This window comes from Heloderma suspectum, chromosome 1 (genome assembly GCF_057233095.1).
Source record: "Heloderma suspectum isolate Gila_16-S chromosome 1, 16-S_ref, whole genome shotgun sequence".
NCBI lineage: Eukaryota > Metazoa > Chordata > Lepidosauria > Squamata > Helodermatidae > Heloderma > Heloderma suspectum.
The window spans coordinates 8,823,103-9,073,847 of record NC_139458.1 but is presented as its reverse complement, the minus strand read 5'-3'; the positions used below and the strand labels follow the sequence as shown (position 1 = coordinate 9,073,847).

Here is a 250,745-nt window from a genome sequence, read left to right as displayed (position 1 = left end):
GGCAAAACTCTATTAGCTTTTGTCCTGCTTCATTTTGTACACCAAGGCCATACCTGCCTGTTATCCCGGTGATTTCTTGACTTCCTACTTTGGCATTCCAATCCCCTATGATGAAGAGGACATCTTTTTTTGGTGTTAGTTCTAGAAGGTGTGGTAGGTCTTCATAGAACCGATCAACCTCATCTTCTTCGGCATCAGTGGTTGGGGCATAGACTTGAATTACTGTGATGTTGAATGGTTTGCCTTGGATTCGTACTGAGATCATTCTATCATTTCTAAGATTGTACCCCAGCACGGTGGCTTAGTGGTTAAGACGCTGAACTGCAGACTGGAAGGTCGGCAGGACAGCAGTTCGAGACCCGAGTGCTGCGTGACGGAGTGAGCTCCCGTCTTCAGTCCCAGCTTCTGCCAACCTAGCAGTTCGAAAGCAAGAAATTGCAAGTAGATAAATAGGTACCGCCTCGGCGGGAAAGGTAGCAGCGTTCCGTGCACCTCGGTGTTCAGTCATGCCGGCCACATGACCACAGAAGCGTCTTCGGACAGCGCTGGCTCTTCGGCTTAGAAACGGGGATGAGCACCGCACCCTAGAGTCGGACACGACTGGTTGGGGACACCTTTACCTTTACTGCTTTTCCCACCCTTTTGTTGACTATGAGTGCTACTCCATTTCTTCTAAGTGATTCTTGCCCACAGTAGTAGATATGATGGTCACCTGAATTAAATTCGCCCATGCCTGTCCATTTTAGTTCGTTGATTCCCAAGATGTCGATGTTCAATCTTGCCGTCTCATGTTTGACCACCTCCAGCTTACCTTGATTCATTGATCTGACATTCCAGGTTCCTAAACAATATTGTTCTTTACAGCATCGGATTTTCTTTTCACCACCAGACACATCCACAGCTGAGTGTCCTTTCGGCTTGGCCCAGCCGCTTCACTCTTTCTGGCGCTACTTGGAAATACCCTCTGCTCTTCCCCAGTGGTATATTGGACACCTTCCGACCTGAGGGGCTCATCTTCCGGCGTCATCTCTTTTAGCCTTGTGATACGTTCCATGGGGTTTTCATGGCAAGAATACTGGAGTGGGTTGCCATTTCCTTCTCCGGCGGACCACATTTTGTCAGAACTCTCTGCCGTGACCTGTCTGTCTTGGGTGGCCCTGCAGGGCATAGCCTATGGCTTCACTGAGTTACGCAAGCCCCTTTGCCACAACGAGGCAGTGATCCATGAAGGGGGGCAGTGGCAGTGCAAAACCCCAAAAATCTGTAGGAAAAAAGAAAGGCCACCTCATGCCAATGATGAGTCCTACCTGTGAGAAACTGTTGGAGAATTTCTCCTCCCCCCTGGAAAAATTAGGTGAAATTGTTCCCCCAATTTCTCTGCCCGCACATTTGCGCACAGCTCTAGTTAATATCTAAAGAGAGGTACTGCCTCTTTCATCTCCTTTTGATAAGGAAGCTCCTTGGGGTAGTTTCCTAGTGAAGGAAAAGCTTCTGCACATGTACAGAGTATGCTGTTATTGCTTTATGTATTTTGGAAATGGGGGTCTGGGGCCAAGAGTACTTTCTGTGTGTGTGTGTGTGTGTGTGTGTGTGTGTGAGAGAGAGAGAGAGAGAGAGAGAGAGAGATCCCGGCAGCCATTAAGCTTTGGGCCAAAGGGAGAATCTATTCTGATTAGAGAATCCCGCTTTCCTTGGGGCAGAATTTGATATAGTTCAGAACACAGTTCAGAAGTTTTTTCTCTTGATACAAAATACAGTCCTGAGGTAATGGTGGGAGGCAGGTGGGCTTTTATCTCTCTCCTTATTTTATGCTACCACTGCCCTGTATGAAGGGGTTAACTCTTATCAAAAAGATGAATGGTGGACTTTGGCCCTCTTTGTGATGCTCCCAGTTTTATGTAATGTGGAAAGAGATATGTCATCCTGAAAGTATTGGAGGTGGTACCATACAAGTGGAACAAGGCTCAGTCTGACATTGGTTTAGCAATTCCTTAAGAAGGGCTGCAGGTTTGTCCTGTGTATTTGCCACTTGGCTGGATCCAGCCCCTCTCTCGTGCTTTTGCAAAAGCTTTGACGCCTGAGTACAAAGCAAGTTGCTGTTTCGAAAGTCTTGGCCCCTGATTCAAATGTCAAAAAACTTCTGTCCTCCTCAGCCAAAACCACCAAGACTCTTCCGAGCATTTTCAGAGAATCTTAGAATTATAAAATAGCAGGGTTGGAAGGGACCTACAAGACCATCAAGTCCAACCCCCTGCTCAAAGCAGGAATCCAAGTCAGAGCATCCCTGACAGATGGCTGTCCAGCCTCATCTTGAATGCCTCCAGTGTGGGAGAGCCCACACCACCTCCCTGGATAATTGGTTCCATTGTCGTATTGCTCTAACAGTCAGGAAATTTTTCCTGATGTTCAGCCGGAATCTGGCTTCCTGTCACTTGAGCCCATTATTCCATGTCCTGCACTCTGGGATGATCGAGAAGAGATCCTGGCCTTCTTCTCTGTGACAACCTTTCAAGTACTTGAAGAGTGCTATCCTATCTATCCTCAGTCTTCTATTCTCAAGGCTAAACATGCCCAGTTCTTTCAGTCTCTTTTCATAGGGCTTTGTTTCCAGTCCCCTGATCATCACTGTTGCCCTCCCCTGAACCCTCTCCAGCTTGTCTGCATCCTACTTAAAGTGCGATGCCCAGAACTGGACACAGTATTCCAAATGAGGCCTAACCAGTGCTGAGTAGAGGGGAACTAGTACTTCCTTGGATTTGGAAGCTATGCTTCTAGTAATGCAGCCCAAAAGAACATTTGCCTTTTTTGCAGCCACATCACATTGTTGGCTCATCTTCAGCTTGTGATCGACAACAATTCCAAGATCCTTCTCGCTTGTAGTGTTGTTGAGCCACGTATCCCCCCTCTTGTAACTGTGCATTTGGTTTCTTTTTCCTAGGTTCAGAACTTGGCATTTATCCCTATTCAATGTCATTCTGTTGTTTTCTGCCCAGCGCTCCAGTCTATCCAGATCACTTTGAATTTTGTTTCTGTCTTCCAAAGTATTAGCTATCCCACCCAATTTTGCGTCATCTGCAGATTTGATGATTTTTCTTCCATTCACCTGCTGTCTACTTGTGGCAACATGGTGGACTGGGGGTGGGTGTGAAATCTGTCTCTCAGCCAGGGATTGCAGGGCCAGCTGAAGCCATTTTGATGCCTGAAGCAAAGGACAAGATGGCGCCTTCACCCAGTTATATGTACAGAAGCTGACCAGACTGGCAGTTTAATCTTACTTTCCATAGTTAAACTATGTGATGGTGGCCAATTTGGGTGGCTTTAAAAGGGGATAAGACAAATGGATGGATAAGGCTATGGCTAGTAGTCCTTGAGCACCATTTTCTTGGTGGAAACACAGGGTATGAATGAATGAATGAATGAATATTGCACCCAGTTGCTGGGGAACATGGGTGGGAGGGTGCTGTTGTGGTCACGCCCTGCTTGTGGCTTCCCATAGACGTCTGGTTGACCACTGTATGAACAGAATGCTGGCCTAGATGGACCCTTGGTCTGATCCAGCAGGGCTCTTATGTGCTTTGTTTATTTTATTTATGTATTACATTTCTATACCGCCCAATAGCTGAAGCTCTCTGGCTTGACCAGTGAGGCTGCTATAGGGTCACACTCATCCCTTTTGGGCCATGTGCTGTCGGTTGCACCTTGACTATTGAATTCAGGCTCCACACAGGTGTTAGTGATACGGCAGGTTTAATAGCAGGATTCTATACAGTTCCCTGGCAGGATGCTTAACACAGGCCTGCAGCAGGTTCTGTGAGGCTATGCATCACACGTTGTTTATGCATCGATTGAGTACATCGCATTGTAGGTGAATGAGTTCCAGTGGTGTCAGTGTTGATGGGGTCCAGCAAGGCTGTGAGCTATGGGGTACTGGAGGTCCCAGAAATCCTGCCATAAGCACCTTTGGAGGCTGGCTGGAGACGCCCTTACAGGCTGTCCAGAATCAGTAACTGTAGTGTCAGCAGTTGCAACATCCTGTGGAAATAGCAAAGGTATAGTCAATTCACCCAGGGACCTTGCAGCATAAGGAATAAGACTGTTACGGACTTGTGGACAACTAAAGGGCAAGACAATAATACAAAGCATCTGTGGGGTGAATCGGTACTTGGAAAAGTGTATACACAGTGGGCATAGTTCTCAGAATCACAGTTCTGATTCGGAGGAATCAGAATCAGAACTGTGATCAGAATCACAGTTCTGATTCGGAGGAAGAGCAGTTGCTCCTGGGAGAGGAGCGCGCCCCTTTTTCCCAGGGCCCGCAGCTGACAGAGATTCCTCCCACCAACATTCCTAGATTAGAAAGCAGTCCAGGGAGTGACCCAGCACCGATAGCAGACTGGTTGGATGCGCGGTGCAGACGCAGAGAGCGGCACCAAATGGAGAGCGCGGAAAGGAGGCGTAGCACCCGGTTGGTGCTCAAAGAACGGTTGCGCCCAGAGGATCCAAGGGAAAAGGGGAGGGATTCTCCCTAGTCCTTATATTCAGGGGTCTGCCAGTAATTGCCTTTCAAACGGGGACCAACTGTTCCAACTTAGGGCATAGGGATGCTGCTGCTCAGATCTAGTTGCTACCTGTAGAGTTGTAAGTTGTAAAAGAAGAATAAAGCTTTGAAAAGAATCCCTTTGTCTGCGTCTAGACTTGGCTACTGGATTAGACTGAGAGAGCCCTCCAAGGAGCCCTTGACAGTGTGATGAACCCCTGGGACTCATCGCCTGAGATCAGATGGCTTTGGGTCACAATGGTTTCCTAGGCCAGTTGGAGGGGGGAGTCTGAAGGCTTCTGACTTGCCCTGTAGAAGCCCTTTTAGTTTTGGAGGGGACAGCACATTCCCATGAATTTGCAAGGTTGCAGCATCCTTTCCAGAGGTCATGATTGTATAACTATTTTGCACTTTTCATCACCCTTCTTCTCTGTGACTAAGGTTTTTCTTTTGAATCGGGTGAACAGTGTTGGGCAACCCTTTTTGTAATCTCCAGTGCCCTTTGAGCTTTTGGCTGTGCAACCCCATTGAACTCTTGCTTAATTTATTTATTTATTTATTTATTTTTTTATTTCTATACTGCCCAATAGCCGAAGCTCTCTGGGCGGTTCACAAAAATTAAAACCAAACAACACACAATAAAACAATTTAAAATATACAGAACATTAAAACCACAATATAACAATACAACCACAGTAAAACCTAGCAGCAGTACAGGAGTTTAAAATACAGATTTAAAACAGCAAAGATAAAAATTTAGAAAGCTAAAATGCTAAAATGCCTGGGAAAATTAAAAGGTCTTCACCTGGCGCCGAAAGGAATACAATGTAGGCGCCAGGCGAACCTCACTAGGGAGCTCATTCCAGAGCCAGGGTGCCACAGCAGAAAAAGCCCTCCTCCTAGTAGCCACCCGCCTCACTTCCTTTGGCAGGGGCTCACGGAGAAGGGCCGCTGACGATGATCTTAAGGTCCGGGCAGGCACATATGGGAGGAGGCGATCCTTCAGGTAACCTGGCCCCAAGCCGTTAAGGGCTTTAAATGTTAACACCAACACTTTGAATCGGGCCCGGAAATGGACTGGCAGCCAGTGCAGCTGGAAAAGTACTGGCGTAATATGAGCTCGCAGGCCAGTCCCTGTTAACAAACTTGCTGCCCTATTTTGGACCAGCTGAAGTTTCCGGACCGTTTTCAAAGGCAGCCCCACGTATAACGCATTGCAGTAATCCAGACGAGAAGTTATCAGAGCGTGGATAACTGTAGCTAGGCTATCTCTGTCCAGATAAGGACGTAGTTGGTATACCAGCCTAAGCTGATAAAAAGTGCTCCGTGCCACTGAGTTCACCTGTGCCTCAAGTGACAGTTCTGGATCCAAGAGCACCCCCAAACTACGAACCTGATCCTTTAGGGGGAGTGCAACCCCCTCCAGAACAGGTTGAATATCACCTAGCCGGGCAGACGAACCACCCACTAACAGTACCTCCGTCTTGTCTGGATTGAGTTTCAGTTTATTAGCCCTCATCCAGTCCATTACCGTGCCCAGGCACTGGTTCAGAACAGCCACTGCCTCACCTGGTTTTGATGAGAAAGAGAGGTAGAGCTGGGTGTCATCCGCATATTGATGGCACCTCAGCCCACACCTCCGGATAACCTCCCCCAGCGGTTTCATGTAGATGTTAAACAGCATGGGGGATAAAATAGAGCCCTGTGGAACTCCATGGCACAATTGCCATGGCACAGAGCAATAATCCCCCAGCACCACCTTCTGGAATCGGCCATCCAAGTAGGAGCGGAACCACTGTAGTGCAGTGCCTCCAACTCCTAACCCAGACAACCTATCCAGAAGGATACCATGGTCGATGGTATCGAAAGCCGCTGAGAGGTCCAGGAGAATCAACAGGGTCGCACTCCCCCTGTCCCTCTCCCGGCAGAGGTCATCCCACAGGGCGACCAAGGCAGTTTCCGTTCCAAAACCAGGCCTGAAGCCCGATTGAAATGGATCTAGATAATCCGCTTCATTCAACAGTGCCTGGAGCTGTCCTACAACCACCTGCTCAAGCACCTTGCCCAGGAAGGGGATGTTGGCCACTGGCCTATAATTGTTAACATCCTCTGGGTCCAGGTTAGGCTTTTTCAGGAGTGGTCTAATTACTGCCTCTTTTAAAGCGGCAGGCACCACTCCCTCTCAAGGAGGAATTTACAACCTCCTGGACCCAGCCGGACAACCCCTCCTTGTTTAATTTAATAAGCCATGAAGGGCAAGGGTCAAGCACACAAGTGGTCGATTGGACTTGGCCAAGCACCTTGTCCACATCCTCAGGCCTCAGTAACTGAAACTCATCCAATAAAACTGGACCAGGTGGTGCTCTGAACACCTCTACCAATGGAACTGCATTAACGGTGGTGTCCAATTCATGACGAATCTGAGCGACTTTATCCTCAAAGTGCCGTGCAAACTCGTCACAGCGTGCTACCGAGGGTTCCACCGTCTCTCTCCCTGGCCCAGAATGTAACAGGCCGCGAACCACTCGGAAAAGCTCCGCTGGACGACTCTGAGAAGATGCAATGCTGGTGGAAAAGAACGGTCTCTTTGCCACCCTCACCGCCACAGAGTAGGCTCGATAGTGGGCTCTTCCTTGTGTTCAGTCAGACACAGCACGAGTTTTCCTCCACCTGCGTTCTAGCCGTCTCCCCTCTTGCTTCATTGCCCTCAGCTCAGGTGTATACCAAGGAGCTGGCCGGGCTCTGCTCAGAGGGAGAGGGCGCTTGGGCGCGATCGTGTCAACCGCCCGAGTCATCTCTGCATTCCACAGAGCGACCTGGGCTTCGACAGGAGCACCAGCCATACCAGCAGGAAAATCCCCCAGAGCCCTCTGGAATCCATCGGAATCCATTATTCTCCGGGGGCGGACCATTTTAATAGGTCCCCCACCCTTGCAGAGGGGAAAGGCCGCCAGGAGTCTAAACCTCAGCAGGAAGTGATCTGACCATGACAAAGGGACAGATGTTAATTCCTCCACTTTCAGATCACCATCCTCCTGCCCAGTCGAGGAAACCAGATCAAGCTTTTGTCCTTTTATATGCGTTGGGCCGATGACATGTTGGGACAGCCCCATGATTGTCATGGCGGCCATGAAGTCTTGAGCCGCCCCGGATACAGCGGCCTCGGCATGGAAGTTGAGATCCCCCAGGACCATCATCCTGGTGGTCCTCAACACCAAGTCTGAGACCACCTCCGTCAGCTCAGGCAGGGAGTCTGATGGGCAGCGGGGTGGGCGGTACACCAACAGAATCCCTAATCTGTCCCGGGTACCCAACACAAGGTACAAACACTCAAGATCTGCACTCGAATGAGCAGGAAGCCTGGAGAGGGAGATTGAATTCCTATAGACCACGGCAACCGCCCCTCCCCGACCCTCAAGTCGGTGTTGGTGCTGCACCGAGTACCCAGGAGGGCACAGATGGGAGAGAGTGACCCCTCCCAGTTCCCCCACCCAGGTCTCAGTAATACATGCCAGGTCAGCCCCCTCATCCACAATCAAATCATGGATGAGGGAGATTTTATTTTGGGCCAACCTGGCATTCAGCAGCAGCACCACCAGACCAGAGGGCAGATTGGTAAGGATGCCAGGAACCATCAGGTTGGGGGAACAACCGGAAGAGGGGACAGCTGTAAGGTATCTAGCCCCTCTTCTCCTCAGCTGGCCTGTTAATTCCCCAACACCATACTTCCCCCTGCCCGTGACCACAGTTATGGTGGCACCTCCCCGACCCCCTGAGTTGCCCAGTAGTCCTCCCAGGCACATATTAAAATGTTAGGATATAAAATGCACAACAGTTTAAAAGAATATAAAAGATAAAAGAGATAAAAGAGAACAGCAGCTAAAAAGGAGCAGATAGTCCATGTTTGCCCCTTTCCCCTTGTCTTTAAAGCTGCTGCCCTCTGCTGCCGCTATTTGCTGCTGGTATTGTGGCTGCTGGTGTCTCTGGAGAAGCAGGTGGGTAGGTCTTCAGGTCCTACGCAACTCCAAGTGCGATGCTAAGTGCGCACTTAGTGTCGCACTTGGCGCGATGCCGAGGCGCTGCCTCTGGCAGCCCCGCCTTAAGTGCCTGTGGGTGGGGGCAGAAGCAGGCTCAGGCTCAGGATCACCCGGTGCAGCTGCTGGCTGGTCCTCCTTTCCCAGGCTCCTTCCTTAAGGAGATGCCATTCCACCATGTACTAAATGTCCAAGCACGTACTAAGAGAAATGGATCCCACATTTTTGTAAAGCTCTTGACCTAGCCTGCTGAACATCCCTTCACAAAAAAAGAAGATTGGTAGGTGGGAAGGGGGGCGGTGAATGGAGAGCATAACCTCGTATTGATTTTAGGCAAAGTTTGCCCAGGCCTCCCTTAATCTCAGTTGCAAAGAGTAAGCAGCACAACTCTTCAACCCTAGGAACAATTAATGGGAAGAAAGCAATACTGACATAAACAGGGGTCGCATGTAGGAACCGCATGCTTTTAAAACACGCAGCTTTTCGTGATTTAATCATGACTCTAAGAGCAGGCCTTCAATCCATCCTATCACTCTGGTCTCCCGCCCAATGAAATCCCCCAGCCCTTACTAACATCTGAAATAATGACCTTGGTGAAGAATGAGATTTACTTCCAACAAAAGTAGTTAGGATTCGTGTTCCCCAGATGGCCACGCCCCTTCCCCCGGCCCTGCCTCCTTTCCCCCGCCGGCCGATTGTTTAGTGATTTCCCAGGTTCTGCAAGGTTTTTTCCTCAGTGAAATGCCTCTCCCAAGGCTTAGTTGCTGGCAGGAAGAGCTTCAAGCTAAAATAGGCTGGCATTTCTGGTAATTTGGCCCTGCCCCTTTTGCGCCTTTGGCCCCACCCACCACTGGCACGCAGCCTCTGAGAGCGTCTCCAAAACTGAATTTGGCCCTTGGGCGGAAACAGGTTCAGTGCCGCTGCCCTGGAGGAAGCCTTTTCTAGAAACACGCTGAAGAGCCTGACGGCATGGTTCTGCCATGATGGCCATGGCCAAGTGCGGCAGTATGCCACCGACTTGCTCCCTAACCAACTCCTGCTCCCACATGTCCCCACCCGCTGTGGCTGGGGGGCAGAGGAGAACTCCGTAGCAACCAACTATGATTTGGGGCCTGATTTTTGCTGGGCCCTCAGCCTGGCATCCAACTCGGGAAAAGTCTCCTTTTGCTAAACTGGTGCATAGGTGGCCTGAAGGGGTGAGAAATTTGAACTATTACTGCCGCTGCTTCTGGCACCTGTACCGTAAGTAGACAATTTTCTGTCTTCGCTCACCAGGCTGGCCATGTGTCCTCTTCTACAGAGGACAGTCCTCTGTTTGGAAGGCATCTTCTGTTTGAAGGGCTGTCCAGTCCAAGTGTGACATAAAGGCAAAGAACCATCAGAAGGAAGAGCTCGAGGGCCTTGGCACTGCCCACCAACTTCACCTGGACACCCCCGATGGAGCAAGGCACCCAGTTCACCTGGCTGCACTCTTCCCCACTATGGGACAGGGACTGTATTTCTATTAAAATTAGAATAACGATGTCTAAATTGGCATCTATACGTGTAAATCAGCGCATGCAAATTGTATGCAAACCAGTGCCCTCTTTTTTGGCGATGCGTGTCCTCTGTTGGGGCGATTCGCAAGTGGGCACGCCACTACCAGCTCACCAACGACACTGAGAGAAATGGCGCTGCAGCAGCAGTGGCAAGACCTCGCAAAGCCGCCCCACGGGCACAGAATGGAGGTGCCGCTGCCCCTTCGCCCCCAGTTCCTGGAGCAAAATAGAATGAAGGAAAATGCTTTTTAAAATATTATCCGTCTGAGCATTTTGTGAGGCCAGCAAGAACAAACCAAGCAGGAAGTAGTGGGCAACAGAACATGGTGGCGATGCACTGAGGAAGACGGGGAACGAACGCCACTCCCAGCAACAGCACCGGTCAGGCAGGAACTGCACCTGGAGCAACATCCGCCAGAACCAGCTCGAGTCCAGCCCTGGTTGTTGGCACTGCTTGCATTCAGGAAACTGGCAAACCTTCCCAAAGCTCCCGTGCGGTAAATTGGTAAATATGTCACATGCCTTATATCAGGCCTCCAGCCATCTTTGTTCTCATCAGATCAGGCTTTGCTTCAGTTACCTTCTGTCTGTGCAATAAAAACGCAGGCTGCCAAAAACATTGGCTGTGGAACGGCCACGCCCTGGGATGGAGGCACCATCCTGGGAGGGTTCAAAGCAGTGGGCGACCAGGGGTCCATGAAGTCACGAAGAGTCAGAAGCGACTGACCGAATAAACAACAAGTGAATCTGCTCTGGCTTTCAGTCAGAACCAGCCAGAGCTCTAAAGGAGCTCTCCAAGGTGCAGAAGCATCCCCCAAAAGGGTTCAGTGCCTTGGAGAGCTCCTTTAGAGCTCTGGCTGGTTCTGACTAGAGTCTGGAGCGGATGCACCGCCCCACTGACATCAGAGCCCCCGGCCTCCCTTGTGTGTCTGCCTGTTCAGTTTACGCTCCAGGTGTTAATGGTTGACGGGCAACTTCACGGCCCCTGATGCTCTCCCTCCTCATGCTTCTTGGTCTTTAAAGCAGCCTTGGACTGGGCAGCCCTCCAAGTAAAGGACTGGCCTCTGTAAAGTAGGGCACCTGGACATCCAACCTCTGGTTTATCCATGACTGTAAACAATGAGAGAGAACTTAGTAGAGAGACACCATGGCATTTATATAGCTGGTAAGAAGTGGACTTAGTTAGCCTCACTTGTCCTCAAAGGCCACTAAGACTCCAGAAGTCCTCGTGGTGTGACTGCCTATATAACTACATATGGCACGCAGGAAGGTGGAATATTCCATACATACCAAACAATTGACTGGGAATGACAGAAGCAGAATAAAAACAAACCTACTCCAACACTTTCATATTTCAGGGCTTATTCATAGACCTGAAATAAGTAGATGGATACAGAAAATCAGTTATTACTGATCATTTAGATTGGGAAATCAGGCCACTAAAATGTGTTTGATTACTTGGCAGAAGACTATTTTAAGTGTTGTGGGCTTAATTGGTGAGGCTGAGGGTTAAACACAGCCCTATCTATCTATCTATCTATCTATCATCTATCATCTATCATCTATTTATTTGTGATTTTAGTTCCGGTGTTTTCTAATAACAGAGAATGACAGTAGTACAGGTGACCTTTTCTTTGAACAGTGGGTGGAGTGGACTGAATAGTTCTTTATCACACATTCCCTTCAGTATCTAAAAATCCCCACCTCTATAAAAGTTTTGATAATAAGAAAATACATTTAAATGGTGTAGAAAACAAATTTATTTAATGTATTGGTTACATAGATTTATACACCACTTTCCAGTGACTGCCAAAGCAGTTATCATGTAACCATAAAAACATGTAACCATAAAAATGCAGTAATACAAACAGTGGTCAACAATAAAACTGTACCAGGTGAGGGCATTAACCTTGAAAAGACCTAAATGATGAGCTCTGGACTTGGATGATATTCAGATTTTTCTAATCTCCTCAAGCGTCACTACTGCGAGTCACGGAATAAAAATTCCCACCTTCTAGTCAGAGCATTCAAAAGAAAAGTAGTAGAAATGACATTTACAGTTCAGACAACCCTGATAAAGTAGAGATAAGGGGGCTTATTGGGACAAAAGAGAAAAAAATAATAATCTCCCAATCTCACAGCGACGACTTAAATCATCCAATTTCAGAGGAGGAGAGAAAAGATGTAATCCAAAAACATAAATCTGGGAAATTCCCAGGAATAGATGGCTTCATGGGAAATTCTTCAAAACATTCTGTGGGAACCTGTTGCCACATTTTAAACTTCTTGTAAACAGTATCTGGATGGGAAGGAGTTCCCAGGGACATGGAGGAAGGCCAGGTGATAGTACTCCATAAACCTGGCACAGATCCCTCGATAGTGGACTTGTACCGCCTGATGTCCTTCCTTCATCAGGATGCAAAGATTTTCATGGCCGTTTTGACTAAACGTTTGAACCCATTTATCACCGACGATATCTACGCTGATCAAACGGACTTTACGCCTGGTTGGCACATGGGTTCACCTAAATGGAGGGTGCTTTGTTGAGTGCACCACGGGGCTCAGTTTAATACACCAATATCCTTTTTGTTGAATGATGCCTTTAAGGCTTTTGATTGCTTGGAGTGGGCAATCAATGAAGTAATTAATGAATTACTGAGTGCGTGGGTGTGTTCCTCCCCTATCAAAGTCATCAGAAGGCCTGCTCCAGGTGGTTCCGCATGGACCTATGGCCCGACTGGAGTCCACCCGGAGAAGAGCATGCAGTGTGGTGGCTCCCTTTCTGTGGAACTCCCTGCCTCTTGAGACTAGGCAGGCACCAACACTGTGCTGTTTTTGAGATGCCGCACTGAAGACATCTTTATTTCAAGCAGCCTTCCTTGATAGACCAGCCACAGGTTTTATTGGTATTCTGTTTTTATACACTTTTAATATGTTGTTTTGTTCTTTATATGTTTTAATATGATATTTTTATTCTTTTTATATTTTATTGTTTATTGGATGGCTTTAAAGGGGGTTGGCCAAATTCCTGGAGGAGAAGGCTATCAATGGCTACTGGGCTTGATGGCTATGTGCTCCCTCCAGTACCAGAGGCAGTGACCCTATGTGCACCAGTTGCTGGGGAACACGGGTGGGAGGCTGCTGTTGTGCTCATGCTGGTTGGCCACTGTGTGACCAGAATGCTGGACTAGATGGACCCTTGGTCTGATCCAGCAGGGCTCCTCTGATGTTCGTATGTTCACCACTCTGGAATGTGTTTCAATGTGGAGCGGCATATAGAGGTTGTAAATAAATAAATAACAAACAAATAGGACAACTGTATAAAACATCAGATGCCCTTATACACACCAGTGGAATAGAGTCCCCACCAGTGCTACTGCACAGGGGCGCTAGACAGAGCTGTTGTCTTTCTCCTAGTCATTCCTAAAGATGTCAGCCAACTAACAATATGGAACTACAATCTGATAATTAAAGGCATTAATCAAGAACTACATAAGTGGGAAAAATTAAACCTGCTTTATTGGGTAGGATATGGTCTTTTAAAATGATGCCAAAATCATTGTCCTTATTCTAAGCAATTCCTGTTCCGCCCTCAGAGGTGAAGTTAAAAGGTGGCAAAAGATGGCGGAGCATTTCATTAACAATGGCAAACGGACCAGGATACGTAAGGGCGCGATGCACAGGCATCTGAAGCAAGGTGGGTGGTCGATACCCAGTCTTAAATTGTACCTAGTGGCCTTTCAGATTTGCCATCTTATCCCCACCATTCGTAGGGACGAGGCAGTTCCAAGGGTAATAATGGAAACCCCTTGGGACATCCCCCACATGAGGTGCTGAAGTAAAATTGTAGCTCAGGTAAGAAATCTCTTTTTTGCAGCCATGCTGCAACTATGGAGGCCAGGGGCTAAGGTCCCTGCCCCCCCCCCATGTCACCATTACATCCCTTAGTAGATCATCCAGCGTTCGGGGGCCTGCACAAACACTCCCAATATCGGCCACAGTTTATACTGTTAATGGGACTTGTTTCCGGGGGGGGGGGGGTGATTACTATGGCAACCATAGAACGGACTTTCTCGGGAGAAGATTTGAAGCAGATGCAAAAGACCCAGGGTGGCTCTTTTGCAAAAAGGCTGGATACTAAAACGGGGTCCCTAAGGCTGTTAAGCATTTTGTGATATCGTTGCGTGGGCTGTATTGCTGCTTTGGAGGGAGTGGTATTGTCTCTCTATGGATGGCTATTGCAGGATAGTTATGGAAGCTCACATGGTTTGACAATCCAATGGGAAATGGACTTTGATATGCAGCTGTTAGTGGATCAGTGCAAACAGCTTTGGATACCCCACCCACCCCTCTCAAAACCATTCTGGCACAAATCAGAGACGCATCTTAAAAACGGTGCATAGATGGCCTTTTAGCCCTACCAAATTGTCCCAAATTAACCTGACATATTATCTGTGTCTTAAGTGAAAGTGGACTGAGCTAAGCTGTACCTGTTATAAAGTTACAAGAAATAAAAACAAAACAATAAAACTGTGACTATACCATTATGACTATATGTTCACAGTGACTTTTAATTCTTGCAGGTTTAAAAAAATCCTAGGAGTATTACTGAAATCCATAACTGCCCTTGTAATTATCTAGTCATGAGAGATGATATTACAGAATTATAAACATCCTAAAAAACATTTTGCATTTTGTGAAATGGGGTGTGGTAGCTGTTGCACTCTGTTGTACTTAAAATCCCAACTACCATAAAGAATAACTGCTTGCGAACCAATTTTTATTAATGATTTTAACACTAGAAATCTGCCTTAAAATGATGATAAAGACATGAAATGATGAGAAACTTTATGTTCTGGTTGTGTTATTAAATTGTGGTTTTAATGTTTTCATTTTATATTGTTTTATCCTGCGCTTTTTGGTTTTAATTTTTGTGAACTGCCCAGAGAGCTTCAGCTATTGGGCGATATAGAAATGAAATGAAATGAAAGAATGAATGAATGAATGAATAAATAAATAAATAAATAAATAAATCCTCAGTAGTGAATTGTGTATGGTGGCCTGCTGAAGTTAATCAGGCCTGGGTCTGATCAGTGTCTGGATGGGAGTCCAACGAAGAACACCATAGAATCTATGGCAGGGGTGGGAAACCTCTTTCAGCTCAAGGGCCCAATTCAGTTTCAGGGAAGCTCTCAGGGGCTGCATTACAGGGTGGGTGGAGCCAGTGGCAAAAAGGGTGGGGCCAAAGCCACCACAAATCCCAGCCTATTTTAGAGCATCTCTACACCAGCCTAAAATCCTGCATTTCAAACGGGGCTTTCTGCATCTGTTTTAAATGCAGGATCACGACGGGCTCCCTTGACACCTGCTTCCTTCCCCCTTTCCTCCCTCCTTTCCCCCTTATCGGAGTCTTCCATATGTTTCATGGTGCAGCCGTTAGATGGCTCTGTGGTCCAGCTCCTCTTATTCGTAAAATCATAGGCTCATAGAATAGTAGGGTTGGAAGGGGCCTATAAGACCATCGAGTCCAGCCCCCTGCTCAATGCAGGAACCAAATCTGCGGGGGAGTTTTTTTTACGAGGGAGCTCAAGCAGAATTCAAGCGCAGTAATTTGATAGCTCATTATTGCCGATCTTTTAAAAAATGGAATAAAGGTCATTTAGTGTGGGAGATGACATCATCTAAAGGACCCGTGAACAACCATGAGTAACCAATCTCGATAGCAGGAAAAAAGCTCTGTGTGAAGAAGCCCTTAGCTTCAAGCTCTTACTACCCTTACGAGAAGCATTTCATTCTTTTAGAATAGGGGGAAACACTGCACAAATGCCGGGAAACTACCAAACAATTGGAGGAAACCGTCAGTCTGGGGAAAGGGGGTGGGTCGTGGCCACCTGGGGTCCCCGGGAGGGCCAGGTTCAGCCGCTCGGCCTGAGGTTCCTCACCCCTGATCTATGGCATAGATGCTGCCTTACGTTCAGTATAAACAGCAGCCGTATAAATACAGTTAATACATCTACATTCATAATGGTTTAACGGCAGATGACGGAAGCTGTAGTATAGAATCATAGAATAGTAGGGTTGGAAGGAGCCTACAAGGCCATCGAGTCCAACCCCCTGCTCACTGCAGGAATCCAAGTCAGAGCATCCCTGACAGGTGGCTGTCCAGCCTCGTCTTGAACGCCTCCAGTGTGGGAGAGCCCACCACCTCCCTAGGTCATTGGTTCCATTGTCGTATTGCTCTAACAGTCAGGAGGTTTTTCCTGATGTTCAACCGGAATCTGGCTTCCTGTCACTTGAGGCCATTATTCTGTGTCCTGCACTCTGGAATGATCAAGAAGAGATCCTGGCCTTCCTCTCTGTGACAACCTTTCAAGTACTAGAAGAGCGCTATCATCTCTCTCCTCAGTCTTCTCTTCTCAAGGCTAAATATGCACAGTTCTTTCAGTCTCTCTTCATAGGCCTTTGTTTCCAGTCCCCTGATCATCTTTGCTGCCCTCCTCTGAATCCTCTCCAGTTTGTCTGCATCCTTCTTAAAGGGTGGTGCCCAGAACTGGACACAGTATTCCAGATGAGGCCTAACCAGTGCTGAGTAGAGGGGAACTAGTACTTCCTGGGATTTGGAAGCTATGCTTCTAGTAATGCAGCCCAAAAGAGCATTTGCCTTTTTTGCAGCCACATCACATTCTTGGCTCATCTTCAGCTTGTGCTCGACAACACTTCCAAGATCCTTCTCGCTTGTAGTGTGGTTGAGCCACGTATCCCCCACCTTGTAACTGTGCATTTGGTTTCTTTTTCCTAGGTGCAGAACTTGGCATTTATCCCTATTCAATGTCATTCTGTTGTTTTCTGCCCAGCGCTCCGGTCTATCCAGGTCACTTTGAATTTTGTTTCTGTCTTCCAAGGTATTAGCTATCCCGCCCCATTTTGTGTCATCTGCAAATGTGATCAGCATTCCCTGCACCTCCTCCTCCAAGTCATTAATAAAAATATTGAAGAGCACTGGGCCCAGGACTGAGCCCTGCGGTACCCCACTCGTTACCTCTCCCCAGTTTGAGAAGGTCCCGTTGATAAGCACTCTTTGAGTCCGATTCTGTAGCCAACTGTGGATCCACCGGATGGTTGTTTCATCTAGCCCACTTTGAGCTAGTTTGCTCATCAGGATATCATGGGGCACTTTGTCGAAAGCTTTGCTGAAGTCGAGGTGTATGATGTCTACAGCATTCCCATGGTCTACAAGGGAGGTTACTTGATCAAAAAATGAGATCAGATTTGTCTGGCAGGACTTGTTTTTGACAAATCCATGTTGGCTTCGAGTAATCACGGCATTGTTTTCAAGCTGCTTACAGATGGATTGCTTTATCATCTGCTCCAGAATTTTCCCAGGGATTGATGTCGGACTGACTGGTCTGTAATTCCCAGGTTCCTCCTTTTTACCCTTTTTGAAGATAGGGACATTAGCCCTCCTTCAGTCATCTGGCACTTCCCCCATCCTCCATGATTTCTCAAAGAAAATCGACAGCGGTTCTGAGAGTTCTTCTGCCAGTTCCTTTATTACTCTAGGATGCAGTTCATCTGGCCCTGGAGATTTGAACTCATTCAAAGTTATTAGGTGTTCCTTGACCATATGCCTATCGATCTAAAGCTGCAATCCTGCCCCTTCAGCCTATACTTCACCTTTGCCAGGGGGGTCATAGACCCTCTTTTGGGAGAAGACTGAGCCAAAGTAGGAATTGAGCACCTCTGCCTTTTCTTTGTCATCTCTTACCATTTTGCCATCCTTATTTAATAGCTGAACCACCATTTCTTTCCTCTGCCTTTTACTATGCACGTAGCTGAAGAAAGCCTTTTTGTTCCTTTTAGCATCCCTCGCTAACCTCAGCTCGTTCTCAGCTTTAGCCTTCCTGACGCCATCCCTGCAATTCTGTGCTACCTGCCTGTACTCTTCCTTTGTTACTTGGCCTTCTTTCCACTTCCTATATGTGTCCTTTTTTGTTTTAAGGTCATCCCTAAGCTTTTTGTGAAGCCACACTGGCTTCTTCTGTTGTCTTCCACCTTTTTTTCTCGTTGGAATTGTTTGTAATTGTGCCTTCAGAATTTCCTTTTTTGAAAGCTCCCACCCATCTTGGACTCCTTTTCTCGTTAGCGTTGCTTGCCATGGGACCTTACTGATCATTGTTCTGAGTGTATTAAAATCAGCTTTCCTAAAATCCAGGGTACGTGTTTGACTACCCTCGGCTTTTGCTTCCCTTGGAACCAAGAACTCAAGTACAACATGGTCGCTTTCCCCCAGAGTTCCTGTAACTGCTACTTTATCCACTAAGTAGTAATTCTTTCATTGGTTGACTGCCCCTGGTTTTTCTTTTCAGTGTGTGCGTGAGACAGCTGTCCTCTGTCATGTGTTTGCCAGTGTGGTTTGCATTCAGAGAAATACACTTGCTGCGTGACCTTTGAAATGGAAAACGGGATCAAGGGCACGATCATGAATTTCTAGGGCTAAATCCAGTAGCAAATCGTCACTTTGTCCGCACCTTGGAGAGCTCCTTTAGAGTTCTGACTGGTTCTGACTGAAACCCGGAGCGCATGCACCGCCCCACTGACATCGGAGCCACCCGCCTCCAGTGAGCATCATTGCCACTCTGTGCCCACTGATGTGCATACTAATAAGGGAGGAGGACCAACTGATCAGGGAACAAGCTGCGGCTGGGCACCGGGCAGTTGTGGCGCCAGCCATCTCCACGGTAACACGTTTTTAATTAAGATTGCGACAAATAATCATATGTATGATAGCAGTCTCTGTGTGTGTGTGTGTCTGAAGACAGACGTAACACTTTTACAGCTTTGGGGCTGCTCTGGAACCGCCCTCAGTCTGTTCAGTCCAAACATATATCTCATTTCTAGGACTGACCTCCGAAAAAACAAACGGGTTCTTCAAGTTTGAAAAGAGGGGGATTGCTGGGCACGGTTGTGGTGACTGGCTTCCGTGTTGCCAGCAACCCCCCCCCCTGCATCTAGGGATGAAAATGACTTGGCTTTTTATCAGGTTTACAGCTGCTACTGAATGATCCTCTTCAGCGGTGGCCCTCCAGGTTCTAGAGGCCGTTGCCAAGTTCAGTGCGACATCGAAACAGCTGTGCTGGATCACACTCTAGTCCAGCATCCTGCTCACAACGTGGCCAGCCAGCTGCCTGTGGGAAGCCCACAAGTAGGACACGAGTGCAGCAGCACCCTCACGCTTGCGTACCCCAGCAAATGGGGCACAGAGGCATACTACCTCTCATGCTGGAGGGACTATATCGCCATCAGTCCTAGTAGCCACTGATAGCTTTATCCCCCATGTCGGATCCTCTCCTCATACCTGCTACTGGGCTTTCGGGGAAGTAGTGGTATTACAAGCATTTGCATCAGAGACGAGATGCATCCATAATCACCCCTCAGAAGTGTAGAGTTGGGGAGCTGCTGAACCCTGAAAAAAGACAGCTAGAGCTGAGCCAAAATTTCTCAAGACATTTTTCTCAGAAAAGTTCTGAGATTATTCTTACCCACTTAGAAAAGATAATTTTGCAGAATTCTCTTAACGTTTTCGTCTCCATTTTTGTCACGCTTTCCTCTCCTCACAGTGCCCTGGAACAATGCCAGGCGTGGGGCATTGTGGAGGATGCAAAATGGGGGCCAGGCTGCCAACACAGTTGCTGCTTTTGCCACTGGCAGTGGCAGTGCAAAACTCGCACAAATCTGTAGGAAAAAAAAAAGGCTACCTCATGCCAATGGTGAGTCGTACCTGTGAGAAACTGTTGGAGAATTTCTCCTCCCCCTGGAAAAATTAGGTGAAATTGTTCCCCCAATTTCTCTGCCCGCACATTTGCGCACAGCTCTAGTTAATATCTAAAGAGAGGTACTGCCTCTTTCATCTCCTTTTGGTAAGGACGCTCCTTGGGGTAGTTTCCTAGTGAAGGAAAAGCTTCTGCACATGTACAGAGTATGCTGTTATTGCTTTATGTATTTTGGAAATGGGGGTCTGGGGCCAAGAGTACTTTCTGTGTGTGTGTGTGTGTGTGTGTGAGAGAGAGAGAGATCCCGGCAGCCATTAAGCTTTGGGCCAAAGGGAGAATCTATTCTGATTAGAGAATCCCGCTTTCCTTGGGGCAGAATTTGATATAGTTCAGAACACAGTTCAGAAGTTTTTTCTCTTGATACAAAATACAGTCCTGAGGTAATGGTGGGAGGCAGGTGGGCTTTTCTCTCTCTCCTTATTTTATGCTACCACTGCCCTGTATGAAGGGGTTAACTCTTATCAAAAAGATGAATGGTGGACTTTGGCCCTCTTTGTGATGCTCCCAGTTTTATGTAATGTGGAAAGAGATATGTCATCCTGAAAGTATTGGAGGTGGTACCATACAAGTGGAACAAGGCTCAGTCTGACATTGGTTTAGCAATTCGTTAAGAAGGGCTGCAGGTTTGTCCTGTGTATTTGCCACTTGGCTGGATCCACCCCCTCTCTCGTGCTTTTGCAAAAGCTTTGACGTCTGAGTATGAAGCAAGTTGCTGTTTCGAAAGTCTTGGCCCCTGATTCAAATGTCAAAAAACCTCTGTCCTCCTCAGCCAAAACCACCAAGACTCTTCCGAGCATTTTCAGAGAATCTTAGAATTATAAAATAGCAGGGTTGGAAGGGACCTACAAGACCATCAAGTCCAACCCCCTGCTCAATGCAGGAATCCAAGTCAGAGCATCCCTGACAGATGGCTGTCCAGCCTCATCTTGAATGCCTCCAGTGTGGGAGAGCCCACACCACCTCCCTGGATAATTGGTTCCATTGTCGTATTGCTCTAACAGTCATGAAGTTTTTCCGGATGTTCAGCCAGAATCTGGCTTCCTGCAGCTTGAGCACATTATTCCATGTCCTGCACTCTGGGATGATCGAGAAGAGATCCTGGCCTTCTTTTCTGTGACAACCTTTCAAGTACTTGAAGAGCGCTATCCTATCCCCCCTCAGTCTTCTCTTCTCAAGGCTAAACATGCCCAGTTCTTTCAGTCTCTCTTCATAGGGCTTTGTTTCCAGTCCCCTGATTATCTTTGTTGCCCTCCCCTGAACCCTCTCCAGCTTGTCTGCATCCTTCTTAAAGTGCGGTGCCCAGAACTGGACACAGTATTCCAAATGAGGCCTAACCAGTGCTGAGTAGAGGGGAACTAGTACTTCCTGGGATTTGGAAGCGATGCTTCTATGAATGCATCCCAAAAGAGCATTTGCCTTTTTTGCAGCCACATCACATTGTTGGCTCATCTTCAGCTTGTGATCGACAACAATTCCAAGATCCTTCTCGCTTGTAGTGTTGTTGAGCCACGTATCTCCCATCTTGTAACTGTGCATTTGGTTTCTTTTTCCTAGGTGCAGAACTTGGCATTTATCCCTATTCAATGTCATTCTGTTGTTTTTTGCCCAGCGCTCCAGTCTATCAAGATCACTTTGAATTTCTGTCTTCCAAAGTATTAGCTGTCCCGCCCAATTTTGCATAATCTGCAGATTTGATGATTTTTCTTCCATTCACCTGCTGTCTACTTGTGGCAACATGGTGGACTGGGGGTGGGTGTGAAATCTGTCTCTCAGCCAGGGATTGCAGGGCCAGCTGAAGCCATTTTGATGCCTGAGGCAAAGGACAAGATGGTGCCTTCACCCAGTTATATGTACAGAAGCTGACCAGACTGGCAGTTTAATCTTACTTTCCATAGTTAAACTATGTGATAGTGGCCAATTTGGATGGCTTTAAAAGGGGATAAGACAAATGGATGGATAAGGCTATGGCTAGTAGTCCTTGAGCACCATTTTCTTGGTGGAAACACAGGGTATGAATGAATGAATGAATGAATGAATGAATATTGCACCCAGTTGCTGGGGAACATGGGTGGGAGGGTGCTGTTGTGGTCACGCCCTGCTTGTGGCTTCCCATAGACGTCTGGTTGACCACTGTATGAACAGAATGCTGGCCTAGATGGACCCTTGGTCTGATCCAGCAGGGCTCTTATGTACTTTGTTTATTTTATTTATGTATTACATTTCTATACCGCCCAATAGCTGAAGCTCTCTGGGCAGTTCACAAAAGACACTGTACGTAGACCCTGGCAATAGGCCAGTGTCTTCTACTGCACCCAAGGGCACCACGCTAACTTAGGGCATGCAGGACAGACCAACACCTTGCTTCCACTTCCTGCCCTTCCACCATCTGCTGCCTCTCTCTGCCTAATGGCAGAGTCGGCCCTGAGGGACTGGACTCAGAGCTACTGCAAGTGGCTACACCATATGATCAGCGAGAAGGGCCACAGGCTTGCTTGCACTGTTGCAGAGAACTCTGGTGTGCAATTTGCAGGTTGTGCACAGCTGCCTCCCTTGCATGCATATTTTTATTCAGACGGCGTCCCGAGATCTGTATAGTCCTAAGGACTAGGGGTTTGCTTAAAATCAAACACAAACTCACCTCTGTTTCTCAGGAAACAGGTAAAAATGTCTGTTTTCATTCTTGTGCTTGCACAAAATAATAAGATACACATTTATTTATTAAATTTATTAATCACCCATCATCACAAAAGAACTTAAAACAGTAAAATACTACATTAAAAACATAGTTCTAAAAATACCCTAACCCACCCCAAATGCCTGCCTGCATTCTTAGTATGGGCATTCAGCCTTGAAAGAAGGTAGCCCAAATCCTGTACGTTTGCGCATGTTCATTTTGCATAATTTATTCTGAAATACTCTTTTGCAAAATTTATTCTGCTCCTGCTAGTAATCAAACTGGGCAGGGAGCTATATAGCTACTGAAACCTTGCTCTATGTCCCTGTGGAACTTTATTCAGTCACCTCTTTGGCTTCTGAGATTTAACCAGGAGTTACTGACACTAACTTTGCAGCCATTAGGATTTGAACAGAAGAAACGAAAGCCAAGAGTCTTAGGATGTGTACAGACATACAAAGCTTGACCAATGAGGCTGCTATAGGGTCACACTCATCCCTTTTGGGCCATGTGCTGTCGGTTGCACCTAGACTATTGAATTCAGGCTCCACACAGGTGTTAGTGATACGGCAGGTTTAATAGCAGGATTCTATACAGTTCCCTGGCAGGATGCTTAACACAGGCCTGCAGCAGGTTCTGTGAGGCTATGCATCACACGTTGTTTATGCATCGATTGAGTACATCGCATTGTAGGTGAATGAGTTCCAGTGGTGTCAGTGTTGATGGGGTCCAGCAAGGCTGTGAGCTATGGGGTACTGGAGGTCCCAGAAATCCTGCCATAAGCACCTTTGGAGGCTGGCTGGAGACGCCCTTACAGGCTGTCCAGAATCAGTAACTGTAGTGTCAGCAGTTGCAACATCCTGTGGAAATAGCAAAGGTATAGTCAATTCACCCAGGGACCTTGCACCATAAGGAATAAGACTGTTACGGACTGGTGGACAACTAAAGGGCAGGACAATAATACAAAGCATCTGTGGGGTGAATCAGTACTTGGAAAACTGTATACACAGCGGGCATAGCAAAAGTCCCAGTCAGAGTTCCCAGGACATTGGAAAGGTGCACGCCTTGGGACCCCAAATCCCTGGAGCAAAGTCTCACTGAATGGGGTTTGCCTGCCTACTGTAGTGAGTGGTGAATTTCATGTCTGCACCAGTCTGAATGTAAATGCAATTTCTATATGCAATCTTTGTGAACTAATTCATCAGCGGAAGAGTAGAAGGGCTCTTGTGGGCAGCCTTGCTACTCCAACTCTTTTGAGATCCCTGGTCTGACTGGGGGTGTTTCTACATTAAGCAACCCCCCCACACACACACACAAACCCACATCCTTTCCAGAGCTTCCGGCTTTCGGTTTCTTTGTGTGATTAGAAAGGGCTTCTTTATATGGCAGCCACATGGGAGCATCTCCCTCCCTCCCTCCCTGGCATATGTGCAAAGGGCAGGGGGGGGGGGGAGTCTTGTTTTCCTAGCCTAACGTCTGCTGTACTGTTTTCTCACAGGCCCCAGGAAACTTCTGACTTACTTCCGAGTAGACGTAAGATCACCCTGTAAGTCTGCAACCCTCGGCACACTTACTTGGGAGTAAACCCTACTGAACTTAATAGGGTGCTCTGAAACAACAGAGGACATTGCTTCTGAGCTTGGTGGGGTGGGGGAATCAGATGTGTCTCCCTTCATTGCAGGGAGGCATTTTACCCTCTTCTCCCTCCAACTGAGAAATGTGGAGGCAGGAGATGCAATCGGCAGGAGATTCCTGCCCTCGATTCTTGCCCTCGTGCCTGTCAAATCTCATCCTGACCGCCCCCAACAACTGAAAACAAACGCCCACAGGAGGCAAACAGAGCGGTTTCTTCCTCTATTGGAGAATTTAATGGGGAGGTCATGGCGCTCCTGTTCCGTGGACTGGAAAAAATACCACATTTTTTGCGTTTGGGGAAAGCACGAGATAGGCAGGAGGAAATGGTGGGAGACACCCTGGAGGGTAACGGCATCATCTAAAGAGCCCGCAAACCTTCGAGAGAGAGCCATCTCCATAGCAGGATAAAAGCTCCGTGGAGGGGGGAGTCTGAAAGCTTCTGACTTGCCCTGTAAAAGCCCTTTTAGTTTTGGAGGGGTCAGCACATTCCCATGAATTTGCAAGGTTGCAGCATCCTTTCCCCCCTTCATGGATCACTGCCTTATTGTAGCAAAGGGGCTTGTATAACTCAGTGAAGCTATAAGCTATGCCGTGCTGGGCCACCCAAGATGGACAGGTTATGGTGGAGAGTTCTGACAAAATGTGGTCCGCCGGAGAAGGAAATGGCAACCCACTCCAGTATTCTTGCCATGAAAACCCCATGGAACGTATCACAAGGCTAAAAGAGATGACGCCAGAAGATGAGCCCCTCAGGTCGGAAGGTGTCCAATATACTACTGGGGAAGAGCAGAGGGAATTTCCAAGTAGCGCCAGAAAGAGTGAAGCGGCTGGGCCAAAGCCGAAAGGACACTCAGCTGTGGATGTGTGTGGTGGTGAAAAGAAAATCCGATGCTGTAAAGAACAATATTGTTTAGGAACCTGGAATGTCAGATCAACGAATCAAGGTAAGCTGGAGGTGGTCAAACATGAGATGACAAGATTGAACATCGACATCTTGGGAATCAGCGAACTAAAATGGACAGGCATGGTCGAATTTAATTCAGGTGACCATTATATGTACTACTGTGGGAAAATCCCTTAGAAGAAATGGAGTAGCACTCATAGTCAACAAAGGGGTGGGAAAAGCAGTACTGGGGTACAATCTCAAAAACGATAGAATGATCTCAATATGAATCCAAGGCAAGCCATTCAACATCACAGTAATTCAAGTCTATGCCCCAACCACTGATGCTGAAGAAGATGAGGTTGATCGGTTCTATGAAGACCTACCACACCTTCTAGAACTAACACCAAAAAAAGATGTCCTCTTCATCATAGGGGATTGGAATGCCAAAGCAGGAAGTCAAGAAATCACCAGGATAACAGGCAAGCATGGCCTTGGTGTACAAAATGAAGCAGGACAAAGGCTAATAGAGTTTTGCCAAGAGAACACGCTGATCATGGCAAACACTCTTTTCCAACAGCACAAGAGGCGACTCTACACATGGACATCACCAGATGGTCAATATCAAAATCAGATTGATTATGTACTTTGCAGCTAAAGATGGAGAAGTCAGTAAAAAAATTATACAGTCAGTAAAAACAAGACCAGGAGCTGACTGTGGCTCAGATCATGAGCTTCTTGTTGCAAAATTTCGGCTTAAATTGAAGAACGTAGGGAAAACCACTAAACCATTCCGGTATGACCTAAATCATATCCCTTATGAATATACAGTGGAGGTGAGGAATAGATTTCAGGGATTAGACCTGATAGACAGAGTGCCTGAGGAACTATGGACTGAGGTCCGTAACATTGTTGAGGAGGCAGCAACTCAATCCATCCCAAAGAAACAGAAATGCAAGAGAGCAAAGTGGCTGTCTGATGAGGCTTTACAAGCAGCTGAGAAAAGAAGGGAAGCGAAAAGCAAGGGAGAAAGGGGAAGATATATGCAACTGAATGCAGAGTTCCAGAGAACAGCAAGGAGAGACAAGAAGGCCTTCTTAAATGATCAATGCAAAGAAATCGAGGAAAACAATAGAATGGGAAAGACTAGAGATCTTTTCAAGAAAATCGGAGCTATCAAGGGAACGTTTTGTGCAAAGACGGGCATGATAAAGGACAAAGAAGGCAGGGACCTAACAGAAGTAGATGCAATGAATATGAACTTGAGCACACTCCGGGAGAGAGTGGAGGACAGGAAGGCCTGGCGTGCTATGGTCCATGGGGTCACGAAGAGTTGGACACGACTGAACGACTGAACAACAACAAGCATCCTTTCCAGAGGTCATGATTGTATAACTATTTCGCACTTTTCATCACCCTTCTTCTCTTTGACTAAGGTTTTTCTTTTGAATCGGGTGAACAGTGTTGGACAACCGTTTTTGTAATCTCCAGTGACCTTTGAGCTTTGGCTGTGCGACCCCATTGAACTCTTGCTTAAAGAGATGCCATTCCACCATGTACTAAATGTCCAAGCACGTACTAAGAGGAATGGATCCCACATTTTTGTAAAGCTCTTGACCTAGCCTGCTGAACATCCCTTCACAAAAAAAGAAGATTGGTAGGTGGGAAGGGGGGCGGTGAATGGAGAGCATAACCTCGTATTGATTTTAGGCAAAGTTTGCCCAGGCCTCCCTTAATCTCAGTTGCAAAGAGTAAGCAGCACAACTCTTCAACCCTAGGAACAATTAATGGGAAGAAAGCAATACTGACATAAACAGGGGTCGCATGTAGGAACCGCATGCTTTTAAAACACGCAGCTTTTCGTGATTTAATCATGACTCTAAGAGCAGGCCTTCAATCCATCCTATCACTCTGGTCTCCCGCCCAATGAAATCCCCCAGCCCTTACTAACATCTGAAATAATGACCTTGGTGAAGAATGAGATTTACTTCCAACAAAAGTAGTTAGGATTCGTGTTCCCCAGATGGCCACGCCCCTTCCCCCGGCCCTGCCTCCTTTCCCCCGCCGGCCGATTGTTTAGTGATTTCCCAGGTTCTGCAAGGTTTTTTCCTCAGTGTAGAAGATGAAATGCCTCTCCCAAGGCTTAGTTGCTGGCAGGAAGAGCTTCAAGCTAAAATAGGCTGGCATTTTGCACTCTCCACTTTCACCCTCCACAAGAGGCTCTTTCGATCCTCTTCGCTTTCTGCCATTAGGGTGGTCTCGTCTGCGTATCTGAGGTCGTTGATAATTCTCCCGGCAATCTTAATTCCGACCTGTGATTCATCCAACCCGGCGTTTCTCATGATGTACTCTGCATATAAGTTAAATAAGCAGGGCGACAATATGCAGCCTTGTCGTACTCCTTTCCCAATTTGGAACCACTCGGTTGCTCCATGTCTGGTTCTTACTGTTGCTTCTTGGCCCTCGTACAGGTTTCCCAGGAGACAGGTCAGGTGGTCTGGTACTCCCATCACTTTCAGAATTTGCCACAGACTGTATTATTAAAATATCTGTTGCACCGCTTGGGCTCGCCTTTACTTCCCCGCATTGTCTGTACCACTGCAGCGAATGGAATGTATTTAGTTTCCAAGCAAACATCACAAAAAAACATTGCGGCAGCTCTAAACACCGCACATGCATGTTGGTCTTTAGTCCTCTCCCTGACTGCAATTCTGGTCGCTTTGTCTTCCAAACATCGGCCTGTCCACAGCCAGCCCAGGTGGAGAGCCATCCCCCAGCCCCGCCTGGCCGCCATAAATGAGCCTGTTCCGCCACCTGCTGGCTAGTAGGGCAGGGATGGCGTCTGTTTGTCAGGAACATCAGAAGCTGCCTTAGACAGAGTCAGATCACTAGTCCATCTAGCCCGGTATTGTCAGCACTGACTGGCAGCAGCAGCTCTCCAGGGCTTCAGGCAGGAATTTTCCCAGTCCTACCTGGAGATGCTGGGGATCGAGCCTGGGGCCTTGCATGCAAAGCAGGGGCTCTACCAGTGAGCTATGGCCTCTGCATAGCTGTTCATAAGCAAGAAAAGACCCTGATGCTGGGAAAGACCAAAGGCAAAAGGAGAAGGGGACGGCAGAGGATGAGATGGCTGGATAGCATCACTGATGCAATGAACATGGACTTGAGCACGCTCCGGGAGAGAGCGCAGGACAGGAAGGCCTGGCGTGCTGTGGTCCACGGGGTCACGAAGAGTCGGACACGACTGAACAACAACAACAACAACATATGGCTGTGAGAGCTGGACTATAAGGAAGGCTGAGCGCCGAAGAATTGATGCTTTCGAACTGTGGTGCTGGAGAAGACTCTTACGAGTCCCCTGGACTGCAAGGAGGTCAAATCAGTCAACCCTAAAGGAAATCAACCCTGAGTGCTCATTGGAAGGACAGATACTGAAGGTGAAGCTCCAATATTTTGGCCACCTAATGCGAAGAGAAAACTCCCTGGAAAAGACCCTGATGCTGGGAAAGACTGAAGGCAAAAGGAGAAGGGGACGGCAGAGGATGAGATGGCTAGGTAGCATCACCGATCCAATGAATATGAACTTGAGCACGCTCCGGGAGAGAGCGCAGGACAGGAAGGCCTGGCGTGCTATGGTCCAGGGGGTCATGAAGAGTCGGACACGACTGAACGACTGAACAACAACAACAAAACTAGATGCTACATTAAATACGCAATGTGCAACTGATTCTCACCATTGAACCAATGGAGTTTCTTCTCTTTTTTAAAGCCCGTGTGTGTGTGTGTAAAATTTAGGGGGAACAAGTGACTTGGTAGGAAGGCTTAAAACTCCCTTACCTGTGCGTGGTGGTCCTCATCCAGATTGCCCCCTCCCTTATATGCTGACTGCAAGGTAAAAAGAATGAGTGAAGATCAACTGCACAACATATATTTAACGGAGTGTCTTGTTTAGCTCCAACATAAAATGCGTCCCATGAGCCAACTGATGGAGTGGACAGCCCACTTATGCTCTGCATTTTTATTATTGTTATTGTGCCATCTGTGTGCTTAGCACTCTACAAAGTAAGTGATGACAGGTCCCTGCCCTAAGGAGCTTACAATCTAAAAGATTTAAAGCAGCAGGAAAAGTGGGCAGTGGATGAACAAGGGAAGAATATGCATTCATTTCAGTTTCATATATTTAGGGTAAATTACAGTAAACTACAGCTATGAAGGGACTGAACCAAAGGCTTCACAGAAAAGTTGGGTTTGAAGTATGTGTGTGTGTGTGGGGAGGATTTGAAAGTGGGGGAGGGGAAGAGAGAGGTGGCATCACGGAGGCATCCTTTGCCTCCTTCCGGTCTGTTTGGGGTGGGCACTTCTTCCCTGACTGTGCCTGAGAATCATCTGCTCATTTTTGCCCAGAGATGCAGCACATAGTTACCTGCCCTTAGAGTGGGCTGGCCAGAGCAGGGACCTATTCCTCTCACCCCTCGCCTTCTCTAAATGGGTACAGGGCTCCCCAAATGGACAGCATCTGAATAAAGCCCAAACTAGGAACCAGCCAGTCATTCCTTTTGTATAGCAAAACATCACCCACCCCCACCCCCTGCACCTCTGTTTGCATCCATTGCTCAATTAGCCTTGGATGCCCTGCAAATGCAATGAGAATTTTCCCAATTCCCATCAGTTGGTCAAGTAGCCACAAGACTCTTCCTGGTTCTGTCAAACTACACAAGTGCTTAAATTCGGATTATCTTTCATCTGCATGGATAATAGAACGCTGCCCTCACATACATATTGATTGGTCTTCATGGTTGTTCTTTTCTTCCTTGGGGGGATTTTCACGACAACAGAATAAGAAGTGCATTGGAGTATTATCCGGATTTTCATGGAATCGGCTTTGGCCCATCAGGGACACATGCAGCGAGATAAGCTGAGTGTACCATGCCTTAAAAAATCTGGTTTTCACAGGTCACACAGTGCTACAAAGAAACATACTTCTGGGTGGGGTGGGGGGAGTAGAACTGAATGTCATCAACCTGGCAGGGGCTGCTCAACCAATGAGAGAGGCTTGTTTCCTGGCCCATGTCCAGGCTCTCCCCTGCTACTACATTATTATGAATGGAGAGCAATTAATTTTTCCCCATGTGTGCAGATTTCCCCGAAGAAGCCAAAATCCCCAGTTCTCAAGTGCAGCATCTGAAGGCTTCCCCTGAGAGCAGCTCAGCAACCCGCAATTTTGCCCCATTCCAGCAAACTTTTGCAGAGTTATTGCTTCCACCCCCACCCCCGCCTTTCTCTTTCTCTGGGCACTTCCTGCCTGCTTGCAACAATAGATCAGAGAAACGACGTTACACGACGTTACATAACATCAAAAAAGCGACTTTACGCAGTATTGGAGATGTGATTTAAAATAACAAAGAAGGAACTAATACAAACAACAGAGAAGTGCATCATTGTGGAGGTTAATTACTGGCAAAATGGGTGTGCAGGGGGGTTCTGAAGGATGGAAAGGCTCAGCGAGGTCATGGCCAGGTGAAAGGCACACACCCCTGGGCAGGGCTATCATGCCTAAGTAAATGTGGAGCATAGGGGCACACAGCACCAGAAGAAGCATGGAGAACATGAATTAAAGAAATAAAATGGAGTAAAAGCAGCCTCAGAAAACCCGGCTTTTCCACTGGGGATCTCCGGGGTGGCTGCAGGTTGGCCATGACATTATCTGCCTCCAACAACCTCAAAATGCTCCCAATTCGCAGCAAATCCCCTGTGAAGACAGCCCCCCTTGTCAACTTTCCCTATTAAAATGTGGGAGCCTGGCAGATTCATAGTTACACACCCTGGAATGGGGTAATGTTTTCTGTGCTGGTTACTATGTGCTCGTCCCTCTTTCTCCAGATGCTGCCTTTGGAAAATGGTTATTGTTTTGTTGTTGCTCTCTACCCCACCTTCCTACGGGTGTATACAAGTAGCTTATAATAATATAACAACAGAAAGATAACAATCACTATTTGTTTGTAATAAATATTTGTTCGTAATCCATCCAGAGTACATTAGTTATTGGACTGATTAGAAATTCAATCAATCAATCAATCAATCAATCAGAATTACAACCAAATCTTATAACACAGCACACTAGAACAAACTTAAAAAATGAAAGCAGCAGTAGACTTTGATTGCAAATGAAATTCTAAAAAGGCTCCTTCCATTAACATCAGCTTTACTGTCAGTCTAAATCAGGTAGTGATGGGGTCAGGTGTACCTCTACTGGCAAGCCATTCCAGATCTTGGGCATCACACCTGAACAGATGTGAACAGATGTCACCTGCCGGACATCCAAAGGGCCTCTGAAGTGGAGCAGAGTTCTCAAGCAGGTCATACAGGGAGAGTGCTTCTAGAGACCCGATTCTCTCTCCAAATACTTTAGCATTTATAAAACACAGATACTCTCTCCAAGCACATCATACAACCTTGCCAAGCAACAATGGTCAGAGCTGGGGAAGAGGTGTGCAAAGAACACAAGTATGGAATGGAGATGTGGCACAGCCCCAAGGAAAAGCAGTATTTGCTGCCATGATTGAAGCAAAGGCAAGAAAACCTGATGCATATCCCGCCACTTCCCGGTTTCTTTTGTGTCAAACAGACCTGTCTGACCTTACAGACCAGTATCTGTGATAACAATGCTTATGGGGAAGAGACACAGGAGCAAGCCAGGGATCGGCCTTCTTGTTTCACCTGCTGGCTGGATCAAGTAATTAAGCTGATGTGCGGTTCTGGCCCACCGCGTAGCACGTTTTCCCAGCACATCACTGGAAGTCATGAGAGGAGGGTGTGAGATGGGGAGGAAACTCACAACATGGGCAGGATTCATATGCTGGCTGACATCACCCAGCAAGGCAGGTGGGAAACTTGCTATGCTGATCCACATGCGGATCACAACATGTCATCCAACTCTGAAAAGGTTAGCACCACATGTTTCAAAGGAGCACTGAAGGAGGAAGTAGGGGGTGTCCAGGTCTCCTCAGGCCTCGGCTTCTTCTGTAACATGAGCAGTGGAAGTTTACTTATCTGCAGCACTTGCATGCTGCTCCCCATCCAAACAGATTCAGGAATGGTGAACAAAAGAACTACATCAACAACAAAAAAAGATTAAAACACCATTTAAAACTATTAAAAACAGAATGCCAATAAAAACCTTGGCTGGTTGTTTTAAGGATCAGAACTGGAGGCACTGGAAGCAGCACAGTATTGGTGCCTGTCTGACCTCCAGGGGCAGGGAGCACTGAAGAAAGGGGGCCAACACATTGAAGGCTCTTCTCCTGATGGACTCCAATCAGGAGCATGCCCGCCGATGACCTCAGTGACTGAGCGCTCTCAGTAAGGGAGAAGGCGGTCTCAAGAAGTTATCATCCTTGGCCACGAGTTGGATCCAGACTTAGCCATACATAAGTAGACCCACTGAAATCCATGGGACTATTGGTGCAGTTAGGACCGGACCTTGGGGTCAAAATTGAGGGCCCCACAACCCACCCCCCATGACCAGCCAGAAAGTGTCAGGCACAGATGCAAGCTCCCATTTTATTCCTATAGTCAGTGCAATAGTATTGAGTTTAAAATGCAAAACTGCACGTGCAGAGTATATATAAAAAAAATCAGTGCTGGCAAACAGTCTTGTTCTAACATCAGGAATGTAGAAGCAGTATGAAGAGTGTGGAATGGGGGGGGAGATAGGCTATTTATGTGCTTCACACCTGAGGCAACCCACATGGCCCCCCCCAGGGGGCTACACCACTGCATGAGACTTTGATTAATCATGACTCACTAAAGTCATAACTAATTTTTGTGGGGCTCCATTTGTGGCTGGTAACATGGAAGCAGATTTTGGCAACATGGTCCTGGGCCTTCCTGCTTCAGCAGGAACAAGGTCTCCCTCGTCAAATTTGGAATGCTCTGCTCCAATTTTCCATCATAGTAGTGAAACACACACACACACAGAGATTTAGGACACCAGTCACTTTTGAGATCCGAACAGCAGGCATATCCATGGAAAATGCTGTGTTTTTGGAAGGCAAAGGGCATTTCTTCTGCATTTGGGGAGGCTGGTTCTGTAGCAACTCTGAGGTGAATGAACAACAGCCAATATACCAAGAGGTTGCACCTAATTGGGGTGCGTGGCCCAAAACAAGTTGGTTTAGTCACCTGTGCGAATGAGGATTTCTGTGCAGACAACTGGAAGGGCTTTGGTGGGAAAAATGAGGGCATGGCTACATGTTATTAGGGTAGATGACGGGGGTACTGCTAGTGCTGGCCTGCTTTGCCCCTCCCCACAAATCCCCAGTAATGACAATGGCACTTAAGGCAGCATCCAAAGAAAGACAGTTGTTGTGGAGAAACACCTGAGAATAGATGCCGTCCATTTTTAAAATCTCATTTACCTGACACAATGGCCTGTGTCATTTATTCTTTATTACACAGCAACCAACCTGTCACATTTCCAGCATCTCGCAGGCATACGGGCTGGAATTCCTATTGACCAGGGATAAATAGGGAATCTCTCCCTGTTGGCACCTTTTGCCTCCGCCTCCCTGAGTTGTTGAAAAACTGCCAGTGGCCCATTTCGCCAAGTGCTCCTTGGGTTTATGCCCACACGGCTTCTTTGAGGGCCTGCATAATATGGCTTCTGATTGCCCAAGAAGTCGCGAGACAGGGGAATGCTCAATGTCCTGAGTGATTATGCGTAGTGTGGAAAATCTTTCTCCCCACCTTCCAGAGAAAATACCCTCTCTTCCCAAGTCCAAACAAAATGCCCAAATAAAGAGCCAACACTCCCCACTGTTACAAAATCTTGTATTAATCACCTCCCTTCACTTTCAATATAACGTTGATATGAAACATAGGCATGATTCCTAGTTACATGGGAGGAAAACGAATAATAAATATATATTGTAGCAAGTTGAAATCACGAGGTTGTTTCACCAGTAATAACAACAAATTGAAAACTGTACACTTGCAAAGAAATTACAGCATCCCCGAACGTCAGTGTCCTCCTCCTTCTGTATAATCAGGAAGCTGATATATGTAAACAAACATGCTATGTCCATATGTGACAATTTTTCTTTTTAAAAAATATGCATTGCTTGGCAACATTAACTAGGCAAAAATATTTCTTTGTGCACTAATTTTATACAGGGGAAATACACTCTTCCCCCACAACCAAAAAGAAAAGAGTTCAAGACTAAAATGCATGCATGTACAAGAGAGGGCTTTCTTTTCTTCTTTTTTTGCCGATAGCTGGCATGCAACAGAAATGGAAATCCAAGCGTTTTCATTTGCTTACAGTAGGCATAAATACATAAGGGTTATATATTAATAAGGGAGGAAATATTCTGTTTTTTTGTTTTTGTTTTTAAACATTTATTAACATTCCTGTTTTCTTGCAATTCCTCCCAGAGGAATACACATTCACCTTTTAAGTAAAGATTAAAGGAATACAAAAAATAAAACTCACTTTGCAAACTCTAATGACTTGTATAAAATCAACTTTAGTGTTATCATAGCTGTGTGCAAATAATACTTTCTACAAGATCTACTCTTTCTACTTCTTCTTCAAAACAGGCACATCCAGACTTGGGGGGGAGCAGGGAGGGAGCTGTGCCCAAGGCCCTGCCTAGATGTCGCAAGAGCCACGGAGCCGTTGCTGTCCCGGAAATCTCTTTGTCCGCTCTCCTTCATAAAAACATGGTGTTGCTGTGACACCACCTCGCCTTGCCTCTGAAGCCAATAGTATGTCATGTGGAGTGTTTACCTAAACGATATGAAGGGCAAAGAGAACTTTTGGAACGTCTAATTTAGCCCTGTGAAACCCACAGAGAGAAGACGTTGACAAGAGAAATACTTAAGAGCTGACTAAAATGTGGGCTCTGGTGCGTCATGGCTGGACCTGAACAAAGTTCTGTAGCCCAGCCTGCGTAGGACTACAACTCCCAGAATCCCACACACAATCTGAACTGCCTACAGATCTGGACATCACTGACTGAAGTGTTGGTTCTTTGTTCAGGGAGCTTGGCTAGAGCTGGCTGGGGGGAAACCTCCTTCTCCTCTGTGATCTCATGACCAAAGAGGGAAATGCATGGACTGCATTTTGGCTTCAGGCTGGCAGAGCTGCAGCGAATGACACCTCAAAAGAAAAGCTCGTTTTCCTCCGCATCACTCCTTCTTGGCCCCGCCCAGGAAAAGAGGAGAGAAAAGGCACTGCTGTGGCCCAAGGCTGGGGGAGTCTGAAGGAGGTCACGTGCGCGTCACTGCAATCAAAACACCCCGTTTGATGACAGGTACATGCTGTGGGCATCTTGACCATCATGGGCTTGTAGCCCATTGACCTGTTTGCGACAACTTGAATTATGCAACAGCCAGGCCTGCCAGATAATGGTACGCTGGGCCCTGTTTGCCAGGCATGGGGCAATGCTCTGAACATGGACCCCACCACTGACCAACCCCAAGCCCCATGCGGTGAACAAGGTGAACAAGGAGGTCTGCATGAGCAGGGACAGCTTTTCTTCATGTGGAGCTCCATGAGGGCACAGAAGCCCTCCTGTGCACCGCAGAGCCACTTGACTAAAGGTTACGTGCTGCTAAACAAGAATGGATCTAACTCAAGGGGGGAATAAATAGTTGCCGCTCAAGAATGCAACTGCTGCCTTGCATCACCTCCTGGCTGGGCCACTTTCTTTATGTAATTGGCTTCCATTCCAGCTGATGGGCAAAGGAAAGATGCTCAGACCTGTTGTCTACACAGTTTGTTTCTCCAGTGGTCAACATGGCCAAGGGCACTTGGAAATACTGGATTGGTTCATGTTGCAGTGCAGACGGTATCACAGTGCAAGAAGTAAAGCGGATTTCCTCTCCCGCTTAAGCCCGTTGCTTTGTTGGTTGGCTTTTTCACCCTTGTCAACTACTGCTCCCAAATGAACTCTAAAGTAGCATAAAAAATGGAATTTCTTCCCTCCCTCCCACAGCCCCAATTCCATTAACACAAATCCGTTTGCATTTTTCCATTCAACAATTGTCATAAACCACTAAAAAGAAAAGCACCAATATAAATTCCATACGTGATAATCGCATAGTAAAAGTTGTCTCCGGCAGAGCAGGCCGAGATAACCAGATTACACACTCTTGTAATGAGAGCAAGAAGAAAAAAATAGAACTCCACACATTTCTATGTAGTGAAATATTTTGCAATTTCTGACACTATCATATAATTGCGTATTATAAAACAGTTGCATTTGGCGAAAAATGGGTAAATACAAAACGAAAGGCACTGCCACTTTTTTTAAAATACTAAACATTTGACTTCCATGGCCGTTTGCATGCAACTTTTTTTTTTAATAAATAGATTTAATTTTACTTTAGATACTTCTGGTGTTTGTTTTTTCCTCTCTTCTTCTTAAATTGGTGTTCTTTACCTGCAGTCAATACAGGACTTAAGAGGGAACTTGGATGGGCTTCAAGAATGTATCTGAAGCCCCTTTTGATTGCACAAGAAACAGAAAACACCCACACACAACTCAAGACAACAATGTATTCACACACTGCCAATGGAAAAAAAAGCTCTCTTATTTGAAAGGGAAAAAAGAAAATGAAGTATATGGTTGTTAATATCACGATTTTATCATGGTTACCAGCCATAGCAAGTTATAAGTCATATATTTATCCAAAATAATATATCTTAATAATCAGATAACCTCTGTTTTCTATATTCAGCAAAGGAATAAATAAATGTTTCAGATTTGTAAATACTTTGAGGAACGTCCTCCTTTTCTTAATCTGCCCCCACCCCCGATTCCCGTACAAGTGATGCTACAGCATTTGTAGACCTCCAAAACACTCAGAGTGCCATTCTCTCGGCTTCTGTGACCAATCCATTTCCTACCCTCACTGATGCACCACCAGCTTTCTCCACTGAGATCCGTGGTCACAACCAGCCAGGCTGGTCTCCGGAGCAACGAATCCTGCATTGCAACTAACAGGATGCAAAGCCCATCCATTGCAATGCAGCCTGCACAGGGGACTAGCGGAGCAGATTGAGTCCTCTTCTCGAGTGCCTTAAAAATCACTTTCCCCAAACTTCCCCACCACGACTGTATTCCTTCTTTGCTACACTCAACACATGTTCCCTTTCACCATCACCACACATTCTGGTAAACACGAAACCGAGAAATACAAATGGTATTTTGGCACTTTTTGTTATAAACTAGAAAATAATTTTTAAGCCTTTAAAATACTGCATCTTCAACACATTTACATACATCTCCTTTGTCCACAGCAGGGGTGGGGCACTTGGGAGGGCCTGGGGGCCACTCATGACCCCCCTCAGGCCTCCCCCTGCAGGCCGCACTCCTGCTGCCACGCTGCAAATTTTGGCATCAGCTGCTACAGAGGGCAAAAGGCCAAGTTCAACTTGTTTACAAGCAAGTTAAGCTTGCTTGTTAACTTCACACTCTCCCTTAGCGGTTTGCCATCCATTTTTTTTTGCCACCATGGGTTTTGTTGGTGTGGCTGCAGGGGCTGCGCTGGCGGCGGGGCGTGCTGTACGCAACCCAGTGCGCATGCTGCGTGCCCTTGGTCTACAGGGTCCAGAAATGGTTGTAGATTCCGGGGGGGGGGGGGCTTTCTTTGTTTCCTCCCTCCATTCTACCTATTAAAAATCAAGTCACAGCAAATGTTTGGCACTAAGTTGACATTGATTAGATGCAGGGGATTTTTCTTCTCCCTGATCCAAACAGGGCTATGGGAACACTGCAGCAGGAAAAACCCACAGTAACTGGTACTAGAGGCTCACCTAGACACGAACTTTCTGCCCTGCTCTTTGGGCATGTCCACACTCCACGCTTAAACCAACTTCATGTTGGCTTTACTGAGCCATGGCTTCTAACCTGCAGGTCCTGGGAACTTTAGTTCCGTGATGGAGCTGAGGATATGCAACAATGGAAGCTCAGGACCGTCACAAGTTTGGGAAAGAGGTTAGGGGAGCCATGCCCATGTAAAACTGGTCTCAAACCAATTAAAAATCTGTAGTATAGGCTCCATCACAACAAACCCTCAGCACCTTCACAAAACTACAATTCCCAGCAGAGGTGAGCAACTGTGGAGGGTCCAGAGGCCAATTTCCACCACCACCCTGAATCCACTGGGGACCGCACCCCCCACTGCTGTCGATTTGCACCCCCTGTTTTAAAGTGAAAATGTGACTCTGCTGCTGCTGAGGCGAAAGTCGCTCACAAGGCGGTGCCCATGGGTGGTGGGTCGCATGCACGTCGCCCACTCCTGATTCCCAGGGTTCTGTGGAGAGAAGCCATGATGGAGAAACTGGTTTCAAACCAGTTTACAATGTGTAGTGTAGAGATACCCAATGCTTGGCACTGTAGCACACAACTAAGAACTGAGGAGGTGTCCTTGGGGGACATACAGGCATTTTTTCCCATGGAAACCACCATGGCAGGAACAGGAAACAAGATGGGCAGGAACACACACCTGCTGTCAGCCCAGGGAACTGGTCAGGGCCGCCCATGTTTCTGAAGCAATAGAATGATTGGAAATGGTGAACAGACCCCTGAAACAGGGGTGCTGTCTAGATGAGCCCTTATAATCAAGGATTACACAATATACTGGTATGATGTGATGCACCAAAATATGTCATCGTTGTGAGCCATATTCTTTTAAAGCTGTTTCTTCCTGTAGATGGCAACAGCGCCTAATTACAAGGCCAATGGAGAAATGTTGGCATAACGCATGGACTTCTGTGAAGGCGTAATCACACTTTTTTCCAGTGACCAACTTAAGGGGTGAGCTCCTCTATGCTATCTTTTCTAGAAGATTCTAAATATCCACTGGCAAGAAAAGGGTCTGCCTCAGACTCTGCGTCTCTCATGTAGACAGAACATGAGCAACTTCCAATCGTTCCATGTGCGTGCCACCAAGTCTTCAACGTGACCTCATATCTCTTTCGGGGTTTATACAGACGCCTGCATTTTATATTCTGATGCCTTCTGGACATGCATATTAAACCCGATCAGGCCCAACCAGAGTCTTGGGGGGAAAACAAGTAGCATGAAATGGTGCAGTGTCAGAAAGCTGTGCACAGCCCCAACTGTTCTTTCAATTCCTTTTTCACAAGCCACCTGTGCGCTGCACTCACAGAAGAGCCAGGTTTGCTTGCTTATTTCTCCTCCCCCGTTTGGGGGAGGACCCCCGTTGGCAAACGACCCCCGTTTGCCAGGGCCAGAGAAAGGCAGCAGTGTCTGCTTTCCAGCATAAACATGCCCCCAAACAAACACCCTATTTAGACAGAGCACTGCTGACTCACACGGCTTTGTTTATCCTTCCCTCCCACGTGGTTCTTCGGCACAGGAAGGGCACGTTCTACCCTCCCGAGGCCACGCATCCTCCGCTTGCCTCACGGAGCAGGAAAAGCACTGGAATCTGTGCCTTGTCTGTACTTCTACTGACTCGACTGACTGGCTCTCAAAATCCCTGTTAACGTGGAAGCTAGGCCACACTGATTCAAAGCATCTTCCAAGTGGGGGTACGTGGCATCACGCAGTCCCTAAGCACTTGGAAGGGGCTCTTTCCATTTTGCAGCAGAGACACGGGCGCACAGGTAGGGTGGTTGTGGTGCTGGTGATGTGGGAACCCCAAGGTGATGTGGGAGGAACCGAGAGCATGGCTACTATCTATCTATCTATCTATCTATCTATCTATCTATCTATCTATCTATCTATCTATCTAATCTATACCTGTTCTAGAAGCTTCCCTGCCACTGCGGTAACCTAGGAGTCAGCCACAAGTTCCCCTGCAATTAGGAAGTCTCCGAGCCTGTCCTTCAGGGAGAGCTCTGATGTGCTGATTGAATGACTCCAATCCCTGCAAATCACATGACACCTATGTGCAAGTCTTGATGGATGCTACAAGGGGATCAGGAAGATCCAGTGGTGCCCACAAGGGGATCAGGAAGCATCGTATGGTCAGCTCTGGCGATCCGAAGCCAAGGTGTTCCTGGCCCATGCTGTTCCACTGACACTTCTGGGTCCCAATTAAATGTGTCCACTTGAATGGCAACCAGTGCTAGACATCGGGGGTACCATGGACTCTGACCAGCAGTATCATGGGGCTCCACCTAAATAGCGGCTTTCAACTTGACATGGGAAGTGTGTCACAGGAAGGCCTGTATGTCACTCTAGCCTCTCTTGGAACTATGCACAAAGCACACCGGGGAAACTTCTGGTGCGTCTCTGCTTGTTGCACACTTGCTTCCCCACATGTCTGGCTTGCGTTACAGCACCAAACTGAGAGCAAGGAAGGCCCCTGAGTGGACTTGCCACTGCTCCCCCAAAAAGCATCTTTGGGATGTTCCCTTTTCCTGGGATGCGGAAAAGTTCCAAATGCAGCATCTTTGACATTCCCTCTCTCTCTCTCTCTCTCACACACACACACACACACACACACACACTCAAAGGAACAGAATCTTCTCTGAAACTCCACCTCTGTCTGCTCTGTGACATTTCTCACTCCCTGCTTTTGGCACCCAGCTCTGGCCCAGCTTGGAAAGCCAAGAAAAAGTCACAAGTGCCTGGGCCCTCTGGAAGCGATAGCTTGGCAGCTCTTTTAAAAGGCAAAAACTGCTGCTATGACACAAAATTTTAAAAAAATTACACACGCACACTCACGCAGATGCCATGCAAAAGATCCATTATGACAGCGAGATGAGAAGGAAAGGCAGGCCGGCTCTGGATCCTGGCAGGCGGCAGCAAACTCCTGCTCCAAGTGAGACCAAGGGCCTTGACCTCTCCCCCTCTCGCGCTGGTTGTTCTTTTTGCTTCTCCTCATGTTGCGTTTGTCCTGGCCATTGCATCTCCCAAGATATTTCCCTGGCACATGCATGTACAGTCTCATAAGGGAACATAGCAGCTAGGATTGGGACCATGGCAAGTATCCCAGGTGGCAGGGGGCTCCCAGGAGGTAGGTCTGGGGACTGAGCTGCCTCCCACCCCCGCCGTACATCATTTCACTGAGTAATACTGCAGGAAGAGGAGGAGGGTGGAGTGCTCAGCTCATCTGATGGGCTCTTTTCGACCTGCCTTCATGTAAACAATGCACAGAATTCAAAGCTGCTCTTCTGAACATCACTGAAGGGAAACTGGTTGGCTGTTTTCATTTCATTTCCTTTCTTTCTGCCTGCCCACCCTGCCATCCAAATAAAAATGTCAGCTCCTGCTGTGGTTTGTGTTGGTGAAATGCAGCCCATACTGACAGACGGCCAATGCACTGAGCGCACTTCAGCAATATACCTGAAAGTCTCTTTCTTCATAATGAAGGGTTGTCTCTGCCACCCCGCTGGAGGCTTCTTGCCTATCCCCTTGCTACTAAGATGCCTGCCCTCAAATGCTCTTATATGCTACTGGGATGTCTGCCCTCAGATGGAGCTCTCCAATCTCTTTCACTTCCCAGCACACGTTTTCTCCATCTGTGTGTGCACAATGGCCCCAGTTCTAGTTCTGATGATGTAACAGTAGAATAAGCGATCCTTTCACAAAATGAAAACAGAGATGGACAAGAGAGGGGAGACAGAGAGGGAAGGAAAGAAGAAAACAGTAATGAAAAAGTTGCAAAATATCTTCAGGGATCCTTAGCATGTCCGGGGACTCGTCACCCAATCCACCACTGGTCCAGCAGCCAACTTCTCTCACGGCCAGCGTTGTCACTGCAGACACCTCCGTCTTCTAGATCGTCGAGGTTCTGTCAACACCATCTGAAAAGGTATATTCAGGATTTGATACAGCCATGGCATCCCAGGAACTGTCAGCTGGCTGTGATGTCAACGTTTTCTTACCCTGGAGCCATTGTAGTAGCAGGGAGGTGACAGCAATCAAAAGGCCTGCTTCACACATACTGTTCAGCCACGGTGTGGTTTGTTGAAATCTGGCTTGTTGTCTAAATCCATCCCTGCAAACAAGCCATGGCTTGTTAACTAGCTACAAACCACAAATGACACCACAACAAGCCATGGTTTAAACAAGGCAGACTTTGTCAGCCAACAACAAACCATGGCTTCTATTTATGTAGGTGGTTAACTGTGGTTTGTTTGCAGAGATGCATTCAGACACAATGACAAGCCAGATTTCATCAACCCACACCATAGCTTAGCATTATGAGTGAACAAAGCCAGGGGCCTTTTGGCTGCTATCACCTCTCCGCTACTAAAATGGCTCCTGGGTAGGAAAACTACCTAGAGAAAGTGAGGATTAAATCCAGGACCCTCTTCTGCAGGCAAACCATGTCCTCTACCATATGAGCTCCAGTTCCTTCCTAAAAAGAGCAGGTCTCTCAGCAGAGGTGATACAATGGCCATTGGAACACAGGAAGCTGCCTTATACTGGACCTGCCTCATCCGGGCTCAGATCACTTTCCATCTAGCCCAGTATTGTCAACACTGACTGGCAGGAATGTCTCTCAGGGGTTCAGGCAGGATTCTTTCCTAGCCCTACCTGGAGATGCCAGGGATCGAACCTGGGACATTCTGCATGCAAAGCAGGGGCTCTACCAGTGAGCTAAGGGCTGTGGTATATTGTACTCTGGAGCGCCAGAGTACAATACCCATCCACAGGAGTGCACTTGCACGTCACCACCACCACTTCTTCAAAATCTCTGTGTGGACACACCCTTAATGACAGGGTGGCTTGAAACCTTTGACATTTGCTCCTCCCTGCACTCAGATCCATCTCCTTAAGCAGCATATCCCAGATCAGATACATTGTCCATCTATTCCAGCATGGTCTACTCCGAATGGCAAGAGTTCTCCAGGGTCTCAGGCAGTGAAAGGACTGTCCCATCTCCTGCTACTTGATTCTTCTTAAACTACAGCTGCCAAGGATTAGACCTGAGACCTTCTACATGCCAAGCATGGCTCTACCATGTGGTCCCTCATTAACACCTGTCTTAGCTCTAGATCAACCATCCCATCTGGCAAATTTTTTTGCATTTAACAGCATCTCAGTCTCCCTGAACTGTATGATTTTAGGCTAACCACTTGTGACAGCCACTATGTAATGTTTACTCATAATGACTAAGATGTGGCATTGTTCCAGGGCATTATGAGAAAATGGAGACTATCACAAAAACTGGCAGTCACCACTAGGGGCTACCATTTTCCCACCCCCAGTGTCCTGGTACAATGCAATGCCCAGAGCACTTTGGCTAAATATCATGGTGGCTCTCATGGATGACCACCCAAAATAGCTTCTCTATTGCTGATGTGTGGAAATAGAGATCCCCCCACCCTGCACCCCTAGGACACAAATGGGAGTCCCATTTGTACTTCTGTGCATTTGGAATGAATAAAAATTGAACTAACTGTGCCCACCTCCAATATAGAAAATTGTGCACAAAAAATGCATGCATTTTTATGAGAAACCTCTCCCTCAATGTATGCAATCTTATATGGGCATGAGACAGAACAAGCTTTGAGGTGGAATTTGGAGAACTGGGTGAGCTTGCGTTTTGCTGACTTGCATGCCCTTATCTTCCACTAGCCGTCCTCAGCCTGCCTCTCTTTGCTGCCTGTTAGGTTAACAGAAAGTTCCTTGATAGTTTGGTTCTAGAACTCATCTTGTTGCATTCCCTAATGCTGAATGTAAAATCTCCCTCCTTTCAGAGCCCAACAGCAGCGTCTCCTCCTGAACACAGCTGCTCTTTCCTGATCTGAAGGCTGCCACCATGGCCTCCCATCCTTTCTCTCCCAACATCTTGGCAGGAAGGCATGCCTTGTTGTTGTTCAGTCGTTCAGTCGTGTCTGATTCTTCGTGACCCCATGGACCATAGCACGCCAGGCCTTCCTGTCCTGCGCTCTCTCCCGGAGCGTGCTCAAGTTCATATTCATTGCATTGGTGATGCTATCTAGCCATCTCATCCTCTGCCGTCCCCTTCTCCTTTTGCCTTCAGTCTTTCCCAGCATCAGGGTCTTTTCCAGAGAGTTTTCTCTTCACATTAGGTGGCCAAAATATTTGAGCTTCAGCTTCAGGATCTGTCCTTCCAATGAGCACTCAGGGTTGATTTCCTTTAGGATGGACTGATTTGACCTCCTTGCAGTCCAGGGGACTCGTAAGAGTCTTCTCCAGCACCACAGTTTGAAAGCATCAATACTTCGGCGCTCAGCCTTCCTTATAGTCCAGTTCTCACAGCCATACATTACTACTGGGAAAACCATAGCTTTGATTATGCAGACCTTTGTCAGCAAGGTGATGTCTCTGCTTCTTACTATGCTGTCTAGGTTTGCCATAGTTTTCCTCCCAAGGAGCAAGCGTCTTTTAATTTCATGGCTACAGTCACCGTCTGCGGTGATCTTGGAGCCCAAGAAAGTAAAATCTGTCACTGCTTCCATTTCTTCCCCTTCTATATGCCAGGAAGTGATGGGGCCAGATGCCATGACCTTCGTTGTTTTAATGTTGTGTTTCAAACCAGCTTTTGCACTCTCCTCTTTCACCCTCAACAAGGGGCTCTTTAAATCCTCTTCGCTTTCTACCATTAGGGTGGTATCGTCTGCATATCAGAGGTTGTTGATAATTCTCCCAGCAATCTTAATTCCGACCTGTGATTCATCCCACCTGGCATTTCTCATGATGTACTCTGCATATAAGTTAAATAAGCAGGGTGACAATATGCAGCCTTGTCGTACTCCTTTCCCAATTTTGAACCAATTGGTTGTTCCATGTCTGGTTCTTACTGTTGCTTCTTGACCATCGTACAGGTTTCTCTGGAGACAGGTAAGGTGGTCTGGTACTCCCATCACTTTCAGAATTTGCCAGAGTTTGTTGTGATCCACACAATCAAAGGCTTTAGCGTAGTCAATGAAGCAGAAATAGATGTTTTTCTGGAATTCTCTTGCTTTCTCCATGATCCAGCGAATGTTGGCGATTTGATCCCTAGTTCCTCTGTGTCTTTGAAACCCAGCTTGTACTTCCGGTAGTTCTTGTTTCGCATACTGCTGAAGCCTAGCTTGTAGGATTTTGAGCATCACCTTGCTGGCATGTGAAATGAGCGCAATTGTGCGGTAGTTTGAACAATCTTTGGCGTTGCCGTTCTTTGGAATTGGGATGTAAACTGACCTTTTCCAGTCTTGTGGCCATTGTTGAGTGTTCCAAATTTGTTGGCATACTGAATGCAGAACTTTAACAACATCATCTTTTAGGATTTTAAATAACTCAGCTGGAATACTGTCATCTCCGCTAGCTTTGTTGTTAGTAATGCTTCCTAAGGCCCACTTGACTTCACTCTCGAGGATGTCCGGCTCAAGTTCAGTGACCGCACTATCATGGCTATCAGGGACATTAAGATCTTTCCTGTATAGTTCTTCTGTGTATTCTTTCCACCTCTTCTTAATCTCATCTGCATCTGTTAGGTCCCTGCCTTCTTTGTCCTTTATCATGCCCGTCTTTGCACAAAACGTTCCCTTGAGATCTCCGATTTTCTTGAAGAGATCTCTAGTCTTTCCCATTCTGTTGTTTTCCTCGATTTCTTTGCATTGTTCATTTAAGAAGGCCTTCTTGTCTCTCCTTGCTATTCTCTGGAACTCTGCATTTAGTTGGATATATCTTCCCCTTTCTCCCTTGCTTTTCGCTTCCCTTCTTTCGTCAGCTACTTGTAAAGCCTCATCAGACAGCCACTTGGCTTTCTTGCATTTCTTTTTCTTTGGGATGGATTGAGTTGCTGCCTCCTGAACAATGTTACGGACCTCCGTCCATAGTTCCTCAGGCACTCTGTCTATCAGGTCTAATCCCTGAAATCTATTCCTCACCTCCACTGTATATTCATCAGGGATATGATTTAGGTCATACCTGAATGGTTTAGTGGTTTTCCCTACGTTCTTCAATTTAAGCCGAAATTTTGCAACAAGAAGCTCATGATCTGAGCCACAGTCAGCTCCAGGTCTTGTTTTGACTGACTGTATAGAGCTTCTCCATCTTTGGCTGCAAAGGACATAATCAATCTGATTTTGATATTGACCATCTGGTGATGTCCATGTGTAGAGTCGTCTCTTGTGCTGTTGGAAAAGAGTGTTTGCTATGATCAGCGTGTTCTCTTGGCAAAACTCTATTAGCTTTTGTCCTGCTTCATTTTGTACACCAAGGCCATGCCTGCCTGTTATCCCAGTGATTTCTTGACTTCCTACTTTAGCATTCCAATCCCCTATGATGAAGAGGACATCTTTTTTTGGTGTTAGTTCTAGAAGGTGTGGTAGGTCTTCATAGAACAGATCAGCCTCATCTTCTTCAGCATCAGTGGTTGGGGCATAGACTTGAATTACTGTGATGTTGAATGGCTTGCCTTGGATTCGTACTGAGATCATTCTATCATTTTTAAGATTGTACCCCAGTACTGCTTTTCCCACCCTTTTGTTGACTATGAGTGCTACTCCATTTCTTCTAAGGGATTCTTGCCCAGAATAGTAGATATGATGGTCACCTGAATTAAATTCGCCCATGCCTGTCCATTTTAGTTCGCTGATTCCCAAGATGTCGATGTTCAATCTTGCCATCTCATGTTTGACCACCTCCAGCTTACCTTGATTCGTTGATCTGACATTCCAGGTTCCTAAACAATATTGTTCTTTACAGCATCGGATTTTCTTTTCACCACCAGACACATCCACAGCTGAGTGTCCTTTTGGCTTTGGCCCAGCCGCTTCACTCTTTCTGGCGCTACTTGGAAATACCCTCTGCTCTTCCCCTGTAGTATACTGGACACCTTCCGACCTGAGGGGCTCATCTTCCGGCGTCATCTCTTTTAGCCTTGTGATACGTTCCATGGGGTTTTCTTGGCAAGAATACTGGAGTGGGTTGCCATTTCCTTCTCCAGTGGACCACATTTTGTCAGAACTCTCTGCCATGACCTGTCCGTCTTGGGTGGCCCTGCACGGCATAGCTTATGGCTTCACTGAGTTACGCAAGCCCCTTTGCCACAACAAGGCAGTGATCCATGAAGGGGAAGGCATGCCTACCAGGCCCTCAAGAGATGTTCAACGAGGACAAAAGGAGAAGGGGGAAAGGAGCTGCTTTCATTTTAATGGATGAGACCTTCATATTAGCTGTGTCCCACCCCCAGGGTGACAGCTCCTCTGCTATCATAGCTGTCACAGAGAATGCAGGTCTCAGGTAAGGGAGGCAGCATTCTGAGGAAGAGGGAAATGATCCCTTAGAAGGGACCCATTCCTCGGAAGACAAACAAATATCCTTTTGCACTGAGAATGCACCTCCGGGCGGAGGGGGGCTTGTGGTAGTGGGAGATTCAGTCATCAGACACATACACAGGATGGTCATGGAGAATGCATGGTGAATTGCCTGCCTGGTGCAAAGGTTGTGGGTATCACATGCTGTCTAGATAGCCTAGTAGATAGTGCTGGGGTGGGGTCAGTGGTTGTGGCCCATGTTGGTACCAATGATGTGGGGAAATGTAGTCCTGAGGTCCTGGAAGCCAAATTTAGGTTGCTAGGTAGGGGGTTGAAATCCAGGACCACCAAGGTGGCTCAGTGTGTAGATGAGACAGTGGTGCAGGAAGGAGGGGTTCAGATTTGTTAGGCAATGGAGAATCTTTTGGGACAAGCCAGGCCTGTACAAGAGGGATGGACTGGGAAGCATCCGGTTTGGGTTAAATCATCCCAAAGGGATGAAGATGAAAATGTTTTTGATTGCCCAAATGTAGAAGGGGAGGAAATAGGCTAGGAGTACATGGTCGAACATAATAGCCAATCAAAGAGGCCAAAGTCCCATAGCAAAAGATGAACATGCCAGAGGCATATGGGAAGGGACACCGTGTACAGGTGTTTCTATGCAAATGCTAGAAGCCTCTGAGCCAAAAGGGAAGAGCTGGAGTGCTTGGCTTTAAAGGAGAACCTGGATATAGCGGGCATTACAAAAACTTGGTGGAATGGAGACAACCAGTGGGATACAGTCATCCCTGGATATAAACCCTATAGGAAGGACAGGGAAGGGCGTACTGGGGGAGGTGTTGCCCTGTATGTCAAAGAGGGCATAGTGTTGAGCAGACTAGAACACCCAAAAGGGGTAGGCTCTTCCACAGAAGCACTGTGGGTGACAATACCAGGCTCCAAAACTAATTTAGTGCTAGGAACATGCTATCGTCCCCCAGACCAGAATGCTCAGAGTGACCTTGAGATGAAAAACGAAATCAGGGAGGCCTTCAAACAAGGAAGTGTTGTAATAATGGGCAACTTCAGTTACCCCCACATTGATTGGATAAATGCATGTTCGAGTCACAAGAAAGAGGTTAAGTTTCTCGATGCCTTAAACGTTTGTGTCCTAGAACAGTTGGTCATGGAACCGATCAGAGGAGAGGCGATCTTGGATTTAATTCTAAATGTGGATTAGGAGTCGACCAGGACCTAGTTCGAGATGTAGATGTTGTTGAGCCAATTGGAAACAGCGACCACAGTGCTATCAGATTTAATATATAATTAAGTGAAAAATGTCCCAGGAAGTCCAACACAGTCACATTTAACTTCAAAAGCAGACACTTCGCTAAAATGAGGGAACTGGTGAAAAGGAAGTTAAAAGGGGGAGTCAAGAGAATTAAATCTCTTCATAATGCTTGGAGATTACTCAAAACCACAATAATAAAAGCCCAGCTAAAATGTATACCACAGGTTAGGAAAGATAGCACCAAGTCCAAGAGGTCACCGGCATGGTTAATGAGCAGTGTTAAGGGAGCTATTAGAGAAAAGAGAGCTTCTTTCAGAAAAAAGAAGTCTTGCCCAAGTTAGGAAAACAAAAGGGAGCACAAGCTTGCACAAAGACGATGCAAGCAGGCAATATAAGAGATGCAAAAAAGCATTTTGAAGAGCGTATCGCTAACAACATCAAGACCAACAATAAAGAATTCTTTAAATATATCAGAAGTAGAAACCAGCTGGGGAGGCAGTTGGATCATTGGATGGCAATTAATTTAAAGGAGTAGTGAAGGCGGACAAGGAGATTGTAAGAGACGCTGAATGAATTGTTTTCATCTATCTTCACTGCAGGAGATACAGGACAGATACCTGTGCCTGAACTGATGTTTTCAGGAAGGGAGTCTGAGAAATGGAGGCAAATAGTGATGACAAAAGATGAAGTTCTCAACCTTATTGATAAATTGAAAGCAAATAAATCATTGGGCCAGGTGGTATCCATCCTAGTGTTCTCAAAGAACTCAAATATGAAATTGCTGATCTTCTAACCAAAATATGCAACATTCTCTAAGATCAGGCTCTATACCAGAGGACTAGAAGATGGCCAATGTAACACCAATTTTAAAAAGGGATTTGGGGGGATCTGCGCCAGGTAAATTGGTTGAAGGCATTATTAGAGATAAAATTAGTATGCATATAGAAGGGCAAGCCCTGCTGAAAAAGAATCAACATGGCTTCCACAAAGGTAAGTCCTGTCTCACTAAGCTTTTCGAGTTCTTTAGAGTATCAATAAACATGTAGACAGGGGTGATCTGGTAGACATTGTTTGCTTGGACTTCCAAAAGGCTTTTGACAAAGTCCCTCACCAAAGACTCCTGACCAGACTTAGTGGTCAGGGAATAAGAGGACAGGTCCTCTAATGGATCAGTAACTGGTTAAAGAACAGAAAGCAGAGAGTAAGAATAAATGGCAAATTCTCCCAATGGAGGGAAGTACATAGTGGGGTTTCACAGGGATCTGTACTAGGACCACTGCTTTTCAACCTGTTCATAAATGATTTGGAATTAGGAGCGAGCAGTGAAGTGGCCAAGTTTGTGGATAACACCAAATTATTTAGTTGGTTAAAACAAAAAGGGACTGTGAAGGATCTCTCCAAACTGGGAGAATGGGCATCTAAATGGCAAATGCGGTTCAATGGAAGCAAGTGTCAAGTGATGCACAGTGGGGCAAAAAATCCCAACTTCAAGTATAACCTGATGGGATCTGAGCTAGTGTGACCAATCAAGAAAGAGATCTTGGGGTTGTGGTGGACAGCTTGATGAAAATTTCAACCCAGTGTGCGGCCGCTGTGAAAAAGGCAAACTCCATGTTAGGCAGAAAAGGAATTGCGAATAAAACTGCCAATATTATACTCTCCCATATCAATCTATGCTGTCACCACACTTAGAATACTGCATACAACTCTGGTCACCACACCTAAAAAAAGATATTGTAGACCTGGAAAAAGTGCAGAAAAGGGTGACTCAAATGACCAAGGGGCTGGAGCATCTCCCCTATGAGGGAAGGTTACAACAGCTGGGATCGTTTAGCTTGGAAAATGGAAGGTAAGGGGAGACATGATAGAGGTCTACAAAATTATGCGTGGTGTGGAGAATGTGGATAGGGAGACAGTTTTCTCCCTCTCTCAAAAGACTAGAACCCGGGGTCATCCTATGAAGCTGATCGGTGGGAGATTCAGGACAGATAAAAAGAAGTTCTAGTACACACAGTGCCTAGTTAGAATTCACTACTACAGGATGTAGTGATGGCCACCAATTTGGATGGCTTTAAAAGGGAGTTGGACAAATTCCTGGAGGAAAAGGCTATCAATGGCGACTAGTCTTGATGGCTAGATGCTACCTCCAGTACCAGCGGCAGTGAGCCTAAGTACACCAGTTGCTGGGAACATGGGAGGGTGCTGTTGCACTCATGTCCTGCTTGTGGGTTTCCCATAGGCAGCTGGTTGGCCACTGTGTGAACAGAATGCTGGACTAGATGGACCCTTGGTCTGATCCAGCAGGGCTCTTCTTATGTTCTTAAGAGGGAAAGGAGCTGCTCTCATTTAAACCTCACCCTCCCATCACCCATCCAGATCTGCACAATGCTCTCTATTTAGCACACAACTGAGACGGAGGAAATACCTCTGGGGGCTGTTGGTATTGCTGTGACTTCTAAGTTACACAGGCACAGATGGTGGAGAGACACAGCAAGTTTTGTTAGGGACAGAGGCAAGCCTGCCCCACCTCTGTCTTTGACCCTCCCCAAGTCAGCGATTACAACTCTCTCTGTTAATGCTGCTGGTCAAATGATTTCGCCAGACTCCCAGGCCTCAATTCATCCACCTGGGGAACTTTTCAGACTTAAAGGAACAAGCAAACATACCATCTTGTTCACATCTGATTTGAAAAAACAAACTCAAACTCAACAACCCATTTTTCTCTCTCTTCAAAATGTTATTTATAGCACAACTCAATTGGAAATCCTTGGTTGAACATTACTGAATGAAAACAACTGGCAGGGAACAAGATCCTGTCATGGAATGTCTCAGCAAGATGTAAAAGGAGCTGCAGAAAGCAGGATTTTTTTCCGCTTCTCCTCCCCCACCAAGGCAGCTGACATTGTTTTAGAAGCCAGGAAAATCTCTGGGCATGTTCACACATGAGGCTTAGTTCAATTTGCTGTCAAATCAGTCTGAAATCTGAACATAAAAACTTCATCTTCATCTTCTCTGTCCCCTCGGATAAAATTATGATTCACCCTCTTGTTGTCTCCCACCTCAAGTACCACAACCCATCTTAATCAGCTTTTAATGATTGTAGGGTTAGTTGTTTGCAATGAAGGTTCATTTCAATCTGCGGTTTTATACTGTATGTTATTCTTTTTTTTCTTTTCTTTTTTGTGTAAACCACTTTGAGTGCTCACTGAGGAAGAGAACAGGAAAGGAATCATTATCATCATCTCTTGCATTTTCCTGTGTCACACTCCAGACCTCTCACTTCTGTCCAGATCATGGGTATCATCTGCCTCTCCTGTTGCTTGGGGCACAGAGAATGCATCCTCAAAAGTCCCAACACTGCTTCCCAACCGTAACCACATCCAGAACAAGCACCTTTCCTTACCTTCAAAGTTTTTCATAGCTTTGGTCCATACTATCTCCCCACCCCCCAGTTTCCTGTTCTATTCCTATTCGTGACTGTATTTATTTATTAAATTTCTATCTTACGTTTTTTCCTCTCGCGAGGGACCCAAGGCAGCTTACATGGTCCTCTCCTTCTCCATTCTATCCTCACGACAACCCTGTGAGGTAAGCTACGCTCCCCCACTTCCTTCCACTCTCCGCTCAAACTCCACCTTCTCTGGGAAGCCTTGTTTTTGTTTCTTTAGTCCCCCTTCCCAATCAAAATGAAACCTTACAGTGTAATCCTGTGCATGTTTACTCAGAACTGCATTCAGAGGCTCTTACTCCAAGTTAATGGAAATATGACTGAAGCCTAAGGATGCATACATATAAACTTGCCCAGCTTTATTCTTTTTAAACCATGGTCTTTCCCTTCCCTCCCTCTTGTTGTCTGCTTCAGTGTCAACATGTAGGCTGCAGTCCTCTTGGGGCAGAAACGTATTTTTTCTGTTGCTTTCTCTGTAAGCATCACACTGAAATTGTTTTATTTTTGGTGCCTGCTGAAGACACTTTTATATAAACAAGCCTTCCCTGACTGGCCAGGTTTTATTGGTATAATTTGATTTTAAAGATTTTAATTCTGTATTTTGATTCCCTTTTCCCGCCCCTTTTTTATGGTTCACTGCTTGGAAATTTTATTAGATATAGAACAGTATATAAATTTTGTAAATAACTATACCATCCAATAGCCGAAGCTCTCTGGGTGCTTCAAAAAATTAAAACCACAAGATACAGCATAAAACAATATAAAATATGAAAGCCTAAAACTACAATATAACAGTACAACCAGAATAAAACCTAGCAGCAATGCAGAGATTTAAAATACAGGTTTAAAACAGCAGAGTGAAAAGACCAGAATGCTAAAATGCTGGAAAAACAAAAAGGTCTTCACCTGGTGCTGAAAGGAGTACAATGTAGGTGCCAGGCGAACCTCTCTAGGGAGCTCATTCCACAGCCTAGACTAGAACGAGCATTTGATTTTCCTCACACATTAACAACTTTGATGGCAACAACGCAAGAGAAGCTCCAATCAATTCTTTAGTGTACATGAGATGGCGGTAGCTATATCTGTTGCTCAAGTATTTGCTCCCAGTGAAGACTGATGGCTCCAATGTCAGTGGGGCATTAATCCGCTCCGGGTTTCAGTCAGAACCAGTCAGAACTCTAAAGGAGTTCTGCACCTTGGATAGTTCCTTTAGGGTTCTGACTGGTTCTGACTGAAACCTGGAGTGGATTCACCACCCCACTGACATCAGAGCCACCAGCCTCCATTGTTTGCTCCGTTCCTACATAAAGAGGTGTGTGCACGCGTGCGTGCGTGATGGGCCATGCACATGAGGGGAGATGATCCTCCCTGGTCTCATCTCTCTGCACTGCCTCTCCCAAGGTCCTTCCCCCACCTCCACTGCCCCCACCCAGCTCAGCTCCAATACCAGATGCAAGCTAGGGCAGTTGGGAGGAAAATACTGGGACGATGAACCATGGGGAGGTAACAGGGGTAGGATTCAGCCCCCCTCACCTGCGTGCCCCTTTTGATTTTAAAATTCATCACATAAACACTCTTTGTAACAGTGGTGGGGAGTCTTTTTTCTGTCTGAGCCTGCATTCTCTTGGGGGTAATCTGTTGGGGGCAGTGGCCGGAGCTGGAACCAGTACAGAAATAAGTGGGGGCTACCCCTTGTCTCTTTCTGTCATCTCTCTCTCTCTCTCTCTCTCTCTCTCTCTCACATTCTCTCTCTCCCCTCCCCACTACACCATTTCCTCCCTGCTCAGACTGCTCTTCCCAGAGATCTGAAAAGTGAGTGTGCCAATATAAAGCTATACCTATGAAAGATATACATATACCTGTACGCTACTTTTGGCAAAAGGAGAAGGGGACGGCAGAGGATGAGATGGCTAGATAGCATCACTAATGCAATGAATATGAACTTGAGCACACTCCGGGAGAGAGCGGAGGACAGGAAGACCTGGCGTGCTATGGTTCATGGGGTCACGAAGAGTCGAACACGACTGAACAACAACAACAATGCTACTTTCAGCATCTGAGGTCCTCCTCTGAGTGCCTCCTCCAAGGGAAGCTCGGAAAGCAGCAACGAGGGAGAGGGCCTTCTCAGTGGTGGCCCCATCTGTGGAACAGGCTCCCTGATGAGGTCTGCCTGGTGCCTACATTATCATCTTTTCAGCACCAGGTATTTTCCCAGGCGTTTGGCAGCACATGATCAGTGTAATGGGTCCTGGGTGTGTCTTTAGTTATGACTGACAGTTCAAAGTTGTTTTTAGTTATATGTTGTTTGTGCATATTGTCTGTGTGTTTTTATGTGAATGGCTTTAAAACTTTTAATACTGTATTTAATGTTTTAACTTCTGTAAACCGCCCAGAGGGCTTTGGCTATGGGGCAGTATAGAAATGAAATAAATAAATAAATAAATAAAATATGAGAAAAGGACTCTCCCGCTGCTCAGCCTCATGGCTAGCCCTGCGCCTTCCATTTTGTGGATGTAAGCACGTTGCTGCCATTGGCTAAGGAAAGGAAAGCACCCTGCCAAAGCCCTTCTATCCTTTATGCAGAAGGCAGTGGTAGAAGGCTGAACTTTTCCACTTCAGATGGCAGGTGGGAATGGGGTGTCAGGTTTTTGGACTATTTAAACAGTTCTATGCATGTTGTAAACAAGCTCCTTAGAGAGAAGATATGTGCTAATTTACTGCATGCAGGGAGGAGCCTGTAGCTCTGTGGTGGAGTCCCTGCTTCGCATGCAAAGGGCCCAGGTTCAATCCCTGGCATCTCCAGTTAGGGCTGGAAAAATTCCTGCCTGAAAACCTGGAGAGCTGCTGCTGCCAGTCAGTGTCGACAATCCTGGGCTAGATGGACCGATGGTCTGGCTCAGTCTAAGGCAGCTTCCGATGTTGGGGTGTGTGTGTGTGTGTGTGTGTGTGGGTGGGTGTGTCTTTCAAATATTAAATCCCCAGCTGCAGTCTGAAGTGGTACAGTTCTGACTTCTGTCACCTAATTTTTCATGATGTATAGATGGGCTCTCAGAGACTCCAACAGGGGTGAAGACTTGAGGTGAAATAATAGTTGCACTTACCTCCGAGGGCATGTTCAGTCATACTGAGGCACAAGGACTCCAGCCTGTTATTGATATCAGGTTCTGTCACTGGTACCTGGTACTCTGCAGAGAAAACGAGCAGAAGGTTTAAGGCAGACGTGAACCATTTCCAATGCAGCTGAAGGCATTTCTTGTAACTAGAAGAAATTTCGGGCAGCGGCTGTCGCCAGGGCTGGGTGGTGGCGTTTTTCCCCCTGGAGAGTTTCCCCCCCACTTCAGGCTCTCCAACTGTTCTCTCTCACCCACCCCGCTCTAGAATTGCAGAATAATTTTGAATCAAATGGAAGGTGGGTGCCATCAACCACCTAGAGGCAATTAGGTTCTAGCCAAGAAGGTTTCTGTACTCCTCCAAAAAACCCGTGCAAAACCTGTCCTGACCAAGGATGATGGCGGGATGGAAGAAATGAGTATGTACACCAAGGAAAACGTTGCTCAATCATGCAAACAAATGAACAAACAGATGAATAAGCGAATTATATCAGCCTTCCCCAACTTGGTGTCTTCTAGATGTGTTGAACTAGCATGGCTGGCTGGGGGATGCTGGGAATTGTAACTCAATTAGGTTGGGGAGAAGGCTGAATTACACATTTTCAAATAAATCATACACTGTCTTAATAAAAAGAACATCTCTTCCCAAGTTAACTCCTTCTCCACAACACCTGAGATCTTCTGACAAGGCCGTGACCCATACCTTGTCTTACAGAGAGATACCATGCCACTAAAGACCCTTGCAGCAAGAGGGTATTCAGGAGTGGGTTGATGTTTGCCTCTTACCAGCTATTTCCCCAGTGGCATTCATTTAAAATCTTACTGTGAGATCGATGTCTCCACTGATTTCAGCAGAGAGATTTCAAGGGGCTGCAGGTGGGAGGCAAAAACCGATTCCTTGCAGGGGATCCTGCAAGGGCATTCCGTGTGTGTGTATGTGGCTTTTGCCCCCTACCAGGTTTTCCCGGGTGTAGCTTTTTAAAGCAGCCCCTATGCAAATCAGTGGAGATGACTCTTGGGGCAGTATCCAACGCTGCCTCTGTGCGAGCCGGACCCACCGCTAGCGCACTGGGGAGCTAGTGGCTCCTGAAGCAAATGGGGACGAGTCCAAGCACCTGTTTCCAGAGTGGGGCAGGCCAGTGGAGCTGGCAGGAGGGAGTGCTGCTGACCTGTCCCATGCTGGAAATGAGCACTTCTGCTGGTTTCCAGGGTTGCTTGAGGAAGTGCTCGCGGCAGGTCCTGCTGGCGAAGCAGAAGCAGCAGGAGCGTAGTGGCCGTGTTGGATGCCGCCCTTGGTGGTTTGGAAATTGGACGAGCTCTTCCCTGATTTGAGGAGAAATCATCCAGCTCATTTCTGATCCAATCTGACATAAGCCAGGAACGGGGAAAGATGGCCTAATGTCTCCTGAACTGATTATTTTAAAGGCCTGCTTAACAGAAGTCTGACAAAACTATGGCTAGTGGGGGCGGGGGGACATTAACAGGCCATGCTCACCATATATCGATGGCCCATTTAGGATGGGGAGACAGGGAGGGTGACAGCAGGCATGGGGGAAAGTGCCTTTGGCCTACCTGGCTGCTGAAACATGAGCATCGTCTGTGGGGAGGTGTGGACTGGCAGCGAGCGTGTCCTTTGCACTGAGGTGTGACTCCGGCTGGGCATGCTGTTACTTCCTCCGGGGTTCGCGAACCAAAGATTCTATGGGCAGAAGGTAGAACAGGCACCAGGCAGGTAAAGCGCACCCCAAAGGCGGACAGGGAGGAAAAGGGATGAGACGCCCCCTGATGGTGTGCACGCCAGAACACGGCATGCTGCAGAACTATGGGGTGGAAGGGGCGGCATGGGGAGACGCTCAGCATGGGAGGCCACGCTGTACATGCTTGAGGGCTGGGACTACAGTGAGGGCAGCAAAGCCATCTCATTCAGGGATCCTCACCATCGGTTACTTGGGCAGACTGCCTCCAAAGCCCGCTTCACGCATGCTTGTCCACAGCGGATGTCAGTATATTCGACTGCAGTGCACTCTTAATGGACTGCGAGCGAATGAAGGCATGGACTCTGCCGAGAAGCACTGCCCCCAAGGCGGCATGAAGTGTGATCAGGCCTGGCGTACCCAGTGGCCTGACGCTGCTGCCCTGGGGCCCCCACGAGTGTGTCTGAACTTGAGCCTGGCCCTCGTGCTGAAAGGGGTTTAATACCCATGCCCTACGGGAGTGAGCGTGGGTAAGGCCTGGCCTCGTGTACTCCCCTGTCCCTCTCCTCCTCCAGCATGGCCAAGAGGAGTTTGGAAGCTTTTGCTTCTGCTTTCAGCTAGTCATCTCCTCTGAACTGAAGGCAGCAGTTAGTGTTACTAACTATGGTTAGGGAAACAAGCCAGAGCAATTAACCACGGGTTGAAGTGGGCTTCTTTCTCTAATGCACAGTGAACACTAGCCACAATCTATCTGGCTTCAAACACAATAAGTAACCACAGTTGGCTGGAAACAGAAGCAAAGCTTTCCATCTCGTCCTCATGGCTGCGCTGGAAAAAGAGGGAAGGGGGAAGCACACGAGGCCGGAGGCTTGTGTATGTAATGCCAAATCACGATTTAGCATTTGTCACAAACCAGGCTGCTGTTCAGTGAACAGAGCTTGGAAGTCCCATCCACATCACTGCTTCTCCTGCACAAGGTTTCCTTTTAACCCCCTTAAGTGCTGCACTTGGTTTTCTGAACATCCATGCCTAAGACACCACCCCTTTCTCTCTTTTCCTCAAAAGCGTTCCAACTCTCCCTCTGCTCCCCGCCCCCCCGGTCCCCTTTGCATTGAAGAGTGAAAACAGGAAATGCCTGCAGACTGTTCTGGCTGGCTCAACTGGGTTTGTTTTTCCCTTTTTAAATGAATTTTTTTTAAAAAAAGGATCCAGCTAAGTCCAACAAAGGAAACTGGATGGTGACAAAGCAACTGTTGGTGACTATATGATTAACTTGCTCTTGCTGATGGAGAAGAAAATATCTGACTGTCTGTCTATGGCTTTGAGATTCATATGTGAATTTGGATTGTCTCCAGCATGTGAGTGTCATGATTGGATGTGGTTCATATGACACGACAGCCCACCACGGATTATTTAACCCACGACGAGTTGTGGCGCCTGCGGGCCCCATTTTGCATTTCCAACCCCCACTCAGGGGTTGTCTTGTTGTGAGAACCCAGCCACTGTAGATTATGCGAAGATTAAACAATCCTCGCATCACCCATGCTCGCAAGGTTCACATGACACATCAACCCCCGAGCGGAGGATGGATATGCAAAACAGAGGCTACACTCACTGGAGCCTCACCATGGGCGAAATAACCAGCAGTGGGCTGTCTTATCGTGTGAAGCTGCCCAGTGTGTGTGTGTGTGCGCGCGTGCGCGCTCAGCCCCTCTTCCCTGAGTTTCAGTAATAGTCCCTTTCTCTCCCCCCATATCCCACAGCCAGTTAAAATGATTTATAAGGACTGAATTGCTCCTTTAGACTAAGGTCCATCCAAGTTTCAACAACAGCCAGTTGTAAGACTACAAGGAGGCCATGAAGTTGATACCTGTTCCCTGTTGCTGGTTCCCAGCACCTGACACCTGCGAGATATACTATTCTTGGACATGGATGCTCCATTTAGCTGACATGGCTAATAGCTATCAATGGACCCCCCCTCAATGGATTTCTCTAGTTCTCATTTAAAGTTGTCCAAATTAGTGGCCATCACCCCCCTGGAGCAGGAGATTCTGTAAGTTAATTTCACATAATCGTTATGTTCAGGCAGCCCTTTTGTTCATTCAGGTAAGGTCCCAAGAGGTCGAGCTTGAACACTGGAGTAATCTGTCCTGCGGCTTCAACCTACGTTTGAGCTTTGCCTGTGACACAGCTGCCTCACACCTCCACTGCACTTGTTCCTGTGGGTCATCTCCAATGAGCTCCCTCTAGTTTGGGCCAACTCTTCCTGCCTCAATTTACAACGGAGGGAAGCACAACACTCTGGGTTCTGCCATCAGCCACAGAACCAAGGGCCAGTGGGAGGCAGCACCCTCCGCTTCCCAGGAAGAACATCAGAACATCAGAAGAGCCCTGCTGGATCAGACCCAGGGCCCATCAAGTCCAGCACTCTGTTCACACAGGGGCCAGCCAGCTGCCCATGGGAAACCCACAAGCAGGGCATGAGTGCAACAGCACTCTCCCTCATGGCAAGAGGGAGACCAACGTAGCCCCACGCATCAGCCAGAGAAAGAACAGTTGCAAGGTGCTTGCTTCACCCTTCCCACCAGAAAGAACACCTATAAGAACTTTGAAAATTAGTGTCAGTGTTTTGCTTTATTCCTCCTTCCTCCCAATCCCTTTTCATTTTGTGTTCGGACTGTAAACCTACGGGCAGGGAGTCTCTTATTATTAATATTTGTAAGGTGTTCTGGGAGTCGTTTTCAGCTGAAGAAATGCAGTAAGTAAGTAAGTAAGTAAGTAAATAAATACTAAACGGATCCTTTTACTTTAAGGAACTGCCCACAATCTGTCACATACGCACCTGTCTCCCTTGTTTCAGGATGGTGGGGTTGGCAGCTGCGTTGCGCTGGGTGGCTCCCAGAAGGCCACTGGGGCCCAGCAGACCCAGCCGCGTGGTGGGGAGATTCCGGGAGGGGATTTGGAACTGGCGTGGGTTCCGCCGGCCCATTCCTGCACCTACAGATCCAGCTGTTGGTAAGGAGTTCGACTGCCCAAACCCTCGGCTGGAAAAACAAAACAAAACAAATCCACTGACCTCCATTAAGAACTGCATTATGAATTCAAAATCTGTGCCTTCTTTGGAATAATGCTGTGGAGGCTGGTGGCTCCGATGTCAGTGGGGCAGTGAATGTGCTCCGGGTTTTAGTCAGAACCAGTCAACACTTGACAGGAGCTCTCCAAGGTGTGAAGCAAAGCACCTTGGATAGCTCCTTTAGGGTTCTGACAGAAACTCGGAGTGGAATCATCATCCCACTGACCTTAGAGCCACCAGCTTCCACTAGAATAATCTTGCATTTTTATTAATTACCAGAGACTTGGAGCGAAATTTAGCTGCTTTAGTTTCATTGCTTAAAATTAAGGATAATGCAAATTACCCATAATTCAAAATAGGAACTATCATTAATTACACAAATGTTCATTACTTCATATGTTAACCCTTCTATAATAAAGAGGCTATTTTTAATTGATATGAATGCAGATGAAATCTGGAAATTAATTATTTCGTGTGCCTCATCCCCCCACTCCCATCAACAGTTCACGTGGGGTTGAGGATTTGAGTTGCGAGGAAACTCCTGGACGAGACCAGGCCGTGTTCCGCTTCCCCTTGAGTCGCTTGGGGCTGCAGACTGAAAGGGTCCTTGGCCAATTATTTCCTCCCAGCTCCTGGGCGACTCCACCCACCTAAGCAGCCCATTGGGTTCCCCTGACCGAGTGGGCCTATAAAAACCAGGGCATCCCTCAGTCTTGTTCTTGTCTCCCAGACCTGGTCTTGCCACGGACGACTCGAGGCCCGGAGCATCTCCCTCCCACCCTGCTGCCTCTCTGGGCTGCACATGGCCTAAGAGCACCCCCCCGGCACAGCCGCCTGTGCCCCAACGGCGTCTTCCCTCCTGGGCACCAGATTTGAAAGGCAAATCCCCAAACCTACGCTCTTTGCTGCCGATACCCCGAGAGATCTAGGATGGATTTCCGAGGGAAAGACCTGAAGAGTTTTTGCACCTGCTGTTTCCATGACAACAGCCTTTTCTTCTGTGTCTCTGTAAATGCCTGCCCAAGAAAGTGAGGTGGGCGGGGGGGGGGGGAGAGAAAAACGTGAGAAACAAAATAAATAATTATTATAAGGATCACGTCACAAGTGATCATAATAACGGGCCACCTGGGCTAGTAATAAAACATCTCACTAAATAAGTAAGATGGAGGGGGAAATAACACGCTGTTAACAGGCACCCGCTGTTCTGAATGCGAAGCCTCTCCATTTCTAGCAGGGCTCACCCAACCGATTACCCTCTGCAGAAAGACAAATTGAGCCCCAGACACTTTCCTGTGTGTGGGCCATTCGGAGGCGTCTCCACAAGCCAAGGTCTTGCACTGCAAGGATCTTGCAGCCCTAGTGACATTCTCTTCAGCGGGGCTGAGGGGGCTGACAGCCATCCCTGAGCTCCTGACATGTCATTGGGCCTTCCACAAGCAGCCAGACAGCGAGCGTGCTGTGCTGTTCTCGCTGTGGAGCAGCCATTTCACAGGGGCTCGGCAGCGGCAAAACTCTCCACTGTTCTGCAGGATCAAAAAGTCGGACACGGATGTTGCAGTTGTGTTGGTTACAAATATTCGCCGAGACCCCGCAGTGTTACTTCAGGCAAGCCCGAATGCCCCTTGTGCAGGGGTGGACCTCAGGCCTGCAGCCAGATATGGTCTACTTGGGCTCCCAATCCAGCCCTCTGGGTTTCCCCCAAAGGCCACGCCCCTTTCCCTGGCTCCACCCTCCCGTTTGGGGGTTTCCCAGCTCTTGCACAGTTTTCCCCGCCCCCATAAGAACATAAGAAGAGCCCTGCTGGATCAGACCAAGGCTCCATCTAGTCCAGCATTCTGTTCACACAGTGGCCAACTGGATGTTGACCAGGAAACCACAAGAAGGACACAAGTGCAACAGTACCCTCCCACCCATGTTCCCCAGCAACTGGTTGAAATGCCTCTCCTATGCCTTCGTTCCTGGCAGGAAGAGCTTTAAGCTAAAATATGCTGGTATTTTTTGCCACATCCCCTTTGCCTTCAGCTCTGTCCACCACTAGAATGTGGTTCCCATGAGCTTCTCTGAAATGGAAATTTGCCCCTCGGGCTGGAAGAGGTTTGACACCCATGCCCTAGTGGGATTCCTTCCTTTGTTTCCCAGCTAGGGAAAGACCTGTTGGAGACTTTGAAGAGACATTGCCAGTTTGTGTAGTGGGCTAGATGGACCAAGGTCTGACTCAACATTATTGTGCCAGAGACACTCAAGCCTAAGTTGTATCATTGACAGATTGCTTAAATATCACATATTGGGTTAACCTGTAATGGCTGCTCTTGGGTGAACTGATTCTGAGGGCCTTTGGCTGGAACCATAAAGCTCCTGCTACCACAATGCAGCATGCAGGGCGGGGGCTATTTTTGTTCGTGTTGTTTAGCAAAAATTCAACAAATGCAGCTTTGCACTCACAGATCCGCTTCTACAGTTCTTTGGATCCAGGGCAACTGTACTTTCCCAGAGGCTTTCATACCTGCCTACCAGTAAGGACTACGCACCCACCGTCACACCATGTAGACACAGCGTGGATGTGGTGCTTGAGTTTAACCCTTTGAAGGCACGAGGAGTGCGGTCACTTGGCAGAATAAACTTTGCTTGTGGGTTTCCCAGAGGAATCCACTGGCCACCGTGGGAAACAGGATACTGAATTAGAGAGGCCTCTGGTTTGATCCAGCATGGCTGTTTATGTTCTTAGATGTTACAATATGAGCCTTAAGTTCTGTCCCATTGGAAAGTAACACGCGAAGATTTAGTTTTCTTTGGGCGGGTGGAGTGGAAAGGGTGGTGGGAGGTCTACTTCAAGGCCCGATGTAGTCCAGTGGCCAAGAGGGTGACTTACAAATCAAGAAGTCCCTGGTTTTAATGCACCTCTGCCATGGATTCATTCTGTCCCCACAACCTGTAACGGGTAAAGGAACGCTGTCCTGTCTTACAGTGCTGTTTGTGAGGAATATGGAGAATTCGGCAGAACGCTTTGAATGCTTAAAATGGTTCCATTACCCCTCTTATGTGTTTTCATCACTTTGCATTTTTCTGTGGAAATATAGATTTTCAGGGTTGTGAACATTCTGCACTAACTTACGGAGCCACCCTGTGGCCCCTAGACAGTGCCTGGAGGCACAGCACGCTGCGGATCCCCTCCGCCATGGCCATAGACAGAGCTACGACTGGGGGAGGGGGGGAGATCTGACTGTGGATCCCACCCCCGAGTCCCAGTTGCTGCGGAAAGCTCCATGGCGGCTTCTCTTCCGCATTTGCAAGTGCAACCTTGGAAAAGGATCTGAGAAAAGCAGGCAGGACAGTAGGGAGGAGGCTTCACCCAGGAGCCTCCCCGTCGGCGTCACTGCCAGCTAAGTCAGGTTGAGGGGCTGACAGGCCTGCCTAGCTGAAAAGGTTCGATACAGATGAACAGGGGGCTGTAAAAGCCTCTTGTTCCTTGGAAAGTGTTAGGGCAGTCTTCTTTCTCCTGCTTTCTTGCCTCTAGCATTCCTCTTTCTCTCCCCTCTACCCCTTTGTCTTGCAATTTTCCCCTCCCCCCAGCCTCGAATAACGTTATCTCCCCCTCCTCTTTAGCTCACTTTTGACTAGCCAGTCCCCCACGGCAGCCATTATGGGACTAGCCACACCCACTGTGAAAGCCATTTTGTGGTGGCGCCCACAGCAGTTTCTCAAATTTCCAGAAGTGCCCATGGGTCTAAAAAGGTTGGGGAGCCCCGGTCTATTGAGTGGCAATTGCACAGGATTGCACTCTTGAATTATTTTTTTAAAACTGCACAAATCTAACCCAAATTCTGAGACGCTTAGGGGTTTGTGACTCTGTTTATTTTATTACCCTTTAGACTGTACTCTCTCTATGGAGATATTAGAGTTGAATGGTTATCTCTGTGTTATATAGACATCCATGATGGCCTCTAATCATTAGAGCCTAATGAGTAAAATTGTGCTGCTGCTGCCTGGTAGAGATACCTGTTTGTTACGACGTGTGTGGCAAATGTTGCCTTCTAAAATGAGTGTGTGGTGACTCCCTAGTAACGTTGGTCAATTTATCTTGTGTATTTTAAATGCTCTTAGATGAGATTGCTATGGTATTCATTGCTTTATTGTAATCTTATTTCTTGCTGTTTTGCTTGGTGGTCTGTTTGGTGGTCTGCTTCTGCTTCTGCAAAGTCTCTCGCCAGTCAAAGTGCTGCACAGCCTTCAAATATAGGAGCAGCCCAGGTGGAATGAGTATTGCTGGAGTCCTCCTGGGAGGAGGACAGGCCTTGGTACATTATAGTAATTTGGGGTGGGGTGGGGGTAGAATTCTAAAAACTCTCACTGTGTTTGGAAACATCCAGGGGGTGGGAGGAGAAAATGAAAGCAGCTTTTCATGAGAGACTGGATGGAGGTGGAAGAGTTCCCTCTTTGAAAATATTAAAAGATTTTAAGCTTTGGCTATATTTAAACTATGGTCCGGGCAAAGAGAAAAGCAGGAAATGTAATCCTCTCTCTCCAAAGGCAGGAAAGTTGAGGTGAGCTGCCAATATGTTGGCCATGGCTGACTGGTGGCTCCGGAAAGCTGCAAAGTGGTGAGGGTGGTCTCCAATCCAGCACCCATGCAGCCAGGTGAAAAGACCCCCAAAGCTTTTAGGGGAAAACCGAAGGGGAGATTCACTGCATCGGTGCAATTCATGTTTTTTGTCATGTAAACAGCAGCCACAGGGAAGCAACGCCATAGGGGGTGGGCAGGGGGAATTTAACTCTTCCTCTCCCCGCCAGGGTCCCAATGAAAATAAAAGTGCTATTGAAGGGAGTGATCCCGTGGCCCCTGGACAGTGTTGGAAGGGCTACAGCATAGTTTGGATTCCCCAATCTGAGATTGGAGACAGCACTCTGACCTTGGAGGGGGGAATTGGAGATCTGATCCCCCTCCCTCTCCCACTTGCAGACAGCACACAAAGAACTGCGACCTCGGAGAAGGGGGGGAAAGGCAGGGGCTTATGATAATCGAGGGCACAACCCATAGAATTGCGCCTCAATCCATTTTATCCTCAGAACAGCCCTGTGAGGTAGGTTAGGCCGAGAGTCAGCGAGTGGCCCAAAGTCACCCAGTAGGCTTCATGGCTGAGTGGGTACTCGAATCGGGATCTCCCGAGTCCTAGTCCAACACTCTAACCACTACACCACACTGGCTCTCCACCATATGCTTTTCATATGGTACAATTTTTGTGCCTGCCATTTTTATTTCGCTGAATTATGTTGGTTTGTATATATTTTTTTTAAATTTTGCTCTTTGATTGTACATGGTGTTGAGGACTCTTTTGGGCAGAAAAGTGGCTTATTAATGTTAATATCACTCAATAAATATAAAATACCAAATGAAAGCCAGAGAGCTACAGATGGCTTTGCCTGACTCATGGCCAGCCGGTTGGGAGAAGCAAAGTGGCAGCAAGGATGAGTGGGGCCTCTTGTCCAAGTGTGCACGCGGCAGGAGAGGGGAGGCAGCAACATTCTGCAAGGCACTTGCTAACACAGTCTCTTAAAATAACAAGAACCTATAAAAGATCACTGGCTAATGGATGTGGGGCAGGCTTGGCTGCAGAGTACGTACCACAAAACAAGGACCTGGGTGTGCCAAATTATTACAAACTAGCGGTGCTCATTAGCTGAGGTATTTCCCCAACATATTGAAACTTTGTAAAGGAATTAAAAAAACATATTACAAGTGTTCACAGAGATAATCCTAGACAATTGATTTCCTATTAGTATATCCCCCACTAGGATTTCACACACCCCCGCCACCAATATTTGTGCTAGAAACTGGCATATTTACACACCCAGAAACTCCAGGGGTGGTCTCTAAAAAATGGGAAAAGAAAAGAGTTTTGCAGTAACCTGCCAGACATTACTTACCTCATGAATTAGGCATTTGTCTATGAGCTGAAGATAGGAGCTTATATTCTCCTCATCAGGTCTGGAAACAAGGAGCTGGGTACACACTACAAAATAATAATGCCAATAATTTTAAGCGTGTGGGGAGGATAGCGACAGAAAGAAACCTCCCTTTCCACCGGGGAAATTTGCACCTGCTTCAAGCCTTTTTAAAAAATGGATTCAAACTAGCCCATCGCAGTGACCTGAAAAGAGCTACCCCCACCGGAACTGCCATCCGCAAAGAATCCGCACGCGCACACACAGAGGATTCCATTCATGCCTTTCTGTGTTTGATTCCATATTTTGCTTTCTGTTACTGTGGCGTCAATCTGGAATTACTCCATTGAAGTCTATTTATAAAGAGGAAACAGCTGGGTCTACTCTTTTCCTCTGCTCCAATAAGGAAAAGACTTTGGGTGGATGGGTCAGATGCAGAGAAATAAAGCCTTGTGCTTGCCACAAGGGGGCAGATGGGAACATATGATCCTGCAATTTACGGAACCACGCCACTGGCTGATCCAGCCCAGTATGATCGGGGGTGGGGGGGGGTGGGGGGAGAGCCCTCCAGGCTCCTAGGCAGAACTCTTTCCCAGACGTATGACCCACGGTCCTTTAGCTGTAGGAACCAAGAACTGAACCTGGAAGGCATCTGATTTTCCCCTGAGTTATGACCCTTCCCAAGAAAAGATTCAGCCTCCTATCTGTAGGACAGCCTCTCTCAACCTGGTACCCTTCACATGGGTTGGACTGTAAGTCCCATAACTCCCAGCCACCATGGCCAATGGGAATGATGGGAGTTGCAGTCCAGCCCTGCCAGTTGTGGGAGGCTGCTGCAGAGCCTCTGAAGCCCTTATGAAGCTGCTCCATGTCGAATGAGACTGTGGATTAGTATCCAATATTTAGAGTACACGCACTGAAATGCATAGGACTTAAGTTGGACCAATACTGGATACAACCCACTGAACACAACCCTATGGGTCCTTCCAGGCTCACCCTCCCCAAACTGGTTCCTTCCAGATGCTTCAGCATATAACTCCATCATTTCCAACCAGCATGGCCAATGGTTAGGGATGGTAAGAGCCGTAGTCCAAAATACCTGGAGGCACCCATGCTGGGGAAAGGCCAACCTAACCCATCGTGCCTTGAAATGTTCTCTCTCTCTCTCTCTCTCTCTCTCGTCTCATTTTGTTTTACTGAATATCCATCCACAGGAATGGTTCTGGAGAACTCGAAAGCTTTGTGACGTTTCAGCTGCCTAATGAAAAGCCTTATTTGAACTATGGTTGCATCTGGGTATTTTCTCATGGACTAGCACAGTGACTTGGTCTGACTGGCACTGGCTCCCCAGAGAAACCCCTAACTCTGTTGCCAGAGAATCTTTTCACTGGCCTTGCCAGAGGCTGAATCTGGGACATTCTGTATGCAAAGCACGTACTCTGCACCTCCTCTGCTGTGAACCCTGATTGGCCAATTAAATTATTTTGTGTTCATCAGCTCCAAACTGGATTCTAACCACAGCCAAATCTGGAGTCTAGTTAATTGGCACTGGGCCCAGCCTGGACTGATCCCTTGCTACCTTTGCTACATGGTGTGGCCGCTACCATGGCGGAAGCAAAATGCATTTTGAGACTTTTCCGAAGCATGGTGGAGAGTGAGCACAAATCACACTGACTCTGTGGTAGGTTCCACCAGCTGATCTACGGTGGGCCAAACCTCACAGTGCCAGTGGACCTGCTTTGGATAAGAATGGACAGACGGAGCAGGGGGAGGAGGAGAAGGGGAGCGAGTCTGAGAGAAAGAGCAAAATGCAGCTCTAGGAAGACACACAGATAAAGGTAAACGGAATAAAGTTAAAAATGATACACAAGATAAAAAACAAAAAGTGGGCCCAATGTTTCAGGTTGGAGTTAGAAGTCTTTCCTGGGTGTGAAGAGGTTGAAGACCCTGGACAACCTAATTCTGTTTGACTCCTACCACTCAGCTCCCTGAATGAATGCTAACAAACTAACCTTAATAATGTCAATGATTACAGTAATAACAACAGGGAGCGAAACATTTTACAGCATCCAATGGGGCCGGAGAGTTGACAAAAAGGAAACTGTTGCTTACCTTTCCCCATCACCTTGGTAAACTGTCCCGGGATGTCACCTTCAGGTAAAGGAGCTCCTCCGGATTCGCCCTCGCAACCTGGCAAATGGTGGTGCTGCATCCCCCCGGAGGCGGAGTCCTTGCAGTCAGACCGCTGGCTGTCTGAGCCAATCAGAGAAGCCGGGCGATGGGGCTCAGAATCCCTGCTCCGCTCATCCACCGCCAAGTTCCGAGAAGAGTACGCTTTGATTGGGGTGAGGATCATTTGGTGTAGCTCTTGCAGTGGGACGCGCAGGTTGCCGCCTTCTAGGATGTCCTATGGGTAGCAAAAGACTCCCTTGACCATTAATACCAGGTTCCTGAACCCAAATCCCAAAGCACTGTTTGCCTCTTTCTGAAGGACCATTTTGGGCCAGCCACGAGTCTCAAGAAAAGGATGTTGCTTTATTGCACTAGATAAGCTGGACAGAGCAGAGGGAAAGGTCAGTGTTTAAACAAAATCCAGTATGTAATAGGCTAATGTGGTGCTGTGGGGTGGAAAGTTTGATTTAGTTTTTGGGAGATCCAGGTTTAAATCCTTGCTCAGCTGAGAAACATATTGGGTGGCCTGGGGCCACTCCTGATTTTTCAGCCTCACCAACAGTAATCTGATATGCGGGTAGATGAAAATCATGGTAAAGCACTTTGCAGGCTAAAATATGATATAGACATGATTAATATCATTTGTCAAAAACAAGTCCTGCCAGACAAATCTGATCTTATTTTTTGATCAAGTAACCTCCCTTGTAGACCGTGGGAATGCTGTAGACATCATATACCTCGACTTCAGCAAAGCTTTCGACAAAGTGCCCCATGTTATCCTGATGAGCAAACTAGCTCAAAGTGGGCTAGATAAAACAACGATCCGGTGGATCCACAGTTGGCTACAGAATCGGACTCAAAGAGTGCTTATCCATGGGACCTTCTCAAACTGGGGAGAGGTAACGAGTGGGGTACCGCAGGGCTCAGTCCTGGGCCCAGTGCTCTTCAACATTTTTATTAATGACTTAGAGGAGGAGGTGCAGGGAATGCTGATCAGATTTGCAGATGACACAAAATTGGGCGGGATAGCTAACACTTTGGAAGACAGAAACAAAATTCAAAGTGATCTGGATAGACTGGAGCGCTGGGCAGAAAACAACAGAATGACGTTTCACAGGGATAAATGCCAAGTTCTGCACCTAGGAAAAAGAAACCAAATGCACAGTTACAAGATGGGGGATACGTGGCTCAACAACACTACAAGCGAGAAAGATCTTGGAATTGTTGTCGATCACAAGCTGAAGATGAGCCAACAATGTGATGTGGCTGCAAAAAAGTCAAATGCTATTTTGGGCTGCATTAATAGAAGCATAGCTTCCAAATCCCGGGAAGTACTAGTTCCCCTCTACTCAGCACTGGTTAGGTCTCATCTGGAGTACTGTGTCCAGTTCTGGGCACCACACTTTAAGAAGGATGCAGACAAACTGGAGAGGGTTCAGAGGAGGGCAACAAAGATGATCAGAGGACTGGAAACAAAGCCCTATGAAGAGAGACTGAAAGAACTGGGCATGTTTAGCCTCGAGAAGAGAAGACTGAGGGGAGATCTGATAGCACTCTTCAAGTCCTTGAAAGGTTGTCACAGAGAAGAAGGCCAGGATCTCTTCTTGATCATCCCAGAGTGCAGGACACGGAATAATGGGCTCAAGTGACAGGAAGCCAGATTCCGGCTGAACATCAGGAAAAACTTCCTGACTGTTAGAGCAATACGACAATGGAACCAATTACCTGGGGAGGTGGTGGGCTCTCCCACACTGGAGGCATTCAAGTCGAGGCTGGACAGCCATCTGTCAGGGATGCTCTGACTTGGATTCCTGCATTGAGCAGGGGGTTGGACTCGATGGCCTTGTAGGCCCCTTCCAACCCTACTATTCTATGAATAAACTTCATCAGGAAGCTGGAAAGTGTGGGTTTCAGGCAACCATGTCTCAACACCTTTGTAAAACTACAGCTCCTAAGGCATACTGGGCAAAGCGCTCCTCCAGCGAGCACCTTGGTCAGGGTGGATTCACCTGCCTCACGCCTTCCCTTACTGGGGAGGAGGCGGGCAGGAATTCCCCTTAGCACAGTGCTCACCTTCCCAATTCGGAGGGGAGGCAGTGTGCAGGGGAATTCCTGCTGTTATCTGGGTTTCAGTCAGAACTCTACAGGAGCTATCCAAGGTAATTTAGAGTTCTGACTGAAACCTAGAGCAGATTCACCACCCCACTGACATCAGAGCTGCCAGCCTCCACTGGTTACCTCCGATCACTGATTGGAGACAACAGTGGGGATTCCGCTTTAGGGGGTGGAGCTTCGAGGAGGAGCCTTGCCTGAGGCCATGTGGGCGAGAGATTCCCCATCTTGATTGAGGCACTCCTGTGCCCACTTTATTTTTTACAAACTTCTTTTAACCACAAAAAGGGGCAAACATATGAGAAACAAGAGAAAGAGGAAATGAGAAGAGGGAGGGAGGGAAGGAAGGAAGGAAGGAAGGAAGGAAGGAAGGAAGGAAAATGCTAGCTGTACAGTGATTCAAGGCAAACCTGGTGTTCAAGGGAATCACCTAATCTTATATTTTAACAACTCCACCTTTAGCCTGAAGGACTGGTGGAGATTCCTAGCAAGACACAATGGAAAAATAATACAGTGTGCCTGATTCAGGAGAGACAAAAGGAAATACTTTGTCACACAGGGCATAATTAAAAAATGGAATTCACTTTCACAAGATGTAGCGATGACCACCTACTCATGTGGTTTTAAAAGGGGATTAGATACATTCATGGAGGATTATGCTATCAATGGCCTTATAGACACAACTTGTTAAGACAAGCCCTGCTAAGACAGACTTCGTGACATTCTTGCTGTCTGGGCAAATCCTACTTACAGTGCAATCCTATGCATGTTGACTTGGACGTAAGCCTCATGTGCTTCACAGAGCTTACTTGGTGCTGAGTGTGTTTTGGAACTGCACACTTCATGGCAAATGTCAACAACTAATGCTTGATCCTTCATCTTCCAGTTTATGATATATGTAGCAGCCAGATTATGGTTGCATTTCAGCATTCAAGACAGCCAAACAGATACTTCAGTACTTCAAGATTTCAAACATGACAGGAAAGAAGCAGAGTGGAGAGTGGAAGAGAGAGACCGTGCGAACTGCTCAGAAGTCACACACAAAGCCTGCAGGTTGTTTCTTGGCCTTTTAAGAGCTAATATTAACTCCAAGAGAGATCTATTACAGCTTCATTACCTCCAGCAGGTTTTCTAAATACAGCCATGTATTATAAATGAGCGGGAAAGAGGTGTGAGTTAACCAAACACACAGGTAACCTGCAGAGCTACTGAAGACACCCAAGCAGAGGTGGGTGGGGAGCTAATGATCTACTTATCGTCTGCCTCAATATTATTTATGTAATAGTTAGTGTACAAAATGCTTTATAAGCTTTCCTAAAGACTGAAGGTCAAACTGTGGCCCACTGCAATTACCTCTTCCAGTCTCTTTCTGGTTGCCTCTTCTCCTTTTATTCCTGTGGACCACTCCTTCTTCCACTCCTTGCCTACAGACTTTGTGGTGTCAGACCTCTGCCTCTTCCTTACCAAGACCCCCTGTTTCACAGGAACATTGGAAGCTGCCTTATCCTGAGTCACACCGTCGGTCCATCTAGCCCAGTATTGTCAACACTGACTGGCAGCAACAGCTCTCCAGAATTCTTCCAGCCCTACTTGGAGATGCTGGGGATTGAACCTGCGTCCTTCAGCATGCAAAGCATGTGCTCTGCTCTACCACTGAGCTAGGACCTTTTCTGTACTCATCCTTCCATATCTCCTCCATTCCCAACTCTTCATTTTCTACTTCCCTTCTGGCCCACTTCTCTTCATTTGTTTCCCTCTTTCCTGTGGAGATGGAACTGTGACATCAGAGCAGATAAGTCAATGGTAACACAGGACTGGGAGAAGGAAGCAAAAATACTAAGAATGCTCACGGCGAATGACCTGCACAGAGAGTTCCAGAGATATATGAAAAGCCAAAGAAGTTAAGAAGCTTAATTACTAATACACAACTGAAATAAGAGCTCTGAACTCATCACTTCTGAAAGAAAAGCCGAGTCAACTCACCCTTTCCAGGGACTTGAGAAGGTTCTGCCTTTCTTTTAGCTTTTGGATACTGATCACAATTTTGTGCCTTGCACCCTTGGTAACATTCTGCAACGGCAACACAGAACACAACGTTAGCGCGCACTCACAAGGAAGCCACTGTCAGAAGGGGGAGGTACATCATTCAGGATGGAGCTTAGCAATATGTGGGACGCTCCATTAGGGTCACAACATTCAATTAATTGGTTAATCAATTAAAATGTTTTGATCAATTTAAAAGGTTACATTAACCAGGCAGCAATTTAAAAACAAAACAAAACAAACTCTTTGTTTTAATGGGCTGGATGCGGAAACTGCCTTCTGTGGATGGAAGGGCTCCCTCCTTCAGCGGAAAACTTCTGATCCAGTGAAGGAATCCCACTGCGGGAATGGAGGAGGTGGTTTTCATTGATTTCCCCCTCCCACTGCAGTCTCCTATGAATCCCCTCCCCCGACACTCTGCTCCAGGGGTTGGGGGACACTCTGCAACAGTGGAGAGCTTGGCACTGGAGGCTGCAGAGGGAAGGGGAAATCGGCAAAGAGCCCCCACCCCCCATTTTCCAGCAGAGGGAGTGTTCTGTGCAAAGGAAGTTGGATCCAAGCCAATTTTTCTCCCACACCCACGGGAGACAAGGCCTCTCCTAAGGTGGTAGCTCAAGTGTGGGGTATTAGGTCAAAACAAAGAGTGAATGGCTCCCCCCTTCAAAATTACTATTTGTTCAATTAAGAGAGCAACCCTATGCCCCCTAGACAGCATCTGGGGCATAGGATTGTTTGGTTTCCTGGCTCTGAGACAGGGCCGACTTGAGACTAGGAAAGCGTGTTAACCCCCTGCAGCCAGTGCAGAGAGAACCGTGGCAGCAGCTGCTACAAGTTCACAAATGCAAGCTCATAGAAGGGTAAAAGGGGGCGTGCCGGTGGGTGGGGAGGGGAGGAGACCGGGGACGTGGGGATACAAGCTATCCCCAGCCATCCTCAGCCTCCTTCCCTCCCCAAAGCCTCCGCTAGATGGGCGGAACTGTCTGTCTAGGTAAAATGCCTTGCACCTCCTGCTCTGCACAGGATACTTGTCAGCCTCTGAGTTCGGAGGCTTCCGAGTACCCAGGGCGCATCCCATAGGACTGGCCCTAAATCCCACATCACTGATCAACAATAGCCCTGTCCAACCATAGCCTATTGATGAATTATCACCGTATTCCACTTGTGGAGGGCGATTGTCTGAAGAGGAGAGCCTCCTCTACCCTTGGAGGCTCTCCACGAGATCGAGAACACTGGAAAATCAGGGTTCTCCATGGCGTGGAGAGCCTCCACGAAGAGCAGAGGCTCTCTTCAGGCAGTTGCCCTCCACACGTGCGAGGAGGGAGAGGAGGCGGGCTGGAGGCCATTTTGACCCCTTCTGAATGACTGAACAGGGCTCCAGACTGATCTGAGTGGGTGATTCAAGCTTCTGATGGAGGCTGGGGCTTCTCTGAGGGCCTTGTGCTTAGATGGCCAAACTAACCCATCGGAAATTCTTTACTAGGGAAGTGAGCGTACTTGAGCCTCAAGCTGACATTCAGTCAGGGCCATCATTTCGTCATATGTCATCTGGGAGAAAAGGGCGGCGTACTTGTGAAGGCGCAGACTTTTGAGCCAGGCAGGAACATCTGCAAATTAAAGAGACACATGTGACAATTAAACATTAAGGTTTTTGTTTTTTTACAGTGCAGCTGAGCAGCCTGGCACACACATCATCAACAACTGTGCAGTGCAGCAGCCATTTCCAATCTGGTGCCCTCCAGCTGTGCTGGACTGCAAGCCCCATCATTCCCAGCCAGCACGGTTTCTGGACTCGATCGTCAGGACTCAATGGTCTTATAGGTCCCTTCCAGCCCTACTATTCTATGATTCTATGGAGGCAACCAGGTATGAGAAGGCTGCAATACAGTTACAATACAATTTAGGCCAGGACCATATATGTAATGATGTCATTATGGGATCTGCCATCCAGTCCCTGGGTTGGATCCAGATTTAGTCATACTTAAGAGTAGACCCACTGAAATCTATGTGACTTGAGTTAGTCATGAGTATTTTATTATTATTATTTTATTTATTACATTTATGTACCACCCCAGAACCAAAGTCATGAAGAGTCGGAAGCGACTGAATGAATAACAACAAACAACATAAAAACCATTTACATAAAAGCATACGGGCAATATATACAAGCAACATATATCTAAAAACAACTTTGAACTAAAACCATTTTTTAAAAATCCAACTATAAAACAACACAGCTTAAAAACAGTATATAAAAGTCAGCAAAAGCAACAAGAGTTCTAAAAAGGGAAGGCCTGCTGGAATGATAGGGTCTTTAATGCCTGCTTTAAAACCTTCAAAGAGGTCAGTATTTCAGCCGGCAGGTCATTCCACAACTGAGGAGTGGCAAAGGAAAAGGTCCTCTTGTGAGTGACTGCCAATCTCATACCAGGCAGCCGCAGCAGAGAGCCCTCAGATGGGTTTACTCTGGGTATGAATGAATCTGATGCGACCCCATAGTGTTCTCAATGGAAGCATCTGGTTCACTATCATAGAATCGTAGGGTTGGAAGGGGCCTACAAGACCATCGAGTCCAACCCCCTGCTCCAGGCAGGAAGCCTGATTCCCAGGCGGTCTCCATGTAAACAGCCCGCAAACTTCCGTGAAGGAGCGATCTCAATCGCGGGATAAAAGCTCTGTGTGAAGAAAGCCCCAATCTGGGCATTTTAACCATGGTTAAGAGATCAACAGCATTAAATCTGCCTACGGTCCAAGTGACGCATACAGATGAGTACTATCTTTTCCTTTAGAATCTTTGCTTTTGTTATCACAAATTTCCCAGGATTTCATTGCAATTACTCTTACTTAAACAAGAGCTGGGCTGTACACTTAGTAAAGCTTAAGACTCCCCACCCCGGGCCCTATTTTAAAATTATTATTACAAAACACTACTAATAGAAATACAAAATGTTAAAAAACAAAACAAAAAAAGTGTCTTACAGAAGATGAAGCAAGAAAGCTAGGACGTCTTGAAACTCAAAAGCTTGCACATTTTTTGTAAGCTTTGAGTTGGCCTAATAAAAGTATTATACTAAATGGGTTTTGGAATCTGTCTTCATTAGTTTTGAATGGGGACGGTGCGGGCACCCGTTTTGGTCTGTAAATCTGTCAGACCGCTGGCGCCCACATCTGCTGAGCATATTCAGGCCATGTGCCTGACGGAGAAGAAGGACACAGTTTCTGTGCTTACAACCCCCCAATGGCCAGATGGACAAGGACGATGGTTTAGGCAATGCTGTTCCCTGAACGAATAACTTCTGTGCTAGTGCTATAGTTCATCCTGTACAGTACAACATGGCTACGATGATCCACAGCCTTTGCGGCCTCATGCCTAGATTACTGCAAATACTGCACATGAGAATGTCATAGAAGAACGTCTGGAAATTGCAACTGGTCCAAAATGCCATGTCCAACTGTTAAACAGGGGGGCCACAAGCGATCACGCTATGCATGTTTTCAAAGAACTGGACCAGTTATCAATTAATTTCCAACACACAAAGTTTACAGTTTAGCCTCCTGTTCAGAGTATTACTGATTTTTGACCTTTAAAGTCATGGCCCCTACATTCCCCCACATGTGTTATGATTCAAAGAGGCGCTGTGAGCACCCACAACTCAACAAATCTGCAGGACAATCACAGAGCTGAGGGCCTTCTGGGTGGTGGCCTCCTCACTGTGGAAATGTCTCCCCAGAGGTGCCTGCCAGGCCAGCTTGCTCTCTGCTTTTCAAAAAAGAGTAAACACTTCCTAAACTGAAGAATGTCTTGTCTGGTTTGCCTAAAAGGCTTAGGGATGAACATTTTGTTACCATTGCAGGTTTTATGGATTTCAATCACAGGCTTTATGGGGCTGGGATGATAATTTGCAATGTTATATTAATCTGGTTTGTGTTTTTGTTTCTTTGTTTTCATGAGCCGCTTTAAGAACCTCTGTCGCAAAGGATGGCAAAATCATACTTAACTAATAAAGCAAGTAAATAATGAAAATACAACCCTGTACAGATTGTTACAGGCATGGGGACAGGAGTTAGCAACCCTGCCTGTTTTCCAGTGTGGTCTAGACTGTGTCAGTATGCAGCTTATACATATTTTTAAACAAATATAATTTTAATGTGGTGTTTTAATCTTTTTATTCTTTTACTGTTTTATGTCTTGTGTTCACCACTCCAAAATCTGTTCTACATATGGAGCAGTATATAAGCATCATAAATAAATAAATAAATAAATAAATAAATAAATAAAGTAGCTGAAAGCCTGGTATGCTCCTGCCAGTTGGGCTGAGACCCTGACCTGGAGCCCTCCAGACATGTTGAACTACAACTCCCATCATCCCTAGCAAGCAGAGCCTATGGCTAGGATGCCAGGAATTGTAGTTCAACTGCACCATTTCAGGCCCTGAGTTCAGATGATGTTCTGTGATGTAGCCTGGGTTTCAGGTTTCTGCTATACCCCAATCTTTAGCAGGTCAGGTTAGCTCAGTTTCCCCAGGGAAGCAAGATGGGATGAGATCAGCACCATGGAAAGCTCCAAGTAGTGCTGGGGCTGGAAACCAGACAGATTTGTCCCTATGTTCCTCCAACAAAGAGCAGATCTAGACTGAGTCTTAATTAGGAAGTTGCCTGTATTTAGGCTGGTTGGCTCCGCCTCCACACGGACTGCGGCTTTGTCTCTTAAAGGGCCTTGGCCTGTTTTAGCAGCCTCAAACTGCGATGATGTGGGAATGTCTGCAGCCTGCAAATATCCTCATGGCCAGAGTCTCAAAGACAGCAAGGGGAATTAGGTCCTGGGGAGGTGGAAGCCTTGTGATGCCTTTCTGTGACCAAATCTTTTTCCTGAGCTCTTTTAACTCCAGGGCCTCCTTGGAAGATGGCAAGACTTTCTTCCCAAGACCTTGACACACAGATAGCTCCCGCCTTCCTTCACCACGAGAACCCAGGTTTCAGAGGAGAGCGAGGGGTGTGACTTAAAGGATGCTAGGGTCTGTCACAGAGCAAAGCGGGAAAAGTTAGAGGCAGGGTTCAGACGCTCTGTCAGGTTGGCCACTCGTGAAGGCCAAATTAGGAGGAAGGGGCATCCCTGCGAAGCTAGTCTGGTCGAGGAGTTCTTGCCCAGACTGCTGGCCAACTTCTCTAACTTCCACTTCTGTCTCCTCTATTGATATTCGTAGGTGTGTGGATTAGCTGTTTCATTACAGTCTGAGAGTTTCCTAGAATCTACACTGGTAAAGAAGCTAGTCATTAGCTAATATAGAAGCGGCCTTGTTTCCCAGAGTGTGCTGAAGGAACATGACACACTGCCTGGGATAAAGATGTAAGGTGCTCTCAACTCTTCAAAGGAAGAACATGGCAGAAGTGTGATGGATAGACAGACAGAAGGGGTTAGGAGAAGCTTGCACAGCTGTAGCAACGTTACATGCTCTCCTAAAGATGCCCACATCATGCTCTAAAAACCATAATTAACTGAATTCTGAACCAGGACAAAGCAACCTCCAGGGAACAACTCTGGCCATGTTCATACTGAACTATAAGCCATGATTCTGGGAAATCCTGGGTTTGGGAATGAGGAATGGTTTGTTAGCATGTCATCTGAAGCAGGTATCCTGGCTTGTTGCTCCCAAACAAGCCAAGGTTTGTAAGCCACGAACAAATCCTGGTTTGTAATCCTGGCTTGTAAAACAACCCAGGATCTCCAGTACAGATGACATGCTAAAAAATTCTGGTTTGTTTAGCCGCTCACACTAACAGGAGGAACTAAGTGGGAGTGAAGAGCTGTATGCAGCAGCATGCAGCTCGTTCATGATAAGCCAGGATTCTTCAGAACCCTGGCTCATCATTTCGTGCAGATATGGCCACTGTCTTCAACCCACCATAAATGCCTACAGCACTGAAACAACCTCCTCATGTACAGTCTACATTTGCAGCAAAAAGAGGTGGCAGAATGGACTGCACTAACCACTTCAGAGTATAGACTGAGTTTTGAATGCATTAAACCCTACATAAAAGCATCCCTGTAAACAGGAAAAGAAACAACAGCACAACTAGTAAAAGGGGAGCAGAACCTCTCTACCAGGTGTGCTAGATTTCTATTTTTAGTTTCAGTTTCCCAAAAGCTTCTTAGTGGCTATAGGAACCATGCTGGACACATACATACTGGCCAAAGGACTTGTTCAATCCATGTGCAGTTACTCCGTGGCACCAACTACATTAATTATAATATGCAAATCAGCAGCTGCCTCCTGAGAGGTTTGCAACGTGGCCCTCCGTTCTGAACATCCATTTCTAACATCTCTCTCAAGTAATTGTGGCCTGTGCTCGCATTCTCCAACTTAATCAAAAGAGAAAAGGCACAAGCAGTTTCCTCAGGGCTACCCGAAGCCACGTTCAAGAACGACAAAATCAATGCACAAATCAGAAAGCAAATGGAAGCAGCGAGTTCTCTGCGGAGACTAAAAGGGACAGCTTCCATTTCAGGCTCGCCTGTTCAGGAGGGAGAGCAGATGGGAACAGGCGAGCGCCTGATGAATGTGCCACTGAAGCAGCACAGACTGAAGAGAGCCTGCATGTTACTCTGGCCATGGGCAGCCTAGACAAATTCATGTGCCAGAAAAATACTGCATCCCATGCAACAGCTTCCCCCAACCTGGTGCCCTCCAGATGTGTTGGACTTCAACTCCCATAATCTCCCAGCCAGCATAGCCATTAGCCACGCACTGCTTGCTTAAGGTATGCAAACGAATCACAAGAGAGCATAAGGAGACCCCCTGCTGGATCAGACCGAGGGTCCATCTATTCAGCATCCTGTTTCTCACAGTGGCCAATCAGATGCTTCCAGGACATCTAGAAGTGGGGCATAAAGGTAACAGCCCCCCTCTGTTGCTCATATCTCCAGTAACTGGTATTCACAGGTACAAGGGGGACCTGGAACAAACCATTGCCATGTGGAGCACTCCTGTTCAGGGTGGCAGCCACATCCTATTCAGGATACTCCATTCCATAAACTCCATCAGCATTCCGCTGCCACTGAGCATGCTCAGTCCTCACTGTGTTCGGAGGGGCTTGCCCTCCCAATTATTTTTGCACAGAGTTTTTGTACTTCTGCAAACCTCAGGGTTTCCCCAAGCATGATGATCCCACCCTCTTGTGTGAAGGTGGCGCTGTTTTGGCTACATTAAACATCAGCACTCAGTGAGTTTGTTTGCTAGCCGGATATGGTATACTGCTTCAGAACCTGGAGACTCCACTGAACAACTTGGGTATCGTTTAAGCTGGGGGCGAGCGGAGTGCGGCCTGCAGGCCACTGCTGCCTCCTGGTGCAGCCCCTGCCCCCCGGAAAAAAGGCATCTGTAGCTTGGAACAAGCCACATTTCGTTAGTTTGCAAGCTAGATTTGGCTCTTTCGGTGCTAAATTTAACTATGCACTCTGTAGCGCTACAGAGCAGACTGGTGATTTTGGACCCTTTTTGGGTGGGTATCCCATGGATTGTGTGGCGCCCTGCAGTATGTGGCCTGTGGGGTGGTTCCGGGGACCAAAAATGGACTTCCGGAGGTTGCCCGCACTTGCTTTAAGCAGCATTCTTAACTGGATGTCTTCTCCCACATGACCCTGTCTATGCACTTAGGTCCCAAGAGTGGCCCTAATCCTGGCAGAGGCATTGTTGGTAGGTACAGGGCAGAGAGCTTTTCCTGCCATAGCGCCCGGGGAGTAGAACTTTCCAGTCCAGGAGGCTCCTTGTCCCTGCTCCTTGTTGGCGTTCTGAAGTGCTCAGGCATGGATGGAAATGGGATTCCTGTTCTCCCTCTTTCTCGGCTGTCTGTCTTAAAAAACAACAACCCTTTATTGACTGTGTTTTGTATTTTTCACCATTGTATTTTTTTTATTATATTGTATTGTTCTTGTTTAACTGGCTTGATAGCCATATTGGGGGACGGGGATGCCCCACTGATGGGACAGAAAGGCAGGATAAAAAAATACCTTAGTAAGTAAATAAAATAAACAATAAGGGCTAATGGCTCTCGAGAGACCAATCCTCCCTGAACCTGCCTAATTGTCCTGCCTCGACTGGAGGAGTCCTCCTCAGAGGAGGAGCTACAGGCCCCAGAAGCCGAGGGTACCCCAGACCAGGGACTGCCCCCAGACCCACAGGAGCCTGAACCCTTGGGGACGGTGGCTGCAGGGCCATCCCTGTCAGGAGGAAGGTCATCTGCCTCGGAGGCAGCACGCCCCACCCCACAAGCCCTGGGAGTGTTGTCACCTCTAGCGACAGGCTAGCAGGGCTCCTGTGCAAAGGGGTGCTCGCCTCCCGAAAAGGTCTCCTTGGGAGAAAGGGACTCCTCAGGAGAAGGTTCTGGAAAGGGAGCTCTGTTTATTGCAGCTGAGCTCTGGGTGGGGTCTAGCAGGGTTTGGGCTTAAAAGCCTTCACGAGAAACCCAGCCAGGGTTGGAACAACTTGGTCCATTCAGCCTCTGCTGTGTACCTTGCTTCCTGAATCGTGCCCTGTGACTGATGCTCTGTTTACTGGCCTTCTGGACTGCCTAATGACCCTGCTACTGGGCTGTCCAATGTACCTGATGGATTTACTGTGTTTGACCTCTGGCTTGACCACTCTTGCTGCTGCCTGCTCCTCATTGACTGACTGACTATGTTCTGACCTCTGCCTGGATTTTGACCACTCCTGCCTTCGCCTAAACCTCCTTGGACTGAAAGCGGTGTACCTGACCATCTGCTTGCCAACTTGACAATTCCATTGCATCGCTCCCTGTGATTGCTTGCAAACAGCCAAGACGCAATCTAGAGCAGGACCCCAATCTTCTTTTTCATGAAGGGAATTTACATGAATGTATAAACAAAGAAACAATCCGTGAGGTCGTGTTTTTGAACAGTCCATTTTGAAATAATTTCAGGGGCTGTGTAGTGTGTGTGTGTGTGTGTTGTTAAGCAAGCAGGAGGATGCAGGGAAATCTGTTTTTCTTTCCACTCACCTTTCATACCACTCCCTTCTTCCTGGAATGTGTTACGGGCAGAAGTCTGATCTTCTAAATGTTCACTCCCACCACTTCCCGAAGAAGCTACACTGCTTTGAGGAGACAGGGGGGCATGATCAGAGGGGAGGCCCGGGGGTCCTCTGGCGCGCAAGTCCTCATGAGACATCCATCCGTGTCCTAGAGGCTGGCTGGGCACAGTCATGGGCGGGGTTAGGGACACGGACCGTTTCAAAGGGCTGTGGTGGGTCTGGCTCGAGAGAACTGCAACAAAAAAAAATGGGGAAAAAATTAAAACAAGGTACTTCTCCCCAAGTGCTTAGCAGATTGAAGCATCAGTGGCTCCATTGGACCTAGAGAAACAGAGGCATGGAGTCGGCAAGGTGGAGCAACGGGCCGTTTAAAGATCTGCCTATTCCACATGGTCAGGACTCCCAATCCTCATTTTGCCCGATACGGATTTCTGTGAAACTCAAAAGCTTACTCTATTGTTAGATATTGTGTTCCTTCAGTACAGGGGTGGGGGAACTGGTGGCTCCCCAGATGTTGGGACTCAAACTCCCATCAGCTTCAGCCAGCAAAGGCAATGGCCTGGGATTATGGGAAATGTAGTCCAACAACATCTGGAGGACCACAGGTTCCTCACCCCATAATAGTAATGAGCCACCCAACAAGAGGTGGGAATGAGGCTGGAAACGTGACCCCAAAACGTGGGCTGTATTTGGGCGAGTGGGTGACTGCTAGCCCCAACTGCTCTTCCTTGCTGGCTCTGATGCCCTTGGCCCATTGCTCCCCTATTCTCTTGGGCCCCTCACCTCAGCTCCCCATCTCATGTGCATCTTTACCTTGGTCCATCATAACACCATCAGAAGAGCCCTGCTGGATCAGACCCAGGGTCCATCCAGTCCAGCATTTTGTTCACACAGTGGCCAACAAGCTGCCTATGGGAAACCCACAAGCAGGACATGAGTGCAACAGCACCCTCCCGTCCATGTTCCCCAGCAACTGGTGTACATAGGCACACTGCCTCTGAGACTGGAGGTAGCACACAGCCATCAGGACTAGTAGCCACTCACAGCCTTATCCTCCACGAATTTGTCCAACCCCCTTTTAAAGCCATCCAAGCCATACTACGTCTTGTGGTAGCAAATTTCATAGTTTAACTCTGTGGCGAGCGAAAAAGTCCTTCCTTTTTTCTGTCCTGAATGTCCTGACAATCAGCTTCATCGGATGACCCCAGGCTCTAGTATTATGAGCAAGGGAGAAAAATGTCTCCCTATCCACTTTCTCCACACTATGCATCATTTTGTCCACCTCTATCATCTCTCCCGTTACTCGCCTTTTCTCTTTAGCTAAACAATCCCAGCTGTTTTAACCTTCCGTCATAGGGGTGTTGTACCATCCTTGGAGACCTATTTGCATGGGGCCCATAAAACCCTCCAGACCTTGGAGAATGCATTCCTTCTTCCCCAATCCCTGCAGTTGTGTTTCTGGGTAGTAGACGTGCTGGCTGCTGCCAGGGCCGGTGCCAGGATAAACAGTGCCCTGGGTGAGGAGTGCTTTTGGTGCCCTACCTCCCTAGTCAGCTCTGCAGGACCATGCAGAGGATTTATGGGGCCTGGGGCAGGTGTGATGTCCATTGAGAACGACATGGCTCAACACCTTGATCTCTCAGCCACTGTGCTACAGTTTGCACAAGCCAAAGTTCAAGAAGCCACATTCTGTGCAGTGGCCACGCATGTTGCAACATAGCAGGACTATCATGGGTTTTACTTATATTTTGTTTTGTTTTGTGGCAGTTCCTATCTTTTGGTAAGCATTCTTTATTTCAGAAAATCCATTATTGTTAAATTTAGAAATAATTAAGGAAAGTAATCACTAAAGTAGGTATCCAACTGACCTCTTACAGCTTACGGCTTTATTTTATTATTATTATTATTTATATGGTGCTTATAGTGTTTACAGTATTTGAAGCACTCAGCGCTCGGTAACGTTGCCTTGGAGTAAAGCTGTGTTCCGCTGGTTTTTACCAAGCACAAACGACATCAAAGTGGAAACTGAAAATGAAGCAGATTTTAAAGCTAACTGAAGGAAGATCATCCTTGTTGTTAGTACCCAAACCATCTGCAGAACCTTGAAAGAAAGGTTACAGACATTTGCCAACCTACCTCACTGCAGAGAGGACATTCAAAAAACACAGCCGCCGGGCTCAGCTTGTGGCCCCCTTAGCTTGGTGCTCCGGGTAGCTGCCCAGCTCGCTCACCCCTAAGGCCAGCCCTCGCTGCGGCTCACCTCCATCTGCCCACACTCCTACTTTGCCCTATTAAGCATTGCATCCTTTCCCCCTTTCCTTAGTGGAGGCTTCCCCAACCTGGTGCTCTTAAGATATCTTGGAAAGCAACTCCCATAATTCCCAGCTCACAGCCATGCCGGAAGGTGCCATGCTGGGGAAGGCTGCCTTAGTGTGAGGTAGTTTAGTCGCTCAGCATGGAAATAGGTCTGAGGTGAGGCTGGGGAGTGGTTTCATGGCTGCTGATGTCACAAAGGCCCTGATGGTACCCCGCATGCAGGGGAAATTGGTGTTATGAAGTTGCTTTCGGGAAGGGCCTTTGTTTCTGTGTTTTGAGTGGGGGGAGGTCTTTCCCAGTTGAGAAGGGTTGGCGGTTTCCCCAGGCAGACTCTGTTACTTTCTCCTCCCTCTAAGCTTTCTGCTGGTACCTCTGCCGCCTGTTCTGGTCAAGTGCTTCAACAGGAGAAGGAGGAGAGAGCAAAATTTGCAGAGGGATGGAACATAATTATATAATGCGCTGTATTCACATTTTATCGGTATGAATTGTGTGAACCATCTTAAGTGGCTGACATCTGAAAAGACAGTTAAGGTGCATTCCTGTGCATGTTTAGACAGAAGAAGTCCTAAAGCGCCTGGCATTCCCCAGCCAGCACTGCTAGCTGGGGAATGCTGGGAGTTGTAGGACTTTTTTCTGTTGAAACATGCATAGGATTGCGCCCTTAATCAGTTAAAAAATTCAAAAGTAATTCACTGAATACTGGTTGCTCCACGAAAAGAGCTCTCTCTCTCTCTCTCTCTCTCTGTCCACTGATTTCTGCATCGCCACTGCAATTAAGATATCAGGCTACAACCCCTGCAAAATCTCCATTCAGAGCCAATATCCAACAACAGTGAATCGTTCTTTCCACTTTCACTAGCAGCCTTTAGCCCACCTGACTTACTCTGGACCTAGATCCACCTTCCTCAACCTGGTGCCCTCCTGATGGGGCAGACTGCAACTCCCATCGTTCCCAAGCAGAATGATGGGAGTTGCAGCCCAACACATCTGTAGGGCATCAGGTTGGGAGAAGCTGTCCTAGAACTAGATTATACCATGTAATGCTATTTCTCTGAAATATAGATCCAACTGCAGGGCAAGAGATCCAACTGAAGGAAAGATGCTTTAACCAAACCTGGATCTGACCAACTGTACCTTTTTTCAAAATAATAAAAAATATTGAGACATTTGCACCAAAGAAATCCATGAGGGTTTTTTTGGCATTTAACATTATACAAAGAGCCTAACAGTCCAGGAAGAAGCTGCTGTTCTTCCTGGACTGTACCTGGGGTATGGGGGGCAGTTTGTTTTGAATGGGCTTTGTCACAGTCAAACACTCCCTCTCTACATGTAGAAAACTAGCGCATAAGGAGAAGGCTACCCTAGAAGCATTTTCTTTGACATGTTACCTTTCAAAGTGCAAGGTAGCCCTTCCGTAAAAAGCATTTTAACATGACATTCTCCCACCTGCAGTCTGAAATGGCACTGATCAAGAGAAAGGTTCTATTGCATATATTGAGTCAAAGCATCCCTGACAGATGGCTGTCCAGCTTCAATGGAGATACTTCAAGGATAGAGATCCTTCAATCATTTCTCTGTCCAGGTAATCACCAACCCTCCCTGCCTTAAACAAAAGTAACAAATGTGTTGGGTACAAACAGAACTGGGAGGTCCTCCTGGGACAATATGTATGGAGGAGAACACCAGCCTCTTACAGAAATTCTGTCATCAAAATCGTTCTTCAAAAGTGTGTCTGTTGTAGGGAAGAAATAATTTTCCATCTCTCCCCATACCCTCCTAGGTACTTGTATGATGTTGCTGTGTTCCACATTATGCAATTACAAACTTTCATCAAAGGAAAAGTTTGTAACTCCTTTCATTGCAGACACAAAACTCTCACATTGTAAACAGATGGTTCATGCCACCATAGTTACTAAAATAAAATAAAGTGAAATAACAGAAGGAACACTCAAGTGGTTACAAGAGCCACCACTTCCAAGCTTCTTCTGCCACTGAATGTTTTTTTTAAATAAGCTGTTTGATACAGAAACAGCATGGAACAGACTGCTGAACAAACATATGTGAAGCTGACATGGCCTGGAAACAGACTGATCCCAACGTGGAGGTTAAGTCCCACTGAGCTCAAATTTTATTTCTTTATTTTAATTTATTTAGGGAGCAATCCTATTGCCGCTAGACAGTGGCTAGACGGCCATAGGATATCTGGTTTTCCAGGAACCGACCTCCCCCCACTTCCACGCTGCCTTAGAGGCAGTGCGGAACAGCCCCGTCCTTCATGCTCACAAACCGAGTGTGGAGCGGCTGAAAAGGGGCATCTCTGGGGGGCATTCCAGGGTGGGGAGGGTGGAAATGCCTGTTCGACACATCCAATGTGTTGTACAGCAGCCTCCTCTAGACAGCTATCTAGTTGCAGTCGGCTGTCTAGCTGCAAATGCAGGACAGAAGGAGCGCGGAGGGAAAGACCCCCTCTGTGCTTCTCCTGCCCTGCACTGGGTAGGTGGACGCCTCCAAGTTCGGGGGCGGCCGCCTATCTGCATAGGATTGCGCCCTTAGTGCATTTCTAATCCACTTAATAACAAATGTTCTCTGGGCAGATTACAATCAGTTAAAAAAACTAAAATGCCATTTTGAAACAGTTAAAAATATAAAATACAACACAAATATTTAAAACAATAAAATGCAATATAATAAACAAGAAATAGCCCAGTAATCGATAAAACAGCCCTAATAACCTAGCACTACGTTTCTAAATGAGACTTCAATGAGACTTACTGCCAAATATGTGCATAGACTGCACCCTATGGCTGTATTGACATCAGCCTGTTTCTTCGGGGACAACAATGGGCCACATCTCTTTCGAATGTGACCTTCCTTGCCTGGCATCCCTGTGCTATTCTTTGTACATGCCTAGTCTGCACATACACAGAGCAGGAGGGGATTGCCCATAAGGAGATCTCCTTGCAGGGAAAGGTTCCTGTGGATCCTTATTCCCTTCCCCAAATGAGATCCATAGCAGATAAAGAGTTGCAGCATGTTGTCTGAAGCAACTCTTCCACAGCAGCAGATCTACTCCTGAGGAGGAGCCAAGAGTCCTTTAGGACTTTAAAGGCTAATGCATTTAGGCCACAATCCTATGCATGTTTAGAGAGAGAAAAGTCCTATATAGCACAGCTGGCTGGGGAATGCTAAATAATATTGGGTGATATAGGATTTTTTTCTCTCTAAACATGCATAGGATTGTGGCCTTATTCAGTGTAAGCTCTTGTGGGTTAGAATCCACTTCATCACATGCATTAAGGGGTCTCCTCAGTTGGTAGGTATAGAAAGGCCAACATGGGTACCAACGGGGGCGGAAGGATTTTACACACTTGGGCAAAAAGGCAAGAAAAATAAATTAAATCCAGCCCCTGTTTTATGGAAGCCTGGTGACTAACGCTCATATATCTGGAAAGGGAGATGGTGAACTGGGACAAACCAGGTAAGTCCCAGACTCTCCTAATGGCCTTGGAAGATATTGCTTGTGTGTTTTTATGCCAGTGAACCCAAATAAAAGTTAGCAACAATGGCAACTACAATTATTTTTGCCAGAGTTACTCCCCTCAACAAAGCCAGATCGAAGAATGGATGTGATCACCACAACGAGCGGCTAGTGCTGATAAATTAGCGCAGCAAGACAGATAGCATCATATCCTGCATACTCACTGTGAACTCACTCTCTGAGTGTGGAGTGTTATCAAGCCAAAACTGCATCACCCACACACAAGAGGGAGGTATCAACAGGCTGCAAACCACAAGGTTTGCAGGAAAAAAACAGCCCTAAAAACAGTCCAATGAGGATAGCACATGATCAGTGGGGACAAAATGTTGACTGATCCTTGAGGGGGATGGAAAACTGGGGAGGGGGTAATGGAATGGGGAAGGACAGGGCTGACCAACTGGAACACTGAACAGCAGCATTTCACACTGCAACTTTTTGTTGCTGTTGAACTTGTAAACACCAAAAGGCCCCTGAGTCCAGCTCTGCTGCCTGGCAATGCAGGGGTTAAGATAATGGATCAGGCGCCAGCCAGGCCAGGGGCAGAGGTGTCCAGGCGCAGATTGGCCAGCAGCCTAGTGGGCATCACTTGGTAGCTCTGGCTTGGGGAAAGGGAGGGGCAAAGGTGGGGAATGCAAGGAGGGGTGCTAGAGAGCAAGGAAAGTGGAAAAAGAGGCCAGAGCGGGCCGTGCAAGTGGAAATAATTCACTTGCTGAGAGAGGGAGGGATGTTTACATTCGGAGAGGTTCAAGGAAGTGGGCCTATGTCTCGGACCACCTAGCAGAGCAGCATTAGAGAAGAGGGGGACACCTGAGATGTCTCTGCCCTAGAGATGGAGGAGAAATTAGTTTCATCCAAATTTTTGTAAGAACCTACCCAATTTGCACCTCCCAAACCTATACATGAACTGAAACGCACTTGCAGTCCAAAATCCACACTTCTCTGAATTTTTCAGGGTAGTTTCAACTCAAAAAATGTACATAAAAATGCATTCATCGGGGGGGAAGTACACAAAATCGCTTGCAAAGAGCGCACAGGCTAGGGAAAGTGTATACAAAAATGCACATATTTGGAGAAATGCACATATACGTGTGAACAAATTTTCATGAAGCCCAAACTGATGTGGAAAAGGGTCGAAACTATCTTACCGTCTGGAAAATGAAAAACGGGGCGAATCCGAAATGGACAGATTCGCCCCTCCCTAATCCAGGCCCCATCCAGGAGTTCACCACAACAGAGCAAACCTGGGAACCAGTTCAATGGAAGAACAAACACCGCTGCTCCCTGGGGTTTGCGCACTATGACAGGCAGTGTCAGAAGGTCCAACTAGGAGAGTGTTTGCAATGGAGAGGGCTCTGTCTGGCAATACCTATCATGCAGTCTTCCACATGTTCAAAAGTTTCTAACTGAAACCCTGTCCTGCCTGCTGCGCACTCAGTGCTTGCGTGAACTGAACCAGAGTGCAGACAATCTGAGTGGCAGGGAACGAAAGGCGTCTACTGGAACCACAACTGACCCCCCACACTACAGGTCTAGCACAGATGTGGCTCTTGTCCTTAACACACAGACAAACTCATCAGCCATTTACCCTGATGGGAGCAGCGCGAGGTAAGTGGTTTGTGGCTGAACCGAACTGCTCAGGGATGGTGTCAAGGGTTTTTTGGGTCTGACAAAATTTTGGAACCAGGTCCAACCTTCCTTTTGGAAATGCCAGGAATAGAATCCCTAAATGGAAACTTCAGTTAATAGATCTCGTCTCAGAAGTCATATGAAGACACCCAACTGTGCTTTAACTGTATACCCATTACACTTCCCAACCACACCTTCTGACAGAAATCTGGTGTATGCATGCGCATGAACGTGTGTGTGTGTGTGGAGGGGGCACTCCCAGGATCTGTGTCAGTCCCCCCTTAGCTTCTCCTCCCAATGGGGTCACCTCAAAACCAGGCTGAGTAATGCCCTCCAACCCTTTCCCCCTTGCTTCCCTTTTAAATCTCTTGTTTTGGCTGATATATTATTCCCATAGTATCAAATAAGCAAATTCCAGCCTCTCCAAATTATAGCTGCCAACACTAGGAACTGTGTGTGTGTGTCTGTGCGCGCGTGCGCGCGTGCATGGAGGAGGGGGGTGTCTATTACTCAGCTGAAATTATCATTCTGCAGCTGCTTACTCTAAAAATGAGTAAGCAAATAATATCAAAAGGACAACATTGCTTTTGAACTGAATAATCAGGGAAGAAACGCTGATTGCCGAGAAAGCCTGCCAGGCAAATTTAAAAATTGATGTCTTTAAAGCCCAAGAGGTTTCCTGCACAGATTGCAACAATCCCGCCGCCACTGCCTTGGTTACAGTGGGGACACAGCAGTAATATATAAGCACCGCAAAGACGAGCTAATTCTCACGAGACTTTCCACCGCCTTGCAGGTTCTGCTGTTGCCACACCCTTCAAAGTATTTGCAGGGCTATTCTGCCATGTCATGTGCAGAGTCTGCTACCTGGTGCCAAATTTGAATTCCTGAGTATCTGTGGCCTGAGCAAAATTCTAGGGGGAGGGCCATGGCTCAGTGGTAGAGCACATGCTTGGCACACAGAAGGTCCCAGGCTAAATCCCTGGCAGCAACTCTGGGTAGGGCAGGAAAAACTCCTGCCAGAAACCCTGGAGAGCCATTGCTGCCAGTCAGTGTCAACAATGCCAGGCTAGATGGACTCAGTACAAGGCAGCTCCCTACGTTCCTGTGTTCCTATTTTAGTATTCACCATGGTTTGGGAATGTTTAAGGGAGTCTTCAAAAGTCTGCCATATTTGGGGCTGAAGCTTCTATGCCATGTCATTCATTCCCCCATAATCTATAGCCATATTCCCATATATGACTCTCTCTCATTACCTCCCCATACTTCACTTTCCAAACCATCACACGTTTCCTTCAGGAGAGGGAAAAATACAGTTCTGTAAAAACAAAATCTAATTAAAAAAAAATACAAATCAAGTGAGATTTTGAGGAAAAATTAATTTCCCATGCCTATTATTGATGGACACATTCTTAAAGGGAAGCATATTATCATGCAGTAATATGGTTAACCTTCCAGGGCTAACTGGTTCACTATGGAAGGAGCCATCATGGGAAACAGCGTACTTTTGTCGATGCATGCCACCATTACCTTGAGTGCAGAATTCTGGGCAAGGATTTGGGCAAAAATTCTGGAACTTCTGCAAACACGTCCAGGCTCTGTCAAAACTACAGCATTCCCCAACTGTGGTGCAGCCTTCATAAATGATTATCTCTGTACATGCGGTGTACAGAGTATTGATGCAGGAAGTCCACCAGGGTTGATATTAAAGGTCACGATAGAAACTAGAAACGACATATAAAGCAGTTTGGAAATGGCTTTACAGTCCCTGATCCATCCAAAGAAATGCGGGGATGGTAATTCTGAGAAGGTAAGAATTCTGCATGCTAGGAACTCCTTCCATTAGAACGACAGTTGAAGGCTCTGTCCGCTAAACAAGGTGCCTGCAGGTCGTCAAATGGCGACCCCTCCTAATGTCAGGAGACAAGGGCAAGTTTGGGTTCCATCTCATGAAGGCTTCCCGATTGCAGCTCACTCAATTGATGAGGGAAAAATGGAAAATCTAACAAGGGGGTGGGGAGAGAAGCAAATTTCTTGCTATAGGAATTGCAACAGTAACTTTAAGAGATGGTTTAGACTCATGGAAAATAAAGGTCAGGGAAAAAAGGATTGCCCTAAGAAGATAAAGATGGCTCAGAGCTCTCAGAGGAAGAAAAAATATTTGTCGCAACTCCCTTCTCTACCCCTCGTAGTTGAGGACCCAGACCCACAGGCAGTGATTAGCGACCTCCTGTCATTTACGCCAGTCAATGTAAAATCAGGGCGCAATCCTATGCACGTTTAGACAGAAAAACGTCCTACAACTCCCAGCATTCCCCAGCCAGCTGGCTGGGGAATGCTGGGAGCTGCAGGACTTTTTTCTGTCTAAACATGCATAGGATTGTGCCCTCACTAGCTAATGACTCTTCCCCGCCTAGAAGCGGGGAAAGATGGGATAAACTCTAGGGGTAAACTGCCCCTGTCAGTACATCCATCTGTGATATTTATGAAATAACCGCTGGCCTTCTGTAACTTCTCGAGGCCAAATAGCAAACTGTCCTAAACTGAAAAGAAGTATCATTCTTTACAGATTCTTGCTGATATAGGGGTAGGTTTTCTGTCAATTTTTGACAGAGGTGGATAGACATTTTTTAAACACCTGGATTCAACCTTTGAAAAACAGTCAACTCTGACAAATTCCCCTTTTAAGGATTTAATAAACCTGGATTGTAAAGATGATGAGATTAGAGTTAAGGAGTTAGATTTTCCTGGGCATATGAATACAAATTCTCTCTGCAATGTTTATCCAATTTTGAATATGGAAGGCTTATCTCTGGCCCACCAGACTGAGCGTCATTATGATGTAGATTCTGGTGAAAAACTCTCTCCGACTGAACAGCCACTTGTTTCTGTGATGCCCGAAGAAGTTTTAATTGATACATTCTATGACTTGCCAGTAACGGAACAACAGTCTATCATTATCAGGCTCCATCCACTGTCAAAAAGATTAGCCAAAGGTGTCAGGAGCGCCCTAGAGGCCTCTGTCAGTACACTCCAATAGTCAACTCAAGGCACAGATGAAAGGATTCTTTTCAAGGCTTTAATCCTTTTACAACTTAATGACTCTTTCAGATGCTAATCACCAGCGACTAAGCAATGAACAGCAGAGTAGCCTATGCTCCGGGTAAGCAGTTGATCCCCATTTGAAGGAGAATCACTTGAAGACCCTGAACTTATGGGCTAGGGAGAGATCCTCCCTCTTTCCCTTGGGTCCACGGGACGCGGCGGTTGCTTGTGCGCCAAACGGGTGCTACGCCTCCTTTCCGTGCCCTACATCGCTCATTGCTCCCTGCATCTGCGTCGAGCATCTAGCAAGCCTCCCTCCCGCACTTTCTCACTGCTAGGATCACTATCTATCTCAGGAATGCCAGCAAGAGGAAACTCTGCCAGTTGCTGTGCCTGTGAGGGATGAGCTGGCTCCTCTCCCATGGATTGCTGATCCTCCTCAGAATCACAACTGCTCTGGGGTTCTATCAGCTCAGTTTCCACCCTGACAAGAGGCCGCTCTACTTTGGACTCTTTGTAAAAGCTTTCCAAATATCCAGCTCCATGATAGATGACATTGGTCCTATGGGATCACTGAGACCAACTATTTTAAACCCCCTGGAGGAGAATGTTGCAGATGAGCAAATAGCAATATAGTCACAGTCTTGTAGGATACTATCTATATCCTCCTTGCCCCTATCTGCTACTGAGCCCCCTAAGACAATCTCTTCAGGAAAATTGAATCTAACCGAGCTGGGATTCTTTCCAAACGAAGTACAAAATGTTACAGTGGAGATAAATTTATTATCCCCTCCTTCCATGCATCCTCTGAGAAATAGGGCCAAAGTTCCGCCTCTCCCTCTAGCTGAGTATCATGCAGCACAGAATGGTATAGCTGATGAACACTCCTTAAGATTAGAACTTGTATGTGAATGGCGGTCAGCTTCACCCCCTCGGACTCCAGCAAATAGATAGGCCATGTGGAGACAGGGATAGTGGAAATACAGTCAGGGCCAGAAATATTGGAACAAGGATAACTGTTTTGACAGTTGGCCTCTGCACACCACCACATTGAAGTTGAAAGGAAACACACCCAGATGGGAGCGAAGTCAGGACTTTCAGCTGTAATTCAAGGGGTTTGACAAAGGTGGGGCACTAACCATTCCGGAAGGACAGCCAGTGGCATACACACACCCCTATCATTGGTGGCTCATAAGTAATGGAACAAACCAACATCATTTCAAACTTAAGGATCACCTTTAATACCTGGAGGAAAATCCCTTGCAGTCAATGACTGCCTGAAGTCTGGAACCTATGGACATGACCCAATGCTGAGTTTCCTCCCTCGAGATGCTTTGCCAGGCCTTTAATGCAGCTGCCTTCAGTTGCTGCTTGTTTGTGGGTCTTTCTGCCTTCAGTCTTGTCTTCAGTAAGTGAAAACATGCTCTAGTGGGTTGAGATCAGGTGACTGGCTTGGCCATTGAAGAACATCCCACTTCTTTGCCTTCAGAAACTCCTGGGTAGCTTTTGCTGTATGTTTTGGGTCATTTTCCATCTGCAATATGAAGAGGCCTCCTATCAGTTTGGCGGCATTCGGCTGAATCTGAGCAGAAAGTATAGCCCTATACACTTCAGAATTCATCCTGCTGCTTTTATCAGCAGTCAGGTCATCAATAAACACCAGTGACCGGGCTCCATTGGCAGCCATACATGCCCATGCCATAACACTGCCTCCACCATGTTTGACAGATGATATGGTCTGCTTTGGATCACGAACTGTTCCTTTCCTTCTCCATACTTTTCTCTTCCCATCATTCTGGTACAAGTTCATCTTGGTTTCATCAGTCCAAAGAATCTTATTCCAGAACTGGGCAGGCTTTTTTAAGTGTTTGCTGGCAAAGGCTAATCTGGCCTGTCTGTTCTTAAGCGTTACCGGTGGTTTGCACCTTGTTGTGAAGCCTCTGTATTTACATTCATAAAGCCGTCTCTTGGCTGTAGATGTTGACAATGACATGCCTACCTCCGCAAGAGCGTTCTTGACCTGGCTAGATGTTGTGAAAGGGTTCCTCTTCACCATAAGCAGAATTCTGTGGTCACCCACTTTAGTTGTCTTCCGTGGTCTGCCAGGCCTTTTGCTGTTGCTGAGCTTGCCAGTTAAGTCCTTCTTTTTCAGGATGTTCCAAACTGTTGTACTGGCCACTCCCACTGTTTTTGCTGTCTCTCTGATGGGTTTATTTTGTTTCCTCAGCCTAATGATGGCCTCCTTCACTTGCATGGACACCTCTTTGGACCTCATGTTGGGAGTTCCAGTGAACAGCTACCAAATGCAAATGTAACACTCAGAACCTCCTCCAGGCCTTTTATCTGCTTGATAGGTCATGGGGTACCCAGGAAACAGGCCACACCTGGCCATGCAGCTGCTTGTCAACCATTCGTTCCATTACTTATGAGCCACCAACGATGGGTGTGTGTGCATGCCACTGGTTGTACTTCCTGAATGGTTAGTGCCCCACTTTTGTCCAACCCCTAGAATTACAGCTGAAAGTCCTGACTTCGCTCCCATCTGGGTGTGTTTCCTTTCAACTTCATTGTGGTGGTGTACAGAGGCCAACTGCCAAAACAGTTATCTTTGTTCCAATATTTCTGGCCCTGACTGTATATCTGAAGGAATAGGACCTCATAAACAAGCTGTTGTTATGCCTAAGAGGGTTGGTCAGTGCTGGCTATTCCCCTCCTCACAGGCTGGCATCGCTACTTCTATTAGAGTACTTTCCTGGAATGTCGCAGGATGGTCTTCTAAACTGGCAGATGAGAATTTTTAAAGAAATTGTACCCAATTTGAAGTTCTTTTTATTCAAGAAATCTGGGTCACCTCTACAGCTTTTCCCACCTTTCCTGGGTACTGTGTACACACCCAGCCAGCTAGTAAATCAGATAGTAGAGGTCATGCCTGGGGCGGTCTATGAATGACTATTTTACAGCTCGACGTAAGCTCTAGCAGTACAATCTTAATTTTTCAGATGGACTGGCCTTTAGGTCTAAACATCTTTTTGATAAATGTATATCCCTCCCTGCCCCCCGCCGCAGAATTCAAAGCAATATTGGTTCAAGTTGGCTTATATGAGTGACTCTCAAGTTCCAAAAAATGCTTTCAAGAGCAACTTCAGACCTTATCCCAAAGGTCTTGAGTAAACTTGACCAGACCTACGTATATTGCATGCTTATGGGATTGTTACTGAGTCTTTACCTTCCTTTGCTTCTGACAGAGTCAAGCAGATGCTTAAAGAAAAAAATACCTCTATTCTAAGCAGTTGGATCTGGTTACAATCTCACAGATGTCTTATTCCTGTTGGTATCCATTATATAAGATGTCATTTGGTCCGCAGACCTACTTCATAACTCTTACTGTAGCCTCCCTAAGAAAATAATTTACAGCACTATGCTATCAATGTATGCCTTCTGCCTCTCTGGAGGGGAGATTTGATAATACTCCAATCCATCAAAGACTTTGTATTTGTGGGTCTGGAGAGGCTGAGGATGTTTCCCACTACTTAGTAAGATGTCCCCTCTATGACCATCCGAGGCATAAATTTCTTGCTGTTATTCTCTGGTCCCTGTCAAACAGACCCCTCTTAGACCAGATATTTATTTATTTATTTCATTTCTATACCGCCCAATAGCCGAAGCTCTCTGGGCAGTTCACAAAAATTAAATCCAAACAACACACAATAAAACAATTTAAAATATACAGAACATTAAAACCACAATATAACAATACAACCACAATAAAACCTAGCAGCAGTGCAAGAGTTTAAAATACAGATTTAAAACAGCAAAGATAAAAATTTAGAAAGCTAAAATGCTAAATTGCCTGGGAAAATAAAAAGGTCTTCACCTGGCGCCGAAAGGAATACAATGTAGGCGCCAGGCGAACCTCACTAGGGAGCTCATTCCAGAGCCAGGGTGCCAAAACAGAAAAAGCCCTCCTCCTAGTAGCCACCCGCCTCACTCCCTTTGGCAGGGGCTCATGGAGAAGGGCCGCTGATGATGATCTTAAGGTCCGGGCAGGCACATATGGGAGGAGGCGATCCTTCAGGTAACCTGGCCCCAAGCCGTTAAGGGCTTTGAATGTTAACACCAGCACTTTGAATCGGGCCCGGAAATGGACTGGCAGCCAGTGCAGCTGGAAAAGTACTGGCGTAATATGAGCTCGCAGGCCAGTCCCTGTTAACAATCTTGCTGCCCTATTTTGGACCAGCTGAAGTTTCCGGACCGTTTTCAAAGGCAGCCCGACGTATAACGCATTGCAGTAATCCAGACGAGAAGTTATCAGAGCATGGATAACTGTAGCAAGGCTATCTCTGTCCAGATAAGGGCGTAGTTGGTATACCAGCCTAAGCTGATTAAAAGTGCTCCGTGCCACTGAGTTCACCTGTGCCTCAAGTGACAGTTCTGGATCCAAGAGCACCCCCAAACTATGAACCTGAACCTTTAGGGGGAGTGCAACCCCCTCCAGAACAGGTTGAATATCACCTAGCTGGGCAGACGAACCACCCACTAACAGTACCTCCGTCTTGTCTGGATTGAGTTTCAGTTTATTAGCCTTCATCCAGTCCATTACCGTGCCCAGGCACTGATTCAGAACAGTCACTGCCTCACCTGGTTTTGATGTAAAAGAGAGGTAGAGCTGAGTGTCATCTGCATATTGATGGCACCTCAGCCCACACCTCCGGATAACCTCCCCCAGCGGTTTCATGTAGATGTTAAACAGCATGGGGGATAAAATAGAGCCCTGTGGAACTCCATGGCACAATTGCCATGGCACAGAGCAGTAATCCCTCAGCACCACCTTCTGGAATCGGCCATCCAAGTAGGAGCGGAACCACTGCAGTGCAGTGCCTCCAACTCCCAACCCAGACAACCTATCCAGAAGGATACCATGGTCGATGGTATCGAAAGCCGCTGAGAGGTCCAGGAGAATCAATAGGGTCGCACTCCCCCTGTCCCTCTCCTGACAGAGGTCATCCCACAGGGCAACCAAGGCAGTTTCCGTTCCAAAACCAGGCCTGAAGCCCGATTGAAATGGATCTAGATAATCCGCTTCATTCAACAGTGCCTGGAGCTGTCCTACAACCACCTGCTCAAGCACCTTGCCCAGGAAGGGGATGTTGGCCACTGGCCTATAATTGTTAACATCCTCTGGGTCCAGGTTAGGCTTTTTCAGGAGTGGTCTAATTACTGCCTCTTTTAAAGTGGCAGGCACCACTCCCTCTCTCAAGGAGGAATTTACAACCTCCTGGACCCAGCCGGACAACCTCTCCTTGTTTGATTTAATAAGCCATGAAGGGCAAGGGTCAAGCACACAAGTGGTCGATCGGACTTGGCCAAGCACCTTGTCTGCATCCTCAGGCCTCAGTAACTGAAACTCATCCAATAAAACTGGACCAGACGGTGCTCTGAACGCCTCTACCAATGGAACTGCATTAATGGTGGTGTCCAATTCATGACGAATCTGAGCGACTTTATCCTCAAAGTGCCGTGCAAACTCGTCACAGCGTGCTACCGAGGGTTCCACCGTCTCTCTCCCTGGCCCAGAATGTAACAGGCCGCGAACCACTCGGAAAAGCTCCGCTGGACGACACTGAGAAGATGCAATGCTGGTGGAAAAGAACTGTCCCTTTGCCACCCTCACCGCCACAGAGTAGGCTCGATAGTGGGCTCTTACCTGTGTTCGGTCAGACTCAGCACGCGTTTTCCTCCACCTGCGTTCTAGCTGTCTCCCCTCTTGCTTCATTGCCCTCAGCTCAGGTGTATGCCAAGGAGCTGGCCGGGCTCTGCTCAGAGGGAGAGGAAGCTTGGGCGCGATCGTGTCAACCGCCCGAGTCATCTCTGCATTCCACAGAGCGACCTGGGCTTCGAAAGGAGCACCAGCCATACCAGCGGGAAAATCCCCCAGAGCCCTCTGGAATCCATCGGAATCCATTATTCTCCGGGGGCGGACCATTTTAATAGGTCCCCCACCCTTGCAGAGGGGAAAGGCCGCCAGGAGTCTAAACCTCAGCAGGAAGTGATCTGACCATGACAAAGGGACAGATGTTAATTCCTCCACTTTCAGATCACCATCCTCCAGCCCAGTCGAGAAAACCAGATCAAGCGTGTGTCCTTTTGTATGCATTGGGCCGATGACATGTTGGGACAGCCCCATGGTTGTCATGGCGGCCATGAAGTCCTGAGCCGCCCCAGATACAGCGGCCTCGGCATGGAAGTTGAGATCCCCCAGGACCATCATCCTAGGGGTCCTCAACACCAAGTCCGAGACCACCTCCGTCAGCTCAGGCAGGGAGTCTGATGGGCAGCGGGGTGGGCGGTACACCAACAGAATCCCCAATCTGTCCCGGGTACCCAACACAAGGTACAAACACTCAAGATCTGCACTCGAGTGAGCAGGAAGCCTGGAGAGGGAGATTGAATTCCTATAGACCACGGCAACCCCCCCTCCCCGACCCTCAAGTCGGTGTTGGTGCTGCACCGAGTACCCAGGAGGGCACAGCTGGGAGAGAGTGACCCCTCCCAGTTCCCCCACCCAGGTCTCAGTAATACATGCCAGGTCAGCCCCCTCATCCACAATCAAGTCATGGATGAGGGAGGTCTTATTTTGGGCCGACCTGGCATTCAGCAGCAGCACCACCAGACCCGAGGGCAGACTGGTAAGGCTGCCAGGAACCATCAGGTTGGGGGAAGAACCAGAAGAGGGGACAGCTGTAAGGCGTCTAGCCCCTCTTCTCCTCAGCTGGCCTGTTAATCCCCCAACGCCATACCTCCCCCTGCCCGTGACCACAGTTATGGTGGCACCTCTCTGACTCCCTGAGTTGCCCAGTAGTCCTCCCAGGCACATATTAAAATGTTAAGATATAAATAGCACAACAGTTTAAAAGAATATAAAAGAATATAATATGTGCTCTTCCTTCTGGCACTGATGTTTTTACTACTGTCCAGATAGCAAAATGTGCCTTGGCAACAAGAAAAATACATGCCAAATTGGTGGCCTATGGCTCCAAGCAATAAAGTTACTCCAGAGTAGATGAGGGAAAGGGAGCAGGAGGCGCAGTTGCAAAATTGCCCTCAATCTAAAGAAGAGAAGGCTGCACTACAGACAATTCAGTTGCCCTTTTCTGCACCTTTTCCAACTCTACAATAATCTTTTCAAGCTTCTGGTCACTGCACTTAAAAAAGGAAATTTTTGAGTTGGGAAAAGTAAGAAAAGGGCAACTAAAATGGTTAAGGGGCTGGGGCATCTCCCCTATGAGGAAGGATTACAACATTTAGGGTTTTTTAGCTTAGAAAAAAAGGGAGGTAGGGGAGACATGATAGAGCTGTCCAAATTATGCATGGTGTGAAAACGTGGATAGGGAAAAACTTCTCACTCTCTCATAATACTAGAACCCACGATCATCCCATGAAACTGATTGGTGGGAGATTCAGGACAGATAAAAGGGAGGGCTTCTTCACATAGTGCACACAGTTAAACTATGGAATTTGCTACCACAAGATGTAGTGATGGTCACCAGCTTGGATAGCTTTAATAGGAGATTAGAGATGGAGAGATAGGAGATTGTCTAGGAGATAGGAGATTGTCTAGGAGAATAGACAAATTCATAGAAGATAGGGCTATCGTTGGCTACTAGTCATGATGGCTATATATTACCCCCAGTATCGGAGGTAGTATGCCTCTGCAGGCCAGTTGCAAGGGAACCCAAGTGGGAGGGTATTATGTCCTGCTTGTGAGCTTCCCATGAGCATCTGGTTGGCCACTGTGGGAACAGAATGCTGGACTAGATGGACCCTTGGTCTGATCCAGCAGGGCCCTTCTTATGCTCTAACAACTGAAGGCCAGTGTGACAAGGAAAGACAGACAATTAAGAGTCATTTTTGTACTGCATGATTTGGGGAAGGGGAGAATCGATGAAGAAATGCTACTACAAGATGATATTCCCCGTAATTCTTTCCTAATTTTCTTCCTATAAATGAAGTGGTGAATAAGAATAAAATGACGGAAAACCCAACCATGGCAAACGAATACTGCGTCTCCTGTGGATGCCTCTTAGGGTACTCCCAGGTGGAGAGCTGCTATTCTGACCAGTCATACGGCATTGTGCTGCTATTCTGTCTTTCCCTTCTTAACAGAGATAGAGAGACAGAGAGATAGAGATAGATATATTTGGTGGAAAGAACAAAGATGGAAGAAGTGGGAAAACATGGGAGGGTTACATGTGGAAGACAACACTGTTTGGACCCCCTGTGAAATTCTGTGGATGAGGCTGGGCTGTTGCACTATAAAACCTTTGTCTGGAAGCCCCCTTAGACTCATCACAAGGGGAAGCACTTATTAAAAATAAGCAATCATGGAAAAATGTGAGGGCACTATCTTTTTTCCCCTATAAAAAACAAATTGTGTAAGATCACACTTGGACTGGGTTGGGCAGTTTAAAAGATGCTTCTATGACAAATACCTCCCCCCCCCGCCCCCAATCACATTCCACGGAGCACATTCCAAGCGCTGGCAAGCAGCTAGTTGTTTGCAAACAACCAACAAGGCTAGTGTAAAGTATCTGACAGAGTCAGGCAAAGAAGAAGGAGAAAGCAATGGAAAATGATGAAAACGGTTTAGTGTTGTGGCTGCCAACAGCTGAACTGCTCGGTTACTGCTCTGTGCTTTCCAAGAGTTCTTTTTTGGATGCTATATAGGAGCAGCAGCTACGTATGTGGGGAAAGGCTGTTTTCGCAGCAATCTGCTTGTCGCTCTCTGCGGGAGATAAATGGATATCAAAATCAGGCTGGAAAGGAGACTGCCTGCAGGACCGCGGAAATCGCAGTGAAAAACCAAATGAGCAGGCTCTCAAGTCACAGGGCTAACATACGTAGGGCTGTAACACTTAGTCCATTAATCGGTTAATTGATTAAAACATTTTGACTGACTAAAAAGGCGCCACCGACTAACCAGGCAGCAGGTTACGTTTTTGTTTAAATGTTACAAATAATTAATACTTATACTGCTGAGAAAACCTGCAGACGACAAGCGCTGTATTAGAACCTGCCCTCCTGTGCGAGAGTAACGCCAAGCTGATGCTGCTTGTGACCCAGGTGTGCATCAACTGGAAATTCAAGACGTGATCCGTTGCTTAGGACAATTGTTGGTTCTCATTGACAAATGTATGCAGATTTAGGGTGCAATCCTATGCATGTTTAGACAAGAAATAGACCTACAACTCCTAGTATTCCCCAGCCAGACAGAGTCTGGGAGCCCATGGAATACTTTGGATTCCTGGATCCGTGGCTGGAGACAGTGCTCTGTCCTCGGAACCAGGAGTCCGAACTCCTCTCCCCCCTGCAGCTGGTGCGGAGAGAACCATGCCAGCTGCCTCTCGAGAGGAGGTAAAGGGGGTGTGCTGGTGGGCAGGGAGGGGACGACTTATGCCGTATTCCAAAGCCCCTCCAGCCTCCTTCCCTCCCCCTCCCCAAGGCCTCAGTGAGACAGGCGAAAACGCCTGTCTAGCTAAAATACTGAGCGGAAAGTGCGGTGGAGGCGAGGAGTGCCTCTGCCACACCTCCCACTCTGCAGTGGATAATCGTAAGCCTCCGAGTTTGGAGGCTTACACATATCAAGGACGGACCCAACAGTACCGCACCCTTCATTGATGATCAACCCATATGACTAATGAACTACAATTTTGAAGCATATGGGGTGGCTCCTATTTTATTGTCATATGGCCAGTGTGGCATAATGCTTAGAGTGTTGGCCTGGGAATTGGAAGATCCAGGTTCTAGTCCCCACTTGGCCATGAAGCTCCCTGGGTGACTTTGGGCCGGACACTGAGTCCCAGCCTAGCCTACCTCACAGGCCTGTAGTGAGGATAAAATGGAGAGGAGGAGGGCCACGTGAGCCATCTTGGGTTGCTTGCAAGAGGAAAAAAGTGGGATATAAATGTGATATGTGATATGTGATCAACAGCAACAACAACAGCGTCCTTTCCTGCACATGGATGGATGACCCAACACCCCCCCGCCAGCCTAAATCATTTTATATTTCCATCGTATTGGGCATTTTGGAGGCGGAGGAGGGGCTTTTTGGAGGAGGACAGCCCAATGTAATTTCACCTGAAAAGCGTTCTCTTAGGCAAAACAGACAGGAATCTGAGGGGGAAAGTGGGAAAGTGCAAAAATCCAAAACAGATTATTTCAAAATGAGCGGCAGCAGAAATCAAATTTGGAAGGCAGAAGGAAGGGGAGGAATGGCAAAAGAGAACCATGCTATAAATAACCCATGCGACAGCGGCTGTCAAAAGGGCTTTTTGAATGAATGAAACGAGGCCGCCATTTCTGAGTACAGCTCTTTGCAAGTCCGTAGGAAGCAGCTTAATTCAATGCTTCTGCGGCTCCATTTGCACGCACACCCATGTGGGAGCCGCTTTCTGAGGCACAATCCTGAACATCTCAAGAGCGCGTGTGAGTAAAGAAAGCAGGTGAGCAGGGCCATTTGTGTGGGTCTTTCCCATCCGATTGTTCCCTGCCTTATTGATTTTATTTTTATTTTTTAATTGCATTTTTTATCCCACCCCTTCTCCTCTGGCAAGGAACCCAAGGTGGCTTACACAGTCCCCCTCCTCTCCATTTTATCCTCACAACAGCCCTGTGAGGCAGGCTAGGCTGAGAATCAATGACTGGCCCAAAGTCACCCAGTGAATTTCATGGATGCGTGGGGACCAGAACCCAGATCTCCCAAGTCCCGGTCCAACACTCTAACCACGGCATTACACTCACCATGTGACAATCATATAGGTATCCGCTCACATGCTTCGGACTGCACATCTGGCCATTTCATTTGCACGCACTCCCTCCCCAGTGGAGTGAGACTGTACCACACCACTGGGGTTGCATATGACTGGGGACCAGCGCTAGGCTGTGGAGGCCCTTGGGCAAGGTGCCCTCTGAGGGCCATTCCGTGAGTAGAACCATCTTCTTGCCTATGTCACCGCTAGCCATTTGCTTGGCTGCACCCTCTGGGCCCAATCTGAATAAATGCTCAGAGAGCGCGAACGAGAGACGAAGGCAATTGGGGGATGCTTTTCCTTCTCTCTGATCGACGGAGAGAGAGAGAGAGAGAGAGGGTAAGGGAAAGAGAGAAATGGAAAATCTGGAACTTTCATTTCCCCCCTCTGTCATATAGCAGTTCATCACAGGATGGACCAAAGATTTTTGCTGCTTTTATTAAAATTGCATTTGTAAAAGACTTTCTCGTTCCACTGCTTCGTGCTGGGGAAAATACTGAAACGATGTATTAATAGCTTTGAAGGGAACTGTGTTTCTGCAGGCAGGAGAAAACAGGTTAGCCTTTGTGAAGGTGGAAAGCTACGGTCAAAACACAGTACATGCACTATGGCCCTAAGCTGGGATGTTTCAGGGCTGTTCCCAGTGAAAACTGTTCTGTGTTTTGCTGTCAACAGACGTGGGTAAATTCTGCGGATCTGCATGCATTGAGCTAGCCTAACAAACTTTTGGTGGCCAGGAGAAACGGGGGTGGGTACAGGGGGAGCGGGCGTGGTCATGTGGCGAACCCCAGAGGGCCAGTTTGGGACCCAAAGTGAACCAGAGTTGGCCAGCGGGCTGGAAACTCAACACCCCTGATTCATACGGAGTCAGAACGCTGCTTTATGTACACTACTATTGCCCACTTTGACTGACAACACATTTCCAAAGCCTCATTCAGAGATCTTTCCTAAATCTTTGCTCCTTGAAATCGTTTAACTGGAGGTACCAGGGAGTGAGCACATAGGTGTTCCTGGGCTGTAGCCCCTCCCCAAAATATCAAACTGCCTTGTACCATGTTAGAGCCTGGGTCTGCCTAGCATCAGCTCCTCAGGTCTCTCAGAGAGAAAGGCCTTTCCCAGCCCTCTTCTTAGCTGGAGACGCACAGGATGGTTCCTGGAACCTGTTGTGTGTGCAAACCATGATCTAGACACATGATCGACTATTCACAAAGCTGGTTCAACCCCTGTGTGTTAGGATCAGGCTGAGAGGGACTAAGCGGCCCAAAGGCACCCACTGAACTTCTGAGTGGGGATTTCAACCCGTGCCTCCTCAGCCCTCATCCAGCGCTCTGACCCAGGAGTGGGCAACTTGTGGCCCTCCAGATGTTTTGGCCTGCAACTCCCATTAACCCTAGACAGCATGGCCAATGGCCAAGGATGATGGGAGCATGCGGAGGGCCACAGGTTTTGCACCCCTGCCTAAGAGCCAAGCTGCTGTTCAGTTTGAAACATGACTTGTCTCTTTGGCAATGAATCTTCTGAAGTAAAAAAAATCAAGGAAGCTGTGTGATCTTACCCTGCCACCCACCCACCCCTGCCCACCCACCATGTGTATGTGGGAGCTTCTTTCAATTCTATCCACTGGATTGAGAGGCGCATGGCCTGGAGCATATAGGTTCCTTCGTGTCTGGGGAGGCTGTCATAGGCCGAGAGAGAATTTGACTGAGGGGGTGGGGGGTGTACCACAACCACCAGAAGTCACAGTAGAACAAACATGCACAGCCCGAGGGATTTGCTTCGGAAGGGAAGATCAGACATATTGATCAGACCTGGTGGCCGGGGTAACGGCCAATTCCTGGTGTTTGCTTTGCAAGCAACTGAATATGGCCTTTTGTGGCTCATGCCCACGTAAATATTGCGTTAAGCATGCTTATAAGCTTAGTAGATGAAGAGCAGGTGAGTAGCCTCCATCTAGGTGTGATTACCAACTGTCAGGGCATGCTGTGGTTAGAAGAATTTGCAACGGGAATTGATGGCCTGTCCTTTAAAACATTCCCCACACGGGCATTGTTCACCTGCTGGCACCGTACTATGTAGAACAGTGGCTTTCAACATTTTCTACTCTCTTCTTTGCACACTGATGGCAAGAAACTCGTGTGTATCTACCATGGAAACCAAGCACACAGCAGAGAGTGCTGTGGCTTATCCTACAACTGCAGCAGGGAGAAGGCGACCTTCAGTGTATCAGCAATGACTTCTGACACCCAAGAGTTTAACAATAACTTTTACAACTGCAAGTTAAAAAATACGTTTCTGCCTGGGTTGGCTTTGTACTAACTGCTTACTTCTTAGCCTCAGTGCTCTTCACCAGTAAAATAAGAGTATTAATTGGTTGCTTTTGACTGTTTTTAAAGGGGTGTTAGCTGCTCTGAGAACATTTGGGCACAACAGCAGGATAGACATTTTCCATACAAATAAATATTATATTTGACCTCCTGACTTGAGTCTGTTCATTGTAATCAAACTTTGCCATAAGTAACGGAAACACTTTTGCGGGGGGGGGGGGGGGAGGTTATCCTAAGGCTTCTAGGAACATTCTTGTCCTAACTAAAGACTGACAAAATTACCACCTGTGAAACCACGGAATTTAGATGAGGCTACTGTAGGATCAATGAGGATGGTTAGAAAACATGTTTCTCAACTTTTGAACTTGCACTTTAATTTTAAAATGTTTTGGTGAACATGAGATATATAGATTTCTTGCTCAAGAGTATAAGCTAATAGTTGTTCTCTGAGTTGATAAGATGTTTCCTGCAGGCTCATCTATGCAATTTTAATCTGTAGACTGAAAGCAGACTTGGGTACACCAAACCCAGATAAATGCTTGTGCCAAAAATGTGGGAAAGCGTGCAGTGTCTTTCTTTGCAATGTGAATAAATTAACTAAGTTCATCTGTGTCAGCTCTCTTCTCCTGTCTACACCTGCCTGTTGTAAGAACGGAGCTCTATGGCCAAGTTGGGCAAAGTGACGCAGCCAGGACAGAGAGAAGAGACTCTATTCCCTTTCTAGCACAAGCCAAGTTAGTATTATTTATCCCCATACCGCAGCTGGGAGGGTTGAGGGTGTGGTTTCCTAAGGCCACCTAGTGAGTTTACTGTTTAGAAATGCTAAATGCTGCCTGAATGTTCTCCTTTTATCTCTGCAAGTGAACAACCTAAAGTTCAGGGAAGGAGCCCGGTCTACACAGGCCTTCCTGTGGCTACATCCCATGGGGGGGTCCAGCCAACGGGAGTCAGGAGCACAGAAACCGCCCTTTCAGACCCTGCAGATTCTCCATGCGTACAGCCTGTGCCTGAAACTCTGCTTGAGATGTTTTCTAGAGAGGAAAGGTTCAGTAAACCTCTCTGTGAAACGAGAGCTGCGTGTTGGCCCGAGCAAGCCAGGCTGCTGCAGAGCAGAACGCCCTCATTGTAACCAGTCAGGAAGGACCTCGGGCCGGGATAAGGGCTGTTTGTGTAAGAACAGAGGGGGGAGCACATTGAAGCAAAGAGAGGGAAGTCTTACGCAGCCGGCTCCTTTGGAGGGAAAGGGTGCCCCAGGCCAGAAGCACAGCTGGATAGAACATTGTGCAGATGGAGACAGGGGCACCCCAAAAGAAGCCCCCACTCCCCCGATCCTGACAGACCCTCCTGGTTTGCTGCACTTCTCCAAAAAATCATGTGGACCAAACCATTCAGAATTTCAGATGTCTGTCGAGGGGCTGAGTGCAGTGTCCCTGGATTTTGTTTACTTGTTTATTTGCTTGTTTAAAATCAGGACTCCATAAGGATCTGAACCCAGGCCTCCTGCTCCAACTCAAGCTCTTCGTTCAATGCACCAACAAAGACCTCAGGCCAGAAAATAAGTTTCACCTGTTTCATTGTTGTCCATCTTGTAGTTGTGGCACACAGCCTCCAATTCATAAAAAAGATAAACCCCGCCTCAGTCAGTACTTACAGGCAACGACGGGTGGGCAAACACACCCCTGACTACAAGTTGCTGTTTGGAAGGGGCTGTTCTGAAAGAGAGGGGATTCAGCGGCCGCATTTTGGTTCACACTTGTGCTCTCTTGGCTGCATTTGTTTAAATGGATTTCCACATCAGATTGACAAGTGACTTTAGGTAGTTTCTACTTAGCTCCACCCAAAGCCACCCCCCTTTCTATGCAGTTTCAATTCCATTATTGTTATTATTATTACAAACTTGTTTTCAGAGGAAGTTTTTTTGGGACAGGTACCTCAACAATTGTTCTATTTTTCATTCAATTCCCTAACCCAAAGCACTGTGCAAAATGAGCAGCAGGAAAAAGCCACAAAAGGCCACTTGGCTCCTTTTCTAAATTTCTGGCCCTATCGTTCCATAACCAAAGTTCTGAATTCCTTTCAATAAATTCCTGTTCAACAAATTATCTTTTGAAATTGGCTTCTGATTAGGCAAATCAAACTTAGTCAAGTTCACGGAGGATAAATCGACCAACACCCTGATTCTGAAATAATCCATTCAAAGGCAGCATACCTGTTTGAACCAGATGTTGGGGTGAGCTACACTGAACGGGCCTCACCTGCGCCTCCTCCTTGTGAATGCCCAGAGGTATCTGATCACCTGCTGTTGGTGACAGGATGGAGGACTCCATGGACCTGGTCTGTTCCAAATACGTATATTCTTAATATTTAAGTATATGTTCTTATGCTATGCCGTGCAGGGCCACCCAAGACGGACAGGTCATGGCAAAGAGTTCTGACAAAATGTGGTCCATCGGAGAAGGAAATGGCAACCCACTCCAGCATTCTTGCCAAGAAAACCCCATGGAACGTATCACAAGGCTAAAAGAGATGACGCCGGAAGATGAGCCCCTCAGGTCGGAAGGTGTCCAATATACTATTGGGGAAGAGCAGAGGGTATTTCCAAGTAGCGCCAGAAAGAGTGAAGCGGCTGGGCCAAAACTGAAAGGACACTCAGCTGTAGATGTGTCTGGTGGTGAAAAGAAAATCCGATGCTGTAAAGAACAATATTGTTTAGGAACCTGGAATATCAGATCAATGAATCAAGGTAAGCTGGAGGTGGTCAAACATGAGATGGCAAGATTGAACATCGATATCTTGGGAATCAGCGAACTAAAATGGACAAGCATGGGCGAACTTAATTCAGGTGACCATTATATCTACTACTGTGGGCAAGAATCCCTTAGAAGAAATGGAGTAGCACTCATAGTCAACAAAAGGGTGGGAAAAGCAGTACTGGGGTACAATCTTAAAAACGATAGAATGATCTCAGTACGAATCCAAGGCAAACCATTCAACATCACAGTAATTCAAGTCTATGCCCCAACCACTGAGGCCAAAGAAGCTGAGATTGATCAGTTCTATGAAGACCTACAACACCTAGAACTAACACCAAAAAAAGATGTCCTCTTCATCATAGGGGATTGGAATGCTAAAGTAGGAAGTCAAGAAATCACCGGGATAACAGGCAAGCATGGCCTTGGTGTACAAAATGAAGCAGGACAAAGGCTAATACAGTTTTGCCAAGAGAACATGCTGATCATAGCAAACACTCTTTTCCAACAGCACAAGAGACGACTCTACACATGGACATCACCAGATGGTCAATATCGAAATCAGATTGATTATGTCCTTTGCAGCCAAAGATGGAGAAGCTCCATACAGTCAGTCAAAACAAGACCTGGAGCTGACTGGCTCAGATCATGAGCTGCTTCTTGCAAAATTTCGGCCTAAATTGAAGAACCTAGGGAAAACCACTAAACCATTCCGGTATGACCTAAATCATATCCCTTATGAATATACAGTGGAGGTGAGGAATAGATTTAAGGGATTAGACCTGATAGACAGAGTGCCTGAGGAACTATGGACAGAGGTCTGTAACATTGTTCAGGAGGCAGCAACGAAATCCATCCCAAAGAAAAAGAAATGCAAGAAAGCCAAGTGGCTGTCTGATGAGGCTTTACAAGTAGCTCACGAAAGAAGGGGAGTGAAAAGCAAGGGAGAGAGGGGAAGATATATCCAACTGAATGCAGAGTTCCGGAGAATAGCAAGGAGAGACAAGAAGGCCTTTTTAAATGAACAATGCAAAGAAATCGAAGAAAGTAACAGAATGGGAAAGACTAGAGATCTCTTCAAGAAAATCGGAGATATCAAGGGAACGTTTTGTGCAAAGATGGGCATGATAAAGGACCAAGAAGGCAGGGACCTAACAGAAGCAGATGAGATTAAGAAGAGGTGGAAAGAATACACAGAAGAACTATACAGGAAAGATCTTAATGTCCCTGATAGCCATGATAGTGCGGTCACTGAACTTGAGCCGGACATCCTCGAGAGTGAAGTCAAGTGGGCCTTAGAAAGCATTACTAACAACAAAGCTAGCGGAGATGACAGTATTCCAGCTGAGCTATTTAAAATCCTAAAAGACGATGCTGTTAAAGTGCTGCACTCAATATGCCAACACATTTGGAACACTCAACAGTGGCCACAAGACTGGAAAAGGTCAGTTTACATTCCAATTCCAAAGAAGGGCAATGCCAAAGAGTGTTCAAACTACTGCGCAATTGCACTCATTTCACATGCCAGCAAGATTATGCTCAAAATCCTACAAGCTAGGCTTCAGCAGTATGCGGACCGAGAACTATTGGAAGTACAAGCTGGGTTTCAAAGAGGCAGAGGAACTAGAGATCAAATTGCCAACATTCGCTGCATCATGGAGAAAGCAAGAGAATTCCAGAAAAACGTCTATTTCTGCTTCATTGACTACGCTCAAGCCTTTGATTGTGTGGATCACAACAAACTGTGGCAAATTCTTAAAGGGATGGGGGTACCAGACCACCTTACCTGTCTCCTGAGAAACCTGTACGAGGGACAAGAAGCAACAGTAAGAACCAGACATGGAACAACCAATTGGTTCAAAATTGGGAAAGGAGTACGACAAGGCTGCATATTGTCGCCCTGCTTATTTAACTTATATGCAGAGTGTTGTTCAGTCGTTCAGTCGTGTCCGACTCTTCGTGACCCCATGGACCATAGCACGCCAGGCCTTCCTGTCCTGCGCTCTCTCCTGGAGCGTGCTCAAGTTCATATTCATTGCATCCGTGATGCTATCTAGCCATCTCATCCTCTGCCGTCCCCTTCTCCTTTTGCCTTCAGTCTTTCCCAGCATCAGGGTCTTTTCCAGGGAGTTTTCTCTTCGCATTAGGTGGCCAAAATATTGGAGCTTCAGCTTCATTATCTGTCCTTCCAATGAGCACTCAGGGTTGATTTCCTTTAGGATGGACTGATTTGACCTCCTTGCAGTCCAGGGCACTCGTAAGAGTCTTCTCCAGCACCACAGTTCGAAAGCATCAATTCTTCGGCACTACCCCCATCCCTTTAAGAATTTGCCACAGTTTGTTGTGATCCACACAATCAAAGGCTTGAGCGTAGTCAATGAAGCAGAAATAGACGTTTTTCTGGAATTCTCTTGCTTTCTCCATGATGCAGCGAATGTTGGCAATTTGATCTCTAGTTCCTCTGCCTCTTCGAAACCCAGCTTGTACTTCCAGTAGTTCTCGGTTCACATACTGCTGAAGCCTAGCTTGTAGGATTTTGAGCATCACCTTGCTGGCATGTGAATTGAGCGCAATTGTGCGGTAGTTTGAACACTCTTTGGCGTTGCCCTTCTTTGGAATTGGAATGTAAACTGACCTTTTCCAGTCTTGTGTCCACTGTTGAGTGTTCCAGATTTGTTGGCATATTGAATGCAGCACTTTAACAGCATCATCTTTTAGGATTTTAAATAGCTCGGCTGGAATACTGTCATCTCCGCTAGCTTTGTTGTTACTAATGCTTCCTAAGGCCCACTTGACTTCACTCTCGAGGATGTCCGGCTCAAGTTCAGTGACCGCACTATCATGGCTATCAGGGACATTCAGATCTTTCCTGTATAGTTCTTCTGTGTATTCTTGCCACCTCTTCTTAATCTCATCTGCTTCTGTTAGGTCCCTGCCTTCTTTGACCTTTATCATGCCCGTCTTTGCACAAAACGTTCCCTTGAGATCTCCAATTTTCTTGAAGAGATCTCTAGTCTTTCCCATTCTGTTGTTTTCCTCGATTTCTTTGCATTGTTCATTTAAGAAGGCCTTCTTGTCTCTCCTTGCTATTCTCTGGAACTCTGCATTCAGTTGGGTATATCTTCCCCTTTCTCCCTTGCTTTTCGCTTCCCTTCTTTCGTGAGCTACTTGTAAAGCCTCATCAGACAGCCACTTTGCTTTCTTGCATTTCTTTTTCTTTGGGATGGATTTCGTTGCTGCCTCCTGAACAATGTTACGGACCTCCGTCCATAGTTCCTCAGGCACTCTGTCTATCAGGTCTAATCCCTGAAATCTATTCCTCACCTCCACTGTATATTCATAAGGGATATGATTTAGGTCATACCTGAACGGTTTAGTGGTTTTCCCGACGTTCTTCAATTTAAGCCGAAATTTTGCAAGAAGCAGCTCATGATCTGAGCCACAGTCAGCTCCAGATCTTGTTTTTACTGACTGTATGGAGCTTCTCCATCTTTGGCTGCAAAGGACATAATCAATCTGATTTCGATATTGACCATCTGGTGACGTCCATGTGTAGAGTCGCCTCTTGTGCTGTTGGAAAAGAGTGTTTGCTATGATCAGCATGTTCTCTTGGCAAAACTCGATTAGCTTTTGTCCTGCTTCATTTTGTACACCAAGGCCATGCCTGCCTGTTATCCCGGTGATTTCTTGACTTCCTACTTTAGCATTCCAATCCCCTATGATGAAGAGGACATCTTTTTTTGGTGTTAGTTCTAGAAGGTGTTGTAGGTCTTCATAGAACCGATCAACCTCAGCTTCTTCGGCCTCAGTGGTTGGGGCATAGACTTGAATTACTGTGATGTTGAATGGTTTGCCTTGGATTCGTACTGAGATCATTCTATCATTTTTAAGATTGTACCCCAATACTGCTTTTCCCACCCTTTTGTTGACTATGAGTGCTACTCCATTTCTTCTAAGGGATTCTTGCCCACAATAGTAGATATGATGGTCACCTGAATTAAATTCGCCCATGCCTGTCCATTTTAGTTCGCTGATTCCCAAGATGTCGATGTTCAATCTTGCCATCTCATGTTTGACCACCTCCAGCTTACCTTGATTCATTGATCTGACATTCCAGGTTCCTAAACAATATTGTTCTTTACAGCATCGGATTTTCTTTTCACCACCAGACACATCCACAGCTGAGTGTCCTTTCGGGTTTGGCCCAGCCACTTCACTCTTTCTGGAGCTACTTGGAAATACCCTCTGCTCTTCCCCAGTAGCATATTGGACACCTTCCGACCTGAGGGGCTCATCTTCCAGCATCATATCTTTTAGCCTTGTGATACGTTCCATGGGGTTTTCTTGGCAAGAATACTGGAGTGGGTTGCCATTTCCTTCTCCAGTGGACCACATTTTGTCAGAACTCTCTGCCATGACCTGTCCGTCTTGGGTGGCCCTGCACGGGATAGCTTATGGCTTCACTGAGTTACGCAAGCCCCTTCGCCACAACAAGGCAGTGATCCATGAAGGGGATGCAGAGTACATCATGAGAAACGCCGGGTTGGATGAATCACAGGTTGGAATTAAGATTGCCGGGAGAATTATCAACAGCCTCAGATACGCAGATGATACCACCCTAATGGTAGAAAGCAAAGAGGATCTAAAGAGCCTCTTGTTGAGGGTGAAAGAGGAGAGTCCAAAAGCTGGTTTGAAACTCAACATTAAAAAAAAACTAAGATCATGGCATCTGGCCCCATCACTTCCTGGCATATGGAAGGGGAAGAAATGGAAGCAGTGACAGATTTTATTTTCTTGGACTCCAAGATCACCGCAGATGGTGACTGTAGCCATGAAATTAAAAGACGCTTGCTCCTGGGGAGGAAAGCTATGGCACACCTAGACAGCATAGTAAGAAGCACAGACATCACCTTGCCGACAAAAGTCCGTCTAATCAAAGCTATGGTTTTCCTAGTAGCAACATATGGCGGTGAGAGCTGGACTATAAGGAAGGCTGAGCGCCAAAGAATTGATGCTTTCGAACTGTGGTGCTGGAGAAGACTCTTACGAGTCCCCTGGACTGCAAGGAGGTCAAATCAGTCCATCCTAAAGGAAATCAACCCTGAGTGCTCATTGGAAGGACAGCTACTGAAGCTGAAGCTCAAATATTTTGGCCATCTAATGCAAAGAGAAAACTCTCTGGAAAAGACCCTGATGCTGGGAAAGACTGGGGGGAAAAGGAGAAGGGGACGGCAGAGGATGAGATGGCTAGATAGCATCTATGAATATGGACTTGAGCACGCTCAAGTTGATGCTGATTGCATGCTGATGTAATGAATATGAACTTGAGCACGCTCCGGGAGAGAGCGCAGGACAGGAAGGCCTGGCATGCTATGGTCCATGGGGTCACGAAGAGTCGGACACGACTGAACGACTGAACAACAACAAATATCTTCTTAATCTATACTTAATATGTGTATACCACTCCCTCCATATGTGTATTGCTTAATGCAGGGATGGGGGATGTGTGGCCCTCCAGATGTTGGACTGCAACTTCCATCAACCCTAGCCAGCATAGCCAATGGTGAGGGATCATGGGAACTGCAGTCAAACATCTGGATGGCCACATGTACCCCACCCCTGACTTAATGCATTTTAAAGCGCAAACAAGCCTGCCTGGTCCCATACAAGGCTGCCCAGTCCTTAAGATCTTCCAGAGAGGCCCTTCTTTCGAGACTGTCACCATCACAGGCGTGTCTGGTGGCGATGCGAGAGAGGGCCTTTTTGGTGGCTGCTCCCTGGCTGTCGAACTCCCTCCCAAAAGAGGCTAGGTTCTTTCCCTCTCTGCTATCCTTCTGATGGCAGGCAACGACTGCTTTATTCAAGAAGGCCTTTGCCTGCAAGTGGGTCTGTGGGCTGGGTGCTGTTTTCATTCTGTAATTGTTATTTTTTAATTGTATTTTAATGTGTTTTATTGTTTTAATCTATTTTGAATTGTTTTTGCAAGCCGCCTTGAATACTGTTTTTTGGTATAAAACCAGGGTATAGATCAAATAAATAAAGTGTTCTTACAGAGATTTATTCTCCATTATACTGTTATATTTTATATTATATTTATGTTATATTCTATTATTATAATGGGAAGAACAATTTAATAATGATAAGCTTCCTTTTAAAACTTGAACTTCCTCCACTGAAACCAGCAGAGCGTATGGCATGGGTGGGGAAGCTCTTTCAGCCCAAGTGCCAAATTCTATTTCAGAGAACCTCCTGGGACCCACATCTCAGTGGTGGGCGGGGCTTATTGCAAAAGGGGTGGGGTCAAAATACAAAAAAAATACCAGCATATTGCTGCTTAGAGTTCTTCCTGCCAGTAACTAACCCTTAGGCAGGGCATTTCAACCTTTTAGAAGTGGGGGGGGGGAGAGACTGCACAAAAGCCAGGAAACTAGCAAACTCTCAGTGGTTGGGAGAAAGGGGGTGGAGCCAGGGGAAGGAGGCATGGCCATCTGGAGTACACCGGAGAGCAGGATTTGGCTCCTGAGCCTGAGGTCCCCCCACCCCCTGGCATATGGATTTCAAAATACAACAGCAATAAACACAGATTGTGAAGAAGTTTGTGTCCCGCCATAAGAAAATAGTAAAAATTATGAATGAACTAAAATTCTTCCGGAAAAAAAAAATATATATATATGCTGGTTTCAAGACTTAGGAGGGAAGGAGAAGCAGAAAGCCACTGCCAAGAGCAACTGTGGTGTTCTCACATGTTTTAATTGTGGGTTTCCCACAAGTCGACAGACGGGTCAGACAGTGTCTTACCACAACAAAGGTTCCCCTGTATGCTTACACACAGCCACTGGCTTTGATGTTCTGAAGGCGGCTGGAACTGTTACGTCTGTCTGCAACCACACGTGCAAATGTGAACGGAGCTCCTGCCCACCTCCCTGCTTGTCTGCCTGCATGTGCCGTTCCACAACAGCAAAAGATAAAAAGATCAGTAATAAGAGCATAGAGGTGAGTGTATTTTAAGAGAGTGCCTATTGCGGCTTTTGAGCTGCGCTCAGCTCTTCACCACAGGAAATTAGTTTATGTGAGATAAACTGTGTATCTTTCCACATGCCGTGGAAGAAAACCGAAGACGACCAACCCCCCCCCCAACACACACACTTTTTCACCTTCCTACTTATCAACTTCTTTTATTTTGCATTGGATGGGTACTAATCTCTTTTTGTGACAATGTTAAACTCATTTTTGTAAGAGCAAAAGGGTTGCTTGGCACAGTGAGATGCACCTACAGGGCAGTGATAAGACCGCTCTTAAAGAAGCCCTCCTTGGATCCTCAAGTTCTGAACAACTTTCGCCCAGTCTCAAATCTGCCATTTTTGGGCAAGGTGATTGAGCGGGTGGTGGCGGTGCAGTTGAAGGCACACTTGGAAGAAACTGATTATCTAGACCCATTTCAGTCGGGCTTCAGGCCTGGGTAGACAGAAACGGCCTTGGTCGCCTTGGTAGATGATATGAGGAGGGCTCTGGATAGGGGTGAATGCTCCTTCCTTGTTCTCCTCGACCTCTCAGCGGCTTTCAATACCGTTGACCACGGTATCCTCCTGGACCGCCTGGAGGGGTTGGGCATTGGGGACACCGTATTGCGGTGGTTCCGGTCCTTCCTCTCCGGCAGGTACCGGAGGGTAGCACTGGGAGAGGAGGTTTCGGACCCGTGGCCACTTACTTGTGGGGTGCCACAGGGTTCCATCCTCTCCCCGATGCTATTTAACATCTATGTGAAGCCGCTGGGGGCTATCATCAGGAGGTTTGGGGTGCAGTGTCATCAATATGCGGATGACACGCAGCTCTACCTCTCGTTTAAATCTTCACCAAGGTTGGCCGTAGAATCCCTGTCCAAATGTCTGGAGACAGTGAGTGGCGGGATGGGGAGGAATAGGCTGAAGCTGAACCCTGACAAGACCAAGGTACTTTTGGTGGGAGACAAGAGGAGGCTGGGGATGTTGACCTGGTGTTGAATGGGGTACGGCTACCCTTGAAAGACCAGGTCCACAGCCTGGGGGTCATTTTGGACTCCCAGCTGTCCATGGAGGCTCAGGTGTCAGCTGTGAGCCGGACAGCGCTGTATCAACTCCATCTGATACGGCGGCTGCACCCCTTCCTTCCCCACCATCTGCTCTCATCGGTAGTACATGCCCTGATCTCCTCTCATTTAGACTACTGTAATGCGCTCTACGTGGGGTTACCCTTGAAGACGGTTCGGAAACTGCAGCTGGTACAGAACGCGGCGGCTCGCCTGATTAAAGGCAGCCGCCGGCGAGATCACATCACTCCAGTGCTGAAGGAGTTGCACTGGTTACCAGTTGTTTTCCAGGCCAAATTCAAGGTGTTGGTTTTGACCTTTAAAACCCTATATGGTTCCAGCCCAGCCTATCTTAAGGAGCGCCTCCAGCAGCACCAGACAGGCCGCTTAACAAGATCAGCCTCGGATGGCCTTCTCTCTGTCCCATCAGGCAGGACAGCTAGACTGGTGGGGATGAGGGAGAGGGCCTTTTCTGTGGTGGCCCCCACTCTGTGGAACTCCCTCCCTAGGGAACTCCGTCATGCCCCCTCTTTAATGAGCTTCCGTCGTGCATTAAAAACGTTGTTGTTCAGGCAGGCATTTGGGGTGGGTTAGGGTATTTTAGAAAATGTTTTTATTGTAGAATTTTATTGTTTTAAACTGTTTTTATTGTATGTTGTACATCGCCCAGAGTGGCTGGGTGACCAGCCAGATGGGCGATTAATAAATTTAATAATAAATAAATAAATAAATAAAAATCATGGGTTGAGGGTTAGACAATCCTTGCTCAACCCCTACTGCAAACTGCAGGTTAAGCGAGCGTTGACTGTCGAACAACCCACAATGACCAGGTTCGGATGACATGGCACAACCCCTGATCAGCCTGACTGGGGGTTGCACAATCAAAATGGTTGCAGCACGCACCACAGCTCATCATGGGTTAAATAACCGAAGATGAGCCAGCCATGTCGTGCGTACCGGGTCAGTGTGCGTGTGTATGCACAAGTACAGACTTACAGAGGTTGCTACCACACTAGTCCTTTTCTTTGGAATTACCATCTTTTTGTTGACACATTTAAAAAAAAGAGTCTACACGATATTGTTGCCAGACTGTAACTATCCAGTATTTTCTGTGTTGTCTGCCTTTTCTCCCACACTCATTTTTGTGGTGAGTTTGGAGAGGCAAAGCCCTACTGAAGCTGTTAAGGGCTATTGTGCCTGTAATCAAGACCTTCCTCCTTGCAGCTTCTCTCCCTGTTATAGCTTCCTGTTCAGTGTGGCTGGAGGATTAATGATGAATTGCCCCTTACTGAGCTTCTGTTTTCTGAGGAAGGGGTGGGAGGATAGAACTACTTTCCTTCCACTGTTTTTTCTTTTCTTTCTTTTATAGTGAAAAAGCACTATTTTACTATAGAAGAAAAACAGTAATAGAAGTAATAGAAGGCAACCACTAATTTAACACACAGACACACGCACAAATACACAGGGGAACAGAAGCTGACTGATTAAAAGACAATTAAGGAATGACTACAGACAGACACTGGTTAGAAAGTTGGCATACTGAAACACATATCACGGTTGGGAGGTGGGGCTCTGTGGGATTTGTAGACCCTGTCACTGTGGCTCTAAGGCAGACCAAGGTTGAGCAGAAAGTAGATCTCCAGATGTTTTGGACTTTAACTCCCAGAAGTCCCTGCCAGCACAGCCAATGATCAGAAATGCTGAGAGTTGAAGTCCACAACATCTGGAGATCTACTTTCTGCCCAGCCTGTTACTGACCCAGATCTCCACATCGCACCAGGAAGAGTCAGAATCATAAAGTTGTAAGGGACCTCAACCCCCTGCTGATGCAGGAAATCCACTACTACAGCATTCCTTGAGAGGGCCAACCAGGTTCTGCTCAAAAACATCGAACAAAGGGGAGCCCACCACTTTCTAATGCAATTGCTCTGTTCAGACTGCCCGTACAGCAGAATTTATGCACACAAATTTCCAAAGGCTAGTCACATCTGACAGAGCAAACAGATCAACGCTAGGGCACCTTAGAAACTAAAGTTGCATTCAGGCGGATTTTTTTTTTTTTTTTACAAGGTGGGGATCCACCCCACACTCCATCCTTCCATCGCTCTTTGACCTCCACGTCCTCATTTGCATTTCCACGGGAAAGCCAGTATCTCATTAAAGAGGCACAGGCTTTATGAGCTTGAATTGAAATCTCACTGTCCCAATCCCTCCTCCCTGAAACCTCTGTCTTGCCGAGTTTGCATCACTGCACGCATCATGGTCCTGTGTGGCAGACCGGATGTGCTGACACTTCCATTAGTAGTGCAGTGGATCTTCAGGTTTTAGCAGGGGCATTGCACAGGCGGTTCTCCATAGCAGGCACGGGCAACTTCTGGGTGGCCACATTCCCCTCCCCCAGAACCCACCAGAGAACACAGCTCAGCCCCCGTTGTTGAGTTTGCCACCAAAACTGCAGCGGCAAAAACCTGGCGATTTGGCTTGAAGACAAGGCACGCAAGCAGCGTCAGGGGGAAGCATGGCCCCCCAAAAGGGCCAGGGCAGCCGGCATGTGGCCTATGGGCCACATGTTGCCCATCCTGGTCTAAAGCTTAAGAACATAAGAACCTAAGAAGGCTGGATCAGAGCAGGGGTCCAGCTAGCCCAGCATTCTGTTCACACAGTGGCCAACCAGATGTCGACTGGGAACCCACAAGCAGGGCATGAGCGCAACAGCACCCTCCCACCCACGTTCCCCAGCAACTGGTGTACCTAGGCAGACTGCCTCGGATACTGTAGGTAGCAGAGGAAGCTTCTCCCCTTAAGACTGTGAAAAGCTTGCAGCACCAGCAGAGCCCAGAAGCTACCAGACTTTTGGATAGCTTCACGGGGTTGTTACATCCACAACCACTCCTAAGCACCTTGTTATATTACCTAGACCAGCCTTCCCAAACCTGGGACCCTCCAAACAAGGTGGACTACAACTCCCACCATCCTCAGCCAGCATGGCCAATGGGAGTTGTAGTCCAACATCTAGAAGGCAACTGGTTGGGGAAGGCCGACCCAGGTTGTTAGAAATTATTAAATTTCCACTATTTCCTTTTAGTAGAATGAATCCAAACCTGATTTAAATGCTTTGCTAGTTCCTTGTAGTGGAACCAAAACTTGACTTACTTTACCATCTTGGAACCCAGCTCACTCACCACCTCATTCACCAGCTTTTCATAATACTGCCAACCAAAGCACATGAACAACTGTACAAAATCAACCAAGAGTCCTGTAGCACTTTAAAGGCTAACTCATTTATGATAGCCTCAGTTTTTTGTGAACTAGGTAAACTTATACCATGATAAACTTGCTAAGTTTACCACTGTGGAAGCTGTACAATATCATTATTACTTTACGTAACATCGGCAACAATTTAAAAAACACAAGAATCGCACCGTATGAGAAGGAAGTGTCTATGTATGTGGCACATGCCAAGGTGAGTGCTGAGACATTGGGGGGGGGGGAGAAATGAAACATGGCAAGAGAATTGGTGCGCATGTGCCCCAGTGCATGAACTTATTGCAGGATGAAGTTCCACAGGTAATGACTTGCTTTGCCAGATACAGTAACTGATACAAGTACCCACTCCCTGTTGCATAAAATTATGATCCATAACGCTCTCTCTGGACACAATCCATTGGGAAGCCCTCCTGAGCAAGACCCAGCTGAATGAGCAGGAGTAGCCCTGGTGCATTAATGATGCCCTTGTGCAGATCCCATTTATTTTACTGAGCCTTACTCTGGAGACATTCCGAGTGCGGGGAAGGGCAACTTGCGGCACTCCAGATGTTGCTGGACTGCAGCAGCCATCATGCCTCACCGCTGGCGATGCTGGCCAGGGCGGATGGAAGCTGCAGTCCAACACCACCTGCCCAGCAGGTTAGAATCTTTGTCTTACGGACATAACCTCTAGCATCCCACAGGTGGCTACCTGAGTCCACCACTTGTGCTGGCCAACTTGTTCGTGTGTGTGTGTGTGTGTGTTGTACCAGTGGAGTTATCCCTCCCTCTTTTCCTACTTCAACCTGCTCCCAATGGAAACTGCCCACCCCACCGAGGTCCCTGACTTACTTGTGCCTGTGCTGGTCCCGATCGTGTTGATGGTTGCAGGGACAGAGGAGGAGGAATAGAGCGGCAAGTGGCCATTCTCACAACCCAGGTTTTTATCCTGCCAGCTGGAGGCATTCACACATATGCCGGAGTCTCGAGAGCTCTGCCACCCGTTGAGCTTATCGTCCGAGTTCTGTCTTTGGTGATAGTAGTGCGACGGTCCGTAATCCACCGAGTCGGACCGGCCTCTGTTTTGGCCGCCGAAGCTTCCCGACGTGCGGTCCTCCAAGTGGTTCAGCCACATGGCCAGAGCGCTCCTGTCCTCCAGGGACGTGGCGGGATGGATCAAGGCGTAGGACAGGAGTTGCCTGCTCTCCTCTATGTGTCGGTTGTGTTCGATCGAGTGAGCCAGGATTCGGGGAAGCAGCTTCATGTACTCCACTTTTGCTTCGATATTCCCAGGCTTCAGTAAAGGCAGGTGAGTTAACAATAAAGAAATCACTTTGTCCTTCGATTCTTGCTGCCACTGGTTAATGATTCCTGTTATGCCAGGGGGAAAAATGGGGAGGGGAGGAGAGTTGTGAAATCAGCAAACAACCCTAGGAAGCAAATAAAAAGATTCAAAGAACACTGCAAATTTCAGGTGGCTTTGCAACACTGATCCCACAGAACAAGAAATGCAGTCTAATTGTTTTTCCCCTTCTGTGGAAAAAAAAGTTTACAAAACAAAAACAAGCAACACACAAACAAACAAATAAGAAAACTGTGGGAGTAACACAGGCTTTTGTGTCACACAGAACCTCAAGGCAGAAAGCATGCAGAATTTCCACATAAACAGACACCAAGGATCCCGGTGCACATTTCCATTTTATGGCAGCTTCTTTTCCCCTAGAAAATACAAATGCATGAAATGTGTATGCATGCGGGGGCAGGGGGGGATATTGCTCCTGGGTCTAAAACAGGGAGGGCATTACAGAATAAATCGTTGAATAAAGCACCAAAAAAAAAGGGGGGGGGGAGTCAACTGCAGGGGCCTGATCTTGCAAGGCGTAAGAGCAAAGAAACCACACCGGTATCCTCTCCACTGTTGCCCTAGAAAAGCCTGCACTGGTGTTCACACACAGCAGCTACCAGAAATGCCCAGCACCACGGGGGTTTCATGCAAACACATCCCCAAAAAGGAACTAGACTACAAAATATTCCAGTGGCCCGCCTGACCCACACGAAAGAACTGCCTGATTCACAGGAAGAACTGCAGAAAAAAACCTACCTTTCTTTCTTTCTGTCTGTCTGTCTGTCTGTCTTTCTGTTTAGCAGTGTTCATATATAAGAAGAACATAAGAAAAACCATGCTGATCAGACCAAGGGTCCATCTAGTCCAGCATTCTGTTCACACAGTGGCCCATGGGGAACTCACAAGCAGGACATGAGTACCAACAGCACCCTCCCACCCATGTTCCCCAGCAACTGGTGTACATAGGATGCTGCTTCTGATACTGGAGGTAGCATAGAGCCATCAGGACTAGTAGCCATTGATAGCCTTCTCCTCTAGGAATTTTTCTAACGACCTTTTAAAGCCATCCAAAGTAGTGGCCATCACTACATCTTGTGGAAGTGAATTCCATACTTTATGTACTGTGTAAAGAAGTCCTTCCTTTTATCTGTCCTGCATCTCCCACCTTCATGGGATGTCCCCGTTGGGTTCTAGTATTATGAGAGAGGGAGATGTTTTTCTGCCCTATAGACTTTGTCCACACCACACATACTTTAGACACCTCTATCGTATTCCCTCTCACTTATTTTTTCTAAACAAAGGAGCCCCAAGCATGGTAACTTTTCCTTGTAGGATGATTCTGGTTGCCCTTTTCTGTACTGTTTTCTGATAATATGGCAGAATGCATAGTTTCCCATATTTTTATTTGTATGGGCTAAACTCTTGGGGCCACAATTATTACAGGTGTTATCGCCTGTTACCACTGGAGTTAGGACCTTAGCTCCAAGAGATGCCACCCTGTATCTCACCTCAGTAATACACTGAGCCTACCTGAGAGACCATGTGCTGCAATCTAACTGTCCTGCAATTTCCTCAGAGCAATAATTCTCAAATGATAAATATTTATGACCTTGTTGACCAACCACACAGGATGAGCATTTATTTCTCATCCCCTGGAAAAATACTTCCCAATAACTGGGAGCCTTTACTTTTGAAAGGCTCTGGGCACTTGCCCTGCAAGTAAATGGTCTTGCTCAGTGTCCCTGTAGAAGTATAGAAGGAGACAAAGAGAAACCCATGGTTGGAAATAAAAAACACTATTTGAATTTTTGGGGTCTGTAGTTAGGTTTTTTAGTTGCCACCCTAATACAGCCTAGCACAAATACTGAACAGAGAGCCAATTATTCATTAAGTGATTTTGATATGTGCCATTTTCTAAAACATTACAATACTTATTTAATAAATGATATACAGTTAAAGTGTACCAATATAAAGGCTCTATTCAGTAGTAAAGCAATGTGTTGTAATAGTCTTCAATCCAACGGGAGTAAGTCCTATTGAAATCAGAAGGCTTTACTTTTGAGTAAACATGCTTAGGATTGCATTGCGCCACAAGCAATATTCACTCTTGCTTAGAAAGGTAGCAACAGGAAGCTTGATTTTACTCAATAAGGACACAATCCCATGCATATTTTGAGAGACAAAGTCCTACAACTCCCAGCATTCCCCAGCCAGTATGGCTGGCTGGGAAATACTGGGAGTTGTAGGGCATTTTTCTGTCTAAACATGCATAGGATTGCACCCTAATCTGTTCTTTTGATGACTGAAGTCAACTTTCCCCAACCCGGTGCCTCCAGTTGTGTTCGACTGCAACTCCCAGCTGGCTGGGAGATGATGGGAATTGCAGCCCAACACATCTGGAGGGCACTGGAGAGGAAAGCTGATTTAAATGAATCCATTCTGGCAGCAGCATTAACAGCAATGGCAAGAAAGACCCAACCTCTCAATCCTGCTTTTCCAGAATCATTCAGAATTCTAGTTGCAATTCTGAGTCCTTGTGTCAGGGTCTACCCTTCCGATGCATCTTGAATATGAAACGACAGCTTGTCCGGGATTACATTCATCACTGCCTTGTGCTCACATTGTGAGAATTCCACTTGGAGGCAGAAGGCAGACAAGCTGACGGAGAGCCAAATGCCTCTGTATGTGGGTTATAGCTGGGTCACAGATAAAGTGGGCACTCGCTGAAGGTAGTTGTTACAGAAGGAAGGAAGCTGAACGCCTGCGCAGGAGAGAACGACAAGCATCCCATTTCACCAGCGCATATGCGCCTGAATTGGCTAGACCTACATAGTCCTATGGATGTCATGCACACAACCCCCCCCACACACACACACAATGTAACACTCAAGTCCCAAACCCACACAAGTCTCTTGGGTTTCACATGATCCCCCACCCCACCCCCCACAACACAACTAGCTGAAAATGCAGGTGGCTATTTCAGGATAGTTTCTACTTAGACCTTTAAAAACCACCAAACACTGAGTGGCTTAAAATGCTCTTTTTGAAAAGGTAGCCTTCAGAACAGTCCTTCCTAAACCAGGATTGGGGGACCTCTTTTGTGCAAAGGGTTGCCGCCAATGGTGGATGGAACCAGAGTTTCCAGCCTTGCAGGACTGTATAATGCTCTCTCTCTCTCTCTCTCTCTCTCTGCGTGTGCCACCACATTCCCCTCAGAGAGCTTCTCCAAAATTGAATTAGGCCCTTGGGTTGAAAGAGGCTCTCCAACCCAACTTTTAATGGTTTGGAGGGGGGCGCCCTTTCTGCTACTACACGGGTAGCAACATAATCCAAAGAGATGGACCACAGCTCAGTGCTGGAGCATAGGCCTTGCACAAGACATTCCTGGGTTGAATCCCTGGGGTGTCCAACGACAAGTGATGAGAAAGATCAGAAATACTGGGCTAGGCAGAAAACAGTCTGACCTTGCACAAGGCAGCTTCCTATGCGCTGAGACTCTCCAAGACTTTCACAGCATAGATGATAGGTGCAGGGGAATCACTGAGGCATCAACGCTACCCAGAAGACAGTGATACAGGCATTAGTAACCTCAAGACTGGATTATTGCAATGCGCTCTATGTGGGGCTGACCTTAAGGCTGCTCCAGAAGCTGGAGCTAGTGCAGAAGGCAGCCGCTCAGCTGTTGTTGGGAGCTGCCCCTTTTCAGCATGCGACTCCTTTGTTGAGGGAACTGCACTGGCTGCTTATTCACTCCCGGGCCAGGTTTAAGGTTTTGGCACTACCATACAAAGTCTTAAACAACTTGGGACCAGGATACCTGAGATAGCGCCTTCTCCATTACCAACCTGCCTGATCACTGAAGTCATCAGAGGGCCTGGTCCTGGTGGTTCCACATGGACCAATGGCCCGAATGGAGTCTACCAGGAGAAGAGCCTTCAGTGTGGTGGCTACCTTCCTTTGGAACTCCCTGCCTCTGGAGGTCAGGCAGACAAACACCAGGTTGTTTTTGGCACCTCCTGAAACCAGCTCTTTTCCAGGAAGCCTTCCTTGGTTAACCAGTCTGAGTTTTATTGGCACTCTGTTTTTTAAAGAATAATTTTAATATCATGTTTCATTCTTTGTTTTATCTTTTGTTAATTTTATCTCTTGTTGTTCACTGCTCCGGAATCTGTTTTGATGCAGAGCGGTATACAAATTCTGTAAATAAATAACAGATAAGACTCTTGGCAGGTGAGATTCCAGGAGGCAAGACAACCTGGGCCATCTCACTGCTGTGAAGAGGACGTTTGCACACTGTTCTGAAAGCCAACTGATCTAATACATTCTTTGAATGTAGAGTGAAAATGTAGAAAAATGACTGTACTCCAGGGTATCAGCAGTATGGGGAACATGGATCTAAAGACACCAAAATACCGGCGAGGTATTCTTATGGAGCCAGTTGAGAGTAAGTCTGCTGTTTTTAAACAACAATAACAGAACAAGAATCAGACATTTTGCAGTAACAAGGAAGCTGTCCTCAGTAGACTCATACAGTTTTGTCAGAATGTGTTTGAGTAATGAATACAAATTTGTCACCAGGGAGTTTCAACCTAGGCACACACAAAAATCCTGCAGTGTTTTTTCTACGATTTATAAACAAGACAGCAATTTATAACAAGCAACAAGGACTATAATTAAAGACCATGAGGATTTTTTAAAAGGAAGAAAGATACACTGCCCAAGGAATCAAAGAATTCTGGCCTTCGTTTGCTGCTCTGCAATGCCAGGTCTGTTACCCAGAAAACCTCCCTCATCCATGACATGATCCTGGATGAGGGTGCAGACCTGGCATGTATTACGGAGACCTGGCTGGCCGAGGCTGCTGCTCCAACCCTTGCAGCCATGTGTCCAGCCGGATTTTCGTATGCACAGCAGCCGAGGGCTGGGGATCGGGGAGGGGGAGTGGCTGTCATCTACCCAGAGTCCTTGGTCTTCACCAGACCCCCTCTCCGGGAGACCAAGGTTGTTGAGTGCATGTACTGGAGGTTGGGCCCGAAGGGCAGTCTGGGGATTCTGCTCGTGTACCGTCCACCCCGCTGCACGACTGACTCCCTGGCCAAGGTGCTTGAGGTGGTCTCTGATGTGCGTGTGCAGTCCCCTAACTTATTGGTGTTGGGGGACTTCAACGTACATTCAGGGGCCGTCCTCACAGGGGCACCTCGGGACTTCATGGAGACCATGGCTTCCTGGGAGCTGCACCATATTCCAACTGTGCCCACCCATGTAGCCGGTCATGCACTAGACCTTGTGTTTGGTTCTGGAGAAGTGGGGAGTGATGTGGAAGTCGGGGGTATATCCACCACCCCCTTGTCATGGTCAGATCACTATCTGGTGACTTTGGACTTCTTGGTTCCACAACCCCTCCGCAGGGCAGGAGGACCCATTAAAATGGTCCGCCCCAGGCATCTTATGGATCCAAATGGATTCCTAAACGCGCTTGGGGATTCTCTGGGGTACACCAACGGCCACTCAGTTGAGACCCTGGTGGGTGGCTGGAATGCCGCAATCACTGGGGCATTAGATTGGGTGGCCTCAAAACACCCTCTCCCCCTGAACAGGGCTCGGACTGCACCATGGTTCAATCCGCAGTTACGAGCTCTGAAACAGGAGGTGAGATGGCTAGAGCCCTGGTGGCGTTAGTCTCGCTCCAAAGGCGATCAGACATGGGTTAGAGCTGTATCTTCAGCCTATCACATGGTTGTGAAGGCAGCAAAAAAGGGATATTATGCTGCCTCTATCGTGTCTGCAGTGTGCTATCCCAGGAGGCTGTTCCAAGTAGTCTGGAGCCTGGTCGGTCCTGTGGCTCCGGAACCACTGGAGCATTCTAAGGCCTCCTGCGAGGCCTTGGCAAGGCACTTTGTAGATAAAATTGATCGGATTAGGAGTATTATTCCGTGCACTGTGGATACAGTTAGCGAGCAGGAAGCAGTCTGTGGCACACCGGTTTTGTGGGATCGGTTCCAGCTTCTTCCTCCTGATGAAGTGGACAAGGTGTTTTCATCTGTAAGGCTGACCACCTGCTTACTTGATCCTTGCCCATCTTGGCTCATTATGAGCTGCAGAGGGGATCAAGGAGGTGGTGAACGCCTCCCTTGAGGAGGGAGTGATGCCATCAGCCCTCAAGGAGGCAGTGATAAGACCGCTCTTAAAGAAGCCCTCCTTGGATCCCCAAGTTCTGAATAACTTTCGCCCAGTCTCGAATCTGCCTTTTTGGGGCAAGGTAATTGAGTGGGTGGTGGCGATGCAGTTGAAGGCACACTTGGAAGAAGCCGATCATCTAGATCCATTTCAGTCGGGCTTCAGGCCTGGGCATGGGACAGAAACGGCCTTGGTCGTCCTGGTGGATGATATGAGGAGGGCTCTGGATAGGGGCGAATGCTCCTTTCTTGTTCTCCTCGACCTTTCAGCAGCTTTTGATACCGTTGACCATGGTATCCTCCTGGACCGCCAATGCCACCTGGGCATTGGAGACACCGTATTGCGGTGGTTCTGGTCCTTCCTCTCCAGCAGGTACCAGAGGGTAGCACTGGGAGAGGAGGTTTCGGACCCGTGGCCACTCACTTGTGGGGTGCCACAGGGTTCCATCCTCTCCCTGATGCTATTTAACATCTATGTGAAGCTGCTGGGGGCTATCATCAGGAGGTCTGGGGTGCAGTGTCATCAGTATATGGATGACACGCAGCTCTACCTCTTGTTCAAATCTTCACCAAGGTTGGCTGTAGAATCCTGGACCAAATGTCTGGAGATGGTGAGTGGCTGGATGGGGAGGAATAAGCTGAAGCTGAATCCTGACAAGACCAAGGTACTTTTGGTGGGAGATAAGAGGAGGTTGGGGGATGCTGACCTGGTGTCGAATGGGGTACGGTTACCCTTGAAAGACCAGGTCCGCAGCTTGGGGGTCATCTTAGACTCCCAGCTGTCCATGGAGGCTCAGGTGTCAGCTGTGAGCGGGACAGCGCTGTACCAACTCCATCTGATACGGCGGCTGCGCCCCTTCCTTCCCGACCGTCTCCTCCCATCTGTAGTACATTCCCTGGTCTCCTCTCATTTAGACTGTTGTAATGCACTCTATGTGGGGTTACCCTTGAAGATGGTTCGGAAGCTGCAGCTGGTACAGAACGCGGCGGCTCGCCTGATTAAAGGCAGCTACTGGCGAGATCACATCACTCCAGTGCTAAAGGAGCTGCACTGGCTACCAGTTGTTTTCTGGGCCAAATTCAAGGTGTTGGTTTTGACCTTTAAAACCCTATAAGGCTCCGGCCCAGCCTATCTCAAGGAGCGCCTCCAGCAACACCAGACAGTTGTTGTTGTTCAGTCGTTCAGTCGTGTCCGACTCTTCGTGACCCCATGGACCATAGGACGCCAGGCCTTCCTGTCCTGCGCTCTCTCCCGGAGTGTGCTCAAGTCCATATTCATTGCATCGGTGATGCTATCTAGCCATCTCATCCTCTGCTGTCCCCTTCTCCTTTTGCCTTCAATCAGTCTTTCCCAGCATCAGGGTCTTTTCCAGAGAGTTTTCTCTTCACATTAGGTGGCCAAAATGTTTCAGCTCCAGCTTCAGTATCTGTCCTTCCAATGAGCGCTCAGGGTTGATTTCCTTTAGTATGGTCTGGTTTGACATCATTGCAGTCCAGGGGACTCGTAAGAGTCTTCTCCAGCACCACAGTTCGAAAGCATCAATTCTTCGGCGCTCAGCCTTCCTTATAGTCCAGTTCTCACAGCCATACATTACTACTGGGAAAACCATAGCTTTGATTATGCAGACCTTTGTCGGAAAGGTGATGTCTCTGCTTCTTACTATACTGTCTAGGTTTGCCATAGCTTTCCTCCCAAGGAGCAAGCGTCTTTTAATTTCATGGCTACAGTCACCGTCTGCGGTGATCTTGGAGCCCAAGAAAGTAAAATCTGTCACTGCTTCCATTTCTTCCCCTTCTATATGCCAGGAAGTGATGGGGCCAGATGCCACGATCTTAGTTTTTTTAATGTTGAGTTTCAAACCAGCTTTTGCAGTCTCCTCTTTCACCCTCAACAAGAGGCTCTTGAGATCCTCTTCGCTTTCTGCCATTAGGGTGGTATCGTCTGCATATCAGAGGTTGTTGATAATTCTCCCAGCAATCTGAATTCCGACCTGTGATTCATCCAACCCGGCGTTTCTCATGATGTACTTTGCATATAAGTTAAATAAGCAGGGTGACAATATGCAGCCTTGTCGTACTCCTTTCCCAATTTTGAACCACTCGGTTGTTCCATGTCTGGTTCTTACTGTTGCTTCTTGTCCCTCGTACAGGTTTCTCAGGAGACAGGTAAGGTGGTCTGGTACTCCCATCACTTTCAGAATTTGCCAGTTTGTTGTGATCCACACAATCAAAGGCTTTAGCGTAGTCAATGAAGCAGAAATAGACGTTTTTCTGGAATTCTCTTGCTTTCTCCATGATGCAGCGAATGTTGGCAATTTGATCTCTAGTTCCTCTGCCTCTTCGAAACCCAGCTTGCACTTCCAGTAGTTCTCGGTTCGCATACTGCTGAAGCCTAGCTTATAGGATTTTAAGCATAACCTTGCTGGCATGTGAAATGAGCGCAATTGTGTGGTAGTTTGAACACTCTTTGGCGTTGCCCTTCTTTGGAATTGGAATGTAAACTGACCTTTTCCAGTCTTGCGGCCATTGTTGAGTGTACCAAATTTCTTGGCATATTGAATGCAGCACTTTAACAGCATCATCTTTTAGGATTTTAAATAGCTCAGCTGGAATACTGTCATGTCCGCTAGCTTTGTTGTTAGTAATGCTTCCTAAGGCCCACTTGACTTCACTCTCGAGGATGTCTGGCTCAAGTTCAGTGACCGCACTATCATGGCTATCAGGGACATTCAGATCTTTCTTGTATAGTTCTTCTGTGTATTCTTTCCACCTCTTCTTAATCTCATCTGCTTCTGTTAGGTCCCTGCCTTCTTGGTCCTTTATCATGCCCGTCTTTGCACAAATATGTTCTCTTGAGATCTCCGATTTTCTTGAAGAGATCTCTAGTCTTTCCCATTCTGTTGTTTTCCTCGATTTCTTTGCATTGTTCATTTAAGAAGGCCTTCTTGTCTCTCCTTGCTATTCTCTGGAACTCTGCATTCAGTTGGATATATCTTCCCCTTTCTCCCTTGCTTTTCGCTTCCCTTCTTTCCTCAGCTACTTGTAAAGCCTCAACAGACAGCCACTTGGCTTTCTTGCATTTCTTTTTCTTGGGGATGGATTTCGTTGCTGCCTCCTGAACAATGTTACGGACCTCCGTCCATAGTTCCTCAGTCACTCTGTCTATCAGGTCTAATCCTTGAAATCTATTCCTCACCTCCACTGTATATTCATCAGGGATATGATTGAGGTCATACCTGAATGGTTTAGTGGTTTTCCCGACGTTCTTCAATTTAAGCCGAACTTTTGCAAGAAGCAGCTCATGATCTGAGCCACAGTCAGCTCCAGGTCTTGTTTTGACTGACTGTATAGAGCTTCTCCATCTTTGGCTGCAAAGGACATAATCAATCTGATTTCGATATTGACCATTTGGTGATGTCCATGTGTAGAGTCACCTCTTGTGCTGTTGGAAAAGAGTGTTTGCTATGATCAGCATGTTCTCTTGGCAAAACTCTATTAGCCTTTGTCCTGCTTCATTTTGTACACCAAGGCCATGCCTGCCTGTTATCCCGGTGATTTCTTGACTTCCTAGTTTAGCATTCCAATCCCCTATGATGAAGAGGACATCTTTTTTTGGTTTTAGTTCTAGAAGGTGTTGTAGGTCTTCATAGAACCGATCAACCTCAGCTTCTTTGGCCTCAAAATCAGCCTCAGAGGGCCTTCTCTCTGTCCCATCAGCCAGGACAGCTAGGCTGGTGGGAACGAGGGAGAGGGCCTTCTCTGTGGCGGCCCCCACTCTGTGGAACTCTCCCTAGGGAACTCCGCCATGCCCCCTCTTTAACGAGCTTCTGCCATGCATTAAAAACATGGTTGTTCAGGCAGGCATTTGGGGTGGGCTAGGGTAATTTTAGAAATTTTATGTTTTTAATGTTGAATTTTATTGTATGAACTGTTTTCATTGTTGTACATTGCCCTGAGTGGCTGGGTGACTGGCCAGATGGGTGATTAATACATTTAGTTAGTTAGTAACTAAGCAAGTAAGCAAATAAATAAATAAATAAATAAATAAATAAATAAAGCGTCACAGCAGCGGACGGTGTATTATTCCTACACAAGTATTTATAAATTTATTTATAAAACGTTTCTGTACTGCCTTGCAGCTCTAAAAAAAGAGCACAATGCCACAGTGGTACGTTTAAGGGCTCCAGTTGTTGGCAAATTGCCCTTAAATTGCTGTTTTATTACAGCCTTGCTTTCAGTTTAACATACTCTGTAAAATGATCCTTTTTCTCCTAAGTTCATTCAGATAATTTCCTCAGGCAAGAGGAACAGCTGAAAACGAGACAGGCATGTCTAGAAAGGTATTCAAGGAGAAAACACACACAGCTTAATAGCACAGCTGAAAGATGACAATATCCCAATGGGACGTAGTTTTAAGGTATAAAATGAGAAATTTAACTGCAAGGAGAAGCCCAGCCTAATTAAGTAAAGCGTGTTGGTGCTCATCTTCAATCCCCAGAAGAAAAGCCAACAAAAATAGAGCCAGTCCGATGGTCCATCTAGAAATACATTAGCAGCGCCACTTCAAGGGTGGTGGTGGTGACCTGATAGCACCCTTGCTGCCTTATAAAACACACACACACCTCTCCTGGAGCCAAGAAAAATTATCCTGCAGATTTCCAGCACTGATAAAAGCTGCTCACACATGTCTTATTCCTGTTGGTATCAGGGGTGTTGCTAGGTTCTTAAAAGATCCGGGGCACAGGCCCATAACACAAATTTGCATGTGCATATGTCTGCGTCTAAGGTCACCTCTAATATATATATATATATACATGCGTGCGTGTGTGTGTGTGTGTGTATGTGTGGTGTAATTGCGTGTATGTGTGTGTATAGATTACATACATACGTATGTAAGAAGTGTAAACTGACTCCCCACCCCACTTCTACTCAGATCCCAATTCAGCATTTTGGAAAACATCCCGCTTCTGCTTGGGCCAATTTGTAATCAGTCCACTTCAGCTCAGCATCAAACGTGAGTCAAGGTTTGGAAAAATGAGTCTTTATGCTTCCTGTTGACTACTATGGGAAATTCAGGGAAAAAACCTGTAATGTTTTTCTCTTTGTCAGAACTGGATGATAATTTCAGGCATAGTCGCCCCCTAGAAGGGGATTATACCTGCCCAATGTCAGAAAAATAGGTGCAGGGTTCATCTTTTGATTTTCTTTTAAAGGGAATTGCCAATAACATTTTTCTTACTTGGAAGAATTGGATGAAAATTTCAGGATTCATTGCCCCATCATAGGAGATCATGTCTGCCAAATTCCAGAATGACAGCCACAGCTGTTTTTGTGCAAGGGTAGCCTTGGCATTTTGAGGTCTCCAAAGGAGGACATACATATCTCCCTATGTTCCTTGTGGACCACTGTTCTGAAAATTACAGACAGCCTAGAGGTGTCCCTAAGTAAGAAACCAGCAAAGTTTCAGAAAGATAGGTGTAGCAGTTCATGTGGAAGGGAAGTTTTTTATCTAGATCCATTTCAATCGGGCTTCAGGCCTGGTTTTGGAATGGAAACTGCCTTGGTCGCCCTGTGGGATGACCTCTGCTGGGAGAGAGACGGGGGAGTGTGACCCTGTTGATTCTCCTGGACCTCTCAGCGGCTTTTGATACCATCGACCATGGTATCCCTCTGGATAGGTTGTCTGGGTTAGGAGTTGGAGGCACTGCACTACAGTGGTTCCGCTCCTACTTGGATGGCCGATTCCAGAAGGTGGTGCTGGGGGATTATTGCTCTGCGCCATGGCAATTGTGCCATGGGGTTCCACAGGGCTCTATTTTATCTCCCATGCTGTTTAACATCTACATGAAACCGCTGGGGGAGGTTATCCGGAGGTGTGGGCTGAGGTGCCATCAATATGCAGATGACACCCAGCTCTACCTCTCTTTCTCATCAAACCCAGGTAAGGCAGTGGCTGTTCTAAATCAGTGCCTGGGCACTGTAATGGACTGGAGTAGGGCCAATAAACTGAAACTCAATCCAGACAAGATGGAGGTACTGTTAGTGGGTGGTTCATCTGCCTGGCTAGGTGATATTCAGCCTGTTTTGGAGGGGGTTGCACTCCCCTAAAGGATCAGGTTCGTAGTCTGGGGGTGCTCTTGGATCCAGAACTGTCACTTGAGGCACAGGTGAACTCAGTGGCATGGAGCACTTTTTATCAGCTTAGGCTGGTATACCAACTACGCCCTTATCTGGACAGAGATAGCCTAGCTACAGTTATCCACGCTCTGATAACTTCTCGTTTGGATTACTGCAGTGCGTTATACGTGGGGCTGCCTTTGAAAACAGTCCGGAAACTTCAGCTGGTCCAAATTAGGGCAGCAAGATTGTTCACAGGGACTGGCCAGCGAGCTCATATTACGCCAGTACTTTTCAGCTGCACTGGCTGCCAGATTCAAAGTGCTGGTATTAACATTCAAAGCCCTTAACGGCTTGGGGCCAGGTTACCTGAAGGATCGCCTCCTCCCATATGTGCCTGCCCGGACCTTAAGATCATCCTCAGCGGCCCTTCTCCATGAGCCCCTGCCAAAGGAAGTGAGGTGGGTGGCTACTAGGAGGAGGGCTTTTTCTGCTGTGGCACCCCGGCTCTGGAATGAGCTCCCTAGTGAGGTTCGCCTGGCACCTACATTGTATCCTTTCCAGCGCCAGGTGAAGACTTTTTATTTTCCCAGGCATTTTAGCATTTTAGCTTTCTAGATTTTTAGTTTTGCTGTTTTAAATCTGTATTTTAAATTCCAGCGCTGCTGCTAGGTTTTACTGTGGTTGTATTGTTATATTGTGGTTTTAATGTTCTATATATTTTAAATTGTTTTATTGTGTGCCGTTTGGTTTTAATTTTTGTGAACCGCCCAGAAAGCTTTGGCTATTGGGCAGTATAGAAATGAAATAAATAAATTCTCCAATCTGGGGAAGGGAGTTATTTGCTTTTCCCTTCCCTTCACACTACCCCCCCTCCCCCGCAATAGCTTTTGGGTAAATTTGTATGAAAATGCACAGGTCATTATAGGTATCCCCCAGGCACGAAACCTGCAAAGTTTCTGAAGGATATATATGCATGCAAATTTAGAATTACTAGAATTTTTTTACATTTTACCAATGTTAGCAGCAGGGGAACATGAGTGAGAAGGTGCTATTGCACTCATGTCCTGCTTGTGGGTTTCCCATGGGCATCTGGTTGGCCACTGTGTGAACAAAATGCTGGACTAGATGGACCTTGGTCTGATGCAGCACAGCTCTTCTTATAGTCTTAAATATACAGTGCCTCTGAGCATATGCAGAACGCTTTTCTTTCACCACTGAGCACTTACATTCTCCCCCTATAAATTCTATTCCCCTCCATGCAACCATCCCTCCTCATCCTACCATCCTCAAGCAACCCTTCATAAAAGCAGATGTCTTGTTTTGTGCAACTCTCCTCCTCCTCCTCCTTGGTATGCACAAGCTCTCATTGTATCTTTCTCCCCAATACTTCATTTGTGCCAAGACTTCACCAGGATTCAGCCAATGAGTCTGTTTTCAAATCTAGGGCTAAGTTATGGAAAAACTCTGAGCATGTACTCAGTGCCTTTCCCTCACCACTGAAGCTAGAATTCACGCAAAATGAAAAAAACACAAATGACAAAACATGGATAGGACTTAGCTGAAAGGGTAGTTAGTTCATTAGTCTGGAACTGAGTAGGCACTGTATTAAGGCTGCAGTACCATTCTCACAACTCAGGACTCATTTCTGAGTAAACATGCAGGACATCAGGGTGCAAACCTCCCTGCAAAAGTAACTTGTGCTGGAATCCTATGCACTTTCCTGAGGGTAAGCCTATTTAAACATAATATGGCTTCTGAGTAGGCATACATAGCATTGTACACATGAGCAGTATTTATCTCCCCTCCACTTAAAAAACAAACTCCAAACTCCTATTTTTATTAAAGCTTTCTGTTCATAGGAACATAGGAAGCTGCCTTATACTGAGTCAGACCCAGGGTCCTTCTAGCCCAGTATTGTCGACGCTGACCGGCAGCAGTGGCTTTCCAGGGTTTCCGGCCAGATTCTTTCCCTGCCATACCTGGAGATCATAGAATCATAGAATAGTAGGGTTGGAAGGGGCCTACAAGACCATCGAGTCCAACCCCCTGCTCAATGCAGGAATCCAAGTCAGAGCATCCCTGACAGACGGCTGCCCAGCCTCATCTTGAATGTCTCCAGCATGGGAGAGCCCACCACCTCCCTAGGGAATTGGTTCCATTGCTGTATTGCTCTAACAGTTTTTCCTGATGTTCAGCCAGAATCTGGCTTCCTGTCACTTGAGCCCATTATTCCGTGTCCTGCACTCTGGGATGATGGAGAAGAGATGCTGGCCTTCCTCTCTGTGACAACCTTTCAAGTACTTGATGGTGGGGATTGAACCTGGAACCTTCTACATGCTAAGCATGTGCTCTACCACTGAGCTACTGTCCTTCCTATTGCTGGATAATGGCAACTGACAAACAAAACATCCCCAGTTTTTTTTCCCTGCAACCACGTGAACCCACTTTTCTCAAAGATTTGAGTGAGAAGGAGAAAAAACAACCCTCTTGTCTGTTTCTATAAAGTCAAATACAGTTCAGAACTTCTCTTGCCCACCGAAGAGAATTCTCTTTAAGAATACCCCAAGATATGCTCTGGGTGGAATAAAGAAGAGAAAGAAAGAAAGAAAGAAAGAAAGAAAGAAAGAAAGAAAGAAAGAACAGGATAAGGGAGGGAAGAAGAAAAGATTGGAAATGGGGGTAGGGGGGCAGTGGGGGGTAGGAGAGAATTCCCTAAGCCAAGTGGCTCCTTTTAGAGAGGTAGTATTTCAGAGGAATGTAGGAGGCTGTGGAGGGTTTGTAAGGATTGTGCATACTTAAATTAACTTTATGAGGTGAGGTGGCTGAGGGCTTTTTCTAGCTCTTAAAAAAACATTAGAACCTATTTAAAAGCCCCAGCAGTTCCTCGATCACGATGCCACATAGTTCTAACCATTCTTTAGGAATAATTCGAGTTCTACAGATATTTAGGAGAAATTAAAGTGGAGGGGGAGAAAGAAGTTTGTGGAGGCTGATTGGATCATTTGCTGTACTGAAGCTAATAAACTTCTGCAGAAGCCAAAGGTTCCAGTTTGGGGCAGTAAAATCAGATGCTGTGTGAAATACCAGTATTTCACATGGAGCTCTTTCTTCCTTTCCTTCTCCCTCTTCAAAATTTCATTGCAAGCAAGCTCCCAACAGTGGACATGTAAGAGCAGAAAAGTAGGGGGAGAGAGAAAAAAACAATGGGCAGACTGTGGAAGGAAAGTGGCACTCTCCCCTCTATTTTAAAAGGGTGCTGCATTCACACTGGAGTTCCCATTGGTCTGCCAAGGGAGTGAGTTCTAAGGCCTCCTAGTAACAGCAAGGCTACTGAGCTCAGAGGGAAGAAGCAGATTTGTATTAAGTAGGGCTGTGAACTGCTTCGGATCCGGATCTGAATTCTGAACCAAAGCAGCATGATTTGGAGCAAATCGGTTCAGATCTGACGTGGGTCCAGATTGGTCCAAATTTCCTCAGATCACTTCAGACATTTCTGAAGCCCAGACAGCTTGTCTGGGAAATGTAACGATTTCCTTAAGATTAGGGAGGGGGAGAGGAGGAGTTGGGAGAGGGGAACTGAGCCTTGGCAAGTGACATCTAGCTGTCAATAGGGCTAAACTTTTAACCCAGCAGTCTCCAATCACAGTGGGGTGATTGAGAGTGGGGTGCAATCACTCCTCTATAAGGAAAAGCTTCATTGTTTGGCGATTTAATTTAAAGGCAAATAAGGGGGGGACGTTTATAAAATTATAGGGAGTAGTGAAAGTGCAGCAGTGCAATAAATAAGCCAAGTCCAGTGTGACTTTTCCCAGGTAATGTGTATTGCAGCCGAAGAGATGTTTAACTTTTTTCTTCCCTTAATGAGGAGCTCAGGTCATCTAGTGAAGCTGAATAGTGGCAGATTCAGGAGAGACAAAAGGAAAGTACCATTTGCACTTCAAAAACACTTACACAAGAGATTCGGGATATCAACAGTTGCTTCCGAGCCTGAGGCAACAGCCTATCCAGTGCGGGGCAGGACGAGTGGTGAGGAGCAGATCTCCTCCTCGCTCCCCCTGCTCTGCTTTCGTGGCTAGACAGCCGATTTTGTCTGTCTAGCTGTGGGACCTTGAAGTGCAGGAAGCGGCATCCGGACGACACATAGTGTCAGGGTGGACACTGAGCCCATAGAAACCCAGAGTAGTTCTGATTCTGAGGAAGAGCAGCCGCTCCTGGGAGAGGAGCGTGCTCATCCTTCCCAGGGCCAACAGCTGGCAGAGATTCCTCCCACCGGCATTCCTGACATAGATAGCAGTCCCAGGAGTGAGACAGCGCGGGAAGAAGACTTGCTGGATGCGTGACGCCGACGCAGGGAGTGGTGCCAAATGGAGGGTGCGGAAAGGAGGCGTAGTGCCCAGTTGGTGCGCAAACAACGGTTGCGCCCAGAAGATGCAAGGGAAAAGGGGAGGGACTCTCCCTAGCCCGTAAGTTCAGGGTATGACAGTGATTCTCCTTCAAACGGGGACCAACTGTTCCAACTTAGGGCATAGGTACTCTGCTGCTCATAGCTAGTTGCTAACAGTAGAGTTGTTAAGTTGTAAAAGAGGAATAAAGCTTTGAAAAGAATCCCTCTGTCTGTGTCTGGACTTGGCTACTGGATTAGACTGAAAGAGGCCGCCAAGGAGCCCTTGACACATAGGATGTGTCATACCAGCATTTCTGACTTCCCCGCCCTGCCCATGCCCCATTTTTGCCACTCCGTGCTGCTCTTCCGAGCGTGGGGCCGATCCAAGCTGCCTACGAGGCAGTGCGGAAAGGGTTGGGGGCCAGTTCCCAGGAACCGACTTATCCTATGGCCATCTAACCACTAACTAGTGGCCATAGGATTGTGCCCTTAAACATCTTCTGATTAGGATCTCTAATCCCCTGTGTGGCTTGACATTTTTACCTTTTGTTTTAAAAAGGAAACTTTATGCATGGCTAGCACAAAAGCCACTGGACCTAACTGTCTGAAGTTTGGCAGGTTCAGTCAACTCCATAGGGGCTGCGAGGTCCCAAATTCCATGCACCTATGTGGAAGCACACAAAAAAATAGCTCTTTGCTTTGACAGATTTCTTGAAAAAAGTACATTTTACCTGTGACTAGCACAAAAGCCACTGGATCTAACTGCCTAAAATTTGGCAGGTTTAATCACCTCTATGGGGGCTACTAGGTCTCCAAATTTCATGTATTTATCATACAAATTAAAAACGTTATGGTCGTTTCTGTTTTCCAATGCTAATCAATGGGAAAATGTAAAAAAAAAGGCAATTAGGACAGCTCAAAAGATTTGGGGCACAGCTCAGAAGATCCAGGCCCGTGCCCAGGTCGGCCCCTCTCTAACAACGCCCATGGTTGGTATCCATTATATAAAATGTCATTTGGTCTGCAGACCTACTTCCTAACTCTTACTGCGACTCCCCCATGAAAATCAGTCCCAGCACTATGCTTTCAATGTATGCCTTCTGCCTTTCTGGAGGGGAGATTTGATAATACTCCAGCCCATCAAAGACTGTATTTGTGGGTCTAGGGCGGTTGAGGATGTTTCCCACTATTTACTAAGATGTCCCCTCTATGACCATCCTAGGCATAAATTTCTTGCTATTATTCTCAGTCCCTGTCAAACAGACCCCTCTTAGACCAGATGTGTGCTCTCCCTTCTTGCACTGATGTTTGTACTACTGTTCACGTACCAAAATTTGCCTTGGCAACAAGAAAAATATGCGCCGAATTCCAAACAGCTTGCGGGGGGTGGGGAGATATGTTTCTGTTGGATAAGGGTATGCTTGTATATATAAATATTAGGGCTGTGCATGCACCCCCAACATGTTTCGAAGGCCAATTCAGAGCTTCCGAATTGGCCCTGATCGGCCTCAGTCCACTCTGGACCTGGTCCAACCTGCTTTGGACTCTGGGTCTGAAGCAAGATTTGGTCATCTGGATTGCACTCGCCATGCAAGCCCCCTGCTCCTTACCTGGGCCTGTCGACCTCTTCAAGGGAGCTGCCATTTTCTTTTAAAACGGCTACTCCTCTATTTCTGGAAATCAAATCCTTTGTAAATGGCAGCTGTAAGGCAGTCATTTACACCAGGGCTCCCCAACCCACGGGGCCACGGACAGGTACCAGTCCGTGTCCTGTTAGGAACCGGGCCATACAGCAGGTGAGTGTAGGGGTGTGTGAAACCCCCTTACCTTGGGTCTGCGGGGGTCCGCAGCAGGGGGAGGTGATCCGTCCCTCCCTCCCGGAATCTTCGCCGGCCCTGGCCGGCTCTGCTCCTCAGCAAGTCCGCAGAGCTGCCGGCCGGCTCTGGCTCCTGGCGGACTTCCAGCTGCTGGGAAGCAAATGGTGTCCACATAGCAGACGCCATTTGCGCCCCTGTTCTTCAAGTAATAGGCTACATAAATCTTTGCGTAGCCTATTACTGCAAAGAACACAGACGCAAATGGACCCACCCAGTCCATGGAAAAATTGTCTTCCACGAAATCGGTCCCTGGTGCCAAAAAGGTTGGGGACCGCTGATTTACACCACATTACAGGCGTAAATGGCCCATTTATGCCTGTAATGAAATGACTGCCTTACAGCCACCACTTGCACACGATTTGATATCCAGATCGCCATTTTAAACAAAAATGGTGACTCCCTTGAAGAGGCTGATGGCTGCGAGTACTCCAACGAGCCCAGGTAAGGTGCAGGGGGCTCGGGCTCTCATTGGGCACGTCTGGGGGGGGGGGCGGGACGAGCGGGACTTCAGGATTGACTGGATTGGTCTGAAGCGATCCAGATCAATCTGACCTGCTTTAGGCCGATCCCAACCTGCTTCGGATTCGGACCAATTCGGGCCAAATTGCCCTGCCTCAGCTCAGAATTCAGTTCCGAAGCAGTGCACAGCCCTAATAAATATGACTGAATTCTTTTCTTTTCTTTTCATGCATACTGTGGTGGCCTATGCCTCCAAGCAGTAAGGTTTGTGAATTTAGAGGGAAGCATTACAGTGATTCACATGGGGAGGGGCAAGAGTGAGGACCAACACCTCCATGGCAAGGGAAGCAACCCACTGATCCAGCACCCAAGTTAATGGTGCGTCTGTCCCACATGTGGGGAAAAGAGGCATCTGCACTGCAGGCCAGTGGTGGCAGAGAAATCCTCCGCGGACTCCAATGAGGCCGGATTCCAAAGAATCCGGCCTCCAGAATCCACGGTGGAGTGGCGCCACTTACCTCCGGCTCCAGAGGATTTCGCATGGAGCGGCTCCCCGGCTCCCTAGACCAGGCAATACGCTAATGGCAGCTGCCATCAGCCTATCGCTGGGAGAAATACAGATGTAAATAGCGTATTGGACGCTACTTGCAGCCGTAAAGCCCTGACTTTGAGCTAATTGCAGTCGTTTAGGCTAATGGCAGCCATTGTTAGCGCACTGCCTGGTCTAGGGAGCAGTGCTCCCTAGACCAGGCGAGGGCGCTGGCGGGTGGCTGCGCTGGGGGCCCCCTTCCCCATGCTGGCCTTTGCCAGCCAGCGCGCAGAAGAGGGACGGCGAGAGCACCCCCCCCCAGCATTCTCGCCCTAAGAAGGACAGCACAAGAGCGCTGGGGGGGGCTGTGCCGAGGCCCCTCTTCCCCCGCCAGCCTTTGCTAGCCGGTGCACAGAAGAGGGATGGCGACAGCACCCCCCCAAGTGCTCTCGCATTGAGGACAGGGCGAGAGCGCTGGAGGGGGGCTGCGCTGAGGCCCCTCTTCCCCGCGTTGGCCTTGGCCAGCTGGCGCGTGGAAGAGGGACAACGACAGCCAGTGATAGGGTAATAGCAGCTGCCATTACCGTATCGCCTGGTATAGGGAGCCGGAGTGCTGCTCTGTGGAATCCTCCTGGAGCGGAGCCACTCTGGGGGATTCTGGGGGGTGGGGAACAGATTGCCTCCCCTGCCCCCGGGGTGGACTCCCCACCGGATCGGAAGGTGGGGAATCTGTACATCCCTGCTGCAGGGTGCAGACACGGCTGCAGTGCTGTAGCTGCAGCATGCCACAGATGCCCCCCGCTGGAAAGGGAGCCCTTTCTTGCACCGCAAGCTTTACAGCCACTACAAGCCAAAGGGGGAGTATGACGGGAGGGACCCTAGCTCAATGGTGGAGCAAATGCGTCGCACACAGACAGTCCCGGGTTCGATCGCTGGCAGGAGATAGGCCCCTCTCTGCCTGAGACAGGGAGTGCTGCTACCAGCCAGAATAGGGAATGCTGGGCTGGGTGGGTGAAAAACTCCCAAACAGCTGATGCAGGCGTGGCCGAGACTGACAGAAGGTATCGCCCCAGTCCAAACAGCAAGGAGAGTGAAAAGGCACACGCAGATGTCCGTAAGCTGTTTTGCAAGCGAGGTCAGCAGGGCGGCTTCGTTCTGATGTTCTAAAAGGGGGGGGGCAACCTCTGCATTCTTGGGGGGAGGGGTGCCAAAATCCAGGCCTGGGATTGGGGACCAGAAGTGTGTTTTACTACACGACAGCCAAGCTCTACCAGAATAAAAATGCTGCCCCCTAGTAGGAAAGGCGTTGCTATTATGCAGCATGTGGTATGATGCCATGGGCTGGGCCGGGGTGCACGTCAGAGCTACGCACCCACCTGGTGTGCAGTCCGCCATTTTTGGCTGGCCTTGGTAGCCCAGGTGAAAACTGTAGCTGCCACGAGCTTGCTTCTCCCCTTCTCCCTGACTTTCTTCAGTACCTCTGTGCAAGACTGGGGGCAGTGCCCTGCTCCCCTCCGCAGCTCCGTGTTGGGAATGGAGCTGCAGAGGGGGGCGGGGCTCTTGCCTGCGGTTGTGCTGTGCTTCCAGTTGTAATGCCACTGCAGCAGTGGCCCTCTGCCCCTCCGCAGCTCCGGGCTGGGATGTGCGCTGGTGCTCCTCTCATCATGCTTGCCAGACGGCGATGGAAAATTCGCCACGGTGAACGAAACTGTGGACAAGCAGCAATGGGATCTATAGAAACAACACACCACGGCACCTCATGGCTTCTATGGATTGCTACTGGCCAGGGCATTTTACATGACTTAAAAGCAATCTTGAGAACCAGCATCAGCTGCCGGAATAGTAGAGAACACTGGTCTAGATGGCTCAATGGTCTTTTATTTATTTATGTATCCGATTTGTGCCCCACCTTTCTACCAGGAAAGTGGCACTCAAGACAGCCTATAAGAACGCAAGTAGAGCCATGATGGATCAGACCAAGGGTCCGTCTAATGCAGCATTCTGCTCCCCCAGTGGCCAAGCAGATGCCCCAATGTGAAGCCCACAAGTAGGACAGGCGCACAATAGCACTCCCCACACACACTTGTGTTCTGCAGCAACTGATATACAGAGGCACACTGCCTCCAATTCTGGCTTATTAACCATTGCTATCAAGCCTTTTCCTCCATGAATCTGTCCAATCCCCTTTTAAAGCCATCCAAGTTGGTGGCCATCACTATATCCTGTGGTAGTGAATTCCATAGTTTAACGATGGGATCTGCGCTGACTCAGTGTAAGGCAACTTCGCCTGCTCATAAATATACGTTCAAATAGTTCAAGTTCTTAGGAGCCAGCCATCCTGCCGCAAGCTACCCATGTGCCTGGGATTTTGCCTACACCTCACCACAGCCACCGTTCAGAAGACCTCACTGAGTGGCATAATATGTAGAAGAGCAGAAGGCTGGGGTGGGGGAAGGAAGTCACATTAGAAACCGGAGAGATACGAGGGGGTACGTGGGTTATCTCCATGCAGCTTGTGACTTAATCTGCTAATCACTTACGAGATTCCGACAGTACAAAAATAATGCAAGTGCAGCTACAAAGAATTGCGGTGCTGGCTCTACACTTAAACGCCTCTGTCTGGGGAGCAGGCCAACACCCAAGGGTGGGGGTGGTGTTACAGGAAAGGGAAGGCTAAAGCAGCTCATCTGTTTTGTTTTCAACGTAAGCACACAAACTAATTTGGTGCTCTCGACCAAATTAAAAAATCAGCCACTACTTGCGCAAGCCACTTCTATGTGTGGCGCCATCATGTGACCTGTTTTTGCAGCTTCCATGTATGACCAGCCCCTCAGTTTAAGCTGGAAACCAACTCTCTGTGACCTATAATAACACCATTCCAAAATTAGATCACACAGTTTCACTTGGCCACTCTCTCCGCCCCGCAAAGCGGAACACAAGTGTCGAGCGTTTTCTTTCCCCTGTTTTTTTTTGTGGCCACAATTCTCTCCTTTCATGTTGCCAGGCCCAGCCCATTACGCTTTGTGGGTTGCGCAGAGGCTGTGGTTTACAAGCTTTCTGCTTTCAGGGGACTCTTGCCTTAATGCCTGTCCCCCACAGAATCTCTGTGCACTGCTGAAGATTCCTGGGGCAGGGCTCTGGGGTGCATACTCAGGACATCCACAGACGCACATAATAAGATAAGAACGTAAGAAGAGCCGAGCTGGATCAGACCAAGGTCCATCTAGTCCAGCATTCTGTTCACACAGCGGCCAACCAGCTGTCGACCAGGAACCCACAAGCAGGACAGGAATGCAATGCCATCCTCCTGCTCATGCTTCCTAGCGACTGGTGTGCCGATCAGTCCCGCCACTGCAGAACTTCATTCGCCCTCTTGAGATCAGGCATGTAATCTTCCCTGAGGCATCAAGCTCAGGAGAAAGCAGTTCTGACAGTTTCCAATGGAGGATGGCTGTGCACAGCACTGACTGGCTGGCCCTAGTGACATCATGATGCCACCTCACACCTCCCTCCCTAGAGGAGTTTTTCAAGTAAAAAAAAAATTAATGGCACCAAACAAAAATTTAATTTATTAACTCTGCAAGGCACTTGGGGGACAAAAAAAAGAATAATTAGAAAAGTGGAAACTCTGCTTGCAGTATGGGAAAGGAGGGGAGGCAAGGAAAAGGTCGACACTGATTTCAGAAGTAAGTACGTGCATCATCGGAGGAGTGTAGGCAGAAGGAGGTGAGCTCATGCTGCAGGGAAACAAACCACGCCAGCTCCTGCTTGAGCAGGGCAATTGGGCCTCAGTCCTTCCCAGCCTACCAGACTTGAGTACACGACCTTAACACACGACCTGTGCTTCCCTGCAGGTCCACATTGTACGGCGGCCTTTCCCGACCTGGCACCCTCCAGATGTTCTGGACTACAACTCCCATCACACCCTCAAATGACAGGAGTTGTCACCCAACACATCTGGAGAGCACTGGGTTGGAGAAGGCGAATGTAGGAAAACGGGGGTAGTGGGTCTGATTTTAACAGCAAAAGGGTGTGATGGTGAGGACTGCAGAGCCCTCCTTCGGCCTGCAGGTTATTACCTTATGGTGCTTTGCTCCTCAGCCAAGCTCCGATGCTGGAAGTGACCCCAGCTGGGTGAAACGTGCTTGGAGACAGAGACTGGGTTCGCATAAACGGTGGTGCCCACTGTGGCTTAAATAAGCTTACCATGATGTGTGAACCAGGGCAGAGTGGCTTGTTGCTGTAGGTAACAAGCTACCCCAGAACCCATGGGCTGTTGTAGGGTTTTTGAGTGGCTACCCTGCCTGGGTTCGCATGTCACAATAAGCTGCAGCACCCACCCACTGTGGCTTGAATATTTCACAATGGCAGCCAGCACACACCACAACCCAACGTGCCTTATTTGATCCATAGAGGGTACCAGCGACCATGCAAACCAGACCACTGGCTTTGGGAGGTCAATAGGAAGCATTTTGCTGTTAAAACTGCCGCTTTTGCTGTTAAAATTGAGAGACAACCCTCTCTTTCTTATGTGATTGGGGCAGTCCCTGCCTTGAATCTGCTGCCACTTCTATTTTGACTCTCACAAGGCTTGGGAGTTAATCTGGTAGGTTACCCAACGCCTTCTTCTCTCACAGACAGGAATAAGGGCGTGCAGAATCATCCCTCGTGACTGGCAAGAGGGACAAGGTCTCTGGATTGAGCTATAAATATGGGGGCTTCTGGGTTCCTGCCTCTGCCAGTTCAATAGAGGAGAATGTGTTTGCACCCCAGCTGAGCAGCCTGCAGGGATCCTGGATTAGAGAACGGACAGGTTTTAACAGCAACTGGTCACCAAGAAATTAAGCAGGCTAAGCTTTTCGCAGCCAAAGACAACACGATGGGCAAAGCTTTAGCTGCACAAGAATGGAGGTAGACTCTTACTGGATCAGACTAAAGGTTCGTATAGTGCAACATCTTGTTTTCTGTAGTGGCCCAATAGAGGCCTATGGGATGCCTTGCCACAGTCTGACCCCACAGTTTGTCCCCCACTGCAAGCAACTCAGGGTCAAAACAGACATTACTTTAAACCCGTTTTCTATATATCTTCCTATATATATTTACTGTATAACAGGCCCAGGGCCCTGATCTGGATCTTAAAAGCCCCTCAACCCTGCCATGCTAGGGTCCCAATCCAGATCAGGGCCCTGCACCTACTCTAGAGTTAAAATTAGGGGGGGAGGCATAGCTGCTAGCCATAAGATTTAAAATAAGGCCTCATCTGGAGTACTGTGTCAAGTTCTGGGCGCCACACTTTAAGAAGGATGCAGACAAACTGGAGAGGGTTCAGAGGAGAGCAGCAAAGACCATCAGGGGACTGGAAACAAATCCCTATGAAGAGAGACTGAAAGAACTGGGCATGTTTAGCCTTGAGAAGAGAAGACTGAGGGGAGATAGGATAGCGCTCTTCAAGTACGTGAAAGGCTGTCACAGAGAGGAAGGCCAGGATCTCTTCTCGATCATCCCAGAGTGCAGGACACGGAATCATGGGCTCAAGTGACAGGAAGCCAGATTCCAGCTGAAAATCAGGAAAAACTTCCTGACTGTTAGAGCAATACGACAATGGAACTGATTACCTAGAGAGGTGGTGGGCTCTCCCACACTGGAGGCATTTAAGATGAGGCTGGACAGCTACCTGTCAGGGATGCTCAGACTTGGATTCCTGCACTGAGCAGGGGGTTGGACTTGGTGGTCTTATAGGCCCCTTCCAACCCTACTATTCTATGACTCTATGATAATGTCTGTAATGGCCCTTGTATTCAGAGGTATACTGCCTTTGATCATAGAGATTCCATTTAGCTATTTTATTTATTTTATTTTTTAATTATTACATTTATATCTCACCTTTTTCCTCTTGCAAGGAATCCAAGGTGGCTTACATCAAGGATCTCTGACCTTTTTGGACCTGTGTGCACATTTAGGAAGTTGAGAAACTGCTGTGGACACCACAAAATGGCTCCCACAGAGGGTGTGGGCTAGTCACATAAGGGCTGCCGGGGGGGGGGGGGGGGGCTAGTCCGAGGGTAAGTAATTCACCCATGAAACTGAGTACAAACAGAGGAAGGGTCTGAACTCTAAAGCCAATCCACACATTGTCCCCACAGAAGCATAACAAAATACCCATTTAACGTTGCAATCCCACTTCTGAGTAGACCTACATGGGACTGCAGCGGAGAGCGGGAAAGAAAGTGTAAAGGGGAAAGGTCTGTGCTTGCAAAAGAAGACTCGCCCCGGCCAGGAAACAACTCTTTCCTTCACTTCCTGTCCCCCACCCCAAACAGCTGATCTATGGGAAGTTCAGGAGCAGCAAGGAGAACCTGGCGTCCTAACATTTTTCAAGTTTTTAAAAGTAAAATACATTTTAGCATTGCGGGCGCCAGCTGGAGGTTCCTGGCGTGCACTGGCTTACACGGTCCTCTTCCTCCTCTATTTTATCCTCCCAACAACCCTCGGAGATAGGTTAGGCTGCAAGTCAGTGACAGGCCCAGAGTCACCAGGGAGCTTCATGGCTGAGTGGGGCCTCGAATCCAGATCTCTGAGTCCCAGTCCAATGCTCTAACCACTACACCACACGTGCCTAATAGTCCTCAATAGCCTCTTTCCTCCTCCAGGAATTTCCCTCATCACCTTTAAAAGTCATCTTGGTGGCCATCTTCCCTGTCCTAATTAATCCTTATTTCCATAATGTGTTGTTTGTGTGAAAACACACACCACAAAGTATGTTCTTATTAACAGCCACGAGAGCAGGGTGAGGGGGTGTGACAAACTGGTATGTCTGCAACTTCAAGCCTGCGAGGTAGGACAGGCTGCAAGACGCCCTTTTGGCCATATTCCTCAGAGGTGACATCAGCAAACGCTCCCATCCCTCTTTAATAGCCTGGCCACAGGCTCATGACTTCATATATATAGAAAAGGACAGGACACTTTTTCAGAACTTCCTCTGAAGTCCTTAACAACCTGGTTAGCTTGTTTGGCAAGCACTCCGGCATATGGGTAGGGCTATTTCTACACTTGGCAAGACAGTCAAATAAACTCCAGTTTCCAATCCAATATCTTTATTAAAGTGCCAAGCTTAGGAAAAAGGTAAGTGAGGGCAGATATGATAGAGGTATACAAAATTATGCATGGAGAACGTGGATAGGGAGACATTTCTCTCCCTCTCTCACAATACCAGAGCCCAGTGGGGTCATCCCACGAAGCTGATTGGTGGGAGATTCAGGACAGATAAAAGGAAGGACGTCTTCACACAGCGCAGCAAAGTTAAACTATGGAATTCACTTCCACAAGATGTAGTGACGGCCACCAATTTGGGCAGCTTTAAAAGTAAATTAGCAAAATTTGTGGAGAAGGCTAGCGATGGCTACAGGTCTCGATGGCTATCGTCTACCTCCAGTATCAGAGGCGGTATGCCCATGTACACCAATTGCTGGGGAACATGGGCGGGAGGGTGCTCATGCCCTGCTTGTGGGCTTCCCACATGCAGCTGGTTGGCTACTGTATGAACAGAATGCTGGACTGCGTGGGCCTTTGGTCTGGTCCAGCAGGGCTCTTCTAATGCTCTTACGCAGAGAGAGCTGAGAAATAGCCAGTTACTTTTTAAAGTAAAAATGAAACCCCAAACTAGCTCAGTCAGCCTTATCTATCAGAATCCCCAGAGTAACTCACCAAATCAGTTTATAGGTGGGAAAGGGGATGAGGCCCACCTGTAGGACTTCCTGGCATAGTTGGCTGATGTTGCCTCTTGTCTTTCCAGGAGAAGACAAGGGAAAATCTTAAAGACCCAAAGTATTTCTACAGGGCCAGGCAGTTCCCAGGGAGGGAAATTCAAAATGACCAATCAGTAGCCTGGGAGGACTGACTGCCCATTCATCCTCTGGATGATTCTTAGGTGACTTCTTTTACATACATTGAGGTATGGGGGAGCTGGAAAGTCAGCCTGGAATCTATAGAGATGTAAATTTGGGTAACTAGGCTGGCCATGTTCTTTGTTCAACGATATTTCTCAAAAGATATGGGGGGGCAGGGGGGGCTCAAAAGATATGGGAGGCAGGGGGTGGAAGGTTTCGTTCATCGCAAGGGCTGGGGAAGTGTAAACACTAGATTTGGATTTTAAAAACAACAAAGAGCTTTGTGGCACTTTAAAGGCCAACACATTTATTTTGGCATAAACTTTTGTGGACACTGTCCACTTCATCACATACAAATGCAAAGAAATGTGTTAAGTCTTTAAGGTGGCATGGGTCTCTTTGTCATTTCTGCTGCAACAGTCTAATGTGGCTACCCCTCTGGAAACTATTAATCTGGATTTGCATCCTTTCTTGGGAGCGGAAGGACCTTGTAAGGAAAGGGGGACGGAAAGCACAGTAAGAGCAAATACCAAAGCAAAGGCCATCAACAACAAGAACACCTCCCCCGCCCCCACGCGCAGAACAAATGGAGCAGAAGGGAAACTATCAAACACGAATTCCAAGCGAGTGACATGAAAGCTGGACAAGAACAATGACTCACAGGCCAATAAAATGTGCCCGAATCTGCTGCCATATGACGCAAAGCCATGATGACTTCCACATTACAGAAAAGGGGGAGGGCAGGGTGAAATCACCCGCAGTCCGAGCCAGGTTGGGAAGAAGGCCTGCCAGATGGAACGCCATTGGCTAGGCTCTCTGTGGCCAACCGGGAATTTAAAACGGAGAAAGAGGGAGGGTGAGCCAGCCAGCCAGCCTCTTGGAAGGGAAGTTCCCTGAAGCAAGAGTTAGAACATCCCAAATTCCCAGCTGCATTTCTCTCTCCCCGCTCCCAATCCCACATTTTAAAGAGCCAAACACAAGGATGGAGGGCTCACAGCATACTTCTTTTCACACTCAGGGTGGGATCCCTTCACTTCCCCCTCTCTTTATGCCCAGACTGGTAGGAGTTCAGCTGAGGGCCAAACTACCCCTTAGCTCAGCCTTTTTCAGCCCAGCGGCCTCCAGACGTGCAGGACTACAACTCCCATCGCCCCGTGACAACTGCTAGTGATGAAGGGAGTTGTAGTCCACTACATCCAGAGACCACTGGGCTGGGGAATGCTGCCTTAGATAAGAACATAAGAAGAGTCCTGATGCTGGATCAGACAAAGAGTCCATCCAGTCCAGCATTCTGTTCACACGGTGGCCAACCAGCTGCCTGCAAGAAACCCACCAGCAGGACATGAGTGCAATAGCATTCTTCCACCCATATTCCCCAGCAGCTGCTATACAGAGGCATACCACCTCTGATACTGGCTTATTCGCCACTGCCATCAAATCCTATCCTCCATGAATGTCTAATCCTCCTTTAAAGCCATCCAAATTGGTGGCTATCACTACATCTTGTGGAAGTGAATTCCGTAGTTAATCTATGTGCTGTGTGAAGGAGAAGCCCTTCCTTTTATCTGTCCTGAATCTCCCACCCATCAGCTTCATGGGATGACCCCAGTGGGTTTGGGAATTATGAGAAAAGTGTCTCCCTGTCCACTTTCTTCACTCCATGCACAATTTTGTGCACCTCTATGCATATGTTTGTATTAAAATCCCAAATTGCTTTCTCTTCTAGAGAAAAGCAGTTGAGATTTAGCAACAGCTGAGGAAGGGAAGCCCTTGGCTGGTTCAAAATTTGACAACACACAAAATAAGAAAATGCCGGCACAAACATGGGCTGAACTCTCCATCAGGAAAGGCAAATTGAGGTTGAGTCAAAAGGTAGGGTAGGGAATAGGTGTGAAATTGATTCAGTGTAATTTCCAGTGTAAATTCCAGTAACAAACTACTAGAAGGTCCAGGAAGCTGAGTTTATGAGGGTGGGTATATTCTACATTCAAGACAGAAGGCTATTTTTAAAATAAGGATGGCTAGAAAAATGAATGTGCAGTAAAGGCATATATAAGGCATAAAGGCATATATAAAAATATCTAGTATTAGAATAGAATTCTGTTTCGCAACAAGTTGCTTATAAGATTTCATCCAGCCCTCTGGGACCCAACTGCATGTTCAGAAATATCCTGTGGGACAGCAGTTCAGACAGAAAGTTATGGATTGCATTCTGAATGGTCCTGCACATCTTTTTAAAAAATAAAATTCTTTGCAATAGAATGGTAGTAAGTGCAGAAGAAGCTTTAGAACTCTTTAGCCTGATCTGCTTGCTTTCCACAGGCAGGAAGCTTATTTATTTATTTACATCTCTCTCTCTCTCTCACACACACACACACACACCCCTTTTCCCCAAGCACTTCAAGGCTGCACACATGGTTCCCGCCACGACCTTTTTCCCCCCTCACAACAACCCTGTGAGACAGGCTGAGAGATGTTGACTAGTCCACAGAAAGGCAGTGAGCTTCATGGTGTGGCGTGTCCTGGCCTGATGCACATCTGCTGGTTTTCAAACTCTGGTTAAAGCTGGAGCAGATACAACACTACAATGCAGCTGCTGGTGAAAAGGAAATGGAGGGGTGAATTCATGAAGGAGGGGAAGTGTGAGCCATGGTTAAGAGCTCAGGGATGCACCAGGCTGCTGGGTTAGGGGCTTGAAGAGGGAACTTTAAGGAACTCAAATGACAGGTGAGCCAGTGGATTTGTGTGCTTGCAAAACTCTATGAAGGCACAGAAGGAAACAGCAGCATGCAACATCATCAAGCAGTAAGAAGCCTGCGATTATCACCACCCTTCCTCAACCTGGCACTCTCCAGTGTGTCAGACTGCAAGTCCCATCATTCCTTGGGTCACCATTCCAAAAGATAAAAGGAATGAGGAAAGGATGAGCAGCTATGGGGTGGTGGTTTAATGCTGGGGAAATCCCACCACCATTTTGGGAGTGGCAGGTGAGGTACTTGAGTTAAGGAAGAAACTATGCAGTCAAGAAATGTTATGCAGCGGATCAATGCTCTGTCAGGATTTCCCGTTGATGGGAGAAGCAGCGAACGTATTTCACAGCAGCTACAAATGAGGTACTGGAAACTGCAACAGTGATTTCCGGCTGGATGATTGCCAGAAATGGGCCTCCTGACACAGAATGGATTTCTATCTGACCCTTACTGGCAAAGCAGAAAGTGCCGGAGGAAAATGCTGGGTCATCCCAATTGCTGTCGTTGCTCTGTGTCATTCCTGTTCACACAGACCTAGCGTGCCCAAGGCAAGTGAGAATGTATGTCTCATCACAACAGAACACTCTCAAAAGCCAGCCATGAATCATTGGCATGTGCCAGAACAGCGGGTGTATTAATTTCCTATTCTCTCCTGGCTGCCCCACCAGTTCTGTTGCATACAAAATTTACAGCTCCAAAGGCAAAGGAAAGCGGAGTCAGAAGTTGCCAGGCATGTGCCTGCCCTGCATGAGCATTGTACTAGGCCAGGGATGCACAACGCCCCAAGCAGTGCAGGCTCCCTTGGGCAAGGCACCCTCCATGGGCCCCGTCTCTCCGGGTGTCTCCCATCACCATGGCCACCACGTGCTCTTGCTGCTTGTCCTCTTTCTCATCATTGCTCCCATTTGCTTGCTTGGCAGGCAGAGAGCTGGCGAGCAAGGAGCCAGTGGCATCTACTGCTCGTCCATCTCACCATCTCCATCGTTTGGACTGGAGCTAAAGACAGGGGAATGAGCAGGTTGCAATGGCAGAGAGAAAGAGCAACTCCAGGGGGCTCTTGTCAGTGGGCTGCTGCTGGGGCGTGGGTGCTCGGTAGGTGCCCGACCATGCCGAGCCCTGACGCCAAGCCAAGAAGGTGGGGGCAAGTTTGCCCACCAAAGTCCCACCCTGACTGAGCCACCTCGCCCCACCCCATCCAGACCCATGCTTTCTAAAAGGGAGCCCCACCACCCACCAAGCCAATGCAGCCCACCAGGGCCTCAGAGCGGCAGATCATAAGTGGTGTAGCCCTGTGTTGACGTGTGTTTTTAAAGAAAGTGGAAGAGTGCAGGAATTTCTCTCCCCAAAAACTGTCCTTTGTAGCTAAGATGCAAAGTACAGTTTCTGTCTGGCTCGCAGCAGTGCCCATTTCAGACATGCAAGCGATTTGGCCAGTGCCAGTCTGTATAAACTTCAAGGATCCAGCAAAGGGAGTCTTCCTGTGCTCAGGAAAGGCGTGTCTCGGGATTATGCTGGAACCCGGTCATCTGGTTGACATGCATTTAATGGATGAGGATTTGAGCTCAGGGGAACAAGACAAATCCAGCTAGCAGCCTATTAAGGAGCACATAAGATAAAGGATGCCAAGGCAAAGCCACTTATCTATAAAAAGCATGTGAGAAACAATGGAGGTATTATTTACAAAAAGGAACATCACGCTACACAATAATGTGTACACATACAGGGATAACTGTGAGTCTGAGATTGTGCTGCAGAATTTGGAGTGCCTATGGGTCAGTGGTAGAGCCCCTGGTTTGCACACACAAGGCCCCAGGTTTGATCCCCGGCATCTCCAGGTAGGGCTGAGAAAATTCCTGCCTGAAACCCTGGAGAACTATTGCTGCCAGTCAGTGCTGACAATACTGGGCTAGATGTACTGGTGGTCTGACTGAACAGAACCCAGGAAAGGGAGAATTGTCTCAGGATGCCAAACAGATTTTATTGGTAAAAAAACAGGCTTTTTACGAATAAAACCTGTTCAGCATCTGCAGACGATTCTCTCCTTCTTGAGTTCACCTTGGATGCTTACCCGCTTTTGCACTTCTGACTCAACAAAAGACAGCTTCTTCTGTTCCTATGGTACTGGGTGCAAAATTCCAGCAGATGTCATCAATATTTAAATGGTCCCATTCCAAACTGCACAGGGGAGGAGGTGCTGCCGCCCCTGTCCAATTTGGAATGGAACTGCTTAAATCAGATGAATCTGGATGATATCTGCTGGAATTTTGCGCCCAACACAAAATGTGTGATTATGTTTACATTTATACAAATTCGCGGAATGATGGGCATTCTGCCACTATCACAAAATTCAGCTTTCCTTAGCACTGAACCTGGTTTACATTGTAGCATAATTTTTATTTTATTTTCTCTTGTTAATTACGAGCAGAGCACAAACAATCCAACAGGCAATCTTTTGCACCACATGAATCCCAATTAGCATAGGCAATTATTACAACAAGCCCCAAGAATGTCAATGACTAAAGCACCAATCCACTACTGGTTTTAAATGCCCATGCTTTAATATTATCACATGACCAGTGGATTTACACCTGCAGAGAGAGAGAGTGAGTTCGTTTTAGGGTGCAATCCTATGCATAACTAGAAAGAAATAAGTCCTACAACTCCCAGTAGCTGGGGGTTGCTGGGAACTGTAGAATTTTTATCTTCTAAACAGGCATAGGATTGCACCTTTAGAAACCAGAGCAAATGTTCTTGTTGGGTGAAGACAGAGCAGAAGGGCCAATTGCAAAGTACCCCATGTGGCCCTCAATTCAAGCATAGTTTTTCATGTCTAGATTGACCTCTTGATAAAACCATTTCTGCAAAAGCCCCCTGTGGATGCCGGGATGGATGTGCTGGCCAGGCCACACACAAACCTCTGAGGGCCTCATGTGGCCCTCTGGCTGCCCACCCCTGGACTAGTGCCAGAGATGACACCAAGAATTTCCCTCTCCACTCTTTCAAGCAGATCCGCAAGTCTTAATCAACAGGCCTGAAGATTTTCCTTCTTGAATAGGGATGGCCCTCAGGATTGCTTCTCTGGTGTAAGTTCTGGATAAAACAAACTCTTTCAGTCCTCAGCAATGGGCACTTAAAATGAGGGCAGGACTGTGACCCCCACAGAGTGGGCAAGGCGGCTATTACCTCTGCTACTGGATACCCACAGTTCTAGGCCATTTGAACAGAAGGGCAGCCCTCCTGGATCAGACCAAAGATTCATCTAGTCCAGCACATGTTATAACAGCCAATCAGAGAAGGATGTGTCACGACTCATGATGTTGTGACACACACAGCGGAAAAGAACACTGTATTACCATCGCCGCATCTCACTTTATCCTAAATTGCCACTCCAAGCAAAGGACACAGGAACAACCATCCCTTTGAGCTGCTTCTGACATTTTCTCTTTTAGTCACTGTGCAAAGTCACTCCTTTACCCTGGAGATGGGGTTCACCCAGACCTTCTACGCAACGGCCGGCACGCCCACAAGCAGGGAGGACTCTGATGTTAGTGAGGTGGTAAATCCGCTCTGGGTTTCAGTCAGAACTCTAAAGGAGCTCTCCAAGGTGTGGAAGCACCTTGGAGAGCTCCTTTAGAGTTCTGACTGGTTCTGACTGAAACCCAGAGTGGATTCACCGCCCCACTGACACTGGAGCCAGCAGCCTCCACTTATATGAAGCTACCTTATGCCGTCATTAGCCCATCTGGCCCCGTACTTTCTTCTGCAGCCTAGATGAGGGATGCTGGGAGTTGCAGTCCAGGACATCTGGAGGTTAGAGAAGTCTGTTCTAGTTGTTCCAGGAGCCTATGTTTCACACCATTTGCCATGTAAAAGAGGAAAAAATGACTTGGCACAGGCTTTACTACTGAATGACCACTCCTCGTTATGTGGCAGAACCACCTGGCAAAAGATCTAGACCTGTGCAGCGGACAGGCTAAAAGGAGCACTAACTGTATGAACCTCGGGCATTAGGAGATGAATATAAAAATAGCTCTGTGATAAATGCAAAGGTTTCTAAGCTCTGTATCTCATCATGGAATGAACAGGGCCTCTCTGCAATTCTCAAGTGACATATCTTATATATTTCCCTTTTAATTTTACCTACACATACCAAATTATTTGCTTTAAGCTGGGGTGGCGGGGAAATGCACACGTTCAAACGATGGTGCATGGTGGGGGTACGGGTGGGTGGGGGTGGCATTTGCTATATATTTTGCACAGGGTGTCCATCTTTCCTCTAAGGCAGGGGCGGGCAGACGTCAGGCTTCCAGGACCCATTTTGCTTTTTACTAGAAACACAAGGTCCATCTACTGGAGTCCGGAGCAAAAGTGTGGTTCGGGGCAGACATACACTTAACAGAATTAAGGGTCAGGGTGCCTCTGATCACACAGCTCAGACACAGAATTTGTTTTCAGTATCAGAATAGAGCTTGCAGTCCTTTCACACAAAAATCCGCTCCTGCCCCCAGGTTTCTTTATTTCAGCAGTTGAATTTGGGTGGGGAAATACATTTTGTTGCTGCTGTTGTTAAACACTTGAGAGTCAGAATCACTTCCTGATCTACCACAAATCACAGAGAGATCTCCCTAGTAGATTCCAAACTACCTTCCACCCAATCCTGCTCTAAGGCAGCCAGAGTGATCCATTTTATCCTCATAACAACCCTATGAGGTAGGCATGGAAGATTAGGGTTAAATGAGGATTCACCTCGTTTAATGCGTGAATGTTGGTAACAGATGTATATTGTGTCAGTCCAGGGTTTCAAGTGGGATCATTCCCCATCCTTCAATTTTACCTAAAATTACCACGTGCCCCACCCACTGTCTCTTGCCCACTAGCACCAACACAGCAGTCTTAATTAGAAGACATGCCATTAGAAGAAAGGTTATCTATTGGTGTAACAACAATAAGCAATATCAAAGCTCCAAAGTAGTTTTGTAAATGTCTGGTTTCTGAAAGTATTATGTTCCATCCTTCACCTCATTCAATACAAATTATTAGCTGAACGAGAACTAGAGTTAAGCAGGAAGTCATATTTCACAGGGCTAAAAGAACAAAACAGGCTTTTGGCTACCTCAGCTTCAATGTCAGTTCTTCCCAAGAAAGATCCCTCTCCCTGCATCTTATTTAGAAAGCAGTCAATAGCAGTGTAATTCAGAAACATGGCTATTAAGAGGACATAGCAGGAGTTTTATTTTATTTCTTTCCTTATTCTTGAATAAATTCTATGGAAACATCTATCTGACTAGGGTGTTTAGGGACTGCTGTCTAAGGCAGCTGTTTTTGGAATGTGAGTTATTCCCAGGTGATTAATGAATGATTTTCCATCAGCGAGTGTGCAGATATAATCTGTTTTATAGCTACACTTATCGATATATTCTGCTGAGTGTTTCTTTGCAAAATTTCAGGTCTCTGAAGAGAATGCAGCAGCCTTCAGATTTAAACTGTTATGCAGCCGCTCTCCTGCAGGGTTTTTTCCCACATAGAAGGAGGGGAGCAGGGGAACGGCAACATATTTATCTCCAATAGTTAATCTCATTCTATTAAGCATTTTTTTTACTTTGTTTTTCATTCCTGAAGACATCCAGGGGGAGGGAATGGGGAAGCTGCGATTTTCAAGATGCTGAGAATACTGGGTCCAATACCACATTCTGGGCTGCTGTGAAATCCCAGCACACATAGTCATAGGCCTTTGCAACATGCCACACAGCAAGGGCAGGGAAATGTTACTTTTGCTCAGTTCCATTGTCTGCTGGAGACAACTAGTTGCTAACAATATGCGTTGTTCAGTTTTGCTTAAAACAGAAGCAGTATTTTGGGTCATTTAGTTTGGCCTAACCTTCCTGGTTCCCTTAAACAAATTATGGCTGGGCTTAGTAACCAAAAATGATTCCTACTAGCCAGCAAGACTATAATAAAAGTGCCTCTGAACACATGCAAAATGTATTTCCCTTTCCACCCAGCAGCCTGCCCCTCCCACAGAATTAAGGAGAAGGGGGGGTAATAGCACAAATGGTACAGTTCCCCAGGAGCATGAGTCCCCTGCAGATCTTTTTCTGAAAATTAAACTTTGCCCCCTCCCTTGGTAAGCCTCGGCCTAGCCCAGTCCAGTCTGCATCTGTTTTCAAAACCAGGGTTAAAAAAGCAAGGAGATGCAGTCTTTCCCCTCTCTCCCAAAGAAATCCACTCCAGATTTTTCTTCCTTCCCTGCAGCAGCTCCCCTGCATTCCCCAGTTTGCTTTGTTTGTTCTTTTTTTATCTTAAATCTTTTTTCTGGTGCGGAAAGGGGAAAGGGAGAGAGAGAAGCCAGTTGCAAGCATGGGTGGGGAATGCAGAAAGGCACAACAGATAGCGATACTGAAGGAAGTAGGACAGAGGACAATTTCAAATCTCCCTTTTGATTTGAAATTGTCCTCTGCCTTCTCCCATCCAGTCAATCAATATCTACCTGAAATGTTGATAAAGTGGCAGGAGCTTGTTGACTGGGAGGTATTTGGAAGGGATGGAGGCAAGGGCTGCAAAGGTTCTTTAGGAGGATACTGCTGGGGGAGGAAAGCAAAAGAGGGGAGACAGCTTTGCACATGGAGAGAAAAAGAGCAACTAAAACACACAATGCTGTGTGCACCAGGGACATATTAAAACTGGTACAGCCAGCATCCCACCCCCATTCAGAACTGCAGTATTTCCTGAAAGGGAAGGAATGGGAAAGAAAAGAAACCAATTCAGAATTAGAGGACAGGCTCTCTCCCCAAAATCTACTTGCATGTGAGGCACTTTTATTATAGCCTTGCTGGCTAGTAGGAATCATTTTTGGTTACTAAGCCCAGACATAATTTGTAGACCCTGACTATGTGTGCTGGGATTTCACAGCAGCGCAGAATGTGGTAGTGGACCCAGAATTCTCAGCATCTTGAAAATCTCAGCTTCCCCACTCCCTCCCCCTGGATGTCTTCAGGAATAAAAAACAAAGTAAAAAAATGCTTAATAGGGGAGACAGCTTTGCACATGGAGAGAAAAAGAGCAACTAAAACACACAATGCTGTGTGCACCAGGGACACATTAAAACTGGTGCAGCCAGCCTCCCACCCCCAATCAGAACTGCAGTATTCCCTGAAAGGGAAGGAATGGGAAAGAAAAGAAACCAATTCAGAATTAGAGGACAGGCACTCTCCCAAAAATCTACTCAAGCTTTTTCTGGCAGCTTAATTTAGGACACAATCCTATGCATGTTTAGACAGAAAAAAGTCCGGCAACTCCCAGCACTCCCCAATCAGCCATGCTGTCTAAACATGCATAGGATTGCACCCTTAGTTGCTGTACAACAGCCTCCCTCCCAGAGCGTTCTTGCTCACAAAGATGAAAGACTTTCTCACCCCTGGCCTGTTGGCAAGTGGGTTTGTTGGGGCCCTGATCATAGGGCCGGAGCTATCACAAATGTCAAGATTTGGAATTCTGGGCAACAAAATATCCTAAGTTTGGGGGCAAGAGTTCCTAGGAAACACATAAAACAAATGGACTCTGCAAGCCACAATGGTCACAAACTAAAACTTCTCCAGTTTTAAAAGACTTGAGTACCTTTATTTCATTTCAACAGAGCATGAACAAGAGAAAACCCTGGTAGATTGTACCCTTGGCCAGATAACGAGTATACAATTTTGGTGTTAAGACAGGGATATGCCTTGTATTACTGAAACTGATATTGTATGATAACTACCCTTTTCAGCAGTAGAACGGTTCATTTTTTAAAAATAACTTATTTAAGTGAAAGGTGTCTTGTATCCCTTTAAGAAGCACCTTCTGACACTGGTGCTGTTTTAAACATGCGTGAGCAAAATGATCCCTAAGCGTGGCAGTCTAGTAAAGAAGGCCACAACCCTCTTGAGTAGATGGGGAGAAAAAGTACAGAGACATGCTAGATATAGCAAACATATGACTGCGTTTCTAAAAATACATCTGTGGTCTCACCAAGAGCCAGAAATAAACCAGGGGCACACCGGCTCCTTTGTAACCATGCTGCTCTGTTTTTATCCTTTCATACTCAGCTAGTGCCTATGATTCTCAGAAGGGAAGCCTACAACATTTACATCAGGGGTAGGTCAACCTGGTGCCCTCCAGATGTTTTGGACTACAACCTCCATAAGCCCCAGCCAACATGGCCAATGGTCAGGAATTGTGGGTACCACGTTGCCTTCCCCTGAACTACACTGTATTGCATCTGTGGCACCAAAGCCTCTGAAACTGACTGGCTGAGCTGATATGATGGTACAAAATGTTCACAAACATTCCAACCAGAAACACAGCTGTTAGGATATTTGCAGTCCATTTTCTGTTAGAGAAATGTAACAAATAAGCAAACAAATAAAGGACAATTGCCATTGGCTAGGATTAAAGCCTTCCACAGGATAACCCCAGGCCTCGCTTTTGGGGACTGGAACCACCCAGCCAGTAAGTTTGTGTGCTTGTTTGCTGCATGTAGCTGTGTTTCTTTGTAAACCACTTTAAGCATGAGGAAAGGAGAATATACATATTTTAAATAAACACATAGAGAAAACACCCCCCAATTTTTAGAGGCAGTATGCCTCTATCGGAGGCAGTATGCCTATGCACACCAGTTGCTGGGGAACATGGGCAGGAGGGAGCTGATGCACTCATGCCCTGCTTGTGGGTTCCTGGTCGACAGCTGGTTGGCAACTGTGTGAACAGAATGCTGGACTAGATGGACCCTGGGTCTGATCCGGCAGGGCTCCTGTGTTCTTATTTCTCAAACATTTTATAAGAAAAGACATGTGTTAACCTGCTTTGTATATAACAGGCAAGCCTGAAGTCTCCAACCTTTACTGAAAGCTTACAGAAATGTGATTAATATGGCAAGGACCACTAATGAAAACCCTCAAGCATCTTTATCTTAGCAGACTGTCTTCTCACACTAAATCAGCTGGAACTCGGAAACTGAAATCAACCAATTATGCATGGGGAGCTAAGGGTCTTGGAAATTCATAGATGAGCTATGAACACAGATGGTTAGAACACAGTGTAAGAACTGCCTTGCTGGATCTGAGCAAGGCTCATCTAGTGTGCTTTAACAGGGTCAAATTATGTGTTTGTTTATGACACAAGTGCTGGTTAGAGGCATTATGGAAGTTAGAGGAGCTGGGGGCCCACTATTTGTACCATGTACCTGCCCAGGGCCAACATCAAGGGTAGGCATGGTTGGACACCTGCCAAGGACCCACACCCTGGCATGGGCCCACTGGGAAGAGCCCCTTGGAGTTGCGCCTCCTCTTCCCCACTGCAACCTGCTTGTTCACCTGCCTCTCGCTCTGACCCAGACAACGGTGGGGGTGAGGAGGAGGAGCGGGAGATGCCACTGCTGACTTGCTCACTGTCTCCCTGCCTGATGGCAAGCAAGTGGGGGCCATGATGACAAAGAGGAGGGGGAGCCAGAGCAGCTGGGGACAAGGGCAGTGAGAAGGTGGGCTCTCTGAGGGAGGGGTCCATGGAGGGTGTCTTGCCCAAGGGCCCTTCACAACCTGGATCTGGCACTGTACCCACCACTTGCAGTGGCTGAAAGCATTTCCTATGAATCTCCATTACACCACATATGAACATTGGTCCTTCTAGCTCTCCAAGGTCCCAGGCAGAGGTCCTTCCCAGTCCTGAATTCCAGTCCCAGCCACCACGTTTCCTTACAATACTGCACTTGCACAACCACCAGTGAAAGGTGTGAAAGCAACTGCTGTGGAAGGGGGAAAGAGGCAAAACCAAGGGGCAAACCCAAGTCTGAGAATATCAGTGGCTGTTGATTCACTTATTTGAGAGCACACCTTCTCCTTTACCAGCCTGCCAGGCACTGGGGTTATCGGATCGGGCACTCCTGGGGTTCTGCATGTACCTGAGGCCTCTTTGGAGTCCACTTGGAATGGAGCTTTTAGCGTACCGGCTCCCTCTCTGAGGAAGTGCCTGCCAGTTGATGTCAGGCACGCACCAAAATTGCTTTGTTTTTGGCACCTGCTAAAGACGTATTTTTATTTAAGCAAACTTTTTTCTGGATGACCAGCCATGGTTTTATTGGTACAACTTGATATTTTTTATAGATATAGATATATAGAGAGAGTTGTTTTCCCATACTGTACACTGCTCAGGATTTTTTTAAAGACAGCAGTTATGCATTTTATAAATAAATAAACATAAATAAATAGAAAGGTACCATTTGGGTGTTTTGCCTGTGAGACGCCCAGAGCAGAACAACGGGGAAACAGCACGGCTGCTATGTCTTGAGCCATCCTGCTCCCAGGGCAGATAACAGCATCGAACTCAAAGGAAGAATGTATTCCCAAATCTACTAGCAGTAAATCTGCTATCCAAGAATGTGGATTCTGGGACTCCTAGGTCAAGAGGAACACCCTAAGCATTCAACAGGAGGCAGGGAGCAGAGACATGCCCAGAGGGGCACCTCATACTGTGGGGGTCTCCAACCTCTTTGGGTCAGTGGGCACATTGGGAATTTTGAGTGGTGTAGGCACTCTCACAAAATGGCTGTCATGGAGGCACTTGCCCATTCATAAGACTAAAAGAAAAAATAACTTGGCCGAGAACCAAAGCAGAAATTTGTGGGGGCGGGGGGAGCTCCAGGACACAAAACCACTCTTTTGAACCCAAAGATGGCACTGGCGGACAACACTTTGCTTTCCAGAAGGCCAGCTCCCAGTTAAAAAAATATCTAGGAGAGGCAGGGTGCCTGGTGGGTGCCAAGAGAGGTGTCATACTGGGCTCATAATTAACATCTGATCAGGCCTCTGATCAATCGAATCAATTATCATGTTCTTGCCCACCTCCAATATAATAGGATGTCTGCAGGGAGTGGGAGACAGGCTAAAAGTTGAAATAAATGTGACCGGAGGTCGGATATCCGGCTCATCCCACAATGTGGCGTAGGTAATACGGTCACACTTGAGCAACCCCCAGTCCAGTGCAACCCCCGGCCCAGAGCCAGGCAAAGTGACACAGCAGAATCTCACGACCAGTTTGTGGTGGAGAAATTAGAGCCCAGAGGTTATGTCCAAAGTGGAGCAACGGGTGGAGAAGCCGTTTGGGGGGGGTTTGTGCCTAAAATCCACCAGGAGAGAGAAGAAGCAGCTAAATGCAATTGTGCTTGCTGCTCTTTGTTTCTTATAAACCTTTGAATAAGAGCATTCTGGCTGCAAGATCCAAAAAGGGAACGAAAATGAGGTCAACAAGATAACGGTCTGATTTAAAATTAAAACAGGAGAGAGAATCACAGCACTTGTAACGAGCTAAAAATGGTTCTGAAGCTCTCTTGCTGAGAAAGAATATAATTAAGGGTATTTTTAAAAATCACGGTCCTCTCTCCACCCCAGCATCCAAATCATGGCAACACTCGGGACCACTTATTCCCTCCCACCTCAGGGCATCGGAATGCGCTGGCACACCGCAAGCGAGCTTGAAGAATGCGGCGTTTCCGTAGCGTAGCACTTCAGAGGATCCCAAATGACAGTGGTTAGCTGCATTCTTTTGCTTTGAGATCACTGATCTCCATTTAGAGAAGCACGACAGTGGAAACCGACAGTGGAAACCGGGGATGGAGGGAGCGGAGGAGGAGAGCGGGGGCCGAGGCCGAGATCTCACATTTTGACGCCTGGAAACACCACACAGCAAAACAACAAGAGCAGGTGTAACAAAGCAGGAATATGCAGGCCAAACAGGGTTTTGCCCCTCCAAGAAAGCAGTCCCTTTCCCAAGCAAACGCCAGTGAGCAGACTTCAACAACAGCATCTGATCACTGATATGGAGTCAAATTTGTTCCTGGCCAGCAGCTGTTTCTGCAGCCACAACCCCACAGAAGTTATTCTCCCTCCACATAGAGCTTTTGTAGAGTTCTCTGAGATCCCTGCAGTCTACTGAAGATGCTGACAATCCCCCAAGGGAAGGAAAACCTCTAATACCATTTTGCATTTATTTATATCCTGCTTTTCTTCCTTGCAGCTCGACACAGCACATTTGGGGTTCCAAAGCTGTCTCCCATCCAGACACAGACCAGCCCCAGACCAGCATAGCTTCAGCAAGGGAGCTGCATCACATGCTCTCAGATCCTGGTACCTTCATGGTGCCTTAATACAGAGCTTTAGAGTGGCCTTCCTCAACCTGGTGCCCTCTGGATGTGTTGCGCTACAACCCTCATCATCTCCAACCACACTACCTGAGGATGATGGGAGTTATAGTCGAACACATCTGGAGGGCACCAGATTGGGGGAAGGCTACCTTTCAAACTCTTCACATGCCTTATCTCCATAATCCTTACAACAACCCTGCAAGGTAGGTCAGTATCGTTAGCGACATCTTGCAAGCTGGATTCCTGGTGGCTTGTCTATGGCCACCCACCAAAGTCATGGCAAAAGAAGCATCCAAACCACAAAGACGTCTTCATTCATAGCCCCATCCTCACTGTTGCAATAGCTCTCCCCTTATGGTCCTCACGTTTCATGCTTAAGAGAGTGTCTCATTTCCTAAGTCCCAACATGCATTGCCCCCAAACTCCTACCATCCATCTGGGCCCCACATCTGCATGACAAGGAAAAATCAAAAGCTACCCGCAAGGTGCTTCTGCAGAACATTCAACTCAACTATTTCAATGTGATTTTAAATTTTCTGTGTGAACATCAGAAGAGCCCTGCTGGATCAGACCAAGGGTCCACCCAGTCCAGCATTCTGTTCACGCAGTGGCCAACCAGCTGCCCATGGGAAACCCACAAGCAGGACATGCGTGCCACAGCACCCTTCCGCCCATGTGGTACATCCAATGCCCACAGGCCATGTGAAGGGTGTGTCCAATCCCAGTGGTTTTAATAGCTATGAAACACCCCTTTCCTGGTAAACTGGCACATTTCAAGTGTGGACATTTCTTCTGAAATTATGGCGAGCGCTTGACGATTTGGGACTGCTGTGAGTTGCAATAGTGCAGTTGGTACTGAGGCTAATGACACAATGTTTTCTCACTGATGTTTTATTCTGACCCATTTTTGGTTTGGTCTTTAAAAGGCTGATGTCTCCTCAAGCTAGGGCAGCCTCCCCCAACTGGGCACCCTCCAGATGTGTTGACTACAATACCCATGCTGGCTGGGGATGATGGGTCAACACATCTGGAGGTCACCAGGTTGGGAAAGGCCACTCTAGGGGATTAGGACATATCTAAAAAAGCTAGAGGCACAACCTACCAGAAAACCCGACTGTGCAAATCCCATGGAAATGAAATGGGAACCACGGTATTATTGTGCAGCTCCTGTTTATCTCAAAGCCCAGGAGAAGTTCCCAGTGGATTGGGCTCTCAAGTAAAACCCATCCAAACCATAGAGAAGCACTGATGCGCACCCAGGGCAACCTGACACTGAGGGCAAGCAGTGCCTATTGAGGAGATAAAAACATCCGTTCATCAATGAGTGTGCACTACATGCTTGACTTTGAGCTAGTCAGTGTTTCTGTTGATTAAACTGAGGTTGAAGTGCTTTCCAAAGAAGCCTGGAAGAAACTCATAGAAGGACCAGCCATCCCAATGGTCAACACCACTCCTGCACAAACCTCTGCTCGCCTCACCCCTCTGCTGAAAGCAGCCCAGCAAGGGCTTGGTAAGGCTGCTTGCCTGGGGTGGCTGAAATGTACGTGCACAAGTGTGTGTGTGTGTGTGTGTGTGTTGCTAAGCAACTATCAGGCCACAATACAGGGCTACTAGGCTATGTTCAGCTTGGTGAGCAAGTCAGGTACAGCCCAGACTCAACTACCAGTGTTTCTGCTGATAAAACCCAGGTTTAAAAGTGCTTTTAAGCAGTGGACGCTGGTGGTTCCGATGTAAGTGGGGCGGTGAACCAGCTCCGGATTTCAGTTAGAACCAGTCACAACTCCAACGGAGCTCTCCAAGGTTTCCCCCCGACCCCAGTCTCTACGCCTAACATACAACCTATCTCATGGAGTCACTGTGGGGATAAAGCGGGGGCGGGGGTATATACAGTCTAAAGAATACAAAAATAAAAAATAGCCATATGTGAAGTACTTTGAAGACTAAAAGAACTGCGTTCATGCTAAGTATTACTATGAACGAAGGATGACTTTGCGCAGCCAACAAGCCAGGAGTATCACTTTGCCTTATTTATAGTCTATATGGATCCTCAGCAGGGTCTTGAACTGGGACTGGACCTGGTATGCTCTACAGGAATGGGCATGCTCAGGACTGCCCCTGAACTGCCCACAGGAGGCAGGGAAGAGGAGTGCGCAGTGCCAGCCCTTGCGACCAGCGGGCAGCCTGCAGTTTCTGGATTGCAGCCTTATAACACATGCACAAACACACGGGGGTCCGCCTGGCCTTCTGTCCTTGCCTAGTCAACAGGGTGGCACGTTCCACCTGCGGCCTCCCAGGCCCAAGCACAGCCAAGCCCTGGACTGCAGGCTGGAGACCTTCCCCCCACAGCTGGTTCCAGGCACAGCTCTCCTCAGTAGCTGCCTCCCTGGTCCTGGCAGTTTGGAAGCAGACTTCTGAAGCCTCCATAAAGAACCCCTCCTCTGGACACGGTCACAAGAGGAGCCCTGCTGGATCAGACCAAGGCCTATCTAGCCCAACATTATGTTGGCCAAACCAGCTGCCTGTGGGAAGCCCACAGGCAGGACACGAGTGCAACAGCACCCTCCGGCTCATGTCCCCCAGCAACTGGTGCACACAGGCACACGGCCTCCGATACTGGAGGCAATACAGAGCCATCATGACTAGTAGCCCTCGATAGACTTATCCTCCTTGAATTTGTCTAACCCTCCTCTGAAGCTGTCCAAGTTGGTGGCCATCACTCCAACTTATGGCAGTGAATTCTGTAGTTTAACTTTGCACTGGACATATGAGGCTGCCTTGGAATGAATCGGGCCTTTGATTCATCTCGCAGATGGGCAGTGGCTTTCCAAGGTCTTGCACAAAGAAGAGACCATCCAGATGTTTCTACCCAAGATCCTTTTGCCTGGAGATACCATGGGCTGAACCTGAGAACTTTCACGTGTAAACCATATGCTCTGCAACTGAGCTGCGGTCCCTCCCACATGCATGGTAAGTGTAGACAGCATGCCAGCAGTAACGAAGCCATCAGGAAAACTAAGGATCTGCCCAGACCCTGAGCAGTTAAACTAGGGCATCAACAGATGCCATTCTCTGTTGCTTATGATTGACGATATCTTGCCTGATCTCTCCCAAGCCCCAATATTCACTTTGTGATGTCATCAATGACTTCTGCCATGTAAAACTAGACAAATGAAGAGTCAAGCAAACAGGCTACATTTGCTACACCTTTTAGCTACTATAGGCAGCTACGCTTTCCCATGGGCATCTTGCCTGCATCTGAAGTGTTTCAGAGGAATCTGAAGGCTTGCCTGGTGTGAAGATAATTGCAGGTGACATTGTGCTTGTAAGAGAACGGACAAAGGATGCAGCGGCAGAAAAAGATTGTAGCAAGGAGATGCAGACGTTTGTGCATGTTGCAGACAGGGGCAATTCAGACCATACCATCAGCAACCGATGCCAGAGGGGTACAGCACTTCATGGGAATGATAAACCTCTGAGCTAATTCTGCCCTCATTTGGCAACTGAAGCAGAGCCCCTATGCCAGCTGACAGAACAGACTGCCGAGTGGGACTGGGCAGGGCCCCAACAAACGGCACTAGAGAGATTACAGCAGTTAATCACAGATGCCCCTGCCCTCAGATACAACCAGCCAGGAGAACAGCTGACTCGACAGTGTGACACATCTGAAAAAGGACTGGGTGCCAGTCGTCATCTTCTTCTTCGTTACATTTCTATACCGTCCCACAGCTGAAGCTCTCTAGGCGGTTTACAAAGGTTAAAACATTAATAGTACAATATGCAAAATTTAAAATATAAAAACACACAAAAAGACATTATACACAAAGACAACATATATCTAAAAACAACTTTAAGCCAAACCATAAAACAAATCCAGGACCAATTAAAACTCATCACACGGTGCCAAATGCCTGAGAAAAAAGTTTTAACCTGGTGCCGAAAAGATAACAATGTTGGTGCCAGGCGGGCCTCATCGAGTAGATCATTCCACAATTGGGGGGCCACCACTGAGAAGGCCCTCTCCCTTGTTGCTGTCTTCTAAGCCTCCCTTGGAGTAGGCACCCAGAGGACTTTAGATGTTGAGCGTAGTGTATGGCTATGTTTGAGTCTCGTTTTTAACCACTCACCTGGTCTCCACTGGTGACCAGGAATTCCATGCAGAAGAGTATGTGGATTCCTTCCAGGTGAGTCAGTGGGCTGGCAGAGAAAGGTCAGACTTGCTCTGTCCTTCTTTCACCAGCTTGCTCAATTTCCATGCTGGCCCTGGAGGAAGTGAATCTCCTCCCCTCTGCAGGCAGCATGGAAACACAGAAGCAAAACATTTTGCACATTGGGGCAAAATCCCCAACTCTAAGTATAACCTGATGGGATCTGAGCTAGTGGTGACTGACCAAGAAAGAGATCTTGGGGCTGTGGTGGACAGCTCGTGAAGATGTCAACCCAGTGTGCAGCTGCTGTAAAAAAGGCAAACTCCATGTTAGGCATAATTAGGAAAGGAATTGAGAATAAAACTGCTAATATCATACTGCTTTACACAAGCGACCACACTTGAAATACAGTGTACAGTTCTGGTCACCACACCCAAAAAAGGATATTGTAGAGCTTGGAAAAATGCAAAAAAGGGCAACTCAAATTATCAAGTGGCTGGAGCAAATCCCCTGTGAGAGCAGGTTACAACAGCTGGGATTGTTTAGCATGGAAAAGGGAAGGTAAGGGGAGACATGATAGAGGTGTACAGAATTATGCATGGTGTGGAAAATGTGAATAGAGACTTTTTTCTCCCTCTCTCATAATACTAGAACCCGGGGTCATCCCTGAAGCTGTTTGGTGGGAGATTCAGGACACATTTAAGGAAGGGCTTCTTCACACAGCGCATAGTTAAAACTATGGAATTCGCTACCACAACATGCAGTGATGGCCACCAATTTGGATGGCTTTAAAAGGGGATTGGACAAATTCATAGAGGAAAAGGCTATCACTGGCTGCTAGTCCTGATGGCTATGTGCTCCCTCCAGTACCAGAGGCAGTGATCCTATGTACACCAGTTGCTGGGGAACATGGGTGGGAGGGTGGTGTTGCACTCATACCTTGCTTGTGGGTTCCCAGTCAACAGCTAGTTGGCCACTGTGTGAACAGAATGCTAGCCTAGATTGTTCTGATCCAGCATGACTCTTATGTTCTTATGAAGGATGGTGAAGGAGGGACAGATCGCTCCACCCATCCTTTGCCAGCATGCTCAGCCTCTGTGCTAGCTGCAAAAGAAGGGCTTCATGTCCCCCATGGCCAGTACAGAAGCCAAGTGGCAAAGAAGGGACAGAGGGCTCTTTCTTCTTTGCCAGCCTGCTCGGCTTTCTCCCTGGCCATTGAGGAAAGGGGCTTCAGTTCCTTCATGGCCAGTATGGAAGCTGAATGAGTGGGAAAAGAAGAAACAGAGTGACCTGCTTCTGTTTTGTCAGCCCACTACACTTCTAGGCTGTAATTCTTTTACTTTTATTAACCTGCTTATTACTCATAAGTGGGTCCTTCTTATGAGGTGAATAAAACTCTTCGTAGGCTAGTAACTTTGGGGGACTTCGTAATAAGGCTACTGGTTACAGCTCTTTTTCAAGAGCAACCAACTGAATATGCAAGCAGAGCCCTCTCAGAGACAGAACATGCACAAATAGAAAACGAGCCGGTGGTGGTGGTGGTGGTGGGAATAGAGAGTTTCCACCAGTAGATTTAGGGGCACCCAATAGCAGTCCTTTCTGACCACTGAACACCATTAGCCACAAACTGAAGCCTCAGCTTTTGTGAACCTAAATGGTTGCAACACATATTGATGAACCTACAGAAATACCAGGTAGAGATAAGATACTGACCTGGAAAAGTTCTAGTGTTGGCAGACGCACTGAGTCATACCTACTTGCCTGGCATTGGAGAAGCTGGACATGGGATAAGGACATCAAGTCAATCAACATGATGTACTCTACCTGTCAGGGTGGAAACTGAGCCGATAGAACCCCAGAGCAGTTCTGATTCTGAGGAGGATCAGCAATCCGTGGGAGAGGAGCCAGCTCATCCCTCACAGGCACAGCAGCTGGCAGAGATTCCTCCTGCCAGCATTCCTGAGATAGATAGTGATCCTAGAAGTGAGAAAGTGCGGGAGGGGGGCTTGCTAGACGCTCGACGCAGAGAACGACGAGCGATGGAGGGCGCGGAAAGGAGGCGTAGCGCCCATTTGGCGCGCAAGCAACGGCCGCCTCCTGTGGACCCAAGGGAAAGAGGGAGTATCTCTCCCTAGCCCATAAGTTCAGGGTCTTCAAGTGATTCTCCTTCAAACGGGGATCAACTGCCTACTCGGAGCATAGGCTACTCTGCTGTTCCTTGCTTAGTCGCTGGTGATTAGCATCTGAAAGAGTCATTAAGTTGTAAAAGGATTAAAGCCTTGAAAAGAATCCTGTCATCTGTGTCTTGAGTTGGCTATTGGAGTCTACTGAAGGAGGCTGCTAGGGCGCTCCTGACACTACCTCCCAATCAAAACAACAAAATTCCAGGATATTAAAGAGGCTACAGAGCACAATGCACAACTTCAAGAGCTCAAGTAGGCCATTCTGGCTGGGTGGTCTGCAAACAAACCCTAGTGCCTATGGGAGCAGAACCATAATTTTAGTTTAAGGGTGTCTTCAACCTCCTCCCCAGAATATGTCTCTTGTATGACTCAGTGTCCAAGAAGGACTTATATAGCATGGGCAGACACTTGTCATACAAGAGAGGCAAGGAAAATATTCATGCCTCACATATGAGAGTTGACAGCTATATGCGATGGGCTTGAGTGTGTATGTATTGACCTACATTGAGAGTATACATGGAAAGTTGAGAGTATACATGGAAAGGTGTGAAACTTGCCACACTTGTGATAACTGTCAACAGAAAAAGGCCTTCTTGCCCTTGAACTTCCCACAACCATGGGAGAAGATTAATAGAGAACCTGCATATCTTTAAAGGAAAGCAATCTTTCATTACAGTGGATTCCTATTCCAACTTCTGGTAAATTGTTACTCTACAGGTTACAAAAGCCAGCAAGGTGACCCAGAAGCAAAAAGTACACTTTTCTGGGTTTGGGATTCTTGACACAGCTGTCAGTGGCAATGAAGCCCAGTTCATGTGCAAAGAATTTAGACCATTCTCAAAGCAATGGGAATTTGACCAGCTTACCTCCTCCCCAGAATATGCACAGAACAATGGAAGAGTAAGCAGTTAAAAGAAGCTGCTGCATAAAGCAGTAACCTCAGCGTTTGACTCCTACTTGTCTTTCTCGGCCCATCAAACTACCCCATCACAGGGGTGCCAGGCAAATCCAGCACAAAACGTGATGGGGTGCAGAATCAAAACTTTGCTTTCAGTGTTCAGAGAGCACGAGTTCCCAAACTAGTAGGAAAGTGCAGAGAGGAGATGGCTTGCAATCAAGAAACAAACAGGGCATTACAACTGTTTAGACAGAGACCTCCCAGCTCTAGAGAAAGACTGTCCAATGTGGATACAACCTGAGGAAACACACAGAAAAACATTGTCACGTTGTCACCTGGAGTTGTGACAAAATCAGTAGCTCCCAAATCCCATGAGGTGACTACTCAGGCAGGTAGTATGTTATGTCATACTTGCAGACATCTGTGCTCTTACAAACAGAAAGAAGAGTTACAACACGATATACAGTGGAAGTTGCCAGAATGTGAAACTCCCCCAGAGAATAAACTCCAAGGACTGGAAGGGTCAGATCTAGACAAGCGTGGCAAAGGGCAAAAACTAAAGATCTCCAGTTCAGGCCATCTTTTAAAGAAGCCAGCATACTTCAGTGACAGACCAGCATAAAGAAGTGACTCCATCAGTGACAGACCATCATAAAGAAGTGACTCTATCATGGTCATCTTGGAACGTCTCACCGGGGGCGGAGGGGGGATTAAGCTTTGTAAATATTTATTTATTATTGTTTCTAGCAGTTTATCATGAGAGAGAGAGAGAGAGAGAGAGAGAGAGAGAGAGAGAGAAGATGAATCATGAATAATGGAATTAAGTGGAGAGACTAAGGATCTAGAAAGTGGAACAGTTGGGAAAAGGAACAGGAAGTACTGGGACAGGAAATTTGAGGAGCCCTCTTTATTGCAGGTTGCTAAGAGCAGATGTGCGTGAGCATAACTAGAACTGAATAAAGGAGCTTAGCTTTAATCAAAAGTCTGCAAGTGTTTATGTTAATGAAACACCACAGGTGTGGTCCCCCCACCTGTTTTTTTGGGTCGGGGGAGTGGTAAAGTTTGTGTTCTGTCACTAGGTGCCACTACAGTGTTGTGTGCTTGAGAATTAGCTTCTGTCTTCCCCACTATTTTTCAACTGGGGATCCATCCAGGGAAACCTCAGGTTCCCTCAGGGGTTCCACCTTGCAGCCTTCCCCCCACCCCTTGTGCTAGTCAGTAAACCTCTCTCAGAGTGGGAATGTCCATGAGTAGACACATGAGAAGACACGTGGCCCAGTCTATCCTTGTACTAGTTTTTAATTTGTTTTTTAAAATTTTTGTGGGGTTTGAGCAGGAAGGGGGTTTGGGGTTATACAGAATACTGCAACATGGTACAGGGATGCCTGAACTAAAGAAGGGCTGAGAACCACACAGGGGAAGAACGCCTTACTACAGCATACTCTCTTTCTAAGCGCTTTGCCCAGCTGAGCAGCTCTTTCGGCTCAGGAGGAAAATGCCTGGAGAAAAAATCCAGAGGTGAGACAGTGTTCTGCACTTTCACCTATGCACCCAATCTGCTGATAAAGTCAGACACACACACACACACACGCACGCTGCTTTCCACAGGGAGCTAGTTCCGTGTTTGAACACAGAAGTGCCACCACCACATCTAAGGAGTGTACGCAAGGACCAAACGAGCGATCTCAGAGGACGACCAAAACAGATGGGCTGGGGAAGGATTCCTCCAGTATGTGGGAGTGCATATTTTCCTCTACACTGGATATCAGGACAAAACTAAAAAATTCACACAGAACACAGATGACGAAAATAAACCCATGCCAACCTTTCACAGCATCAATTCACCCCAAACGCTTGTGTATTCAAAAGTACAAAACACGGAGAAGTTAGAGCAATTATCCAGTTCTTAAATGGATATGAAAGGTCTCTTTTTTCCTTTCTTCCCTGCTGCCAATTTACAACTGAAGCAAGTCTATAACAAAAGGTATTAGTTGAGCCCAGGTTTGAGAAAAGGCTTAAAAAGAAAATCTCATTGCTCTACGCTAACTAAGACATGCAAAAACAAAGACAAAACCCCTAACTGTTCTATTTTTAAATATTGAGTTGCAGCAGCCAGCTTAGAGGAACACGCAAGTAGGACACACCATGGATGTTTTGGAAGGAGCCCACAATGGAACCACAGAGCGGAGAATGAGAAAGGACTTCCTTCCTTTTATCGTTTCTGCGTGCAGATGTTACCATTTTTGCTCTGGCGGCTGAAACGAAAACAGAGACATCTAAACCAACACCATCCAAACAACCCGTTCCCCACTGTAAGAGTTGCTGCCTTTTCTGGCAGCCCCAGCCAGAAAGCAGAGCGGCTGGGAGGCATCACAAATGGAGCTCTTTCTATAGCACCAAAAATGCAGCAGGTTTGGGGGCCGGAAAGGGGAATTCTCCACGCCTATGTGGTATGTGCTTGCCAGCTGTGCGACGTCTGCTGTCACAAACCTGGCTGAACAGTGATAGAGTCAGAGGGCTTAGTTTGCTAGGATTCAGCTCCGTGTTGGGCTTGGAAATAGGAATTGCCTTTCTCAGTTAAATCACTACTTCAACCTCCTGTTTTATTTCCAATCGTAGCCAGCCAGGTGCTTCTCAAGCAGACTACTAACATGAGGCAACTAATGAAGCGGACTCTAGTCCATACAAGCTTATGCAATAATCAACTGGGCTGTCTTTAAGGTGCCACAGTGCTCAGGTTCAGGATAGTTTTAAAAGGATGTTGATGGGAGTCCCAATGAACTTGGCACTGTGCATCTCAGAGCTGGGCCGCAGAAGGCCACCCCCTGTCCCTACCCCCCACCCATCATGTGATCCCCCCCCCCCGCCATTCTAAAAGGCTGAAATGCCTCTCCCAAGGCTTGCTTACTGGCAGGAAGAGCTTTGAGCTGAAATATGCCAGTGTCTTTGGCATTTTGACCCCACCCCTTTTGCCTCCACCCCCCATTGGATGCAGCCCCCGAGGGCTCCTCTGAAAGGGAACTCAGCCCTTGGGCTGAAAGGGGTTCTGCAGCCCTGTCTTAGAGAGGGCCCTCTTCCCTACAGCCCACTGTGATCCTTACAGCCAGAGAAGAGGGTCCTCTTAGAGAGGCAAGTAAAAATGATGAGGGGATGCAGAGAGCCATTTCTGTCAGTCAGTGGCCAGCTGCGTAACTCCCTTCCTTCAGTGGTCCCCCAACCCCTAGTTCCAAGTAGCATACAGTTTTGGAATTATATGGGGAAGGGCCCATAGCTTGGAGGTACAGCATCTGCCTTGCATGCAAAAGGTCCCAGGTTCAAGCCCCGGCATCTCTACTTAGGGCTGGAAAAAGGCTCCTGTTTGAAATCTTTCAGAACTGCTGCCAAGCCTGTGTAGAGCCAAGCTTTCCCCAGCCTGGTGCCCTCCATATGCTTTGGACTACAGCTCCCAGCATGCCTGCCTACTGGCCATATTAGCTGGAGCTGAATACCTGGAGGGCACCAGGCTGGGGAAGGCTAGTGTGGGAAGTAGTGGTCCAGATGGACCAATGTCCAGTATACAGCAGCCAGTGGAGGCTGGTGGCTCCGATGTCAGTGGGGCAGTGAATCCACTCCAGGTTTCAGTCAGAACCAGTCAGAACTCTAAAGGATCTATCCAAGATGCTCTGCACTCCTTTAGAGTTCTGAGTGGTTCTGACTGAAACCTGGAGTGGATTCTCACACACACACAGACATCGGAGCCGCCAGCCTCCACTGACAGCAGCTTCCTGTGTACAACCTTCTTGGACGCACCTCCTTGAAAACCTTCTTGGGCACTGCTTTGTGACGGCAGCAGGGACTAGTGGCCGACAAGCTGGCTCACGCGCCTATAATTGCTGCAGATCTGGGGACAGTTTAGAAACTTCAGGTCAATTGGTACTGCAGGTACTGCAATGAATACCAATAAATATATTACATTTGTGCCACAATAAATGTATTTCGCCTTTAAGGTACCGCTGCACCATTTCTCTTAGCTGTCTATATGCTGTGTTTACCAATGTGAGGTGTGTGTGTGCGGGGAGGAAATACAAAAATGAATAAATAAGCTTTCATCCCAATAATGAGCAGTGGCCTTTGCTTGCTACAGTTGTGCATGCTTCAGTAACCTGTCAACTGGACTACTGTAATGTGCTGTACGTGGGGCTGGCCTTGAAGTTGGTCCAGAATTCAGCAGGCAGGTTGGTCTTTGGTCTTAGCCACAGGGACCGTTTAACTCCAATACTGCAAGAGCTCCAACGGCTACTAATTTGTTTCTGGGCCAAGTTCAAGGTGCAGGTTTTTACTCTAAAGCCATATATTGTCCTGGGTCCAGGGTACCTGGCAGGGGTTCCTTCTCCCATATCAACCTCCCCTGTGAGGGGACCCCCCAATTAGATCCCCACCTACATCTGGCCGAGCAACTCCAGGGGCTCTTGTCAGTGGGCTCCTGCTGGAGGGTGGGCCCCCAGCAGGTCCGCGACCATGCTGACCCTCAACACTGGGCCTGCTCTGCTTCCTCCTCAGAGATGTGGCAAATATTTGGACTGGCAAAAGGCGAGTTTTCAGATGATGCAACTGTTTTAAATAGTATTTTGATATGTTATTGTTCTTCAAATTGCAAATCTGTATAAACTGAAAAGCAGACTGAAAATATTGTCTAAGTAAATTAAAAACAAAATTGTCTTCTTCCTTCCCTAATAAAGCTCCTAAACTGAAATGTTGCAATTTCATTACCTTACTGAAAGGTGGTTAATATTTTCACTCCTGCCCACTTAAAAAAAATAGATGGGGGTATACTGTGAAGGTTACAACCTGCAACTGAAATAGTCCTATCTGGAAAATATGAATCGGAGGCAACATAAAATGTGAATTTTTCCGTTCTGTTTTATGTACAGTGGCTGTGTAGTGTTTCCAGTCTGCTAGGGAAAAAAAGGAAAAGAATTAGCCCTAAGAACAACAGAAGCAGCAGCAAAAACCAAAGACTTGGCAAGCAGAGTGAGTTTCCATTATTTAAATAGTGGGGGATGATTTAATGTTGAAAGTGAAATGTGGAAAACAGTAAGCTGAGTAAGATATAGCTGAATATAGTAGGAATGTTTATGCGCTGGACTGCACACGTGTTGGACATTACATTTCTATACCGCCCAATAGCTGAAGGTCTCTGTGCACTTTGCAAAAATTAAAAATTAATTGTATGCCCCCCTGCATCATCTGGAAAGGAAAGGGCAAGCCCAGATTCCTTCTCTCTGTCTGGAAAGAGAGGCAAGTGAGCTATAAGAGGTCCTTACTGTTTGCTGCTGCTTTTTCATCTCACAACTAGAATTTGAAACATGAGACACCACTCGAAACGCTGCACGGGATGTCTTTAAATTACAAAAACGCTGGATTCGTTTTATTATCACTGCTCAGAAGCCAGCACAAAGGCATACACCCTGCGATTATGGAGCTCAAGTGTTACTATTTAAAAATTCAAACAGGAAATCTAGGAGTTGGAAAGCACTGAACCTTTGCCCGGAGGTCATGATGCCTTCAAAGTAACTCTCAAATGTCAAACATTTTATGGACTCAGACTTTTCCTTCCCTTTTGCAATCTGGCATTAGGTTCAACTGAAGGAGCTCACCAAGCAGCAGAGAAAGGAAGAAAGGATGGCGTGGTGGTCTCTTCAGCCAAGGAGAGATCAAGAGAGATGTGCTTCCCCTTGAATGGGATTCGCAAGACATTAGGGCAAGCTTCCTGAACCTGGTGCTCTCCAGATAGACTGCAACTCCCATCATCCCCAGCCAACATGGCCATGCTGGGTGAAGGTGATAAGGGCTGTAGCCCAGCACATCTGCAGGTCACCAGACTGGGGAAGGCTGACTCGGCTGGTGAAAGCCAAGATGAACTGGTGAAGTCAACATTCAATCAGCAGGGTTGTGACTTAATAGCACCCATCTGCTAACAAGTCAATAACAAGCTTAAGAACAGTTCAAAACTATATATTTTACACACACATGCACATTCAAAATGTGCTTTAAACTGTTTAATTATTAAAATGAATCATGTAGACTACCTCTCCAACATTTGCATGGAAAGGGCTTTGCAGCAGGAGATTAATAGCACGATGGGCTTTGGAAATGCAGAAATGTCCAAGGGTTTGGACATCTCAGAACCCTGGTTCAAAACTAGTTGTTTTTGCAATAAGTCCACTCTTGACAATGGAGTATTGGGGGAAAGCTGCCATTACCACCCCAAATCCCATTTCTACATACCCTGTTCATCCAAGCACTCTTTTGCCTCTGGGGTTGACAATCAGGGGCCCAGATGGCACCATTAAAGAGGCCAGTTTTGACCGCGTAGTTCAGGGACAAACAACTTGAGGCCCATGGAACAAATCTGGCCCTCCTGAGGCCCCAATCTGGCTCTTCGGGGTTCCTCAGATGGCCACACCACCCTTTCCTGGGCACCACCTCGTCACCAGTCATTTGGTGGTCTTCCAGTGTTTGGATTCCCCCGCCCCCCATTCCGAAAGGTTGAAATGTTTCTCCTAAGGCTGAGTTCCTGGCAGGAAGAGCTGTCAGCTACAATATGATGGCATTCTGACACCACCCCCTTTTGCCTTTAGTCCCACCCACCACTGGAATGCAGCCCCCGAGCGCTTCTCTGAAATTCCATTTGGCCCTTGGGCTGAATGACGTTCCCCACCCCTGCTTACTTGCGGACTCCTTTCTTAAGAGTCTTCACAGGATGCATTAGGAGACACCCCTGTTGCCTTCAAAAATAATGCTCACACGTAGGCAAAAGCATAACCCCAAGAAAAATTTAACACACACACGAGGCCCTGCATCAGAGGCAGTTACGTTGCTTTTTGACCTCCTGCCAAAGGCCCAGGAAGTACAATTACGATTGAAAGAAACTTTGTTTTGATTCTGAAAAAAATGAATCAAGATACACTCCTCCCAATGGCAATGGAAGGACAAAAATCCTAACAGGGAGTTGCAGTCTTCCTGAGCTGTCAGAGCGAGATGTGAGGTGGGGCAGGGTGGGAGATAAACAGTACATTCAAAACACTTTCTTGTCCAAAGAATCTGCAGCTAATGCATGCCGTAGTTGAAATGCAGCTGAATATTATGCAAACCAGAGATCACAAGAAAACACCTTGGAACCTTGGATGTCAAAAGCTGGTGGTGTTATGTTGGTCCGCTGATTTCCACACCACAGACAGCCAGGTGTCAATCCTGGCTCTGTTGCGTACCACCATGGGGGGGCGGGGAGACACTGCCTTGTGCACTTTGCATCCTTTCAATTTAGCTCTAAAAGAAACAGAGGGGGCCTCATCAGGCGTTATTCTTTCTTTAGGGGTGTAGATGAGGGGTGCACAATCTTTTTTTGTCTTGAGGGCCTCGTTGCAGGCATCCCAGCATCCTGATCAAGACTGCAGAGGGGAGACCCCCCACTGCTCCATAACCCTGATTGGGATCATTGCTTTTCTGCCACCGACAGTAGCAGGGAAGCAGTGATCCCAGCTATTTGGCATCATGGACTGTACACCCCTGGTGTAGACTGAATGTTTTTGTTTCAGTACATTTGTATCTAAAGAGAGAAAACAACAAAACAGGAATGTGACCTGCATGATATATTAATACTGGACCAGGACCGGGGACACCCATGTTCCAAATCCTGACTCTGTCATGAAGCTCTCGCACTTTCTCTCAGACTGCCCTACCCTACAGGGTTGTTGTCAGGATAAAGAGGGAAAGAACTGTATGCGCCACCCTTGGAGGAAGAGGGATTTGAAGGTAAATAAAACAGTAACAACAACAATTGCATCTCCACGTATTTTCAGAGAACCGGCCGCAGCTTCCTGCTGAATGTACAGCGAACCCAGGCTTTCCTCTGCACAGCGGCTGAGAGACCCTTAAAAGCATTCAAATGGGATGTGCCCCAGCACAGCACTGCCAGGTGTGCTGTATTTGCATCTCGCAGTGTCCTTGGGCAATCACAGAGTCATCCCCATTACTCTTCTCTGGAGAGGACTTGAGGAAATAGGCTTTGCTTGCTCCTTGGCCTGAGTTTGAGAGGGAATCGCCTCCCTCTCTTCTCTCCACCATCGTTATGGTTAGTCTTCTGTGGCTTGGCTCGCTTGCAGAAGTTATCACATGTTACTTACTTGGTAACCACCTTTCTGACATGCCCCGTTTTCAGCCTGTGGAATAGTCTCCTCTAGTCTAGCCAGAGTAGATTGACTGTACAGGATGGGAAGTGACAGGTATGAAGATGCTTAATCGGGGCATGAGGTGACCTCTGGTTTCCTCCAACTCTTTGAGCCTATTACTTACTCAGTAATGTGGGCAGAGAGATGGGCCTAAGTGTCTGGTGCTGCAGTGTAAATCTGCTGGTGGGAAACCTAAGGTTGCAGATAAACCTCCAGGCTGACTATGGGCAAGGCGATTCCTAAGGTCAAAAAGGTGGACGTGCTAATTCTATTCCAGTGGAAGGATAAGAGACAACGGGGTGAGCTGTCTACTAGGGATGTACGAAAGTCACTTACCTTTTCGAAGGGTGACATTCGCGGGGGGGGGGAGGCGCTCCGTTCCTCCCCCCGAAATTCTCCCCAGCCGGCTCCACTCTGCAGTGACTCCGCAGAGCCGCCGGCTGGGGCCGCCCACAGCCGGACATCTGGCCGCTGGGCTGCACAGGGACACAAATGGTGGCCGCTGTAGCCGCCGCCATTTGCGTCCCTGTATTTTGCCGTGATAGGCTACGTAAATATTTACGTAGCCTATCACAAGCCTCTGCAGGGACGCAAATGGCCAAGTAATTATTTAAGTAGTCTATCACGGGTATAATGAAGATTACGTGGTGATAGGCCACGTAATTATTTAAGTAGTCTATCACGGGTATAATGAAGATTACGTGGTGAAAGGCCACATAATTATTTAAGGAGTCTATCACGGGTATAATGAAGAAGCGAATGGTGGCCACAGCCACCATTCGCAAAGCAGCGAGAACGGCACCAGGTAAGTGTTCCATTTTGTGCGCCTTTCGCGGGGGGGGGGGGGCGGGCGGGGGGCTTCGTTCTGCCACGGATTTCAGGGGGCCGAATGCGCTAGCATCCAGCCTCACAGAGATCCATGGCAGAATTCTCTGACATCCCTACTGTCTACTGAATTAAAAGCAGCTCAGAGCCACATGCTTTGAAGTAAGTGCCAGCAATTTCAAAACAAATGCCAAGGGAGGGAGCGGTCGAATCTCCGCTTTTGCTGTCTCTTTTCACAGCTTGGGGGGAAATGAGAGGCAGACAGACAGAAAGCACATAGGAAGCTGCCTTGTCAGACTTTTGGTCCACCTATCCCAGTATTGTTGAGACTGACTGGCAGCAGCAGCTCTCCGGGTTTCAGGCAGGGGTTTTTCCAGCCTTACCTGGAGATGCTGGGGATAGAAGCTGGGACCATCTGCATGCAAAGCAGGGGCTCTACCACTGAGCTACAGCCCTTCTCAAGAAAGAGAGGGTGATAATCCCATAGAGGTTCCTCGTCTATAAATCTGCAACAGAGTCACCAGCTTTTCTAGGATGTTTCACGCCATGTGTTCCCCCACAAAGACAAGAGTCATGTTCATCTTGTGACAGGCTGGCAGCTGATCATGCAAAATTCACGATTACCTGTAGTCTGTGCCCACACATGGAGCCTATTTCATTACATGCCAGTAAATATGTGGAAGGATGCTCAGATGATAACATTTTATGATTAGACATTTGCTTATGCGGTGGTCTCCCAAAACTACCCAGTGGTAGTAGAAAAAGCCAGTTCTGAGGGTCGGTCTGTGGGCTCCCTGGCAGGGCACATTTTGCATGCAGAACAGTCACAGGTTCAATCCTTGGCATCTCCAGTTGGAGGAATCATCAGTAGCAGGTGCTGGGAAAGACACTCTCTCTGCCTGATGTCCTGGAGACCCACTACCAGTAAGCACAGAGCAGGGATGGGGAACCTCAGGCCTGGGGGCTAAAGCTGCGAAATCTACCCCTCTGGCTGCTCAGAAGGCCACGCCCACTTCCTCTGGCCCCACTCCCTTTCCCCCCACACCAATCATTTGGTGGCTTCTGGGCTTCTATTCACCCCGGTTTTAGAAGGCTGAAATGCTTCATAGAATCATAGAATCATAGAATAGTAGGGTTGGAAGGGGCCTACAAGGCCATCGAGTCCAACCCCCTGCTCAATGCAGGAATCCAGGTCAGAGCATCCCTGACAAATGGCTGTCCAGCCTCATCTTGAAGGCCTCCGGTGTGGGAGAGCCCACCACCTCCCCAGGTCATGGGTTCCATTGTCGTATTGCTCTGACAGTCAGGTTTTTTCCTGATGTTCAGCCGGAATCTGGCTTCCTGTCACTTGAGCCCATTATTCCGTGTCCTGCACTCTGGGATGATCAAGAAGAGATCCTGGCCTTCTTCTCTGTGACAGCCTTTCAAGTACTTGAAGAGTGCTATCATATCTCCCCTCAGTCTTCTCTTCTCAAGACTAAACATGCCCAGTTCTTTCAGTCTCTCTTCATAGGGATTTGTTTCCAGTCCCCTGATCATCTTTGTTGCCCTCCTCTGAACCCTCTCCAGTTTGTCTGCATCCTTCTTAAAGTGTGGTGCCCAGAACTGGACACAGTACTCCAGATGAGGCCTAACCAGTGATGAGTAGAGGGGAACTAGTACTTCTCGGGATTTGGAAGCGATGCTTCTATGAATGCAGCCCAAAAGAGCATTTGCCTTTTTTGCAGCCACATCACATTGTTGGCTCATCTTCAGCTTGTGATCGACAACAATTCCAAGATCCTTCTCGCTTGTAGTGTGGTTGAGCCACGTATCCCCCATCTTGTAACTGTGCATTTGGTTTCTTTTTCCTAGGTGCAGAACTTGGCATTTGTCCCTATTCAATGTCATTCTGTTGTTTTCTGCCCAGCGCTCCAGTCTATCCAGATCACTTTGAATTTTATTTCTGTCTTCCAAAGTATTAGCTATCCGTCCCAATTTTGTGTCATCTGCAAATGTGATCAGCATTCCCTGCACCTCCTCCTCCAAGTCATTAATACAAATGTTGAAGAGCACTGGGCCCAGGACTGAGCCCTGCGGTACCCCACTCGTTACCTCTCCCCAGTTTGAGAAGGTCCCATTGATAAGCACTCTTTGAGTCCGATTCTGTAGCCAACTGTGGATCCACTGGATCGTTGTTTCATCTAGCCCACTTTGAGCTAGTTTGCTCATCAGGATATCATGGGGCACTTTGTCGAAAGCTTTGCTGAAGTCGAGGTGTATGATGTCTACAGCATTCCCATGGTCTACAAGGGAGGTTACTTGATCAAACAATGAGATCAGATTTGTCTGGCAGGCCTTGTTTTTGACAAATCCATGTTGGCTTCGACAAATGTTGACAAATCCATGTTGGCTTCCCCAAGGGTTCGATACTGGCAGGAAGAGCTTTCAGCCGCAACATGCTGGGGTTTGGGTTTTTTTTTGTAATTTTGGCCCCTCTCTTTTGCTCTTGGCCCCACCCACCTGAGAGCATCCCTGATATTGAATTTGGCCCTTGGATTGAAAGAGGTTCCCCATCCCTGGCCAAGACAGTGCCGGCCTAGACGCATAAACAAACTGACCTCCTGCTACAGGGCAGCTCAGAAGGCAGAACTGTAACTAAGAGACACCTCCAGTCTTTCCTATTACAACCTAGTCAGGCCATGTGGAGCAACACACAATAGAGGGAGGACAAGGCACAGCTGGGGGCTGGAGGTGGAAGTCTCCCATGAAGCTGATTGGTGGGAGATTCAGGAAGTCCTTCTTCACGCAGCACATAGTTAGACTATAGAATTCGCTACCACAAGATGTAGTGATAGCCACCAGCATGGATGGTTTTAAAAGGGGATTGGTCAAATTCATGGAGGAAAAAGCTATCAATGGCTACACATTCTGATGGCTATGTGCTACCTCCAGTACCAGAGGCAGTGAGGCTATGTGCACCAGTTGCTGGGGAACACGGGTGGGAGGGTGCTGATGCACTCTTGTCCTGCTTGTGGGTTCCCAGTCAACAGCTGGTTGGCCACCTTGTTAACAGAATGCTGGACTAGACGGACCTTGGTCTGATCCAGCATCAGGGCTCTTCTTATGTACTTAGCTACAACCACAAAAAGCTGCTGGGGGATGTCTGGCAGGAGACTGGAAACTGCTCTCTGCTGCCCAGGTTCCTGGACTGCTGAGCCATGGCAGGCTAGGCATGTGGGGGAAGGGCCTGGAAGGGTTGCGCCAGGATAGCTCTCCTGATGCCTGGCACATGCTTCCACTGGATGGCTTCCAACACAACTATTGTGACCTTTCTGTGAAGGGCAGTTCAATCCGTGGGAGGCAGGGAAAGCCCAGCCGCAAGGCAGGCAGGCTCAGGGAGGAAGGGAGACAACCTCCCCTTTTTGCCAGCAATCTACAGAATGTTAAAAACCGGGTGGACAAAATCTCCCAGCGGTGGCATGTGCAACATCCGAACTCTTTTAAGTAATGGTGAGCTTTTAAAAGTAGCTTGAAGTGTAGGGAGGAAAGGGAACGGCACGTATAAAATTGAGAGATATGGAATAGATAAGAGATCCACCTTTCCCGGTGCCCTCCAGATGTGTTGGACTGGCTGAGGGATGCTGGGAGTTGTAGTACAAGACGTCTGGAAGGCACCAGGTGGGGGAAGGCTGATACAGATCGGTTCTTCCTTTCAAAACAGATGGCAGGTACAACTGAGGAAACAGTGCTACGGTGAAGCATCAGGTGGTTTCAATGAGCTTGCGTGTCCTCTCTTGAAATGCAGGAGTGTTCCAGAGCAGCAGTGGGCTTATAGTGTCCTTTCCAAGTACACTTGGCTACTTTTCCCAGTGTTTGCAGTTATCTCTACCAGCACTCCACCCACACAGATTTTGACCATCGCACCCCTGTGTGTGAGGGAGAACAACAGACAGAGACAGCACAATCCACTTAACTTCGTATGCCTACACCTGAAAGGAGTCACGTGTGGTATGAAGACAGAGCATTCTGCCTTACAGGGAAAAACCTCACAGGGTAAACTAGACTGTGTGCATTTTTTGCAAATGGTACAGAAGCAGCACATAAAGCAGTGCTGGGTGCCGCATTCAGATTTCAGCCATAATACAACACAGGGTGAGGTACACTTATTTATTCCTTGATTTGATTTGTACTCCACTTTTCTACCAAGAGAATGGCAATCAAGGCAGCTAACCCCACTTAAACCCACTGAAATCAACAGGCTTAAAAGCACTTCTTACGACAGTGGATTGAACCCCTAGCCTTTATGTGGCAACAAGATGCTCGAAAGGAGACTTGCAAATTGCATGATGGAATATTAGGACTTGCTACTGGGGCATGGAGAGGTCAGGGACCCTCTACCTACAGTTAACACAAGCTGAACTATGTAGATCAGGGGTGGGCAGAAGGTAGATCTCCAGATTTTTGGGACTTCAACTCCCAGAAGCCCTAGCCTGTAGAGCCAATGGATAGGAAGACTAGGAATTGAAGGCCAAATAATCCGGAGACCTGCTTTCTGCCCACCCCGATGTAGATTATCCAGATGCAGTTTTCTGCTTTTCCTGGTACAGAATTTGAGTCACACTGGGAACGCTTCTGCGGGGGGCAGAACCTGCAAACAGCTATAAAGCCCCTTTCACAGAATGTGTAAATGCAGCCTTATGGCCAGATAAGAGAAGAATAACCTCTCAAGCTGTTCTTGCACAACAAGGAAGCAAATGGGTGAGAGGCCGCAAAGCCACCATCAGCAAGTGTCACCGAGTGAGGTCCATGTCGTCTGAGAAGGAACGACGGTAGCCCTGCAAGCTTGCGCTGTGCAGTGGCCAGTGAATCATCATGTCTAACAGTGTTTACAAGCATGGCAACAAAAACAATTTCAGGTCTAATTCTCTTGGCTGTTGGGAGAAAAAAAACTTTTGGAGATTCAGATTTCAATCAGTTTAGGACACTGGGAAACATTTTGGAAATTTTTCATATTCAAATTTTTCCAGAAGACCTGCATCACTGTGAACCCTCTCCTGGCTTCCCATCCTTCCAAGCACAGAAAACTCCATATGGAACCTTTTCTTGTTTAGCGGTGCTCTTTCTGTGCGGGTTCCTCCTCCTGTCCTACCTACTGCCAAGAAAGGGAAACGAAGGAATGCACACATTCTTTTGGAGAGGCCTCGACTGGCTGCTGGAGAAGGAATTTTCTCCAACGTCTGGCCCTATTGTTCGTGGACATAAATAGATCTGTTTGCAGGACATGCCAGGTCCTTGTCGTGTAAGGGGGGGAATGTTTCCCCCCTGCCTGCAAAGGAAAAGGGTGCCTGCTCAAAAATAACTGGATTGTCACAGCCATCTTTGAGACTGGAAGGTGCAAGGCAGACAAACTAGTCGTAGGAACTAGTTAGCCCTAGACCCATGGGGATTATGGCTGGCCAAGGTCCCATAATGGCCTGGAGGGGTATCTCAGGAAAAACATCCTCTCCCCCCACCTCTGCCCTGCACATACATACAGATAGGACATACATTCCGATGGAGAGTAACCATATATACCACCAGATCCATTCATACGCTAGCCAGCAGCTTATGGGCTGGCACAAGCAACGCGAACCCCTGAAAAGCACCATGGAGAGCTCCGTCAGAGATCTGACTGATCTGGACTGAAACCCAGACCGCATTCACTGCCCCACTGGCATTTGAGCCACCAGCCTCCCCCGTCTCCCAATCTGTCACCTGAGCCACGTGGCTCATGGCAGACTGGCCCCGATGCCCGTTATATGAATAGCATTACATTACTACTACTACTACATTTGCATCCCACTTTCTTCCTTTATGGAACTCAAGGCGGCTACATGCGGTTCCAGGCGGTCTCCCCTCCAAGCACTGACCAGACCCAGGCCTGCTTAGCTTCAGCAAAGGGGCTGCCTTGTGTGCCTTCAGACCAGGCCCTGGGACCTTAAAATGCAAGATACAGCACATCTGTGAACTTTCAGCAGGCGGGGCTGTTACTTTACTTCTGCTTAAAGATCTGGAAAACCAAGAACGAGAAAGGAGAATTCTGAGTGCTTGCCCAGATCATTCTGGTGGCCAAACTGGATTGGACCACAATTTGGGAAGGGGTTAATTATTATTTATTTTAAACAAACATTTCTAGACTGCTTTTCAAGGGGCACCAAAGGGCTTTATAAAACACTAAAACAATAAAATCATTAAACTATAACCAACATTTAAGCAAAGATTAAAAGCAAAGCCAGCAGAAAATTAAAACTTCAATATTCTAAGTAAACACTGATGAAATTAAAACCAGACAAAACCAGCCTCAGCATCCAGGCTCCTATCAGTCAGACGATATAAAAAGTTTTTTTACTGCCTGCCTAAAAAATCCATCAGGGATTGGGCTAGTCTAACTTCTTTAGGGAGGGAATTCCACAGCCAGGGTGCTGCCACAGAGAAGGCCCTGTCTCGAATTCTCACCAGTCGCACCTGCTCAGGTGGTGGGACCAAAAGCAGAGCCTTTGAGGATGATGGCAAGCTGTGGGCGGTTTCATAGGAATGCCACTCCCCCCATCCCATGTCTCTCGTCGCATCAACCTTCTTTCAGCCTGAGGGCCAAATTCCATTTTGGAGAAGCTCTTGGGGGCTGCATTGCAGTGGTGAGCAGGGCTGAAGGCAAAAGGAGTGGGCCCAAAAAATATATACAAAATCCCAGCATGTTGTAGCTTCAAGCTGTTCCTGCCAGTAACTGAGGCTCAGGAGAGGCATTTCAACATTGAAGAATGGGAAAAAACTGCACAAAAGCCAGGAAACCACCAAACAATCTGTGGTTGGGGGAAAGGGGTGATGCTAAAGGAAGGAGGTGTGGCCTTCTGCGGAACCCCAGTGGGCCAGATTGGGACCCCAGGAGGGCCAGATCTGGCCCCCAGGTCTGAGGTTCTCCACCCCTGACTTACCTGTTCAAGGCAGCGACCAGCTAAGGGGTTCAGCCAAGGGGGGTAGAAACCCACAATACTGGGGAAACCGGATGGAGATCGAGCTCCTTTACACAGTTGTTTCTATCTTGTTATAGTCCATTCCTTACCTTTTCAGGGGTGGCTACTTTTCAGCAAAAAACCATTGCATACACCGGGGGCATATCAAAATTTTCTCCTTGGTTCCTGCCCCTTTCCCTCCCCTCACAGATTACTGGTGGTTTGATTGTGATTGACATTAACGCAGGTGGACAGCAACCTCAGCCGAACCGCCCGAACCCTGCCCCCGCAGGCACCCGTTTCCCAGTGAACTGCTGGAATGCTGGTATGCAGGCATGCCAGCCATTCTGTGTTGTGGAGTAAGTAGCTGAAACGGGGAGGAATAGTCGGTGCATTGCATTTAGTTACAGCATGGCGGCAAGCTGGCAGGTCAGTATACCGACACACCCACCACCCCGATGCCACTGCCATCGTGATCATGACCGCTCTGCCCCAAACAAAGCGGGGTTTTCGTGCTACAGGAGAAGTACATGGGCAGGCCGTGGCACTCCTGTCGCACAGGCTGGAAAAATACATGACAGACAGGGGGAAATTGTGGGGAAATCACCGGAGGATTACGACGGAGTGTAATGACCTGCAAACTTCCGTGAGTGGCCCATCGTGAATGTGCAATAAATTGCCTAAGGGCGGCTATCAACAATACCACATTAATCCCTTTTGAAAGAAGACCAGGGTGTCTGTTGTGGTCAGCCTCAGCTTCCAGGCTTGTATCAATGGTATTTTGCTCAAGTGTGTAGATTAGGTAAGCTCTGCAAAGGCACCCAGCGGAATTACTGCTGCACTTACAAAAAGAAACTTGTTTTTGCTCCTCTTATGGTGCTTCCTATAGGCAGCAATTATGGCCTCTTAAGCAGCCCTTTACCTGTCTCTCCAGAGCACATCATTCACCTCATCTGAGGTTTGTTAGAGGTAACTGAACAGTGCTCAAGTGACCTGCAGTGCAGTTTACAGTAACTTCCATTTATTCAAGCAGAGCTGGAAGCAATGTTCTGGTGGATACTGAAGGCATCACAAAGCTATAAACAACAGAGAAAAAAGCGTTCTACGGGAAAGAACCACAATTCTACTGAGGGTGCTTAAAAGGGGATGGGAGCAGCTGCCGCCCAGGTATGCTCCAGGGCCCTGTTGAGATACAAGTTTAGTTGGAAGTTTTGCTCTGAAAAGATAAGAAATATTTTGAGTAGCAATACAATTCGGCCCGCCCCCCACAAATGGCAAGTCCCAACATAGTCCTGCACCACTGCAGGCCACCAAGCTGAACACAGCCCGCTGGGGCTTGAGCGGCACCCTGCGTTTGCTTCCTGCCTTGGACTGGAGAAACTGGGGGAGGGGGGAGGACAACACCTGCCAAGCACCTGGCCAGCTACAGCAGATGACTAGTGGGCTTGTTCAGACTGACGCAGCACAAGTTGCACAGGCTTGCCCTAACACCACAGGTGGCCGAACTCCTTCCCCACCACCCCTTTGACTCTGGACTGGCAACTGGCTGGCCAAATGGCATCCCTCTGGGACTTATTTTGGCCCAGGGACCAACAATCACCCCCTCCCGCCAACACTACAGATCATCCAGTTGCATTAGGCCCTGTTCATCATGGTCGGTCAGAACCCCAAGGTCACTTTTCAGTCCCTGGCTTAAATTAACAATTGTGTGGCAAAAGACGCCATGGCTCACACACAGCTCATTCGTGGCTTTGCACAGCCAGTCTTGCGCAGATGTCTCCTTTTGCAAGGAAGGGTCTTGGCTGCTCAAGAGCTTCCTCCCCTGTGGCAGGCAGTGCAACAACTGCGGTCGCCGGCTGTGTTCAGCTTCTCTTTCTCTTACCCCCAACCCCCGGCTCAGATTCAGTTCAAAAGCCTGCAAAGCTGTAAAAAACATTTCCCAATTGGGGGAATTCATTCCCACCTCTGGATTTTCAAGATTTCACCTAGCTCTAGTCATGTGTAAAGGCAAAGTGGAGTGATGGCCTTTTTAAAAAACACAACAACAACATTAAGTGCTGCTGCGTTCAATTATTCCCCTAACTCCTTCTAAGAGGACTGTAAGTCTTGGGTTCACAAGCAGAGACTAATCCTGAGATCCCCAAGCAACCACTTTAAAATGTTAAGCGCCTAGGCAACTTTGGGGTTTCCAGCTGTGTTGGAACTTGGTCAGCTGGTACATTCTCAGCATACACTTTATTCCCAAGACCACTACCTCCGCCCCCAGAACAATGGACATTGTTCTTGAACACCCCAGACCCCTTACAAGTGGTCAGACTGTATAATAAGCTCAGCATGGCCCAGCATGCAGCTGTCTGAATGTGGGGTCCCCCTCACCTGGATATGAAAATCCCTTCATTGCCTTTCACAAGCGCACATAATTTGGCTTCATCCAAAGCATCTTCAACTAGGGCTGGGGAAAACGTCTGCCTGAAACCCTGGAGACTGTAGTAGACAAGAATAGATGGACCAATTGTCTAGGTCAAGGCTGGGCAAAGTCAACCTGGTCAAGAGCCAGACAACTGCCCCCCTCCAGTGGCTGGGATGATGTCAAGGGGGCGGGGCCATGCCCCCTGGTATCACCCAGAGAGCTTCATGGCCGAGAGGGGACTAGAACCCGCATCTCCCAAGACCCAGTCCAACACTGTGACCACTACCCCTCACTGGCTCTAATTACAGATTTTATCCTGATACTCGGAATCTTTGAGTTCTTTTTTAATGTGATACCTGTCTAAGTTTGGAGAAGGAGTCACCCATTCAGCTAAGGGGAGAGGGCAAAGAAACAGCTGTTGGCAGTTTGAACTGGGAGACACAGAGGCAGCTGCGAGCTGGCTGACACATCCTTGGGGTACACTTGCTTTCTTTGGGAAATATAGGATCAGCTGTTTTGCTATCTGCTTACAAGGGTGCATTTGCCACCACGATGTTCTGCTTGTATATTTGTAAATAAAGCATATATGAGATACACCCCAAAATCTCCAGCTCTCTCTCAGGCAAAAAACCTGTAGCTTTTGTCCCTGAAAATGTCTGAACATGGTAACAACAGTCCGTTTGCGAAGACTGCTGGAGTGTCTTTTTGTTGGTGGTGGTGTAGTTCTTTGTGAAGCTTATAAATATTCTTTTCAGCAACTGGGGAACTACTGAGGAAAGGGAAAGTACCGTGCAGCTTAAACAGCAATTAATTTCTGCATGGCGAGACTTTGGGTTTGTCAAGCACTGCGGAATTGGAAAGCAAAATTAAAAGGCAACTTGTGGAATGATGCAGAAAGGTAATGCAGTCAACAGACATCCAGCCCTTGCAAATCACTGGCAGCGCCTCCATGTCATCTGTTTTAAAATTTTGTACATTAGAAGTTCACTCATGTCCAATTTATGCACGCTTTTGTCGCCTGCTGGGTTTAATGTTCTCTTCTGGGGGAAAAGCAGCAGCAACAGCACACCATCAGCAATGCTTACCCCACAGAAAGGCTCATTTGTGCATCAAGGAAATTGCAGATGTATTTTCATCCAGCAGACCAATCCCCTTAGTTCTCTGTGCTACGGACAGATTTTAATTCTTTCACAAAACGTTAAAGAAACATGGTGCTTCGATAATTTACAACCCGATCCTAAGCAGGTCTACTCTGAAGCAATTCCCACTGAGCTCCATAGGGCCTGCTTAGAACTGCAAGTCTGTTGAAGCACGCCAATGCAGAGCTCTGTGGTACCTTAAAGACCAGCAGACTTATGGTGGAAGTTTTTGTGGCAAGAGAGCCCAGTTCCAACAGATGCATGAAGTGGTCTAGGAAGCTGTATACACTGATAGAGAAACACAGCAAGCTCCAGGCCGTGAAAGGTAATGCACAGTATCCATGGGTAAAGATGGGAGATCACATGCTTACCACTTGTCTAACACATCAGAAGGCAGCATTAAAGAAATTGATATTCATCAGTGTTTTTACTGCCTTGTGAATCCTAGGCCTATAAAGAGTAGTTCTGAAGAGATCACTGAAAGGTGTGTGTGTGTTTCTTGGAGAGAATTTCCCATACCTTTAGCTGCCTGCCCCAACAAGGTTCTAGCCGCTACTTGGAATGGGAAGATGACTCAGATAATCAAAATGATACCTTCCAAAAGCCCTCAGCTGGATCGTGGAGCTGTGCCAGCTCCAAAGGGCCGAGGTCAATGAAAGGACTGGGCTGACAGCGAGAAAGTAAGTGCAGTGAAGGTTGGTGGCTCCAATGTCAGTGGGGCAGCAAAACACCCTGGAGAGCTCCTTTAGAGTTCTGACTGAAACCCAGAATGGCTTCTCACACACACACCGACCACCAGCCTCCACTCCATAAGTGACAAAAGACTTGTGGTGAATACAACTGAACACAGGTGAGAACCCTTCTTAGGGCTTACTCCAACCTTCCACAACTCCCGTCAACCCCAGCGATGGCAGCTAAAAAACTTCCGTTATCACTTCCACCACTGCATCTGCACCATGTCAGCCAGCAGAGCACTTTTGAGTGGTGAGGGACCTTATTCACGTTGGCCCAGGGAGACGGGTGGTGGAACCTTCAAAGGCCTGCTGTGACCAATCCACTTTAAATTTTGCAGATAAATTTGCTTGCAATCACCGCAGCTTGAGTGCCACAGTTATTACAAGAGTCAAAGATGGATGCAGCAAGGCCAGCGTCTGGTCATGCTGAAATGAATTCTCTTTGCAACCTGAGGATGCAGATAAACTGCCTGGAGGCTTGAGGCCTACCACTCGCCCCTTACAGATCCTCGCTCTTCCGAGTTATTGAAATGAGTCAGGTGTGGGCTTTCCACTTGGATCTCACAGGTAGCAAATGCTTCTCTGAGGGAGAGTTTGGCTTCTACTGTGTGTAAGGTAGCAGCAGTTACACCCTTGCTAAAAAAAAAATCTAGTCTGGATCCTATGATCTCGGATAGTGATTGACCAGTGTCTAATCTACATGAGCAAGGTATTGGACAGTGTGGTGGCTTCCCAACTGCAGACAGTCTTGGATGATACTAACTAGTTGGATCCATTCCAATCTGCCTTCCAAACTGGTTTTAGGGCAGAAGCTGCCTTGGTGGATGACTTATGCTGAGGGACACACAGGGGGTGGTCCCTTATGGGTTCTCCTGAATCTCTTAGCAGCTTTTGGCATCATCAACCATGGTATGTTTATGGGCAGTCTTGCCAAGATGGGACTTGGAGGCACGGTGTTGTGGCAGCTCCAGCCCTTTCTGGAGGGGCAGATCCAGAAGGTGGTGCTGGGTGCCGTTTGTTCCACCTCATGGCCTTTGACGTGTCTCAGGGTTCTTCTATCTTGTCCCCCATGCTCTTTAACATCTACATGAAACTGCTGGGAGACGTCATCCAGAGTTTTCAGCTAGTAGGTCATCAACATGCAGATAGCATGCAGCTCTACCTCCTTTCCATCAACTAGTCCTGGGGAGGCTGTGGAAAACCTGAACGGGTGTCTGGGGGTGGTCTTGGCTGGGATGAGAGCAACCACCTGAAGCTTCAAGACACAGACGCTCTGGGTTATGAAGTCTGCCAAACTGCAGAGAGGTTTACAACCTGTTTTGGACGGGGTTGCACCCCCCCCCAAAGATCAAGTTCATGGTTTGGGGGTCTTCCTAAACTTAGCGCAATCTCTGCAGGCACAGCTGGTATCGGGGACGAGGAGCACCTTTTACCAGCCAAGGCCGGTTTGCAGCTGTGACCCTATCGAGAGAAAGTGGATAGTGCTTCAGTGAATCCAGACTAGATGATTTAACACTCTCTATGTGGAGCTGCCTTTCAAAATAGTTCTTCAAGTGGTACAAAATGCAGCTGCTTGGATGATTGAGGCCAGATATTCTGAAACGATAGCTTAAGGTTCCCCAACCTGGTGCCCTCCAGATGTGTTGGACTACAACTTCCAGAATTGGACTACAAGTCCCAGCCAGCTATGCCACGAGGAGTGGTAGTCCAGCACATCTGGAGGGCCCCAGGTTGGGAAAGCCTGCGTAGCACTGTTATTGTGCCAGCAACACCAGCTGCTCATTCATTTCTGGGGCAAATTTAAAGTGCTGGCATTGTCCTTTAAAGCCCTAAAAAGTTTTGGAGCAGGTTATTTGAAGGACGGCTGCTACCATACCAACTTGCCCAGGCCTTAAGACTGGCCTCAGAGGCCCTGCTCACAAGCCTACCATAGACTGGTAGGCACTAGACAGTGGCTGGGGGGCCCAGATTTCTGGAGCTCCCTCCCAAGGGATATACATTATCAGCTTTTAAACTGGCGTTAAAAACTCTTATTTTGAAAGGGTTATCCTGGGTTTCTTGTATTGTTTTAAACTGCTGCTTTTAGTTTTGCAATTTTTAAAAAATATATATTTGTTTTATTTGTGTGAGCCATACAGAATGCAGTGAGAAGTTGTTCTGAAATACAAAGCTAATTACAACCTCAGTTAAAGGTGGCACTGAACAGGAAAGTTTTCAAGACTCGCCTGAACACATGGACAGAAGGGGCAAAGCTAAGTTAGTATGAAGGGAGTTTCACAGCTTTGGAGGCACGCAACTGGACCAAATTTCCATCAGTGCTCTCTCACAGCTTCCGCACTCCCTTTCTCTCATCCCTGCTCTGCATTGCAGAGCAATCCTATCCCACATCTACCCTGAACTAAGTCCCACTGTGCTTAAAATCGTATCGTCAGACATTGTGGGGGAACGCTCTGCTAAAATGCAAAAGACAGGCGAAGTACCATGACACGCCTTTCCACAGGAACGCGACGATCAGCGCTGAGAACCCAGGGCTTTGATTCAGAACTGACGACAGGCCACATTTCTCAAGCTCCACAGCCAAGATTGGCAACTGGAGCGAGCGGGGGGGGGGGGGGGAACGATACCAACTGCGGGCTCACTTTTGTGCCAGATTTGTATCCTGCTGGGGCCATAGCTCAGGAGAATAGTGCACGCTTTGCACAGAGGACCCAGGTTCAGTCTCCAGCATCTCCACCTACAAGGGTCCCAGGGAACAGGGGTGCGCAAGACCTGCCCTGAGATCGTGGGTAGCCACTGTGAGTCAGAGGACCCAGCGGTGGACTAGATGGCCAGTGGTTTGACTCTGTTTACAGCAGCTCCACCAGTTCTTCCAAGGAGCCGGTCTGGATATTTATTTATATTGTACTTGGAAAGCTGTGCTTCCACTCCCAGGGAACCCCAAAGCACTTACGAAAAAGTTATTGACACTGACCAGCATTAATAAGACCCTGCAAAAGGCTATACTGACAGTGAAATTTGAGAAGGGGGAGATGGGAGGGGAAGTGGGGCCATTCCACTAGCCTTGCCCAAAGACCGCTTAATGTTTTCCTCTTCCCTCCCCCTCCCATTTTTCTTGCGTGTCGTGTCTTTGTAGATTGTAAGTTTGTGGGCAGGGACTGTCCTGTTTTAGTGATTGCATGTAACCGACTCCAGGAGCCTCTTTGGTTGAGGAGCAGGATAATACTTTAAATGAACAAACTGTGAGGGAACCTTTGTTAGCTGGTGCCAGTGTAACCATTGTCAAGGCCGTGGTTACCATCAGCACGTGGTTAACCATGGTTAATCCTGGGGAAGGGAAGGACAGGGGCAGTTTGTGTGAGAGGGGAGCTTTGTGTATTATGCTTAACCTTCACTGACTTAAGACCCATGTGGCATTTCGCTCAAGAGCATTCATTTTTTGATGTTTGTAAAAAGAAACAGTAATTATGGGGAGTTTCCCCAGCCCAGTCCTCCCTACGTGTATTCTGGAAGCAGCAGGGAAAAGGCTAATCCTGTTCCCAAACTAGGCACCCGGCAAGCTGAACAATGGCCTCTCTGATAAGATTCCTTAATTCCACAGAGAAAGCCGGATACCTCAGCTGCGGAGCACCATCCTGCTGGCAGCCACTCAGGATTCCTGGGGCCCCCACACCCCTCCCTCCTCGAGGAAACTGGGGATAGCCCAGTGGAGGGGGCAGGAAAGAGTTGCCTGCCAATATACTAGGGCAAAGATTGGGGCTTTTGAAGGCCCATCTCCAGTGCTGCATTAATTCGACATTTGCTTGACGGGAAACAGCAGCCTGGCGCTCCACCACATGCCACCTGTTAGTGGCACACAGAGGGGACTTTGAGAAGCTCCGGCACAGAGCAGCCTTTAAGCCCGTCCATCGGTTCTTTGTACGGCCTACAAGTGGCTGCTAGGTTAGTTCAACTAGCTGAGGGATGGACCCTTCACAAGCCTGGTACAGCACGGAGAGACAGTTCTGAACAAAAACAGATTTTTAACAGGCAGCAACTGCAGTAGGTTGCAACTGGTACCAGAGGTGCCTTTGGTGGGGGGCAGAGAGTCATACCACTACCTCGGCCGTGGCTTAAAACCACACAAATATTCTTCAGGAGCACTTTTAATTCTGGCTGTGATGAGAGAGGGAAAATGGAAATGCAGAATCTTGCTGCATTCGCCCCATTGCTGGGACAACTGCTCCCTAGGTTTGGCTTCCTTTACAAGAGAAAGCATGGCTCTTTGGTAAAGCATGGAATTCGCTGCCAGAAGTTGCAGAGATGGCCATCAACCTGACCAGCTTTTAAAGGGGGACTGGACAAATTCATGGAGGGCAGAACTATCGATGGCGACCAGCCACGATTCCATAGTGCCTTCAGTCTCAGCGGCAGTTCGCCTCTGTACACCAGTTGCAGAGGAGCAGGCAGGTGCTGTGGCCCTCATGTCCAGCTTGTGGGCTCCCCGCTGGGGCATCTGGTTGGCCACTGTGCGAACAGAACGCTGGATCAGACGGGCCTTTGGTCTGATCCAGCATGCCTCTTCTTATGTTATGTGCTTACAGCAATCTTTATTCATTATTTAGCATTAACATGTATATATCACCTTACTTGCTAAAAAGCCATCATGGCTGCACACTTTATTTGTAAATATATAAGCCAAGCATGAGTGGAGGCAAAGAGCAGGTATCCCTGCAAGGCAGCTGATCTGCTTCTCTTCCCCATCATGTTGCCCAAGAGACACCCTGCATCCCCCGAACACCCTCAACCAACTCACAGCCCCCGCTCCCCCAAAACTACAACTTGCACTCTTTCACATACACACACAGTATTCCTCCTCCCTCTCCAGTTATGCCGGACCTCATTCAGACACAAGCAGGACTCAAACACACACACACTCCGCCCCGTGTTCAAAGAACACGTGAAGGGTCGCAAAGACTAGTGCCTGTGCCTGGCGGCCACGTTTCCCATTACCAACACAGGCGGCACAAATGAAAAGCGGCACAAATGAAAAGGGGCCTTAGGTTTGTACCAACGTATAGGGCGGGGGTGGATTCTGATTGCCAAAAGGTGAACTGTTAACACAAAAGGATCACTTTTGGGTGATGTAAATTACAGATATAAATTACAGACATGGAAAGCCGTGGAGGGCAAAGAGTTAAAAGCCCCTACCACCCACACTAAGGTCCAGATTCAGATTGGGTCAGCCATGCTTACTTTTGAGTTAAAAAGTTTAAATAATGTGTAGCCTGACCACTAAGCATGAAGGTTTGGGGGTGAACATTCTCACTGGTAGCAATGTCAGAGCACAGAATCTGGATAGACAAGATGAGACCTGTTCAGGGCCATCTCAGTGAATGGTGGGTTCTTCCCTCCTGCCTCTTTGTAAACACACCCCATTGTGAATTGCCACCTCTGCTCCCTTGTTTGCCTTAAACACAGCTTAGCATTACATCTGCACCACCTCTAACCATGGTGAACACTAACCAGGCTCCTAACCATGTTTTGCATACTCACTTCCAGCCCTGATAGCAAACTCTAGTGAAGATGGGAACAACCCTGCTTAGCATCTCTGCACATGTAGGAAAACCTCACCTGCTCCCAATGTGACGTACTTCTATCTAAGCCATTTATGGAAAAGATTTTTTAACACGCACACACACAGAAAATAGATCTGAAACATTTGGGCTCACAATCACAACAGTTTATGTAAGCATCCAACAAATGCCTTCTCTCTTACAGCTGACTAGTCAGAGCTCTGGAATTAGGCACTGGTATATTCAGTGATCTAATCAATTATTATATAAAAAGGAAGCAAATGCAGATTTCCCTCCTCCTTGCCTGGCACCCCCCAAAAAGAGAGGCTTTTCTAGGCATCCTCACAAGAGGAAACCTGAGCATCCAGAAGCCACAGAAATTATTGTTACGAGGGTGGAAAGCAGAGGGGAAGAGATACAGTTAATAATAAATTATACTTAGTGGGACTGCAATCTTTAAACAGCTATATAATCAGCCTCTGCCAGCCACGGCTCCCCAAATGTTACTGGACTACAACTCCCATCATCCCTGACCACATGCCATGTTGACTGGGGATGATGGGACTTGTAAGCCCAACATCATCTCAGGAACCACGGTTGGGAAAGGCTAGACTAGATGAATCAATTTCAAATCCTTTTAACACTGATTGAAAAGCACCCCCGCACACAACAGAAGTCCTCATGAAAACTGTAGATTACTCTTAAAAGAGGACTTCCCCCTTCACAGGGAGGATGGAATGCCCCTTCTGTAGAAAAGAATGCCTCTTCTGGTGCCTGCTGAAATATATGGATGCACTGTCTGAAAAGGACAAAAAAAGAAAACATGCTATTTTTCTTCAACAAATGTAGTCATGTACAAGTATACTCGATTTAATTAATTGATTAAAACTACGTTTGTTTTTTTAAAATCTGGTGACAGTACTTGATGCACTGTTATATTTCCACATCACAGAGTTTCCACAAAACATTATCATTAGCCTTTAATTTTTATCACACCTTGCTGCAGAATACACAGAGGGCTGCTTACAAGACATCCATTCAAAACAAGTACATAGCCAATGTGAAAACAACCATCACTACCACCAACACCAGCAGGAATTAAACACAGCCTCAGCAGGTTCAAAAGCCCTCTTTGGGGGTTCCCATCTGGATGTGTGAGGGGGCCTCTGGGAAGGTGTGGGACTGGCTCTCCCCTTCCAGTGGTGCCGCATGTGCTGACAACACTCCCAAGCAGGCAGGCAAGAAGCTAAGCTGAAAGGGGGCACCTTTATCGCGTCCCAGATCTCCTTGAGCACAGTGAAGGTGCCCTTCAGACTAAGCCAATCATGTTTGGGGGGGACCATAGGTGTCAGACTGGCTGGGTGATGCTGGGAGTGGTAGTCAACATCTGGAGGGCACTAGGTTGGGGAAAGGCTGATGTAAGCCAACAGCCCTGGTGGAGAGCCGCAGTCCTCCAGTACCACCTTCTGGGCCCTTCCCTCTAGGAAGAGCCGCTTCAGCTGCAAATTGGTGCCTTCCAACTCCATCCAGCTAGTTGGCTCAGAAAGATCCCATGGCTGATGATACTGAAAGCAGCCAAGAGGACAGGGAGAATCAGTACAGTCACGCTCCCCCTCCACCCGCAAGAGCAGAGCATCCAAGGCAGCTTTGGTCCCAGCCAGGCCAGAGGGCAGACTGGGAAGTATCTATATAGCTAACTTCGTCCAATATGGTCTGGAGTTGTCTTGCTACCATGCACAGAAACACCTTGCTCCCAAATTTGAGACCAGATGATAACTATTCAAATCAGCTGGGTCTGCTAATTCCCCACTCCAAGGGACCTCGCTTTACCCTCCTTGCAAGCTGCATCACCCTCCCTTAACAAAGCATCTATAATCTCCCTTAGCTAGTTAATCTAACGAGCCAAGATGAACAAGCATCGAACGCACAATGATCTTGTCCATGTCCTCAAAAAAATCCTGACTAGACAGGAGCCCAAAGGGACTTCATGACAATGGAATGAGAAGTGTGTTGGGAGTATTTACCTGGATTTTCATGGAATCGGCTTTGGTCCATCAGGGACACACGAAGCAAGATAAGCCAGATGTAGCATACCTTTAAAGTCCAGTTTTCAGGGGTCACACAGTGCTACAAAGGAACATACTTCCAGGTGGGGTGGGGGGAGTAGAACTGAATGCCACTGAACTGGCAGGCGCTGCTCAGTCAATGAGAAGGGCTTGTTTCTCGCCCCTGTCCAGACTCCCCACTGCTACTGTATTATGAAAGGAGAGCAACTAATTTTCCCTATGTGTGCAGATTTCCCTGAAGAAGCCAAAATCTGATTTGCAAGTGCAGCATCTGAAGACTCCCCCTGAGAGCAGCTCAGCCCCCCAATTTTGCCCCATTCCAGCACTTTGCCCCTGAGTTATTGCTTCCAAACCCTCCCTTTCTCCTTCTCCCTGCCCGCAGTGAGGCTCCCGTAAACCCGAAAGATTGTTACTGTGGAAAAACGGAGAAAGGACTTTACATAGCAGGCGACTTTACATCAGAGAAACTACAGAACATCAAAGAAGCACAACATCACAACAGCAATTTAAGAGAGCATTGGAGAAGCGAAAGAGCGATTTATGGCGAGTTACTAAAGTTAGCCTTTAACCCTTTCACTGAAGGAGAGTGAGATTTATTTCTTCCTTCTGAATAAACATGCACAGAAGGGGTGATATGTTAAAGATTAAAAGCAGGCTAGCTAAGGTGAATGAGTGTCTTCACTACTGCAGTAATGTGAGGGGTCGCTGCTGCGCTCCTGGGGATTTTCTCAATGGGAAAAACTACTTCCATTGGGGAAACAAGAGGGAATGGGGCGTCCCACCCACTCAACCACGTCACTGCCAGGTCACAGAGGCTTGCCCAGGATTTAATGTGGGGGAGGGGTGCATGGCACACTGTGGTAAAACCGCCAGGGAGCCACTTTCAGTAAAAAAAAAAGTTGCAGTAAAAGGAGTTTCAGAAAATATGGCTTTTCAAGAGGGAGGCAGTTGGTTGGCAGCAGATTGGTGACAATGTCATCTGTCGCGAAGGAATTCAGACTGCTCTAACTTCGCACTAAATTGCTCGTGAAGACAGCCCCCAAGTGACCACCAGGGTCCGCTCTGAAGTGACTATGGCAGCCTTTGCCACCCTGGTGCCCTCCAGGTGTGTTGGACTCCAACTCCCCCAGCCAGGATGGCGAATGGCCAGGATGGCTGGGAATGATGGGAGTTGGACTTCAACACATCAGGAGAACACCAGGCTGGAGAAGGCCAGACTTTGACGTCCAAGTCAGAGGGCAGCTTTGCTAAAAGCCACCTCGTGAGATGGGGGCCCAGGCGAGATTTGACACAGGGACTTCCCCGCTTGCCTTCTTCGCCGCCACGCTACCCCTGTCAGAGTGAAACACACCGCTAGCGAGTGCAGCGCAGGGGAAGCTGAAGCGCTGAGTAACATGACCTAAAAATAGAGCAAAACGTTCAGACTAATTATGATTTCAGTTACTCAGGCTGATTGCAAGGCGTAATGCAATTCTTGGCGGAAAACGAATGTCAAATTCACCTTGGTGGGCCACAAGGAAAAAAAAAGTACATTGAAAGACAGCAGTAATGGGGAGAGAAAGGCAAGGTAATCACAAGAAGCAGTAATCGTTGTAGAATAGCCAACCAGAGGCCCAATTAGACCAAAACAGCTGAGGGAACAGCTATTTCAAAGGCAGGTTCAGGAAGGAGCTGCTACAGATTGCTATGGATCAGGGGAAAATTCGTTTGGTCCACATTTTAATGGGAACCAACTTAATTTGCACTTCCTGACTGCATATGCAAACTGGAACACAATTCTCCACTTTTGCACATTTTGCAACACACTTTTCCATTCAGAAAATGTGTACGTTTGGGGAAATTGCAGACAAAACTGCACGCATTAGGGAAACACACTTGCAAAAAGGGCACATATTACAGGTAGGTTTCTACAAAAATGCATATGAATGTTTGTGTGGACATTTAAAAGAACATTTGCCAACTGATGCAGAAATGGGACGGAATGAACCTGCGCTTGAAAAAAATGCCAACATTATAGAAAGAGAAGCAGATTTCTCCATATCTTTAACAATGTGGGACTAGAGGGCATGCCAGTTCCCAGTCAGGCATCATTCGGAAAGGGACTGAAAATAGAACTGCCAATATCGTAATGCCTTTCTGATGCAACAGCACTTAGAAAACTGTGTACGATTGTGGGTGCTGTGCCTTAAAAAGGATGTTGTGTAGCTGGGGCTGTGGTCATTGGTCAGACTGGCCCACTGGCCTGAGGTTCAACACCCCTGGTTTAAAAAACTGTAAGTCAGAAACAGTGGTGGCTGATGGCTCCCATGTCACTGGGGCAATGAATCTACTCGGGATTTCAGTCAGAACCCATGAGAACTCTAAAAGAGTTCTCCAAGGTGTGGAGCTCCTTTAGAGTTCTGATGGGTTCTGACTGAAACCCCAAGCAGATTCATTGCCCCAGTGACATTGGAGCCACCCGCCACCACTAGTCAGAAACCCTTGCAAATTTACTGCAAATCACCCAAAGATCTATCTTCTGCCCATTCCTGGCTTAAATCATTCCGAGCGAGTTTTACAGGAATTTTCTTCCAAGCAAGTATCCTTCTTCAAACCCCACCTTTTCCAGGCAAACTTTGGCTTAACCTTTCCATCCTCATCCCCAGCTGAAACGAAAGCCAAATAAGAACATGGTGTGGCACTGAGCCATATTCATTCCCTGTCACCTGCACCTCCTTTCACCTGCACCTCCTTCCACCTTTGCTGGAATCTAGACTGCAAGCTCCTCGGGGCAGCAACCTCTTCCCTTTTTGTTTGTCTGTCCTGTCGCTCTGTCAAGGCCTCATCTACACCAATGGTGCTGTAGAAAGTAAGCACGGCCTTGGAGGACTGCTGCCATGCATATTCCCACTACTGTAGGGCACGAAAGCCTGAGGAGTTTGACAGGTGCGTTTTTTAAAAAAGGGGGGGGGGGCTTGAAATCAACTCTCAGCAAGGTAAGAATAAGAGGTAACAGGTGAGTGTACCATCAATTCTTCGGTACTCAGCCTTCCTTATAGTCCAGCTCTCACAGCCATACGTTGCTACTGGGAAAACCATAGCTTTGATTATACGAATCTTTGTCTGCAAGGTGATGTCTCTGCTTTTTACTATGCTGTCTAGGTGTGCCATACCTTTCCTCCCAAGGAGCAAGCGTCTTTTAATTTCATGGCTACAGTCACCGCCTGTGGTGATCTTGGAGCCCAAGAAAATAAAATCTGTCACTGCTGCCATTTCTTCCCCTTCTATATGCCAGGAAGTGATGGCGCCAGATGCCATGATCTCAGCTTTTTTAATGTTGAGTTTCAAACCAGCTTTTGCACTCTCCTCTTTCACCCTCAACAAGAGGCTCTTTAGATCCTCTTCGCTTTCTGCCATTAGGGTGGTTTCGTTTGCATATCTGAGGTTGTTGATAATTCTCCTGGCAATCTTAATTCCGACCTGTGATTCAACCAACCCGGCGTTTCTCATGATGTACTCTGCATATAAATTAAATAAGCAGGGAGACAAAATGTAGCCTTGCCGTACTCCTTTCCCAATTTTGAACCAATCAGTTGTTCCATGTCCGGTTCTTACTGTTGCTTCTTGTCCCTCATACAGGTTTCTCAGGAGACAGGTAAGGTGGTCTGGTACTCCCATCTCTTTAAGAATTTGCCACAGTTTGTTGTGATCCACACAATCAAAGGCTTTAGCGTAGTCAATGAAGGAGAAATAGACGTTTTTCTGGAATTCTCTTGCTTTCTCCATGATGCAGTGAATGTTGGCGATTTGATCTCTAGTTCCTCTGCCTCTTCGAAACCCAGCTTGTACTTCCGGTAGTTCTCGGTTCACATACTGCTGAAGCCTAGTTTGTAGGATTTTGAGCATAATCTTGTTGGCATGTGAAATGAGCGCAACTGTATGGTAGGTTGAACACTCTTTGGCATTGCCCTTCTTTGGAATTGGAATGTAAACTGACCTTTTCCAGTCTTGTGGCCACTGTTGAGTGTTCCAAATGTGTTGGCATATTGAGTGCAGCACTTTAAGAGCATCATTTTTTAGGATCTTAAATAGCTCAGCTGGAATACTGTAATCTCCGTTAGCTTTGTTGTTAGTAATGCTTCCTAAGGCCCACGTGACTTCACTCTCTAGGATGTCCGGCTCAAGTTCAGTGACCGCACTCTCATGGCTATCAGGGACATTAAGATCTTTCCTGTATAGTTCTTCTGTGTATTCTTTCCACCTGTTCTTAATCTCATCTGCTTCTGTTAGGTCCCTGCCTTCTTTGTCCTTTATCATTTGTCCTTTGTCATAGAATCATAGAATAGTAGGGTTGGAAGGGGCCTACAAGGCCATCGAGTCCAACCCCCTGCTCAATGCAGGAATCCAAGTCAGAGCATCCCTGACAAATGGCTGTCCAGCCTCGTCTTAAAGGCCTCCAGTGTGGGAGAGCCCACCACCTCCCCAGGTAACTGGTTCTATTGTCGTATTGCTCTTACAGTCAGGAAGCTTTTCCTGATTTGTCCTTTTTTGTTTGTCCTTCTTTGTCCTGCCTTCTTTGTGCTTTATCATTTGTCCTTCTTTGTCCTTTGCACAAAACGTTCCCTTTAGATCTCCGATTTTCCTGAAAAGATCTCTAGTCTTTGCCATTCTATTGTTTTTCTCGATTTCTTTGCATTGTTCATTTAAGAAGGCCTTCTTGTCTCTCCCTGCTATTCTCTGGAAATCTGCATTTAGTTGGATATATCTTCCCCTTTCTCCCTTGCTTTTCGCTTCCCTTCTTTCCTCAGCTACTTGTAAAGCCTCCTCAGACAGCCACTTTGCTTTCTTGCATTTCTGTTTCTTTGGGATGGATTGAGTTGCTGCCTCCTGAACAATGTTACGGACCTCTGTCCATAGTTCCTCAGGTACTCTGTCTATCAGGTCTAACCCCTTAAATCTATTCCTCACCTCCACTGTATATTCAGAAGGGATATGATTTAGGTCATACCGGAATGGTTTAGTGGTTTTCCCTATGGTCTTCAATTTAAGCCGAAATTTTGCAAGAAGCAGCTCATGATCTGAGCCACAGTCAGCTCCAGGTCTTGTTTTGACTGACTGTATGGAGCTTCTTCTCTTTGGCTGCAAAGGACATAATCAATCTGATTTCGATATTGACCACCGGGTGATGTCCATGTGTAGAGTCGCCTCTTGTGCTGTTGGAAAAGCGTGTTTGCTATGATTAGCATGTTCTCTTGGCAAAACTCTATTAGCCTTTGTCCTGCTTCATTTTGTACACCAAGGCCATGCCTGCCTGTTATCCCGGTGATTTCTTGACTTCCTGCTTTAGCATTCCAATCCTCTATGATGAAGAGGACATCTTTTTTTGGTGTTAGTTCTAGAAGGTGTTGTAGGTCTTCATAGAACCGATCAACCTCAGCTTCTTTGGCCTCAGTGGTTGGGGCATAGACTTGAATTACTGTGATGTTGAATGGCTTGCCTTGGATTCGTACTGAGATCATTCTATCGTTTTTGAGATTGTACCCAGTACTGCTTTTCCCACCCTTTTGTTGACTATGAGTGCTACTCCATTTCTTCTAAGGGATTCTTGCCCACAGTAGTAGATATGATGGTCACCTGAATCAAATTCGCCCTTGGTTATCCATTTCAGTTCGCTGATTCTCAAGATGTCTATGTTCAATCTTGCCATCTCATGTTTGACCACCTCCAGCTTACCTTGATTCATTGATCTGACATTCCAGGTTCCTAAACAATATTGTTCTTTACAGCATCTGACTTTCTTTTCACCACCAGACACATCCACAGCTGAGTGTCCTTTCGGCTTTGGCCCAGCTGCTTTACTCTTTCTGGCGCTACTTGGAAGTTCCCTCTGCTCTTCCCCAGTAATATATTGGACACCTTCCGACCTGAGGGGCTCATCTTCCGGCATCATCTCTTTTAGCCTTGTGATACGTTCCATGGGGTTTTCTTGGCAAGAATACTGCAGTGGGTTGCCATTTCCTTGTCCAGTGGACCACATTTTGTCAGCGCTCTCCACCATGACCTGTCTGTCTTGGGTGGCCCTGCACGGCATAGCTTATGGCTTCACTGAGTTACGCAAGCCCCTTCGCCACAACAAGGCAGTGATCCATGAAGGGGCCTTTAATCATCCTCAGATCTGCACAGGAAATCCAACCAATCTATTATTACACTTCACTCTACTGCAATGCAATCCTATGCATGTTTAGTCAGATGAAGGTCTCCTTCAACTCAATAGGACTTATTCCCAGGAAAATGTGCAACTGGATTGCAGTCTTAACCAGTATTGTACCATATCTTATGTACCAGCAATGCTCGTAATTCATAACCAAAGACCAGTGGGAACACACGTCACGCATGAAAAGGGAGCATGCAATCATATGCACCAAAACGCTTAACGGCAGGTAAGAGACTGCCAGCTTTATGTATGAACCTTGAAGGCTGTTACACCCTACTCCTCTCCCCGCCCCCGATTCCTGTGCCTTTATTCCAAGCTATTTATTCTTAAATCAGGCCTTCTTACCTAACTGCACAAGATTAGATCATTTCCAAACATTTTATGCAACGCGGAGGCACAAATGAAATACACTCAGCCACACTGCTCCTCGTACAGACTATATAAGGAAATACCCAATTCCCACCAGAGTTTCCCCACCACCAGCCCAACCAGAGAGCTTCACTGCCTTGGAATGGGGCCCTGGACTGATTTCCGAAAGACAAATTTCAGCGTAGCCTTCAAGGCCTTGCAATACTCGTCTGCAGGCTACTGTCAAATGGCCCCAGCGACAGCTGCCAAAAAATCTTGCAGGCTCAGTGTTCTAATGTGAACTGGAAGAGCACCCAACATTCTCTCCTCTGAGTATACACTGGGGGCTCTATTCAGGATCCTGTTGCAGCCAGGCCTCAAGCATTCCCCCTCCCACAAAACGGGGCTGACCTGCACATTTCCGGCACTCACCCTGGCCCTCCTTTGATGAGCCATGTGCAAGCCCCCAGGGGTGTAAACATTTCTTCCACCAGTATCAAACCGGTTTCTTCTCTTTTAAAACAGAAAATAGAGAAAAAGAGGAAGAAAAAAGGGAGTTTTTCTTCTGCAAATTACATAGAGCCAAAACATCTACCGGCATACCACAACCTGCCATTCACAAGGAACAGCCGAGGAACCTCTTCCAGAAAGCTTCCCGAGTATGAACTCAAACTAGACACAAAACACATCTCACTCACATGCTTTGGTTGGCACACTGGTCAACTGACCGCCCACTATTTGACCGCATTCAAATACTCCAATACCACTGCGTAGAAGGCCACTTATCCTTTTAAAAAAATACTTCATTATGTGAGCAAGGGCAGCAGCAAGAGCAGAGCAGCCCCCAGCCTTGCAGCGCTTTGGGGCAAACCTAGAAGCATAGCAAAGTGTCTTGCACGGGCTACCTGCTCTAACCGGGGATGTCGGAGAAATCTGCAACGGAATCAAATGAGTTCAGATTTCTATGAATCCAACCCACAGATTCTGAGGAGGACCGGCTTTTCCCGTGTCGCACGGATTCTGTGGACCAGGTTTTTTTCTATTTTCCAGAATTTTATGCAAATGTAGTCACAGAAAAATACGTACAATAAAAAAACACCAGCCAAAAGCGTGTATTTCCCCCTTAGGACAAAGCATGAAAACACACATTTGAGGGAGATTTGTACATTTCCATGCGTGTGAATTTGCACAAATTCAGGAAATTGGAAAAAATCCAATTCCACCCAAGAGCAGATGATGGAACAAAAGGCACCGGCCAATCCATGAAACACAGACAGAACGGACTTTACAAAACCTGTACATCCCCAGCTCTAACCACACCCCATTTTCAAATAGCTATCGGCCTGTTTAGTGCAGCTGGTGCCCTCCCAACCTGTTGGACTACAACTCCCATCATCCCCAGATGCACAACACATCGGGAGCATGCCAGATTGGGGCAGGCTTCACTAATGGTTAGAGTATTGGGCCAGGGAGACCCAGCCAAATCGTCACACAGTCATGATGCTCACCATTTTCCACAGGGCTTGCAGCAAATGATCAAATAGCCTTGTGGCACCTTGGAGGCTAAGTGGTTTTATTAGGGCCTTGGGCCAGCCACACATTCTCAGCCTAATCTGCCTCAGAGAGCTGGTGTGAGTAAAAAATGGGGTAGGGCAGGCATGGGGAACCTCAGGCCTGGGGTTCCATCTGGCCCCCCTGGGGCTCCCCAGATGGCCACGCCCCCTTCCCCTGGCCACGCCCCTTCCCCCAACCATATGGTGGTTTCTGAGATTCTGTGCCGTTTTCCCCCATTCTAAAAGGTTGAACTGCCTCTCCTGAGTTACTGGCAGGAAGAGACTTAAGCTACAATACGCTGGTATTTCTGGTATCTTTGGCCCTGCTTATTTATTTATTTCATTTCCACACCCACCCAATAGCCAAAGCTCTCTGTTTGTTTTGCCTTTGGCCACACCCATTTTGTCATCGGCCCACCACTGGAATGCGCCCCCCCCCCCGGCTTCTCTTCCAAAAAGGAATTCAGCCCTTGGACTGAAAGAGGTGCCCCACCCCTGGGGGTTTGGGGGGGATGCACACGGCTTGGCCCACCTGGGGCAGGTGTGTGTGTGTGGGAGACAGCAGAATAACACTTTATACAATAAATAATATACACCTGTGCTCTGTCATTTGGGACACATCAGTAGAAGAGAAATGCTCTTCCAAAGGCTAGGAAAAAGGACACAAGGTAAAAAAACAAGAAACAAACCAAGAGACATCACAGAAGTTAAATAAACTCATAAAATAAAGAGCACAGAATGGTAACCATCGGGGGGGGGGGGAGTTATTCTGGGAATACACCAGACCAAAAATGAAGAGGGAATAGGAAAAAATATTTATCTATCTTTTTCCAAGTTTAAGGTAGTTTCACATGCTTCTCCTCTCCTCCCTAAAAGGTAAGGTTTTATTGTTTGTCTAAACTGACACCTATTTATGATAACAGTTCAGAGCAGGAATCTGCTGCGGAAGTGGGAACATCCCCTGACATATGCCAGGCTTCACTGAATTCAGGGCCTGCACACAATTTAGACAGCCCCAACAGGGTTTAATTTGTGTCGGGCCAGCTCTGGAATTCAATTAAAACCAGGGGTCCTAGAATATGTGAATATTATAAAGGGCTTGTTGCCACACACTTAGAATTAAGTCAGGGAGCAAAACCTCCAGGCAGGCTTGGATCCTGACACTTCTGTTTAGGAATTGGCAACAGCTAAGACCTGCAACAAAATGTTGCAGCATGGGGTGCTGAGTATTCCAGCCAGCCCCTTTTCAAAGACTCTCCATTCCACCCCATTCTGTGTCCATTTAACATGCTCAATTCTGGGGATTTTGCTGCCATCTCACTTTTCCCCCTAAATATTTTTAGGAATATTTAGTTCATCCAAGCATACTGATAACACCCTCATTTCTCAGATCCAGGCGATCTGGCTACATAGCCATCATAATTCAGAACCCAAGCATACTACTAGTATATATAATACTAAGCATTCAAAGCACCTTACACTATTGTACTCCTTACAATAACCCTGTAGGGTATGCCAGTATTATTCTCCCCATATTGCAGGGCAGTGCCGAGGCTGAGAGAGAGGCACGTCATTTAGGACTACCTAGCAAGTTCATGCCAAAGACATTTTGAAAAGAGCACTTCCCAATTTGTAGCTCAGCCTCTTAGGCACAACGTCTCACCAGCTCTCATTAATACACTGGCCTCTGAGCATATGCAGAATGTCCTCCCAGTGTCACTGAGGAACCTCAACAAGACCACATGCAAAGAATTTGTAAGTGGGGATCAAAACCAAAGTTTTTCTTAATCATCTGATTCTTAAATTAAGGGGGTTCCATCAAACGTTGTACAAGTGGTCACTCAAGTAATGCAACTTTCCCTTCATCCCCCCCGCCCCAGCAATCTGCTCCCAAGGTCCCTCAACCCTCCAGAGCAAATTTTGCAGAGTGCAGGTGGATTTCCTCCCCCCGCCCTTCCACCCTGTTGAAGGTGGACTTAAAATCAGCAAGAAAAAGGGTCAGTTTAAATCACTGGTTTAAATCAAGTTTCCCACTGAAAGTTTTTCATATATTTTCTGAACAAATCTGATCATCAAGCCATGTTAATTTACAACTAAATGGAGTACTATTTACAATCTTTCATTCTTACAAGCAGACTTTGTATCTCTTTGATCTGGTTCGCAAGTAATGACTACCTGGAGTATGCACTCAGTGTAGGTTGTTGTTGAATCTTGGGTTGTCGTTACGTGCAAACCCTGCATAATGTTTTAACTATAGCTCTGTTCAGATACAACAACAAAAAAAGGCGCAAACAAAAATGAAATGCCCATGACTGATAGGTTTGACAGGAACTGGGCTGAAGAAAATTTAAAGTTTTTAAAATGTATTTTTTTTAAAGCATCAGTTTTTATCCATCCTGCTATATTGTCTTTCTCTCTTAATTCCTCTGCTTTGCTTGGTCCAACTCCACAACTACATAAGCACAGAACAAAAACCTTAGCTAGCCCATGTCTTTGCACATGTCACTTGAGTCAGAGAAACTGAAAGCCCAGAACTTTCAGGAAGCAAGAGCTGGTAGTTAGGTTGCACAGGGCCATTTTCATGAGAAGAAACGCTGAAATGCCCATGTTTGACTGGTAGGTAACTTCATCTTTATGAGACTGTAAGCGTAGGTTCAGCAAGTTTACAATGAGATTCAATTGTAACTATGTTATTTTTTAAGTTAGGGAGAAATGTATTTTATTTATATTTAAAAAAAATAAAACAAACCGATCTACATTTTAAAAAATACACTTTGAATTTTAAAAATATATTTTGTTTTTTTACAAATTGTCAATTTTTATCCTCCCTGCACCCAGAGCATGTTGTGTGCGTGTTTTTTTTTAAACTGCTGCTGTTCTTCTGAAAATGCAGGATTAAAGAAGAGGGGGGACATATTTGTCAGTTTTATGACTACGGCCAAAGGCATCTTTGTTTGACAGTGCTTCTGCCCCCCCTCACCCCCCTCCCAATTACATTATCTTATTTACAACACAAGAACTCTTGATATCAGGACTTGGACTCTATAGATTCATTCATACACACGCGCGTGCGCACACACACACGGTCTCTCCCCAAGCTTGGAAGGGTTCAGCCTAAGAACACACCAAGGAACAGACAGCCTCTAAGCATACATAGAAAGCACCTTTCCTCAATAGCTACACACAACTAATATCAGAAGAAGACTGAAAATGACACTGAAAGCCACTTCTCCATTGCCTCTCTCTCCAGCAAGGCAGCTTATCACTCATCTTCACCATTTATTCAGTTTTTATTGCCAACTATGACTCTCAAACTTCTCTGGAAGGAGGAGACTAAATGAGGACAGAGACAGGTCAGTCCCAAGATGAAGATCAAAGACACACGATGATGGTTCCCTTGAAAAACTGCAACACGGTGTGCCGTCCTGGATTTGCATTTGTTTGTTTCATTTATATCCTGCCTTTCCTCCAAGAAGCCTCCTCTCCATTTTATCTTCACAACAACCCTGTGAGGAAGGTTAGGCTGAGACTCAGTGACTAGCCCAAAGTGTCACCCAGTGAGTTTCATGGCTGAGCAGGGACTAGAACCCAGATCTCCAGAGTCCCAGTCCAACACTCTAACCTCTATGTCACACTGGCTCTTGGTCAGGGTCGATTTACGCTTCCCCTTGGCCACCAAGTAGACTATGACCATGTGACAGATCCTCAGGTTCATAGATGTTCACAACCCACAGATGTCTGGAAATGTGCTATCCTCCAGCTGTTTCTAAAGAAAAGGATGGATAGTTTGCATGAGTGGGGCAGATGTTCTTCGAGAGCTACGTTCATTACCCCAGGATTCCATTTGACATTGTACACCAGCCTTCAACCTGGTGCCCTACCGATTGCGTTTGGGCACCAGAGCAGAGGGCAGACACTTTTGCTTTTAATAATAATAATAATAATAATAATAATAATAATACACCCATAGTGCTAAAGTGGAAACTTTTGCTTGGTGCAAAAGGATAACAACGCTAGTGCCAGGTGAGCCTCCTGTGGAAGGGAATTCTACGAAAGGGAGTCACCACTGAGAAGGCTCTGTCTCTCCAGCTGCCACCTGCCTTGCCTCAGATGGATGCTCCCAAGTAAGCACGTACAAAAGTGTGGCCTTAAGCCACTGTGCTACATCAGCTTTGCATTTGCAAGTCTGGATGTATCTATATCAGCCTTCCTCACTCTGGTGTCCTCCAGATGTGTTGGACTACAACTTCTCTGCTGGCTGGGAATTATGGAAGTTGCAGCCCAACACATCTGGAAGGCACCAGTTTAGGGAAAGCTGAACTATATTATATGGAGAGGCATGGATATCTAAATCTGTGTAGTTTTCACTTAATAATTATGCCCAGATATTCAGGTGTTCTCCTGCACTGTTTCCTTCAGGCTTTGGGGGGTACCTGTCAAGGCACATACACATGATGAGTGGGTTTATGTGAACATACTGTCAAGCCCCCAGTTCAGATCTTACCTTGGCCACATGTTCAGTGACGTGACCATCTGCAAGCCACCTTCTCCCAATCTTAGCACCACCCTAGGCAATGTGGGTATAAATAATATCAGAAGACTTTACTAGACTGTTGAAGAAAGATTACTTGCATGATGTCAGTCACCCTTCGCTAACTGGTGCCCTCCAGATGTTTAGCTGGCTGAGCTATTCTGGGAGTTGTAGTCCAACATATCTGGAGAGCACCACCAAGTTAGAGAAGGATGACATATGTGAAGAAACACTTGAAACATGTCACATGAATATCAAGGCTTATTAAATGTTTTTCATCATCAGATTCATATTAATCTTTACATGTCAACCCCACACAATAAAGGAACGTATAAAAAAATCCTTATGTACCAGCTTCAAATTTTCTGGCACCTGGGAGTTTTCTTGCTTTAACACATGAGCCCTCCAGATATTGTTGGACTCCCAACTCCCATCAACCCAGTCAGCATGACCCATGGTCAGGGATGATGGGAGTTGTAATCCAATAACATCTCGATACCCACAGCTTCCTCACCCTTGCTCCAACACATGCATGAGCATTTCTTTCTCATTTCCCCCATACCTCCAGTTTACCTCCTGACTACTCCAGGAAGTTACTCCTAACTCACAGAAGAGAGTACCATTTTTAAAAAAATTATCAACATCTGCCAGTTTAAACATGCATACATTTTATTCCAGCCTTCTCCATATGTCTTGTACTCCCAGGATTCCTGACCAGTGACTATACTGGCTGAGCATGATGGGAGTTGAAGTCCAACACATCTGGAGGGCACCAGGTTGGAGAAAGTTGTTTTATTCAGTAGAGGCGGGCATTTTCCAACATACTACCAATGCCATGTGCAACCCTGGATGCTTTTGCTGAAAATATTTCCATTAAGAGTTCTTGTGAAAGAGAATGGCCTTCCCAAACACCTAAACATGTGTGTGTGTGTGGTGTGTGTGTGTGTGCGCGCGCGTGTGTCCCAGCTTCTCCAAAGGCAAAAGAATTATCTAACAGCCTACACAAGGTAACACTTGGCTTCTTCTGCATGCTGCTGAAAGGCAGAGCAAAGAGCCACACTGCCCAAAAGAAGCTGAGGAAATCCAGACTCTACGTGACCTGACTTACTTATTTGACAGGAAGTTGCCTGGGAGGGAGGAAAAAGAATTTTACAATCATTCATCCTACCACCGTTACACCAAAGCTTTCAGTGCATGAGCCTGCAGCAAAGAAACAAACATACGTTGCTTCCAGTTTTTGTCGTTACGTTCTTTTTGGGGAAGGAAACCAGGTTGATTTTCACAGGGTGCCCAAACCCCTTCTTCAAGTCTGAGTAAGCATCATCCTCTGTAGCCATCAGAGAACAATGTAGCATTCAAAATGGACTGGATGCACCAAAGCGGTGGGGGGACGGGGAGAGAGAAGACAGAAGAAGAAACTTACCAGGACTGTTGGCTTCATTCTCCAGAACGTGCAGTTCTGTGCAGTCAGCCAGGGAATGCTCAAGGCAAAGCTGAAGGAAGCGGGCCTGACTACGACTCACCCGCTTCAACAAAGACAGGAGAGCAACAGTCTGTTCACACTCGTTCCAGCCTTTGAACCACCCTGCCAGCACTCCGACCTGGTCTCGAAACATCATGGCTGGCGTTTGCGCGCGCGCGCGTGTAATATCGGGAAGAGAAAAAAATGTATAGGTATATTTTCCTCAAGGAAAAAAAGGTAGAAGAAAACCTCCTAAAAGTCTTTTTCTCTCCCCTCTTATTTCTCAAGTCTACTTTACAATCGTGTTGCTATTGCAGAAATGAGACAGACGTTTGGAGATGGATCTTGAGGTTTGGTTGCTTTTCTTTCCCACACTTTCTCTTTTCAGGCCAAAATGCCAGCGACTGCTTCTTAATTCCTCCAAAGATGATGACACACGGCGCAGAAGGAAAACAGATACGACGCGTGGTTTGGTGTACAGACTGGTAGAGCTATATATTTCTCAGCAAGGCACAGCAGAGTGTAAAGACAGTGCGAGAGGACGTGTGTTAGATCACCGTTTCTTTGCTCGGTTTCCTCCCTCCTTCCTCGCTTCTTTCCCCGTCTGGTTATTTTAGCCAAGGGTTGTCTCTGGCTCTCTCCTTCTTCCTCGGGCAGTGCTCTGGACCATCCACAGCCGCATTCCTCGCCGAGGCGGGGAAAAAAGAGAAGCATTCACAACTGTTGGGGGGAGGGAGGGAGAGAGAAAAAGAATTTTTTGCCGCGATGGTAACAATGACACACTTTGCAAGGCAACGCTATGATTCAGCATGACAGAAATCTCAGCTCACTTCCTAATATGACAGAAAAAAATTTGGGATCAGCAATCACTGGGAGGGTGGCTGGGAGCAGGTTGCTGCAGGGGGGCAAGGGTAGGGGGTCTTGTTTTCTTTTTTAAAAAAACAACACCCCCTCCCCTCCTGCCCCCAAGAAATAACAGGTCAGGCAGAGGAGAGGAGGAGCAGGGACAGGCAGCGAGACACTAAAAATGCAGGCCACACACAGGCAAGAGAGGGAGTGATTGAGAGGTGTGGGCTTCGCATCTGAGAGGTTTAGAAGAAAACTCCCTCCCACACAGTGCAGAGGAGGGAGCTCCCTGTTGCTTATTGTATATTCTAAGCAGATTCTTTGAGGCTAGGAATGTACCTGGCTAGAGAGGGACAGGACTGCAACTGATCCTTCATGCACAAGAGATGGAGGGGGGAGAAGGGTGGGCAGAAGGGGAAAAATCTTAACACTGCGGCTAGGTGAGCCAGCCCGAAGTCTGGTGCTTCCCTCCGTGCCCCCACCCCCCCAATCAGGAGCAGGCAGCTGAAGAGATCCGCTGCAGCTCCATCCAAGCATCTCCTCACCAACCAGCCACCACCAGCCCCTGCTGGATTTAGGCCCCAAGTAAGCAAGCGCTGGCAGCACAAGCCTGAGACAAAAATAAACTCTCCCAGGCGCACCCCCTCCTTCCCCAAGACCACAGTTCAGCGGAGGAGGAGAGCCAATGCGGCACCCTTTTCTGGCTGCTAAAAAAGAAGGGCAGCACACAGCCCCCGCCCCCCCTCTCCTTCAATCAGCTGCTCAAGCCCACAAGCTGCCAGTGCAAGCGCTCCTGTGCGCACAACTCACACATGTGTCAATTCACACCTATTTGCAAGGCACGTCTGTTTGCCCTTTTCTCTCTCTCTCTCTCTGGCTGGAGTTTTCACCGATCTACGCTCCCTACAAGTCTCCGCAGCCCATCATTCCTCAACCATGCGCCCTCCAGATGTGTTGGGCTACTAGGCTCGGCTGCCAGAAGGAATACTGGAGTTGTAGTCCCAATACACCTGAAGGCACCAGGTGGCCACGAGAGCCAAAACTCCGTTTCACAGCGCGGGCGGGGGGGGTCCCCAAAGTAGACTGGCTCAACTCTGATCCACTGCAAAATACGAAGGCGGGGGGAGTGGCCGTTCAAGCCGGCTCCCTCGGGGTCGGTGTGCCACCTCTTCCAGCACCCCAGAAGGAGTCGTGGCCACCCCAGTGGGTGAAGCGGCTCAAGGCTGGCGGTGAGGGGGGGAGGGGGTCCGGGGACGGGAGGGGTTCCCAAGAGAAGCCGAAAGTCCGGGGCCGACGGTGCCACCTCCGGTCCCTGCCGGCGAAGGGGGGGGCTGCTCGCGGAATGGGGCACCCCCGGGTCCCCCTTTGCTGCTCTCCGGGCGCCCCGCTCGCCGCCACACCCCCGGCCCCGCGGCCGCCCGCCGCCTCCCGCTCCCCCCAACACGCCGATCTGCGGAGGCGGCCGCAGTCCCGCCGCGTCGGGGAAGCGCGGCTCTTGCCCCCGCCGCCCGCCCCCAGGCAAGGGCTCCGAGGAGGAGGAGAGGGGCTCCCCGCCGCCGCCGGGCCCCCGCGCCCACCTGGCTGCTGGCTGAGGCGTGCGGCGCGCCGGCTCTGGCCGCCCCGTCACTGGAGAGGAGCTGCGGGCGGCGGCGGCGGCGGGCGGCGCCCAGGCCGGGCCATGGCGAGCCCGCGCCCCCGCAGAGGCGGCCCCGGGCGGGCGGGCGGGCTGCGGTGCCGCGGGCGGGCGGGCGCGCCGTCGGGGGCGTGTGCGTCCCCGCCGGCGGCTCAGGCGCAAGTGAGCCGCGCGCCCCGCAGGCTAGCCGCTCGCCCAGCCCATGACGTCAGGGCCGCGGCAGCGGAGGCGCAACGCCCCCTCCCCGAGGGGCGGCGGGCGCCTCGCATTCCTCCGCCGCTGACTCAGCCCCAGGCGCGGCGGCCGCGGCTTCGCGGGGCGCGATTGGCTGCAGGGGCGGGGCTTCCCGGGGCGGGGGCGCGCGCCGCGCCCGCGCCCGCGCCCGCTGCAGCCGAGGGGGCGACGCGCGCGGGGCTCTCGGGCCGGGCTCCTTCCCCGCGGGAAGCGGCGCTGCTGGGTTGCGAAGGCGGGGGCGCTCCGCACGGGCGCAGGGCGCGCCGCTCGCCGACGGGCGCCCCCAGGGGCGCAGATCAGCGCCGCCCCGGGCCGCGCTCCCCCCGCCGCTTGCGCCAAGCCGGCCTCGACGGCGAGGAGTTGCGTTTGCGGAAGCGCGAGGCGCCGCGCTTCTGCTCCGCGCCACGAAGCTGCCTTCGGACGAGCGAGGCGCGAGCGAGTGCTGCGCGCGTGTGTGCGCGGCGGGGGAGATCCCTCTCGGCGTCCCCGGAGCGCCCCCTCGACGCTGCTGCATTGCAGAGCCAGGTAGCCGGCTGGGAGCGGCGCTCGGCCGGTCGAGAAGGCCACGCGCGCCGGCGCGCAACCTGCGCATCGCCGCCACGCTGCATCCGCCACGGCCTGCGCCTTGGCGCCGGGGACACCTGCCGCAGGTGCGCGGCGGGGATGCCAAGCGCGCTTCTGCTGAGCGCCCCCCTCTCCTCCGTGAACAGCCTTGAAGGGCAGGTGAAAGGGGGGGGGGAGCCAAAGACGCGCCATGCCTTTGCAGCATCTAGACCCGCTTCCCCCGGCAGGGTGCCCTCCAGATGGCTGGTGATGGGAGTTGCAGTCCAACACATCCGGAGGGCGCCAGGTTGGGGAAGGCTGCTCAGGATCACACTGGAACAGCCTGTTGGAAGCAGTCAATTCCTGTTGCAGAGAGCAAAACCAGCTTGCTACAGCAAATTCCCAGGCAGCACTCCAGCACCCGAAGGTGCTTCACCCACCACCTCACATCTCCCTGCCTCAATATCTCTTCAGGTCTCCCGGTTCAAAAGTCTTTTCTGCCCCTCCCACAAGCTTCGATCAGCGTCACATTCCGAAGCAAGGGAAAAAGAGTTCCAGGCCAGTAAGGAAAACATTCCCCAGTCACGAAGGAACCTTAACACTCTTGTACCCCAGAATATCCATTAGTCTCTCAGTCAAAGTGACAGGCCCCATTCGTGCTAACCAAGACAGCAAAACTCCACACTACCAAACTTGGTCTTACCCATTGAGCTGGGCACCCAGTGATGTAAGCAGGAAAACACGCACACTTGGGTCTAGTGGCCTCCTCCTTCCCTTTGCCATTCCATTTAGCACCGCTTGATCCCATGTGCGGCCATGTTCCCCACCACCTTGTGCAGAAACACATGCAAAGAATAAATGCAAACAACACTACCTCCTCTGAGCATAATGCCATCCATAAATACACCTGCTCATCTTCCAATGTGATATACAGTCAGGTCCAGAAATATTGGAACAAGGATAACTGTTTTGGCAGTTGGCCTCTGTACACCACCACATTGAAGTTGAAAGGAAACACGCCCAGACAGGAGCAAAGCCAGGACTTTCAGCTGTAATGCAAGGGGTTTGACAAAAGTGGGGCACTAACCATTCAGGAAGTACAGCCAGGAGCATACACCCCCCCCCCATCGTTGGTGGCTCATAAGTAATGGAACGAATGGCTGACAAGCAGCTGCATGGCCAGGTACGGCCTGTTTCCTGGGTACCCCATGACCTATCAAGCAGACAAAAGGCCTGCAGGTGGTTCTGACTGTGACATTTGCATTTGGTAGCTGTTCACTGGACACATCTTTGGACCAACATGAGGTCTAAAGAGGTGTCCATGCGAGTGAAGGAGGCCATCATTAGGCTGAGGAAACAAAATAAACCCATCAGAGAGAGAGCAAAAACAGTGGGAGTGGCCAATACAACAGTTTGGAACATCCTGAAAAAGAAGGACTTAACTGGCAAGCTCAGCAACAGCAAAAGGCCTGGAAGACCGCAGAAGACAACTAAAGTGAATGACCACAGAATTCTGCTCATGTGAAGAGGAACCCTTTCACAACATCTAGCCAGGTCAAGAACACTCTTGAGGAGGTAGGCATGTCATTGTCAACATCTATAGCCAAGAGACAGCTTTATACAGAGTCTTCACAACAAGGTGCAAACCACTGGTAACGCTCAAGAACAGACAGGCCAGATTAGCCTTTGCCAGCAAACACCTAAAAAAGCCTGCCCAGGTCTAGAATAAGATTCTTTGGACTGATGAAACCAAGATGAACTTGTACCAGAATGATGGGCAGAGAAAAGTATGGAGAAGGAAAGGAACAGTTCGTGATCCAAAGCATACCACATCATCTGTCAAACATGGTGGAGGCAGTGTTCTGGCATGGGCTTGTATGGCTGCCAATGGAACCAGGTTACTGGTGTTTATTGATGACCTGACTGCTGATAAAAGCAGCAGGATGAATTCTGAAGTGTATAGGGCTATACTTTCTGCTCAGATTCAGCCGAATGCTGCCAAACTGATAGGAGGCCTCTTCATATTGCAGATGGATAATGACCCAAAACATACAGCAAAAGCTACCCAAGAGTTTCTGAAGGCAAAGAAGTGGGATGTTCTTCAATGGCCAAGCCAGTCACCTGATCTCAACCCGCTAGAGCATGCTTTTCACTGACTGAAGACAAGACTGAAGGCAGAAAGACCCACAAACAAGCAGCAGCTGAAGGCAGCTGCAGTAAAGGCATCTTGAGGGAGGAAACTCAGCATTGGGTCATGTCCATGGGTTCCAGACTTCAGGCAGTCATTGACTGCAAGGGATTTTCCTCCAGGTATTAAAGGTGATCCTTAAGTTTGAAATGATGTTGGTTTGTTCCATTACTTATGAGCCACCAATGATAGGGGTGTGTGTATGCCACTGGCTGTCCTTCCGGAATGGTTAGTGCCCCACCTTTGTCAAACCCCTTGAATTACAGCTGGAAGTCCTGACTTCACTCCCATCTGGGTGTGTTTCCTTTCAACTTCAATGTGGTGGTGTGCAGAGGCCAACTGCCAAAACAGTTATCCTTGTTCCAATATTTCTGCCCCTGAAATTTTTTGCCACCAGTGCCCTTCTGGATTCTGTGCAGGACAAACAAGCCACTTTTTGCATACGCAAAAGAATGGGCATGAATCTGACATCAGGAATGGCAATGTTCAGAAACAAGTGGTGGAACATTTAAACCTATCGGGACGCTCTGTCCTGACCTTAAGATGGTCACTCTTGAACAAAGGAATTTCAAAGACAGATGTTGATGTGAGGTGCAATTCATCAAGAGATTCAACGCTCATTTCCTGACATTCGAATAAGGACAAAGTTTGTTTTTATACTGCATAGATTAATCAGCTCACTGTTGCAATGCTGTCTGTATTATCAACCAACAACGCTTTCTGAATGGCAACTGTTGAGGTAATGATCTCTGTACTTCTTGTATTTAATTCCCTCTGACCCTACCTGCCTAGCATGTGTGTATAGATCTGCCAATTTGAGGTTAACACTTGATGCATCTGATGAAGTGGACAGTGCCCACGAAAGCTTGTGCCAGAATAGATTTGTTAGCTTTTAAGGTGCCACAACGAGACTCTTCATTGGTTTTGATCATGCTTGTTGTCCTCCATCTTCAGGTACGCAGTGGAGAGGCTGACTTCTGATTCACCTGCACCAGAGCCCAGGATTATGGCCTTCCTGCCAGTTCCAGGGCAACAGACAGCAGCAGCACTGGCATATGTTGTATGGTATATGCTGTATGAGGGGCTGTGGGCATGTTGATGCCATGTGATCCTGCACTGGCATTTGGCCTCTGGTTTACTGCTGGGCATGCACTAGAAGCAGTCAGGTGTTAAATTACTTTTCAGTGACCCAGTAGTAGTTTACTCCTGTTTTCCCTGGGTGCCTGGAAGAGTCGGTGCAAGCAAGGCAGTTCAGGAGTAAAACCAAGGATCTACAAGTCGCGGCTGGGCTTGATAGCTGAGTGCTAGTTTCTACTAGACAGCTGTGAAATTCAGTCACATGAGAGCACAACAATATTATATGAATTCATAAACAGAGATATTGTGCATTAAGGTTCTACTCAAGGCAGTCTAAGAATTATTTTAAATGTCTGATGGCTTTATGTAACTCAAGCTTTATGCAAGCTGAATTTTTGGTTTTCTTTTCATCTGAGATTGAAAAGATCTCATGTCATGTCAAACCATGGGGTTTGACAAAAACAATCCCTGTCAGATTTTTAAGGGTGTTGATCTCCCCTGCTGCAAATATGTGTGTCCATGTGTTTTATATACATTCAAATATTAAAACAGTTGCATTGCTGTTTTCTGGTACAACTACAAAATCTGAGGAAAGTGTGACATTTGGCAAATAAGAAATTTATTACATTTTTCTGCCTAAGAAAGTCATTTTAAAAATGAAGGACGCATGAACCAGTTTTTCAAGAAGTTGTCCTCCAGCTCCTTGAAGACTAAATGCTTCCATGGCACGAATTTTCATAAGCTAGAGTGGGGGCGGGGAACAGATGTCATAGGACTCCAACTTCCATCAGCCCCAGGCACCATGGGCAATGATCAGGGATAATGGGAGGTGGCGTCCAACCTCATCCAGAGGGACACAGGTTGCTTACCATTGGGCTTCTCAGATGCATTTCCTCCCTGCATGCTGAATCACCAAAACTCTCTCATAGAATCATAGAATAGTAGGGTTGGAAGGGGCTTACAAGGCCATCAAGTCCAACCCCCTGCTTAGTGCAGGAATCCAAGTCAGAGCATCCCTGACAGATGGCTGTCCAGCCTCCTCTTGCATGTCTCCAATGTGGGAGAGCCTGCCACCTCCCTAGGTCATTGGTTCCATTGTCATATTGCTCTAACAGTCAGGACGTTTTTCCTGATGTTCAGCCGGAATCTGTCTTCCTATAACTTGAGCCCATTATTCCATGTTCTGCATTCTGGGGTGATCAAGGAGACATGCTGGCCTTCCTCTCTGTGACAACCTTTCAAGTACTTGAAGAGTGCTATCATATCTCCCCTCAGTCTTCTCTTCTCAAGGCTAAACATGCCCAGTTCTTTCAGTCTCTCTGTGTAGGGCTTTGTTTCCAGTCCCCTGATCATCTTTGTTGCTCTCCCCTGAACCCTCTACAGCTTCTCTGCATCCTTCTTAAAGTGCGGTGCCCAGAACTGGACACTACTCCAGATGAGGCCTAACCAGTGCTGAGTAGAGGGGAACTAGTACTTCACGGGATTTGGAAGCTTGTTGATATCTCCTGTGTGTTCAGACTTATACCCTGGATGTTGTTGTTCAGTCGTTAAGTCGTGTCCGACTCTTCGTGACCCCAAGGACCATAGCACGCCAGGCCTTCCTGTCCTGCGCTCTCTCCCGGAGTATGCTCAAGTCCATATTCATTGCATCAGTGATGCTATCTAGCCATCTCATCCTCTGCCATCCCCATCTCCTTTTGCCTTCAGTCTTTCCCAGCATCAGGGTCTTTTCCAGAGAGTTTTCTCTTTGCATTAGATGGCCAAAATATTTGAGCTTCAGCTTCAGTATCTGTCCTTCCAATGAGCACTCAGGGTTGATTTCCTTTAGGATGGACTGATTTGACCTCCTTGCAGTCCAGGGGACTCGTAAGAGTCTTCTCCAGCACCACAGTTCGAAAGCATCAATTCTTCGGCGCTCAGCCTTCCTTATAGTCCAGCTCTCAGAGCCATACAGTACTGGGAAAACCATAGCTTTGATTATGCAGACCTTTGTCGGCAAGGTGATGTCTCTGCTTCTTACTATGCTGTCTAGGTTTGCCATAGCTTTCCTCCCAAGGAGCAGGCATCTTTTAATTTCATGGCTACAGTCACTGTCTGTGGTGATCTTGGAGCCCAAGAAAATAAAATCTGCTTCCATTTCTTCCCCTTCTATATGCCAGGAAGTGATGGGGCCAGATGCCATGATCTTAGTTTCGTTAATTTGAATTTCAAACCAGCTTTTGCACTCTCCACTTACACCCTCAACAAGAGGCTCTTTAGATCCTCTTCGCTTTCTGCCATTAGGGTGGTATCATCTGTGTATCTGAGGTTGTTGATAATTCTCCCGGCAATCTGAATTCCGACCTGTGATTCATCCAACCTGGCGTTTCTCATGATGTACTCTGCATATAAGTTAAATAAGCAGGGCGACAATATGTAGCCTTGCTGTACTCCTTTCCCAATTTTGAACCAATCGGTTGTTCCATGTCTGGTTCTTACTGTTGCTTCTTGTCCCTCAGTTTCTCAGGAGACAGGTGGTCTGGTACTCCCATCTCTTTAAAAATTTGCCACAGTTTGTTGTGATCCACACAATCAAAGGCTTTAGCATAGTCAATGAAGCAGAAATAGACGTTTTTCTGGAATTCTCTTGCTTTCTCCATGATGCAGCAAATGTTGGCGATTTGATCTCTAGTTCCTCTGCCTCTTTGGAACCCAGCTTGTACTTCTCGTAGTTCTCAGTTCACATGCTGCTGAAGCCTAGCTTGTAGGATTTTGAGCATAACCTTGCTGGCATGTGAAATGAGCGCAATTGTACGGTAGTTTGAACAGTCTTTGGCATTGCCCTTCTTTGGAATTGGAATGTAAACTGACCTTTTCCAGTCTTGTGGCCACTGTTGAGTGTTCCAAATTTGGAAGCTATGCTTCTATTAATGCAGCCCAAAATAGCATTTGCCTTTTTTGCAGCCACATCACATTGTTGGCTCATATTCAGCTTGTGATCGACAACAATTCCAAGATCCTTCTTGCTTGTAGTGTTGTTGAGCCACATATCCCCCATCTTGTAACTGTGCATTTGGTTTCTTTTTCCTAGGTGCAGAACTTGGCATTTATCCCTATTCAATGTCATTCTGTTGTTTTCTGCCCAGCGCTCCAGCCTATCAAGATCACTTTGAATTTTGTTTCTGTCTTCCAGAGTATTAGCTATCCCACCCAATTTTGTGTCATCTGCAAATTTCATCAGCATTTCTAGCACCTCCTTCTCCAAGTCATTAATAAAAATGTTGAAGAGCACTGGGCCCAGGACTGAGCCCTGCGGTATCCCGCTCGTTACCTCTCCCCAGTTTGAGAAGATCCCATTGATAAGCACTCTTTGAGTCCGATTCTGTAGCCAACTGTGGATCCACTTGATGGTTGTTTCATCTAGCCCACTTTGAGCTAGTTTGCTCATCAGGATATGATATCAAGTAACCTCCCTTGTAGACCGTGGGAATGCTGTAGACATCATATACCTCGACTTCAGCAAAGCTTTCGACAAAGTGCCCCATGATATCCTGATGAGCAAACTAGCTCAAAGTGGGCTAGATGAAACAACCATCAAGTGGATCCACAGTTGGCTACAGAATCGGACTCAAAGAGTGCTTATAAATGCCAAGTTCTGCACCTAGGAAAAAGAAACCAAATGCACAGTTACAAGATGGGGGATACGTGGCTCAACCACACTACAAGCGAGAAGGATCTTGGAATTGTTGTCGATCACAAGCTGAAGATGAGCCAACAATGTGATGTGGCTGCAAAAAAGGCAAATGCTATTTTGGGCTGCATTAATAGAAGTATAGCTTCCAAATCCCAGGAAGTACTAGTTCCCCTCTACTCAGCACTGGTTAGGCCTCATCTGGAGTACTGTGTCCAGTTCTGGGCACCACACTTTAAGAAGAATGCAGGCAAACTGGAGAGGGTTCAGAGGAGGGCAACCAAGATGATCAGGGGACTGGAAACAAAGGCCTATGAAGAGAGACTGAAAGAACTGGGCATGTTTAGCCTTGAGAAGAGAAGACTGAGGGGAGATATGATAGCACTCTTCAAGTCCTTGAAAGGTTGTCACAGAGAAGAAGGCCAGGATTTCTTCTTGATCATCCCAGACTGCAGGACACGGAATAATGGGCTCAAGTGACAGGAAGCCAGATTCCGGCTGAACATCAGGAAAAACTTCCTGACTGTAAGAGCAATACGACAATGGAACCAATTACCTAGGGAGGTGGTGGGCTCTCCCACACTGGAGGCCTTCAAGACGAGGCTGGACAGCCATTTGTCAGGGATGCTCTGACTTGGATTCCTGCATTGAGCAGGGGGTTGGACTCGATGGCCTTGTAGGCCCCTTCCAACCCTACTATTCTATGATTCTATATCATGGGGCATTTTGTCGAAAGCTGTGGGATTTGGAAAGGCCACACTAGGATTTATTTTTAATTCATGATAGGGCCACATTTTTGGCATGCAAGCACCTTCATTTAGGGTATAATCCTATGCACATTTAGACTGAAAAAAAGTCCTACAACTCCCAGCATTCCCCAGCCAGCCATGCTGGGAGCTGTAGGACTTTTTTCTGTCTAAGTGTGTGTAGGATTGCATAGTTAGGGTCTTTCAACAGCCTCCGATCATGCTATCCCAAGCAGATACTACTTTGCTCTTAATGCGCAATGAAAAAAATCCAAAAATTTGTCAAGATACAAAACTTATCCACATGGGGTGTTGGAGACTGTTTAACACCTCCATAAGTCCAGTATGTTTTATTTCAAAAATAAACTGAGTAACGGCCTCTGTTTAGACGAATGTTAGATGGGAGAAATCTGCTGTATGCCAGCTCAGAAACACTGCCCGATGTCCAACTGTTCTCAACTACAGACTTTGATTCTAAAACTGCATTCGTGTGTATACTTATTTGGGAGTAAGTGATGCTTTCTTCTGAGTAAACAGGTAGAGATCCAACTTGGAAAACATATCTAGTGTTTGTTTATTTGATCTGTACCCCACCTTTCTACCAAGAAAAATGGCACTCAAAGGGTATAACAATCATAAGAACATAAGAAGGGCCCTGCTGGATCAGACCAAGGGTCCATCTAGCCCAGCATTCTTTTCACACAGTGGCCAACCAGCTGTTGACTGGGAACCCACAAGCAGGGCATGAGCGCAACAGCACCCTCCCACCCATGTTCCCCAGCAACCAGTGTACATAGGCTCACTGCCTCTGGTACTGGAGGGAGCACATAACCATCAGGACTAGCAGCCATTGGTAGCCTTTTCCTCCAGGAATTTGTCCAACCCGCTTTTAAAGCCATCCAGACTGGTGACCATCACTACATCCCGTGCCAGCGAATTCCATAGCTGATGCGCTGTGTGCAGAAGTCCTTCCTTTGATCTGTCCTGAATCTCCCACCAATCAGCTTCATGGGATGCCCCCAGGTTCTAGTATTTTGAGAGGGAGAAAACTGTCTCCCTATCCACATTCTCCACACCATGCATAATTTTGTAGACCTCTATCATGTCTCCCCTTACTCTCCTTTTTCCCAAGCTGAACAATCCCAGCTGTTGTAACCTTCTCTCATAGGGGAGATGCTCCAGCCCCTTGATCATTTTAGTTGTCATTTTCTGCATTTCTTCCAGCTGTACAATATCTTGTCTTTGGTGTGGTGACCAGAACTGTACACAGTATTCCAAGTGTGGTCGCACCATAGATTTGTATAGGGGCAGTAGGATATTGGCAGATTTATTCTCAATTCTTTTTCTAATTATGCCTAACATGGAGTTTGCCTTTTTTACAGCGGCTGCATGCTGGGCTGACATCCTCATTGAGCTGTCCACCACAACCCCAAGATCTCTTTCCTGTTTGGTCATCGCTAGCTCAGATTCCATAAATAAAACTTGATTAAAACAATAATAAAATTAATTCATTAAAACAGTTAAAAAACACAACAGTAACAGAATGAAAACAGCATCCAAGCCAACAAACCCACTTACATGCCAAAGGCCTGCTTGAATAAAAACAAAGGGTCTTGTTCAGCCGGCTGAAATGCAATGTTTAGCTTTGAATTAGAAATGCAAAGAAATCTTAGAAGGGAGTCTTACCACTGAAACTGAACTCGGAAGCCCATCAAGGAAGCCTTGATGCTATTCCTCACTCTTTTATTTCTATTTGTTTTTGATATTTAGTCCCTTGCAGTTCAAAATAGTACTCTGAAATGTTAACACCAAATGACAGAAAAAGTCACAGAGCAAAAGAGAGGATCAAACCGGGTTCTCTGCTTGCTTGGACTGATTAGATAACTGAACAAGTATTCCCAGAGCAGCTGTCCCCAATCTGGCACCCTCATGCTTGGCTGGGGATGATGAGAGTTGTAGTTCAACACCTCTGGAGGACACCAGATTGGGGAAGTCTGCCCCAGAAGTTCTGGCTCTCCTCTGAGCTAATAACTGCAAACAACAAAAGTGAAACCTCCGCCTGTCCACTTTAAGGTCATTGACAGAGCCAAATCTGAACCTCCCAAAATACTTTGTCAATGATCTTGGAGTGGCCATTCTTGAATGAAGGAATTTCAGAGAAGTGAAAACGCTGAATTGGAAGTCATCAAGACATTCAACTCTATTTCCTGTGGTTCAAATAAGGACAAAGGTTTTTTGTTTTGTTTTTAATCACACTGCATGTGTTAATCAGCTCAGCATCGCAGTGATGTCTGTGTTACCACCCAACAACTTTGTGAATGGCAACTGTTGAGGCAATCACCACTGCCTGTATTTTTTGCATTTCAATTCCCTCAGACCACAGGGTTTACATCTCCCCCCAGCCCCCCAAATATGTATAGAAGTCTGCCAATGTGAGGTTAACACTCTATGCATCTGATGACATGGATGGTGTCCATGAAAGCTTCCACCAGAATAAATTTGCTAGCCTTCAAGTTGCCACAAAACCCTCTGTTGTTGGAAACTGTGACAAAGGATGGCAGTGAGTTCTCCTAGGCGGAGGTTGAGGAAAACGCCATCTACTGGACACTTACCAGAAGCACAGCCTTCCCCAGCCTGGCGCCCTCCGGCTCAAATAGTCCAACATGGGGACCGATTTACTTCTGTGTGAATTCAGTGGCCATTTATTTACTCACATTTTTTAAACATCTCAACCCTTCTCTGAGGAGCTTGGGGTGGCATCCATTGCTCCCCGCTTTTCCCCTCACAGCAATCCTGCGAGGTAGGTTAGGCTGAGCGTGCGTGACTGGCCCAGGTTCACCCAGTGAGTTTTATGGCTGAGCGGAGATTTGACCGCACAGGTCTCCCTGTTTCTAGTTCGGCTCTCTAACAGCTCTACCACACTGACCATGGAAGAAGATGGCATTCTGGGACTTGCCAGGCACTGCTTTCCCAGGTCGCGTTCTGCAGAAAGCAAGGCTACATTTTGCCATCACATCCCAGGTATACTTACAAACTTGTGAAGCTGGTTCAGTTGGGGTATGCAAACTATGACAATAACACAGTGGCTGGGTTCACACAACATGACAAGCCAGAGTATGGGTTGAGTGTGGGTTGTTGTTGAATTGTGGGTTGTGTTGTGTGATCCCAGCTGCGCTAACCATGGTTTGTTAACCATGAACAACCCACAAAGAGAATCCATGGTTTGTTGTGGGGTTGTGACCTGTGGGTTTTTTGTGATTAACAAACCATGGTTTGTTAGCACAGCTGGGTTCACACAATACAACAACCCACAATTCAACAACAACCCACAGTTCAACGAGAACGCATACACAACCCATACTCTGGCTTGTCTTGTTGTATGAACCAGGCCACCGTCGCAAAAAGGGGTGTTACACTGGCATTGTGTATTGCAGCCTTCCCCAATGTGGCGCCCTCAGGATGTGTTGGACTACAACCCCCCAGCATCCCCCAGCCAGCTTTGTCCGGGAAGGCTGGTGTGTTGCTTTTCTGACTGTGTGTGCGAAATGCTGGAGGCGGATTTAACAGTTACGACGGTCAAAATCTTGGGACAGTCAGGAGAGATTTGGAGGCTGGTACACCATGGTCCAAGAAGCCAAGCTAAAGACACAGGAGGGAGATTAATGTACACATGCTGAACTAGCTTGCTAATGTGGGTTTAAATAATGATGCACTTGCGGAATGTGAAAACACAGTTCTGGGACATATCCTTATAAGAATTGAAATTAGCGAGCCCCCTTATACTGAGGCAGGCCAGGGGTCCCCACCCTTTTTGCATCAGTGGGCACATTTGGAATTTTGAAAGTGTTGTGGGTGCTCTCACAAAATGTCTGCCATGGGGGGGTTGCCCATTACGAAAATGGTTAACATGGTGGGTGTGGCCAGCCATAAAACACCCTGGAGGAAAAGTGGTGAGGCTAAAAGAAACTTTCCCCAAACCAAGTACAAGGAAGACATGAGTTCAGGCTTCTAACACACAACACTGCTCTTTTGAACTACTTCAACACCCATGTTCTGCTCCGACACCCATTTTACAGTAGGCAAACTGAGGAGGCTCAAAGTCACTTGGCCGAGGAAGGGGTGGAGTGTCTCCCCCAAATGGCAAATCATGTATTTCCCCCATGCAGCCATGGAGCACAACAAAATACCCATTTCACAAAAGGCAAGCCAGTGATGCTCTCCCTCTCTTTCACTCATGCACAGAGACAAAACCCCCAGCCACATCGAAAACAATACCAGCCCAAACCCATACACAAAAAGACCCAGGCAACACCCTGCTCCCTTTAAATGCAAAGCAAAGCAAAACACACAGCCCAGGCAAACCACCCCTCTACCCCCTCCCCGCAAGATGCTCCCCATCACCCCCATCTTACCACCCATGCGCAAAATGCTGGAGACCCTGGTGGTAGTCCATTGGTCTGTCTGCCGCTGCACTGTATACTCCCAGCTAGCAGTGGCTGAGAAAGGGCCCCCTTTGAGCCAGAGATTGAACTCTGCCACTGAACATCTGTGGCGTAGCGGTTAGAGTGGGACTGGGACTCAGGAAGGCCCAGGTTCTAGACCCTCCTCGGCGAGGAGCCTCCCTGGTGCCTTTGGACCAGTCCTTGATTCTCAGCCTAACCTACCTCGCAGGCTTGTCATTGTGAGGATACAATGGAAAGGAGGAGCATGTATGCCGCCCCGGGGTCCTTGGAGGAAAGGCAGGATATAAATGGAACAAACACAGTAAATAAACAAACTATGGTCCAGGGTAGCCCAAGTGTTCCATACTCTGGGTAGGATTAGGCAGCAACTTGAACACCACTGAACAGGAGGGTCCAATGACTTCTTGCCACTTTATCTCCTGCTCCAATCAAAAGATGCACTAGGAGGAGCCCACCTGGGCAAGCAGGCCTCTTGCATAGAGAATCTCTCTCTCTCTCTCTCACACACACACACACACACACACGCAGGCTGAGGCATCTCTCTTGCATCGGCGCTTGCGGATGGCATGCTAACATGCTTTAGCTTTCAATATGACATGCGACTAATTAAGCAAACATGAAACGCGCCTTGCCAAGAGCACCGAAGCCATCTGCTAGGAGTTCCAGCTCAGTCTCTCATGTTTCAAGGAGCCCTGGATTTCCTTAACCTCGATGTTGACAGCCCTGAGACACTGACGAAACAGAAGATGGGGGGGATGGTTCAGATGGTGGCATAACTGACATGTGAACACATTTGCTTGGGGTGATGAATCCATGCGCTACCCATGGGGTGAACAATGAGCCTTTGACACATCAGCATGGCTGGTGTGTGTATAATTACGTATATCATTAGCAATCCACAAACAAGCAGCCCTTTAGTGGTTAATTTGAACTAATAATAGATCACCAGTTCCCAACCTTCTGTGCCTTAGTTCAAGGTGCCTCAAAGAGGGAGGATGTGGAGATCGAGAATGGGGGAGAGGAAAGTGGGAGAGAGTTCTATCCTGGGACGTAGCCTCTGGAAGAGGCAGAAGAAGAGCCAAAAAGGGACTGGGGGTGCTGAGGGGTTGAAGGGGGCAGGATCCGACACAAGGCATCATTGCACACCACTCATACACAAAATGCAGCCATTTCCTGACCTCCATCTCTTTGTCACCCTCTGGCATGACCAAGAAACAAGATGAAGGGCCAAGCTATGCAGAGCAGAGCGAGTTCAGTTATAGCAAGCATTAGACCAGCAATGCTAGAGGGTGACAAAGAGACGGAACCGAGAGTCCGACCGTCAGTCCATCTAGCTCAGTATGGCTTACAGCCAGGTGGGCAGAAGGTACATTGGGATCTACTGGTACTTCTTTGGGTGATTTGCCGCAGATCAGGAAGGGTTTTCTTCCCAGTGGTTTAAAAATAGTGACTAAAGCCTTTCCCCACTCCACAATCAGGCAAGAAAGATTGAAGGGAAGCAGGAGGAAACTTGTACGGGGCGAAGGATTTGTCTAGTTCCAGGTCTGGTACTGCAAGCAAATTCCTTGGCTAAACATGGGCTCAAAGGCATCTTGCACCACAAATCTCTACCCAACTTCCTAAGCTGTTCTTTTGCACCTGGCTCCAGTTGGTGGAGAGCCTCGTGTGGCGCAGAGTGGTAGGTGGCAATATTGCAACCGAAATTCTCCCCATGACTCGATCCCAGCAGAAGCTGGGTCTCGGGTAGCCGGCCCAGGTCGACTCAGCCCTCCATCCTTCCGAGTTCGGCAAAATGAGCACCCAGCTTGGTTGGGAAAAGGTAGTCATGACTGGGGAAGGCAATGGCAAACCACCCCGCTATAGTCTGCCATGAAAACACCAGCGCAAGCGGCGTCCCTCTAGGGGTCAGCAATGACCCGGTGCTTGCACAGGAGGAACCTTTCCTTTCCAGTTGGTGGACCGCCAGTAAAAAACAAACTAGATCCCACAAGCCCAAATTCTGCCAACCCCTGATCTACACAGACTGGCAGCCGCTCTCAAGGGTTTCAGGCAGGAGTCTTTCCAGCCCTACCTGGGGATGGCAGGCACTGAACCTGGGACCGGCTGCATGCAAGCAGGTGCTCTACACGGAACCAAGTCTGTCTGGGAAGCTACAGCTCTGGTGCCACTGAAATCCTCCTAATTGTGTGAGGTGGCTGTGATCAATCAGTAAGGAGGAGAAAGTACTCTGAGAACAGGAAAGAGGTTCTGTCTCACTGTAAACTTGGCTCTTATACTGTAAGCCTGTTCATTTTAAGGTTTTGTATGCAAGTTTAAGAATTGGTGTCTGAGTTTGCTTGTTTTCCTCTTTCCTCCCCATCCCCTTTTTCCTTCTGTGCCTTGTCTTTCAGACTGCATGCCTGCAAGCAGGGACTGTCTTGCTTTTAATCTGTGTACAGTACTGATACATTTTTGGCTCAGCTGGTTGGCCACTGTGTCTGATCCAGCACGGCTCTTCTTATATGCTTATTTCATACATAATAAATTTGCTCAGTGCAATTTTGAAATAAGAGGAAGGAATGGAGCCACCTTGAGTGCCATCTCCTTGGTGGAAAGGTGGGGTATAAATTAAACACATAAATAAGAAACAGAACCCCCACCTAAAAGCAGCCATTTTTTAAGAGCGGGAGAGAGAAGGTGAAGACAAGCAAAAGAATCTTATATCCACTTTTAACATACAAGATCATGTTATATTTACATTCAACAGGCTCCAGGAACGAGTATTCCAAGCTATTAGGATGACCCTACAGAGAGATGTAGCATTGTACCATGCTTGGTTCAAATTCCAGCACAACGAGGAAGCTCGCTGGTTGGCCTTGGGCAAACCACTCTCTTGTTCAGCCTGACCTACCTCATAGGGTTGTTGTGGGGCTAAAAATGATGCTTTTAGTTCCTTGGAAGGGGTGCTGGAAGCAAATATAACAAAACTTAGCTACTGCTGCTACACACCAATGCTCTTCCACTAAAGGATGTCACATTTTGTTTCCAAATGCATTCTTCTATGTCACCCCTTCGTTCCCCAAGTCTTGGGCAGGGTTTTTACAGTACAGGGTTTGGTGTCTGGATTTTCAAAAGCACACCACATTTATCCAGGGCCATAGAGTTATCCAGTACTCCACTGAACACGGGGTGCTTTGCAGGAGTTGCAAAATTAAAAATAAGAAGTGGTGAGGAGACAGAAGGGCCCCAGAAAATGTCTCGGCCCAACTGCAGATAAAATTTAAAAGGTAGGTGCAAGGCAAAAAAACAAAAAAGATGAATAAATAGGCAGACTGTATTTGAGTCATGGCATTTACTATAGAAATCATCTGACGTTGCCTAGAGCAAACTAACTTTTTGTGTCCAGGGACAAACAAAAATGGATTTTGCAGCTCAGTGAATGTCCTCTTTTTGAGTTTCCATCGCTTTAGAGCCAGTTTTTTTTTGGCAATTCACACCCGGTACTGGACTTGCATTTCCAGTTCTGTGCATTTGCGGACTTGATCGTTTCAAACCCCAAACATTTAGAGGACCCCCACAGGTGAGTCAAAGTACCCAGCTCCAGCCAGGCCCAAGATCAAATACCCAAAATGCCTGTGGTCCTGCCGAAGAGCTACCGATAAAACTCCACCTATTATATTTCTTACCTTTATGCTTCCCATTTGCTACAGCTTTAAAAAGTGCAAAGTTGCTAGTGGGCTAGAAGTCAAACTAACCCTGCTCTTCTGAAAACTTACATCAATAAATAAAGTCATCCTCAGAAGGAAATATTCAGTCTGGTATGTTCTCTACATCAGTTTGTCGAAATAGGCCTCTTAATAATACTTCATGAAAATGCCCACTAGGGTGTCAAGGTATTCTTTACACCCATTTCAGTGCTTCTGTCTGCGTTTCCTGCCCTTTCATATTGCTCCAGAAGGTTAAAGCAGGGCTCTGACACCGAAAGCCTTATTACTTCCAAATGCATTGCTAAGGGAAAGCCCTATTAATGGGACACCAAACCATCATTCAGGTGGAGAGAATGCAAGGCCTACACTACTGCTCCAGAAGCAGGAGCTCTTTATCAATTTGGGATCACACGTTCCCCAGGCAGTACACACCAGTCCCCCTTTTTCGGTCTCACTCTTTTGGGCCACTCAGGGGAAAGGACTCTCTGACAAACTGGCGGCACATCGGGCACTGCTGGAAATATTTCACACACTCGTCACACAGGCAGGTGTGCCTGCAAGGGAGCAGCACCCAGTTGACGGGCCGGTTCTGGCAGACGATGCAGTCCTTGCTGCTCTCCTCCGGCACCTCCAACTCGTCCTCAGCTAGCCCAACCTTCTCAAGCAGGGCATGGTCTTCCGTCCCCTCTCCTGAGGGAGGACTGCTCAAAGATGAGGCGTTGCTGTTGGCAGACATGAAGAGTTGCTGGGGGAGGTGGGGAAAGAGGGCAGGAAGAAAGAAACCACAATTTAGGAGCATACGATGCTAATTTACATCACAGGAGTGGGCAACACTCAGCCTGCATGCAGCTCCTGCAGCCCACTGGTGCGGCCCCCAGAGCCCCTCCATAACTATCGAAATTCACGGAAGCGGCAAAAAAAATAAAAAGCGGCTGGCTGGCTGGTGGATTTTGCCAGCAAGCTGCCAATTCGTCGAATGCTCTCCACAGAGAGGCTCACCTAACCCCTATTTTGTGGTCTTTTCGGCACCTTTTATTTCCCCAGCTTTTTAGTCCTTCGATTTTGTTTTTAAATGTGTCATCATGTTTTTAGATCTTTACCCTGCTCCTGCATGTTTAGACAGAAAAATGTCCCCAGCCAGACTATTCTGGCTGGGGAATGCTGGGAGATGAAGGACTTTTTTCTGTCTAAACATGCGTAGGATTGCGCCTTAAAAATTATACGTTTTGATCATACTGGAGTTGCAGAATTTGATTTTCTGAGTTTAATTTTATTATTATTATATTTATATCCTGCCATTTTTCTCTTGCAAGGAGCGCAAGGCAGCTCATGTGCTCCCCCCCCCCCCATTTTATCCTCACAACAGCCCTGTGAGATAGGTTAGGCTGGGAATCAGCGACTGGCCCAAAGTCACCCACTGACCTTCATGGCTGAGTGGGGACTAGAACCCAGATCTCCTGAGTCCTTGTTCAGTACTCTTAACCACTACCCCACACTTGCAGATGTTTGGCTTCCAGTGTCTAGTAAACTAGAGGAGGGTTACAACTCAGCAACAGAAATAAACTTTGCATGGCTTCGATTCCATCTCCAAACCCAAGCATCTTCAAATACAAGAACCGAGTTCACTGCCCTAAGAAATACCTACAGATGCCTCTGTAGAGTATTAGAGTCAGTATAGGGTAAAATGGGCAACTGGTCTGAGTGAGAACAAGGCAGTTCCTTCTAAGCTAAAGATCCTTTGCCCATTTTGAGATATAAAATAAAGAGAATGACTCCCAAAGCTCACCTTTAGATCATGAAATTGACCTTGAGCCAGGAGGAGATACTGATACAGTATCCTGCACGAAAGCCTGTAACTGTCATCAGGAACGTGAATGATGGATACCATTGAAACCTTTAAAAAGGAAAAGAAGTTGTCTTTCAACACCATTTCTCTTAAGTTCAAGCTGTGGGGCAATGAAAAAAACAAATATCCTGAAAGGTGAAATAAATTAATACTCCTTACTCTTATTTTCCAGCCAAGTAATACCAATATCCCGTATAAATTTTATTTAATCTTTGAGGATCAAAATGCATCTTTGAGGATCAAAGATGCATCCTCTTATACTGCACCTCCATCAATCACACAAATATTTCCAGCCGTGTGTGTGTGTATGTATGTAATAGACACAAAATCCCTCCATAATCCAAGATTATTTTTTTCAAATTATGCTGCCTTGCCCATTGCACCATTGTAAGTTGGTGAACAAAATTCCTTCCCTGATTTTAATGGCTGATTTTAATGACTGATTTTATCTGCTGCTACTGTTCTTTAACTTGGCTGTCTGTTTTTATTTGGTAGCAATATTTAATAAATTCTTGATGTTAAGGGTTCTATTTCTCATGAAGCACCCTGAGTTCTTTTTGAAGAAGGCTTGAGATGCATTTTAAAAAACAAGCCAATTTGCCTTCATTCCATTTCTTCAGATGGAAAACATATGCGAGCACTGGGTTTCCTACCCTAGTTCTGGTGAAATCCCCCTCTTGTTGATAGTGACAGTGAACTCTTTCCGCAAAGTGAAATCTCTTTTATTTTAAGCCACCTTGAAGGGTAGCCTTCTGCTTTGCATACAGAACATCCCTGGTTCAATCCCTGGCATCTCCGGGGAGGGTAGGAAAACCTCCAGCCTGCAACTGGGGAGAACTGTTGCTGGTCAGGGTGAACAAAACTGGGCTAGATGGCCAAGGTCAGACACAGGATAAGGCAGCTTCCGACATTCACCTAAGCAAGACCAGTGCAACTTTATTAATTGGCTATGCAAGTTAAAGGTTCACCCAGGTAAATCTTTATGTATGTGAACAACAAGACCAAAGTCCTGCTGTTCATGATTTAAATCAGCAAGAAAAAGGGTCTGTTAAATCAGTGATTTAAATCAAGTTTCCCATTGAAACATTTTAATATATTTCCTTTTCCATTTAATATATGAACAATTATGCAAATATGACCACTAAGGGTGCAATCCTATGCATGTTTAGCCAGAAAACGAGTCCTACAACTCCCAGCATTCCCCAGCGAACCATGCTGGTTGGGGGATGCTGGGAGTTGTAGGACTCTTTTTCTGGCTAAACATGCATAGGATTGCGCCCCAAATAGAGTACTATTGACACTGTTTCATTCTTACAAGTAGTTTTGCATCTCTTTGGTCTCACTGTATATATTTTGCATGCTTTCCTTATTTTGCCTATAGAGGGAATGTCCTTAAAATTTTCCCATAAAACGCCTTTCTTACGACCATGACAGTTTGAGGTTAACTGCACAACCCTCTACATCTCCTCATAAATGTTCCACTGAGTTCAGTGGAGCTTAGTCCCAGGTAAGTGGGTTCAGGATTGTATCCTTAATATGAGAATAGAAGAAGATGCACCCTGAACAATTTTGTCTTCTCTTTTTCGGTCCAGTGTTGCTGCTTCCTGTTTCACTCTTTCTTGGCCCAGCCCTGCCTTGACAATAAACAAAGTAGCAAACAAAAACAAAATACCTATGACTGATAGGTCAAACCAAGGTTTGATAAGTTACTGGACTGAAAAATTCCAATCAATGTATTTTTAATCCATTTTTAATTTTTTTTAAGCATTAATTTCCATCCACTCTACTATATTGTTTTTCTGTCTTCTGTCCTCTGCCTTGCTTGGTCCAACTCCACCACTACAAGCAGCACAGAACAACCATCCTGTTCAGCCAGTATCTTTGCACATGTGACTTTAGATGGAGAAACTGAAAGCCCAGAACTTTCAAGAAGCAGGAGCTCTTAGGCTGGACATAGACGTTGCCATGGGAAGAAACGCTGAAATTAATGCCCATGTTGGACTGGTAGATAACTATAAGTGTATATAACTTAAGTGTATATAACTTAAGTGTATATAACTTAAAAAATAAGTTACAATTGAATCTCATCATAAATGATGAGAGTCAATTGTAACTGTTATTTTTTAAGTTAGAGAGAAATGCAGTATGTCCTTTATGATGTTTTTAAAAGATCAAACACATCGATTCAAATTTTAAAAATCTGATTCAAATTTAAAAAATAATCTTGATTTTTTTTAAAAAATTATCGATTTTTACCCACCGTGAACAAGACCCTTGACCTCTGTAACAAGACTTCGTAGGCTGGAACAGACTGACCTTGTGAATCTGTGGGATCTGGCAGGCTCCAGACCAGCAGTGGGGGCAAGTGTAGGGTGGGTTGCATGCAGACGCCCTTGGCTGCTTTTGTGGAGGCAGTGGCAAAAACAGCCACAATTTGTACAACAGCAGTAATAAAAGCTATAATTTCTAGACACTAATGATTTTCAGTTATTTGTACTTCATTCTACTCTAAGGGTTCCACACACAGATGTGACAGTCCTGTTGGATTGTCATTTTTCACACATGCATAGTTCTACGCAAACTCCCATTCTGTTTTATTTTAGGATAGAGATTACCTACAATGTCATATATTTCTCTGTTGCCTTCATCAGCTAAGGTCAGCAGTGCGACTAGCGGATATCGAGATCTAGGCACTGGGCCAAAGTCAGTGATTTGTGCCTCTCCTGGTAACACGCAGTGCTTTCCCCCTTTGTCTGTCTTCTTTATGCTTCGTTTGCGTCAAGGAACACGTGCTCTGTAGCCGCAAATGAAGACCGGTGTCACTTTTCTGCCAAGTATGTTCTTGGACTTACACACAAGGCTCAAGATGCACAACAGCCAGGCTTGGTGGCTGATGCACTGTCTCTCCTACTATCCCGTCCGGTTTCACCTGGGACAGAGGAGCTGTGTATGATCCTTCTGTCTGTGACAACTCACGAGCACAGAACTTAATATCAGGTGCAAAATGCAGCCTCCAGTAATCTGAACTTTTTTTTTCCCTTTTGAAAATGTTACTAGTCCTTATGACTATAGACATGAACAACATTTCCAGTAATCAGAGGGCATGGTTTCATGCTCTGCATAACTGCCCCTTCCAATCATTACTGTGAACAGAATGATGGAAAACAACAACAACAACAACCCAGGATGAGTTATGTAAAATTAACAAAGGCATGCAAATCTGCTAGTTTTCCTTAATTTGGTCATTATTTGCCTTTTCTTAGTGGAAGACCTAAGTGGCTCTGGAACAGAATGTCATTTTGTTATGGCAAACGGCTAGTCAGTACTCAAGCATTGACAAAAGGCTCAAGTGCATCTGTTCCCTATTCTCCCTTGGCAGTGCAACAGTTACACAGCAGACTGAGAGAATACAAAACTTAAACATGTTAATCAATGCTGTTCATCAGCTTTCCATGACAGCAAAGCAGTGCAGAGAGGGAGAGGAGCCAATGGGTGATGACTGGCATGACCACAGGAGCCTGTTCTATCTTTCTCTAATTGGCTGTTTAGCTGCAACAGAGCAGCGAATTAAGAAGGAACAGAGAGACATGGTAGACTGCTTTCAAAAGGTTCACTATCCAGAGTCAAGGGAGATCCTGTATTCAACTCATCCTTCAGTTTCTACATTCATTTCTATGTGCAATTAACAAGAAGAGTGTCAGCCTGAAGCCCATTCTTAATCTCAGAGTGCAAAAGGAGAACGTAACATCTAAAGAGCTCAACAGTAAGACTTTCAAAGAATCTGAATTTTAAAAACCCAGAATGGGAACAAAGAAGAATATGAAGGGTACTAGCCGTTGCATTTCCAACTTTTCTTTGCAGTCACAGGGGCTAGAAACTTGCTTTATTTGTTTTTGTTGGTTTTTATAAGCAGAGATTTTCAAGATTTTACACTTCTACAAAGCTGCAGATGTGCAAGTTTGATTAAAGGATACCAGTACTGTTGGTGGTAGAGATACTCGTTATACAGTGCATCCTCAAAGGCCTGTGGAGTTCTTATCCGAAAGCAATAGGCATGTTTCTGCAGAGCTTCATGGAGCTTTTGCACGCTGCAACCCCAGTAGCATGTAAGCAGACAATCTTCCAAACAATCAGGTGCCAGCGTTATGCCACCTTGGGGAAAAGAAATGAACATGAGTGTGGAGCCATGAGGAGAGGTTTTGCCAATCTGAAATGTTCAGAAAGAAACAAAAATAGTATCTCAATCCTACATTACCATGTAGTAGAGCTTACATCCTTCTAAATGACAAACACCAAGTTCCAAAGTCTTTCAAGCTCAATGGCTCTTTTCAGGCAAGGAAAATCTAACAATTCCTAGAAACCAGCTTTATGTTATTTCTTTGAGCAAAGACTCAGTTCCAAGCATATTCAGATTTCATCTCCTGAGAAAGAACTAATGAGCCCAAAAATATATCATTATTGTGATGGTTATGGCTATCTAAAGTCTAGCTAGTAAAACATGATGACACCTTCTCTGGAACATGTTTGTACCATACCTTGTTGGCCTTCCAGCACCGAGGACAGAACAACAGATAGCCATGAGATTCAGAGATACTGAGCCCTCCTCTATCCTATTTCTTGCCAGCAAGAGCCAGTCAGGGTGGGAGAGACGATGGAGGTGATTTCGTCTCTAGTTCTTCCTTTATGAAAATCAGGTAGATAGGACTCTGAGCCCATCTAGTTCACTTTCCAGCAGTGGGTGGGGATGGGCAACAGAGAGGCCATAGGATCCTGTGGATCCTGGCCTCCCTTCCCAGCTCACTGGAACACCCCCTTTCACCTCTATGAGGTTATCTAAGATGGCTGTTGCAACCTTGGAAAGCAGCCACCACAGTGCTGTACACAGTGGATGCGAGGGGGCAGAGGAGGGGAGAAGGATTCGATGTCAAATTCCCCCTGCCAAGGTTGTACGGGAACCTGAAATATCCTACGGCCCCTGGGGCGCTCTCCCAGGGACCATGGGATTGCTCTGCCCGGGTGTATTTCACAAAGAATGGCTCTTGTTTCAGTCAGGTTTATAACGCAAGTGTAGACGCCCACCCCCATGAAGTCTCCTCCTCCCTCCACTGTCACTACCAGCAGCTATTGCAGCACGCTGTACTGAGGGAGATGAGAGGAGGACGTAGGGCCATTCCACCATCCCCGATGAAAGCCTACTTTTCCCCCTCTTCCCTCCCCATTCCTTTTTCCTTATGTTTTTTGAGATTGTAAGCCTGCAGACAGGGGCTGTCTTGTTTTTCTGCTAGCATATAAGCTGCTTTCTGAGAACATTTTTGGGCTTAGGAGCTCGATACAAATACTTTAAATAAGGGTGCAATCCTATGCATGCTTAGACAGAAAAAAATCCTACCACTCTCAGCATTCCCCAGTCAGCACTGCACCCTAAATAAATAATAAAATGAACCCTACACCAGCCAGAATGCTCATTCACATTACAAAAACCACTCTTTCACTTTCTCTTCTGTGTGATCACATGTTAAAAGGAACAGTGTTGGAGAGGTGATTTAAGCCTTGTGGTAAAAATGCCGTAGGTTAGTTGTCTGGATGTGGGGAGCTGGCCAATTTTTACAGGGGACGGCTTAATCTGTGTCAGCTTGTTTCAGTGGATAGTGTCAAACAGGAAAAATTACCACTGACAAATCAAGGACCAGCGCTTGGTCTAGCAGGGAGCAAAGGGTGGAAAAGATGAACAGAGACAAGAAGCAACAACAACAAAGTACTGACTTGCAGCTGATGCCGCTGCTGGGTTTTTGATACCCAAGCTGAACGGGTTCTTCACCTGTCGCATCTGTTTCTGGGACACTTTCACATTTGATTCTGTTTCTTCTGAATTTCTCAGAATCACAGGAACATCCCACCCAAACCTAAGCAGTGTGAAATAATAATAATAGCAAAGGTTGACATTAATGGCATTCTGATCTGGTTAAGTTATAGACATAAACAACAAGCATCCGAAAACAAAACAAATCCCAGTATCCACCCCTGTTGCACTTACTCCAAATTTACCCCTATATGTGATTCTCCCTTCACCACGTCTGGGTTTCTCTCCAGCACAGAGCAGCCATTCTTGTTTGCTCCCTCCCATTAAAATGCAGCCCAACCATCTCTCACTGGAAAAGTCTTTTCCCACTCCCCTATACTGCTCCCCCAAACTTCTCTCTTGCCCCCCAGTCCACACACTTTAAGCCAGGGGTGGGATCTACTTTGTTTTTTTACTAAAATCCCTGAAATCTACCAACCGAAGCCTGGTGCAAGTCAGGCAATCTTAAAGCGACATACACAAAAAAAATCAAAAATCCATAAGTAATATAACAGAAAAAACTCAAAATCAATATAAACTATAATCAGCACAATAATACAAATGAATATAAACAGCATAAAAGCATCATCTAAAAACAATAAATAAGAAAAGTGTACATCTACAATACACTCAGAACTACTGAATCCTGAGCCCAGGAATTTGTTTTGAGTATCAGAACTGAATGGAGATCACAGTCCTATCACACAAAAATCAATTCCCGTTTACCACTTTCTTCATTTCAGCAGTATAACTGGGGGAGTGGGGAGTCATTTTGTTGCTATGATTGACAAACAACTGGGAGTCAGAGATTCTTGCTGATCTACTGCAAACCACCCGGAGATCTAAGAGTAGATTCAGATCTACTTTCTGCTTTAAGCTACATATGCCCCTCCTAAATTCTACTCCAGCCATACCTCTTTAGACAGCTCCACATACATACCCATTACCACCCCACCACTACCACCATGCACAGCTATGAGGACAATATTGTCATAAGAACATAAGAGCCGTGCTGGATCAGACCAAGGGTCCATCTAGTCCAGCGCGCTGCTCACACTGTAGCAACCAGCTGCAACAGCACCCTCCCACCCACGTTCCCCAGCAACTGGTGTACACAGACATACTGCCTCTGATACTGGAGGTAGCATAGAAGCATCAGGACTAGTAGCCATTGAGAGCCTTCTCCTCCAGGGATTTATCTCACCCCCTTTTAGCCATCCAAATTGGTGGCCGTCGCTATGTTTTGCAGTAGCAAATTTCACAGTTTGACTATACACTGTGTGAAGAAAGACCTCCTTTTATCTGCCCGGAATGTCCTCCGTTACAGGGATGTTGTAAGGATGATTATGTGCAAAGCCCTTTCAACATGCGAAATGTGGATATATCTTAAGGCATATTGCATAATCCACTCCCCCATGTCCCCCAATCTGGGTTAAAACCCCTTTCCTACGATCTAGAATCATAGCATCATAGGGCTGGAAGGGGCCTACAAGGACATCGAGTCCAACCCCCTGCTCAGTGCAGGAATCCAAGTCAGAGCATCCCTGACAGGTGGCTGTCCAGCCTCGTCTTTGAACGCCTCCAGCGTGGGAGAGCCCACCGCCTCCACAGGTCATGGGTTCCATTGCTGTATTGCTTTAAGAGCCAGGAAGTTTCTCCTGAAGTTCAGCCCTGGCTTCCTGTCGCTTGAGCCCATGTCCTGCCCTCTGGAGATGGAGAAGAGATCCTGGCCTTCCTCTCTGGGACAATCTAGCCCAGCTTCCCTCAACCTGACGCCCTCCAAAGGTGCACTGAATCGCAAATCCCATCTTTCCCATCAAGTTGCCCACATTGGCCACCCTGGCTGAGAACGATGGGAGCTGCAGTCCAGCACACCTCTGGAAGGCCCCGGGTGGGGGAGGCCTGATCCAGACCCCCCACCCCCGCTCCAAGCATAGCCCCCTCACCTGCCCCCTTTGTTATTATTATTGCATTTATATCCCGCCTTTTTTCCTCTCGCAAGGAACCCAAGGCGGCTTACATGATCCTCCTCCTCCTCTCCGCTGTATCCTCACAACAACCACCCTGTGAGGCGGGTCGGGCTGAGAGTCTGTGACTGGCCCAAAGTCACCCAGTGAGCTTCCATGGCCGAGTGGGGACTAGAACCCGGATCTCCCCGCTCCCAGCCCGTCACTCTCACCACTGCACGACACTACCCTCGACGCCTCCCGCATCTCCCTGCCCGCCCTTGCGCCCCGCCCCACCCCGTTCGCCGCAAGGGGCTCCTCGGCCCTCCCTTCCACGCACACACACCGCTCTCCAAAGAGCTCCCAGCCGCCCCTCAGGGCTCCGCAGCCACAGGGGCCCTGTGCCGAGCCCCCCCCCCCGACCCCAGCCCTGCCCCACTGACCAGCCCATGACCAGGCCGCTGGTGACCAAGAAGCAGACGAACACCACGGCGATGTAGAAGGCCGGCGAGTACTCGTAGAGCGCCACCAGGAAGGCGGCCGCCATCGGGGAGGCGACGGAGCGGGCCGCGCGGGCCTCGGGCCGCCTCAGGGCCCGTTCCCGCGCTGCCGGCCGAGAGCGCACGCGCAAGTGGTGCGCATGCTCGCGAGCGGGCGGCGAAGCCGACGCCGCCCCTCCTCTCCTCCTCGCTTGCGGCCCCTCCTCCTCCAGCCTTCCCCTAGGCGGGCGCCCTTCGGATGTGTTGGACTGCGACTCCCAGAATCCCCCCAGCCAGCTTTGCTCGCGGCTCCTCCTCCTTCAGCCCTTCCTCTCCTCCTCGCTTGCGGCCCCTCCTCCTCCAGCCTTCCCCTAGGCGGCGCCCTTCGGATGTGTTGGACTGCGACTCCCAGAATCCCCCCAGCCAGCTTTGCTCGCGGCTCCTCCTCCTTCAGCCCTTCCTCTCCTCCTCGCTTGCGGCCCCTCCTCCTCCAGCCTTCCCCTAGGCGGGCGCCCTTCGGATGTGTTGGACTGCGACTCCCAGAATCCCCCCAGCCAGCTTTGCTCGCGGCTCCTCCTCCTTCAGCCCTTCCTCTCCTCCTCGCTTGCGGCCCCTCCTCCTCCAGCCTTCCCCTAGGCGGCGCCCTTCGGATGTGTTGGACTGCGACTCCCAGAATCCCCCCAGCCAGCTTTGCTCGCGGCTCCTCCTCCAGCCCTTCCTCTCCTCCTCGCTTGCGGCCCCTCCTCCTCCAGCCTTCCCCTAGGCGGGCGCCCTTCGGATGTGTTGGACTACGACTCCCAGAATCCCCCCAGCCAGCTTTGCTCGCGGCTCCTCCTCCAGCCCTTCCTCTCCTCCTCGCTTGCGGCCCCTCCTCCTCCAGCCTTCCCCTAGGCGGGCGCCCTTCGGATGTGTTGGACTACGACTCCCAGAATCCCCCCAGCCAGCTTTGCTCGCGGCTCCTCCTCCAGCCCTTCCTCTCCTCCTCGCTTGCGGCCCCTCCTCCTCCAGCCTTCCCCTAGGCGGGCGCCCTTCGAATGTGTTGGACTGCGACTCCCAGAATCCCCCCAGCCAGCTTTGCTCGCGGCTCCTCCTCCTTCAGCCCTTCCTCTCCTCCTCGCTTGCGGCCCCTCCTCCTCCAGCCTTCCCCTAAGCGGGCGCCCTTCGGATGTGTTGGACTGCGACTCCCAGAATCCCCCCAGCCAGCTTTGCTCGCGGCTCCTCCTCCTTCAGCCCTTCCTCTCCTCCTCGCTTGCGGCCCCTCCTCCTCCAGCCTTCCCCTAGGCGGGCGCCCTTCGGATGTGTTGGACTGCGACTCCCAGAATCCCCCCAGCCAGCTTTGCTCGCGGCTCCTCCTCCTCCAGCCCTTCCTCTCCTCCTCGCTTGCGGCCCCTCCTCCTCCAGCCTTCCCCTAGGCGGCGCCCTTCGGATGTGTTGGACTGCGACTCCCAGAATCCCCCCAGCCAGCTTTGCTCGCGGCTCCTCCTCCAGCCCTTCCTCTCCTCCTCGCTTGCGGCCCCTCCTCCTCCAGCCTTCCCCTAGGCGGGCGCCCTTCGGATGTGTTGGACTGCGACTCCCAGAATCCCCCCAGCCAGCTTTGCTCGCGGCTCCTCCTCCTTCAGCCCTTCCTCTCCTCCTCGCTTGCGGCCCCTCCTCCTCCAGCCTTCCCCTAAGCGGGCGCCCTTCGGATGTGTTGGACTGCGACTCCCAGAATCCCCCCAGCCAGCTTTGCTCGCGGCTCCTCCTCCAGCCCTTCCTCTCCTCCTCGCTTGCGGCCCCTCCTCCTCCAGCCTTCCCCTAGGCGGGCGCCCTTCGGATGTGTTGGACTGCGACTCCCAGAATCCCCCCAGCCAGCTTTGCTCGCGGCTCCTCCTCCTTCAGCCCTTCCTCTCCTCCTCGCTTGCGGCCCCTCCTCCTCCAGCCTTCCCCTAAGCGGGCGCCCTTCGGATGTGTTGGACTGCGACTCCCAGAATCCCCCCAGCCAGCTTTGCTCGCGGCTCCTCCTCCTTCAGCCCTTCCTCTCCTCCTCGCTTGCGGCCCCTCCTCCTCCAGCCTTCCCCTAGGCGGGCGCCCTTCGGATGTGTTGGACTGCGACTCCCAGAATCCCCCCAGCCAGCTTTGCTCGCGGCTCCTCCTCCTTCAGCCCTTCCTCTCCTCCTCGCTTGCGGCCCCTCCTCCTCCAGCCTTCCCCTAAGCGGGCGCCCATCGGATGTGTTGGACTGCGACTCCCAGAATCCCCCCAGCCAGCTTTGCTCGCGGCTCCTCCTCCAGCCCTTCCTCTCCTCCTCGCTTGCGGCCCCTCCTCCTCCAGCCTTCCCCTAGGCGGGCGCCCTTCGGATGTGTTGGACTGCGACTCCCAGAATCCCCCCAGCCAGCTTTGCTCGCGGCTCCTCCTCCTTCAGCCCTTCCTCTCCTCCTCGCTTGCGGCCCCTCCTCCTCCAGCCTTCCCCTAAGCGGGCGCCCTTCGGATGTGTTGGACTGCGACTCCCAGAATCCCCCCAGCCAGCTTTGCTCGCGGCTCCTCCTCCTTCAGCCCTTCCTCTCCTCCTCGCTTGCGGCCCCTCCTCCTCCAGCCTTCCCCTAAGCGGGCGCCCTTCGGATGTGTTGGACTGCGACTCCCAGAATCCCCCCAGCCAGCTTTGCTCGCGGCTCCTCCGCCAGCCCTTCCTCTCCTCCTCGCTTGCGGCCCCTCCTCCTCCAGCCTTCCCCTAGGCGGGCGCCCTTCGGATGTGTTGGACTGCGACTCCCAGAATCCCCCCAGCCAGCTTTGCTCGCGGCTCCTCCTCCAGCCCTTCCTCTCCTCCTCGCTTGCGGCCCCTCCTCCTCCAGCCTTCCCCTAGGCGGGCGCCCTTCGGATGTGTTGGACTGCGACTCCCAGAATCCCCCCAGCCAGCTTTGCTCGCGGCTCCTCCTCCAGCCCTTCCTCTCCTCCTCGCTTGCGGCCCCTCCTCCTCCAGCCTTCCCCTAGGCGGGCGCCCTTCGGATGTGTTGGACTGCGACTCCCAGAATCCCCCCAGCCAGCTTTGCTCGCGGCTCCTCCTCCAGCCCTTCCTCTCCTCCTCGCTTGCGGCCCCTCCTCCTCCAGCCTTCCCCTAGGCGGGCGCCCTTCGGATGTGTTGGACTGCGACTCCCAGAATCCCCCCAGCCAGCTTTGCTCGCGGCTCCTCCTCCTCCAGCCCTTCCTCTCCTCCTCGCTTGCGGCCCCTCCTCCTCCAGCCTTCCCCTAGGCGGGCGCCCTTCGGATGTGTTGGACTGCGACTCCCAGAATCCCCCCAGCCAGCTTTGCTCGCGGCTCCTCCTCCTTCAGCCCTTCCTCTCCTCCTCGCTTGCGGCCCCTCCTCCTCCAGCCTTCCCCTAAGCGGGCGCCCTTCGGATGTGTTGGACTGCGACTCCCAGAATCCCCCCAGCCAGCTTTGCTCGCGGCTCCTCCTCCAGCCCTTCCTCTCCTCCTCGCTTGCGGCCCCTCCTCCTCCAGCCTTCCCCTAGGCGGCGCCCTTCGGATGTGTTGGACTGCGACTCCCAGAATCCCCCCAGCCAGCTTTGCTCGCGGCTCCTCCTCCAGCCCTTCCTCTCCTCCTCGCTTGCGGCCCCTCCTCCTCCAGCCTTCCCCTAGGCGGGCGCCCTTCGGATGTGTTGGACTGCGACTCCCAGAATCCCCCCAGCCATTTTTGCTCGCGGCTCCTCCTCCTTCAGCCCTTCCTCTCCTCCTCGCTTGCGGCCCCTCCTCCTCCAGCCTTCCCCTAAGCGGGCGCCCTTCGGATGTGTTGGACTGCGACTCCCAGAATCCCCCCAGCCAGCTTTGCTCGCGGCTCCTCCTCCAGCCCTTCCTCTCCTCCTCGCTTGCGGCCCCTCCTCCTCCAGCCTTCCCCTAGGCGGGCGCCCTTCGGATGTGTTGGACTGCGACTCCCAGAATCCCCCCAGCCAGCTTTGCTCGCGGCTCCTCCTCCTTCAGCCCTTCCTCTCCTCCTCACTTGCGGCCCCTCCTCCTCCAGCCTTCCCCTAAGCGGGCGCCCTTCGGATGTGTTGGACTGCGACTCCCAGAATCCCCCCAGCCAGCTTTGCTCGCGGCTCCTCCTCCAGCCCTTCCTCTCCTCCTCGCTTGCGGCCCCTCCTCCTCCAGCCTTCCCCTAGGCGGGCGCCCTTCGGATGTGTTGGACTGCGACTCCCAGAATCCCCCCAGCCAGCTTTGCTCGCGGCTCCTCCTCCAGCCCTTCCTCTCCTCCTCGCTTGCGGCCCCTCCTCCTCCAGCCTTCCCCTAGGCGGGCGCCCTTCGGATGTGTTGGACTACGACTCCCAGAATCCCCCCAGCCAGCTTTGCTCGCGGCTCCTCCTCCAGCCCTTCCTCTCCTCCTCACTTGCGGCCCCTCCTCCTCCAGCCTTCCCCTAGGCGGGCGCCCTTCGGATGTGTTGGACTACGACTCCCAGAATCCCCCCAGCCAGCTTTGCTCGCGGCTCCTCCTCCAGCCCTTCCTCTCCTCCTCGCTTGCGGCCCCTCCTCCTCCAGCCTTCCCCTAGGCGGGCGCCCTTCGGATGTGTTGGACTGCGACTCCCAGAATCCCCCCAGCCAGCTTTGCTCGCGGCTCCTCCTCCAGCCCTTCCTCTCCTCGCTTGCGGCCCCTCCTCCTCCAGCCTTCCCCTAGGCGGGCGCCCTTCGGATATGTTGGACTGCGACTCCCAGAATCCCCCCAGCCAGCTTTGCTCGCGGCTCCTCCTCCAGCCCTTCCTCTCCTCCTCGCTTGCGGCCCCTCCTCCTCCAGCCTTCCCCTAGGCGGGCGCCCTTCGGATGTGTTGGACTACGACTCCCAGAATCCCCCCAGCCAGCTTTGCTCGCGGCTCCTCCTCCAGCCCTTCCTCTCCTCCCCGCTTGCGGCCCCTCCTCCTCCAGCCTTCCCCTAGGCGGGCGCCCTTCGGATGTGTTGGACTACGACTCCCAGAATCCCCCCAGCCAGCTTTGCTGGCTGGGGGGATTCTGGGAGTCGTAGTCCAACACATCTGAAGGGCGCCCGCTTAGGGGACTTCAGGGCGCCACCCTATGCATGTTTAGACAGAGGAAAGAGAAAAAGCTGGCTGGGGAATGCTGGGAGCTGTAGGCCTTTCCTCCGTCTAAACACGCATAGGGTTGCGCCCTCATGGTCTCATCCTTATTCTTAATAATGGCATGGAAGGTTTGTAGGGGAACACTTGGCGCACCCTTCCTACCTACCTGTTCATATCATGTCAAGATTATTAATACTACCCGCACTCCTCTCCCCCACCTCCAGGTGTATTCATTAACGTTGATATTCGTTACAATCAATAATATTACATATTGTTTATTTGTTCAGAAAAAGGCCCTGCGGCTCCTGGCACGCCCCAGCCAGCTGGCAAGGGCATGCTGGGAACTGCGGGGCTTTTTTTTCTGGCTAAGCATGCATAGGGTTGTGCCCTGAAGTGCTTTAAATACCACGTTTCAGGGTATACAGAAGGTAAAAGGTAAAGGTGTCCCCAGCCAGTCGTGTCCGACTCTAGGGTGCGGTGCTCATCCCCGTTTCTAAGCCGAAGAGCCAGCGCTGTCCGAAGACGCTTCCGTGGTCATGTGGCCGGCGTGACTGAACACCGAGGTGCACGGAACGCTGTCACCTTTCCCGCCGAGGCGGTGCCTATTTATCTACTTGCAATTTCTTGCTTTTGAACTGCTAGGTTGGCAGGAGCTGGGACTGAAGACGGGAGCTCACTCCGTCAGGCGGCACTCGGGTCTCGAACTGCTGACCTGCCGACCTTCCAGTCTGCAGTTCAGCGTCTTAACCACTAAGCCACAGCCTTCCAAAGCAGTTTACAGAAGTGACAAATGATACAACAGCAATTCAGATTTATGCCAAACATATATGAATGTATGTATGTATGTCTATACCATACCATAAGATTGCAGTGGATGAGCATTCCAAAGCTATCAGTCAAAACCAAGGCTAGGCAACCTGGGCGTCTTCCAGATGCTTTGGACTACAATCCACATCATCTCTGGCCATCGGCCAAGCTAGTCGGGGATTGTGGGATTCATAGTAGTCTAAAACACCTGGAAGTCACCAGGTTACCTACCTCTGGTCAAAACTAAACATCCTGAAAGGCCCAAGAAAAGCTATTATATGCTGGCTGGGAATTATGGGAGTTGTAGTCCAACACATCTGGAGGGCAGGCTAGGGAAGGCTGGCAGCAGCTCTCCAAGGTCTCTGGCAGAGAAGGGGTTCTCTCTTATCACTCACTGGCTTGGTCCTTTTCATTTAACTGGAGATGCCAGTGCCTGAACCTGGGATCTTCTGCAAGCAAAACGTGTGCTCAGCCCTTCCCCTGCAGTAACGTGTATCATCCTGTTCTCGTTTTAATATGGAGGCATCTGAGCAGGGAAGTAGACTGGATGAGGACCAGCAAACTGAAGCTTAATCCAGACAAGGCAGAAGTACTATTAGCAGGTGGTTTGTCTGCCTGGTTGAGCGGTGTTCGACCTGTCCTGGAGGGGGTTGCACTCCTCCTGAAAGAGCAGGCCTGCAACTTGGGGGTGCTTCTGGATCTGATATATGGCCACAGGCATCTGCTCAAAGGGACAAGGGGGTGCAACTCCCCCCCTCCCCAATTCCAGTGATGACATCATTCTGAGAAGGCAACAGGGGCTGCTTGTGCTGTGCCTGCCTCATCGACCTCTACTTTCCCTTTCCAGCCACATGGGCCAAGCTCAGGACAGGAGGTCAGTAAATCAAACATGGGAGTAGGGGATGCCCTTGAGAGTGCTGCTGGAACAAGTCCTTGAAGGCAAAGAGGCAGTAGCAGGCAACAGCATGACCAGGCTGCTCCACGCCAAAGTAGCTCCATCCGGAGAGTGGCGACAGCACCTCACGCAGTGTGCGCCTGCGCATCCCTCTCTGTTCTCCAGTTCCGGGCAAGCGGGCAGACAGGGTCCAGCCAGGTCAGTACATTAAACCAGGGTTGGGGGTGGAGTGAGCTCAGTTGGGAGTGGCTGCAATGCAAAGGGTAGAATGTGGACCTGAAAGGGGCCGTGAGGCCGGCTTTCTGGTAGGCCCAGCCAGGGGACACCCTGGCCTCTTAGGCCTTCAGTTTGATAGGCCGGGAGAGCACCTGCCTCTTGTAAAGCATCCCTCCCTGACTGTGACTATGGAAATCACTGACTTCCCATCCTGTTCCACCTGGCCTGGGCCTTTGGCTGAGTTCACTTTAATTTAAAGCGAACCAATGAGTTGTTTTCTACCCCACAGGTGAGGTGATATGTGGGGAGAACACAGGAATGTCACCCATCTGGGAATTAGGGGCGGGGGTGTCACTTGAAAGAACCATCCCTGCCAGTCCCAGAATCACAAAGGAAGATGCACTCCTAATGTACACTGGTTTTTTGTGGCTTAACCACACCATCACCCCCAAACATGCATAGGATTGGGCTGTTCATGTTGGTATATGAAGGCACTTAAAAGCCCTGTGCTTTCACCCAGAAAGGTTGGGAAAGTGCTGGAAAAAAACAAAGGAAAGGGAGAGAGGCTAACTGTCACATTATGAGGCTAGCCATTCCAAATTTCATCCGTGCTCATTGACATCCACAAGGAAGGGCAAGGAGGGACAATTATCCCCTGGGGATAGGCCATAGTTGCCAGATTCCCAGCTTGCTTGCTTTTTAAAGGAAGTCTATGGACCTTATAGAACCCAGGATATGAGGCAAAATGTGAAGCTGTTATTCATTTTGTGAGAAACTCCCAGCTCCCACCTTTTACTGTTTTTAGTCAATGCATGAAGTCACAGCAATGGTTAACACACCCACTATCTTGACTTCAGCAAAGCTTTTGACAAAGTGCCCCATGATATCCTGATTGGCAAACTAGCTCAAAGTGAGATAGATGAAACAACTCTCAGGTGGATCCACAGTTGGCTACAGAATCGGACTCAAAGAGTGCTTCTCAATGGGATCTTCTCCAACTGGGGGGAAGTAATGAGTAGGGTACCACAGGGCTCAGTCCGGGGCCCAGTGCTCTTCAACTTTTTTATTAATGGCTTGGATGAGGAGGTGCAGAGAATGCTTATCAAATTTGCAGATGACACAGAATTGGGTGGGATAGCTAATACCTTGGAAGACAAATAAAATTCAAAGTGATCTTGATAAGACTGAAGCACTGGGCAGAAAACAACAGAATGAAATTAATAGGGATAAATGCCAAGTTCTGCACCTAGGAAAAAGAAACCAAATGCACAGTTACAAGATGGGGGATACTTGGCTCAACAACACTACAAGCGAGAAGGGTCTTGGAATTGTTATAGATCACAAGTTGAATATGAGCCAACAATGTGATGTGGCTGCAAAAAAGGCAAATGCTCTTTTGGGCTGCATTACTAGAAGCATAGCTTCCAAATCCCAGGAAGTACTAGTTCCCCTCTACTCAGCACTGGTTAGGCCTCATCTGGAGTACTGTGTCCAGTTCTGGGCACCACACTTTAAGAAGGATGCAGACAAACTGGACAGGGTTCAGAGGAGCGCAACCAAGATGATCAGGGGACTGGAAAAGCCCTATGAGGAGAGACTGAAAGAACTGGGCATGTTTAGCCTTGAGAAGAGAAGATTGAGGGGAGATAGGATAGCACTCTCTTCGAGTACTTGAAAGGTTGTCACAGAGAGGAAGGCCAGGATCTCTTCTCAATCATCCCAGAGTGCAGGACACAGAATAATGGGTTCAAGTTACAGGAAGCCAGATTCCAGCTGAACATCAGGAAAAACTTCCTGACTGTTAAGAGCAATACGACAATGACCTAGGGAGGTGGTGGGCTCTCCCACACTGGAGACATTCAAGATGAAGCTGGACAACCATCCTGTCAAGGCCCTTGGGTCCAGACACTTTGGCAATCCTTGGCAGACTGACAGTATTACATTTTTAAAAGGATATCCGAGAGGCAATTCATACATTTTAGAAACTAGGCGTAGCAACCTATTTAAATCTTTCACTAAAAAATTGTCTGCTTGAACTATTACTCATATTAACTCAAGAGTTTACTAGATATGGAGCTACAGCAATGAACAGCATTTATGATTTCCCCATATACTGATAACCAAGACCAGCTCAATGCACAGTAGCTGTTAAGAAATGTTTCCTTGAGGTACAACCCTAGACACACTTACTTGGGAGTAACTCAAACGGGACTCAGTGGAACTTGGACCCACATAAATATGCATGTATTTTCAACCCCATCTTATGTAAGAGCCAGAATATCTGACTACAGTAAGAAGCTTTACATTCATCCGTAAATCTGTACAAGAGCTGCCACCACAACTTTGAAAGTATTACTTCATAGTAAGCCAAGATTTTCCTGAAATAGTTATCTGAACATTACTATTATCCCGTTATTATTTTTGTTCTTGCAATTCCAACCCAATTTGTTCTATGAGATGAGATAACAAAACCACTCTGCTTGCATCTGGCCCACCTCATTAGCAAACTGCTTTTATGCTGTTGCCAACTGCTAAGCAAGTAAGAGCCATGCTGGCTCAGACCTAGGGTCCATCAAGTCCAGCATTGTGCTCACACAGTGGCCCACCAGTTGTTGACTTACCAGCTGAGCTGGTTTAACTACAAAGCAAAAATAATTAGGAAGAAGGTTCCACTATTATTGTTTGCACTATTATTTCTAATGAGGCTCTTTCATTTATCTGGTTTCTGAGAT

The 250,745-nt window shown here is 47.7% G+C and overlaps 3 protein-coding genes across 4 annotated transcripts; 1 reads left to right on the top strand and 2 right to left on the bottom strand.

Annotated features, from left to right (window-relative positions):
• Positions 1 to 40,801: 40,801 nt before the first annotated feature.
• SAMD4A (sterile alpha motif domain containing 4A) lies at positions 40,802 to 214,414 on the bottom strand. 2 transcript variants are annotated; one of them, XM_084835009.1, is made up of 13 exons: positions 214,289 to 214,414; positions 211,827 to 212,585; positions 119,803 to 120,321; positions 81,204 to 81,467; positions 73,686 to 73,795; positions 72,132 to 72,218; positions 67,977 to 68,271; positions 65,847 to 65,932; positions 60,822 to 60,940; positions 59,694 to 59,895; positions 56,730 to 56,856; positions 55,149 to 55,232; positions 40,802 to 41,917 (listed from the first exon to the last, which is right to left on the bottom strand). In XM_084835009.1, exons 2-13 carry the CDS (start codon positions 212,020 to 212,022, stop codon positions 41,889 to 41,891), a joined length of 2,118 nt encoding a protein of 705 aa, XP_084691135.1. In that variant the 5' UTR covers positions 212,023 to 212,585; positions 214,289 to 214,414; the 3' UTR covers positions 40,802 to 41,888. The 2 variants fall into 2 exon arrangements, with proteins under 2 accessions (XP_084691135.1, XP_084691144.1); XM_084835018.1 differs by lacking the exons at positions 81,204 to 81,467; positions 214,289 to 214,414 and having other exon boundaries at positions 211,827 to 212,223.
• On the top strand, positions 214,368 to 224,290 carry LOC146356875 (uncharacterized). Its single transcript, XM_084835044.1, has 3 exons — positions 214,368 to 215,228; positions 218,264 to 218,374; positions 224,185 to 224,290. Exons 1-3 carry the CDS (start codon positions 214,390 to 214,392, stop codon positions 224,201 to 224,203), a joined length of 969 nt encoding a protein of 322 aa, XP_084691170.1. The 5' UTR covers positions 214,368 to 214,389; the 3' UTR covers positions 224,204 to 224,290.
• A 6,289-nt stretch (positions 224,291 to 230,579) lies between these two features.
• On the bottom strand, positions 230,580 to 241,190 carry CGRRF1 (cell growth regulator with ring finger domain 1). The gene is made up of 6 exons (XM_084835031.1): positions 241,026 to 241,190; positions 238,561 to 238,700; positions 236,772 to 236,949; positions 235,417 to 235,564; positions 232,738 to 232,845; positions 230,580 to 231,696 (listed from the first exon to the last, which is right to left on the bottom strand). Exons 1-6 carry the CDS (start codon positions 241,127 to 241,129, stop codon positions 231,403 to 231,405), a joined length of 972 nt encoding a protein of 323 aa, XP_084691157.1. The 5' UTR covers positions 241,130 to 241,190; the 3' UTR covers positions 230,580 to 231,402.
• Positions 241,191 to 250,745: the final 9,555 nt, after the last annotated feature.

What these genes read in the sequence shown, in the direction of transcription:
- SAMD4A (XM_084835009.1), bottom strand. Translation starts at nt 212,022, where the DNA reads ATGATGTTTCGAGACCAGGTCGGAGTGCTGGCAGGGTGGTTCAAAGGC. An exon ending in AATGTCAGCTTGAGGCTCAA is followed by an intron (nt 72,219 to 73,685) that starts GTACGCTCACTT and finishes TTGCCGTTGCAG; the next exon opens with AATGTTACCAAGGGTGCAAG. An exon ending in GCTCATGTTTCAGCAGCCAG is followed by an intron (nt 55,233 to 56,729) that starts GTAGGCCAAAGG and finishes TTTTCTCTGCAG; the next exon opens with AGTACCAGGTACCAGTGACA.
- LOC146356875 (XM_084835044.1), top strand. Translation starts at nt 214,390, where the DNA reads ATGGCGAGCCCGCGCCCCCGCAGAGGCGGCCCCGGGCGGGCGGGCGGG. An exon ending in GCCGGGGACACCTGCCGCAG is followed by an intron (nt 215,229 to 218,263) that starts GTGCGCGGCGGG and finishes CTCCATCTTCAG; the next exon opens with GTACGCAGTGGAGAGGCTGA.
- CGRRF1 (XM_084835031.1), bottom strand. Translation starts at nt 241,129, where the DNA reads ATGGCGGCCGCCTTCCTGGTGGCGCTCTACGAGTACTCGCCGGCCTTC. An exon ending in AGCAGCGGCATCAGCTGCAA is followed by an intron (nt 236,950 to 238,560) that starts GTCAGTACTTTG and finishes CTTTTCCCCAAG; the next exon opens with GTGGCATAACGCTGGCACCT. An exon ending in ACAGAGAAATATATGACATT is followed by an intron (nt 232,846 to 235,416) that starts GTAGGTAATCTC and finishes TCCTTTTTAAAG; the next exon opens with GTTTCAATGGTATCCATCAT.